Here is a 276,140-nt window from a genome sequence, read left to right as displayed (position 1 = left end):
TTAAACAGCTCATAGCTTTTGATAGGAGACATATATGATTGGTTAAGGTGCCTCGGGCACAGAAATGTTGTCTGTCTGTCTGTTTCCCTTTCTCCTCTGCTTTCGATCTCTCACAGTAACACAGAAAATATAAATTTTTATATATTTAGAATTGTGCTAATCTGCAGTTTACATAAATATAATCACATGTACTCACACATTAATTAACAACCAGGAAATGTTTTTCTGTAAAAATCTGTAAATCTGTTTTCAAACGCCACAAAACACTAAATAAACTGGAATGGTATTTGAATCCATGCATGCACATGATTTTTGGTGCGGTAATGTGTACAATCAGTACATTCAATTGAGGACAGAGCTTCTGAAAGCTGCAGAGGAACGGCAATCACTACCACTGCCTCTTTTGAGAATATCTATCTATCAATATAAATGCAGGTGAAATGACATCAAGAGAGAGACACACAAAGTATGCGCACATGCACGCGCCGTGACACGCACTCACAGATGACAGGTGCAGGACGCTTCATTGAACAGCTTTGGTTACTGACAGATTGTGGCAGGTGAGCAGGTCTAAGCAAAGTGACGATTGTCACCTTTAATCTCCCCGAAACGCACGCATACACACACACACACACACACACACACACACACACACACACACACACACACACACACACACACACACACACACACACACACACACACACACACACACACACACACACACACACACACACACACACACACACACACACAAACAAATACTTCCACCACAATTGCACACAACAATATTTTGTTTCTGCTTCACACCCTGCATGTCTGATTGCTATCCTGTCTGCTGGGGACCGGGACTACCCCATGGGGGGAACCAGAGCGGAGGCAGTGCCTCATCCGATCTGCCTCTCTCTCTCTGGGGACCCCTTTTCTCTTCCCCCACCCGACACACCCGAAGCGCCGCTGCCGTCCCATCTCATCCAGTCCAGGCCCAGGCAGGCTCCTGCAGGCCACGCTTTAATGACTTCCTCTCCGTTTCCCCTCTCTGTGCATCTAGGTGTGGCTGCCATCTAAAAAGGAGTTGGGGGTGGTGGTTCGGGAGATTAGCATATCAGGGGTACAGATTAGTGCATCTGTGGTGTGTACATGTACTGACAGAGGGTGGTAATGAGAAGGGGAAAAAAAGGACCTCCCCCCTCAGTCCGATTCCCAACCCCTGGTTTAACAGAGGGAGTTCGAATGGAACAACAGATAGAGATGCAGGACCTCTTTATCTCCTCTTTACAGGTAGGGGGAGTGATCAGGTTTTCTTCAATTTTAATGGTCATATGGAGAGTCAAAGATTAATGGGATCAAGAAAGCAGGCAACCTGAACAGAAAATAACAGCCTTAAACTTTGACTGTGGCTTTTGTTATACAGTATATCCTATTTTCTTTATTATAATAGTATATTATTTTATATTTTTCCCATCATGTGATCACTCTATTCATTGATTTTATTCCAATGAAAAGACAAACCTTATTTCCTTTTGTAATCCCGAAACTAAATGTTCTCCTCTATCTTCTCAGGGAGCTTCCTGCTGGTTAGGTTGTTTTTGGCCCTTGTCCAGTTGATCCAGCACTGCCCACTGCCCACCCAGCGAGAGCCTGACCGCCGGTGCTCCCGTCTCTGCCGCAGGACCAAAGAGCTCCTTACCTCCATGGATTTTTCATTTGTGGATCTTGCAGAATCAATGTTCTGTTTTTGCCTTCCCAGACAGGGACCATGGATCAGCATTTTCTTTCAGCACTCCTTATCTCTTTGTGCCTCTGTGTGTGTGTGTGTGTGTGTGTGTGTGTGTGTGTGTGTGTGTGTGTGTGTGTGTGTGTGTGTGTGTGTGTGTGTGTGTGTGTGTGTGTGTGTGTGTGTGTGTGTGTGTGTGTGTGTGTGTGTGTGTGTGTGTGTGTGTGTGTGTGTGTGTGTGTGTGTGTGTGTGTGTGTGTGTGTGTGTGTGTGTGTGTGTGTGTGTGTGTGTGTGTGTGTGTGTGTATGTTTGCTTATTTCTTATTTTCCTTAACCTTTCCCCACTCTGTCTGGCCTTAGGAAACCACATCCCCTTTTGCCATTGCTTTATCTGTCTCTGTTTTCTCTCCCCTCCTTCTCTCTGCCGTGCCGTGGCAGCAGTGGTGTAAGTACAAGGCTAATATCCAATTTATGTTTTTTTTTTTGCCGAATCAGTCATCCAACAGGGTATTTAAACACTGAGGTATTTATTTATATAGACAAATTTCTGTCCCTGGAGCTGTTCTAATCTCAGCAAAGGTCTGGAAGCAGCACAGGGAATAGCTAAAGATTCACAGAAAGCTGGGGAAAGTAGGGCACGAGTCCCTCTTTGACAAACTAAATTGTTTGAACTATTCTTTAAAGCACAGTGTGGGGCAGTTACAGAGCTTTGCTTCTCCACCTGCTCTCAGTTGGATAGAGGGGTTTGGTAGCAGGTATTTTTTTCAACACTACCCATGGTGCCTTGCTTCTTGAGAGACTCTTGTTTGGGTAGAAGTCATTGTTGCAAACATTGCTCCTCACTATGATATTAGCTGTGTAACAGGGAGTCTAGCTGAGCGGTGCTACCTAAAGGGCTTCACTGCACACAATGTAAATGATTTCTCTCTAGTGCTCCCTCAGTTCTGCTGTTCAGTGGAGCATTGGAAACAAATAATTAATCGTATTTGAAACATCCGCAGGGCCAGAGTGGAGAAGTGAAAGGTAAACCTCTCCAAAATCATCTTTACAAAAGGTGGACCCCACGACAACACGCCGCCGTAGCTGATGCTCACTACACAGATGACATGCAGGCACAAGATGGAAAATAATTGCATTCTCACCACACTCTCAGACAAACACTCCCTGCAGACATTTGGGTCAGTTAATTGGAATTTCACTTAGTGCCAACGAACCATCAAGTAAGGCACCGGATTTGTGCTGGCCGCTGTTCATATTGTGCTGCATTAGGAATTGAAAACCTCCCACTCTGCTCTAATTACCAGTCTCTAGACAGTTGGGGAAGCACATGTTGGCTAGGAAAGGAAAGAGGCGTTGGGATGACTTTAACAATTAGAAGAGGCCTTCTAATTTAATAAACAGGATAATTATTTTATTTATTTAAAATGTATCACAATCTATTCATACAGCATCCTGTGATCGCTGGATTTTGCACTGCTGATTTGTTTTGTTTATCTCTTGGTAGCACATGAATTTCAGGTGCATACGCCATCATTCTTATGGAGTTACAGCAACACCACCAGTGCACAGAGACCTTTCCAATGCTGTAATAGAAATACACTGAAGCACAAAGAAAATGTTGGAGGGAAAGAGTGCAGCAGGAGAACATCCTGTGTACCGTCTCAGTACAAGAGGGAGTTCAGGTTTGCTGGGTACAACTACTTCGCTGAGCAGAAGGAACACAAAGAAAGATGACTTTGTACCATTGGATGACTGTTCAGCCGTAATTTGCGATGTCGAGACTGCACCGGCAAAGTGTAAAAATACATGAACATTTACACTCGGGTGATATTCTGAGTCCAATCCTTCCTTTTGTATGTTTTGGCCCTGCACCTGGTTGGGATGTATTTCCCTAAGCTATGGCCTCTCCCACAAATCTCACCTTTCATCATGCTCTCTGCCTTCCACCAAACACAACTACTGATTATTTGCACATCTCTGGTGACCATTTCATCATGCGTTATTGTCAACTCTCAGCCAGATAGTATCAGTGTCCAGCATTATTTCCAAGACTCCCGCTCCGTAGCCAGGGGAAGAGTTAAGGGCAGGCAGAGAACCGTGCAGGTCTAGTTTCACCTCCTCATTCTGCCTCCTCCAACATATATTAAATCTCACCCACTCCCTTGGAAAGTCGAGGGGCCATAAAAACCTCTGCAAGAGAGAGAGGAAAGGAGGAATCATTACGTGCAATTTATAAACCATTAAGAGCCATATTAAAAAGCCTGCAATCTAATTCACCCAGCGGTGGGCTCTGGCAATGATGGTGGCTGAGGGAGAGCAGAGAGTTCATTTAGGGAGTGTGTTTTGGCCACTCAGAGTGTGTGTGATGTTAATAGGGTCCAGAGGGTCACCTCTAGCTGAGGGAGGCTGCTTACCTCTGCACTGATGCCCAAGTCAGCAGTGGGAGGGTGGAGGGAGAACATGAAGGCTGACAGACAGAGAGAGAGGTGGGAGGAGAGGGGAAAAGGGAGTTAAAGAGATATGATATTGCTCATCCATCCCACCACCTCGTCCAGCTGGTCATCTCTTAAAAGTAACTGTTATGTGGTTTCACGGCTGTAACGGTTTAAACAGGGTATGCTGCTGAAATAAAAGTTGATATTTGCCTCTTCAACCACGTAGACGTCGTGGTGGGAACATTATTACAACCTTATGTTGTACGGCCAAGCACTACAGAACTTTATTTTTAATTGTAGTGAAGAAGCCAGGGTCCCTAAAGATGTCAGAGCTGCCAGGCTGAATTACAGGGAAATGAATCTAAAATAACGTGCAAAACATCTGAAATTTTACATTTCTTACAATGAAATGAAAGTGCAGACATAAAAATGTCTTCTCTGGTCTGCATATTTCACTTAATTTGCACAATAGTGTAATGTAACTTCAGTGTAGTCCTGGAACAAGCACAAGATAGGATGTCACCAGACATTGGAATTGCTTTTACATCTAATGTCAATAAATCAATTCAATAGGCTTTTAAACTAAAGGAGAATATTGGGGACTGGGGCTGGGAAGAGACCCTAAATTCTCAATAAGCCTAATTACCTGAGAAGCCTGATACCAAAATAATACTTTTGCTGTGTAAACATGTTCTCCCACAAAAACATTTATTTTACTCAACAGCATAAGCCGAATGTCAAAAATGCATCCACTTTCAAAGGAACAGTTCAATATTTATGTGCTACAAACAAAATACAGGTTAGAGACTATCGCGCTCCAAAAAAATTACCCCATATGTCTTCCGTTTAAGCTTTTATGACCCACAATTACGTTTTAAGTTGAGTACCTCCTCGTGGTCACATAAATAAAGACAATCGGGTGTCCTGCGGACATGGCGTAGTTCAGATGATGTAGATATTGTTAGGAGGAGGAAGGTTGGACGGCTGGTTCGATACAATAGTGGACTGCAAGAGATTGCAGTTTGTTTCCCATTTCCATTAACGAATCTTAACATTTAATCAAAATGCTGTAACTGTTGCCATGACAATGAAGGTTGCGTAACTTTAGGGAAGTCACTTTGACGCACCACACAGTTGGAATCATCATTTGAACCCAAACCATTATCTTTCTCTGACCCTAATCAAGTGAACTTTAGTGCTTAAATGTAAACAGGGGCGCTGATCTAGGAAACAATCCTGTAGGTCATGTTGATATGTTAATATAGTGAATTTAAGGGGTGTTCGTAGGTTAAGTTAAAATTGAGGGGAATTCTAAGTTTGGCTTGGAAACCTCAAACTAGAAATAATTTGTTTTACTCCTGTTTAAACAAGCATTCAACAACTTCACAACAAAACTTAAATTTACTTTTATATTTACTTTGTCTGTAATTTTACTGACCGCCTTATAGGATTTGTTAGTGATAGGTTGACTACTCTGAAAGTCATTTGGGGTTATGACCTGTTTTCATTTTTGTTGTTGGAGGGGCCCTCTGGTTTTCATTTGGGTTATTGATTTGTACCTGCAAAGCCAACAAGTACTTCATTTAATAAATTATAGCATACAATTAAGTAAATGAGGCCATAATTAACATAAGCCAGGCTGTACATGGTCAAAAAAATATGTAAACAATAGAAAAGACATTTGATGCAATGGTACTTGGCAGTTTTAGATACTTGGAGCTACAGGAACATGGTATCAGTATTTAAAAAGCATTGAGGTTCAATACATGGCTCTTGCTATTCAAGAAAAACATTTTCAGTATTCTTTGTCCTTATAAGAGCAGACCGACTGGTTCTTTTTATATCCCTGCAGTGTTGATACAATATACTGGGAGCATATAGGCATGCATATTGTCTTTGTAGAGAGAAGGTCAGGAGGGTCAATAACTGTGGCGTTGTGAGCGTCTGCCCGGAGCCCGAAGCCCTCTCTCACCATATCACAACAACACCACAGTCAATACACTCCAAATTGAGCCCTCATGCAGAACACCGCACAAATCGATATTCTTAAAAAGGTTACACGTCAAACTATTAAATACTTTATTGATCCATATGCAATATGTAGCGCTTATATAGGAATCTAGAGACATGTTATCCCCTTCCTATGGCACAGAGGGAAGAAATATCTCTCATTATTTTGATTTTTTTTTTGGTGTCACTGGGTGTGGGAAAGAGGCAAATAATTATCATCCAGTTGGCCACACGCCCTGGAAACTGACACTCTTTCTTTTTTGAACATGTCAAACTCGGTGCCAAAATTTGACAGTTTAACGTTTCCGGCTCGCAGTCTGACATGATGTTCTCCCCCGTACAAAAACAGCGAGAGGGTAGACAACATTTAACGATGGCTACCTGTAACTCGGCTCTTACATAAGACATGTTAAGAATATCTCTGAAAACAGGCTGAACATCCCATTTTGAGACATTCATCTTCTTTCTTATGGTTGTCAACGTTTGGCGAGAAGGCTCCTCGAGCTGAGAGAGCATCTCTCTCATCAAACCCTACAATCTCAAAACCTAACATTAACTTATTTTTCCCATGCCAGCTGAATATCTTTCAACTAAATAGAGCAGCTGCACAAAAATCATACAATCTACAATAAATCTGCCACAATCTATTTCAGCCGGGGAAAAGGGAAATACAAAAAAAAACAACCCGAAAGCATATGTCGATAAGTTAGATCGCCAGCTGTAAATCTGGCAAATGTGAGATGAAGGGGAGCGGGAGAGGAGAGGTTGTCCAAGGTAGATGGATGTAGTGACAGTGAGTATCAAGGTGAAAGGTACATCCGGCACCAAAGAAAACTCAAGGTGAGGCGAACAGTCAAGATTCAGGTGCCAGAAAAATTGTGCTTGTGGTTACAGATGTGCGAGAATAAAAGCGTAGAAAGAAACAATTATATCAATCAAAGGTAAAGAAGAGGAGTTTCATCTATAGAACGTGTGATGGTGAATAAGAAAACCACAAGTGGCAGTCTCAGGTTTGATGGTGTTTTTGATAGCTTCATGGACCATTGTAGCAGCAGAAGTTCAGAGGAACATCAGTGGAGGGACCAGCCATGGAAAACAGTGTAAGGATGCAGAAAAGGGACATGGAGTAGAAATAAATGACCCGAGGCGGTTATGAATGCACGGTCAATAGAGACACAGAGACAGAGGCAGGAGAGGAAAAATCGAAAAAGGGCACAGGAGAGCAAGAGAAAGTGAGTGGGATAGAGAGAAAAGGGACTGACAGTGAAGAATGGAGGCAGTTAAAGATATCTGCCGAGCGATCTGTTATTACAGAAAGAGGGAGACAAACAGCTTCTTTCTTCTTTTTTTTTTCACAGCGAAATAAAGACACTCATCCATTTAAATCAGCAGGGTTCCTGGACCTCACCTTTTCTCTCAGACACTGGGTGGTGAAGGCGTGTTCCTCCCTCCTCTTGTCCATTCATCACACAGAGGAAGAAGACACCCCTCCAGGGGCATCCTGGGTAATCTTGCATGGCCGGAAACGTGGCGATGGTGAACGGATGGCGGCAGGACCCTTTGTTATTTACTGCTCACTTAGCCCCTCTGCACCCCGACACACACACAATTTATGAGGACAATCGTCGGACCTGCCGTGCTCCATTGGAGCACTCCCTGATGGATGTACATGGAGGAGGAGGGAGGGAGAGAAAGAGAGGAAGGGAGAATGAGGAAGACAATGATTGAGGTTGGGACGTCATACAGCTTTGATAACTGTAAATTGACCTACTTATTAAGCTTTATAAGAAAATAAGTCATTTTCACAACCATGGATAACAAAGATAATTTTGTTATAAAACGCTGCACATTAAGGAAAAAAAAATGTTCAGACAGGCCCTTCTTTGCAGCAGATTGAAAATCTTAAGTGGTGTGTGGTTCCATGTCATGCTAGCAACGATGTGAACTGAACTACCTGCTCGTATGTCTTGCGAAATGCCACTGACGCACCAAATGTCAGCAGAATGTCAGCAATTCCACCCGTCTGTGTTTTGAGCTTTTATTTTGGTGCATTCATTTTCCGCAGCTGCCTCTTTCATCCTGCCTACATATCTCCTAACCTCACCTCTGCTGTTCCTGTGCTCTGTGCTTTTGCTCCCGTTGCCGGTGTACAGTACAGTAAGTGTTCAATCATAACAATCCATTAGAATAATCACTGATAACAAGTCCATTTTCATAAAAGAGGCAGGAGAGGGATTAATGAGCTTAACCCTACTTATGTTCCATCCATTTTGTGCTGTAAATCAATAATCCAGTAATCATGTTCTTCAGTGAGGCAACAGAGCCCCGAGAGCAGCATTCTCTCGCTGTTCATGAGTTATTTGAGCTGCCCTGCTATCTCCTTTGTTCTCTATAAAGTTGCCTTTTGGGATCACCAGGACCAAACACATATATTTTTAGTATTTTCTACACAGCCTGGTGTGAAACAACACAAGGGATTGGTGAGACTCCAGGAAGCAGAGAGCGCGCAGACTGTGAAGGGAGGAGAGGAAGAGAAAGTAAATGAGCAGAGAAGGGGTGTGATGGGGCCGAGAGATCACGAGAGAACATGAAATGCATGGGAGGAAGCAACAGGATGGAGGAGACACATGGTAGTGATGAGGTAGCAAGTTTTACAAGACCCTGTTTAATCAGCCTTTCCTCCATCTGTTTAGCTGTGCTCTAAGGTATATCGTTCTCGCTCTTCCGGTCTTGGCTTTTTGTTCTTTCATTAATGTATCCTCTTATATTTTAATGACATGGAAATCAAAGACTTTCAGTAGTCTTCTGACATAATTATTGGGTCAGTTGCAAACATTTTTTTACAATATAAAGGAGCCAAAAACAGTCAAGAAAGCTTTTCAAAATTGAAGTACGTCTCAATACTATATTTTCATTCACACAAACAAAAAACCTTTTATCTTCCGTTTGTTTCCGACTGTTCAATAATTAGTGATGTGAAAGAATTATGAACTTGAATGCAGCAATAATTCAGATTTCTATATAGAATGCATGTGAACGTGTATTCTTGTTTTCCCTTCCTTTAGGAGCAAACAATGAAAATTAGGAGCGCAGTGAAACATTTTCAAGTAACATATCAACAAACAAATTATTACATACATGTTTATACTGTGTAATTTTTAAAACATGGAAACAGATTTTATGTAAATTTAACACGCTGAAAGAAAACTTTTCAAACAGCGAAACAGTATTCCTAAATACTAAAATGTGGACACAGTTTTTAAATAAAAAATTACTAGAGATTTTCAATACATTTCAGAGAGGTTTTAAACATTGAAACATAAAGCGAGTGACCACTGGGACAGGACTGAGTGGTAAAATATAGCTTTTACAAGTACATGCACGAAGTGAGCTGCCTGGAAATGACTATGCTAATGGCAAGAGCAGTAATGATGCTGAATGCGTCGGAACAACCAGCAAGGAGATTGAACATTTTGTTCATTTATTTCAACACAGCATTTTTTTTTATTTATTTTTTTTTTTTAATCTTGGCCTGATTACACCTGTGTCTGGGCTGCAAACAGATTATTGACAGGCAGTTCATAAGAGGACCTGTGGCCTCAGGTGTGTGTGTTTGATGACCAGCCTTTCCAATCCGGATCAACTCTGCAGTGATCAGGAAAGGCAAACAGACACCATCGTAATATTTGCATGAACTGGGACTTTATTTCCTTTTCTGGGGCAGCTAATAGAGTGCACAACACTTGGATAACACTTGGGCTCAATCGGACACTTTATGATAAATTACAGTTAAGTTAAAAGGGAAGGCTCGGCCAAAATGTTTCTGCACGTTATTTATAACATCTCTGCGCGAAGTTTGAGATTTTTTTTTTTTCTTTTCTACCTGCACCTACACAACTAATGAAAACTTGGTCGTCTAAGACTTTTCTCTTCAACTAAGGCTTATTTGACTATTTGGAGGCAGCCTTACTGTCCACTGAGGCTGGAAACAACCCTGATGAGAGCAATGAAAGTGAACCAAAACAGCGAAGTTACAAGCCAGAGACCAAAAACAACACGCTGAAATATGCTTTAAAGCTCTGTTGAGCTGAGGGGAAATGCAGAATTGTGTAATGTTGTGTATTTTTCTGTCTGTAAGCTCATCAGTACAATTGATACCTTTCACATAAAAGCATTCATCTGATCCATTCAGAATATCCAAACACCGACAACAGACATGCAGCTTTACAGGTAGGGTCTGGTCCAGGCAGGGCAACTAAAATACTTGGTAAATGTTCGGGGAAGATTACCGTTATGGTTAGACAGACAAACTTTTCAGAATCACAATCAGCTTTATTGGTCAGGTATGTTTGCACATACAAAGAAGTTGACTCTGGTTGTAACTTGTTTTCAATATACAGGCAGTATCTGGCATGAAAATCTGACATACTAAATATGCATCCATGACACACAACCAATATTTACAGTCTGAACTAATCTATCTATTCTATCCTTCATGCCAAGAATGAAACTACTTTCCAGGGGGGCTTAACATTGAGATACGTAGGGGAGAGTGGGATGAAACGAGCCAGTGGTTAAGTTGACCTACCACCTGTACCATCACAATTTTTATAATGTCACTCTAAATCCAGTTTGCATTCTCCACTTTAATTTTAATGTGGAAGGAAGAATGTGAATGAAGTCATGAGCATATATTTCTTTTACCAATTTTTTTTTTTGGGGCATTGGAGGCATAATCCTGCTCACCTTAAAAGTAAATTTATCTCAGTTCTATCAAATACTTTGATGAACTAGCATTGTGTAAAAACATGTCAGTGAATTAAAAAAGTGCAGCTCTGGGTTGCGAGGCTAAGCTCTTTTCCCTAAATGGTGGCTATGAAACAAATTGAGCCCGAGCCTGGGAAGTACATTCAACTGGTGGTTCATCTCCCCGCTTGTTTGCATGAAGTTAAGTCAAATATTTGGAGAGTAAATCAGTGCTAAATCCTAACAATGAGTAACTGACATCATATTTCATATTTTAGATGTAGCATAACAGCTGTCATGCCATGTAATTACAGAAGAAAAACAGATATGGGCTCAACAACTCTTCAGGAGTCAAAGAGTGCGGTCGTTGAAGTCATAGGAAGAAAATCCATCAGAAAAGTGCCAAAAGAAAGAAAGATTGATAGGTCACCACTTGGCAGATTGATACAAAAGGTAACGGATGGGAAGGCACGAACAGCTGGATACAAAGGAATCTCTGAGGCAAAGAGGATATTTAGGGAAGACAGTGAAAAGGAGCTTGAACACCAAATACAAATTCTCTAACCGGTTCTACGGCCTCACTACAAAGAGGTGCCATGAACCGGCATTTAAAAAGGAAAAAAGGGACGACAGTGCAACTTGTCCACAAAGTTAAAGTTAGTGATTCTTAACTCTTACTGTGGGTCAAAATTGGTTTGAATGCTTTAAGACACAACGCCAACTTGCCTGCTGTTTGCCTGAGGAAACATGTTTTGGGACGGTCATAGGCAGGACCACAGTGGAGGGGGTTTTGGCAATCTTGCCAATGTGAAGGATACAAGTAAAAGAAAAAAAATCACATTATTGGCCCATTGAAAGATTCAAGCTTGAGTATTATATCAGTAAAACAATTTGATTCAGCTATCCAGTTGTGTAGAATAAATATTAGAAACTAGAGTTGAATGAATTGGAGACAATTAATTCATAAACAATTAAATGATTTTGAGTGTTTTCTCATGTTTCAATATTTTGTTGATTAATTGAGAATCTTGACGAATCAGATGTGACGATGGTGCAAGTACCAAAGCAAACAGTCACAGAGCAAAAGAAGATTGGTTCCTGCTGCGTCTGCTGAACGAGGAGAGCTCGGGACTGCAGAGTTTGTGTTCAGTTCTGCAGGGAGTCAAAAATCACCAATGCTGATTTTCCCAAGAATGACATACCGAGAGATCTACATTGTTGAAGCATCTGCAGGATTGACTGGTGTCAGGACTAGATCTGGATGGATCAATGAAGAAACCTTTGTCGATTTCCTTGAGCACATGATTCGGCACACCAATTGTTCTTTTGACCATCCCATGTTGTTCATTCAAGACAATCACGAAGCTCGTGTTTCTTTGAGGAAAGTGGAAATAAACGGGAGTTATGGTATCCGCATGCTTAATATCTCACCTCACTCATCATGCAGCTTCAATGGATCCAATCCAATCCTGGAAAAACAATCAGCACGTCGGAGATACCAGAAAGTGTAAATGAGGCCTTCTTATTAGCCACGACACCATGTCATCTCCGGATTTAGAGTCACATAACTTCCTCTTAAAATAGATACTTTCTCTGATGTAGAGATGTAGGCTGAATACAGAAGTTCTGCTGTTGAAGCAAATACACCAGCTCCAGCTACACTGCCATAATCAAGCACTTTGGATGTGCTTCACCTAGAAATGCTAATGGTTAGTCAAGGCTAACATCATTCCACTGCTTAGAAGTCAACATCCCAAAGTGCAAAAGAAATACAAGTTTGTAAAAACCACAATACTAACAAAAAATGCAAGGTCATGAAGAAGGGAAGCAGGCAGAGCAGTACAAAAAATGCAAACAAGAAAAGTCCAAGCCAGCCAAAAGGAAAGTCATTGTTTACAGCAGCTATGAGGAGAGTGATGCTCCAGCCTATCTGAACAACACTTCAGACTCTGAGAGCTCTGAAGATTACAGAGGTGAGTCAGAGACTGAAGCCCTCTCAGTTGGTGACTTTGTAGTGGTCAACTTCTTGAACAAGTACAAGAACGACCATTACACTTGGTTTTATTGAAACAGTGGAGGGTGATGAAGTGGGAGCAAGATTCCTCAGAAAAATCCAAGATACCATTACCAATGAAAAACCAACCTTTGCATTTAAGGTGCATGATAAAAGATTATTCTGAAAACGTCACTTCATACGAATGATTTCTAAAATTTTCAATGACTGATTGCTGCTGTAGCCAAGTAGACCAAATTTTTGCTCAACTCAGGTTCTTGCCTACAATTTTGTGAGTGATGTGCTTGTAGCCCTTGTTTTTATTTAGCTCTTTGTGGATGAGGCACCATTCTTATTTGACCATTTTTAACAGTTTTTTCATACTATGTGACACATTCGTGTTTGGCTGCAAGGTTTACTGTTATGCGGATATTCAAAACATTATGTGACATGTTGGTGTTTCTTTTTTCTTTTTTTACCGGTTAACAAGTTTACCATTAGGCCAAAAATACATTAAAGAGTCTAAACTGAAAGTGAAAAACAATCATCTCTGGAGATTAACCCAAAAGGTTAAACATTGTATTGTATGTCAGCCTTCCATGTCTATTTCAAAATCCTAGAGACTTGGCAAACTCTCTTTAGGTTTCACAACTACAGACACATTAGTGACAATATTTATAATGGGAACACCAATAATATCAGAAAAATATTGAATTTATCCATACTATATATTTAGAATTATACTTCAATCTGGTTAACACATTACTTAGTGAGTCAGCAGTGACTGCTAAGGATTCAAGTGATGGCACATATCCTCAACTTATAGTATGTTGCATGCATTAGTTTTATTTTGGCTATAGGTCAACTTGATTAAAAAAGGACTCATCTTACCCTAAACAACTGTATTATACTACAGCTGTACATTTACTATTTGTCATAATTTTATTCCATCAGAGAGTAATGAAGGATGGTGGCATGCACAGCCATCCTCTGCTCTGACTGGAGAGAATGAAGGCAGAGCTGGGTGCAGCGTGGGGTTAATTTGAAACATGTTGGACACATCAGGGTCCAGGCAGCCTCTTGTAGCCCCCCCCCCCCCCCTCTCCCCCTCCCTTCCACTCCCGCCCTTCCTCCCTGCTCTGGCTGCTGCCATCCCCATGATGCACTGAGAGAGTGTTAAGAGAGAAAGAGTTGGCAAACTCTGTAGCCCATGTGCCAACACCAAGCTCCAACACTGCAATGCCTGCCTCAGCAACAATCTCTGAAACAGCATTTAGAACAGGAGGTAATAGCCCTTAACATACCCTGACGCTGCATTTATTCCAATAATGTAGGCACATTTGAATGCAAGAGATCAACATGTCTTTTTCCAGATTTGAAAATACCACTGTCCTAGAGATCCAGCGGTTCTCTGCAGCAAGAGTGTTGCCCTCAGGTCCATGTGTGTTTTAGCTGACGCAGCCTCCAATGTCCTCAGGTGCCATGTTTACAATCAAGCAGAGAAAGAAAGGAGATTTTATACAAGGACGCAGCCTTCTCAGGTGGAATGAGATGTGACAAAATATGCGTGTTTCACCCCATAAAACGATTATCTTTACACGTTAGGCACATCAAGCAGATTAGCAATTCGGATTTACTCCCATTACATAACAACAGAATGGGCAGGATTTGTGGAAGAATCTAAAGCATGCTGTATAATTGGAAGTGCAGCTTCATTAGAATAACTAGAGCCATATTTGTAAGGATTTACAGTATATTACAGATGAAGTGCAGCATCTTGAGAGTGCAACATGAGTTTAGCATTCCCAGAGGAGATGAGGATAAGAGACTAATAGTAAGAATGAAGAAACACCAGAGGCCATCTGCATGTGTTATTAAACTGCCCATCGCCTGGCAGGAAAATCCCAACAGTGGGAAAGAATCCAGCAATCAAGGCACATATGGCCAACGACCGGTGCCTGAATTATCCTTCAAATGTAGGTTAATGAATTCAGGAGCAGATTGTGCTCATGATCATCATATCTTTAACAACCTGACAGACACACCTGTCAATCTGTGGCGGGGGCTCTCTGCTGGGGATGGGGGATAGGGGGGGTGGAGGAGGAGGGGGGTTAGAGGAGGGGTGGGGGTGGGGGGGTGGAATCGATTAGCACCTCAGATTCTGGGCCTGTTGGGTGACAGCACCGCCAGAGCTGCTGGGACACTCAGGGCCACTCCATTCATCTAGAGACCATCAGGGGCTAATGAAACACGCTGAGAGAGTGATTAAGACACAGACACCTACTACAGCAGGGCCCCGAGCCTGATGCATTAATCACAGCCAGTGTCTGTGGGTATCTGAACCCTCTCTGTTGCTCTGTGTGCGTGCGCGTGTGTGTGTGTGTGTGTGTGTGTGTGTGTGTGTGTGTGTGTGTGTGTGTGTGTGTGTGTGTGTGTGTGTGTGTGTGTGTGTGTGTGTGTGTGTGTGTGCGTGTGGTGTGCGTGTGGGGGGGGGGGGGGGACATGCCTGTTGTGCATGAACAGGGTGTGTGTTTGTGTGTACACACTTACAGACTGGTCTTTAAGTCTGTGGACATGTGTGTATTTGTCTGTCTGTTTACCCCTGGATGTGCTCCATGACTTTTGTGACACTGTCCAAATTTGGCATAAATACAAGAAACTGTTTTCCTACAGATTGTTACATTTTGGTGTCCATTGATTAATCGAAACCTGGCTGATAATGAGGCAACACTAAAAACTGAAACCTGTGTGTGTCCTGTCTCCTCCGCAAATGAAGACTACGATGCAGTTGGTACCAGTGTGACATATTTGTTTTGGTAAAGGACTTTTCTGTTGCTGATTAGTCCTTGCAGTCTGGTCCTACATAAGTTTGTCACATGGACTTGGCTGTTAGGAGCTCCGGCTTCTTTTTTTGGACGTCCAAGAGAGTGCTGCCGCATTTAGGCTACGCTACAAATTCGTTAGATGACAAACACCATCTGTGGTGTCACCGTCAGAGAGAAAGGCGGCATATTGTTTATGACAGAACCAAGATGAGGTTTTAATACCCAGTTTTATTGCTCAACGAATGAAGGCAGTCTGAAGGTGAATATTTATACCTATTAATTAAGTTAATTAAGATGACAGGATTTGCTTCCCTCTCTGTTGTTAATTACATCTGTGTCTACAGCACAAAGCTGATGCCATAAATACAGATGTCATCTCTGCACAGCCAACGTTACAGATTAAGCTCAGCATGTTTTTGTGTGTGCATGTTTGTATGCGAGTGTATGCGCAAGCACATGTTAAATTACCATTACCAAAATTTACATACACTTAGCACGGTATATGATACAGCCAGGTACCGAGTTATACAGTACAAATGAAATATGTGTAATCCCTGGAAATGAAAAAGACATTATCTCTTATTGTGCCTCGTGTCTTTGTCCAAAGCAGCCCAGTTCGACCTGCTGAGTGAGCAAACCTGCGCTCTCCCCACTCTATCTTCTTCCGTTCTTCAGACTCACTCCTGCTGCTGCAAATGGGACAGCGACCAAGGGGTCTGCACTACAAGCAGCAGATTAAAGGATTACCATTAATTAGATGTCAGGGACAGAGAGGGGCTTTGCCTGTCTTGGCCATGATACAATATCTGTTAATCTGCTGCGCTCCTGGATAAAAAGAAATCAGTCCATTGGCAGAAAAAATAGGAAGAGGGATGGGGCCAGGAAAGAATTGAAAACAAGAACAAAGAGGAAAAGGAGTGAGGACTGGGTTTAGAGATTGGAGGATGGATGAAAGGTACAGAAAAAAGCAAATATGCTCATGGTCCACTCGAGTGTACATTGAGCTTTTTCTCATGGAAAGAAAAGCAGCTGGGGATAATAAGGCGCATGAGGGTGTAAGGGAGCAAAAGCAAGTAACAATGAATTAATAAGAGGATGATCTATAGAGAAACAAGAAGCTGAAGAGAGAGGTGAAGTGGCTGATGGCTGAAAGGAGAACAGAGGCTCCAGAGAAAATTAAAATAGTGCTAAAAGAAAGGGCCAAAGTATTTAGTTTTACTTTTATCTCATCTTTTGTTTTTCATTTTGTATGGCCTAACATCTCTCCCCTATAAACATCTGTCAGCTTTGCCCTGCACCACTGCATCTGTATGATTAAAAAAAAAACACTGAAAATGACTGCACAGCTGCACTTCACAGATATAGTGCTCCTTTGTACATACGTGTCATTCTTAATTGAAGACTCAGTCAGATGGATAGCAGGTAAGTCAGGTGATTGACAGGTGACTGGTCAGAGTTTGATAAGGCACTGGTCCATAATAGAAGCCCTGGCCCTTACTTTTAGAGCTATTAACCCAAGGCAGACTGCCTGTGTTGACTTAATCTTTTTTTGACAAGGAGTTTGATACCGTGCCTGAGGCCAGGTGAGGACAGGCTATCGGGGGCCCTGTTAAACACCCGCCTACTGCCCAGCTGATAACACACACCCTGTGGGCATCCTGGTTTTGGTTACTGTCACACTGACCATACAGATGTGTTTGTCTTATTACCAGTGGATGTACACACAAGACAATCCAATATCACCGAGAGGAAATATCTGCAAACTCATGTTGATCTGAAAATATACAACGATGTGTTGTGTGGGGTTGGTAAACCGCCTGAAGGCAATTGCAGGAGTGTGAATTTTTGCCGCAGTGAGCAGCACCTAATGTAAATTCGAGTTGTGAGGGGGTAATTGATGGAGAAGGGCTGCGACATCATTTTCTTATGGCCAGGCATAGGGCATTCCCTCTATTTGAGCAGAGGGACTGTGGTCGCCCCTGTGAGCCCCACTCGCCTGAGACTCTAATTACTTTGGGGACCTGGAGAATTCAAAGGATTTAGATACGAGAAGAAAAAAAAAGAAAATTTCTAATTTGCTGCACCACTTGATGTTTGTCTTCATTTGTGGTATGATTTGTGCTTCGCAAAGCAAATGGACACAAAGTGCACATTTGTGCTTCCTGATAAAAGTGAAACATTATTAGAATGCTGTCACTGCTGTGTTTGTCCCTGGGGTGTGTGTGTGTGTGTGTGTGGATAGTAATCTCCTGGACAAACACAGTGTACCCTCACCCCCTCTACCCTGCCTGAGCTATCTTCATCTCACAAAGCTCAGCCCCTGCCTGTCTGGCCGCTGACAATTCTACCCATGCTGTGGAACCACCGCCTCAGAAACCCTTTTACAATGGGAGCAAATTACCTCAGGAAACAAAGATAAATCAGTTTTATTTCTTGATTGAACCGTATCTCATTCACTTTTATCACCCCGTTGTTTAGACATTTACACAGACTTGTGAAATATTCAATAATCAGTTCACAGTTGGGGAAATGTTCTGCATAAAAATCTGGATGTGATATCTTTGAGTCCTGAACATTTCCGTGGTCCAGTAGGCAGATGATTTGGTTAAATGCAAATCATCTTTTCATTCACTGAGCTTTATGTAATTAGAATTCGGTAATCAAATTCAAATACTAAAAAAGCATTAGAAAAAAAAAAGTTCATTTTCATTTTTCATTAGTTTGCAGCTTAGATTACATTTTCGCCTGATTGAGAACAGTCCCCTGTGGACTGTGGAAGGTGCTGTCTAAACAGTTTAAAACATAGCTTCCTTGACAACAGACCTTCTGAAGCATGATAATCAGAAACACATTTTGGTTATGAGGTCAACCGACAATAATTGCCTTGCAGGTTAGTCAATTAACACTTTTTCCCCACACATGTTCAGATCTGCATGCACATGTTTATGTTGTACCTTTATATAGTGGTTCAGAAAGGTGTTAATTTCTTTCGTCGTCATGATTTAGTTCGTGTACTTTAGAGAAATGCAAATCACATCCACAATAACAATACATCAGACAGAGGGAGCAGTGTGTGTTTCGTTTTTTTTCAGCTTGGCATACTTTGGAATTATGAGCCCACAAAGGCAGTAAAAGCCTAATTTGAGAGATTACACTGTTGCCGACTGAAAGCTATAAGAGAAAGCTCAATGGTGAAATGAAGATTTAATAAAAAAATAAAAATATTCCCAGTGATTCAGTTGTCATCAGTTGAGAGCACTCCCTACGCATATGCACAAACCCATGACCAATGAAATGAGGGTGAGAGAGAATGGGTGGTAAACTTTCATCGCCATTCTTTGCTATTTAACTAGGGGATATTTTGCTCTCGCTCTGAGTGGCAGAGACCAGTAAAGCCACGTGTTTTACGGCCTCCCGGCTCAGTGTTGACAAAGATCGGGCACCAGAGGCCTGCTAGAAAGTCACAAAGTCACGGAGGACACAGAGTGAGGGTTCGCAGAGTGGATTCTTCACTGACAGAATCTTATGGTTATTAATGGTTTAAGGCATTAACGCCACACTTTCACACTTTAATTGAGCACCCGGTGAGCAAGATGTCAAACAGCAGGGCACTCCAGGGTGGCATCTGTTGTCTAAGTTTTGTGCGTGTTTGACTGCGTGCGCCTCTGCATATATGTGTGTGTTTGTGTGTACGCGCCTCGCCTGTGGGGGAGTGTGACAGACAGAATGAGACCTCTCAGCAGAAGGTGCCAGGAAGACAATCAATACTGCTCAGCAAGGTGTGCGGCTGCAGCCCTCTCGTTATGCGCCGTGAGGGAGGCTTGCTGCTGAGGCTGGCGAAGGAAGCGCCAGGGGAGTACGGACACACATTCACAGAGGCCCCCTGATGTCGGCCTTTGCTGTCTTTTTTATGATACCTGACAAGATAATGAGTCTATAGCACCCCTGAAAATATCTCCCATGGGTGTATTATCCTTGTGTATTTTTTCTGTGAAGGAGTGTTACTGTATTGTTTCACAAGATTCACTATGAACAGTGACACCAGAAGTCCATTCAAAGGCACCTCTATTTTAGATGTGATGATGTCCAAAACCAAGAGAGGCTATTTGTGGATATGCTGTACCTAACACAGGGGGAGAAAAAGGAACAGAAAATGATACCTAAAGCATACCGTGACATTGGAAAAAATACCTCTCTGCAAACAATGAGGTCCCTATTATCTACAAATAACCAGAATCCCAATGGTGCTTTTGGATTAAATATAACTGATGAAATAATGGGCATATTTTAAAATTTGATAATGCAATCCAATCCTTTTGGGCACCATTTTCTTGGACCAAGACAGTGGGACAGTTCTGACGAGCTGCACCCCATCACCATCCATTTATAAGCATGCTGCCAGTAAGCTATGCCAAAGTGCTGATATCCCTCATTAGAAAAGCAGGATCCAGGAAAGAGTCCAACTAAAGCCCGTCCACACTGTCAGGGTGCAGGGTCTCCACAGGAGATTTGAAGGTCAACGAGAAAAACAGGTTGTAAAAGATAGAAAACCACGGCTAGTGGAAACCCAGCCATTTAAATAGAGTAGTGCTGTTGTAGAACGAGATTAAGGGGAGTGGAGATGTGTTCCCTCATGCTTGTTAACGCTAACAGAATTTGACTGCAGAAGGAAACAGACATGCTGATGGAGGTGATTGTGTATGCATGTGGATCCAAGTGAAGCATGTGCGATTTCTATGCCAGCAGTCAATTTATCCACACACCGGGGGGGTCTTTGTTGCAGCAAACACACAGAAAGCACAGAATATTTGGCAAAGATTAGGAAAAAGTGCAGCCATTCTAACAAGTCATTCATTATCTGCTGATATCCGAAATAATTCAATCCACTGAGCCCACAAAAGCCAACATTTATCCAGCCCTCAGGGCAGAGCCTGGGGGGCCTCAGCTCTGAGCTCTGTGGAATATGGAGTTAGCACAGGTCGTATCCCATCTCCCATATCCTTAGGCAAAACATGCATCCTCATTTTCAGCAACTCCACATATCACTACTGCCTCATTTTCTGTTTTAAGTTACTTATCACCAAATTTTCCCCTCAGTAATTTATTCGCTCACTCAGAAACATGTGTTACAAAGTGGATCCACACTCTGGTCTTGCTTGAAATCCTTTTCCCTCCTGCGGTTCTTTGTAAAAGCTCTGGGGTGCTGCAAGTATCGTGAGGGCCTTTTGGTACCAGATAGGGCACGAGGATTACACCCACACCAGATTAAACCACCACCACTGACTGCTGGGAATTCTAACAATTATCAGCCTTGTACTGCGGGGATGTGGGACCGATTGGGGACAGGGGGTCTTGAAGCAGGGAAGGGGGCAGCCAGGCGTTGGTCGTCGCACGGATAATGTCTCCATCTTGAACACTGGTCTGCCACATTGAGATAAACAGTGCCTGCCAGGCAAATGTATTACAAAACATCAGATGTCTCAAATGCAGTTAAAAAGCACAGTTTGAGACATGGCATTGGCTATTTTGTTTCATGTGACTGGCTTAAGAATCCCCTGCTGCTTATCTGCTTTTGTTTCATTCTGCATCCTTGGCCGCGTCGTCGGTAACCGATGCTGCTGTTAAAAGTGGAGGTAAATGCTCCCTTTTGCCACACACACAAAAGCAGGCCTCTCTGTCATTTTTAAGCCCGTTGTAAATTTAAGGACCTTTCTTAGGACATTGGGAAGAGAAAGAGGGTCTTTAATGAGAGCATTAAAACAACATATGTTACTCCCTTGCACCTCTGCACTTAAGACTGGCTTTTATTTCACCCTTTTTTCCCCTCTATTGCACACTCTGCCCCCCCCTCTGTTAAATTCCCACTGGCCTATTTTTGGAAAGTCATTGAGAGTCTTTGACAAAGACAGGCTGAAGTGAATGTGAAAGCGCGCCCCTGGCCTTGTCGCCTCATAGTAGAGCGGCCATCTGACCACCAGCAGTAGGTTGGGCCATGTGGGGCCATCAGACCAAACCTGGGGAGACCCGTGCAGCCACCACTGCCAAGTTGCTCAACTCTCCTTCAAGCGTCAGACTACTCAGCCTACCTCAGCCCCCCCCATCTTATACCCCTGCAGGTGCCAACTCTTCTGCTCAGCTGGATCCCCATGGAGGACACTGAAAAAAAATCCAGTCAACCCCGAACCCCGAACCCCGTGTGTGTGGGGGTGGGGGGGTGGGGGGGGCAGAGATGTGAAGAAGCTCTGGTGGCAAAATTGGACTCGGAAGCGGAGGTGTCAGAGGAGGTTCAGTCCCAGGAGGGCTAATATTATATTGTTGTCCAGATGACCTTGAGCTGGGTACCATGGTAACATTTCTACCTTTACTTTGCAAGGTGTCTCGGTGGCTCTGCGTTCGTGTGGCGACAAAGCCCTTTCACCTCAGAACAGAGAGAAATCGCCGAAGGCAAAAGGCTGGAAATAATAGCTGAGCGCCTTGGGTGCCCAGGGAAGGAGAGTATTAGCAGGAAATCTTTTGAGGTGCCACTGTTCATGCTCCATAGCTCCTCTTCAGACAGGTGGCTGTATTTGAAAGCTATTGATGGCCTTGTTCAATCAATGGAATAACAAAGTCCTGAACCAAAGTGACTCTGACAAAAGTGAGGGTAAGCGTGTGTGCATGTGTGTGTGAAAGCGGGAGACAGGCAGCGAGAAAGAGAGAGCTTGTGATTGCATTTGTTAATGCATGTATAAAAGGGCATGTCTACCAGGAGTGTGAACACAGAAATACAAGTGCTGAAAGAAAAACAAAACCTTTTGAGATTTAATCTTTTAATATTAGCTATGTACCTACCCTCTATGTTTGTAACTATAAGCAACATGTGTAACTACGTATATTTATGTCAGCTAACACTATATTCAGCTGTATTTGTCTGCTGTGTTTTGATATTCAAATGAAGTGAGCTGGAATACATTAGACCACACACACACACACACACTCATTGCAGGAATTAAGTAATATTAAGCTTTGATTACCAAAAATTGTGCACAAGCAGGACAAGACAATATTTGTATGCAAATGCTGAAAAACAAAAACAAACTGGTTGAAAATGTTAAATAGGTACATAATAAGGATTCTTCTCACTCAGCCTAAAGACAAATGCAAAAGTTTGCAACTAAACAAGCAAATATTTATCATTACTATTTGCAAAAATCATTTGATTTGAATACATTTTAAATTACAGAGGAACTGAACTTGCAGATGTACCTGCCTAATGTTGCTTTTGTCTTCAACATGTCACGGCTCATTGTCATCAACTGCAGCTGTGTGTCAGAAATAAGAAGGATGGGAGGCCCATGCATCGGTCTTTGTGCCACACCCAACCCACTGTAGTGCTGTCCCAGGCCATCTGGGACCTCAACCCCTACGGCAGAGAACGGAGTGATATTCCCTTTCATTGGTTCATGCTCATTCACATATTTGTGACTTTCTCAGTCAACTCCAGAGCGGGATTTTGAGAGTGTGGTTCCACACAATTGGCAAATATCATTTTGATTAGGAAGGATGGTATATGTATTCATATAAACAATCTCTGATGAATATTGTGTTGTTTGTTTCCTCCACCTCTTAAACCATTAAGTAAGTTAGAATTTGTTGTTAGCATCAATTAGGACTTAATTACACAGTGTCTTGTAAACAGTGTTTAGACCAAAGGGTCGTGCGTCATTGTTTACTGTTTACACTGAGCAAGCGTTTGTAGCTGGCAATCTCTTTTCCCGTGAAGTACCCTTGGAACCAAGTCTTTTATATCTCAATTAAAGTGCTTTCCCTGAGCTCCCTTGCTCCGAGCGTGGACATTATCACCATGGCTCCCAACCGTCTAATTATGCCCACTCCCAGCATCATGACCCCCCCCCCCCCCCAATACAAACCCCATACCGCGCCCACGCTGCTCTATCTTAAACCTTGGCGAGCTCACCTCAGCCTCCTTGCAGCCAATCAGAGAGTGCGTGGATTCACTGGAGTACGGGATTGGCTATGTGTCGCTGGGTGTTGCTATGGGAGGCATTGATGAAATACCCCAGGGGAGACCTGGCATGGCAAGGCTGCAGCTAAACCTTGAACTGCCTGTCAGCAGCACATTGTCTGAACATGATATGTTCCTGCTCAGAGGCAGCAATGCCATGCTGGAGGCCCACACCCAATGCAATGTGAAACAGCAGAGACCTCCAAAAAATTACACATTTTTCAGATCAGGCTCAGGTGTCTGGATGGCAGTGCTGGGATGGTATTTACACTTTAGAAACAATTATCACAAATACAAAATTTGCCTCAGACAAGTATTGTCTGTGTAGTGAGAGATGAACATTCAGTGGCACCCAAAGTATGAGCAAACTGCAGGGTTCATAAAACTACTTCATAAAATGTTACATTAGCTGGCATTTGATCCATAGAAAAATACATTCAGCACCGCTCAATATTTTTGAACTAAAATAAATACATTTGGTGGTTAATTGATAAAACACAAGTATACCACTCTAAATGGAAACAGTTTTCAGTTAAGAGCTGAAATGAGGTTCTGATTGTCAACCTTAGTGGAGCATCGTCAATGTGATGAACTACACCAGTAGTCACTCTGATAGGGGCAGCTACGTATGTGACCTTAAGGGTAGTTGACTTTATACAGCTCATATTTATTACTTTGAAATGCGTTAGTTAAGGGTTTCTACAAAAGTGGATTGACCTAAGAGAAAATGTAAAAAATAATTTGTTTGCACAAAGAAGGCCATTCGGTCAGTCAGATTAGCAAAAAACGTAAAAATACTGGGGAAAAAAAGTTGATAAATGCAGGAGTGAGAAAACAAAAATCCAAGTACTAACTAACGGCAGAGCAAGAAGATGTAAATTCTACCACACCGCTGAAACTCTGAGCCACTATCTATAAGTAACTATCTATCAACGATCTATAATGATTCCTCAATACCGGTTTGAATGAGTAATGTCAGTGAAATGAAATAAAGAACTGTTCAGTTTACAGAATCTCTAACAGGCTGAAGATGAAACCAGCAGTTCTTGCTTATGGTAATCAAGCCTTCTTTCAGAGAAACAGGGACAGAAATAGGAATCGCCTCAGTGGCTTGCACCTTTCTATGGGTAGAGTGGCAGCTTAATGGAAAATAAGGGGAAAGAATAGAACTGCCAAGTGACAAGTCCAGGGAAGTACAGAGCTACAAACAAAATGCACCTGTTCTGCATAGAGAGCAAAAATGAGACTTCACCATCATAAATCATGCACCTACAGCAGACAGGTACCTCCTCATATTTAGACTCTGGGGGCAGACTTACGTACACGGTAGGAGCACATGAAGATGGGTGTTTGAGGAATAAGCTGCTGTCACTCAATAACAAACATACACCTACATCATGCCACTGACGTATAGGAAAGAAAAAAGGAAAAAACAAAACAATGCCTAAAAGAAAAGCACCTTTTAAAGAGGAAAGCTAACTTTCATAACAGCTTTGAAATTCTGTCACACTGCGTCTATAGTGCAATATTAAACCATTCTTCAAGAACGACAGGATATAATCTTTGATGAGTGAAATAGGTGAAAGTGTACGTAACAAACTGCTCTTCAAAACTCCAAAAGTTTCAGTGATGTTCAGATCTTTCGAATGAAAAGATGTGTGACTTTTTCCTGGTGTTTAGGAAACCACTTTTTAATCTGTTTAGCAGCGTGCATCTCAGTGCCATCATCTCAAGATATGGAGACCTCACAAGGGAGCAGCATTTACATAGCAGGGTGCACTTGGTTGAGTTAAATAGCTTCATATTCCTTGACTGTTATGCAGTCACGCAGAGCAATCATCAGACCTAATAATGCCCAGTTGATGGCTAGCCCAACTATTACAGCTTGGCTGCAATGTTTAACACTCAACAACAGACTCTTTAGATTCTGAGGTAGAAGAAAAACTACTTTCAATCCAAAGAGGGTGAAAGATGAGTCATTAGATGATTTTGCCTCTCACTGCTGCTCAAGGTTTACAGTAGGTTATATACATATATTTCTTGGCCTTGCATTCAGGGTGCTTTTGACAGCAACCTTACCAAAAATACCAGCTTCTGTGGGACAGCTGTGTTTACCTAATAATGTGGTCATATCTGAGTCTGCATCTACTTTCTGTCTACTTTTGTGGTGAATTTAAAGGTGCGTTTTGATCATCTTTTCATAATATTGGCATTTTTTGATTTTTTTTTTTTAATTAAGCCATTTTAAATCTCTCCTTTCATTAACAGATTATTCCGTCTATTAGTAACTCATTCGTTATCGATCGTACCGTTTATTACTAAGTTGCATTTAAAAGACTAGTGGTAGCTCATGCATACTCTGTGAAATTATCATTAATTATTCATTAGGTATTGCCATTATTATGTCCAGTCTATGTGTCCTTGTATTTCTAATAATCTATGAACTCTGTTTAATATGGTTCTGCAAAGTAAACCTTTATTATAAAAGTTAAAATGATCCAACATCTCACCAAAAATCTAAGATTAGAAAAAAAAAAGTCCAAAGACTGAAAATTACATTTTCGTTTTTCCACCTCCCAGACGACCCCTGAAATGTATTTGATGTTCCTGTTTATAAAACTGGATATAAAATAATTCAAACTGGCTCCAGCTGCAGCAGCTACAAAAATAACCTTCTGCTTACACACTGATGCTTTAGTATATCATGCATAATAATAATGCACCAGCGAGAGGACCAAATCACTACTTTCACTTTAAAACTTTAACTACATTTTGCTGCTAATATTTATGTACTTTTACTAAGAATTTTCAATTCAGACCTTTAACTGGTGAGGGTGTATTTTTAGATTCCTTCTATTGGTACTTTAACTGAAGTAAAGGATCTGTACTATTCCACCACCGTCTATGAGTTTATGATGGACAACTGCTGTGTGGCTCCGACAGGGTCAGTAAAGCAAAGTTTGAATCCATTGGACCTTAAGTCGCCATTTTGATGACAGTAGCACAGGTGCAGAGTTTGTCATACCGTCCAGGGACTGAATGTGCACAAGCAGCACAAAGTGAACTATAATTCATGCTTTGTTTTAAAGTGTAAATGAAAAGCGTGCCTTTTCTTAAATTAGAAAAAATGAACAAAGTTTCTTTACTTTGAAAAATGACCAAAGAAATATAACAAAGTGAAAAGTGATACAAATGAAAACACAATTTCAGGCAAATCAACTGCAGCAAAGTAATTAAGCAGCGCTGCATTTTTACTTTACTCTACACTAGAAGGGGGGGAGACATTGTGTCTCACGTCTGTCCAGTTAGCATCAGTGAGGTCGTCTCCACACACTGTCAGCTGTACATCACTCTGCAGACTGCAGACACACTGCACTGTTAAAAGCCCATCCATCTGTGCTGACTGTCTATTGCTTCTCCCACTGGTCATTGAGAATCACTTAGGAAGGCCAGGACAGCACAGAGGTAAACTGTAAAAACAAAATCGCCATACTAATGTGATAATGTATGGTGATTTTGTGAGGGATCAAAATAAAATTTGGACAGTTAAACTACTTTTGAGTTTAATTTACATTTTATAATACAGTGATGCTCATCATTTTAAATAATTGTCCTACTCAAACCATCTGTTATTTTGTAAATTAAGTCTGTGTTTCTCATTCTTCAAATGTCACGTTTTAATTATTCTAATGACAATGATAAATTAATTCTACTTCTGGATTTATTTTTACATTGAATTTTAAATGTGACAATTTCACCCAATTTCTGTATGTCTCATCCACACTCATAAAAGGAAGTGTTATTTGCTTTGTTCATATACGTGTCATAAGCATACAGGTCTATAAATGAAACGGCATGACACTTTGTCTGAGTTTGTTTGGCCCACCTGAGTCTAACCAGGGAAGATTTCAGTGTAATTTAAATAACTTGAGGTACAATAGGTGACACTTGGATAAAGCTGTCATGTTCCTTTTTTGCATATAAAAAACATGTTTGGTTCCATTTACTTTAAAGGTTCAGGGTGTAGGATTTAAAGAGATCTATTGGCAGAAATTAAATATAATATTCATAATTCTGTTTACATTTGTGTACAATCATGTCAAAAATGAACTAACGCCTATAAGCTTGTTGGCTGGTGAGATAATATACTGACATAAACAAGTGTACAACACAGCTCAGGTAGAAATGTATCCAGGGGCTCTCTGAAGATATGAAGAAGAAATGTCCCGAGAAAGCTGTTGATAATCCAAGACATCAAGTACATACTAACACTCAGTCTGTCAAGCCACCCGATTTAGTTTACATTCTTCCTTCTCTCTTTTTATCATTTCCCATCCATCTTTGTTGCGGCTGGTGCAGTTTACAGCACGACAACTCCTTCGTAATCTCTGTTTTGGAGCTTGGCTCTGCTAGATATGCCTTGAAGAGTGCTGCTTTGCTTTGTGGTCACTAGTTGCACTAATTTCTCTGCGATGACGTTGCACAGAAACAAAACAGAATATCCATAACTACATTTGCATCTTACACCGTGGACCTTTTCATCTTTTATAATTACCTGTCTTTTAACATCATCTTTATTACATTGCCTTTGTGAATTATTTCATTAGTCTTTTTGGCCTAACATGTTATAGATTTGCAGCTTTTTAATTCAGCGACTCTTTTATTCACTTTGCTCTCGCAGCTAGATAAAGCAGTTACCATATTAAGGGATTTGTAAGAACAAACATCTAAATTAGTTGCTTGAACTGACAGTGGATGAATAGTTTTGATGAATATTTTATACAATGAGGAAGCAAAGAAAAGAGAGCAGATGAGTGTAAAAGAGAGGTTTTGGAAGCAGGAATAGAAAAGCAAGATTAGACAGGCAATTGTTTAATCTCTGTTGTTGTTTGTGACTAATGATAATTAGGAATAGCGTACAATAATTACAAATTCATAGACATGGGTGAAAACAAACTGTATTAACACAGCAGTATATATCTTCTAATCAACAATTAACAGCACAGCAAACCACTGTTTGCTTATCACATAATTCACATTCCTACGCAGTACACAGGTAACAAACTGTGCTCGCTGGTGAAAAGAACATGCACTTTATTGCCTAGTTCATTATAACTAAATGAAAAAAATGTGAATCGTTGTTTAAGTAATTGTTAAAGCTTGTTAATTCTTTACTCTAATAATAATCCCTCAGTGTGTGACTCCAAGATGTATTTCCTCTACAGAATGCTCCATCTTGTGAGGCCTTCGTTTTTTGGTGATATTGCATAGAGGCAGGGATGGATGATATGTGTGGGAACATTAATCATATGCATGTGTTTGCAAAATGTTCTTGTGCCACCAGGCTGCTATGCCTGCTTTACTTTTGCTTCTTAGTCACACACAAGCAGAGGTACAACAAAACAAGGGCAGCATCGAACACAGTCAGCACCTTTCTAGTCAAATGAACATTCAAATGTTAACACTGACATTCATACATGATTTGCATTATTTCCAAGCATGAAATGAGCTGAAAAAAATAAACCCAAATAAAAGCAGAAATCCCCCAAAGGTACAGTCTTGCCTTTGTATGTATCCATATATCTTGAATCCATACAGAAAGGCAGACTTTGTCAAAATACAAATCGACCCTTCAAAACAACGCAAAGGTTTCTGTTAACAAAGGGCATCGTTTAGCTGACGTAGCTTAATATAAGCACAAAATTGTCGGTGCTAACTGAAAACAAATTTACAACCTTAAAAAAAAAATCAAGACAAGTTATAATAAAACACTCAAATGACCTATTGCCTTTAGTGCTTAACAAGATTATTTATCTTTGGTGAGAAAAAGTAAGAAATAGCTCTGTTAAAATAAGATGTTATGACTTTCTTGAATTTCCTCTTTTGCAGTGCACCCATGCTGAGCACCGTTTCAGTGATCTGGCTCACTGTCACCTTGTAGCGGCTGACGTTGGTAAACTTTGACATCTTTAGGGTATCTAAACCCCAGGAGACCATCGCTACGGCTTTTAACTGATGTCTCTGATGTCAGTACTGTTGCCTCTCAGCAAGAAGGACCCATGATCAATACAGTGATGCTTTCTTGCTGGTTTCAGTGCCCCGGTTTCCTCTCAACCTCCAAAGACATGCAAAGATTGCCCAAATGTAAATATAAACATCTGACTGTGTAGCTCTTTTGGTCTTATGATGGATTTGCAACAAGGTTGTTTAAGACAAATGTCAACTTTTTTTTTTTTTTTTTTTTTAAGAGGACAAAACGATCATAAACCATTTGTTGGCCTTCTACTACATAAATGAGCATCCAACACTTAAGGCCTTACCAAACGAATTCACGCCTCCACAGTGCTGTTTAAACCAGTCACCACCAGATAAATCTGTATTTCACTGTAAACAGAGATTTACCTCCTCTAAAATTGTCAAATATCCATTGAAACGAATAGATCAAATTCTGATAGCAAAGCAACTCATTTGATTGTTGTTTGCTTGGAGGAGTTATGCTGCTCAAAATAATTTATCTATAATAATTTACATAGTTTTTTGATTACTCTCACAGGCATAAAGGAGAGACAAAAATCTACCCAGCACATTTAAGATACATCTGTACTTCTACAACCACGGATTCCGAAGGATGCACCTGACTCCTTAACAATGAAACAACAAGTTTAGGTGACGGCAAATAGAAGAACTGTGATTGGTCAGCATGGGCTGCTTTTGTTTTTCTCCTACATGTCATTGATGCCATTGAAAATTGTTCTGATTGAAGACAACACCAAGAAAGTTGAAGAAAACCTCTCACAAGTGTTACCTTTTTCAGGAGACACACATTGAGAAAATTAATGATATTACAAACTTTATATACATTGATCACTGCTCTGTACAAATGAAAACAAACAACGATTGCATGGCGTGAGTCTTCTATTCAACGATGAAACGAGGCAAAATTACGTTATTTAGAAGTAACTCCAGTTCTAATGGTGGCCTATATGTGGAGCCCACCATCACTCTGCTTCACAAAGTAACTGGGTTTACAAACACAGTTAATGTATAGGTATGTAACTTAAGACAGGACATATGTGTAGTGTTGCAGTGTCAACGAGTGAAATCCAATGTCCAATTGTATTTCAAAATCTACACCCCAGCAGGAATCTCGTCATGCTGAATGTAAATCCAACTTTGCACTTCAGTCCTCCAGGCTACAACGATACATGTTTTGACTTGCTTTGCCATCAGATGTAGGTATATTTCTGAGGAAATTAACAGAGAAAGACTTATACCACAAAATTCTAATTTATGCTAAATTATTTGTGTTGATTGACAAATTAACGAACTACTCATTTCAGCTCTAAAGTACTAATTGGTTTGTGGTAGTTTGAGGGAAAATATAAAACTAACATGCAAAGTGGAGGCTCATAGGGGCCCAACAACAGTTTTATCAGCTAATATGCCAAAAATCTGGGGAAAGAGGAGCCACTTCTCCCTGTACAGCTGTCACTGTAAAGTTTGTCAAAGCTTGTTGCAAACTTCATGTTGCCAGCTTCGGCAACACCATATGAACGACTTGATATTACGCCAGGCAAACTAACAGTATTAAAAATGTCATTTTATGCCAAATGTTCTCAACCTTCGGAGAGCACAGATACAGAGAACAAGCCCTGCACAAAGATACACATTTGAAGCTTTTTTTTCTTTGGTAATTAAACTTTTGATTAAATAAGTACAAGTGTGTTTGAAAACAAACACCAAGGTTAATGAGATTTCTTGGCAAAAATGACTGATTTCAGGTTGACTCTAAGGTGTTAAGAAAAATTTCAAAATCACATCCAAAAATCATATTTTTTCAATGTAAGCTCCAGGATCATTGAGGAATACTAGGCGGGGATATTATAATAGTGGCTTCAGTTTCAGAGAATGGGATTGGGTCAGCTCAGTCTCATCTCACCCTCCCCATTTATGTGTGTGTGTCACTTTCTCTGTCTTCTCCTCTGAAATATTCAGCACTCATCCCTTGATCTTTCTGACTCATGTGTCATCCCAGAGGAGCGATGGGTAAAGCTCACCCCTCATGAACACTACCTTATTCCCCTCAGGTGATCTCTCACAGGGAATAAAGACCAAGTTGCTAAGTAGAAATAGCAGTTAGCCTCAGATGGAGAAAAGAGAGGGATGACGGAGGGAGAGAAGCAAAAAAGGAAGGAAATAATTGTTAATTTCGTCAGTTACACGTCAGTCACTGGTTTTTCTACAAAGGTAGACCTTCATCCAATAACTGCATCCTCTGAGGACATGGTTTCAAAGTGACATGGAGCCCCATCGACTACTCATTATCAGCTCTCATTAAAAAGGACCGGGAACTCTCCAATCCTTTCATTTTACGACTCATTCCCATTCCTGAAGACATCAAGCTAATACGATCAGTCAAGAGCAGAACATGGGAAAGTTAGCGAAACTTAAAGTGAATGGCTTTAACAGCGCTGAGCATTAAAGTTGCCGCCAATGATTAATCCTCTCTCTCCTTTCAGTCTGCACGTCGAGGTGAGAGACGAGAAATAACAACAGTGCCTGGGTGTAAATACAGCATCAGAGGTTATAGGAGGGAAAACAATTAATCAACATCATGGCCTCTTAAGACTCTATACATTTACACCTCGCTGTCTCACCATCTCTCCTTCTTTTCTGTCATCATTAGATGCTATCTCACTTGTTTACGTACAGCTACAGAAATATAGTGTGTTTCTATGCCATCGGGCAAAGGAAAAGGCTAAAAAGTAAAAAAGTAAATGTGTTGAGTGATTAGTACCATTTTATCTTCTTTTCTAGCATAAGTTTGATGCCCCTAAGTATGATGGATCCTATTAACCATATATGATACAACAAGAGTTGTGTAACAGCACAGGCAGATCAATTAAAATGCATTAAAGAGTTTATGTTTTTTTTTTTGTATTTTTAGATGTGTCTCCAACACTGGTGCAGTTATGATGAGTTTTCAAAATACCAAATAAATTGTTATGATTGTCTAAACTTTCTTAAACTCACTGTCCTCTTGGCAAAATCCTCGAGCTGGCAGAGCAAGAAGTACAAAGTGCTATTTTGAGCCACTTTCTGCAATTAGGTGAGCCGGTGAAAAGTGTGAATGCTGCTGCGGAGCGGAGCAGAGCGGGCCCGGTGCTCTCGGGCTCCTTCTGTCCCCATGCCGTCTGCCTGCTCCCAAGGGCCCACGGAGGAATAATCAGTCATTAACTGGTGCCGGCCCGGCTTCAGCTCCAGAGTGCCGTGTCCCAGGGAGGATCAATAGGCCAGGGTAATTAAAGAGCTGGCAGCGGAGGAAGGAGGAGGGGGGCGTGTTGCCAGTAAATCCACCGCAGCGACAGGATGCCTGTAGCCAGAATGACTACAGCTCTGACACTGAGAACGCATCAAGGGAGGGTGACTTACCCCCACCACCACCACCACCACCACCACACACACAAACACACACAAAAACAAACCCATAAACCTAAACATATCACAGACAGTGGCAGGGCCTGCAGCATGGCTCCAACACTGGCCAGACCACTTATAAATAAAAACACAACAAGACCAGTGAGCACGATGGGACTGTTGTATAATTACCTGACTTGTTTAGTTTTGTTTTTGAAATTTCTATTATCATGTGGTGTAAATTGGCATAGATGATAGTAATTACTGTGATTTAGAGTTCTGCGCTGCGCCCCAAACACCGGAGGATTAATCGTGTCTTCTTGTGTAACCAAGTGGAGACGCGAATCTATTGAGCTGTCAGGACACATGGCGATTTAATTTCTCTAAGCTGCTTTTAGCATGAGTAATGTTTTATTGTGGAAAAGGTAGCAGCAAGGTAAGCTGTGCGAGCATGAGCCATATTGCTTTTCGCATCCAAAACACCATCGATGGATTGCCTTTTTACACTAAGAATGAAGCTGCTCAGATGTAAAAGTCCAATAAAGAGATGAAAGAATTACCAGAGAAAATCCTGTGGGAAAGACTGATGTGGAGGATGTTGTTGCACTGTTTGTTTGCAGAGGTATGATGGTTTGTTATGTTTTTTTGCTCAGTGAAGTTCAGTGTGTGCCCTTAATCGCTGAGCATTTGCTGGCTCCATTGGTTTCTTTAATCTGATGCATTAGTGATCCTTACTTCACTCTAATAAGGATGCAGAGGTCTTGTGTTGTTGTCAACCCTCTCAGACTTATAAGACTTTAAATCCAGCCCTTTGCCTCACAGCAATTCTCTTTATGTAATCTGCAATATATAGTGCAAAACAAGCTGATAAGTGTTGCACGTACTCCACATGCAGCTTCCTGTCACTGCGTTACATGTGTACTGATAAATAATTAATACATACATCACCAGATGTATCAGTTTCCTTGTCGAGACCATTAGCTGAAAGACTCTTGTGTCAAAGGTGAGAGCAGATGTAATTTGTCGCAGCAGGGTGTCAGCCAAAATACCACATGTACCAACAGCAATGTAAACGTCCATCCATTATCTATACACACTCGATCCTGTAGAGAATTCATTCTCAACTGGTCCAGCCTCAGTCATTAAAGTAGTGACCCAATCTTTTTTTAACATTTTCAGCATTTATTTTAAGTGTATATCATAGAAAACTGGTATAAACAAGGAATAAACAACAAAAGTGTAACTATATGGTTAAAGATCCAATGAAATGAAAAGATAGATTCATATTGAATGACAGGCATACAGTGCATCCGGAAAGTATTGACAGCGCTTCACTTTTTCCACATTTTGTTATGTTACAGCCTTATTCCAAAATGGATTAAATGCATTTTTTTCATCAAAATTCTACACACAATACCCCAGAATGATAACGTGAAAACAGTTTTTTTGAAATTTTTGCAAAACTATTAAAAATAAAAAAAACAAAGAAATCACATACATAAGTACTGTTTAAAAAATCTCAACCGAGAGGTAACTACTGATTTGACAACACTAGTTTAAGTTGTTGCTGTCATGAAAATGCTGGCAGCGAATAGAAAACGGACACCATGGGCGCTGCATCATGGAAAACGTATGCCCTTCAAAATAAAAGCACAGCATCAGAAATTCTGTCGAATTGTAAATATGATTTTGACATTCTTTCCCTGAACTTTTTTTTTTTTTCATGCACAGATCCCCGACCCTCTCAAAATGGGACTGACCTATTGAGAAACAGCTGCTGTTGAGGGTCCCAGCTGACACCAGTCAAAGGCAGGGTACATATAGCCTGGACAGGTCACCAGTTCATCAAAAGCATTGTACACAATATAGACTAAACAGTTTTTACCTCTCAGATAATATCTTACACTGGAGTCACAGAGTTAAGCATCCAATTTTCAGCACTTTGTGATTTTTCAAAAACCCATAAGGTCCTTTGGCAATACTTATCCCTATTCTGAAGACGTTTCCAGAATGCTCAAAGACACATTTAGCTGTCTGAACAATGTCTTGAACACAAAAACAAAGATATTTCTCCGGTAGTAAACCTTTCCTTGCTCATTTTTGTCAGCTATAGAGAGCCACTTGCACATAATAATGTGCGTCAGAGTTTTATCATCTTTTTGAGGGGAAAAATAAATGTGATAGAACTTTCTCAAGTTATAGAAAATATCACCAAACGACACATGGAACATGAAGGGTACAAACTGATACTAATGTGAATACATCCAAACACTGAAAAGCTTTGAAGAGATGAAATTACAGTTTAAAGCTTTTCTACCACCTGCTGCAATTTGATAATCAGCTGCCACCTGCACTTCATTTAACTCTGTTTCATCACCCTCGCTGCTCCGTAGCAGGCAGAGCACCAGCACAGCCAGATGGAGAGTAGCCAGAGACTGAGAGCAAGGCAGCCCGTAGACAGAGGGACCATCGCAATAAGTGAACTGAGAAATTCTAAAGAACGTCTATTTTATGGCATATGGAAATGGCCTCGATATTGATAACTTCAATGTTGCCCATTCAGCAGCCAGAATCCGTGGTAATTGCTTTACAATTGTTCTGTGTATTTTTGTAACATATTTTTTATCCCATTAGTGGCCTGAAGAGGACTTTACTGTGACTATTCAGAAAACCAAGATGTTAAATCTTGATGTTTCTGGACCATTTTTTTCTGGCATCATCATGTGGCCCAAGTTTCTACTGGAAATAACGTCTGGGAAAATTGCTATAAAAATTACTGACAGCACTTATGATCCCTTCAACAACCTATTGAATCTGATTTTTTTTTTTTTAACTGTCCAAATGTTTCCAAGATCTATAAAAACACTGCAGCCTCTAGTGGTTGCTTTAGACTTTCATTCTTGGTAACATAGGTTTGTAGGACCTTTTTTTGATTAGAGTTTGCCCCAGTTTCCAGCTTTTAACAGTCTACACCTCAATGCTCAAAGATACTTTAAGTCTGTTAGAAGTTTCTCTGTAAAACAATACAGTTTTTTCCTGGGAGTTAAAATAGCTTTTCTTTTCTCTGCCAAGCTGTCACTGTCCCCCCGTGATGACAACTAAGTGCTTCACCAAAGACCCAAATGTGCGGACCTATTGATTAGGAAGCTTTCAGTTCCTAATGGGACTCTTTACTCGTGCTTTATTAGAGGTACCTACGGAGGAAAGGTCACCTACTTCTTCCTTGGTGTTAAAAACACAAAGACAGTGGTCGCTACAGTTGCCCGAGGCTAATTTCAATTAGACCTATGGTTTCCAATAAAACAAATATACAATGCTTTCTTACCTCCAATGTATTAATTCACTTTAATCTGTTCTTTACTAATTTGCAAATACGGGGCTTGAGATTTTACAAGAAATGCTACACAAGGTGTTGCTCTTTTTGTCTAGCAGTGTATATTGTCACAACCCAGCTCAAGGCTGACCAACAACTTTATTAAATTAAACTAAGCAACTCGGAACGAAATGTGTGAATGTAAGCTATCAACAATGTAAGCATGTGTGGAGTGAAGAGTGAATGTAAGTGTAAAGTGAAATAACAAATGCAAATTAATCTAAATGCAAGCCATGTGGTCAGCATCCATGCTTCTCAGCAGAGGAAAAGAGAGCAATCACAGGAAGGCAGCCCTTTTACACTCTTGGGCCACTCCCTCCTCAGGTGCAAGGACCTCTTACTGCCACTCCTACAAAACACACATGGGGAGAGTTGACTTAACGAGGAGAGATAGAGAGGTCGAGCGAGAGAGAGACACACAGCCACAGGGCGAGGCAAAGAGAAAGAGGGCCATCACAATATACTTAACACAATGCACCTCGTCTGCTGCCTGCTAGCTGTACACTGATGTTTTGCTGTTGCACTTTACAGACCATTTAAGGTCAATTAGAAAAATAAATAAAATACCCTTTGCAACAGGTTATATACCAAACGGCTATTCAACACAATCAACTCTGCAGGTGTTCCAGGCATTTGAACAAAAGAAGCCTGAGTGCAGCACAATTGGCCTGCAGTGTTTGAACACACTCTTGCCTCCATAGCGAGGGCCACTGTTTGGCAGTAGATATCCCACCACCAGGCCACTTGGAAGAGGAAATGTCGCGCCACATCGGCCTATTTGAAGTCACTTCCGTAGAGGCCATTACATTTCTCCCAGGCTGTGAGCCTCTCTGGCACACATCACATCAACGCTGTCTACAAGAAGGGGATGAGTCGACTCTTTTTCTTGAGGAAACTTCGATCCTTCAATGTGTGCAGCAAGATGTTGGAGATGTTCTACCAGTCTGTTGTGGCCAGTGCATTGTACTTCGCTGTGGTCTGCTGGGGGAGCAGCATTGGAGCCGGCGACACCAACAGACTTAACAAACTGGTTAAGAAGGCCGGCTCCATCATCGGCTACAAACTGGATAGTCTGGAAAAGGTGGTGGAGAGGAGGACGCTGAACAAACCATATTGGATAATCCTGACCACCCTCTCCACCACTTGCTGCAGGGACAGCAGAGCACTTTCTCCAAAAGATTCCTCCAGCTCCGCTGTCACAAGGACAGATGCAGGAGATCGTTCCTGATACAGGAGATTATTCCTGATACAGGAGATCATTCCTGCTGACCGCAATTAGACTGTACAATAACTCACCTCTGGCAAAATCCATCACATAACAATAACACTGTTGTCTGTGTTTCTTGGTTGTTTGTATATAATATATATAGATATATACTGTACTGCATATACTGTATATACTGTGCATTCTATATTTAATATTTTTACTGCTATTTTATTGCTTTTTATTATTATATTATTATATTATTGCTTCCTGTATGCTGCTGTAGCGAAGAAAAAAAATTCCCCTTGGGGATTAATAAAGTAACTACCTACCTACCTACCTACCTACCTACCTACCTACCGACACAGATAACTGCAGGTGTGCGCTTTTGTGTTAGATGGTTGTTCCAAGATAACGCAAGCCTCAGATACTGTCAGCATCAACACAAGCAAAGGATTAAAATCCAGGAAACATAATCTGTCAGATTTTTTTTAATGTATGCATAAATCGCTATTGGTTACAATATTTTTCTTGGACAGTCCTAATGTGCACTTTAGACAACTTGAAGTATGAGTAACACATACAGACTTACTGTTGTTGCTTTGTTTTATTTTTCAAGACATTAAATAATCTGACAACTTCAAAATGTTTTTCCAGCAGACTTAAATTACTTCTGAAAAAACTCCAGTTGTCTCTAATGACCTGCAATCCTGAGGCCTTTCCAGACACAGAACCTGACCCTCGGGTTGCTACTTGCATCTCCCCCTGAGCCCATTGATTATTTTATTTATTGATCAAACCAATGTCTTTTACACTCAGATGTACAGGAAAACTTTGTCCAGTCTCGTAAGGAGGCAGTAAGGAAGGAGGGGGAACAGGAGAAGCCTATTGATTTTGTGGACAGTGACTCTGATCACTTTGAACAGCTCAGGATCGACAAGCCGTCCCCCAGCAGAGCAGCGCCTTGATCTGACGGAGAGGAAAGCAGCCGATGGGCCCGTCCATCAGCAAAAAACATTCCACAACTCAACAAAAACAAGAAAGGGTATTAACTGTGATGCCCATCGATCGATCAGCACTGCACACAGCCAAAGAGACACGCTGGCCCATTCGATTTGTCTGGAGACAGACCTGGTGTAATTGTAAGGGACTTCAAACAGCAAAAAGGACAGCACGTGTCAACTGGACATTTTCAGCTGTAACACATTTTTGTATTGTGCTGCAGACAGACAAAGGATCAGGTGAGAGGTTGGAGAAAGGGACAGAAAGGAAGACGGGAGGTAAGTGAGAGAATGAGAAAGAAAAAAATACAGCACTCCATAGGGGTTTGATCTAAGCACTGCCATTAACAGTGGGAGCACAGTTTCCTCCTGGCTTTACTGCCCACTGTGCACTGAGGGTCATTCTTTCCAGATAGATCTGTGAGCATGGGGGACATATATTAAGAGCTTAGAGGCAGCTTTATTCTATCATGTTTTGCCGAATCTTACAGGTTGGGGGTCAGCATAAACAACAAGTCAGACTGTGCTAGACTGTACTTTTCCTCTTCGGGCTTGACACCCCGCTGGCTGTGGACACAAATTTAAAGCTGTGAATGCAAGCTTTTTTCCAGCATATGCAATAATACAGTATACAACACAACTTACCCAAAGATACTAGACATTTCACTTTGTTGCCATGGAAATTCAGACAGCGCAGCATCCCATTTCCAATTAAATAATATTATTTGTATCTGGAACCGGAGACTCTGTTTCTGTTTTCTTTCAGGTCAGTTAAACACAGTGATTTTCCAAACTGGAGTTTCGAAGTGAACAGGATCTTTTTCTCAGACTCCAACGCAGGATTTAGCTGTTTGTACTGCATGTGTAAGAGTGATAAAGCTAGCACAGTATGGGTAAAGCAGTGAGTAACTACACTTAGTAATCAAAGCACAGCATGTTTTGTGGCTGCATGGCACTGTTATCATTTAATACTATCAGTGCTGCTGCTGTAATCCATTTCTTTTACAGCACCTCTCTCCTTTTGTGATTGTTCAGTGTTGGTTTATAATTGGGAGTCTATCAAAAAGCTCATTTTGATTGCTTGAGACAACTGAATTTGTTTTCTGTTTAAGTAGGTGTGTAGATGTGGTGTTACATTATTAAACTACCAATTGACTAGACAAAGGAAAAATATAGAAAAGTGTGAAGTAAATTATAGATTTTCCTGAAACCTACATAATCAATTTCCTAAATTTTAAACTTTAAAATGAGACACCACACACCCAAGGTGACACTGCTTGATATCATTCATCATGCCTTAGCATTTATTATACAAAGAGGCTGTCATTACAAAAGCTTTACTGCACCATGTCGAGTCCAGCTTCAAGAAACTGAAACACATGCCTGTTGTGTTTTTAATAACACAAGGCAGGAGGTGAGTGAGAGAATGAAAAAGAAAAGAAATACAGCACTCTATAGGGGTTTGATCTAAGCACTGCCATTAACAGTCAGAGCAGAGTTTCCTCCTGGCATTTAGGCACATAAAAGCATACAGTTCCCACACATGCAGCATATCAAATTAATTTCTCTGAAGAAAATCATGTACACGTTTGTATCTTTGCCCCTGTTCTAGTTCAACTTGTATTAGATGATTGATTAATTGAGTTCATATGAAGGATGTCGCCACCTACATTTTGTGAAATATTTGGGTGAGTCTAATGACAGTTTGACCCAGCGCCAATCTAGAGAGCAGACAAGGAAAGTGATTGAAATTCATTGCGTTTGAATGGCTGTAATTTCTGTCCAGGTCAGAATATGCCAATTGCCACAAGCGCTGGGCATTTCCCAAACCTGCAATTAAACAGGGAGCCCATAAATCATTTGGAGGAACGTGAGCGACAGGCAACGACTTTCTAATCGCAGCCATTCAGCTGGAGAAGAATACATTTTTATTAAAATTAGACAGACGTGAGTGGCAGATGACATTCTCTTCCAGTTAAAAGGCATAGTTATTATTAAGACGTAGGTTTTCTTAACTTTGTGTGTTTACGAAATAAGCCTTGCTGCACATCATGACTGACAAACGCTATTATACTCTCATAATGAAAAGGACAACTGTGAATCAGCCCATCATCTGTCCATCTTCACGTCTATCTGTCTATCATGAACAATGACCTGGCTGAAAGCCATTAACTGGACTCTGACAAGTTTTTTTTAAGAATTAGTATTTTCAAAAACTGCCCTTATTAGCTTTGACGTGTGCTGTTGATCAGATTTTTAAAGATGTTGAGATGTTTGCTTGGTTTCTGCATTTCAATATCATAATTGCATTGAGAATGAGTATACACTAAACATATTTTTAGCTCAATGTGTCTATGAATTTATTTTTACTTTTCTTTCAATGAACATTTCAGTCATTTTAATTGAATCCAATAAACCATGAATAACCCTCTAACATGCTCCTTTTTTAAAACACTGAAACAATCCAAACGTCTTTAACATTTATTTCAAACTCATCTCATCACTGTATCCATCTCAGTACATATACTTTATGTCTGTAACCACAGAAACACATACATCGACACACAGACTGGTGGCTAGCTCTTATTCTTCTTGCACAAAACCATTATTCCTGTGTAACTCAGGACAGCCCTTTGTAACGTGGTAATTATGGCAGAAGGAAAGATTTTCACGTTACGGTGATCTAGAATTATTGACGGGTCACTGGATTTCTACAGTGCAATGGAAGAGGTCTATGAACAGATTAACACAACAATCTTTTATGTTTTATCTCCGAGACACATGCGGAGAATGGAGGTGGTCAGGTTGCCTTTAAGTCAGCAAGTCAATTACCTCGTCCATATGGGACAGCGGTGATTTGGATATTAAAGATGGGTGGAGTGGAGAGTGAGGGGGCTGTATCAAAGGGGTCTCCCCCAGCTATCTTGTGTCCCTTAAGGCTATAGTTATGAACACCTGACTGAGTTTGAATCGGGTCTGTGTTGATTGTGATAGCTTTGGCAGCAATAACAAGCTGAGATGAGATGGAAGATGGAGCACCTGGTTCAAGAGCAACTGCTAACATCTGCAGGGATTATCATAATTAGCGTCAAACTAACATCATAGCACCTCTGAAAACACAGTTGTGTCTGGCAGCTCAATAACACCCATGTTTAATGTATCAGTATGTATGTATGCATTTTCCTATGCTGCAGTGTCATAAAAACATTATGCTCATGACTGATGTTGTAGTGTCTTTAAAGATACAGTCAAATAAAAAAGGATAAAACATAATGATACAAAATCTATGACATAAAAAAAAGATTTGGAGATTATGTGTGCAGTATGTGAGTATATTTTAAGGATTAAAGATCAGTTGCTGAAAAAGGTTGTGGAGATCAAAAGACAGAATATGACAATGTATTTATAGCAAATTGAACTGAATTGCAAATTAACTGCAAATAACTTCTGTCTGTTTTAGCCATATTATAATGCATTTAATTAAAGTGGCTATAATATAATATAATATAATATAATATAATATCATATAATATACCTTTTTTAATAACAATGGATCAAGTTGATGTGTAACTTAAAATCAGTCACTCAAAGTGACAAATCCACAGTGAACTATCGTCAGACTGTAATTCCTCTCTGCTTTGAGCACCGTTTTAGTTTCTTTCAGTTCATTGTTTTGCTTTTCCAGGCCAAAACTGTAGTGTTGTAGTTCACTCCAGGGTATCAGAGATACACCCCCTTGGCGTTGGCGCAGTGACTTCCCTATTTGAAGAGGGAAATCAGGTGGTGCAGTAAAAAGTCCATGATTTGATCACACACACACTTACTAAATAGCGTATAGTAAATAGACACAATCCAGTAAGAGTAATATTACTTTTTAAAGGCATTCCTCCTTCCACAGCGCTAAGATTCTTATATATTTTTTTTGTGTAAGTCTTTAAATAAAATCTGACATGAATTTCTGTATGCCAAATGGAGCTAAATGACAACGTTATTGCATATATGCTAAGGAAAAGAGACTGGGCACATTTCAAGTTAATTGATTCAGTTACAGGATAGCTGAGCGGTTGACATAAACGTCATTGAGAGTGATCTTTAACTTTACTTTTGCATAATAGTGTATTATCTTCTGAGCCGATCTGACAAGGCTCATACAGCTGTTTTTGTACACTGTGATCAGACTGGATCATCTGTCGACTGTGACAATTTCAACTGACTTATATGAACACACAAAACACATCCCAAAATAGACTAAATACCGTAAATCCAGACAACTGTTTATTTAACGATACGTATATTGCTAATGTGTCTGATATTGTTTGTCCTGGTGATTATGTATTGTCAAATTGTAAAAGGAGGTGTTTTTTGTAGTCTCAGGAATATGCATATACAAAAATATACTACACGTTTTGTTTTTGTCAAAAGTTTGGGCCTTGTTTATGATGTGTATAATTTTCTTCTTAGCACCTTAACAGGGACTGGCTGGTCAAAATGATCCGGTGAGGTCCCAGACAGCAGTGGATAATCCAAGTGATCAAAGGGTCTTAATGCGATATGAGTTTTGTTTTTTTGTTTTTTAAAAAGGTCAGCTGCAGATCTGCCATTTCTTATAAGTCCTGCACTCTCCTCTGGCCTGCCAGCCATTAAAGGTCACATCATACTACTCTCCCGCAGACAAAAAGATGGCAAAGGGCTCAGTGTGGAGGGAACCATTCTTCATCTAACAAGGGCCAGAAGAGCAGACACTTCTATTATACGACATGCTGTCGTGTCAAATTCACAGTGATCTCTCTCAACACTGACTTCTGCACGTATAAAGGTTTGTCCTACAGCCACTGAAATGATTAACGTCTCCTTCAGTTCCTCTGTAGTGTTTCACTTAATGATCACAATCTGCAGCAGTGCCTTTAAGTCTTACCAGTATACTTTTTCAAAGTAAGTAACATCAGCTATAATGAAAACAACTAAGGCTGTTTTTGTCTTTGAACACCTAAACGCACACTAACAAGTACAACATGCATATCCCGTTTAGAGCTGACTGTCTCCATACCACTCAGTGGCAATTATTTCTGATTTTGCTTAATTTGCTGTTGCTGTATTTTTTTTCTCTTGCAATTGCTTGTGGGTGACGAATCTTTGTTAGAGAGAAGGAAGTCTTCACCACAGTTTTCACAAGTAATGACAAAATCATAGCTGAAAGGCATACTCCGTTTGAACATCCCAACTACAATTATCATTATGCTTGGCAAAAACACTTCAAACTTGAAAACATGAATCAAAGCTGTAATTGAGAAAAGAAAGCCAACATCCTTTAACCATCTTTTCAGGTGTTTTAATTGATGGAGCAAGCAAATTTAGTTTGCTGTGCATTTTTGTAATAATTGATAAATAGCTAATATTTATATAATAATATTATTAGTGTATATACAATGAATGTAATAGCATGCCATGACTTTTAATTCCCAAATTTCCAAAATGTATTGTAATCAGTATGTCTATGTGTGTACGTATTTGCCAATGTGTGAAAGAGGTTTTGTCATTATTTTATATCATGTGTTGAGTCTATCCTACAGCTTGTATGTAAAGGTGACAAATCAACACAATATTAATGAAAAACATAGTTGTCCAAAACATTTTAGTGTGAGGTGCAGAACAGCATCAGATTAATGTGAACGCTTTAATTTGTCACATTTACATTGTGCTGTATCAGGGCAGAGAGAAAAATGAAGCCAATTAAGAAATGAAATGGATTTAATTAATCTGTTGTGGCTTGTGGCAAAGCATTGTGAAGGCTCAGACAACCAAATACAACCTATGAATGTGGTGATATATTTGTGTGGTCTAATACTGAAAACACTGCCACTGACCTCTGTAACTCTTCTGTAAGGGGTGTTTTTCTGTCTTTATGCTTTGGGGGGGGGAAGATAAAGCTCTGTCATTTTTAATTGCTAAATCTCTTTTATTACCAATAAGAGTCATACAAACTCAAAAGTTTTAGGAAAGTATTAGAGTCATAGTCTAGCACACATACTATCCTCATTACCATTTTTTTTTTAATTCAATACACTCCATGAGATAGTTTATGATGAGTGTTTTAATTTAGTTCTTCGGAGTACCCTCTCGTCTTCCCCAATTTAATTCAATAATCCACTGACAAGGATGTGTGAACCTGATGCATTCAACACGACCACTGTAGGTGAAAAGAAAAGTGTTTCATTGTAGGAACAGCTGTGAGAGCCGTGACCTGATCATATCCCGTTACTGGTCTATTGAGACTGTCAGCTCCGAAAACTTATCTCCCTCTGCTGTAATAGATTTTTTTTCTTACTGTATGGTTGTTGAAAACTTGAGGTTGCTTTGTCATGCACAGTCATCTAAACCTGATGATATAAGTCTAGTTCGTCAACTAATCAGTGCTGATTACCTGTTCAAACTAAGAATACAGGTGTGGACCAGTCCATCACTATACACTACAACGTGCTACGACGTAAAAGCATGGCTCCGCCCAGCTATTGCTCACAGCTTCAATCTGCGCTGTTTACAGTTTGGAAACCCTGTTCTCAGCCGCTCTGCAGGGCCGACCAATCAGTATGCATGTATTAAAAACCAAGCCGAGAAACCTTGATAGGCAAATTTAAGCACAAAAGTAACATCTAAACATCTAAACATGGTCACTGGACGTCAGACAATCTTGGTTAAACCATGTGCTAGATATGTGTGCAACCAGTTCTCATCCCAGGGCGTCAAATGCTGCCGTTTTGTCACATGCCGGTGGCGTTTCAGAGATACACACACAGTGCAATAGGTTTCGGTACCAAAAACCTCGTAGTTATGTTTAGAGAAAGACCAAGGTTTACGTTAAAATAAGTTATTTTACATATGCTACGTTACGTGCAAGTCATTTTACGACGCTTCTTAAGTACCCTTTACGTTGACTTGGTCCATCCAACTGTCCCCGACCTCCTACCCACGTGGATGTTGTCACTCTTGATACTCCCATGACCATCTTCTTCGACCAGAGTGACCCCGGTGCCAAAGGACACCAAGTGCGTATATCGATAAAGCCATCAGCTTTGACAATATTGTGGTATTTGGCACCCTGGGAATAAGAACTGGTGTGTGCGTTTTCATCACCATACCTGCCACGACAGAACCACAGAGACTTCAAGCTCAGTTGCCCAGCTAATGTTTCAAGCAGGGTGTGATTAGTAAGTCGCTGACAGCTGCAGCAGGACATTTGTCATCAGTGAGAAGGAGATGTGAGGAGTGACATTAATTAATAATGCTGCCTTAATCAGAAATGTATGTCCTGTTAAGTTAAGCATAATCATGGAAATGCGTTTAAAAGAATTTTGATCACGTACAAGAGAACATCTTAATAGGTTTCCCTCGTGGTGCTTTTCTGCAGTCACTTCAGTAACCTGTTTGTGCAATCCACTCCTCAAACCCACAATGCCCTAACGTCCACATATGGCAGTTTGACCAGCCCGGCCTGACCCAACACCAACAAAGATCCCAGCTGACTGGGGCATCACATTGCTAAGAGGGTTTTCCTGTTAACACAGACCAACAGTGACACTCTGGATTAAGTCTGTCTGTCTATATAAGCGTGATCCAGTATTAAACAGAAGTAACACTCGCCTGATCTGCAACTTATTCACTTCTCTATTTATATGCACCTTCACTTTAAATATCTGCCTTTTAATTGAGGTCTGGGAAGTCACATTTCTTTTAACTGCAGTGCATCGCAAGCTTTCAGTGTGTGAGTAACATTTAATTTAATTTAAATCAAAAGAAATGTAAATTGCAGGGTGTGAAAAAGCAGAGTAATGGCAGCAACACAACGTTTTTCTCATTTCTACAGTGAAAAGTGACATTTTAGAAAGACAGAAAAAAGGAGGGGTCATCAAATGAGAGGAGGCGACAAGGACCAAGAGAGAAATACCTCCTCCAAGGTCACACCCTCTCCATTCATCATGTGTGATTGTCACAATTGTCCTCATGCCCTATAGTGTGCTATGGTCATGAAAGTGCATCTTGCCCCTGTGCTGTGGGACGAATTTCTTCGTCAGCATGACAGCAACAGTGAAGGTCTGTTGATTACCCGCCACATGCACTCACCACCGATCCACAGGACGACATTATTCAGGTACAAATCAAAACCCGGGGAAGGATAACGTTTCCTGAAAAACCACTCGCGCGTTGATAACCGACACCTTAAGTCATGCATATTGATCAAGTCCTGGAGGCATTAGCAAAATCAGTTGAATCTGCAGAATGGAGAGGTGGAGGGAACGCTGTCGCAATAGTGACTGAAAGGCATTTAAAGACGTTTTAATACAAAGGACTGTGCTGGTGTGATAGGAGATGTAAATAAACCAGCAATCAGGATGCATTAGCTTCAGCCTGAGCAGCTATGATACACCACTGAGATGGACCGTGTTTGTTAAATGAGAAACAGTGCAACCAGGTGCATGTGTCATTTTGAAGTCATGCCCTCGCCAGACAGCCTCATTGTCCTCTGTGAAAACATTTTCCAGACTTATTTACGGGCGAGTTTTTATCCGCTACATTGGCTTGCTTCATTTTTGCAAATTACCCTGAAAAAAAAGGGCTTGCCCTCCACTTAGATGTCAGTGTCTTTTCAATTATTGCTATTATGATGAGGAGTGGTGTGCTGCAGCTATTGGCGCGCTTCAAAATACTGTATGATGTTGTTTCTATCTAAGTCTTAGGTGGTTATGAAAGCCCATAATCTATAATCATGGTAACAAAACGGCAGTAATGCCTTTCATAAAGAGCTGCAGCACTCCAGGTGTTCTGGAAGCTGATCAATGTTTGTGCAAAAGTCACGGGGACAGACGGTGTTTGCAGCAACACATTTTTCCTGGAAAACTGCCCCTGGCTTCCCGGCATCTACCTCAGCAGTGAAGAGCGAGGCACCTCTTCGGATTTCCTGTTGAAATTCAATGTGGCATCTTCAGTTTCCAGAGAGGCGCGTTATGGCTTTTCAGTTATGATTATGAGGTAACCACCACCAGAGACAGGAGGTGGAGACCACAGGAAACTAAACACCCCAGTGAATGTACATGAAAAGGCGCACACTGACACTATCCTGCTAAAAAAAAAAATACAAAAAAAAACAAGCACACTTGGAACCACAGTATGCTGCTCAAACAATTGTGTACTTGTACTAAGCCTCACAGACACGTACCAATCACGGCTCCGCCGAGCTCAAGCATTTATTATTAATAGAAGAAATCATAGGAGGCTTTTAATTGGAGATGCTCTAGTGGGAGTCTCAGCGGTAAGCGGGGTGCTGTCACTGTCGTTCTGCAAACTTCCTCAGCTCGAAGAAAAACGGCAGGATGCCACACTTTCATGTGCACCTCCTGTTGACTATGGAGGATGAATTTTGAAGCCATCCTTCTCCTCTCACCACAGCCCCTGATTAGCAGCCCTGACCCCCAGGGCTGGAGCATACTAATTCAGGAACAGCAGTCTGTGAATCACCACCATTAGTGGCAGGTATGGGGCGTAAATGGTATAATATGTAAATTAAAGGAAGGCATCACCTTGGCTGTCAATCACCCAAAATGAAATCAAAAATGCTGTATGGCCGCTAATAATACCTCACTAGTGGGAGGGAGTAGAGAAATGTAGATGAAGAAAGGGAGAAGGAAATTATTCAGCGGATAAAAGAAAGCAGTGTGAAATCAAAGCCGGCTGGACGATGCAGATGTGGGGCTGTGATCATGGCAGGTTTTCAGGCAGTCAGTGTGAAATTAACTCAGACACTGATGGGATATCTGGGAGGGCTGGGGTGTCAGGAACTCGTCAACAGTGGCGTGATGCTGTCTTCTAACATCCGTTTGTTTCCTCACTACTATCTGTCTGTTTCAATCATAAAAAACTCAAAGACTGTTTCTAAAATGGACGTTCTCCAGGTTGGAAAAGTGAAACCAATGCAGAAGTGCCCATAAGTGCAGTACCATTGAGGGCTGCTAGGGGCTGGCTGCAAAAAACTCTGGCTCCAATAGACTCCCATTTAAAAAGTGTCAACTTCTCTCATGGAATTATTGACATGACATGTACAGGCATGGTGTCCCTGAGTCAGATCCACCACTTGCTCCTCCCCAGTTCCCCCAAATATGGTAATTTCTAGGTTGAAAAAAAACAAGATGGCACAGATCAAAATGCCAGACTTGATGCTTCAAAATGGCAGCTTACAAACCAATGGTTGGGTTTGTCGACCTGACCATCGTTACGCAGCACTATTCACACAGGAAGTCAGACAAAGTGCAGCATTTGGTTTTGATCAGGTCCGTCAGACATTTATTCAATTTTCATTTTCAGCAGGAAGGTTAATATGACACGTTGTACAATAAGAGGGGACAATATTTTCCTACAGCCTCAAGCTACTTGAGGTTCTTTGGGTATTTGCGTGCCTGATCTGAGCCCCAGTGTGCCACCGACTTGCTGGTCGGTCACACTGTTCTGGCTGGCATGAGGATCTGAAAGTCCCTCTTGTTTGTCACATATTGACCAACTTTGCCTGAGAGCTCCCAAATCAGAGCCATCAGTCTGTGTGCTCTGCGTGTGCATGCATGTGTCTATGCATATTTGCACACCCTCCAGCGCCACCTTCCCTTGTGGAGCTCCCCGTGAGGATTCCAGGGCCTTACCTCATTTGCACTCATCACAGTAACTTGGGACTGGGCTGACAGGCTCATTTTCCCCACTCTGCATGAAGCAGCGCAGCAGCAATGCCAAGGAACAACCAGGCACCCAGAGTGGTTTTATAATTAGCTGCTTGCTCTCTGCCACTAATGTACAGGGAGCCAGAGCCTCCGTCTGAGTGTGTACGGCTGGCAGGCACTCACCGTGTGCAAGCCACTGCTGATGATAATATGTAGGTGTGTGGTTATATATGTTGACTGAGGTCAATGACACGCTGGAGCGAGGTATGACAGGGCGGAGGAAAAGGTTGCGAATGTGTGTGGATAGCGCTCGCCATCTCACTGCTCAGCAGGTGAGAATTGTGCCTGGGGCTGGTAGCTGATTGCTTTGATGAGAAATGATTGCGTTTTAAGTGGCTCTGAGGTGCATGGACCACAGGCATGGCCCTGGTTTCATTGTCACATGTTCAGCCAGGCTCAGGTTAGTCGGTTCTGAATCCCACCAGCTCCCCAAGAGTCCAAAGGGCCAGGGGCAGATGTAGCTGTTGGTACAAACGCGTGTTGTGAAGAGAGAGAACGCAGCTGCTGGCTGCATATCAAGGTAATGTCTCCAGATAAAAAGGGCCTGGTCCTGGCAAGGAGGGGAAAATTAAACGGGGTGAAAAGGTCTCTCAAGTATGGGTTAGCAAGGGCACTTCCTCAATCCATGAAGCAAATGTCCCTTAAATGTAAAAGAAAGACTGTAGATTACAGATAAAAGTTTGTAGTAAAAGAAACAATGTGGGATAAACTGAAAATTTACATCAAGTAGGTTCTTTTGTAGTGAGTCGTTTAACATGAGCTATATCACTGCATTCATAAAGATAAGCTCATACTGGATACGGCATACAGTCTCTCATCTCAACCTGCTTTACTACCACCTCTGTGCTCTTTATTGCTGCCCTCCCTGGGACAGACGACATCTGTTGTTCAGCCACGCTCACAGCGGATAGAACATCCATCGAGTGTAGAGGTGGAAATGGAGCGATCAATTAGATTTTAACAAATGACTTTCTGTGTATTACCCAGCAGCTGTTAAATCGGTCAACCTTAGCACACTCCCCTCTCTGAGGGGACGGAGGAGAGGGCTTGTCTACACTGTGTGCTACATCATGGCAAACTGCAGAGAAAGTCAGCTGTGGCCTCGGGCGGTAGTGCGATATGCGTAGCGTGGCTGTGGAAAGAGATGGAGGGACGGAGCACGGAGGTGGGTCAGTCGGACCCCAGGGCCCACTGGTGGAGATGATGCGGGGACTTAGGGTCGGGAGATGGGCTAGCTACATATTGAGGTCCATAGTTACCTCAGGCAAAGGCCGGCCAGGCCATTTGTTCACTTCCTCTACTCTCAAATAAATAAATAAATACATAAAATTGATCTTGTTGTTTCTGTTACATATTTTCTGACTAAGCAAATGCAGAAAAGAGGGGGCATGCACCGGCACAAACTCACAAAAGGACAGACCTACTTCTAGTCCTTCTGGGCAAGCTCAGTCTTTAAGGGCACAGACACAACTCAGAGAATCGGCTCCCTAAATGATGTAGTTTTATGGTCAAGTGCTACTAATGGCTCAGCTGAACATCTTAAAAGGCCACTTAAAAGCTAGCAGGCCCATAAACTGCGTGACACACCGCAACGGGATCTGACCACACAATACTCATTTAAGTGACTGAATGCATTGTGGCGTGCGCACATGTGTGTGTGTGTGTGTGTGCGTGTGCGTGTGCGTGTGCGTGCGTGTGTGTGTGTGTGTGTGTGTGTGTGTCAGAGATATGGCAGGCAGGAAAACAAAAGAGAAAGACAGGTGACATATAAGGTGTGAGCGCATTTGCAAGCATGACTACACCATTTCACTTGTCTTGTCTTGTGTTGTTACCTCTGGGTTCACTCAGGGTATGTTTTCTCATCGCTACCAGATTGGAACGCCTGATGTGTGATCATGCAAGAGGACTTTTTTCTTACCTTGGATACATAGATACATCTATAACAGATTAGACTTCTGACATACATGTCCTCATCTCAGGTGAGAAGACTGTATTACCAGAGAAAAACACAGCACTTAGAAAAGTGAATTTTTTTTTTCTGTTGCAATTTATAGGTGTAGACAATAGACTACACCTTTCCAATTGCGTAGGCACGGTAATCAGGGCACACAATAGAGCAGAAAGTCTCCACTTATGGAGAACACTGCATAATGACAGAGAGGTTGGTGAAGTCTACCATTAAGTTTTGATAAAATGGTTGCCATGCTAACCCTTATGGAGGTGACTAAAAATTAAATAAATAAAACGGCATGTAGTTTTATGGAGAAAGAAGTTTTTTTTTTTTTTAATCCTAAATGATGTTATATATACACAGTTCTATGAAAAGGGTTTACACATTTATTGTTTTCTGATCTCTGACTTTTATGGATGACCTTTTTATGTATGAGTTGACTAACAATCAAACTGATAATAAAAATGTGACATGTTTTTGCAATAAAGCTAAATTATAATCCTAGACTGTATATAAAAAAGGACATAGTCTCCAGCTCTGAAAAATAGAAGCCAATTTGGGAACGTTTTAAAGTGCCATACCACTGAGGGCCACCAGGGGCTGGCTCCAAAAACAAAATCTGGCTACAATGGACTCCTAAAACATGTCTACTTCTCTAATGAAACACAAACTTAATATTTTTTTCTACAGCTTAGAGCTACATTAGCTAAATTCACTCCTTCTGATCAGTGTTCTGGTGATTCTTCTGAAAATGATTCCATAATCAATAAGAGATTGGGAGAAAGAAGAGAGATATGTTTGGGGACATGTCTGGTTTGATTAACATGCCTGATATGCAGTCAGATGTCCTGTATGAACCCCATGCTTCTCCCCAGCTCGTTCAAATAAAGTCACTTCTGGCTCAAAATAACAAGATGGCAAGAGCAAAAACACCAGAATGGAGGTACTAAAAGGGGAGCTCATAAAGCAATGGGTGAACTTTGCCACTTGATAATAATTAATTAAACTGCTATCCAATATTGCTCTTTGAATAATTTAAAAAAGATGCAAGATTTTCTGCAAAACAAACTCCATTGTGACAGTGAATTTTTTTAAACTGTGACAGACATAAATCCCACCAATGTTGTTCAAGCTGAGTAGCAAACATAGCAAAAACTAAGAACAAATTATTTCATCACACAAAAAAGGCAGTGGTTACAAGGAGGCATGAGACACTCTTGGTAACATCCCAACAAATTTCAAACTCATGGCAGAGCAGGACTATTTCTCCATTGTAATCACACATTTGAAAACAAAAGATGAGAAACAGGGATAAATTACTGCCAAAGACTTGTAGGAGGACCTGATCAGGGCATGAACAAAAGTATCGGTGCATCCTGCCATTCTGTAAGGAGGACACCAAACAAACAAGGCCTTCGTACCAGGAAACTTTGCTGCACTCCACTCTCGACTAAAATCCACATCAAACTGAATGTGGAAGAAGAATGTGGACAGGCGTGTAGAGTTCTGGGAGTCTTTTTTTAAATAGAGTGATGAGATTAAACTGAACTGTTTGAATCCATGGATCAGCAGTATGCATGGCACTAAGAAGGGAAAAGCCTATATGACAAGAGGAACACCATCACAACAGTCAAGCATGGAGATGGGTCAGTCCTGTTGTGGCGGTGCGTTATGCTGTTGCTGAACCAGCTTAGTTCAGGGATTATTCCTACAGTATACATCGCAGTCCAGGCGAAATTGTCCATCGAAAATCTTTGGTAGGATTAAAAGAGACCAGTGGTAGCCAAAAAAAATAAATATATATATATATTTGTGAGATGGAAGCTTTTGTACATGAGGACAATCCAAAAGAGAGATGTCAGAACCTTGTAAGAAACCAACAGAAGTGTTTTCTGGAGATCATAAAGGTCAGAGGATGTTCAAATATTGACTTTGGGGTTGAATAATTTAGCCTGTGGGCCTCTTTGGTAAACATTTCATTAATATTATCATTATTTTATCTTTAGGACTTTATTAAGCTCAACAGTATGTTCTCAACAATCAATAGGACAGACTTTTTAAAACATTATTTGGTGGTTAAACCAAGACCTAAGTTGATATGCTTTTATTTAATTGAACTCATTGCTGGGATGTCTTGTAGGTTAAGGTGTTGAATCATTTTGATAGCTTCTTTTCTTTAGGCACTAAAAGTGATGATGCGTTCAAGAATAATAAAGACTTTTTACTTTTTGTCAATAACGTTCATGAATTAAAAAAAACAAACTTTGCTGTGATCAGTTACAGAAGCTGATGTCTGGAGGTTTTCTCATTGTGTGTAGAGTCCCTGTAGAAAGCAACATTTCTAACTCATTTGCACTACCGTGGTTTACTTCTTAAACCAGCTGCTGGATATCAAGCATTTATAACTTGTCTGTGGTGTGATTTGTTTCCTCCATTCTTGTGTTTTTACTTCTTGTAAACATAAGAAATAATTTTTCCTAAGTTTGTTTGCTTTTCTCCAATTTTCATTAAACATACACGACTGAGTGAGATTAATTTTTCATCCAGGCATTTCAAAACCTGCAAATTAATAGCAAGCTCATGAAGCAATTGAATTCTGTCTGAGAGTCATTCTGCCCACAGAGTAGTAGCCGTGGAGAGAGGACGTCCGCACAACAAACACTGCTGCTCTGACTCATACTGATAAAGCAAAATGTAATTTTGTTTATGATGAGAATTACTCTCCAAATTAATTTCCACAGCAATTAATCTTGATGCCTCACCTATAAGATGCATTGTGCTATTTGAGAGAGGTGATAAAACCCAAAATAATTGAATTGATTAATTTATATTTTTTAATGACCAAGCTGTAATGGTTTTCTCTCTTTAATTGAGTTTTTTTCCATTATCAAGGGCCTATGTTGTCTGTGATGTCCAATAGCCTGTGGGCTCTCAGATATTTAATAAATATCCCTTTATTGTGCTTTATTCCATAGGTGGAGCTCAAGTATTGCCTCTCATTCTCAAAGTGCCCTAATATCCCCCTCCACCATTCAGTCACCAACCCCCAACCCCCATGGAGGAGCATTTCTTAATTAAACATTTGTTTATCTACTTGATTGTTATACAAGAAGGGAAGGGGTTAAGTCTGCGATTCTCTATCTCATATTGGAAGTTGAGCCATCTCAACCTCGAGGGAATAGGTCTTTATAATCTGAACATCAGGCCTACTGGGTGCTATAGTTCGCTTAGGCGTCGGCGCTTAATAATATGGAGGTGAGAAAGCTAGTTGTCTTGTAGAGGGATGAAAACTAATGAGATGAGGTTTGTAAAACACAAGAAGAAATAAAGATAGAACTGCAGAACAGAAAGTGGAATGAGAATAATAAACAAAAAAGAGCAATTCACACCTGATAATGACTCTCATATTTTTACCTATTGGATGAAATAATGCAAAAAATGCATGTGTCTGGGGCTGAATCTCAGTTCTGTCAGACTAGAATACTCGGGAAGAAAAGCAAGCCTTATTACCTTGGACATTTTATTTCAGTGGCTGGGGGCAGAAAGCAATTACACTAACAGCAGTGAAGAACAAATCTTTTGAAGGTGAACAACACTGAATTTCAATACTGGAATACGTGTTCAGCACTTGGTACCTGGGATGAGGCTTTTTTTATTTTTATTTTGGACTTTTAGCACTACAATGAAATATGCATTAAACGTCACCATTTATTGGCTCACTTGTCTAGATTTGTTGATGGGCTGGTTCACAAAATTATGCAAACTCTCACAAGATTGCAAATATTGCAGCTCCCCAGTTTGCCAAATTTCACACTCATTTATTTTAGCTTGACCAGTGTGTTTGACCATCAGCTGTGAGTCACAGCTTGTCTCAACCTTTACAGGAGAATGAAAATTGTGTGCAGCGGGCAGCCAAACTCAATGCATCAACATAAACTGTCAGCAGCACAAATGTTTTGCAAAAAAAATGTATAAATAAAAATCAGCAAATTTGCTTTTCGGTTGAAGAAGTTCTGTAATACTGTACTCAAATATTCTTGTCATACATGAACAATACTACATTTAAGGTCCCGTACTGGAATCAAAACTGAAATCAAAATATTTAAGTTATCATAGGCCACATTTCTAGGATGCTACATCATCAAATCCCACCAAAGGACTGTTCCAATTGTTTCGAATCCGACCGAGGATGTTTTTTCAAAGATGCATCGAGGGTATCCTCTGTATTGTATTGTTAAAGCAACAAGCACATGTGCACGTAAGTGGTATCTAGTGCTCTGCCTAGACCAGACTGTTATATCATATATTCCTTGAATGCTAGGGAGGAGTCTTGCCTACCTGATTTGACAGCACACATTCTACAAGGGCGTATCCTTGAGATCAAGAAAGAGTCCATGTCTCACTATCGTTCAATTGCCGACGCCTACAGTGGATTCAGAAATTTGCTGCAAAACGATTTCTAGCAAGTACTGCATTAAAGGTCTGAGTACTTATGTGCATTAAAGAGTTTTTGAATTTGTCATTATGGTTTTATTGAGATTATATGGATGGGAAAAATGGAAATTTTATTAGTAAAAATGTATATGAACACTGTCAAACAAAAACCACAGGGTCAGAATACCTTTTGAATTCACTTTTATTGTGTTCAGAAATAAAAATCTATCATAGGCTGTGAGTCAGTTAGCTAACAGTTTGACTGTTTGACCACCTATCTGTGGTTTCAGTCTCCTCCATCCATAGTCGCTTCCCGACTCCCGCGGTCAGCCACTCAGTCACCCATTTTGCACCACATAATCCACATACCGCAGCAAAGTATCGTCCATTTTCCTCCATCCAGCAGTTTCAAGGAAACATTACTCCAAGCCAAAAAAAAGAGGCCACAGTTGCCAGTAACCAGACACCACACATGCAGCCTCTCAGTACCCAAATCTTCAGCTACAACATGCTCTCGGAGACAAAAGTATTACATTCCCCCCGAGACAAAAATAACTTTTCAACTATCTATTTTCACCTCTCAATCAGCCAGACACTCCAGTCTGCCTGTGCCTCCAGGTTCGTTACCCAAAGCCACATCTGCAGAATGCAGCAGAGCCACACAAGGCTTTCACCGCACTCACTGGCTAGGTTGCATTATCACTAATGCTTGTTTCCTCCATGTCCCAGCTGTATGACATACTCGTCAGTTTTCTTATCCGAGAGCCTGGCACATACATCCCAGCATCCTTTTATCTTCCCTTCTACCAACATGGCTTTCTTAACTTTTTCCCTCTTGAACACATGGATCCTACAATATCCATCTCACTCCCTTATTCGATCCCAATAAACTTTGTCTGCGTCTGTAGTGGCCTAATCTTTGAAAGTGAATTCACCATTAAACTGCATCAATTTACTTTTTGGCCTCTTGGGGGAAGCTGTAAACACAACACTGACATATTAGTACCTGTTGAAGTTGATAATGGGTAATTGCATTAACAAATTTCCAGTGACAATGACACATTTCAGTCTAATATGTGCTCCCTTTATTTATCTTTTGGTTTCCACCAACTCCTGAGAGATACAGTATATGTGGTCCTTTGGCTCCCCTGTGCTCATCAGTTAGTTACTGGGTCTGTTTGCTGTTTTGTGTTTCACATGTGGTGTGCAGTGGCTATATTAGAACTATTTAGCAGAAAACAGCTGCCTACTGTGGTTAAAAACGGGGCTATGAGTGAAACAAAACAGTTGTTAAGTTGCACCAGGGTGGAAATGAAGAGACAGATGATTTTTTTTTTTTGCATGTACAGTATATTCATTTGGCCCATTGTTAATTTGAAAATACTGACTGAGAAGCTTTAAAAATACACCCAATCCTCAAAATTAAAAGTTCCATTTGTAAAGTATATTTCTAAATTAGGCCTCAATGACATGAGAGATTTTTTTTCATAGCATGCACCCATCTGACAGGCACTTTGTACTGATGCATCTTAGTCACTTTACTACAACCTCCAATTTGAGCATCACAGTATCACTACATCAGTGTCACATGGAGCAAAAAATATAGCTGCACCTTGTGGGGGAGACTCATTTTCTTGGTGAGTAATTTAAACTGTAAAGGTTAAACCAACATGGACTAAAGTATGGCTGAAATGGTTGTGGCACTACTCTCTGTAGATATACATTTTTCAACATGCTTTCCTCCTGGCCGTACACACGATATAAGTGATAGAAAAGAAATTCTGCTGGAATACTACAAATTAAAATATTAATTAAGGCCATAATATCATCATTTTTCAAAACCATTGAGAGAGCATCACACCAGCAACGTTTTATCCGATATGATGATGATACAAGTAAATGTTCTTACATTTGGTCCATTTCTCTATTCTACATAAAGTTCATGTTCATTAATCTTAATTTATTCAGCGTAATGTCACTTCGAGGTACTCTCTCTCTTTAACAGGAAAGCCCTCATCACAGTCACACAGCTTCACGTCAAGACGCTGTAGCACAGAATCACAGCAGTGCTTATCATGGCAGTCAGGGAATTGAAGCAGCAGCTTACATGCTAGCTTCTCTAACCTTCAGTCCTCCACTTTCCCCCCTCATTTACATTATATTCTCACCCACCACCAATTTTTTTTTTTTTTTTTTTTTTACACATTAAGCTCAGGCCGGTTGATTGTGCTGCTCCTGCTCAATATGAAACAGCACAGAGAAGTTTATCTGCAATTTTGCAAACAAACTTAATTATCATTGTCTCTACGGGTGGACACTCTTCAGATGGCACTCATCAAATTTTTCCAGTATTACCAAGTATAAAAAAGTGGCGTCATCCGTAATCGAATTTCGATACTATACATCAACACTAACGGCCGGCAATATCCAGAAAACAGCCAGCGTCTACTGACAGCACATGAGGCACTTATAGACATTTATAAATTGTAACATGTAGCTTACATGTAAGGTGTTTTTTGGGAACATGGGAAAATTGTAGCTACAAAAAACAACAAATGTTCTCAGTGTACAACTGAACAAAAGACAATGATCCCTGAACCATTTAACCTGTTTTACGTACAGAAGTTATTTGAAAGGTAATGAAGTTGAGGAACAAAATTAAAGAACCACGTAATCCGTTATTATGATTGTTTGAACTGAACAAAGTGATTCAAATCAGCAAAATTATTTTTAATTTCCACACATAGATCAAACCAGAGCTGAAAGGTAATCAGATATTGGACTTCTACTCATCAGTGGTCAAAAACCTGACCCCTGTGGATTCTGATGGTCTGTAATGTGTAAGTTGGCCTTTGTTTGCTGTAACAGAAGAGCCCAAGTTTTACATCTACTCAGCCTCTGGTGGTCAAGCTGTGAAACTGCACCACACCTAAAAATAAACCCCAAGAAACCTCTCATTCAACATTCCTCCATCACTGCCACACCCCTCCCAACTACTTACCCCAAACTCCCCTCCTCGCCCCCCCACAGAGAACAGCTTAGGTCATTACAGTCTGCTGTCAAAACCTGTGACCGCTCCGCGTCGGAGCCGCCAGGATTAAGGGTTGTGAAAACAAGAACAAGGAGGGAAAGGAGGTGAAAGCTGACAGAGGGAGCAAGGCCTTAAATATTTTCTCTTTCTACCCTTGTTTTTTCCCTGACCGCGTGCTGATTCTTGCAGCTACTTTGTGGTGGACTGAACTAATGTGAAGCGATATGGAGTCACATGGAAAACATGGAGAAGTGGGCTGGTGCAGCAAGGAGCAAACGTTTCAAGGCTCCTTCGTGTATCCTGTTCTCAATGTAAAGCCTTGGAAACTCCTCTTTTAGACATTTGAATTCTCAGAATTGACTGTTGGCAAAATCACACCTACTTTTTAAAGAAATATAAACATCTTGGTACTGATCATATAGAAACATGTTTCACAGTTTTTAGCAGACTGAGATATTTACGTGGCGTAAATGATTTTAGGTATATCTTCACTTTTGTTCTTACTTGCTTCACACACTGCATGCACGGGTCATATAGTGTAAGAACTGTCCAGACGCCGTACACTGCACAAAACTGATTAAGATTAGGACACTTTTGCCAAATATTCGGTAGAGACCTGAGGAGGTGTGTGCGCATACATACAGATGTGTGTGGATGTTATTTGCGTCCAAGACTTGTCAAGGCTGACATCGACAGCAAATTGCATTCCAAGTCAGACTCTTAGGGGTGGAGGGGTTGCAGCAGCATTCTTGTGTCAGACCCGTGTGTCTCTTTCTCTCTTGCCGTACTATATACAGTACGTGATATTATCTGAAGAGGGAGATCAAGCCACGCAGGTGTCAGCAGGCACAGCGAGAATATTTGACTTTATCTCAACCGTTTACTTCTGTGTTGACACCATCAGAAATTCAATTTCAGCTCAACAAAAGATCATCCTTTGCCTCTGCTGTCTAGCTGGTGAAAGTAAAATATATAACTGGACGCATTCCTTCCTGCTTTCCATTTTCAACTAGCTCCAGCAAATATGACAGAATAAAGACAAACCATGACTCCATTAACATCGAACATTAATTTGAAATGAGTGTGAAATGATGTGTCTGTTTGGACCTGCTGTCCTGTGGAGTGGGCTTGTTTGGTGTTTTATTTACTGTCACCTCAATGCCCAGAACTCTGTTAATCCTCTGTTTGTGTTCAAACACCTTAGCTGGTTGCTCTGCATCAGTCCGTCTCCATGCTGGCTGCTGTGAGCAGTCTGTCTAGTTGGCTGCCAGTGGAGCTGATCTGGCAGGCAGCCTGCTGTTGGGGACGAAGCCTGATTTCAGAGATGTGCGACAGCGGATAGCGGATGGTGGATGGTGGATGGTGGATGGGTATTGTCCGTCTGCCCTGCTGCCTGCCTTTGTGTCTGTCTCTCTTCATATCTGTTTGTTTGTAACCGTGCACATCTTTTCAGGCTCGGTCTGTCTGCCTGCCTGCCCACCCGTTGGTCTCATAGTTATCAAGAATGTCTTAAACGTCTTTATAAAAGCAAACTTTTCTTTATTTGATATATTCATGATGGAAAATGTACTTAATCAACACAAAATGTATTTCCTGAAAAGCTTTGAAGATTGTTGTAGCTGGAGATTATGTGAAAGGTTATCTAAACCTTTCAATTGAAACACACAAAAAAAACAGTGAAAGTTTCAACACTACCATAATTTTTCCATAAAAGTTCTACTCTGCTTTCAACCTGTCGCCCCCTGTAGGCCGCACAAGGGCTGTCCCTGCTCCATGAGCCCTCCAGGGTCATCAGCAGGCCCCGTGTTCTGGCTCGGGTCCGTCCCCTCACCCCACTTCTGAATGGTACCCCTGATTATCTCATAGCTTTGCTGGATATTCCCTCATCTCCCCTTTAAAAGGACCGCATTACTTCCACCTCCCCAAACTTGTCAAAACCAATTTGCTTTCCTATTATTCCCTCAACTGATTTCACCATGACCCCTCCTCACAGCCCTCCCTCCACAAATCCTCGACCCTCTGCTTCCCTCGATCGAAACTCCAAACACGACCTGTGCAACCCCTAAACTCCCACCACCCCCATCCGGTGGACTCCTGTGATTTTTTTTTTCTTCTTCTTCTTTAGAAACCGCCCTCTTCTCTACCACTCTTATCTGTCTAAACGCTGCGGCAAGTTCTCTTTCATCTCCTGGCAAGCCTTAAGAGGGAACACAGCAAATAATGGTGAATTAGCCCGTCATACGCACACTAACAGGCCTTTGTGTGAATGAAAACAGACAGCGAGTCACAGACTACTAAATAAAACCCGTCTAATAGAGATCAGCGAACCTGAAAAAGTTTTGCTTGCCAGTGTGGGCAACACTTCCACCATCATAACATGCACAGCTCTTCAGCCCCGCTCGCTGCACACACCCCGCCCATGCTTCTCCCATCAATTAGCGCCTCAATAGTGACAACACAGAGGATCTTCATTAGTGGAGAATGCTCAATTATATCAGTTGATATTCCTTTCCAAAACTAATTATCCCGGTTGCATGGTACGGCTGACTGAGCCTGCCCTCACCCCGGGGCGCAGTGGTTACTGATGTGATTTGGTTTTGGCCCCAAGGTCTGGTTTCCTCTCATGTCTTTTGTTACCCTTTCCCGCTACACTCATTCAGCACAGTTACAATCCTTCATCACAGTCCTCTATAATATAATTGATCTTCTTTGTATTTTTCAAATTGTTCATGATGACTTACTTTTACTATCCATTTTCCCACCAAAAAAAAAACCCCTAAGAACCTCTGCAGAAAGATGCAGATTTTGTTCCTCCTGTTAGACACATTTAGCAGAAGTGTGGCAATTCTACAAAAAGCTCATCATAAGAACCTTTTCTCTATAAAATCCTGCTCCTTTGTTCATCCTGTGGGGGATAACAAAAATAGACAGCAGCCATAGCTAAAACAGAAATGGTGCAAGCAGTCTTCACAAGAGAGGAGACGGGAAGGAGGTGAAAACTACACAGAACATATGGTAGAGATGCTAAATGCTGTATATTGGCTCTGAACATGTTTACTTGGAAAATTTATCCACGGATCAGTATGACATTTGAAATGTGTTGCTTAGATTGCTCATGAAATGTGTTTTCAGCACAAACTGCTTTGTTTTAAAAAAAAATTTAAATACTCCTTTAAAAGGAAGTATTAAATGTGCAAACAATTATCATACGCATCTTATCACGACGTTACACACGACAAAAGTAAATGGTTCAGCGTGCGAGTTAATTACTGCAGGAACTTTCAGGTGAAAACAGAGAAGCGGTTTCACTGGAACAAATTGAGGTAGCATGGATTCATTTTAATAAGAAGGGTTACTTTTCTTTCATCACAAGCACAAGCACTTTCATGCTAATTGCTTTGTTTTACAATTTCTTGAAAAGCTTTCCCAGACGAAATATCCAAACATGTTGCATTGTTTCCTGTCCGCTTCTCCCGGTGGGCTCTTCGCTGCCCTGCAGCCAAAGACCAGCCTCACGGAAGGTGGGCCATTTAGTCACATTTCAAAGTAGCTCAGGCAGAGGAACACACTCATTATACAGAATTCTTCTTCCCCTCTTTCACCCGGCTGCCTCTTCAGTCGCCCCCCCCTCCCCCCTTTCAATCTCTGTATCTTTCCCTGTTTCAAAGACCAAAAGCCCTTTTGGTCCCCTGTCCGGAGTCCGGAGGTAGATCACTTTAATTCTGCTTCACAGGTCTTTTTAAAAAAAAAAGAAAAAAAAAAAGACCCGAGACCCGGAGACCTCGGAACCGGTGACCGTTGGGTGAACCCAGGCTGACCAGCCAGAACCCAGGAACTTGTAAACACAGCCATCGTCTCACACGCTCTCATTCCCCCCGAGTGCTTTTGTTCCCTCCCCACAATAGCACAAACCATTTGATGTTGAGCAGTGTGCGTTCTTTTAGCTCCGATGTGTTTGTTTGTTTTTGCAACCGCTGGTCGTCATGTCTCCCATGTCAGTGATATTGTCTGTCACTTGACTGAAAGCAGGTAGACTGCCTGGACATACAACTCATGAAGTTGGACCGTATCCAAAACTCATTGTTTCCAAGACAGTCTGACCCGTTATGGCACAACTGAAAACTGCGTTTTCTCCAGAGGTGGAACTGTCCTACATGAACAGGTTTCGCTTCTGTGGGCAGGAGCTGGACGGCACCAATGGTTCACAAGTTCATTTCATTGTTTGGGAGGAGCCTCATTCCACACCATCTGCCTGATGTCATCAACCCAATTTATGCAGAAGCTATTTGAGCACAAGAAATAAGTGCTCATTACTGAAAAACACAATTGCCTCTCTAATATAATTTTTTTTTTTACCATTTGTATTGACTAATCTAATCAGTTCTGCTGCAGCCAGCTTTCATTACAAACAGGTCAGGCAATCAATAAACCAGGCAAATAAATATTATAAGGAAAAAAAAAAAAAAGCAATAAAGGCCATAACAGACATAGCTCATAGCAAAAATGAATGTTTGTGACAGCACATGAGTTTCTCTGAAAGACGTCAATCTTTCCAGCGCATGGCCAAATCAAAACATACTCCATATTGATAAATCCTGTCTGATAACAGCAAAACACACACAAAAAATAATCACAGATATGTCAGTATGTGGGACATTCAGTGGCATTCTCAAGGAGTGACACCTGTCTGGTTTGCTTTAGAAACCAACACAGACACGACTTTCCTAGAGCCTTGTTACTTTCGCACAGACTCCCTTAAAGGGCAACCGGCTCATCCTTTTGATGACTGACGGTGGGATTTGCAGTGATAATGTCTTCAGGTGCCAGAGGATTGGGATTAAACATACTCCAATTTAAACAGAAAAGTTGCCATGGCAATGACCTTCAGTTTTAACTTGGATGGTATGGGGACTCGGGACTGGTGTTCTTGTCCAGAGACGCATCAATTCAGCAGAGGCTTTGGCCATGATTGCACTTTCAAATCTCCCATCAAATTAGAAACCTTGTCCTACAATATGTCTTTTGGTGAAAAGTGCAGGTGACATTTCAGGCACAGTCAGGAAACTACACAGTGCACAAGCACTTGACAGTGAATGCTGACTGTAACACTGTTGAACACTCAGAATTGAACTATGAGCCCCAAAAGACAAACTTTAGACACCCCCAGCTACACCTTAACCCGTCGACCCTCCGTCAGCCCTTCAAGTTTACCTCCTATCCTAATTAAAGTGAAAGAAGCCTTTGAAATAAAGCTGATGAGGGCTGACATGGGGCCGCTCTTTTTGCTGTATGTGGACGTGAGTATCCAGAGCATGCTGCGGCTGAACAGGACTGGAGACTCACGGTTTGGGGTCAGAGTCTGTCCCCCTCCAGGGCAATCTGTTCACACTCTCACACCTGCCTGTCAAAGGAGAGAGCAGCAGGACATCACGAGAGGCAGAGACAAAACAGAAAGAGAGAGTTTTTCCTGGCGAGAAGCAGAGGGAGAGCGGATTCACGCTTGTAAATAAAGTACAAACCCCAGCAGACGGCGATCAAACTGTGCAATTACTATCACTATTGACTCAAGTCAATCTCAGCAGTACTCATGAGGCGTGGTTGGTCAATATGAATAGCAACAGTCTTGTGAGTTTCATGGCATCTGCTTAAGTCACTCACAAGTGTGGCTGGACTGCCCCACAGTGGAGGCAGTGAGAACTACAAGAGCAGACATGTTTGGGGGGAAGTGTTACTGTGTATGTACACACTCACACATTAATGCATGAGCAATGTGGTGTAGGTTACTTTTGAAATGTAATAGGTTACAGATCACTAGTTAGCCTGTTTAAAAGGTAATGAGTCATGTAACTAATTTAATCATTTCAATAAAGTAATGTACCATTATTGCATTTGAATACTTTTTCATTACTTTTTAAATACATGTTTTAAATTGGGAAATAAAGCGGAAAGGTCCTAAACATTTTTTATTTTTAGATGGTAAACTACACCAAGTAAACCTTTCAACAGAACTCAACACTGACAACTGTCAAACTTTTATTAAAACTTCTTCAAGACTGAAACTACAAGTATGTAGATCACAGCTGACTGCAGTAAAATAAATTTAAAAAGTAATAATAAAAAAAAAAGGTCCCATAATCTCAAACCAGGTCTACATTCAGGTCGACTCCATGCTGAGTGATGACAGGAGTCAGGACTATCAACAGGGCTGGGTACTGTTCAGATTTTGGACACATGGATCCTAAATGATTTAACACATTGATTTGATTGGCAGACAAGAGGCGGTGCGAATTCAAAAAAAGAGAACCAGTCAAAAACAACTGCTGCACATGAATAGTGTGTCTAGGCCTCGGCAGACTTTATATTGTGTTAATATGCATATAAACATACTCTGTGGAAGAATTCAGACAAAGTACATGGCTTCAAAGGTGGCCTGAGTTTTACTGGAGTCGTCCATGTTCAATATTTTAGCTGTGTAAGGTTGGAAATTATATGTCCTCTCTTGATACTCTGCCTCATTCCCAGGACAGAGAAGGTGCAGAGAAACCACATCGCACAATACTGTCAGTATCCTCCTAATGTTTGTCGCATTAAAAGGAACAACATACACCACTTTTTAAATGCTGTCCCTCAGCACTGGTGGGTAAATGCATTAACCCCCATACAAAATTCTGAATCGAGTGAGACAGTTTGGTTTTTCAGTTTTCCCAGTGAATCCTTGCCGACACCGCCTACATGTACCAGACTGCTTTGCACGAGCTTCTAACGTCTCACCCCCAAATTCTTCAATAGACCTTTTTCACAGCAGACGTTTCAACTTGTTGCAGCTGGGAAAATCACAGGTGCAATAAGGGAGAGCTTAGTTCCAAGCACACCTCTGTCTATGATAGGAGTAAAAACTTTCACGCATAGTATGACGCACGCAACTCTCCTGACTGTCATACACCCAACAAAAACTCTCCATGCTCACTTAAAAAGGATGATTCAGCCTCTGTTGGCACACAAGTGAAACTTTAGCAAAGGCACCAGCAGCCCTGTTTGCTCTGAGCAGCTCAGTTTCTGGCTTTTTCTCCACCGCCAAGATCTTCCCGCACAGGTGATGTAGTTGCAGCATCGGCCTCTCTTCTCAGCATTTATTCAGCTCAAATAAATATCTGAGTTAGCCAACACACTGTATAACTATATTGTTGTTCATAAAATCCTTCTCACTCCTATTTTTGAATGGTGTTTTTGCTATTATAAACGTCGGTAGCGGTTTGGTTTGGATTTGGCGCGACATTTAGAGAACGTCACCTGACCGACGTCCACCGCTAATTAGCCAGTCGTTAATGTTTCGCCGTCAACAACGTCACTGTTCACGCCAAATGACGACGAAGGTGCAGGAAGAGCTTTTTCTGCAGCTTCCTGGAGGAGTTGTTATGGTATTTATTTCTCCATTTGACTCCATTTACCATCAACACTGATTATACAGCTACATAAAAAGTGGCGAATTATATTATTGTTCAGCTTTCTATTTAGCTACAGCATAAAAACACCTTTTTAAAAAGCTTAACTCAATAAACAAAGGAATTAGTTCAATTGATGTTTGTTTATTCGGCCTTATACTCTGCAATTTAGCTTGATAACAAAGCAAAAAGCATACAGGTCAAGTTATTTCATCTTAAACTTTAATAAGAATTTTTAAGGATTTTTTTGAGGAATATATTCTGGCATTAGAATGAGGTTAATCCGTTTGATCAGAGTGCTGTTTAAAGAAGTTCAGACAATCTCTCGTCATTGACAGTTTTCATGTTTGTTTTTTTTATCGTTAGGACTGAAAGAATCAATTTCACACAGACTTTTCATTCACAAAAAGATTTTTATATTGGTTGTATTTACAAAGAGTAACGATGAACTAGTCTGTACATTCAGCTTTAGCTCCTTTGTGTCGTCCGGTAGTAGAATATTTTGTATAGTCATGCAATACAGTATATACAGTTCAGAAAGGATGGTAATCCTTTGTTGGTAGTATTTTTTTTTTTTTTTAGATTAATTAAAATTTTTAATTAAAAAAAATATCAATTATGAGAAATGTACATGAACCAAGTAAAAGAAAGCACACACTGTACGATTTGAGTGTGTAATTTAGATAAGGCTACATGCTAGGACTTATAATACAGTATAATGGAACTTCTCACTCATATTTAAATGAATGATCTAAAAATGCATTAAGACACCCTATAAATTACATCATCAATTAAAAATAAATAACTGCAATAATGACAGAAAAAACAATGGACACTCACCCATTGGACATGTCTTGCAGTCTCTTTGCACAGATATTTTCTCCTAGAGTAGCTTTTACTGTACCTATGAGTCATATCTACCAGTGGGGTGCACTTGGATTCTGTCTATAAACTCAGTAAATCTTTAAGTGACTTCAAACACTGTGGATTAACTTTATCAGCGTTCTCCTGTAAAAGGACTATGTGGATTTGCAGTGTTTGAGAAACGTTTTCTCGCTGCCTTCCAAAATATCTCACACAACTCTAAGCTATGTGACTGACAGGTTGGCAGCTAATGATGCAACAACACACGAGCTGAGTGAACGCTTTGTGGCACATTTAGCCACAGCAACATCTGCAGCAACTCAGGCTGTGCTGAGACACTTGGGTGGGAAAGATGCAGCAGAGCATATCTTGAAAGGTGATTATTAAGAACTCAAAGAGATAATCTATTTCCCTTTATCCTGTAGTTTCACAAATTGTGTGGTAAGCATTGAACCAGGATGGGGAAGATGATGAATTCAAACTGCATCTCTTCCTCTTTAATACGGCAAGAAAATTATAAATTATCTCCACCTGTTATTTCAGCACTTCCCTCAGGATCTTCTACTTATTGGCTTAGTGAAATCCATTGAAAGACACATCTACTTGAGTACTTCTTAATGGATTCAGTCCAACATGGTGCATATAATCCACACAGTCCCACCTAGAACCTCAGCCTCTTCTATTTTGAGTATTTCCCTGAGGTATACATTTGTGTTCAGTTAAATAAGGTAAACCAAAGTGAAGTGAAGTGGTAGTTGGCATGTCGTGTGAAAGTAGGCATGGTTATTTGGCAGAGTAGTTGGCATTTGTGATGCAGATGGATACCTGTTGGCATGATTAAGTTGAGCCGTGTTTGAAAAAGCAGTGGAACAACAACGGAAGAAACAGCAGCAAATAGTCGGGTCCAGGCAGTCGGGAAGCGAAGCTCGTTGCGTTGCAGTCGTCGCTGTAGCAGCAGTGAACTCTGACACCCGGTGCTCTGTAGCCCTGACTGTTGGCCTGGCTGCAGAAAGACTTGTAGGAGCATGACTTCATCACACCACCTAACAAACAGACAGAAATAGAAGTCAGTTACACTGATTTAGCAGCTATCTGTGATGGACAAACTACAATAAGGTGATGATATAACTGTCCTCGCTGACTTAGTCTTGTTTTTTGTGGTTGTTGTCACAACATGTTTGGCACTGAAAACCAGTTGCTGCAGGCTTAAACACAGTACTTGAGTGAATGACTCCCCTTAAAAATCTTAGAAGGTGTAGGTTTGTTAAGAAACCCGCCAGCTTTCATGAATTTCGTCTGAAGTGAAATCAATTAAATAGAAATATAAAAGCTACGGGCAAACTACAAGATGATCGGCTATGATTTGGTAAATCTGTCCTCGGGCCAGGAACACATGGCGTCCTAATTAAGGATATTCAGAAGCAGCAAAGCTCTTCATTCCCTTAAAAGCCTCAGACCCCCTGCTGACTTAGCTGTGTCTCCAGACAGCAGCCTGTTCTCCATTCAACACACACGTACACACAGATACAAACGGAGTTTTATGTATTATAAGTAGTTTTAAAAAAAAAAGAAAGTGAACTCGTAAAAAGAAAGACCACTACACTGTCACGGTTGGACTCACTGTCATGGCCCACCACCACAGCACAGGCGTCAGAGTAACTGGGACACGATTTGGAGCCCTGCCGGTTGCAGTCATCGTTATTGGAGCCCATACAGGTATAACATTGCAGAGCCTCACCTGAATAAAACAGAAAAGAAAATGCACTGACTAAAAGAGTTACAGTCAAAACAAGTCAAATTATAGCAGGTTGAGTCAAAAGAGTGTTGCAGAAAAACAGTTTTATCTTTGAAGGATGTAGTTCAGAAGCATCAAAGATGGAAGAGGATACTTTAGGATTTTTACTGAAATGCTTTTAATAAAAAGCAATCGGTGCCCTAGTTTCAATCACAACATGTCACATAAAATGCAAAAATGATTGAGAGAGGCAATCCAGAAACGAACCAGACCAGGTTGCTACAGGAGCACATTTAAAGGGAGAAACTATTCTGACACTGTGCAGATGTTGAATGAGTTGATGGGGACAGTTTTTGATGGTAATGTAGGGTTTCTACCAATTATCTCATAAATGATGTCAGATGTATTGTAGATGCATCCATGTCTAGGTTACTCATTGCTCAAGGAATGCGAATACTGCGAATGTTACTGCTGCTGTTTGTCCCATAGTTAGACATTGGAAGAAGGGATTCATAAGGGAGCCACTTGTTCTGGCATTGTCAAGTGTACATCGTGGCATACTTAATCTCTTTATCATAAATTCAGTACTATTGTTAGTTAAGATCGTTTAGTATCTACAAGGACCTGGCCCAGAACCTGCACCGCCCGGAGGAAACGAGTGGAGCTCGAACAGATGAGCGAGAGAGCAGGTGTCTACAAGGGCCTCAACTTTATTTACACAGTATCTGTGTGTTAAACGAGCATGTACATGCAGGCCTCCTACATTTCCAATGTGTGACCTTGTTCCACAGGCACTTAAGTAAAGAGAGACCCCTAATTAATCACCCCGTTCACACAAATCATCCCAAATCAACTGAAGAGTCACACCAGGGCCTTCATATTTGAAAACACATCTTTAAAAACTTCAGCTAATGCCTCAGGAGCCCACTTCGGCACATAAAACACTTGAGTGTCTTTCCAAGGCTCTCCGAGGAAGGAGCAGCCATTTGAGAACTAACTGACCTTTCAAATATCATTTAATAAACGCTTCTTTTAAAAAGCCTCCATTCAGCTCCTTAAATTCTGTACAGCCTTTAATGCCGCTTCCTAAGAGGATCATAGTCACTAAAAAGCTTCAAGCAACCTATGTAACGGCCCATGTCTTGTATCAGCCATCAGAATAACCTCCATCAATCAACCAAAGATGTCTGTCACCCTTCAGTTTTTTTATGCAGGCGGTTTAAAAAAAAAAGACACACGTGTCGTTCTCACATGGTTGTAGAAAAGAGAGGTGGCATTTTACAAAAAAAAAAAAAAACAACTCAATGAGACAGAGCGATAAATTACTGACAGACGTTGGGCTCTTTTACTGATAAAATCACAACTTTGACAATAAAACTTCAAAAACAACACAACACTTGTTTGAAATTGTGTGATTAGTCCGTTGGTTTTCTGCATATGTTCCTCCTCTGTGTGTTGACATTGCATATAAAGGCTCCCCGCTGGTTTAGGGTTGACCCCAAGCTATCCTCACGGCACAGCCGCTCTACACACAGCCTATGAGTATTACCCTGCAGGCCTATTAAAAGATTATCTGATGGGATTGCATGCTAGTTACAGTGAAGGATGACAGACTGCAGGGAAGCAAAACTCATCAGAGTCACCGGAGACGCTAATCAGCATTTAGCAGATATGACATAAATAAAGTAATTATAAGATCAGAATGTAAAGTACTCTTTTAGGGTTATAAAACATGTCACGCTTTTTCCCCGATATAGAAAAATGTTGTCATGACCAACATTTACTCCTGATATAAGTCAGAAGAGGCAGTTCGGACAGTTATTCACTCGACAGGTCTCTGCCTCTTGGGAAGAGACAGAACATCGAGGAGTGTAAACTTTTCTGAGAAATTCAAGAGAGAAGAGTGACTGAAGGGAGACTAAAGGTAGCCAAGTCCAAATGACAGGTGGACAGGGTTGACAGTGATCTAGTGGGAACATAAAAAAAAAAAAAAAAAGATAAAGAAAAAAAGAGAAGGGCACAGAAAGGTAAGGCCATGTTCTTACTGTTGGTTGAAAGCAGGACCAGGGAGAGAAGGAGCAGCAGACAATACTGGACAGTTCTCATGGTGCTGGTGGTCCCTCGCTCGTCCTGATCACACAATGAAAAGCAGGTTGTTTGCTCCTAAAGCCCCGTGAGCTTAATCTGGGCTATCAAATGAGTTAATGTCCCCTCCTGTACTGACCGGGAAGATTAGTCGCCCCTCCACTGGGGCCCACCGCTCTGCGTTGAGTGTCAATAGTTGCCTCTTCAGCATGCATGGACAGAAGGCACTATAGGATTCATCCTGAACATGACACCTTAACACTTTACTCTGGCCACACCCAGCCTGAGTCTGGCTCCGCCCTTTCACGTCCCTACCTGGCCCAGCCCTGACATCACCCTGCTGCCCCAGGACTGATCACTAAGAATAGAGCTGTGACTGGAGGTGTCTTCAGTGACAGGTTAAATAGCTTCTCTGAGATTGGCATAGCCTCAGCTCGTATTGTTGCCAACAGGGATCGACCTGATATGAAAGTTGCTACAACTTCAGTTAGACATTTGCAAAGATGAACTAAGTATCTGGCGTTAGAAAGAAGAGTTGGTACACTTCAGTTCCAAGAACTGCAGTAAATCATTTCTCGTAGGCTGCCATCTGTCTCAATGACACTGCTGTTCTAAATATATCAGCACACAATATTTCTGCCTTTGCCAGAAAACTCATTTAACGCTATATCCTCGCCTCTTTTTGTCGGATGTACTCCCACAGGTTTGTCACATCAACTCAACTACACCGCCAGACAAAAACATTTGTTTCAAGTAAGACAATTTGAATTTTGTTGATAATTAGACTTGTTCAGGAAGTTTGTTTTTGTACTGCAACTACTTTCAGTGACAGAAGCTTCATTTTAAAGCATTTATCTTTTACTTTCATCGACCTATTTCGACATTACAGCTTGCCTTTCAGACTGCTTTACAAACCGTCTCGATTGCAACATTTATTGTGGCTACAAAGAGTGAGGGATTTGAGAGATGGGGTTCGAAAAATGACCAAGAAGCATTCTCCTTGTAAACCTGCCAGCCCCCTTCTGCATCCCCTGGTAGCAGAGATAATTCAGGGGCAGAAGGGTTGTTTAGTTAAAGAGTGTTCGTTTGCCTGAGCCACTGATGCTTTATCTGAGTTTGGCTTGTGCTAGTTAAAGTCTATGGCCCTGACCGCGGCTCAGAAATATAGCTAAACTGTGTATTGATAAATCACATTGTATTAAAAAAAAACAAAAAAAAAGTCTAAAAAAAACATAATTTACACACCATCATCTGTGTATCTTGTTCCCTCAGACATTGACTGACCGGAAGCAGATTATTGTCACATCCTAATCCTGACTCATTATTCATGCCAGGTCTAAACTTTTTTTTTAAATTTTTTTTTATAAAACTCCCAACAACACAAATGCAAAGGAGAGAAAGAAAGACAGAAATAGCTCACATGGAGGACCACGTGGAGGGAAAGTACCAGAGTGAACCAAACGTGCTGTATTGCCGTCTTTTATTGCACTTTGTAAGCAGATGCTGTACAGTAGCTGTGCTGAGAAGTTATTCCTCAGTGTGACAAACAACCATTGCAGGACTAGGACATATCCATCCAAAATTAAATTACTCCCAGTCACAACTGAATACAGTCACGATTAGTTTGCTTTATATCAAAATAAAATCCAAAAAATAAAGTTCACAATTTCATCAAAAAAAGCTATGACAAGTATGACAAATATCTACAAGGTATGAGGGGAGCGGGCCGAGGGTGACAGAATAACTATCAAAAATGGAGGCGAGTCTTTTTCATAATTGGAATTTCCTACATTATATACAAACATTACCAATACAAGTTTTTCTTTCTCTGTCTCACATGCAAGTAGCTATTGTGATAGTTTGGGTTCTCTTAAGTGTTGTATAAACATTTTTATGAACAATTCAAAGCATTCAAAACTCTTTTTCAAACCTTTCTCTTGTATTAAGAGGACACAAAAACAGGAGTGGGTAAACAGTCTTCTCCCTCCGGGGCTGTCATGGCAATATCATAATAGATAATTTAACCCACAAACAAGCTTGCACTTCCTTACACTCTCTCTCTCGCACACGCACGCGCACACACGCGCGCACACACACACACACACACACACACACACACACACACACACACACACACACACACACGCGCACGCGCACACGCGCACACATGCACGCACGCACGCACGCACACACTGATTAGTGATATGATAGTTTTTCTAAAACTTGAAACCAGACCCCCGATACAGCACGGTACACTGACACATCAAAAATGTACAGAGTAATTAAGAGGAAGCCATTGCTGTGGATCCTGTAGACACAACGTCAGTAGGAAATAAAACCTCAAGACCACCATGGCCTTCGATGTCCATCAGTTCTTAGAAGAGTGATCCACTTTCATTTACTACTCTACTGTCCTGTGAGATTTGGCCCGGTCGTGGTGTGGCCGCTAACTCCTCCCCATCTTGGCAATCAGCTCGTCACAGATCTTTGTCAACTCCTCAATCTCCTTGTTCTGTTAAAAAAAAAGGAAAAATAACTTATATACTTGGATATGTATATTTTTTCCTGACTTTATACTTTTTTTTACATCCCACTGCAGACCTTTTGCTCCAGAGTGCGCTCCAGAGAGTCCACCTTCATCTGCTCCTTCCTCAGACTGGCCTGGTAGGCAGCCTGTTCCTGCATGGCCTTGACTCGCACCTGAGCGATCTCTGAATTGGCCCTAGAAGACACACAAGTGGCAGAAAGAGAATCAAAGTCACCTCCGCATAATCCCCATGAGCCTTAAGTTTTATGAAAGCGCTTTGGCAGCGCTAGTACAGAATTCATCTTTAGAAATTTCAAGTAGATGGAATATAACTAATCTATCGAGGCACATAATAACATTGGCCTGTATCCAAGCATATTTTAGCTCGGCAATGGGTTATTGTGTAGTTAGGGCCTGATTTATTAAGATCTCAAATAAAGTGTACTAAATTGCGTGTTCCTTCCAAAAGTTTGCACATTTTTTTGCCACCCGTTTTGCGAGTGATTTAGAAGAGTAATTGCGTCATTGAAATCAGGTGCAAATCTCTGTATTTAAATGAGGGGTTTGCTTGTGTTAAAGTGATTCCAGCAATAGAAAACAGAGACCGCAAAAGGAAAAGGAAATCTGATCCCATTGAAATTATAAATTTGAATATAACAAGAACAAAACTCTATATAGGAGATTATCAGCAGGAAAGTCAATACTGTGGGAAAAACAAAAAGGCTTCAAAATAAAACGTCGGCAAATCCACCGTCCCTCCTGTTTTATGAGATCCTCTAACAAACACAGATCAGCAGGTCCAGGTCTTTCTGTGATGAGCAGGTGACTTTTCATTCAGTTCCTCGTGAGTGCTCGTGTTCATGAAGCTACCTGTGAATTCTGCGGGACACATTCAGGACCTCTGACAGCTCACCTGAATAACGGGACTGGTGAGATATACAAGCAGCGATACGCTGGAATGAAGCAGAGGCAGGAAAATGCTGAGTCGTAAGAAGTTTTTATAATTGCTGGTATTGCATGGCTCCTCGTTGCTGGCTGTCAATCATCATTCAGTTCATTCAGTAACTCAGAAATGTCATCGCTGGACAAACGATATGTCTGAATCACTTTTCCCTCTGTCATCTCAAAAATGTTTCCACGGGTGTAAAACCACGATTTCTACGTATTCTTTAGTTCCCTGCGTCTCTTTCTCACCACAATAAGAGCAGCCGTCTCTCCAGAATTGCGCATCTGATTAATACGCTCCTTCAGTCGTACTAAAATACACAACAATCACTTCTCCTGTTTCTACTTTCAGATTTAGTAAATATCATTGCGGGTGCTAAATTGTTCTATTTGCATGTTCCCTCCCAGTATTTTGCACCTTCAAGTAGAAACGCCCAATATTACATATGTATGCAGACAAACACGCCAAATGGACAGCGTGTGTTAAATTGCACATTTGAAAGACGCAGTCCTCACTGCACGTCGTTGGTAAATCTGATTGGACATTATTTGGTGGATGATGTGGAGTTTGCACGTGATTTTACACACGCAAACGTTTAGTAAATCAGGCCCTTAGTGTGTTGTGGTGTTCAAACAGTCATTACGCAGTGAACATGACATAATGAGAGTAATGTATAGACTCACTTGTCTAGTTTCTCCTCAGCATGAATCTTCAGGGCTGAATATCGCTGTTCCTCTTTGCGGACCCTCGACAGATACTCCTGAGCGCATTTCTTCAATACGTCTTCATTCTGAACGGAGCGAGAGATGATTTAATTACTCACCTGAAGGGTGTCGAGCAAATTCTGAGATGACGTAGATGGCCAATCACGCTGGGGGAAAAAAACCTCGTTACCTTGCGGAAGCCGTCCAGCACATCTTTCATCTTCTCGTAGCGACGGAAAAGGTCAGCCAGAGACTTCTCCACAGAGTTGAGGTCGGCCAACGCCTGGTCCTTCTCCATGATCAGCTGCTGGATGGTGTGGTGGGACAGAGATTTCTCTTTCTGGTCATCCTCTGGTGGACACACACAGATAAACTGTAGATCATGAGTCTGTCTGAGGAAGAGCGTGCTGTAGTGGGCACATGGACTGCTTAAAAAAACAACATTAATACATACACGCAAAGACTTGTTGGACATTTTCGACAATATATAAGAATGGACTTGTGGGTTAGTAGGATTTGACAATGTCGTATACTACTCTATATGAGGATTTCTGTTAAACCAGTGTGGCATGCAAACAAAAACACTGAACAATGGGAAAATCGACATGAGACCGGTTTACCACAGACACAGAACTGGTAACTTTAAGTGGCTTCGAGACCCCACAGTTTTTCAATCCAACTCTCCCCCGTCCTTGTCCTGACACAAGCTCAGATAAGAGACCTGCTTAACTTACTGAAGCTGCATGAATTACTTTTTCAACCATCTTCAGTCATGTGCAAAGCGCAGATGGTCACGTGCAGGTTTACAGTGTAATATTATACTTAACACAAGCAACTGGAGGATTCAAAAAAGGGAAAAATTACTGAAAAGAAATTCCAAAAGATTCTGTCGTTTTTTTTTTTTTTTTTACCCATTAACAAATAAAAAGAATCTCAGCATACAGGGTGAAATGCAACACAAACAAACGCCACTGGATGAGATGAAGAAAGTGAGCACATCTGCTCCCCTCTCTGACGGACAGATGGAGAGACGCGAGCAGACACCAACATGTGAAGGACGAGTCTGCGTTACTCACCTGGCATGCCTGTCAGTGTTATCAAACAGTAAGGGGCAAAGATGGGAGCAGAACAGAAAAAAAAGGGACTGTGTTAAGTCAAGCTGGGAGGGCAAGACACGTGAGAGAGCCGAGCGTTAGACATGAGCAGAGACTGATTGTTCCGTTTTTGTGACGGTGCTTAAATGCGTGTAAGAAATTAAAATTGGACTGCAGCAAAAAATTAAATCTTCAAGAAGGTCCACAGGTGGCAAATAAGGATGTAGGTGAGAGCAGGGATAATGCAGAGCCTGCTGTGAGATTTAATGAGTCCAGAGGAGCTGGACATGAGTGGGCAAAGGTGAGTACTTCCCCCTCCAATGACTTCAGGAGTCAGTTCATATCAATCACTTATGTAAGCAAGCACACAGCAAAGCTAGTTTGTTGCAGAGAACAACAAAAAAAGATCTACTATCCAAAACCAGTGGCAATGGATTCAGTAGATTTGACTGAGTTTATAAATAAACAAGTGCAGAACATAATGGCAGCGTTAAGGTCGTTGGTTTTAAATAAAAATGAATGTGCTCTGATCCAACGCTTTCCTCTTGTTAGCATCTTTAAAACTGTATTTAACATTGAACTCACCAATCATCTGGGCAATCGTCCTCTCATACTCAGCAACAATCCTCCTGTGGATGAGAAATAGTACATCTTCAGGGTATGGATGGGGTTATATCAGTCACAAACTGTACATGCTGATAAAACAATCTCATTTCATGCAATTCATAGATATGATTTGTCTCTGCGAGGGAAAATAAAGGTCACTATCTGCCTGTCTGTTTGTTTGTTATTAAGATGGCCGGATAAAAACATTTAGCTGGAATTGGGGGGGTTATTTGTCAGACAATTGTGGATCTCTTACATTTGTGTATTTGGTCAAACTCAACGCTGACAACATCTAATAACAGCAAGTCCAAGTTGAGAGAAATATTTGAGCTTTTTTTTTTAAAGATTTAAATAAATGACAAACAAACAGAAAGGGTTGTCCACTTATTTTGATGATGAGTTGCGATTTAAACTATGGTTCATTTTGTTTTTTTCCTACATCTATTCTTGTTGTTAGAAGTTACTCCACACTCCAAGCAAAAGAGAGCAGTAGAAAGATTTGCTTTGGTAAAAGCAGGTTGCTGGAGGTAAGAGGATTGATTAGCAACGCCTCCCCCTTAGCCTCTCAGCCCCTCCTTCTCCAGAGCCCAATCAGCCAAATGAAGTAAGCTCTGTTTTATCCACACTAACTGAGCAGAGGCCAGCTGGACTCACACGACCACCTGCTGACAGAGAAGAAGGTTTCAGCACTGCATAGCTCTATTTCTCTGAAGCCCAATTAGGATCCATTTGATGAACATATATTGATCATGAGTGGAGTTAATGTCAGTTTTGAGCAGCTGTTGAGCAGTTAGTTATTGAATATAATCCAAATGACTGCAGCTGAAAGACCATAACATATTTTCTCATTGATATCTAACTTTATAACTGTAAAATCTACATATACATATTAACAGTTGCTCTATCTCCTCCACTGACACTCGTGCCGATACTGACACTCAGATGGACCTCTTTAAGTGGTTCTCCACTCAGCAGTTAACTGTGGCTTTCTTTGACAGTTTAAATGAGATAAACCAATTGATGGGTTAAACGGTGACAATGGGTGGAGCCTGACAGGCCTCACGGCACACTGACATTTAACAGAAACACATGTGGGTGTTAAATCCATGCAGTCGTATCGAGGTGCGTCCATGAACGTGATAACAAGCCGAGGCGGCCCTTCTTACCTCATCTCCACCACTTCCTGTCGACTGTTCTCATACTTCCTCTGCCACTCCAGCACTTCTTTCTCCTTTGACACAATCTGAGGAGGGTGAACAAGTTGTTAAAGTGTGAAATGTTAATTCGAAGTAACTACAATATTTAGAACTTATAGAATAAAAATAAATATTTTTGTGGCACCTCGTCTCGTGCGATTCCCAGTGAGTGGTCCAGCTCTCTGGGCAGGTGGGGACTCTCCCCTTCGATGTAGCTGGTGCTGGTCGTGGTGGTCCAGGCGTAGAGGGAGTTCTTGGACACGGCGCTCTCTACTGAAGACGACACATCTCTGTGCTGCTTCCGGGAACCGAAGGAGAGGAGGGAAAGGAATGGAAACATAACCAGTTACAAGTCAGACTGAGCCACAGAAGGGACACCGTCGCCCTCGAGCTCACACGCACATTCTCAACAGGATTTCTGAACCAAACCGCAAGGCAGCATCGAACTATATCAAAATGTACCACACAGCAAAATAAACATGTAAATGAGGAAAGCTAGGGATGCTCCTGAAGACTTGGTCGGCCTGCCACATGATTGGATGAAACAGTCTTCATTGCCACAGTATTAGCCGTGTGACTGGCTGATGCTGGCTCCAGCTGAGCACTCATGACCACCTGCTAATTGCAGTAGCTTGAATGTGATTGGGTCCAGGCAAGACGGAGGGGAAGGAGGGCAGCAGCTGATCATATACAGGGGAGGGAGGACAGGGGAGCGGATTGGGCAGCAAGGGAAATATATGTTAGTCTCATGTTAAAGCATGTTACAACATGGCCTTACCTGTTGTGGCTAAAATCAGTGTTTACTGTCACCTGTCGAAACATTTACCCAGTCCTGTACAATTACAAAGACTATGATGTGAACTGAATCAGAAATTTCAGAGGATTCATCATTAGAAGGAGTTTGAATGTAGTGTTGAGATATACTGAGAAACACTACAAACCAAAGCACTTCTGTATGTGTTCATGTGGCCATCAGACAGAGGACGATGGTAAAAGACAAACCACTAAAACATATAAAAATCCTGGGGTCTACAACACTGCTCTGAAAGGAATCTAATGATCCTTGGGAGAGCTGGATTACAGGAGGATTTGATTAAATAGTTTGGGGCTCACAGGGGACAAAGAGACGGAGATGTACAAATATAAGATGTGGAAAAGAGAGTTAAGTGTTTGGTCCGGCTGGAGAGCACCGATTCTATTTTTCTGCCTGAATGTAAAGGATGGTCAGGTTTCAGGTAACCGTGGACCGCTTCTGCTTTTATGCAGGTACTGATTGGGCCCAACTTCCCAATTCAGAGGTTCTACCAGAAACTTGAAGAGAAATCCAAACCTGTCCTGCTATGCTGTGACTCATCAAAGCTGTTTTACAGAGAGAATCCTTTGTGCAAAAAGCATCTGGGATCAGATGTCAAGTAATTTACAAACATTTTAAGGTTGCTTATAAGGGGACTACAGGCAATAATCAGACACTTGAAGATAAAGTAGTAAAAGGGAACCTGTGGAGTGTTTTACCTTTTGTAGAGCTAAGAAGCAGGCTTACTGTGGACCCCGTTATGTTTGTCTCACCCAAGTGTAGACCGAGAGAAGATGCAGGATTCAAACTTTTTAAGAAGAAAGGACGGTTTGTTCAACCTTAAGAAAGCCCACATGGTGAGTTGCCCTGAATGTAAATATAACTTTTGTTTGCTTCCAAGAAAACACCAGTTGCAGAACAGATTTAATGTGAACAAAAAAAGGGGGAAAACTACAGACACAAGTCTAAGCAACAACACGAACACTAAGTCAAACACAGAAATAACCCAGTATTAGACGTATAAAAGCTACAAGGGAAATACTAGATGTAACTGCAGCTAACACAACTCGCACAAAGTTCCTCACAAGGACAAAGTAGAGCAAATGAGTGGGAAACTTAAAAGAGATATCAGACGCTCTGAATCTCAAGACTTCTGGGCTCTACTGAAGCTAGAATTACAGTAAGTATTTGGACACTGGTTGTGGCTCTGTAGTCCAGCAGTGGGAGCTGAATTTCATCTTTAATTGGAGGGAATTACATCCAAACTGGGTAACCAGTGCAGGAACAGTAGCCCCATTATTTTGACGGTAGTGGTATCATGTATTAAAGGGCTGATTCTACATTCATCACCCATGTAAATGTGAAACCTTAAATCACCTTTTAAGCTCGAAGTTAGTACCTTAATCTCACACTTAATTAACATCCAGTGTGCTGCGGTACTGAACCAGTGAATGAGTTTATGACCAAATACTTGGACTGCACTAGAGGTGGATTGGGACGAGGACAGGGGTTTCATATCACTCTTACTTTGAGTAAAGGTGAACCGTTGATATTCCACCGCCGAGTGCTGGGTTTCTTGAGTCGAGACTGTAAAACGTGCGGGACAACAACATGAGACATGGAGGGAAGGAGGACCAGGAAGCGCCTGCCCTGCGTACGAACAGTTCTCCACTTCCACTTTTGATCTCCTGCCCCTTAAACCAGCTAATTCCCAGCTCCTATTTTTAATTCAACCCAAACTGAACACTGACACCTACCTGATGTAGCTGTTTGTTAGTGCTGTTAGTCGTGGAAAAAGGACCAAATCACAAAGCATGAATGTGACTGGGGTTTTGGAGGCGATTATCGCGTTACGTTCACACGCAGTAACTCCTCAGCTGCTGATATCACGTCTAGTATGAGATATTCCCAGTCACATTCATGCTGATGTGAACCTCTTATGAACAGGCAACATGCATGTTGCCCAGCATGCATTAACAACCACTCTGTTCTTGAGACGTCACCCTGGAGGACGCTAGTTGGGGTGGGAGCTGAACACGTTAAGTCATGTTAGAGACTTCACATGTGGGGAACGCAGGAGGTGGCAGGACTGTGGATGTAGTGGTAGAGCCACCATGTTGATAAGGCCATGGGTTCACAGTCACACTCAAAATGGTGTGTTTCAAGGGGAGGGGCAGGCAGGCTGAGACACACTCATGCACACACACGACAGTCCCGAACATGTGCTTCACTCACTCAAGATGCTTCTTTTCTCTTCCAAACACACACACACACACACACACACACACACACACACACACACACACACACACACACACACACACACACACACACACACACACACACTCGCATACAGCAGGTGCAGGCTGACTCAGCGCAGTACCTGGGGGGTTACAGTGGAGAGGGAGGGGCACTGAGAGATGTTTTTGGCTACCTGCAGAGCCTCTATCCTCAGGGCAGCAAGCACCAGCTCCTCCTAGGCCGCATACATGGGAGGGGGGGACGAATTTCAGGGGTGAGGGAGGAGGGATGCGGCCCAAGGGTGAGAGATCAAAGGGAAAACATATAGAAACTTGAGTAGAGTACACTTTGCTGCTCTCTACATTTCAGCACACAGCATTAATCTATTTCACGCAGCGAGCTAAAAACTGCAACTAAAAGGAAGAGGAGGACAAAAAAATGGGAAAATGAAAAATGCAGGATGTAATACAATGACACAATGGGAATAATGATCGCACAAAAACACACAGAGACATTTCAACGGGCCACCAGAGCCAAGACCATGAGGTTCATCAAGTAGGGTCATGTGTGGTCTGTCAACACACCTGTAGCTTTTGGGCGAATGCAGTGGGGTTGGTCTCAGCCAGGTCGGGCTCCAGGTACTGCAGGGGGTCATCACACTCAGACAGCCTGTCTAACAGGGGCATAGCCAGGGCTGGAGCAGGGGCCTCCACGGTGCCCGGGCTAGGGGGCTACAAGGGCACCAGGAGGAGTAGGCAGAGGGGCGGGGAGGAGGAGGGCGGATGAGGACAGCATGGCAAAGCAAGCGCTGAGAGTCTTGAGAGGCAGCATTTGGAACTGACTCACTGACTTCAAGCTGGGAACCTAGTGTGGCGCACTGGCTATTTGTTATCAGCGACAAAGCTTTAATGAGACTCACTATGACTGATGGTGTTCGTGTCAGAGGGCTGAGTCACTGCCTGTGATAAGCACATGCAGCGTGACACTCTGTCTCCTCCTTGTGACTGAACAATAACATGGTGTAAATGTACCAAAAGCAAAAAAATGACAGATCTCCTCACATAAAGATGAGCAGACACAGAAACGAAATTCATTTTGACAACATATGTAATAACTACACGTTAAGTTTAAACATCTGCAGCTCACCTGCTCATCCCTCTCCATGCTCTGTGTTCGGCTGAGTGCCTCGCTCTCTCTTTTCCTGCCTTTGTCCCCAGCAGAGCCCTCGGGACCAGGCCGGGAGCTCAGCACCGGCGTCTTCATACCGGCTGTTATCTGGGCCTCCATCTCCTCGAAGCTCCTGCACAGAGTGAGGAACAGCGGGCAGGACGGGTGGAGGGGAGACATGATGAATGAGACTGTTAATGAAAAAACTTCTGCAATCTAAATAAGTGTGGTTTACATTCAGAACAATGGAAAATAAGAACGGGGCGGGATATTGCAGTGTATAACTTCACAATCACATAAAATATGTTTTACCCTGTGCAGGGGGAGCTGGGCTCAGATCCATGTGCACATGTATTTTTGGTTAAGCTGTCAGATACTGAGTCCAACTTCAAGTACAGGGATGGCTTCTTCACAGACAGGGGCTACAAAACAAACAAGAAAAAGGAAATTAAAATAGTCTAAATCAGAAATTTTGTTTTTGTTGGTAAAAAGTTCATATCACATAAAATACACAGTATGCTATGACCAATAGATGTAGTAAAAGTATTTGTACAGTATATAAAACAGCAGGCATGAAACAAACTCAAACTAAATCTGTGAAAAAACATCAAATACTCACTGGGGAAGAGGAGCCAATCTTCTCCATGTACTCAATTTCATAGTCTTGCACCGAGACAAAAAGACAAAACAAAGTATTAGATTACAGGAAATGAAATGCAGAGAATTATCCGCTGGTGTTGGGCTGTGGTGTGATGGGATCGGCGGCTGAGTCTGTTCTCTGTTTCATCTCTGACCCAGATGGGTTGAGCCAGACTGCCTCTGGGAAGAGGTGGCTCTTCTGAAGGTCAGAGGTCAGTAGAGAACTGGGCCAGCAAGCTTATTTCACTGTCACAAGAAGAATCAATAACATTGCTGAATGACTAAACAGTAAAGTGGCATATTGCTGCACACAAGGGTTTATCCAAACAAAAGCTGTGCATGTCCCTCAAACCCCGCCCGCCTGCGGTATGCTTTGATGTCTCCTGGCTGTAATTTGGACACAGGTGGCTGCAGGTACAAAGAGTCCGCCAGCAGTGCCTCACCTGGAGTCTCCTGAGGAAGACTGTTCTCATTAACAAATGACGTAAGGTCGCATGGCTGAGGGAAGTCTTGTTGGTCGGAGTCTGCGTCCATGTCGTGCAGCGCGGCCCACTTGTGACCGGTGGAGGAGGCCAGCTTCTCCTCGTCTGTGGCGTGGTCGTCCTGTGGGTGAAGGGAGGGAGCTTCATCTGCAGGCGTAGGATCCTGAAACACACACACACACACACACACACACACACACACACACACACACACACACACACACACACACACACACACACACACACACACACAAAAAGGTGGCAGAGAGTCAGAGTCAGGAAGAAGAAATACGGGTAGATAAAACTGATTGAGAAAAGTGAGCGTTAGATACACACCTGGGATGGGTCAGACACTGGTGATTTCTTTGGTGACCTCTTCACTCTGAAAGTATTACTGAGGAAAGAAAAGATCAATCATTAAGATCCAGAGTCACTCAGTACACAATTCTTTATTAGCTACAACATTCAGTCAAACACAAAATGTCGATTTGTCTATCTGTCTGTTTAAAATGTGTGGAGTCATAAAAGTTATAATTACATCTGGTTAAATGGCATAAAATGATAACAAAATATGCATAGAGCATCATTACCATATGTGCAACAGTCCTAGTGACTGTGTGTGACTGAAATGAACGGATTAATAAAACGTTTGTGACGATGGTTAAATCTGTAGTTAGTAACTGCACAAGTGACAAGTAATGGCAAATGAATATTATGTAATGAATACTTTCCTTTTTTACAAATATTGAAAAACTCCTGCTTTTGATAATGTAGTTGAGTTGTTAGGACTTTGACGTCTGTGAAATTGCTGTAATTGTTGCAGCCGTTACACATTTTCAGCGTTTCATGGTTTTAAAGTATACCTGGATTCATCCAAACTGATATAAATAGGCAATGACTAAAACAAAACAGATTATCTCGAAAATAAAATTACCATTATCATATAGTTGTAGTTGTCTTTCCAACAATGGCAAACAATGAACAGAAGAGGGAGCACAAGCACCTCCTTTGTTGCGCTGGATAGCAGATATTTATTCTGCTTCAGTGGGAAAACATGATAGAACATTTACCTTCTAATAGGATTTTTTTTTTTTTTTTGTCAGACTCTGGCTTTACTAAAGTGCTGACAGAAAACTATGACAACCTGTTTAAAATATTTTAAAGTGTGACTGCCAAAGACAGAAACACAACAAACACGGTACTACATTTCTGTGCGTAAACTCTCCCATGACAAATCATCTCAAGTCACCTCTAATCCACTGACACCTGTTGGTGAGGTTAAAACTCGTTGCTGACTACACACAACCGTGATGGAACATTACACAATTTCAAAATACATTCTGCTTATTTCAGCAATTACTGAGATGCTATCCCAAGATGGCTACATTAACTTTGGTATGATGTACATTCTGTTTGGTACAATCACACCTATGGCCTCTAAATACAATTGTACCAAACACAATACACCATTTAAAACAAAACTAAAAGCATTTATCCTCCAGTTAGATTTGTCAGGATTCAAAGAGTTTAAATGGGTTTATTTAATAGTGGGTAAAGTGATTGTGATGTTTCTGTTAATAGGAAGAGGGACAGTAGGGCAACATGCTGCTTCAAAAAGGAACCAAAATGGTGGATGTTTTCGTCCCTGTACTTACAACAGACAACATAGAGAGGACAGACCCCTGGACTTCCTGTGACATATGAGAATACACACACACACACACACACAGGTGACAGAGACACACAGAAGACACTGGCAAAACAGACTAGTGAACCACAAACAAACACAGACTAACCTAAAATCCCTTTACAGAAAAAAAAACACATGACTTTCACATGTTTTCCACATGTGATCACATGTTGCAACATATGATAACATGGGGAAAATATGTGGAAAAAGTTTTCACGGGGATCTACATGGGCTTCACACTGCATGATGAAAATGTTCTAAAACCACGTTTCACATGTACACAATCATTTGCACATGTGAAATTCCTGACCGTTTCCTGTAAGGGTCCTCACAGATAGACACATTCCCACACATGTTCTGTGAGGGAGTGTGGATCTTTCCGTGAACGTATGATCCTCTAATAGTATGTGAACTTACGATTTGATAGGCGTTTTCTTCTTCTTGGCAGGTTTGTTCTGGTTTTGGTCCTCGAGTTCCCCAATGTTGTCATTTTCATTATCATAGTCACTGGATGACAGTTCAAAGGAGGCAGATGCCTTGGGAGGGGAATTTGCCATCTTGTTGGAGGACTGGAAAGGGTCCATGGAGTCATCAAAGTTATTGGGGTCATAGCTATAAGACGGCCTGGATAGTTTGGGGGAGTTGCCGATACCTTTCTTCGAATTAAATGGATTGAAATTGGGATCATCCCACTTGTCAAGTTCAAAGTTGTAAGACGCTTTAGGAACAGGAATTTCCTCTTCATTGCCGTTGTGAGTTTGTTGGGGGTTGTTGTCCAGCGGCTCTGTGTGTGCTGCAGGCGCCTTTTTCAGCCCCAGCTTTGATTTCCTCAGAGGCATCTTGGTGCTCGTCTTCTTGCCCACTTTCTTAGGTGGAGGAGAGGCCTGATGTGCCGCCTCACTGCTCTCCTCAGAGTAGTCAAACTCCAGTCTTACTGGCTGACGGTTGGGTAGAATGGGTTGCTCTTCGGGGTTGGTAATTGGCTCTTTAGGAGGAGCCGGGGGACTGGGGGGATGTGGCTCTGCAGCAGGGACGGGGGGGGTCTCTGGAGGGGTGGATATGGGGACACACACAGGATCTTTACGACCCAAAACAGGGGAATTGGCAATTTTACTACCTCCAGTCTTGAAAGGGTCGATGTTGTCAAAATTGTCGGGATCCCATTTGTAGGAGCCACTAGGAGGGATGGGGGACTCGTCTTTTCCCGGTAGACTACCAGGGATAGGGATCTCCTCCTGGCACAAGGGTAAGGCAGCGACGACAAGGCTCTCCTCTTGGCTGGTCTGATTGGTCTCCTCCGGGAGAGGAGGAGGGGTCTCTACACGGGTCTTCCTGGTTCTTCGGAGAGTTCCTCCAGGGCTCGGGGTTGCAGAGCCTCCCTCTGGTTCCTCCGGAGCCTGGAGAGGGCTGCCTGTCAGAGGCTTTGCCCGCTTCTTGATTTCTGGGGTGCTGCTGGATGAAGATGGCCTTGGGCTCTCTGGGTTGGAGTTCTGTCTGAGGAGAGGCTTCTTCTTAACAGACCCAGTACGGACTTTTTTGGGTCTGCGGAGTGTCCCCGGAGCACTCTCGGTGCCAACGCTGAAGGATTCGGAGTGCGGACGGAAACCCCCCGGTGCCGATTCTTCCAACAGACCGGGACAATCGAGCTCTCCTCCCTGGAGGCTGAGGGAACGGGTCAGAGTGTGGTTCGTTGGCTCCGGGGCTGAAAAGTCGATTTGATATGCACCACTGGCAGCAATGGGCTTGTTCTCATCGAAAACAATGGATGGAGACCGGCAGGGTCGGTCAGCTATAGTCAGGTCAGAGGCAGAATCCCTGACTGAACTGTCTGCAACTGCAAGAGAGGGAGATGGAGAGGAACTGGACGTAACACAAAGATTTAATTCAACAAAAAGGCAAAATCGAAGCAAAAAGATACATATTCTCACATATTTCGGCTGGTCTGTGGGTGATGCTGCAGCTGATATTTTACATATCTAATTCTACAGATGAATGTGCTATAAATATTTCAATAAGAGCCTCTCAGCTGGACTAAAAGTCCTGAAAAAAAAAACACATTAGAGAGAGACTGAAGCGACTGGTCTGTCTTTCCTTGATATCCCAAAAAAACCTCAGCCTGAAGTGAAATACAACTTTAATCCACAAGATGGTGTAACAATACTTCCAAGAACAGTACTTTTTATGACAGAGGTGGAATCTGTGTCAGAGCTAAACACATGTCATGGAATAATTCTTCGACTGTACCTTTGTCATCAGATGTTAGTAGCTCTCTGTGGGGCTCAGTGGGAGAAACAGTCTTCACTGGAGTTGTAGATTCAGGGGTCTCAAAAGCTCCATCAGAGTCTGAGCTCCTATAGCAAAAGATAAGAAGAAGAATCAGAGTGATATCACTTGAACTCTAATGACGCCGACCCTATCAGGATCATTAATATTCATTAACAGTAAGTGAGCTATTTTTCCAGCAAGGAGCTCTGATATAATTCTTTGTGGCAATATAAATGTAAATATGTTTTAATACAAATTCATTGAAGGCATTGTATTGCTATGTAAGTGCAGTACATAAGTAGGAAAGGCTGCAATTGCTATTTCATGTAATGTGTATTGGTAAAGAAAACAAAAGCTCCAGGCTGTTTCTGTTTTCATTTCTAGAGGTCTTAAATGGCTACAGATGAAACTGCTGAATCTGCAGTGAGGTGACAGATAACGACCCAGCTGAGACACAACATTAAACCATCACATCACAACACACATTTACACTCATAATACACACCAGACAACCTCAAGATCTGAAGATATCGCCGGTAATTTAGACACTGGCGACTGAGGGACACGCTAAGAAAAAAACGGACATATGACTGATATCTGCATGACAACAGGATGCAAATAAAGTCAATATATGTTATCTCTAAAGGCAAAAGCAATATTGATTGGGCTTCCCCGTCATCTTACAAACAGTATTTGGTATCAGAGCTCGCAACACACCCCGCCTGTCGAGCTCAGTGCTCTGTTGATCGATGCATTATCTGACGGTATGCGGTCCCATCCTCCCATCCTGTCTCACCTCTGTCTGACTGGCTGCCCAACAGCCCTGATCATGCCGTCATGGCGCGAGCCCCAGGAGAGACGCCGGAGGAGCCCCAGAGCTGGATCCAAGTCTGGGCTGCTCCCGTCTCCGGCCCCTCCCAGCAGTGTGTCCCAGCCCCAGCGAGCCCACTGCAGTGGAGACAGAGCCTGCCACGCACTCACTGCCATGGCTGCCGGTGGGCTAGACCTCTCTGCAACACGATGGTACTGCCTCACACACAGGTAGGCGCACACAGCCTCTCACAGAGATGATGAATCCAATCTTTCCTCTGCCTTCTCTCTTTTTTATCTACAGTTTAATACCCAGATCGCTTTGTTTCCAATCTATGGTCCATTCACGTTGCTTCTCTGTAATCTGTAGCCATATCAGTGTCTCCACTCCCCCCCAGGTAGGAAATGATGCCTCCCAGTCTAAATGAGACCGTCTGCAGAAGCCCACCTCCTGCAATCCTGTATATTCTCTCTCTCTCTCTCTCTCTTTCAGCCTTCCTCGCTCTACTTTCCTCCCTCCCTCCACCCCTCTCTCTCCCACTCCTCAGCCACGTTGCTGTATCCACATCGAAAGGGCCCACTACCCATCGGCCCCTTCTGATGACGCTCATTCTCATTAATGCATCTCTCACATATCTAATACCCCGTTAGGTTTTTCCTTTCATCGTGTCCATCTGTCTAAATTATGACAAAACTGAACCTTTTTTTCTCTTAACCTGAAGACACACCTCAAATTTGCTCTTTTAACCTGATTGATCCAGCTAAGCCATCGGGGGTGGACCTCAAGGCTTGGCTGAAGCTATTCAGCATCTCGTCGGGGTCCTTTGTCATGCTTGGATGAAATAAAAGCCTTTACCATGAAAGACCAAGCAGGGCTGAAAGATCCTTTAGCCATTAATATGGCCAGTATGGAACAAATTAAACAGGTGTTTATAGAGAGGGCTAGCAATAAATGTCTTGCTGTCATGGACAATATGACAACTGTCTCTGGGGTAACATTACAGTAGAGATGGAGGTTGTTTTTTTGTTTTTGTTTTTTTTTTAAACCTGCAATACAGCAGAACTGATATATTTTCCTTGCACTGCAATGTGCTCCACAGACAAATCTAAACAATTCATCAGGCTACACTTGCTCCCTGTTTAATACTTATTTTGAAATATATATTAGGTCTGCTAAGGTGCTGTGATGCCAGATGAGACAGCACATGGACATGGAAGCCAGAGCTGTAATCTTTGTGAGGACCCGGTGTGTCCCAGCAGGATCAGACTGGTCTGCCTAGAAATCCATCTGGATCAGTCACTGAGGACCAGGATCATATTGTCAGATGGTCAGACAGGCAGCGACACAGACAGCTCCAAGAGCAGAACCCATATGACACCAATTTAGATATATGGAAATAAAAGTACTCTGCAAATTAACCTATGAGGAAATATTTAGATACCTCTGAATGATAAAACAAAATCTAAACTAAAAGCTGCTGCTTTGTGTGGAAATAAAACAAATAGCAAAATAAGGCAGGAGGACTCATTTCAGTGCTCTGTTAATGTACATTTTTCATGCTACTGCAAACACTGTGTTGCTATGGTAACTGGGGGTCTTTCCCACCATATGTTCCACTCCGCTAGAAGAAAAAAACAAAACAACAACGAGTGTCTGGATGCACACAGTCCGACACACACAAACAGTGTATTATAAAATAGAGAAGTAAAGGCACTTTGCAGATTTGAGGCAAACAGCTGCTGCATCAGCATCATTCTGCTCACAGCCCACAAATTGGTTTACATGAAAAAAAACAATATAATTTTTGTTACTGCAGTTTTCCCACAATGCTCAATATTGGTGGATGGTGGAATTAAATGTGGATATGAACCAAATTAGTAAAACATCATCGAGGAATGCCCTCTATTTAAATCCAGTCACATTTTCAGCAACATCTTTATATTTTCCCCGTATCAGACAAAACAGAAAGAGGCAGAGCGGCGTGTGGGTGAGCAGTCAGGGTTTGGAGGCGAATAGAAACAAAGAGTGCAGCCGTTAATAGCAGCCTCTCACTGGCTGAGATGACTGCCTGGAGACAGGAACTCTGCAGCGCGAGGCAGGGAAACACTGCAATCCACACAGCCAGGCGTGTCGCTGCTTCCAGCCAAATCCAAACCTCGTCTGTCTAAACAGCTTTCACAGCGCTGGAGGGAGAGCCGTCATCAGCTACCGGGAGAAAGCATCGACATGTAAAACAAAAACATCTCATTGTCTTTCAAAGAAGACATTTTAAGACCTTCTTTGCAAAAATGGCGAATTTTACGTCACACTTTTAAGACTGATAGAATTAGGCAAGTGTGATTACATGAAAGGTGATGGAAAAAGAAGCATACGGGAGGGATGGATGGAGGGAGGCTGCAGGTCTCTGAGCAGCTGTGTGATTAGCCTCCATGGATTAGCTCCCTCCATCATCTCTCTGCTGTCACAGCGCTCTAAACCCTCTCTGTCTGGACACCGACCGTCATCTATCTCCATCCGCTCCACTCATTCTTTTACCTTTAATTCTTCCTGCGAGATATTAATATTTCTTTCTCTACATCCCTTTGTTGCTCTCTCCTCATCCAGCACTTTCTTTCCTCTCAGCTTTTTTAGATCTTTGTGTATCAGGTTGATTTGCTGTTTGGCATTTTGGGCATCAAAGAATCTGCTGCCTGTCTATTGGACAGAACAGCAGCTCAGTTGGCGGGAAGCTTTCGTCAGTATTAAGTGGCGGTTCAATAAACTGTAAATCTGTCACATGTTTTGCATCAGTAAATGTCCAAGACAAAATCATGAATAAAGAAACTGCATCAGCTCAATTAGATTTGATCAGGCAAAAATAAAGTTAATTAGTTATAATTTCTGTATAAACAGAAAGAGGAAATAAAATTGTACAACAGCAATATATATATGGTATACTATGTGTGGTCTATCCTATAAGTAATAAGTAAAGAGGCCAACAGAGGGAGCCCCTGTGCTGTTGTACCCTTGATGAATGAGCATCTGGATGAAAAGCATTACATCATTGCCACTGTAACCCACAACAACCTATTTTCATCTTACAAGAGCCTGTTCAGTTTCTGCACAGACGTGATGTTGTCAGCAGGGAGCAGCTTGTAGGCTTCATAAAGGAACAAGAGCACAAAGCAGCTACAGCAAATGATTCTTCAATCTCAGGAAATTACGTTTTGCAGAAAATTACTCTGCGCCCTCTGCAGGTCATGTAAACACAACCTGAAGGAAAAGCGATTGGCAGTTTCTGCCTCTCATCTCTATCCAGACTGACGTCAACGTCGATCAGTCACAGACCTGTCCCCTGGAGCCTGGTATCCCTTTAGTCCACGGATTCCACTCAGTCTCACAACAAAGGCACTCATGAAGACTAAAGAGTGTCAGACTAAAATAATCTCCAAGAGTAATACCTCATCTCGTCTAATCTGAGACACTGACTGCAAGCAGATGGCACGTTAAACAACAACAGGCCAGAGTGCGGCCAACAGCATCAGTAAGTGGAGGGCTCCAAATGGCTCTTTAGATTGATGATGAGATCAGACGCTTGGTTCATTTAGATTAATGCAGGAAAGACACGGGAAGAAGGAGAGAATACGCCAACCCCCCTTTGAATGCTGACAACAACACAACTTGGCATCTCATTTTATTTTTCAAAATAAAATCTGACTGAAAAAAGATTTTTTTTTTAAATAAGTGTAAACACTATTTGGTCCATTTTCTAAGACTTAACACTCCCTGAGCAGAGCCCTACAGTGCCTCAATGTGTGAATGCTTTATATAGTGCGAGTGCTTTTGAAAGTGTTACATAAGCGTAAAAAGCTTTATTATTAATGGTTCATGTGTTCTGCACACCTGTAGGAGAACAGCTGCTAACTCCTCTGTCCTGCAGTAGAAGCCCACACTGTGCTGAGGATGTTGTTATAGAAGTATTCAGTCCCCTGAGGTGTGAAGTTTGAGCCCTGAGCACTGCTTTCAGCTGAAAAATAACTGTAATATGCTATAAATCATTCATTTCTAAATTACAGGCAGCACATCCACATAGTCCATTTCACAGTAGTGGGTCTGAGATATAAATAAAACAAGGAAAAGTGGAGCACTCTTGCTCCATCTCTGTCCCTCTCTAATGCTTTCTCTATGATATTCTTGACTTATCCTCCGCCCCCACACAGCGTGTTCTATTTCAACACAGTCACCAGCTCCTGCTCCCAGCGCGGCAGTTGTGCCCTCCTTCCCACCGAACAAAACATCACCCCACCAGCCTCCCGACGGCACCTGCGCTGTACTGTACTCTGGGTCCCACAAGATCTCCTGGAGCACTATTACATTTCATCAAAACATACTGTTCTGTCGTCCAAGCGCACTGACGCACATGTGTCCGCGCACGTGCTCCGATTATCTCATTCTTATTTACACATCACAAAAGAAAACAACAACAATGTTGACATGCTCAGTCGGCTTTGTTGGAGAGGTATAGTCAGGGGTGGTTTTATGGCAGTATGCATGAAAATACAGAATAAAGAAAAGCTAAAATGACTCAGAAACAATAACAGAGGAAGGAATCAAAACAATGATTCACATTCACAGACCTGTGAGTCTTGTATTACTCACAGGTGACTGTAACCTGCATATTGAATCACCCAGTACCCAAACTAAATATTAGGTAGCATGGCGGACCAATAAAAATCCATGAACAAATAAAAAGCATCACATGACAGCCCTCCAGCTTTTAAATAAATTACAGGTCCCTCGGTTTTGTTCCAATTTTTAAATTGCCTGATCACACCTTTTCAGACACAACACTGAGCAGCGATGCAGGTTAAGTCAAACTCACATGTGTTCTTGAGAGGGACAGGGACTCTGTCCTTGCTCCATGGACTCGTTGGCTCCCATCCTCAGCTAGCTCTGCCACCCCTGCCCCCCCTGCCTGGTCCTGCTCTCCAGCCACCCTCCACATCCACCTGCTACCCTCCAAAGCTCCCTTCTCTTCTCTGACTGTGGTCCTTGTAGAGTCGGCAGGGAGTCTGTGTCGGAGGATGTGAACGCCGGCTGAGCTCACTGTGCTGCAGTGCAGAGGATGAACGAGTTCTGCTCGCATCAGGAGCAAAACACTGGATGATTTAAAGGCTCCTCACTTCATGCAGAGCATCCCCTTGCTCCTGAACAGACTGGGAAATATTCCTGCATCTTATCAGGTGATGAAATGATGCAACACGGGGAGGAATAAAATCTCCAGCAGCGGAATGTAAAGGAGGGTAATACAAAACAAAAAGGGTAAAATAATAAAATAATAATCCCTCTTCTTTGCAGTCTTGCATGTGTGTCGAAGGTGCCTCTCCTCTGTTTGGTCTGCCGATATCGCTGAGCTGTGTTGCTGCTCTCACTGCCTCCTCCCCCCTCTTTCCTCCACTCTCTCCCCCTACACCAGCCCTCTGTGCCTTTAAAAAGACAAGCAGCTTTTTTTTCCGGCTGCCACTGCGACCATGCAGGAGATCCAAACAATAGCAGACCCCCACGACCACTCTGATTAACAGCCGCTTTCTCCCTCACTCTAATCAGTCCTCCTCTTCTTCTTCCCTCTGTACCTTGCGATTTCGCCTTTCTCCTGCCAGGATCCCCCGCCTCTCTCTTTTTGCATAGGGAAAATGTAATTTTTTTTTGCACCTCCTTTTCACACAATGGAAGCTTCCAACACTCAGCTTAGCCAACCAGAGAGATGCCTGAGGTAAACAATAGGCTCTGAGAAACTAGTATGTGTGTTATTCAACTCTGACCCTATTATATTCCTTCTAAAGCCAGTCCACAAGCATCTCTGTGTCAGAACGCGATTACAAAACAGGCATCATTAAACACAAAAAAACTAAATCAAACCATAAAAATATGTCATGGTATTTTTCTCAAATTCTAAATGCTAAAAATAGGTGAGGAAATGGGCAAACTGTAAAGCCTGCGAGATGAAGACATATGCTTCCTGACATATGACCATCTAAATTTGTTTGAATCCCAGGGCAGCAGCCAGGCCATGGTGCTGATCTAATTTACTGACACTCTCATCAAAGCTTAGACTGCATCAAAGACCGGACGAGTCAGGCAGCGTCTTCTAATTTCTAGATTCATCTGTGTGCGACAAATGCAAGAAGAATGTGTCCTGCGGGATGGAAATAAGAGCAGGTACAGGGTCGACAAATTTCCCATTGATTGTCAAGGAGCAGTGGGAAAGAGAAGCACAGGAAATATGAGACGGATGAATCTATTGTAGACTCATGGGAAAGTGAGGAATTGAGGGTTCACTACAATGACTTGTGCCTACGGGACTTGTATTTGCACAAAGTTGCTGAGTTGAGGTTTCAGGTGTCTTATCTGTGCCAATGAGGACAAGACTGAATGAAACAGGCAATCCCCAGTTCTTCTGCAGCAGAGAGACACAAACCCCGGTTTTCGTGTACAAACCTAACACCACATCTGAAAAGAGGAGTGTTTGCATGTAAGCATGAAGTCCATTAACTGATATTCAGAATATTGATGCAATTGTAGTCTCCGATGGGCTTGTGGGTCGATGATCCCGACCCGAGGGGACAAGTAAAATCTCTGCCCACTCACAACTCCCAACACAGACCCCTGCTAAAGACCAAATATTGATTGCTACTGGCATACAGACCCCCACCCCCATAAAAGCTCAAACATGTATCTAGGGCAGCAACGCATGTACAATATGAGTGAAGAACGAGTTCCTACTCCACTGAATGAGTGATATAAGCTTTGCGGCTTCGAGAGAACTGGCCTTGCACTTCAGCTGCAGACTGAAGAAAAGGAGGAAATAAAAAATTCAACAGACTCAGGCACTGCAAGACATGGTTGTGGCAGTTTTTCTGAAAGATTTATAACAGCACTGGAGAAGAATCAGGGTCGTTACGATTCTCAAACATGTAGCCTGCATGAGGGTTTAAAGGTAATAATAATATACAGTATGCTTCTAACAGACCATGAAGGTGCAGAACAATTTGTGTTTTCGTGGGCGTGGGCTGCTGTATTTACTAAAGAACACGGTGGCACAAAAAATGAGCGCTTTGTGCCTCTTTTAGTGGTGTTAAAAAAAATCTATAACAAAGTTCAGTCAGATCTATTTTCAAAATCCTATCTGGGAATCTTGGCAACTTATACCAAAAGCATAATAACAATCTGTGAGTCTTTTTTTAATTTTTTTTTTATGAAAAGTTATGATTGTACCTTAATCAGGTTTACTGTCTCAAAGACTGTCACAGTCTCAAAGTACATAATAGAAACAAAAAATTTGCACCATAAAGAAACAAGAGTACTTTAACTTCATAAGTGATCACAAAACAGGAGACCCCCTTGTACAGCAAATTATAGGAGCTGACTGATAACAAAATACCCAAGGATCAGAACCAAAACTTTGATTTATGAAATGACAATAAAACATACCACTACTACTGTAGTTACTACAACACAGTGTATGTCCAGAGGCTCAATTAAAAATAGGTTTCCCTTTTCTGTAAGTCAAAATGTATATATATAGAAACTATACTTTCCAGAAAACATAAAAAAGACTGTTGAATTGTTTAAGTGAAACTTCACTGGTGACACAGTTATGTCAAAGTGGGGCACTGACTCCAAATTTAGAGGGCAGATCTTTGTTGGCGTCTAAACTGGCTCAAATACATTGAGATCTGCAAGTGACGAACAGTTCAGGCAGATGTGTTTCAGAGAATCCTGACTTTAGATGATAACACCGATTACGTATCTGCTCCTGTGATACGCCAAGAAAAAGCTGCATCGCTCTCATAAACAGTCAGTCAGGTGGATCAGTCTGCTGAGCTTGCATGGACAGTATATCTTCTTAAAGCAAATATTGAGATTCAATGACTTTCCCTCTCTGTGTATCGTCGAGACAATAGCAGGGGAGTAATCCAGTGAAATGAAGCCTTAAAGATCAATCCATCCATTTTCTCAATCAGAGACATACAGTACGTGTGGTCGCACAAGATAATAATGAGAACACATACATATTGTACAACTGGAAGATGAAGTGCTTTATATTTGGCTTTCTATACAATCTCAAACAGAGGAAAGACAGGGCTATTATATTGGAATAATTGTAAATTATTGTAACAGCCTGGGAGGAGCTGATTGGTTTGGGGATTTTCAGGGGAATCCAGAAAAACAAAGGAACCAAAGCATTTGTCTTATTTAAGCTTTCAGGGACTGTCTTCAAAATGTGTAGGAGTCACTGACAGATTCATTATTTGGAATAATTATTTAGTTAAGAGAAGGCAGGCTGCCCTGTTTTTATCAAACGAGGATTACATTATTACTCATACAGCTCAATGAATCATTCATTTCAAAAAACATGTTTTTTTGTTTTTTCAGTCACTAATATTTTTCATTAATTTATTGTGAAAGAGGCCAATTTTCAATTGATACGATGAGTTAAAACCGTTTTCTCACGTGGTTGTCCAGCTGAGGTGCTTTTGAGCATGACAACATATGTCTAGCAGCTCTGAGGGAACTGCTTATTTGCTGCGCCGATTAACACGTCACCATTTATTTACCATTAAAATTTCTATATTTCAGTGTTCTTTGTATTGCACATGACCTTCATATACAAACTAATGTACTGGATTAGTGTGGTACTATATACTGTATCTACATTTACTGCATGTTGGTATAGTTGTTGTATGTCTGTGGACAAAGAGGACAATCTGTGACACCCAAACAGAGTATTCAGTGCATGTTGCTGTGTTGGTACTCCACTCCTCGCCAGTGTCTGACCTGAACAGGCTTTTCAGATATCATGAATAATATAACAACACTATGCCTGCCTGTTTTTTTTTTTCAAAATTCTTATCTTCTCTGAGCGAGCCACATCTTTATGGAGCTAAATAGTAAAACTGTTAATAATAGTGAGGAGTAAATGTGTAGGACCACTCAGAAAATATTTTTTATCACATTTTCAGTTTGACACAGATGCACAGCGAGCTAAATGAGAGCTGATGTGTGTTCCTGAGTTTATTCATGTGTGCATCAGGTGACTGCAGCATCCAGACAGCAGAGTGCAGACAAGGGCTGAGAGTACAGCGTGAGGGCTGCACTCTGCAAAGGGCAAAAACACCCTCTGCTGGTTGCAAATGACACTGCACTGGGAAAGTGGCTGAGTCATTCCCTCCAGTTAGGAAGATAAAGTCTATGAAATATATTGCAAAGCCAAGACTGACTGCAAGAGAATGTCTAGTCTAATCAGTGGGGAGACTGAGCTGATAGTGAAATAATGACTGTCATTTAAATGCAATCAGCGTGACAGCTCAGATAAAAATCATTGAGTTGCGGGTTCAAACGGCAGCTTTGAGTGATGCCAACAAATCAGCCATGATACATCCAGCTGTTATGATGAAGCACACTGGGCTAACAGTGAAAAAGTGCAGTGTGTTTAAAATATCCATACATTTGTGCTTTTGCTACATTCATCATTAAGAAGCCACAATTATACAGTATGCCTTTGAGTTTCCATGACCACTAAACTCACATTAGCAAATCCTGTTTCCTTTGAATTCATGTGGTAGGCGTGCATTGCAATGCCATACTGTAATTTTATGAGTGGGGTAATAAGATGGGTTGTTGACATTGCAGACAAGATTTTCTCTGAATTTACCTCTGGAAATATAAACAAGATTTATCTAGATATGGTCAGTATGAGTTATAATTTAAAATTCCTCATAAGGAATAGTTTTATATATAAGAAAATAAACTTAATAGCCTTGGATGAGAGGATTGATGCCACTGTGATGGTAAATATGAACCAGGAGCCAGTGGCAGCTGAACTGAGCTCAAAGACTGGAAACAAGACTTTAGTTCTGCCTAAATGTACCAAAATCCAGCTACCTGGACCACTAAAGCCCAATAATTCACACATTATATGTTGTTTGTTTACTCTGCACAAAAGACGACGTGTAATCTTTTGCCATTTTACATTGAATTTCGTGGCGCACTATCTCATGGCAGAGAACCAGGGTCAACGTTATAAGGTAATTCAGTGTGCCAGATGTCAGTTTAATGCTGTAATTTGATCTGAACTGTACGGCTGAAAGGATAAGGACATAGCTACTTTTTGTGAAGCAGGCTAAAGGGACTACCGTGTTAGTACGGGATAAATCCTTGTGGTCTAAATGAAGGCACACGTTCACATCACATTTTTTGACATAGTAAATGGTGAGTGCCTACTAATGAAGTGAAATGATAATGACATAATGCACAGGTACGGGAATGGAGACACCAAGGCAGTGCTCATGTTCATACCTTAAAGGGACGTGGCAGGGTGCAGGAGCAGGGCCCTCACGATGGGAAGTAGAAGGTGCAGTAGGGGAGTCAGTGGCTGGAGGAGGAGGAGGAAGGCATGGGGACACAGGTGGGGCTGGTAGAGCTTCAAGTGTGTGGCTCTCTGGGGTTGTGGGAGAACATGAGGGGAACTCTAGGATGTCTTGTAGATGAGGAGGGAGACCGGGTAGGAAGTGGTGCTCAGAGGTAGGAGGTGGGGGAGAGGCAAGGGCAGGGTGACCTCTTTCTGCCTGCTCAGCGAGGGGGAGCCTGCATGGGAGGGAACACAAAACATCAACAGACGGACTAAAACAAGAAGGAAGAGTATGGCGATTTTGGAGTACACACTCCATTTTACACCATACTGCTGTACAAATGAGCCATTAAGTAAACTTACCTCAAAGCAGAGAAAACATTGTGCTCTATGACGTCATCTAAACCTAGCAGTGTCAGCATAAAAGGCTCGCTCCAACCATCCTAAGAACGCTTAGTCATTTAAACTACATGAAACTGGCACTCCTTTCATCAGTCCCCTTACATCCCCTTACATCCCCTTACATGACCGTCCATGCTTGCTCTACATGCCTTCTGCAGAGTAGTAGTCCATTTTAAGGGAGTCTGGCTCGGTCATTATTAGCCACCTGGTGGAGTGGATTTGGCCCCGATCCAGGCCAGTCTTATCAGGAGTGGTAGGCCCTCTAATCTGACAGGCAACGCCACGGACGCCCATGCAGCTGTTCCCCCACTTGGGGCATGCCTCCTGTTTATCTCTAAAAATATCCCAGTAGCCCCTTGTGCAAAATAGAGATTCACAATGCCGAAGCACATTCACAGAAGAGTGAAGTCTGCTGAGCTTCCTTCTTCCAGCTCACTTCACACTACAACAGAGCTGTTATTCTCCATCGCTCTCCAGTAAAGTTGTAATTTAATAACATTTAATGAGGGTGTGTGCTTTTCTTAAGGGTGTAGCAAGTCACACTTTACATCTTAATACTTCATTTGTTCCATTTTAAGAGTACAGAATTGTCAAGTTGAGTTAACATACTTGCACCTAAGAAGGAAAAGAAAACCCCCAAATGTCATGTATGACTTCTTATTTGCTTCAATTCCTCTCTTTGCAGATTCACAGAAATCAGAAACTTACACGAGCGGGCCAAAGCTATACATGTGTCAGCATCTGTGGCCAACTCAGCACATGCAGCCTGGAAATAGAAACAAGCAAGTCATAACATAGTTTGAGCAAACTCTCACAAGACTCGCTGCTGACTTCTCAGAAGTACAAAAACAGTTCTGGTGCAGGTAGAAAAATTAATCAAGCAAAGGGAGAAAAGACAACTGGCAGAAAATAAGTTTACGCTGGGCACTGGGGACGTGTCAAATATTTTTAATGTAGCAATCACGTCAGCTGACCCACTCAAGTTAACAGCTGGAGTTTTCCAACTTGGTACTGCCTCTAGATATGATGTGCATGAAGTAACAGAGGCTCTTTTACCATAACAGGATCATGTAGAGCACATGTGCTCTTTTACAGCACACAGCTTTACATCAGTTTAGTTTTACTGTTGGCATTACAACCTGGAAGCCGTCCAGCACACTGTTTATTGTTAGTAATTCAGCAGTCCTTACTGAAAGAGGCCTTGTTGGCAGTTTAAAGCTAATTCAGACTAAACAAGAGATACGTAGCAGTAATTTTATATCAGAGTCCAGATAATTAGCTGGATTCTCTAACCTACTGTACTGTATTCAAGCCACACACACAAACACAAACACATTCAAGAACACAGTGACAGAATGTAATCTACTGGAAACAGCTGGACTCGAAAGACAGCCTGTTTAATACTAAACCGAGAGCTGTGAATAAAACCAGCTGAAGGTACAAGGTTGTTGTTGTTGTTTTTTTAATGCTGTAATGACGGAAGGACAACTTCAGTCCTGCAGCCAACAGCTAGCTCATACTGTCTTCACACACACACACACACACACACACACACGAACACATTGTACACATTGTATATATTGCAAACGCATACTTTAGAAATTAAACAATTCTGTTCTGCCATTACAAAGATTAAGTCATCATTTAAAGGCAGTCTGGTGTATCTGAGTAAATGACAGACATGAGTTTATCCCCTTCCCTGGTGCCGGCAAAGGCAGATGAACCTACAATCACCATGGCAACCAGTCTATTTACAGTACAATGTGGGCCACAGCACATCCTACTTCCCTCTTACTCCAAACACATGGATGAGAAATATCCTACATACCAAAGCTAAACAGTCACAGCCATTCCCATAACGTTTCATAGGGAAAATGGCTTTTTTTTTATATATATATATATATATAAAACTAGCTGCGACATTTTTTGAAAGTAATTGTTCGTGGCACATTTGTGCCATATGTAATACAGCGAAACAGTCAGTCAGTTTATATTTCTACATGAGCTCACAAGCTAATTTTAAAGCTGAACAGGATTTTTGGAGACTTCACAGACAGTAGTTAATCGTCAGCTTTACCGAGAAGATTTCTCGCTGGCTGTAAGCTGTAGGGGAGGGGAGCGTGACATGCTCTAACCTGTAACATTTCTTATAAACAGGAAGGAGGTAGACCGTTCATTTCTCAACTTTCCACAAAATCACTCTTGTCTCTGCGTCTTTCTGTTTGTCCCTCCCGCCCCTCCACCCACCCATCTGGGGAGGTCAGTGGAGGCAGAGCGTAATTAGCACCAGTTACCTACAGACCATCTGCTGCATCCACCTGGAAGGACTTAAACGCAAGCACTTACTGTAAGAAGACACACGCAGGGAGAGAAATGGGGCAGCTACTTTCTGTCAACTCACCCAGACTTTAGCCAGGGATGAATCCATCACACAACTTCAGAGGTAACTGCAGTCAGCGATGGAAAAGAGTTCTGCTGAGCGCCTACAATACTCCACAACAACGGAGCCCGTGGCTGCACGTCCCGGTCGCTCTCTGATCTGTCTGTGACTCTCACCGACTCTGTCATACACACTCACACCACAGCACATGCTCAAGTGTTTCTCTGAACCCTGGCTTTTGTTCCACTCTGTCTGGTCGGTGCAAATGACTTCAGTAGGGCTGAGTGCCTGCCCAAATTCCTCCCACTACAGGCTTCAGTTCACAAAGCCGCACAGACTGAGCAGGACTGACAGCTAGGACGGCCTCTGGGGGCGGAGAGAGGAAAAAAAAAATCCCACATGTACACACACATATCATTGACCGCACAGTCACATTTCTGTCTCTTCCACACACATGCTAGCGTAACTTTATCTTTTGATGAAACCTTCCTCTTTCCTGCTCTGAACAAAGCTTAATGTCTCCCAACAGCAGTGATGGGACAAGTGTTGAGACTGACGGGCAGCAAGTGCTACTCTGGCATTCGGGATGGCTCCTCGGCATGCGGCAGGAGAGAGTGGCACATATTGGGAGACAGCAGAGAAGACGGATCATCTGCAATCACTTAAATTCATTAAAATATACTTAACGAGATTATTGCACAGTAAATCAACTGAAAAAACACTGTGCATCCTTAGATGTATAAAAAAAAAAACACAGTAGAGACATATGAAACTTTGAAGTAAATGAATGAAATACATGAGAAGTTAGTCAAGCTAGAGCGGTTAAAATAAATACCAAATTCTCACGTGGAGATCAACTGGACAACACACTGGTTTACTGGGTGTATTTAAATGAGTCAGAAGTTTTAACAACATAAAGGGTGCACTGCCATTACATCAACCGGTGCACATCTGTGACACTTTGGCTCATTCTTCCAATGAGACACCGTTAAACCGTTGCAGACAGAAACAACCGACCAGACGCCCTCCAAGTGTCTGAAAGCCAAACAAAGCCAAGCGAGAGACTCTGCGAGTGCCTGGAAATCCATTTTAAAATGTGTGACAGGCAGGGCAGAGTGGGAGCTGCTGAGCTGTAAAGCACATGTCCCCCTGAGATTCCCCCTTTTACACATCAGTTAGCTGCAATAAAAGGTCTCTGATACAGCACTGGGAAGGAAATGTTATGATAACTTTTAGAAAAAGTCTAAAAGGGGACACAGAAATCATTCTGATATGTGGTTCCCTGTTGGAGAATCAGTTAATTGCAACAAAATCCTGAGATTTCAGTCAGTTAGGGATTAGACATGTTTTCTTTAATCCAGGCCCTGAATGAGCTCTGAAAGTCAACTGCTGAACTATGCTTTCACTGGATCTGTCATGTATATTAAACAACAAAGGAAGCGACAATCAATAGAAGAAAAGCATCCTGCTTAGGAAAACAACATTTTAAAAAGTTTCAGATTTAAAGTTTGTCAGAAAGCTGTAACAGATAATGTCAATGACACTCACCTGCTGTCGTGCAGCTCTGCAGGAGGATCCTGGACTGTTTCTGTCACTGCAGCGTTCTCAGCTGGGACTTCAAACGTGTCCACCGGTGGGATCTCTTCTGGTTTTTCTACCACCTCCTCTTTCAGCTCCTTCTCTGGTTCTAGAGACTCTGCTGTCAACTTTTCTGGTTCTGGTTCTGGTTCTTCATCCTTTGTTGGCTCGATGGGTTCTACCTCATTTTCCGTTGGTTCTGGGATCTCTTCTGTCTCTTTTGTTGGTTCTGAGACCTCAACCTGCTCCTCTGCTACTTCTGTAGAAGTCACTGGAGTCTCTTTCAGTTCTGGAAACTCATCTGGAGACGCCTCTTCTTTCTTGGTTGGTTCTGAGAGCTCGACTTTTCCTGTTTCTTGTGGGAACTCTACTTTTGTGCTCTGTGTTGTTGTGTAAAGCTCTGCTGCCTGCTGTCTTGGTTCTAGGAGATCTGACGTCTTTATTAAAGGCTCAGGAAGGTCTACTGGCTTCTTCACAACATTCAGAGATGGGATCTCTGCTGTCTTCTCAGCTGCTTGCTCCGGTGGTGGGATCTCTTCGTGTCTCAGAGGAGCAACTATCTCCTCAGACGGCGTAAGAAACTCTAGCTGAGGAGACTCCAGAGACGGGAGAGGTCTGGAAAAAACAATACAAGACGGGGTTGGGGGATTTGTTGGGTTAGTTTACAGCACATGCTCAAAAGGAATGACTGTCAAATCACAAATATGTGTGTTGTTATTGTGTGGAGCAGTTGTGTTTTGTGTGAGAAAAGGCTTATTCTTGCCCTGGAGAACAGGCACGATGTCACAGCTGATGTCATCCTTTGAAAATAAAGGGCTGCATTACTTCTATTAGACTTGAACAGACACAGTCATCTGACCCCCGGCTCGAGTCAATACAAAGTGCAGCTCTGTGTTTACCTCCTCATTCATATTCATCGTCACACTGCTCTACGTAATGTCACTCTAAACAGGCCCGGGACATGGTGTGACTGGAATGATTAGGAGGAATAAAATCACAGGAATCTAAACACGGATATAATTCTTTCCTTTATTTCTTTATATCTTTTCTCTTTATGATGTACTTGAGCAGATGATATGTAACAGTACGCTAACATGCTCCTGCTACATTATGATGACCTCTTATGACCTTAAACATATCTTTATCACTCCAAGGTCTGGTGTGTGTGCTCCTCAAACCTGATAAGATCATTTCAAACACACACATGCTGTTGCGTTTACCTTGAGGCATCCACTGTGTTCACTTGTTCACTCTGAGAATGGGATGCAGCTTCTTTAAGTGCTTTTATCCAACTTGTCTCTGGTTCCTGGGCTGTTAGTCCAGCAGCAGGACTCTCTGACACATCAGCATCCTCTGGGTTCACAAACACTTGTTCAACAGGAGAGGAGGTGGCAGGAGCTTTGTCACGTTTTCCTTCACACTGAGAGGAGGCAGCGACAACGGGGTTTACCACGTTATCATCGCCGGGCTTTGACACCTGATCATCTGGTTTCTCTGACTGAGCTACAAGGGAGGTTGATGCTAAATCTTCTGGGCACTTTGTCGAAACAACAGGTGCGCCTTTGATAATATCAGCAGTCATTTTATCGGTTATATCTTTGTCATTTTCTGCTGCCCGAGAGAAGCCAAAGTTCCCCTCAGAGTAACAAACAGCAGTGTCTGCGCTGCCGTGTGAAGCCTCACTTTGAAACTGGCCTGAAACTTTCACTGATTCACCGTTTTCAGTTAAAGTTAAGACCTCCTGCTTTTGCGTTGCTTCATTGTCTTTTATCTCCCGTTGCTCCTTCCCCTGGCTGTTAACTTTCTCCTCATTCAAAGCTGCCCTATCTTCTTTTGTGATCTCCTCAACGTTGGGGCCTTTAATGGGTGTTTGTACCACCGCACTGCTTTGTGTGGCTGACGTTTTATTGGAGCTTTGTAGCTCAAAAGGCTTGCTCACTGTATCCTGAATTTCACACTCCCCTTTGTCACTACTGTTGCTTTTCACAGCCGTGGCAGCACTGACATCCTTCCACACAGTTTCTGGTTGCCCGGCAGAATCAGGCGGGGCACTGAATGTCTCTTTATGAATTTCTTCAGCCCGGTTTGTACTTGGAATAACATCTATACGAGTGTCATGACTATCTGTGCTGACCTTTGATGAAACAGAAATTTGGAAAGGTGAAGTCTCATAGTGCTGAGACTCAACAGATAGATCAGTGTTCTCGGACGTCTGGGGTTTTCTCTGTTGGTCTTGATTGGCAGCTGATAGATTACTTTCCTGACCTTCACGCTCCAGATCACTCACAATCTTAGAGTCTGCCATTAAATCTGTATCTGACCCACCTATTCCTAACTCAGGGCTGGTCTCACCTACATGAGAGCACGTTGTTACTATCACTATGTCAGCTGAGGCATTTCCTACAGCAGTGCTTTTACTCTCTTGCAAACTGCCTTCAAGGTGAGACGGCAAATCGGCCCTATCAACCTCTAGTAATGATTGTGCTCCCTCACATTTCCCTGGACCTGTCACTCCCTCATTACCACTGCTGTCATCACCCATCAACTCCTCCTTGCTTCCTGACTGACATAAACTCCCCACCGAGGTGTCTCCCTCCTCTGGGGCCACTTTCTGTCCTGGAACCACTGGTGCGAGCTGACCATCTGTTTTCGCTTCCCCCTCTGGACGGCCACCTAACAATTCCTCCGTGGGATGTCTGGATCCTGGACGCTGCTGCTGTTGCTCCTGTTGCTGAGCAAAACAGTTTGGATCTGGTGTGAGCTGTGATTGGCCCAGAGCTGACTTCAAATCTGGTGCAGTGTCGGTGTCAGAGCTACATTCCAGCGTTGCTGTCAGCAAACTTTGGTTGTAAACAGTCTGAGGTTCACTACCAGACTCCACTTCAGCATGTAGTGTGTCCTCAGATGACCCTGAAGGTTTGTTGAGAGATGAGGGAGAAGTTTCTGTTTGGCTTTCAGATGCAGAACCCATCTTCCTTCCTCCTTCCTTCTTTATATCCCTTATTGGTGATTCAGTCTTTTGTCCTTTATGTTTATGTGGTGGCTGAAGGCCTCCAATTTCCTCTATAGCCTCTTTATCTGGTCCATTACTCTGTTGTGGTGTTGTGCCAGTCTTTCCTGTCTGCAACTTGCCACTGTCTCCTGCTTCCTTCTGATTAGCTATTGTTGTCTCTTCAGCTTGTTTCTTTTCCTCATCCAACACCTCAGAGGTCTGATCTCCCATTTGCTGTTTTTCTTTCATATTGTCTTGTTTAACTGTCTCATGAGCCTCATCGGCGGTCCGGTCAGAGCTGAGTGGGCAGCTGACATTTATGAGGTCATCCCTAATAGATGCTTCACAAATAACAGGTTTAATGCCAATAGAGTCTGACTCAGCGGAAGAGAGAGAAATTACATTATCAGATTCATCCTTTGCCGGTGCACCAGTTGCACCAGTTGCACCAGTTGCACCAGTTGCACCAGGACGCTCAGTTGGAGGAGGCAGATTAACAAAATCAGTTACAGACTCCATAACATCGTTTCTATCCTCCAGTTGTGGACAAATCTCATCTGCTTTAACATTGACATCACTGCACTGCACATCCTGGGCTAAACAAATTTGTTTCATTTCCCTGCTCGTATTGCCGTCCACTTCTCCGGAGACATTGACGCTGTCACCATCAGCACTGCAGTTATCTGTCTGCTCAGGAAGAGAAATATCACAGTCACTAATTAACTCTAGGTGGCTCATCATTGGGCCAGGAGGTCGCAGCACTAAAGTAGAATTACTGGCACACTGACCGATAACAGGACTTGATTTGTCAGAGGCCGTCACTTCTGAAGTCACTGCTGAGTCCGTTGTGGACTTCGGCGCCTCGCTAGCCTTCATGAGATCTGTGTCAGCTAGTCCAATAGGAGGTGTTTCACTTAATTGGGTGGGAGGCTGATAACTAGGGTCACTAGGTTTTGTCTGAAGAAAGGTTGAGCAGGTTGAGGCCACCGCTTCAGATTCTGAATTGGGGTCAAGATCAGAACAAAGCTGCCCGACGGGGAACTCGGTGGTGACATCACTTAAAGGCTTGCAGGTAATATCGTCAGCTGGAAGCACAAAACTTGAGGAGAGAGGAGGTTGGTTGTCTTCTTTTTCTTCAAGCGTGACAGTGACATCACTTTTTAAAGGTGACTCCTGAGGCTGGTCAACCTTAACCGATCCTTTAGTCTCAGCATGTAACCCATCAATCCCCTCCTCTTTTGACAAACATTGATACACAGCACCTTTCTCTGTTTCCGCCTCTTCTTGCTCCATCACTTGTATAACTGCTGGATGATCGGCCTCAGAGAGAAAACATTCTTCATTACCAGTGTGGGTCCTCTCAGTAGGACATGGAAGCGTTTTTTTGCTGGCCTCAGTAACCGACTGTGAATCTACAGTGTTTGTGTCCAGGTCATCGTTACCTGAGTGATCTACGGCAGCGTGGTCCTCTGTACCTTTAGCCTCTGTATTTCCTTTACCCAACTGGACATCCTCCTGTGGCTTCGGAAAGCCAGCCGAGCTCCGTATTGCTGCTTCCTTCTCGGTAGCCACTGGATTTTGGGGGATTTCTGGCTTCTTCAAGCTGAGAAAGTCTGGGAAGTTGTAGCTGGCCTCGACGACAGGATGCCGCAGACTCTCATGAACAGTCAGCGGAGGCAAAGAGGCGCAGTCCAGCACTGACATGCTCCTGAAATCCACGGAGGAGCTGCCTATTTGCTTTACACTGTCCGCAAAGTGAACTCTGTTGTTACCTCTCCTGCTGTCACATGCAGACACACCCACTCCAGACATAGCGGGGCTAACACTGTTGCTCTGTTTATGGGCTTCGACTTGGGGCTCGGCTGCACTTTCAGCGGTCCTGGCTTCTGTTGTGCTACCCGGTTGGACCTGTTGATCGTTGCTGGCTCGTCTCGTGACTGTGACTTCCTGAGAAGTAGTCAAAGGCTGAGGTGAGAGGGAAGACGGGAAGACTTGGCTGTAGTTTGTCTCTGTGATGGGTGACTCCTCATAAGCGTGTCCCGAAGACGGCGCTCTATCTGAAATCAAATTCTGTTTCCCTCCATTTGTCTTCCCGGAGCTCTCTTCGGTGCGAGCGGGGAGACGTGAGATTGCTGTCCTACGCTGCTCCTGAAAGGGGTGAAATAGACGGTCCTGTTCAGCGCAGATGCTCTCGGTGATGGTAGCAATCGGCTCCCTCCAGCTCTGTGACTTCAGCTGTGACTCTGCAACATCGGTGGGCGTACACGTCTCAGTCTCGCCTGATGACACCCCACTAGCAGAGCCTTGTGGCTGGCTGAATGAACTGTGCTCTCTCGCCAGCACTGCTTTCTCTCCCACCTTCTCTCCTCCTCCTCCTCCTCCTCCTCCTCCTCCTCCTCCTCCTCTCCCTCCTCTCCCTGATCCCGCAGCACTGTGATCCTGACAATCAGGATCAGTGAGTAGCCGGTAGGAAGCATTGATACAGGCTTCTAACCGGAGTGGCTCCTTTTCTGTGTCTCTCTCCTCGGCCGGTGAGATTTCTGCCTCCGAGCTGCGAACGCTCGTCTCTCTCGGTCCCTTGATTTCAGTCTCAGCTGAGTTTTGTGGCATTCTGCCGCTGCAGCTTTCCTCAGATGCAGCCTGTCCCTCTTTGGCTGAGAATGCAAGCGAGCATTTTCCCAGGGAACAGATTAACGGGAGCTGAGGAGGGCTGTCCGGCAGTTCGTCTCTCTCTCCATCTGCAGAGCTCAGGCACTTTTCTCTTCCTCCCAGTCCTTTTTCTTCCTTCTCACTCTCTGCAATAGCTACACTATCTACTCTCTCCAGTGAATCACGCCTCACGCTTTCTCCCTCTCCTGTGCTTTCTATCACTTCTGGCAATGTGGGTGTTGTCAGTGGCAACGCAGCAACCACCACTAAAGCCTGTTCAAGGGCACTCTCCACGCAACTCTCTCCCACACAAGTTGGGCTGCCGGAGAGTGGGCTCTGATTCTCCTGTGTGAGTATCACTGCCTCTGTGGTAACTATAGCCTCCTGTGTTTGGGCATCTGATCTCTTATCAGTGGAAGCAGCTGGGTTGATAACCGTAGTTTGGACACGTGTCGTGGGTGTATTTTGGTTGGTGGTTTCACCTCCGGTTAGACGTTGCTCCCACTGTGGGCTCTCATTGATGCTCTGATTCATTGGGGTATCCACTTGGTTGTGGTTATTTGACTGATGAGGCCTCTGTGAAGGAGCCTGGTTGGACGTGAGTGAGCAGGCCGAGGCAGTAAGATGATCCTGCCTGGAGATGGGGTCTTCCTCGGGACTCAGCTGCTGCTTGTAATCGAACCTATTATCAAGCCGCTCCCCACAAATGACTGTCTGAATGTCTGATTCTACATCCGCTGGTGAATCTGTGTGATCTCCTACGTTTATGAGTGACACAGCCTGCCCTTCACTGTCAAACTGCACTGCTGTCTTTTCTTTCTGCTCAGTCTCTGAGTTCCTCTCCGTCTTTTTCTTTTTCCTTTGTTTCCTTTTCTTTGCCTCTTTGTTCTGTCCAGTGTCTCTGTCAGTCGTCTGTTTGTCTGTTTTGGACTGAGTCACCTCAGTGTGTTTGTCTGTTCCTGTCTGTGCTTCTAACTGTGATTCTGATGATGTATCTTTATCCTTTAAAAGAGAGCTACACTGTGATGTTTCTTTAGCTGAATCATTTGTTTCAGCTACACAGATGTTAATACTCATCTCATCACTTAGCTTTTCTTTCTTTATGTTCACAGTCTCTGTTATTGCCTTTGTGCCTTCTTTCCTAATCAATTGATTACAATCTAGAGAGCTTTTCCCCTCAGTAGCTGCATTAGTGTCAATGTGTTCCTCTCTCATATCGTCTCTCTGCTCACTGAACACAGCATGTTTTGGTGGCTCTTTAAAGGAAGCCATTTCTATTTGTATATGCGGGGGTGCTTCCTTCTGTTCGAGTATTTCTGTTTCTTTATCTGGCTTAATCTCTGAACAGCTCTCCGTTGGTTTTATTTTACTGTCCGTCTCTGCTGCCGCAGCGTTACTCTCAATGCCCAGTATGTAATTCCTAAAACTAAACACAACTGTATCCTTCTGACTGTTTGCTGCCTCACTGTTTCCATGTGTACTCTTGTTTCCATGGCCCCCATTGCTACATCCTGGCTGGACTACGATTGGAGCCAGTGCTGATGACTCACTGGACTCATTAACCATCACTTCTCCAGTTGTCTTCCCTACGTCATGAACCGTCTCAGGCGTGGTGCTGCGGGGCTCTGTAGGAGTGAGTATGCCCAGTGACGCCATTTGTTCTTCACATTCCTGGAAGGCCTCTTGCAGTTCCCGGTCTAGGTCCGAGGATGGGGAAGAGGTCAGGGGTCGGGTGCCCGGGTGAGGTGCGGCAGCGGACCGAGGTGAAGTCTGGGCATCTGTGATAACTGGGTCACAGCCATGAGGCCTGAGGCGAAGGCAGGGTGACAGAGTTAGGACGAGGCAGGCAGACAGCTGCATCATTCCACGATGTCACAGAGCGCTGTGATTGACAGAGTAGACGCTCATGCTCAGGCACTTCACACTATGATGTGTGCACGTGCACACACACACACACACACACACACACACACACACACACACACACACACACACACACACACACACACACACACACACAGCACACAACTGCACTGAGGATGCCTATTCTGAGATGTGCATTCCCTTACAAGAAATATTATCAGCCGTTCCTAAGCATGTGCGTTAATGAACATGCATGCTGTTCATACACACCAAAACACATTGTTTATTCAGGCACTGCACTATGCAGCATTTTCACATTTTGTACAAGCCCCACTGCAACAAGCCTTCAAATAATATATATTTGGATTTTACTGCCTGATTTTCAAATTGTACCAAAAGCTCCACAATAAATAGTAATTTCACTAAAATAATTTGATGCTATTGATAAATTGGAACTGTGATGTTTTGACTTTACTCCAGGGTCAGACTGTCAACACCAACTTCTACTGTGATGTTCTGACACATCTGAGGGAAAACAATTGGTGCAAAAGACCTGAACTTTTCAACAACATGCATTGACGTGCAAGTTTGTCGCCCTCAACAACACAACTGTCGCTCTCCTCCATGTCTACACACCAGATTTGGCTCCTTGCACCTTCATTCTGTTCCCTAAAAATTTGATGTGTTCCCTCTGCTCAAGTTTTAGGTCCATGGTTGAATCACAAACATGACGTCGACCAGTGGTCAGAAAAACTTGTGTAACTTAAGTGACAAAACATACTCACGAAGGTTCTAGCTTCCCCCTGCTCTGTGCCTGTCAAGGTGCTGTGCTGCATTATCCCGCAACAGGAGGGGTCTGAATTTTTTGAGTGCCCCTCATATGCTGAAAGATAATGTGTATTCCATCATCCTAAATGCTGTTTTAGATAAATACTATTTGGATTCATCATAAAAATGTTTTTTATAACAATGATAGTGATTGTTAAACTGAAAATGTAAATGCACAGACCATGTTATATGAGTAACTCTTGTCTAATATGAATCCCTTAAGAATTAAGGAATGGCTCTGAATTATGTCAGAACTATAAACTGATGCTCACACCAATACTGCCTTACAAAAAAAAAATTATAAGAGAGACTTCCCTGCAAATCACTCCCTAAAGTACATTTGTAATTGCTGAGTCACTGCCAAGCCATTACTTTGCATTACAGGAATATGCTGTGGAGCCATTTTAGACTGTCTAAGTGTATAGATCCACCATCATTATTTAGTCATAAAATAATCTGCACTCCTTCTCATGTCATCAGCTGGTGAATTAAAATCAGCCCTACACGTCGATCTATTTTTCTTGTACATACAACAACCACTATGACATCATCATATATGTCGACATAGACATAAAGAAAGCGAGATGCGACATTATGAAGCATCATTGGCGAATACAGTCTCACATGTTTGCTTTATAACACAACATTTTACTTCCTTCAACAACCCGCCAATCGAACCAGTTCGCTCCCTCCTGAAGGGTGCAACAGCAGAAGACACACCCATACAGCTGGTAAGTTTTGTTGTGCAACAAGCTGCTGCCTGCCTCTACCCGAAGTGGAAAAGACCAGGTGTTTCTCACAATGATGTGCTTTAAGACTGCGAGGTCCTGGTACTCTGCAGTGACTTAAAAAGTAGGAATGTAATCTTTTCAATTTCGTCCTTTCTGCAATTTAAATACTTTACGTGAAAAGTCTGCACGGCAATCGTAGTAAATTCTAAGTTTTACACATTCATATCAAGCAATAGTAATTAAACTACTGCAGTGACTCAATTTGTCAGAACACACTAAAGCCTCAGACAAATTAGTGCAATTAACTTCAGCACTCCGACAAAAGCAGAACGGCAGGGAGACTGGAACGGAACATAAAGTCAGTCTGCAAATAATTCACCCAAGCAAGAAAAATCTAATTACCACACGTCAAGCAAAGTCAGCTTCGACAGGCAACACCACAGCAGTGACATCCATCACACTCCAGTGAGAAGTTACAAGCATTAGATCATCCTGTCGTCTTCTCGTTCCACTCCATGCTCCCTGATTTTACTCTATATCATCCCACCAATGACTGATCACACCCCCCACCGCAGACGCCATGCAGTCCTCCAGTATGTGGTACCTTGTATCTAGAACCAACAGCGGCCCACTGACTTCCGTGTGATGCTGCAGGCCCGCCAGCAGGGGGTTCACCTGCTCACATTTCCTCTCACCTGAGCTAGTCTGAGTTCTGCTAACATAGATCCACACACAGACACACAGATACATGTACACACACACACACACACACACACACACACACACACACACACACACACACACACACACACACACACACACACACACACACACACGCAGCAAATTAATATCGGATTAACTTTCACCTTGACTGAAATCGAATAACTAATACAAATGTGTTTGTTTATGAACGAATGAAGCAAAGCATCCAATACATCATTATACAGCAATACACAGCATAATACAATAATAATAATAATATGATGTATTAATGACCATGGGCCTACATCTTCCAGTGAATCACAGTAATCTTTCCTTTTACTTTGGTAATATAAGCATTAAGTATGACAGGCTGCTTCCTGTGAAGCATACTAAAGTGTGTCAGACCGTCTGCACATCACTGTCTTTCTTTTCCTCTCACCCAGTGCATGCTGGGAGAGGCTCCAGTCCCGCCATGGTCCTCAACAAAAATGTACAAAAGTAGAAAGTAGATGGATTGTTTGCAGACTGAAACAACTGCAGATGAATCAAGGTATCGAGAAGTCTGCTTAGTATTTATCAGGAGCAAAAGTCAGCTTTTACAGGACTCTGTGGCTGCTGTTTGATTGACAGTGCTGACAACATGAGCAAACAACCTCCCCACTGTCATCACATTTAGATTTTTGTTCCTAAATGTTGTTGAACTTTCATTCGTCCAGTGATATATGTGACATCAATTTGTTCAGTTCTGCCCACTTCAGACCTGTGATGTATCTGTTCATGTAAGACCTCCATCACTTGTAACAGGAAGGTTATAGAGAAAATATCTCTTCAGGACCTTTAGAATGACTAGTGCTACACAATGCTAACAAAGAAATGTGTGTTGTAATTTGCGAGGCCGATTTGAAATGTCCCAACAAAGAGATAAAGAATGTATGCTCTTACTTTTATCAGGAAATAGACAGGGAATTCAAACAACTGTAGTAATTTACATGATACACGTCCTCTATATTTCTTCGGAACTCATCTTTCTTGTTTTTCGGTGATGTTCAGTGGCGGATTACAACAAACTGCGATAAAGCCATATGTTGTTTCTGTGTTGTAACAACGTGGCAACCGACGATTCTGCTGCATCTATTTTGCTGCTTTATAGACCAAATGATCTCTAACCTGAGGTCACAGACTGGATCATTCCCCGTGTTTGCTATAGAAAGCCAGATAGAGAGAGAGAGAGAGAGAGAGAGAGAGAGAGAGAGAGAGAGAGAGAGAGAGAGAGAGAGAGAGAGAGAGAGAGAGAGAGAGAGAGAGAGAGAGAGAGAGAGAGAGAGAGAGAGAGAGAGAGAGAGAGAGAGAGAGAGAGAGAGAGAGAGAGAGAGAGAGAGAGAGAGAGAGAGAGAGAGAGAGAGAGAGAGAGAGAGAGAGAGAGAGAGAGAGAGAGAGAGAGAGAGAGAGAGAGAGAGAGAGAGAGAGAGAGAGAGAGAGAGAGAGAGAGAGAGAGAGAGAGAGAGAGAGAGAGAGAGAGAGAGAGAGAGAGAGAGAGAGAGAGAGAGAGAGAGAGAGAGAGAGAGAGAGAGAGAGAGAGAGAGAGAGAGAGAGAGAGAGAGAGAGAGAGAGAGAGAGAGAGAGAGAGAGAGAGAGAGAGAGAGAGAGAGAGAGAGAGAGAGAGAGAGAGAGAGAGAGAGAGAGAATCCCACCCTTCCGTCTATCTGATCATCATCTTCTGATTAGGCATCATAAATCCAAAAACAAATTGCTCAAATAATAGGTTGACTGCAACTCATTGGCATTCAGTAAATTGGCAAACTCTGAAAATGTCTGTGGTAATACAAGAGCAGAATGTGAGAAGACATAAATCTGTTACACAATGTGCTGTTTGGGGACAAAAAACAGTTCCAACTATGAAAACTATTAAGTTTTAGGGTGAAGACTTGGTTTAAGATCAGGGTAAGTGTTCAGGTTAGGCAAATTGTGATTATGGTTTGGGTTACATCTGCAGGAAATTAATGTAAGTCGGTGTAAAAGTCCTCGGAGGTGGAAACACAGCTGTGTCTGTGTGTGTGTGTGTGTGTGTGTGTGTGTGTGTGTGTGTGTGTGTGTGTGTGTGTGTGTGTGTGTGTGTGTGTGTGTGTGTGTGTGTGTGTGTGTGTGTGTGTGTGTCAGTGGTCAGTGTGTAGTCCCTTAACTTACCCCAGCGTCGACTCCCAGATGCTGAACTCGCTGCTGAAATCCAAATTGGGCAGCAGGTCGTGAGGAAACTCGAGCTCCTCCTTGTCCTCCTGGTCTGAGGCTGCACCTCTGCTCTCCTCCACTCCGGTGATGACGGGGACGTCTGGGAGCACCGGTTGGGACAACACGCTCAGCTGGCTGTCAGACAGCAGCGCTTTGTCGTCCCTCTGGGTCAGTCTCTCAGCGTGGGCTCCGGTCTGTAGGACAGTGAGGCATGATCAAAGTGAGCTACTGGCTGGAGTGTCTGCTGTGTGCTACACACTGCAGAGTGTGTACTTAAAACAAGTGCGAGCATGTGACAGGAAACACAGGAGGAACACCCACCGATTAATGCGCAAAGCCGAGCATCACACCAACAAATAACTCCACCCATGTGTTGATAAAACTATTAAGTAAACTGTTATTTGTACAGCAAAGGTCATACTGACCTTCTACTCAGTCACTTATCTTTGCTTTTCAACATGCTTTTCTTACACTGACTATTAATATTAAAATATTATTCAGCATTATGTCAGGCTCACTCATCTATGCAGCTCTGTTTAAACTCGGCTCTTGAGCATCTGTTAATGAAACAAAGTGTGTGATTATTATAATCTTAAAACACACCTCATACGGAAGTCAAACTATTTTTTTTCCCAGGGTGTCAAAATGTTTTACCTGCAACTAGTAAGAATAACCATTAAAGACAAACCAGTCGTGCAGGATGGTGACAAACAGACATGTGGTTCAACTACTGCCAAGAGAAAATAGTTCAGATGGCATTTTTATAGCTCATTAATTCTTTGCTTTGTTCTGAGTAAATGATTAAGATGTCACTCAATCTCAGCCAACCTGTAAATAATGTATTCTTTTATTCTAAAATTGAATATGTTTTTATGTCTGTCAGGCTGTTAGGCGGACAGACAGAGTCCGACCACAGCCACACAACACTTGGTGGGGGCATCATGTTGCAGAAACATTTCCTTCACGGCACACAACTGTCAGCCCGTTTGTGATGGAATTTTTCCCGCATGGCCCGCTCAGTTGACGGAGGTGGAAAGCTTACATTTATTTCACCTTTCGAAGACATACAATAAACTGAGGTGTCCAGGTGCAGGCAAATAAAGGCGCATTTGGACAGACACAGAAATGTGCAGATCTTTAAACACTCGTGTGTCTGGAGTACAGGTGCATGAGCTGCTTCTTACAGAGAGGTCATGTTTTTAGTGAACTCGGCTTTGAGTGGATTTAAAACGTGATACAAAGAGGCTGCGGTGTCCTTTAAAGGTTCTGAGATTCACAACTGAAGCACTTCATTCATTATTCATTAACCAGTAGTAGACAGCAAGCCTGCACACAAGCATACGACTAGCAGAAATAAGGATGATGTTTGGAATATTTTACATTAATGCAGAAAATAATGTCAAGCCAATTTTTTTTTTTTTTTTTAACAAGTAAAGGTTTGTGTGTGTGTGTGTGTGTGTGTGTGTGTGTGTGTGTGTGTGTGTGTGTGTGTGTGTGTGTGTGTGTGTGTGGTGAGGGAGGCTCAGAGTCACTGCCTCACCACTACGAAGAGCCTCCTTTGTGTGACACGTTCAGCACAGATGGAGGAGCTCTCCGCTTACTTATATTGCTCACATGAACACAAAACTAAAAAGAGCAAACATATTGAGGAGGCCTTTAAAGTTATTGTGATGGTTTTGAGCAGTAGGTTATTTTTAAATGTCCAAATTTAGATTTTTTTTTTTTTTTTTCAAATGAACCCAGGTTGCATTTAGTTGCAGAAAAAAACATAAGACAACATAAAACATTAAAGAACAGCGTGAAAAAAAAAAAAAAGCACTGCTTCAAGTAAGAGTGTCACTGGATGCCTGTCACCTCCTCACTGCTCTTATTTCTGTACTAATGCTACTTAATCTGATTTTAAAAACAACTCTTCCACCCACACCTGAACAGTCTTACAGAGATGAACACATCATGAGAAGGCTACATGCTGACGTGTCTTGGGGTTTCCTGTTTCCTGCCTCAGATCTCTCACCTTGACATCTAGACCAGAAACCGTGAATGGATGATGCACACAGCAAACAACACCTCTCAGAAACGACCAAGTTCACAGCCAATCATCCCCCACCTTCTTGTCCCTTTAAAAGGGCCATTAGTGACGTTGTTGCGCGACCATGTGGAGCCTCAGTGAGGTGGGGGGAAAAAAAAAATCCCTTGTTTCAGTTAGTTTGAACATCACACAGAAAGCACATGCCTGTTATTAATTAACCCACAGCAACAAAACAGAAAGCCAAGCCAGAGGTTGCCTGGAGACTGCTGCCTGTCCAACAAGCCAACACTTACAGTTAATTCAATGTGTCAGAGGCCCACGTGCTAACACGACTTTTCGCATGACTGGTGTAAACAAGAGGGAGGGCAGTGCTAAAAAAAAAAACCAAAAAAAGCAGGCCCTTTACACAGAAATAAGAAACAGGTTCAACACTCTGTCCAAACACACATCTCCGTTGATTACCACAAGTTCCGTCCCATCCCATCTCCTGTGTTGCACTTCCTCACCCAGCAGCGTGCTCCTCCGTGCTGAAGGTGACTGCAGCTCCTCTGCTACCCTTGTACCGTGCTCGGTGCACAGGCAGCCTCTGCAGGGCTGTGTGTTTTGAAGGGGGCCGGCGACGACACAAACATGCTGCAACACATGCTGCTGACTGCTCCCTCTCTGCTCTCCTGCACTGACTCAGCTGACTTCCTCCTCCTCCTCCTGCTCCTGCTGCTCTCCACAGACCTCTCTTCAGTGGCTGCCGCCCCCCTGTTAAATTTCCATGAACCTCTTCTTTTCTTGCAGCGTGTGTGTGTGTGTGTGTGCGCGCGCGTGTGTGTGTGCGCGTGTGTGTGCGCGTGTGTGTGCGCGCGTGCGTGCGTGGAAACACTACACTACCATGCACGAACAAACACACCGCTGCGAGCTAGCAGCTGGAGCTGACTGACTTGACTGGGCTGGCCACAGAAGTGCCGAGCATTCTCCTCTCCTTTGACTGTAAACTCTTTCCACTCAGCTCGCTTTACTATCCCCTCCTCCTCGGCTATTGCTTGTTCCCTCCTTTCTTTCTTCCGTCCTCCCCTGTCCACCTCTGCTGCTCCTCCTCCTCCTCCTCCTCCTGCTCCTGCTCTTGCTGCTGCGCCTTCTTGGCTGGACTGACAGTGCCTCTGCAGGTGAATGTTGGGAATTAGGCCAAGGGTCGGGCCTGCAGTGACCCCCCTCCCACCCCCCACCCCACCCCCACGCCCCACTGAGACACGATCGGGTTACACTCCAAAGAGGCTTTTGTTACAGACAACAACATGCTCCTGCATTATAAAAGCTCCTTCCTCGTTTAGCTTTGACCCCCTCAGTGATGCTGGGGTGTGTGACATCATCACAACATGACAGTTCTCCCGCACCATTTTAAAAGCAGCTTCACAGCATAGGCGTAGCAATACAAGATGTATTTACGTCTGGTTTAAGTGCAGTGGTGGAAAGTAACTAAGTGCATTTACTCAAGTAATGTACTCAAGTAAAAATTGTAAATGCTTTATAATATTGTACTTTCAACTCCATTACGTTTATCTGACAGCTTTAGTTACTTGTCAGATGAGGATGTAACATAACGGATAATACAATAAGCTTTTAAAATACATTGTAACGATACATTGTTACAGATTTTTGTCTTTGATGTCTAAAAAAAAACAACCAGAAAGTTTATTTTCCCTCTAAACTTCTCACATGGTTTCATTTCATAAAAGTTCAAATCCAATATCTCAGCAAAAATCAAAGATGATACCAAGCCCAAAAACTAAAAACAGATTTGTGGTTGTTTTTTTTTCTTCTCTCCTCTTCCCATTAAGCATCTAAGGACTCCTCAGATGTATCTGCTTTCCCTGGATATAAAACTGGATATAAAGTAGTTCAATCTTGCGCCACCAGCAGAAGCTACAACAGAAACATGCTGCTTACCCACTGATGCTTCACTATTGATCATCTAAATATGTCACACAGCCCATGATAATATATGATTTGAGGGACCAAACAAGTCCTTTTACTCTAATACATGAACTACATTTTGCTGCTAATGTTTATGTACTTCTACTTGAGTAGGATTTTTCATGCAGGACTTTAACTTGTGTATTTCTAGATTGCTGTATTGGCACTTTTACTAAAGTAAAGGATCGAGTTCTTCCACCATTGCCCTTCACCATTTCTAAATAGCTTCACCATGTATACATGCCAGTAGTCTGCTTCATTTCACTGAATATATTAATCAGGTTTGATTGTTTTTTGTGGCTGATTTTCACCGGGACCATTCTTATGTTATTTCTTCCTTAAACACCAACAGACATCACACAAATTCAACAACCAGGTCAGAAAACCAAGCAAGGGAAGTGAAGAGTGTTGCAGTCAGAAGGAATCACAAGCTTCAGGAGGTTGCAATTTCCAGTGTCATGCACATTTAACTATGATATCACAGCAGCACACCTGTATTGACAAACAAAAGTGCTGCCAATGAAACTGACATGAATGTATGCCACTTTAAAAGTTAGAACTTATACTAATGAAAGTTTCAGTGAACAGGCATTGTTGGTTACTTTACACCAGCCAGTGCACACGCTTACATAAGAGACTTTGACACACACTCAAATGTTGTACCTGTATGGAGTCATTTTCATTTTCCTGATGTGGAAACAGAACAACATTTTCAGGAGCGCCCTCTTCTGGCTGTAATGGGGGAATTAAATAGTTCAACAATAAATTTTTAAGGCAAAAACTTCACTATGCAGCATATAGAAGCAGTGGTACGCACCAGCACACTGAAAACAAATCAGTAAAGGGTTTTTTGGGGGAAGGAAAACACAACAATGTTAACCCTGCTCTGCAATCACAGTGAAATGCAGTCTAGTGTGCACAGTTTGAAGAGTCTATTGCTCATGAGACAAACGTTTATTATAATCCTATTAAGATAATCTGACATTCCGCTGCTGAGGTCCTCAAGTCACATGTTGAAATCACTGTTTTTCTAAAGGTGTTTTTTTTTTGTTTTGTTTTTTTTTTAAAGAAGAAGACAATAGCAACTAGCAACAGTGCAGTGCAGACTGGTGGCACACATAACGGCCTTCCAACCATCACAGTGATGGATTTCATAAACTGCCAGAACACAAGCTTGAGGGTGTGTGGCAGTAAACACAAAGCATGGTACATTTTGAGATACATGGAAAAGCATATCTAATATTTATCTAGTTAACCACAAAAAAGAAGAAGGCATGTTAACTTAAGCTCATTAGACAAGCCTCAGTAAAGCAAAGTCTACAGCTCCCTGGACATCCACGTGTTTTCATGGAGCCAACAGTTAGTAATCATGCGAGCAAGTGCTAGTTTTGTTAGTCCCCTGTGCTTAAAGGAGTTGAAGGTTTGTATAGCAGCAGGTAGCAATCCAAGCCATCCAGTGTCAGCGAGATCGGCCTTACCAACGCCTCAGTTGTGCTGCTCTCGTTCCCCATGGCTCAGCAGGGCCACACTGCCCTCACCAACAGCCTCTCAGCCGGCTGCAAGACACTAGCAACAGAGAGACCATCAGCGTCCGGCTTCTCCAGCGATGAACAGAGATCAACAGAGTGAACAGAGGTAGCTGTGGTCCCCCAGTAGCCACAGACTCATGCTTCTCGGGATTAGAGGTGTTTGGTATGAGGTTGATCTCATATGGAGGCAGAGAGAATGGGAAGTATGTGTGTGATTTTAGAGATTAGGGATTTCTGATGCAAAATCTACCACCAGGAACAAAGTGCAGGCTTTTGCTCTGCTGATATGAGCTTAAAAGCAGGAAAACAACAGCATCACTGATAGAATGACTATCATGTAATGATAAAAACGGATTCTAGAGACTACTTTAAGGGCACATCAGTTAAATTCATGTCTAAATTACTTCAAACAAATGGCACTGACTCCTAGAAGAAGAGCATCTACACATTTATGTTACTGTGTGCTCGTGCATGATGTGGCTGAGGCAAACTGACACAGCGACTGAGGCTGGGCAGTCCTGTAAGATAATCCTCATGTGGTAAATAACAGATTGCGGTGTCTCTTGGTTCCCAGCAGTATTCAGCCTGTCACACAACGTTGAGTCAAGACTATTAAAATGATTCAGGAGCATTTCTAATCAATTGTAGACATTATAAAGTATTTCATTATTTAAGGTTAAGGACTCAAGTGTAACCATTGGCTGATTTTACATCAAATGCAGAAAGAGAAACTTTCCTAAGTTACTGTTTATTCCCTGAGAATCATCACAACAACATGTCTGTGTTGTTACGTATTGCAGCTGAGCCGTAAATGCGTGCCACGGAAAGGTTGTTTGTGCATTCCTCGTATGACTGCAGGGACTGTATGGTAGCTTTGTTTAGTCAGAAAACAGTGACCTGAATATGCACAACTTTATAAATAGAAATCTGCCCTATTCACTGCTTTAGACTTTATTCCAGTCTCCTGCACGATTTGTCACACACACTCCATTTCCAAAGAAATGGAAGAGTGTAAGTGAATCATTAGTTCAGCTTTTGACCCACATGTCTCCTTTGATTATCACAATTTAAAATCTTCCCTTCACATCTTAAGTCTCACTGTTATTCTGTAGTGTGGTAGCTCATTTGTCATCCCTTCCTGCTTGCTATTTGTGTGAATGGGGTGTAATTTCATACGGACTTGTGTGCACTTTAACTGGCGGCAGTGTTTCAGGGCTTTTTGGCAGCGCGGGCAGCACTGGGGGAGGAAATCATATGATTAGACCGTTGCCAGGTCTCTTCTCACCTCATCATGGCCTGTCCATCACTTAACATGAGCCATCCTTGAAGCTCTTGGGTTTAGATGAGCACCACATGTCTCTGTTTAGACACCTACAGTATGAGTTTACCATTTCCTGCCCCCAATCTGACCCCTCCAGCGAGACAAAAGCCCAGCAGGGAAACAAACTAAACACTTATTATATAATGTATAATAGTATAATGTAGTCTTTCTCTTATTATAATTCAGCAATGTAAGAGACCAAAGAAAGTAGGTGAACATATTGTGCAGTGGGACTAACACCATGTTCATCAACCTGGTCAAGGTAACTATAGAAAATACATTGACATCTTCACACTTAGTATTAAGAGGAGGTTAAAGAAAGCAAAACAGGCACACTATTTTCAATACAAGCTATAACAACCCCCACAATTTATCCTTTCCCGTCTCCATTTTCATATATTGACTCTCCTTCATCTGAAAAACTGCCATAAACAAAACAAAGAATTCAAAATCTGCAACACAGCTGCAACTCACCAGCAACATACTACTCACCACTGCAAGCCAAAGACTTCACCATATACATGTGTTTACTGTCAGATTCGAGGTCACTGTTTGTGTCCTGTCTTCTGAGGAGCCCCGGTTTGACTGCTGCTATTTTTGCATTGGTCGCAGGACAGGGACAGAAGTGGGGACAGGGTCGAGGGGAGGGGAGGGGAGATGAGGGGAGGAGACCGAACTGGAGCTGGGGAAGCCATGTCTGCTTATGAAAGGTGGTGGGTGCGTGGACTGTAAACAAACAAGCACAACAGATGGACAGGAGGACGAGGTGTCAGACCTCTTCGCTCCCTCCCTGACTGATCATGTAAAAGGCTGCAGATGATGTTACAGACTCTATACCACCTGTAGATTTCCTCAATATTCAAACCTTTAAATGTATTCCTCAGGGGCTCCAGTAAATCCACCTGTCCCAACTAGATTTGGCAGTGATTGATATTTAAGGACAACATCAACACATTTACACAGCCACAAACCCACAGATGGCAGGAGTAACAAACAGGAGCCAAGACAAAAGAAGGTTTGAAATGTATTTTGGGTGCCTTATTGTCTGCCATCATCACAGGCCGTTTTCAGCCCAGTGCCCAGTCTGTGGGGACAGCCGACTCCCTAAAAATAACAGTGATTTGATCAGCTCATTATCTGACAACAGATCACAGCATATTCCAAATATACTTATTACCTCATATTTTGCCTTGCTGCTTTCTCCTGTCTCAAATATACAACTAAATAAGCACATATCTACAATCCTCTCTCTCTCTCTCTGAGATTTGTTAATCTGCCTTCCATCTTCCTCCACTATAATCAGCATCCCCTCAGCTCCTCCCTTCTTCGCCCATCTGCTCTCTGCATCCACAGCTCCTTCTCACTGCTGACATCGCCCCTCCTCCAACACGAGGATACACCTTCTCTCTGCCTGACTTCGCCTGAGTAAACACTCAGTCCCTGACCGGGAAAATGTATTCCTTCCCTCCTCGCACACTCAGTCTGCTCAGTCGTACAAGCACTGATGCTCCACTGCAGACAGCCTTTTTTTTTCCCTCAGCATGCCTCCTCTCCTCTGTTTACCTGCTTGTGTGCGATTCCAATGCAGATCCCCATCTTGTATTCCATGTCCTCCTCTGGTGAAGTGACTCTGGCACTACACGGCTTGCAGAGCACCTTTCTGCAGAACTGCATCGTTATCAGTCAGCATTGCCTGAGCAGGCAGATCTCGGCAGGAGCTACAGTGCCTCAGCCTCAGTGACTGATAAACGCCCTGCACTATTGCCTGTGGTGCGCCTGTGACATAAATTCTCAAGCCATTGTTACATAAAAATCTGCATTACTTGTCGAATCCAACCTAATGAAACCTAGTGTGAAAAAGAGAGACACTGTTTCTTGCCTTATATGCAGCTTAGCTTCACATCACTGCACGGGAGAGCAGACTGATGCACTGCTTTGGAGGGAAAAAATGCTCAGAGAGGGAGAGAGGAAGAGATGGGAGGCAGTATCAAGTGCGCCTGTCCCTTTAAAAGACCCAAGAGATGGTGAAACATCATCATGATGAGAGCACACGATGATACCAGTGCTCAACCGAATGAATCTAATCATAGTGAAATTCACTCAGCCAAAATGGAGCAAGAGGACAAACTATGGTAAAACAAAATTCATGACATATTTGTACAGTGAGAACTGGGACATGGATGAGTGGCTAGTAGCAGAAGACTGAAAAAATGGCATCTTTTTTTTTTTTTTTTTTTACTCAAATTCTCTCACTATTTGTCATCAATCAAAAGCAAAAAACACTGATGAAACTGTTAGTAAATTTTCTGCACATTACCACTGCACCTTACACAAACAGGAAGCCCAAAGGTGGAGTGAATATGTTGGGTGGAAAAGCAACATATACAGTAGCTCAATTAAAGGTACAGAAGCAAAATTGAGCAGAATAAAACACACATCCCAACGAGGCCGCAGCTATTTTATGATCATTCATTTTCAAATCCGTACTGCAGTGGATCCCGTTGTCACCAGCTGCATGTCGGTGGGTCAACCAAAGTGATTGTTTCACTCCCCTGACCACAACCAAACTCAACCTATTTCAATCATTTTAAAAGACCTGAATAGGTCAAATTAACATCACATTAATATGCACAAATATGAAAAAAAGAGAGTGTGTGTCAGAGCACATTTTGCCTCTAACTATGCACAAGGCTTATCAGAGAAAACTGGTGTTTCAGTGACGGCTCATAAAGCGTGGAAAATTCCATGGACGGTGTCCAAGAAGACTAAGTAGCACAAAACAGCAGCATTAAACATTTGGCCAAAGAACAGAAAATAAGCCTGGAGAATATCGGCAGCATTCTTTCATCAGAGGAAATCAAATTACATTTGTTTGGTTCACATTGGGTGCAGTATATTTACTGTAAACCAGGCAAAGACCATAACAGTGGCCGCATATTGCTGTTCATTAAACAGGGAGGTGGGAGTCTGTTATTAGTGCGCATGAGTGCAAAAGGTGTGGGGGAGATAACATTTATAGATGGCACTATCAATGCAAATTTAAACCCCAAACACTGAGTGAAAGAATGACTGCGAGACTGAAGAAGCTTGGAAGGAATTCTCCAACAATGATCCCAAACCTACTGCAACAATCACATAAGAGGTTTTAGAGAAGAAAAAAGCATCTGTATTTGCAGTGTAGTCTTTCTAACCCGTTTGTTTATAATTAGGCATAAAAATCCAACTCTCTCCAATTGCAGAGGGGTCAAGTCTTCATGGATTTCATATGCACACACATGCATTTACTTTTTTCCGTCATGAAGTTGACCCGGTAATCCACGTTTGATCAACTAATATATGAACTACTATTCCAATCACGGCGCATATTATGCTGAGGCTTTTAACAGAATAAAAGGGCATATTAATAATTTTCAACAACTGCTACAAACAAAAATCTTTTTTTTTTTCTTTTTTTTTTACTTTTATTATTCAAACTGTAAAAAAACAGTAAAAAAAAATTAAAAACAAAATGTGGAAAGGGGTGGTCATATATTTACCTACCAGTATAATTGGCTTTTGTTGAATTTTAAGATCAGTAACACATCTAAAAACAATAATCGCTTTTGCCTTGCAAAAAGTGTCGGGATCCATCACTCGTTGTCTGTGTTTGGAGGGTGAATCATTGGGTGTGTGATGTCAAAGGCATCTATGAGCACCTGGGAAAGAAGAAACAGTTAGAACGTAGTTATGTCATACAAGTTGTGACCAAACGAGATCTTGCATTGTCACTGGATTAAGTTATCTGCATTCAGGCCACTAACCTTCCATATCTTTGGGCTGATGGAGACGATGCACTGTTTGCGGCTGCTTGAATCTTCTGCTTCCACTCTCTCATCTTCTACAAGCGCTGAGGTGCAAAAAAAACACACAACACCGGGCAAATAATTTACCTAAAGACATTTCCATTGTTATTGTCCAATCAGAATAACGCCACAAAATGTTACATCTTCTCACCTATACAAGGCAATTTAGTATCATCCAGATACATCCGCGCCAAACCATCCTGAAATACAAACACTGTTGTCACACCTGCTTTAAAGTCACTGGAGGGCACACAATCAGTGAAAATAAAAAAAAATAAAAACATCAGCGCACGTCTCACCCTGATTAGAAAAGATGTGTGGAAAATGTTCTCCACTGTCCGAGAAAATGAGCTGGGGTCTATGACGAACTCGTAATACAAAATCGGAGACGTTGCTGTGACAGAAACAGACACATGTGAGCGACGAAGGATTTACACAATGATGTAACATCCGGGCGGTGGATTTTAAACTCACGATCATCTTGGTGGTAACGCTTCAGGTATCCCAGGATCCTCTCCACCTCTTTCTCTGTCGCCTCTTGATGGGACTCTTCCATTTTTTTCAGCTGAAAGACAACATTAACATGATGACGCAAGTGTGTGGGACTCTGTGGAACATACAGTGCCTTGCAAAAGTATTGACCCCCCCTTGGCGTTTTTCCTATTTTGTTGCCTTACAACTTCAAATTAAAATTGATCTTTATTTGGATTTCATGTAATGGACATACACAAAATAGTCCAAATTAGTGAAGTGAAATGAAAAAAATAACTTGTTTAAAAAAAAATTCTAAAAAATAAATAACGGAAAAGTGGTGCGTGCATATGTATTCACCCCCTTTGCTATTAAGCCTCTAAATAAGATCTGGTGCAACCAATTACCTTCAGAAGTCACGTAATTAGTTAAATAAAGTCCACCTGTGTGCAATCTAAGTGTCACATGATCTCAGTATATATATATACACCTGTTCTGAAAGGCCCCAGAGTCTACAACACCACTAAGCAAGGGGCACCACCAAGCAAGCGGCACCATGAAGACCAAGGAGCTCTCCAAACAGGTCAGGGACAAAGTTGTGGAGAAGTACAGATCAGGGTTGGGTTATAAAAAAATATCCAAAACTTTGAACATCCCACGGAGCACCATTAAAGCCATTATTAAAAAAAAAATGGAAAGAATATGGCACCACAACAAACCTGGCAAGAGAGGGCCGCCCACCAAAACTCACGGACCAGGCAAGGAGGGCATTAATCAGAGAGGCAACAAAGAGACCAAAGATAACCCTGAAGGAGCTGCAAAGCTCCACAGCGGAGATTGGAGTTTCTGTCCATAGGACCACTTTAAGCCGTACACTCCACAGAGCTGGGCTTTACGGAAGAGTGGCCAGAAAAAAAGCCATTGCTTAAAGAAAAAAATAAGCAAACACGTTTGGTGTTCGCCAAAAGGCATGTGGGAGACTCCCCAAACATATGGAAGAAGGTACTCTGGTCAGATGAGACTAAAATTGAGCTTTTTGGCCATCAAGGAAAACGCTATGTCTGGCGCAAACCCAACACCTCTCATCACCCCGAGAACACCATCCCCACAGTGAAGCATGGTGGTGGCAGCATCATGCTGTGGGGATGTTTTTCATCGGCAGGGACTGGGAAACTGGTCAGAATTGAAGGAATGATGGATGGCGCTAAATACAGGGAAATTCTTGAGAGAAACCTGTTTCAGTCTTCCAGAGATTTGAGACTGGGACGGAGGTTCACCTTCCAGCAGGACAATGACCCTAAGCATACTGCTAAAGCAACACTCGAGTGGTTTAAGGGGAAACATTTAAATGTCTTGGAATGGCCTAGTCAAAGCCCAGACCTCAATCCAATTGAGAATCTGTGGTATGACTTAAAGATTGCTGTACACCAGCGGAACCCATCCAACTAGAAGGAGCTGGAGCAGTTTTGCCTTGAAGAATGGGCAAAAATCCCAGTGGCTAGATGTGCCAAGCTTATAGATATATACCCCAAGAGACTTGCAGCTGTAATTGCTGCAAAAGGGGGCTCTACAAAGTATTGACCCAAAGGGTGAATAGTTATGCACGCTCAAGTTTTCTGTTTTTTTGTCTTATTTCTTGTTTGATTCACAATAAAACATATTTTGCATCTTCAAAGTGGTAGGCATGTTGTGTAAATCAAATGATACAAACCCCCCCCCCCAAAAAAAAAAAAAAAAAAAAAAAACAATTTTAATTCCAGGTTGTAAGGCAACAAAAAAAGAAATACGCCAAGGGGGGTCAATATTTTTGCAAGGCACTGTAGTCTTCAGTTATATAATGAGCAAACAACAGCATTTTAAGAAAATATGTGACCTTTTTTTTTTTTTTTTTACTCTCTATTAAACAATCTGTAGGTTTCATTCATAACATGTCAATTTTTTTAGTTTAAAACACAGTCTGACAATTTATGTTTTGAAAGCTAATGAACTGAAGTAGTCCCTTGTGTGGGCCTATGGGAGGCTCCTGCATTTATATTCGAGCATCTTCAGAGTTTGAATTACTAATGCTCATACTTGTAAGTATTTGTAAGTTGGTCTCACATGCGGGTAGATAACTGGAGCCATAGATGTGCGAGTTTAGCTACCTGAGTGGGCATTATCCTTTTGCCTTCCTTGCTGGGTGCCTTCCTTTGCCGCTCTATCCTTTGCTTTGGAGGAGGCGGCTCTGCGTGGAATGACCCCATCCTGATGCAGAGAACCGGGGAAATAAAAACTCAAGACAAACACAACACTGCTGAAGGATAGTAATGAGTCTAGAATTAATAATAATAATAAATCTGTGTCACTCCAAGAACATTTTCAACACAAGACTACAAAATAACAGCTTCAAGTGGAGGCTTGACGTGAACCCTCTCTGCGATTTTTAAATGCAGAATGCTTTTTCACATGAATGTTTTGTGAACTGGCGGGTCAATAAACCGGCATGGAAGGCACTCACATGTAGTGGAAAGACGGTGCTGTCCTGAAACAGCACTCTACTCCGCGGGCCATCCTGTCCCAGGCGTCATGAGGCAGGTAGCCGTCGACGGCTCCTCCGTTCTGCTGCTCATCCTCCTCGTCTTCCAGTCGGTTGAGACCCATGAAGGAGAGCTGTTGGAGGAGCATAGACATCTCCACATGAGCGTATGATGCCTCGGTACTTGTGGTGGAAACAAAAGCATTCTGATTTCCTTCGCGCGAGGCTCCATTACATTTATATTAAACCTTTACAAAGAAGTTACGCGTGCTGTTGTTTACTTAAATGAAGCGGAAACGACTCTTACAAAGCCGTCACGGCTGATGTATAACCACATAGGTGCATATCGAACAATTTACATTCATTTGGAGTTGAGTTATGGGCCACCAAAGGAAAGTGAATCCACCACGTTCAGCTCAGTTTTACTCTCACTGTCATTTCTCAACATTGTCAAACCAGTAGGCGCTCCAGTGTATAGACATAATGTGTATGTACAGTAAACATACTCACAAGATGCTCAGCGAAAACGGTGGGGTCAAAAGCCGTCCCCTCAGAGAACATTTGGCTGGCTTTTTCCTTTCCCAGGTCTGTGGCCACAACAAGGAGCTGGGCATCCAGAGCTGCTTCTCTTGCCTGCCGAACTGGCGAAGAACAGAGAAAAGTTAAACTGATCAATCTGCGGGGATGAGCGAGGGTGATGACGTGTGATTCAGGTACGGGTTGTTAATCTGGACACTAAAGACATTAAATAACCAATTTCAATGGGCAAATTAGAATCACAGATTAATCCAATTTGAATGTCTCAAGACTTTTGGAATAACACTTTTTTTTGTGTGTGTGTTGACGCTTGCGGTTTATTGATTACACAACCCTGCAGTCTCTGTAAAGGCCCATTCACCAAATTCAAAACAACCTACCATCTTTAAAAAGTTTGTTTGCCTCTTCTAAAACCTCTGTGAGTTTGTTGTTGGAGGGGTTCAGTATATCGTCCCTGTTCTCTGGAGGAAAAAAAAACAAAAACAAATAAGAAGAATGCATATCACAAATTTGTTGGGGAAATAAACAACAACAACAACAACAACAACAACTTGAGCTGTCACTTCAGCCTTCCTGTCAGCAACTACTCACGTTGCACCGAGCTGATGAGGTCTCTGTACTTGCTCCGGATTTCCCTCCTGAGGCTCGGGTCGTTGTTGCCGTCCTGCTGGCCCGCCGGGCCTCCGTCCCAGTCGGCGTCGTCCCCGTCACTCTGGTCTCCTCTCCGCCGGCCCGCAGCGCCGTTTTGCCGCGGAGCTTCCTCGTCACCTCCGCTCCTGGCTCTCTTCATCTTCAGGCGCTCAGTGGAGGTGCTGTTCGTTTCGAGAGGGAGGGGGAGCGAAAACAACACGGGTCAACAGAAAACACACCGAGGAAAGGACTCAGAGACGGCCTCACTCAAACCAGCCGGTTTTACTTCTTTCTTTCTTTCTTTCTTTCTTTCTTTTTTTTTAAGCCAAATAAATTATAAAAACACGAAGATATAAAGCGGAAAACTGTTGCTTGCTACCGCTAACGTTAGCCTCCTCCCCCCCCTGTTCAACGGAGCACAGCCGCGACGTGAAGTAAAACATCCACAAGTAGATAGTGTAAAACGCATATGCGTAAAAAAATTAAATATATATAATATTACTCAAATCAGATAACACTTAACAACTAGTTCTCCATCCAGCAGCTCTGGTTTTAGCTGTTTACGTTAGCGCCACGTTCATCAGCAACTTATCTGAACGGGAGGACATTAATTAGATTATCCTGCAAAGATCGGCTTAACATAAATAAATAAAAAACATCATAACGTGCTCCGGTTGTTGTTGTTTTTTAAATAAAATGTTTCTATTTTTCCTTCAAATTCTTCAACGTACCTGCGAGACAAACAAACACAGGACGAGCCGGGACCATGGTACGAACTTTGACTGACGAAGTTAGACTTGTATTGACACCGGAAGTGAAACTGGCGCTTCTCGTTTTGTTGTGATTCTGCGGTAATAACAATAATATTAATCATATAAATACAGTTTAAAGGCATTATTGCAATCAAAGCACAAAAGCTATATCAATAAAGGGATAAATAAACACGTGGTTAGTCGTATAGGCGGATTAATAAATAGTTAAAATGTGAATTGTATTTGTTGACATTTTAACGGTGTTGCTTGTTGTGTATGGAAACCGACAGAGGCTTATATTCAAATGATCATTTAAAAGGTGCAATTTTGCAATATCATTTTCCATGCAATTGAGAAAGTCTCATGAAAACGCAATAATACATTGTGCATTTCCTTTTGAAGTTTACACTAATATAATATTTCCTTTTGAAGGTGTCCATACATGAAGGCTGCTTCGCATCATCCAAATTAAATTTACAGCAGTTCATTCAATGAATGTAGGTCAATTACTTACAACCTAAGGTAACGGGCACATTATTCCTGTGTTATACTCACAAAAGCCAATTTATTAAATGTAAACATACAGCCTATCTGACATAAAAGATGATTTGTAATCGTAACGGAGATCGTACATTTTCTGTTAGATAAGCAAACATGTTCCCAAACCCATCCGTTTGTTGTTGTTGTTGTTGTTGTTGTTGTTGTTGTTGTTGTGTTTTTCGTTCTGCCAGTTTACATGGTTACAAAACCTCGGTTTTGTAAACATGCGTCGAATACGGCTCTAACTTCACGTTACGTGAGCAGGCCGCCTCGCCGCTGGGTGGCGCACTAACGAACGTCTGGAAGCACCCGACCCGAGACGGACGCTCTTTTATTGTAAATCCGCTGTGCTGTTGCCATAGTAACCGGAAGCGTCTCCTCCGTCACTCCAGTCTTGCACAACAACACGAGCGCCTGTCAAAAAGGGCTCGTTTTCAAGGTTCCGTCTCCAAACGTTTAAAGTAGCCCTTCCGGTAAGTCCTTTTTCTTTTCTTCTCTTTTTATTATTATTGAAAGAAGTTAAATCGTGTTTACTGTAAATTATAAGGTCGGGCTTCCGCTGGTTCGAGAGGCTCTTAAAGGGTTCAATAATTGCATTAAAGTGAATCTACGGGCTTAAAACGTGAACCTGACCTCACTGAGCTTCAGAGGGTCTTTGCTGACTTGATTTGTGTTTTTCTAGATGAACTATATTATAATACTTAGCCTGTCATGTGTACTGTAATACACGTAGCTACTGTGCTTGTAGTAAGTGAACTACAGGCTGTTTGCTGGTCATATTTGGATACGAAGCTGAAATGAGCTCAACCAGTATGAAAAAAAATATGTTTGTTTTTTTTCCCCCCCCGCATTTCTATTCATGAATCTGTCTTTAAATGCTTAAAGCCTCTCCGTCCTTGTGTGTCATTTGTCACAGCTGAGGTAGACACCGTGAGACCGTGTGGAGAGACGGAGGTAATCCGCCTCTGACCTCCGGGTGCCGGGAGGAGGCTGCTGCGAGGAAGCGTGAGTCAGGAGCGCTTGTAAACATTTGGACGTCGCATCCAAAGTCGTTTGAGCCGCTGTTTTCACGATGGGGGAGTTGAAGTCCGGCTCTCCCGCACGCTGTTTGGACCTGAAGGACTTTGAGTCCGCGGGAGCGGAGAGGAGTCGGTGTGTTTTCGCGAGCCCCCGCTCACCGGAGGCCCGCGCTCGACTCGGTGTCAGACCGGTTCAACTTCTGATTAAATCGCTGAACGAGTTGATTGCCGAGCGGCACGACTCGCCCTTTGAGGTGATGGGAGTCGTGCATGAAACCTACAGGAAGGAGAGAATGAAGCTTTTACAAATGTGCCGCAGGGAGCGGGAGAGGATTATCCGGGCTGCGGAGGACAAGCGGCCAGGCAATAATAAAGTGTCGTCGGGCGGCTCGGAGGTGCTGCCCGCCGCCGGGCTGAAGGATCGCTCATCGGACACGCACACCGCGGGGCCTGTTCCTTATGCAGAGCTCTGCTTTCAAGGGAAATGTGTCAGCAGGTCCTCCTGCTCTGTCTCTGGTCAAAGAGACCCAGACAGGAACACAGTCTGCAGCTTCAACCTGGGAGACCGCAGATACTCCTCAGCGACCGAGATGAAAGTGCGGGGGCTCACCAAGGACATCAAAAGGGAGATGTGTGTCACAGTATCGGAGAGAGACCGCAAGATAGCAGCTCTGATGCTGGTGAAGCATCAGGAGGAGCGGGCTCGCGTGAGGGTCTGTCAGCAGGAGGAGCAGGAGCGGCAGGAGGCCCGCAGGCAGAAGGAGACAGAGCAGGCTGAGGCGGAGAAAAGGAGGAGGAGGAAGCTGAAGCAGAGTATGAAACTCTGGCGCAAGGAGCTGGAGGCCCGCAAGAGGCTGAGGGAGGGGAAGGAGAAGGAGGAAGCAGAACAGCGCGAGCGCGAGCTGCTGCTGCAAGAGGACCGCTGGAGGAGGCTCAAAGAGCAGGGGGAGGCGCACCGCAGAGAAAAGACAGAGCAAGCGCAGAGAGAGGCGGAGGTGCGCAGGCAGTGCCATGAGAAGCTGCTGAGAGAGAAAGAGGAGGTGGAGAAAAGGGAGCGAGAGAGGGCGAGGCAGGCAGCAGAGCGGAAGGAGGAGAAGGCCAGCAGGAGCAAAGTGTTGCGGGAGAAGAAAGAGCGGAGGAGGCTGCAGGAGGGAAACCAGATAGAGCTGCTCCGACACATCCTGCTCAAAACGCAGGCGGAGCAGCAGACGGAGGAAGAGGAGGCACAGATGAGGAGCACTCTCGAGAAGAAGATGCAGCGCTCCTGCGAGAAACGGGCCCAGGCTGCGGAGGCCCGGCTGAGGGAGCTGCAGGAGCAGGCTGCCCAGGAGGAGGAGCAGATTCAGAGAGTGCAGCTGAGGGCCAAGCTGCGAAGCGTCCAGCAGATCTCAAACAAGCAGGTCCTGGTCCAACTGAGCCGGCGCCGCGTGGAGAGAGCCGTGCTGCGCGCCTCGGCACAGCACAGGACCAGAGCTCTGCAGACACATCGGCACAACGCACACAGGCAGCTCCGCCACCAGAGGCTCCGAGAGAAGCTGCAGCGAGAGGAGGAGGCAACGAGGGCGGCCAAAGAGAGCTACGTCTGCATGAAGGAGTGGAGGAGGGAGAGGCTGCGAAGACAGCGAGAGCAGATCCAGGAGGAGGCGCAGAGGCTGGCCAGGGCCTCCTTTCACATGAGGGAGCGAGTGAGGCAGCAGACACACAGGAGAACCTTTGATCAGATGGCTCTGGAGGCTCAGCTGACCGCCTCCATAAGCCACATGAAACTATGAAAGAAAGGATGAGCTGCACATCAGCAGAGGGCCGAGTACAATTCAGGCATTATTGACTGGACGACTCATCCAGAGCCGCTTCCAGTGGGATCTGCAATAAAATAAGTGAATCCACAGTGTAGTAAAAAACAAAAAAACACTTCTTTTTTTTCACACTTTCTAAAAAAAAAAAAATGTAGGCAGTATTCAAAAGTATTAAAATGGTGTGTTGCTGAAGGTTGGGCATCTGAATAAATGTTGAGACCCGAAGCTACCCGGGGGCCCTGCGATGTGCCGTGGACCATGACGACGTCAGTGCTGTTTTCACCGGGCTCTCGATCTTAACGGGGATGTACAAGCTGTAAACTGTAAGCTGTAAACTCACAGTCAAAGTTTTATTTGACGTAAGGCCTCAGATCCCATGAGATTGCGCCCTATATTTTTCATTTCATAAGTCAGATGGATTTTTGCCTCTTAACTACTGTCCTGTCAATCATCTTACGGGGAACCATTGCTGTAGACTGGATATGGGTGTAACCAAAGCTTGCATATACAAACACGTTATTTATTTATTTTTGTTCCTGTTTCAACACATGTAATTTAGCATTACACCCCATTCAACTGGTTATGAGGAAGACTGGAAATCTCAGCCCAGAGAGTGAAGGGTTAAGCTGTGGTCTGTTGTCATCAGGCCTTGAAGGCTGAAGAGGTGGAGGAGGAGGAGGAGGGTGGAGGGTAATTTAGAGTGGTTGAAGATGAACCAGACTGCAGGGCTCTGGATGATGTTTCCTGTTCAGCTGACCTTTGTGTTGTTTCTGCTAGTCTGGCTGGTGTCTGTGTCTCAACACGGCACGTAGCATGTCCCACTTGGCGCTTTTTGTTTTTTAAGTAGGTCAAAATAAGCAACATTTTAAAATTCACAGAGAAGTATTTTTCACGACGCTTGTAAACACCACAGATTTGCTGCTCATGTACGAGTTTGTCTCAGTTCCGGACCACAAAGAAACGTTTCATCTCGTCATTAGTGCCGTGTTCATCATGTGTTGCATATTCTAATTGATGTTATATGGACTGTGTTTTGTAAATTTGCTGAATTATATTATTATAACTTTACAGTATTTTAAGTTTTTTTTTTATTACATCTTAATGAATAAATCACAATTTGAAATGAAAAATGTCTTCATTTTTTTGACGTTTTCTGGATCTGTATTTAACACGGGCATTCATCTCCTTGGCCCCACAGTGACCAGCTCTCCGGGGGAGTTGATGAAAGGAAGGCGCTACATGACACTTCGACCATTAAAAATGAATTAGCATCAGATCGCTTACCGCTGTGCTCTAAAATAAATAGAGCAGGACACCGAGCTACTGAACAGGCCATAATCACACAAGGAGACGTGGTTTTATTCCAATGGACGTCACATTTTATGTTCTGCAGACACTAAAAAAAAAGAGACCGAAAAAGAAACAGCAGGAGTCATTGAAAGTTCCTCAAGTATCACTGGCACAAACTCAGTGAAATATCTGTGATTTGAAGTCCGACCCCAGGTATGTACTGCTCCTGTTTTGCAGTGTGTTCTTGAAGATGTTCCACTAAAAACCGATGACACTTTGTCAGATGTACAAATAAAACACGCCTTCAAAACGCCAAAACAAATTATAGAACTAGCAGCACATATATAACTTCACTTCCTGTTCCTTGATCATTTACGCTATTGCACATGAATAAACTAAAAACCCCTGTTCTTGAACTAAACAAACAAAATGACTCAAGCTGTACGACCTCAATTTCCTTATCGTCCCGGTAAGAAATAGTATCAAATTATTTAGTTGTTCCTGTAAATCTATCCAGTTATTTGATTTCACCTCTAAAAAAAACGCGCCGTCCTCAGAAAGCCTTGACAACAGATCACGGCCTTTTTGTGCTTTTGGAAACTCAGGCCGCCGGGGACAACATATTAGTTATCTGATTCTTTACACCTGCTGGAAAGCTCTGTTGATACACAAACAATAGCTGGACTGAAAGGCAGGTTTCACTGAAATCAGACCTCTCTTCAGAGGGACATTTTGTTTTCTAATCGTGCCACGCGGGTTGTTTACACGGTGCGGTAACAGGTGCTCAGGCGTTATAATTTAGACCCGGTGCCACTAAACTTAATCACGGCCCACGGCGGTCCCTTCTTAGTCATGCAACCCAAGAGCCAGCACCATTGGAAGCCCCACACCGAGGATGAGCGTGAGGCTCTCCAGGAGTCCCAGGTGTCGCTGCTGCTGCTGCTGCTGGGTCTCGGTTGCCGTGTGCTGCTGGAGGTCGGAGGCCGGTCGGCCTGTCGTGCTGCTGATCTCGGGGAGAACGTGCACCGTGGCCACGTACAGGAAAGTCCCAGCCGAGAAGAGCATTCCCACACCGGTCGCATTGATCTGCTTCCGAGAGGAGCTGCCTGACTGCAAACAAAAGCACACATCGGGTCAAACAGAAAACAGGAGCACCGGCTGGCACTGTATAACCACTCACGCTTCTTCTTTCAGACACCGGATGGATGGCGCGTGCTTTCTTACTGCATGTAATATGAAGTAAGTGGTGATCGCGACTATCGGTGCTGCAGCTGAGAAGGCCAGTAAATGTCCCTGGATGTACTTCTTCTCCAGGCCCGCATGCATCAGGAAGGAGACCAGACCAAACGCCGCAGGCGCCTGGAAGACAAGAAAGATGGGCAGCTGTCCTTATCAGCTCCGTTACATCTTGTTTGTGGGGTGACCGGGTGTCTCTCTTTATGTCATGTAAGAGATAAAGAAAACGGTAGCTGAAATAATGACCGTTTACCACTGTTCAGCACTCCTGATCATACAGGTCAGCAGACTGTGGTGGTAAGAGAGCACCACATAAGACCATGAGAACTGTGAAACTTCAACTTCCTTTAAAGCGCTATTTACTCAGCGGGAGAAAGTTGCATTCAAATATATTGTCAAATATACTTGTTTAGTCCTTCACATGCTCAAGGCCTAACTTTAACCTGCTTCAGCTATTGTGTTCATTTTCTAAATTGGATAGATTCATCCAAATTTAAGACCACCTCTCCTTTGCCCCACATTTCGTGTGTTGGGATCTGGTCCTCTCTACTTGCGTTTGATCAGCACAGCTGTGTGTGTGAGACGGAAATGTTTTCTCACCTTGTGTAGAATCACAGCAAAAAATACGACGACTTGCACGGTCACCTGACCCGTGGCCACAGCAGCACCCAGAGCAAATCCATCAGCTGTACGCAAACAAGACTCTTATTAATGGTCACAACAATCTACTTACTCAACATGTGTTTGCACTTCAGTTAAATGACTTGGCAACCAGTCTTCAAAATGACATTGAACTGATAAATGAGTTCAGTTTCACATGTGATTTTTTTTTTTTTTTTTTTTTTCCAAACTTCAGTTGAACTTTGAAGTGAAAGCCTCCAGGCCAAGTTACAGGCTCACAGAAATGAAGCCATTTCAAACATCGGTGAAACAATCACATGCTGAGTCACATGAGGCCGTGAACAACTGCAGGGTTTTGTTGGGGATTTTCAATGCTTTCGTCCTGGACTTCCTTCAAACACCTTGTGTGTACCTCAAACAAACACAAGCCAGTGGAACATGCACTGTCAATGTTGTTCCGTATGACGCACCTGCAGCGTGAATAACCAGCCCCAGTGTGGCTGTCAGGTGGACGCTGTTCGGCAAACGGCTTGTTTGGTCTGAAATTAGAAAGTGCTCATGTTAAAGCGATGAATAAAAAGATGAATGTGGAGTTAACGCTGTAAAACGAAGCGAGTGCGGAGAGTTCTGCCAACTTGCCACGCATGGAAAGATAACTTCCGATCTGATCCACGACAAACATGAAGATGAACCCGAGTGTTAAAGACACCCCAATAAAGAACCGAGGTGGAAGGCCTCCCTCTGTGGAAGTTGCGTTTTCGGCGCTGGCGTTCAGGCCGGACGGCACATGAGAGGAAGAGGAGGAGGATGCTGGAGAGGAAGATGAAGGACATAGGAAGAGCTTTTGATCAAACCCACACAAAAGACAACAAGGCAGAGAGCGGCTTACATTTGGACTGTGAAGCCCGCTTTCATCCCCACGTGCGTCATCAATCAGCTCAAGGGGTTACGATCAAACACTCCTGGATAATCGGAGGGTGAGGACGGCGTAGATTATGCCTCATCAGTTGTCAAGGCAACCGAGGAGAGGGGTCCACGGTCCAAACGAGGGCAGTGAGATCATGATTACCTTGCTGCTCACCTTCCAGTCTGGTTTCTTCCAGTAAGCCCACACCTTCTGGGATGGTGATGGCAAGAGCTGTCCCACATAGCAGACCAGCTCCCAGGATGGAGACAAACTGCAGGCTTTTCTAGGGACGGACACACACACACACACACACACACACACACACACACACACACACACACACACACACACAGGTAAAATTCCAAACAAAATAAGCAAGCGATACGGCAGTATAGGCTCATTGATAAAAACATGATCTACAGGTGTCCATCACTGCATTAAAAAAGGCCCAAATAAAGATTAACGCTGCAGATTGAAATGATTCAGTCATTGCGGTGTCCTGGCTGAATGATAATGAAGACTTTAGTAAATCAGCCGCCAAACTTTCCTTCATGAGGGAGTTTGAAATGACGGGGGAGGATAAATTAAAAAAAATCCTTACCTCAGAGAGTCTGAACAGCAGTGGGATGAATCCAAGTAAAAAGGAACCCACAAACATCGCCACCGATATAAAAGTAATAGTCAACCCTCCGTCCATAGCGACGACCTCCTTCCCAACACCAAGTGGTTCCTCAGTTTGCCGATGTGCTACATCTCGTTGTTCGGTCCCCCGGAGAGATGGCAGTCTGCTCCCGTGGTGTCGCTGGATTTCATTTGTGTATCAAAGAAGACAGACACGAGTCCCACTCTGCCTTTCCACGTCGCACCTCCGTCGCCCTCCTCTTCTGCTCCGCAGCTGCAGCCTACTTCTTGCTGCTCCCAAGCAGCACCCAGTGTCGGACACCGAGAACTGCACCCTAACCCCCCCCCCCCCCCCCCCCCCCGGGTCCTCCGAAAATTGAAAAATAAATTAAAAAAAAAAATGCGGTTGTGACAACCACAAAACGGTTTTAATGAGGCGTCATAAGCTTTGTGCCTAATTCATCCATTCATTGAAATTCATATGTCGGAGCAGGTTTTAAGTGAGTTCACAATAGAAAAGTGGCACACACAAAAAAAAGTCAACTCAGACCAGACTGCACGCCTTTTTAGAGCTCAAAATGGAAGAGCTGCCCGAAGCCTTTCTGGGGAGTCACAGTTTGACATCTGACAGGCCATGTTATTCTACAAGTTCTTGTTGTTGCTATGCCATAATTACATTGCATTTGTAAATGATAAAACAACTGTGTCACTAAAGCACGAGAGGCGAGGAGTTATAAAGTCAGCATACTGACTCAGTAATGCAGCAACAGCTAATAAAGATTGCCACTGTAGAAACCACATTTGGTCGCACTAGACCAAAAACGGCTGTATTAGTAAAACCTCTGAGTGCATTGAAATGAACATCGGTGCATTTTACTGTTTCTAAATTTAATTTTTCATGCGAGTGGAACTTGTGTGTAAATTCTTCTTTAAAACATAATCGTTGCTCTGAATGCCCATTCAAGGAGATTGTTAAACAGAAACTCTTGCTGTCAACAAACTGGATTAAAGACAGGTTTATTGTTGAAAGAGCTCGGGGGAAGCACGGCTATATATATATCCATAACAGCATATCGCTGTTGTACAGACGGCCCTTTGGAAACAGTCATGAAATGAGACGGTCAAATGCTGCTATTGTTACTCTTCCTATCTAGAAAAATCTAAACCTATAAAGAAGGAAAAGTACACAAAGAAACACATTGTAGTTGCGTAGAGGTTTGAGACATTTTACTGCCCGTTCTGAGTACATGATAGCAACAAGCTGAGAACTTCTATTATAGCGGGGCTGTTTGGAAATAATTGGATTGTTTTTGTGGGGAGTCTGCTCGTCTATGCAGATCTTATGAAAATAATCTAAAATAAAACAAATCATCACAGAGACTTGGAATTAGCAAAAGACTAATAGAAATTATTGCAACCGTCAGACTGACAGATCTTTACTCAAATGAAAAGCCATAACATCGGGACAACGGACTGGACACCAGTACATTTTGTGACAGTATAAAATAATGTTCAATTAGCAAGTGAACCTTTTGAAGCTGTTTAAATACAGCGATCACACTATTTACTGAGGCCACTTTTGTCTCATCAAAAGTCATGGAATTAATCTACATTCAGCGCTTTAAAAACAGGAGCTGTTAGACAAGCTGAGATTTAAACCCATCTCCCTCAGGGCTGGACAGTGTGTGTGTGTGTGTGTGTGTGTGTGTGTGTGTGTGTGTGTGTGTGTGTGTGTGTGTGTGTGTGTGTGTGTGTGTGTGCGTGTGTGTGCGTGTGCACGTGTGTGTGTGTGTGTGTGTGTGTGTGTGTGTGTGTCTGTTCGACGGGACACATTCAGAGATTCCAAGATATCTCAAGAGGTATAAAAATTAAGAGGTATAAAAAATAAAATCATATCTTATCATGACTAGAAGAGCTCCCAGACTCAATGGTGTCAAACAATTCTCTTGTTAGTACCGCGACGGCATACGAACATGTGGAGCTGATATACCGATGGACGAAGTATATGGAAACAGTTCACCATTGTCGTCATCACACCAACGGGGGGGCGTGCCCTTCTCTGTCAATCATACAAGTGAAAGCAAGATTAGTGCACATTTCCCACAACGGTTCTCGAAGCAGCTGGATAATACATTTTGTATTATACTGTACATACCACATAATGTGATCCAATGAATATAACTGGTCCAGTGACAGACAGTAGTAGGACTTTGCCCCGCTGTACCAAAAATAATCTTTGTTTAATGGGGCAAGCTCATAGTGTGGTCTTCTTGACAAAGGAAGAAATAGAGTTAAAGAAACAAGAAACTAGATAAATCCTGAGTGAGGTCCTCTGTGTGGGCACTACATTCCTCATTATAATCTGTTACTTGGTCATTCTTTTGTTGAAGTGTGTATTTTCAATGAAGTATTACACCAAAGCGTGTAATACACCCATCAGTCCACTGCAGGATACCGTGTCAGTACTCTACGTGAAAAGTAACGCATGTCCGGTTTAGCTACCAAAAATCACATGATTGGGTTCAGGTACGAATACTTGATTAGAGTTTGGAAAAGATTTCTTTAAAGAATCCACATTGCTTTCTCATGGACTGTAACCGTGGTCTGTTGGGGGAAAAGTCCCGTGTTTGCCTCCCTACTCTGACCTTAAAGCTTCTGTACTTTGTCAACTGATCTTAGACACAGGATTTCCATCACACTACCCCCTTCTTCAACCCTGGTCAGACGTGCGTGTAACTTTCACGCCTAGGCGAGGCAAAACGTCACACTGACACGGTATCCTCCAGTGGTGCAAGTCGAAAAGACGCTGCTTCGCACGGCTGAGGCAGATCAGGTATACCTTCAACATTCAATCTGCGCGTTTCATGCTCAACTTCTGAGGTTTTAGTACTTGACACGGAATGTACAGCCTCGGGGGTTAAACGTAGTTACATCAGAACTACTAGATCTGGACCTCATCCACTGTAACTGCTCTACTCTCTTGAGCAGACATGATTTTATTTGTCGTCACCAAAAATGCTTAATCCGGGTTAAACAATCCACAAGTCGATTTTGTGTACTGGCAAATGGGAAACTGAAACAATGCTCAATGACCTCTGGACTTTACATCATGCTACCTACGTGAGGAAGTGTCTACATAAATGTCAACATTGAAGAGGGCCTTATAGAGGGCTGAGTGATAAAATATCAATTACATCATTTAAAAAAAAAAAAAAAAAAAAAAACTAAACTGAAATCTAATTTTAATTCTCTACGCAGAGACGTAAACATATTAATAAAAAGATTTACATGAGAACGACAGAAACATAACTAGTCAGTATGAGTGTCATCTGAAAGTGACGCAGGAAAACCAAAGAAGGCCTTTCTGAGCAACACAAAAGGATCTTCAGGCTTGTGGCCTGCAGTCCTCATTTATCCCTACAGGGGGCAGCAGCAGTCGCAGCAGTCCCAACAAAGGCTCAGAGACTGAACGCTAATCATAATCAGTGTAGTGCCATGATATGAATCATGTTCTTCCACAGTTTCAGGGTTCATTAAGCTGGATAGCATTGAAAATTACATGCCTACAAATAAATACCACGTCCAAAAAAAAAAAAAAAAGGAGGCTATTTTACAAATCCAGAGGTTTGCAGCTGTACAGTGTCAAAGCTTCCCGGAGTGTTAGTAGCAAATTTTGTTCCGTTTTTGTTTTCTTGTAAAGGCTTTTATGGAATCGGAGGAACCATTTGAGACCGTCACATCTGCACAGACCGGGCTATCTGTCGGCATGGAAACTCCTCTCGTCTCTCATAAGCTGCGTATTTAGGGGAAGCATCTAATGCAGACTTTAGAGATACTGGCAAAGGATTATGGGAAAATTCCTCAACCCTTTGAACTCGCATGCCGTACTGCAGTACCTTAGTGAAGCTCAAGCTTTCAGGTCCTCTGATTCAAGTGCAACAATGTTAAAGAAATACAGACAGAGTCTCACCCCTTACAAGACAAGGCAAAAATAATTGTTCATTTGTGCATTAATGTCTTCTTTCATTCGTCCATTTGCAGTTATTTGGGGTGTGCCGCAACTTAGTCGGGGTGGAGGGATACTGCTGTCATTAAATGTCAGAGTAGATTCCCTCTGCAGGTACACAGAAGATGTAGTTTGGTGAGATCCAATGAAGGAAATGCAAGAGTCTGACAATCCGTTTAGTCCTTAGTAGACAGTGTGCTTGTGTTAGTGTAAAGTCCCTCGACGGAGGTTGCGATGCTTTGGAGAACTGTTGGTTCAGTTCCTCGTTTAATTCACATATTCAGTGCACTCCTCAAGTTAAACTTAGTTTTTTTTTTTTTTTTTTCCTGTTCCAGGTAGTATCAGTGCCGCACCTCATTTTCAATGAGGCTGTCCTCACCAGACTGGAAGTCCTCATTCAGGCCGTTTTCAACATTGATTATTTCCTCGTCCTGCGAGGACCCCTGGCCGTCGTCCTCGCCGCTGCCTGAACCCCCCTCCTCTGAATTTGGGTCTTGGAGTACCTGAGCAATGTACATTTGCTGTGGGAGAGAACATGAAATAAAAAAAAGAAGTTCAAGTTGAATACCCACTGCATGTTTCAGAAGAGGGTTTTCTTCCAACAAAAGGTTTCTAACATGTCCTGCGCGTTGGATAGTTTACTTTCTGCTGAAACCTGTTGTTACACGACAAGAATGCCGAAGACCTTTTTGTACAAAGGAGACATTGAAGAGCAACTACAGATGAGAGTTCAGTCAATATTTGAACTCTGGATTTTAACATTTGAACTGTAACAACAAAAACACTTAAACCCGAGGATCGTAAGAAACACGTAGCATACTGATGTCTTTGTGAAGCCAAAAGACAGCAGCAGCCTTCCATGAACAGCAAACAACAGTTTGCTTTATAACAGTTTTTTTAGATAATGAATATGAGCACATCCATTTTACTTTAACTTTAGCAGTAAACAGAAGACCAAGGTTATCACTTCTATTGTCACTGTTGACAAACTAAGCGTACACATTTTTTACCACGACAAACTAAATCATGTATTATATGTAATGTACATAACGTGATATTGCTGCAATATGCTAAATTATTGGCATAAATCTATGACCGTTTAAAATATGTAATAGATTTTCTGATGTTGTACCATCTCAAGGTAAAAATAAAACCACCTCTATCTCTTTCTTTAGCGTCCTCTAGCCTGATTAATACTTTCTTGATTTTGCTCTCAGTAGAATTTGTTTCGTGTTCTTGAAGGCACATTTTTCCTTCCCAGGTTTCGTCCGAAGTTTAACTGTTTTATTATAGAGCCAAGTTGTGTTGTGCATCATCGTTAAAACACTTGTATGTGTATTAATTATATATTTCCGTTTCAGTCTTGATATGTATTTAAACTATTTAGAAGTTTCTTAGTCAAGAAGTTGTGATGTCAGTTTTACAGGCTGCTGTGGGGAAGGCCTTCCTAATCTTCCATATTCAACCTGTAAACAAAGTCTGATGGACTTTGCTCTTTACACACTAACAAAACTCAGGTTTCAGGTTTGGATAAAACAAGTCATTTTGTAAAAAAAACTAGAAGTGCGTGACCCAGTTTCTCCTCAGCAAAGGGTCCATGAATGTAAAAAAACAACTCTGTTTGACCATGAGGCATTTGTTGATATTAAAAATGACTGAATACATACCGCTGCCTTGTTGGCAGCAGAGGTGCTCACTCTACGACGTCCGTTCTCCAATCCGTCCACCTCCTGGGAGTCGATCTGGAACAGAAAACACGTATTCGACATAAGCAGCCGAACACAGTGCTGGTCTGAAATACTGATACGAAGAATTTGTAAATAAAAATCAGTAATATAGAGGAAAAAAATGACGGTCTTGTAACCTTGTAGTTGTGAGCACTGAGATATTTAAAATGTCCGAAGCAGACGTGAGAGAGGCAAATGATGATTGTGATGATCAAAACCACAAATGTAAACATGGATGTTGCAGCTGAGAACCCTGCGGGAGAGAAAGTGGAGGAATATTTGTTTATCAGGCACTTGGACTTGGTCATGTTTTAGAAACAAAGTGGTTGATACACTATAAATCCATTTGGGCATATGTAATGACAGTAGTGGCCAGCAGATGGAGTCCTCTTCTTACCAGAGCGAACAGTGGAGAAGAACAGAAGCCAGAAGAGACAGAGAATCGGAGCCGCCACCACTTGGTTGACGGCTCCAGAGTGGATCTTCTTGTCCAGTTTGGACGGCAGGTAGGCGTAGTACATGTTGTACCTGTCTGCGAGGTGTTTCAGTAGCATGTACATCAGCCCTGCACAGGGAACAGACAATCAGTGGAAGTAATCCAATTAGGCTTGCTGATAAGCCTCTGAACCACAAACAGGACCACTGTTTGCTGCCTGCTGTCTACATGTATCTCCTGTGCTAATTTAATCAAGCACACTATCTGAATGTGAAACAGCAGCCACCCACTGGGGGGGAGGGGGACGGACGGACGGACTCACCAAAAGGGACGATGATTGGACAGGTGATGCTGTAGGTCATAACCACAGTGAAGACGCACATCATCCAGGCATAAGCTGCCCCAAACTGGAACTCATAGGCTTGGTGCTACGGAGACAAAATGCAAAAGTTTTAATCGTTGATATAAAGTAGATTATTTTTTGGATTATTCGTTTACCAATAAAATTTGATAAATAATGTCTAACACTGAAAACAAGTTACCAGAGCCCAAAGAGATGTTGTTAGATGTTGATAGGTGGACAAATGCTGGTCACATTAAGTAGTTTCCATTATTTGACTTTGCCAGGACACATGCAGGTGTGAGAGTCGTGACTACACGGTAGCAGGGACAGTTACCACGACGAACCACATAAACGATTCAAACCTCAAATATGAGATGTGGCAGCAATTACTTGATATTAAGATTTAATAAACAACTTGAATGATTATTGTAGTATTAAACAAATTGTCCTTCAATTTATAAATCTGTTCATGATCTTATTTCAGTACTCCTCCAAATGAACAGATTTTTCCAGCCTAAGATCAGAGCAGTAATGCATGCATGAGCACATAATGTGCGGTATCTACTCTCCTGTGGCCACCGAAACAATTCATTTCCCACTATGTTATGGAAAAGATGTTCAAGTATAGGATCAATCATACCAAGCAATATATTTAATTTGGACCCAAGCACGCACACACACACACACACACACACACACACACACACACACACACACACACACACACACACACACACACACACACACACACACACACACACACACACACACACACACACACACACACACACACACACACACTAACCCTTTTCACGTTCCTGCGCTCAGCTGCAGAGCGAGCCAGGCAGAGGCGGATCATGTACATCAGTAAGCCGGGGATCCTCAGCAGGTCCATGGCGTTACCAATGAATGCAGACGCAATCACGTAGTTCACAAAGAAGGCTCCGTTGTCAGGGAGGAACACACACCTACCAAGAAACAGGCCGGTATCACTAAAGACTGAAGTCAGACTCACACTGGACTTTGCCAGGCGAAAAAGCCATTTTAATTCTAATTAAACATGCGAGACCTTGTTTGGGGTTTTGCTACGTGATTGAAAGAAGTATTAAATAACCATTTTTCAAAATGCATTTATAGTACCAACAATTTGTTGCTTACTGTTTACATTGTGTATTTGAAACCTAAATATTGCCAGTGTTTTCCTGAATATGGTGGAAGACTTGGGTACTAGTTGTTTTTTTTTTTTTTTGGGTGTTGTTATGTTATAAATATGCATCGTCACATAATTTTTGACCATTATTATTACCACCATATTTGTCTAAAGTTTTCCAAAAATTTTGAAAATCTATAGCAGATCATAAACAAAACAACAACTACAAAGCCTAAAGACTAAACTTACTAGTAAAGTCCACTGGGGAACAAATACAACCATTCAATCTGGGAAAAGTGCCTTAGTTAATTGGATGTTCTCCAAGATGACTCAGCTTTGGTTCTGCCCTAAAAAGCTTGGCGGCTGCACCTAGTGGTAGGGAAAACCCTGATTTCATCTCGATCTGCTCTGTTCGGAGTGACACAGGTTCACAGCGAAACTTCCATAAAAGGATGATACTTACTCAAATCTGACTTTAGCATCTGCCAAGAACCTTTTGTCAAAAACCCACCGGAAGAAAACATCCAAACTGCACAAACGCAAGGAAAGAAAGAAATCAGTTTACATATTTAGGCTGACAAAAATGAATGAATGGATTGTATTGACGGGCAGAAATAAAAACCGTGCAATACCTGCTGAGTCCTAGGGAGGGCAGCAACAGGACCATAAAAATCAAAAAAGTGTAGCATTTATGCATTGTGGTCCTGTTCTCTCCTGACCTGTGGGACAAAACAAAATATTTACACACACTGTAAAACTTTTGCAACAGTTCAAATCTGTGAAACTTCAAATGGGAATGAAGACAACATGGCTATAGACTGAACCTGCAGAAAATGTAAATCATACCGGGTCCAGTGGGCTTCGAAGAAGGCAGAGTAGTAAACAATGGTAGGAAGTAAGGCGGAGAAAGACCACAGAAGGAGGGTGGGGAAGAACTGGGTGATGATTGGATTCTGGAGGACAGATCAGAGACAAGAGCATGTTTGTGTAAAACTTTCCATGTTCCCAACCGTTTCAGTACGGTGAATAATAAAGATGCTTGAACTGGGTGTGCTTACAATTTGTACTTTTACTGCTGAATACTATTAGACTGATGACAACAGACTCACGTTTAAGTACTCCACTGGTTTGGTAACATTAAACTTGTCCATGGTGGATATGATGATGGCCGGGGTGGTGAGGAAGAAGAGGAGGAGGAAGAGGATACAGTTGATGATCAAGCAGCGGAGCCACCAGGAGAATCCTCCCACTGACAGATGCTCCCTGTGGGATAAAGGTTATGCAGCGGTTAGACCGACACAGTGCGATGACCCGCAGTTCTGGACACAGCTGGCCAGTAAACTGATACTGCAGCTCAAAATCCACTTCAGCATCTGGAGCGAGAGAGTCTTTTCAAAATGGACGTTAAAAACAACTTTACAAATGAGCAATTCTGTGTTTGTAGTACTTTTATTCTGCCAAAATGTAACCAGTGTTTTCAATATGTGACTTGAATGTGTTCTTACCAGTAGACGTTTTGTGGATCGGGGGCGTAGCTGACCGTCCAGTTGTGTGTGCACAGCTTGGAGCTGAACTGGGAGTTCTTGAGCTCGCGGCGACAGTGGCAGCCCTGACACTTGCAGGCATTAAAGTCCTTTAAAATTCTGGACAGCCATTCAAACAGGGAGCAGATATTACATTGGAGAAAGAGCAGTACAATCAGTTCAAAAACACCAAATCTCACAGGCACAGGCTCACTTATTGTACCGTGTGTGAATGTACATACATGGCGGTTATGGACTCGTTCTGGAAGGTGACAAAAGCCATCCCCAAAGGTTTCCTGTTGACCTTCTCTTTCTCCTTCCTGTAGTCATCTTTTAATTGGGACTCCAGTTTGGTGTAGTAGCTCACTGCTTCTTCCTATGAAGGACATAATAAAACAGTCTAGGACGTTTCTGATGGTTTTATTTTATAACTTTTATTTTTTCTGTGATTAATTAATAACGGTCAAGCATTGACTTCATTTAGTTATCAGCTTTACAATTATGTGTACTTGTAAAGACAACTTACAATCTTTAAAAACAAAGAGTAATCAAAAGTTAGACGATGTGAAACCCAAATACCAACTGTAAAGTAGAAGGTAGGGATATCCTTATCAAGATTTTTTTCAACCCGATTCTGATACGAGTCATTTAATATCTAATCCTGATCCGATACTTGCATTTTCCCTTGCACACGTCAAGTTCATTAAAATTATTCAAATGAATCTAATGTATGTACTTGGCAACTGATCTGTAAAGCATAAAGAAAAGCCTGCATTCAAGCTGTTCCACAAGAACAGCCAAACTAAAAAATTTCTTTACTAACAGCTCTTATCAATTTCACTTAGAGCAGCTCTGTAGTAGTAACATACTCAAGATGAATACTATAATCATAACTCCACTTCAAATTGCTGTAATAACTTAAATGTAACACTCATAATCGCAACCAATAAAAATCCCAATTACTTTGTCCCAGTTACCTGAGTGAACTCACTGTATTTCACTGAGGGTTTATTTTGTTGGCGCTGTATCAAATTAGAAGTATTGAACGCAGCTCTGTTACTGTCGTCTCACAAAATGCTCCCGTTGCAGACATTACAAGTGGCTGTTGTACTGCTTTTACTTTTGGTTTTGAATTATTTCCATGCTGCACACATTGTGTTTACACGTGTCACATGCCAGAGTTCACTTCTGCATCCCGTCACAATTTGCACTCTCCGTTTATGACACCCATGAGACAGTTGAGGCAAAACAAAAGTATTGGGCTAAATATACAGTGGTGTGAAAAAGTGTTTGCTCCCTTCCTGATTTCTTATTTTTTTGCATGTCTGTCACACTTAAATGTTTCAGATCATCAAACAAATTTAAATATTAGTCAAAGACAACAAGTAAACACAAAATGCCGTTTTTAAATGAAGGTTTTTATTATTAAGGGAGAAAAAAAATTCAAACCCACATGGCCCTGTGTGAAAAAGTGTTTGCCCCCTAAACCTAATAACTGGTTGGGCCACCCTTAGCAGCAACAACTGCAATCAAGTGTTTGCGATAACTTGCAATGAGTCTTTTACAGCTGTGGAGGAATTTTGTCCCACTCGTCTTTACAGAGTTGTTTTAATTCAGCCACATTGGAGGGTTTTCCAGCACCAACCGCCTTTTTAAGGTCACGCCACAGCATCTCAATAGGATTCAGGTCAGGACTTTGACGAGGCCACTCCAAAGTCTTCATTTTGTTTTTCTTCAGCCATTCAGAGGTGGACTTGCTGGTGTGTTTTGGATCATTGTCCTGCTGCAGAACTCAAGTTCGCTTCAGCTTGAGGTCACGAACAGACGGCCGGACGTTCTCCTTCAGGATTTTTTGGTAGATGGTAGAATTCATGGTTCCATTTATCACAGCGAGTCTTCCAGGTCCTGAAGCAGCAAAACAGCCCCAGACCATCACACTACCACCACCATATTTTACTGTTGGTATGATGTTCTTTTTCTGAAATGCGGTGTTACTTTTACGCCAGATGTAACGGGACACACACCTTCCAAAAAGTTCAACTTTTGTCTCGTCAGTCCACAGAGTATTTTCCCAAAAGTCTTGGGGATCATCAAGATGTTTTCTGGCAAAAATGAGACGAGCCTTAATGTTCTTTTTGCTCAGCGGTGGTTTTCGTCTTGGAACTCTGCCATGCGGGCCATTTTTGCCGAGTCTCTTTCTTATGGTGGAGTCATGAACACTGACCTTAACTGAGGCAAGTGAGGCCTGCAGTTCTTCGGATGTTGTCGTGGGGTCTTTTGTGACCTCTCGGATGAGTCTTCGCTGCGCTCCTGGGGTAATTTTGGTCGGCCGGCCACTCCCGGGAAGGTTCACCGCTGTTCCATGTTTTCTCCATTTGTGGATAATGGCTCTCACTGTGGTTCGCTGGAGTCCCAAAGCTTTAGAAATGGCTTTATAACCTTTTCCAGACTGATGGATCTCAATTACTTTTTCTCATTTGTTCCTGAATTTCTTTGGATCTCGGCATGATGTCTAGCTTTTGAGGATCTTTTGGTCGACTTCACTTTGTCAGGCAGGTCCTATTTAAGTGATTTCTTGATTGAGAACAGGTGTGGCAGTAATCAGGCCTGGGTGTGGCGAGAGAAATTGAACTCGGGTGATAAACCACAGTTAAGTTATGTTTTAATAGGAGGGGGCAAACACTTTTTCACACAGGGCCAGGTGGGTTTGGATTTTGTTTCTCTCTTAATAATAAAAACCTTCATTTAAAAACTGCATTTTGTGTTTACTTGTGTTATCTTTGACTAATATTTAAATTTGTTTGATGATCTGAAACATTTAAGTGTGACAGACATGCAAAAAAATTGGAAATCAGGAATACTGTAGCTCAGTATAGCCGATATTGATCAGTGAAAAAAATGCCTTCATCTGCCCCGACGCCCATCTTTAAGATCGGCTCTGGTCTTTCTTTCAAATATTTGAACAATGGTACTCCATTAATAAACCAAATAAAATCGAATCAAGTTAAGGCAAAAATGTACAACACTATAAGCATACAACACATGAAACTGTGGTGGCCTGTTTAACTAATAGGAAGGTTATGGTCAAATTGGTTTTATCAAAAAGAATGCTAAAATTTCCATCATATTTACACTAATCCGTTTTCCTCATTCAACTACTTACCATGTCACAAGATTCCGCTATGACTCATAAAACATGAATGGAGTCACGGCCATAACAGTAACAATAAGCACAATCAGCATGAGGATGTTACGTATCAATGTAATTTACTCCTTATGTAAACTATGTCCGTTTGGCAGCTATTCAAGCAGTACGGCACATTACCTTGTTTGAAATGAATGTTTTTCCTGCTTTGCTTTTCTATCTTTGCCTCATAATGCTTCAAGTGTCAGCTTGTAAACACGCATGAGCAGCATATTGTTTACAGATAAAGTTACGACCTGTCACTGACCTGTTCGCAGCCTTTAATGACACAACAGCAAAGGTGTCCACAGGGCTTTGGGTTGATCATGGTGGTGATATGCTCCTTGGTTGCCAGGTCAACAAAGAATTTCTTGCTGCGCTCGGTCTTCTTCCTGCATACAAAACATCAGCTGTGTCAGACGGGAAAAAAAAGGACTATTTCACGGTAAAAAAAAACAGCTCATGGAGAAATGCTACAAAAAGGGCAAACACAAACCCTCTCATGGTTGTTACCTTTCAGAGTCGAGATGCATCAGTCTTGCCACATTGTAACAGATACGAGCTTCCAGCACAACACAGTTTTCATATGCGTGCCTGTGAAAGAAGTGCAGAGAGGGAGACAATAAATGACCGGAGAAGGTCAAAAAAAAGAAGAAGAAGACACAAATTACTCCTGACAATATCATTCTTACAGGCACAGACTGCAATAACAATTGAAAGACAAAATCCTTTTGTCATTTATCATTACTATTTTCTGTGGATTGTACTCCAGTGTGGAGACCGTTTAGCAGTGCAGGGGCAAATATAAGATTTTGGTTAATACTCTTTGGCCAAGTTGGAGTTGAGCCAGACCTCCACTCCTTAATCTTAAACCATCTACACACATGACTTTCTTAATTCTGCTCATCTGGCTTCTATTATGGACAATTACACATATAGGCCTGCCATTGTCTGATCCCAGCCATAAGTACCAGGACAAGACAGCTGTTTTAACAGGAACAGGCACGCCGTAATACAGTTACTGCACAGTTTACTGCTACGTCGACAGAGCAGGGGACCACTTATACAAGCAGACAGATTACAATCATTGCGAGAGCTGGGACATCAGTGAAAAAGACCCAGAGGGACACCTACTCAAAGTGTTGCTTTATCTCAGTCTCCTCTGCGTATTTGGAGATTCCATTAACAAATAAAGTGCGTTTCACCTACATGGAAATGAAAAGACAAAAATAATTACAACAAACAGACTTAAACGAGTGGAAAATGTGTTAAACAGCCATTTTCTGAACCGTACTACCCACCAGGTCATCCTCCTTGTAGTGCATCTTGGACGTGTGCCGTCTCATGCTGTAAACCGTCAGTAACAGGTAGAGAAATGCAAAGGTAGTGTGCAGCCACAGTAGTGTATTACTGGAGAAATAAAGAGCAAGAAGGACTCCGTTGTAGCATTAGAAAGTGTGGACTGAAGTATTCAAAGTCTTTAAAGTACAGTTTAGGATACATAAAGGGAGAGTAGAAGAATTACTCACGCCGCATCCAGATTTGCTATAGTGGTTCTCCCAAAACTATAAGCATTGTTTTCTGTATAAAAAAAAAAAAGAAAGAAAGAAGCAAGACAATCACTTGTTTGAAAGGCTGCCACGAACTTACAATGCACCAAATACAGCTGGGAACATGGACCATGGTTTAAATTGGTAGAACCGTAAAAGAGTACTTTCCTATTAACAACACAAAATGCACAGTATGCTTCCATAAAGCTGAGAGCAAATCAATGTCACAAAGAGAGGAAGAAAACATTTTGCAGACAGGTAATTTATATTATATTATATTATATTATATTATATTATATTATATTATATTATATTATATTATATTATATTATTACTGTCATGAAGGCAACGGCTGTTTCTCCACTAATCATTTTAACAAAACTAAATATAAGCGCAATGCTAGTTAATGGTATCTAATTCATTGCTCAGGACATCCTCAAAACTTCTCTGACTCGCTCATTGCTCAGTAGTCCTGCTAACTTGCAGCTCACACAGCGTAAAAATAGAAATGAGTCAAAACAATGTAGGCAATACATATCCTTAACACGAAAGAAGTAACATGGTTTGTGACTGGTAGCTCACAGCGTTAGTCTGCAGCAACATGGAAGTAAAAAAACCTGGATTGGAATTTTTGTACATGTACTATCAGACGACAAATCTGACAACATATTAACACTGTATGCTATTATTTTAGAGAAGAAAAGCATGGCACTGTGGTTTATAAAGTTTATAGAGTCCTGTAAAAAAAAAAAAAAAGTTTTTGGGGGTCTACATGCACAAGAATATTTCAAAGGTTTATGTACAGTTCACAGGAGGGCAAGTTTAGTCAAAGAAATAATAATAATTTTTAAAAAAGACAGATAATGGAAGGACAAAAATAAAAACTAAACCTGTAAACATAATACTGAACAGGGAGCATCACCAGATCAAACACTGGCTGACAAATACATTTAATAGGATCATCTCATGGTAAATTCCAATCAGCTCACCGAGTAGGTTTCCGGAGAAGTTAACGGGAAGGATGATGCCGACGGAGAGAACTCCCACCACTACCAGCAGGCCAATGATGTGGCGTTGAAAGGACAAGTAATGCACTGCATCCTCACCACACTTATCCCTTATCTCCTCATCCCTTCAGAAAAAACACAGCAACTAAGTCAAACACTGGAGACTCATTCACAACAGAGAAAAATGACATGTCCAGTTTGATCAGGAGTTGCAGTCACATGCATGCTTTTTTTTTATTCTGACTGAAGATTGCAAGTCAACCGTTTACATGGGATGGGATCTAATAACATCTGCTCTTGACGTGCAGCATCGCATTGGTCGGAACAGCTATGTGAGGTGGTGATCAAACGTTACATGTTTTACATGTTTGCATGTTGCATTCACCTAATTTTTTTTCACACCCACATTCTGCCTCTGATAGGCTCTGATCCTGATGTTCGTATTATTTTTGTGAAACAAGTTTCAACCAGAATATTAGGGTTGATGTGAACTCGGCTAGCGTTACACCACAGAGGAGGCTGACTCACTTGATGCGGAAGATCGCAGTTAGCCAGGAGCAGAATCCCTATAAAAGAAGAGAGCACAGGACTGAAGGTGTGGTAACTAGTCTCTACATGCAAATACAAAATGTCCTAATATTTCATCCTACAGCAAAAATGTTCCTACTTACTGTGTCTCTCGATTCAATGTCCACAGAGCTGGAAACCGAGGTGAGGCGCTCGTAGCGATCAGGTGTCTCTGATGTCATGGCAGAGGCCACACTGCGAGCAGAACAAACACAACACGGAGCATTTGCATGATGTTATATAACTCGCCAACATCACCACACAATGAGAGGATGTTAGTTCTCTATGTCTCAGGACAGTGGGTTTACCTTCAGTATGGAAAAGGTAACAACACGAAACACACAAACACAAACACCCGCCCTGAAATGAGCTGAAGAGATTCACTGCTGTTTACACTGTGTGGACCGCACACACAGGATTTAGGCTGGTAAACCAGTAAACCACAGGAACAATCTCTGCAGCCACATTTCAAACAGCGTTAGGAGTTAAGAGCCTACTTTAAACATGTTGAGTACACCGTCACTGTCCGAGGAAAAGTTGCAATAACACAATAGAAAGCGAAGCTACAGAAAAGGAGCATTCACAGAGGAGACAACAGAAACACAGTGATGATCAGGAGCTTTGTCCAGCAGAGCCTCAGCTTCTCTTGGACAGAACAGACTGTACTATTTACTGCATTCAAATTTGATTTCACTCCCCTGGCGGGGAAAATGTATACATAACTGGGAAATATGAAGAGGACCCGGACTCTGCTGGATTTCCACATTGGTTCAATACTACATGAAAGGATGACGTTATCCAGGGCTCTAAGAGATCTCTAATGGAATGAGGAGAGAGCCTGAGGTTGTAATTGTCGGGCTGGCTCTCCTACATTCCTGCAACCAAAAGTAATGACTCATCTCGGCTCTAGTCGACAGGATATACTGGAGGTGCACCATGTTAGGTGTCTGTCTACGAACAACCATAGATCAGGGAAGAATTACCTCTCACTGTACACATCCTGCCTGTGTGGCTCATGCGACTCGCTCACACAGGAGAAGTCCAGGCTTCATAAAGAGGTCAATACACAGATTAGCACACACAGATCTGATTAGGTCGGTGAGAGAGGACAGGGACACCCAACAGCAGAAGTACAAGAATGACAAGGAGAAGGAGAAGAATTAGGAGGAGCCTGGCACTGGGAAATGCCTGGAAGAGGAAAAAAAACCAAACACTAAACCGTCGAGAGGGAAAAACAGGCTGAAACCCACGGCGGCCTTGGCAGAGAGGACAAGAGTTATGAGTTAGGTTAACTACAGGAAACGGACAGGAGAGAAGAAAAAAGGCGGTGAGTCGATGATATGGAGAGATAACATACTATTCCCGATCATCCAGACGACTGTACCGTTGATCCATTCTTCTGATGAGAAGGAAAAAAAAAAAAAAAAAAAAAAAAGAAAGAAGCAAAACAAAGCCATTGAGCTTAGTTAAAAGGAAATGGCCCTGTTGGCCAAAAAGGCTGCCGGTTCAGAGAAAATCTAGGGAAGCATATTACACCACAAGCATACCAATGAAGGGCTCTGTTCATCCTGGTATATATATATTATCCAGCCAAATAAATACATTTATAGTCTGCAGGAGCGTAATCACTTGATTTACTTTAGCTGAGTTTCATGGCTGATGTGGCTGTAAAAATAGAAACAGTAAATGTTAAACCCATTTTTGATCGTCTAAGTTTCATTGTACAGTTACATCCACCTTTCAAAAGTTAAAAGAATTTCTAAGACGGTGATCTCAAGTCAGCACAGTGTCATGGCACAACAAACTCCATATCCTGTCTGTTACAAAAGTGTCCCATGCTGCCACCCCCTCCCATCCACCCACCATGCTGCAACCCAATTCTCTTCTCACATGCAGCTGCAAAAATACTGGAGCTGCAACATCCCACAAACACAGCAGGAGGATGTAAGTAATGGAGCACTGTCTCATGTAGTTTCCAGGGTTCACAGTCAGAGAGTCTTTTTTTTCACCTCCTGGCGTAGCAGTTTAAAAGGAACAGTGCTTGTTGAGAGGCGTCTCTTTGGCTGCTTTCACGACTATTCTCATTATTCAATCGGTCTCAAATCATCCCAATACATCTGGCAGCATATCATATAGTAGTAGGAAACTACAGTCCATAAGGCTTACATTCATTAAAGAGGTGTAAAAATGGTTTGAAGGACGTACTTAAATTGTCATAATTCCTTTTATTTGTTTATTCTTCCTCTATCTTAGGCAGCGAACCGGCCTCACTATTTCAACGTGAACGAACCACATATTAAGTGGCAAAGCATGACAATGTCAGACTGCATTGTTGCCGTTAAAAAGAAAACTGCTAACGCTGACTTCCTGTCTGGAGTACCATCCTTCTGATGCCTGCTTCTGTCAGGAAAAAAAAAAAAAAAAAAAAGCCCAACCCTCAGAACAAGAATGCTAAATTCTCCGTCAGTAACGCAGGTTAGCAATACGGCTGGGCGATAAACGGGTCAATCATTTTCAATCAGCATTTATGTCAGCGACAATCACCCTATTAGGCTACTAAAAAAAAAAGGAAGAAAAAAAAATACACACAAGTTGGAAATAGACAAATAATCTATTTGGGTTGACTCTGACGTCCCCTCAAGAGGAGAATATTGTGTCAAAGAAAGGTCAAACAGCATCAGTGTGTTGGAGGTTTCTGAACTGGTGGCCACAAATGGAACATATAACATACCTTTTCCACCATTTTGAAAGGTAGCGTTACCATCTCTTCGTATATTCAGAAAGTCAAAGTCTGGCAAAGTCCCAAGCTGCTAGCACGAGCAGCCACGCTAACAAACAAGCCTGTTGTGACAACGCGAGTTCAAACCTCAGCAGCAGTTCATCCGTCTGCTTTTACTGACTCCGTACCGACTCTCGTCTGTGACTGTTTATCATTTAAAGTCACATTTGTCTTATTTATATATTTGTATTTGTTATCATAACGTAGCACATTGAGGTACATACAACTGCCAGTATCCGTGTTGATATATGTGGAGCATAACATGGCAGTGTAAATGTTACACAATAAATATCAAGTTAATTATTCATAAATAAATGACAGTTTAGAAGCATAACTAACCTTTATCTGATTTATTTAGGACTAAAGTGAATATACCTCTTCAACTTCAAATGAGCATGTAGCCCGTGGTGCTCTTTTGTAAACAAACAAGTTATGTTATCAACCAAAGCACTGTTGAACGTGTTTCAACCGAAAATCTGACCTTTCTGTTAGTTTCATCCAGATGAATGGAAACGATTTCAACAATTACATCCAGCCGGTTTCTGACTTGTTGCCTAAACTGCCTCTATAAGAATACTGTCTAAACCCTGGAAAAGATTGCATGCTTATATCTTCTGTAACTGTATTTAACGAGGCCTAAAATCATACAAAGAACGATAATCAAGATGTCAAATCGGGTTTTTTTGCAAGATGAATTCTTTTTCATTTCACAACAGATTGCAAACTATACCAGAGGGAGTAAAGTTGAAGTTAACACAAACTACCAAAAACGGAGTGACATTTATGATAACGCTGTGTAAAACATTAATATAATAGTATTGGAAGGTAATTTAGGTTCGGACCCCTCGGGATTCGTGTCAAACAGTTAACTCTGGTGAAGGGTATCGATCAAACAGTAACCATTAACCACTATCATCATTCAGTGCACGTTGGTTGTAGTATTATTGCTTGCTGTGATTTAGTCAGAAAGCCGTGTCGGCAGATTGGTCCCGTCTGGAAGGGCAGCGTGTTCGAATTACCTGTCGGCGTCAGTCACCAGAGCGAGACGCCCGTAGTCCCACGCCACTTTTCTCAAGAAGGAGAACACGACCAGCAGCCCCTAAAAGGTACAAAATAAACACAGTTTGTCAAGACCTCCAAGGCCCTTATTGACATTATAAAGACCAACTGAGCAAAAGTTGCATAACTGCTTCAAGTTATTCATCATTTAAAAAAAACACCTTCCTGGAAGTATTTGACCTCAGAGTTGCGCAGACAACACAACGCTGAAGGGCTTGCACTTCCCGATTAGCGAATGTAAAACGTGGTCATAAGACTGACGGAAGGACTCACCAAGAAGCACATGAAGTCCAGGGCCAGGACGGTTGGCACGCCACCGAAAGGCAAACCCTGGAGCACTGTGGTGCGAATTCGGGCCGAGTAACAGTAGTCCCTGGAGGTGGAGTTGGGCACCGGCGTCGGGCAGCTGTCTGAATCGGAGCATCCTTGCGCCCACCAGACGGCCATCATAAATATCAACACTCGGTGCATCACTCACTGCAGCATGTTGACAACCTGTGAAGAAGACACACATTTTTACAACACTACGTTAACTGGATTATTACCACTGCATTCTAGCTATACTGGTCCCACTGGGTGTCTTTGTGCATCGCAGACCACCTGTGAAGAGCACCTACGTGTCCATGTACTCGGTACGTTCACAGATATGGAAAAGAAGACGACCTCGAGAGGTTGTTTCATAAAACCCAATGCAGAATGAATTGTCGCTCCCCTTTATACCGAGGCTCTCATTTCTGTCTTATCATTAGTCACATGTCCGTCTGCTACTTCTGACCACATGCTTGACAACTGAAACAAGCTTTTTTTTAAACTGTACACTTTCTGTTCCTTGTTTATGGTCATTACAAGTCTGTCAATGACACAAAGCCAACTTTGTACTAAATTTTCGGAAAACAGCAGAGGTTGCGGAAAATTTATACTCTGAACATTTGGGGGTTAAAGTACAGATGATCTGTACAAACTTCTTATTTCAGTAGACACAACAGGACAGAAAGCACACTGGAGACTTGTTTGCAGCCAACTTAAAAGTAAATTCTTGATTCACTGAGTCTTAATGCAGGTTTAGGAACAGCTGACTTTAGAAGTCAGGCTTTACAGATGTGGGAGAAACTAAATGCCCTTGCTGGGCCTCTAGTCACTCCAAACTCTACACTGCTGTGTTTGGTTGTTTTACTTTCAACCAACTGGTGCCTAACCATAACCTTAACCTTCCCACGCAGTACTAACCAATCACAGGTGCTCGGCCCAGATATATACATATATACAGGCCCACCAAGGGCATTTAGTCGCTCTTTAACAGATGTGGCCTGCTGGTCTAAGCCTCCCGCGGGCTAACTTTATATTCTGTTACTTTACACTCTTTGATACATTTCAGAAGAACAAGGAGTTTACAAAACAAGCTGCTTAAAGGCTTATGATGGACAACAGAGATAAAATGTGAGAAGTCATATGAAAAATGGATCCTCTTAACTTCCTGATCCAAACAAAAGAACAAGACCCCTCATGATCTCAGCATTTCACTCCAACCTTTAGGATTCAGACTGGTTGTAAAATAATCCCAGAAAAACAACTTTTCCCCCGAGCTGGCGCAAAAATAAAACGTGATGCATACTGTTATCTCCAAAACTTATTCCAGACTTCACAACACTAACACGTCCTGACAGGGATGCTCTTGGTAAGAGACTACACGTAAATGACTACATAAACTTGGTAGCAAATATAAGGGGCAGTGCAAAAGGATTGTCTTGATAAAACATTAGTCATCCAAACAATACCTGAAGTCATCTGATGACGCATCAACATAAGCTTTGGAAAGACCCAACATCTTATACAGTATCCCTGCAGGTCCAAAACACAAGAGCGTCATTACTGACTAAACTACAGACAGAAAGGATCCAATTTTACATGTTCGCGATCTTGAAACAAAAGTACCTCCTCCATCCCAAACAAATGCACCTTTGCTGATCCACATTTATAACATTTACGAGGTTGAATATTTCACACAGACGGTCCGAAGGCCTTGGAGAAGGCACGTAGGTGTTGTAGTGAGAGCCGGCGAGTGCGTTTTCACAGTTGCACTGCTACATTTGTGCCCTTCTACCCACTATTATCAGCAGCATCCACAATGCTGCTCATCTGCCCTAACACTAACTCATTTATCCGCTCCCTGGAATGCTGTGACATCACTGGAGAGGGACGCAGCCAGAGCTGAACAATAAGCCGATAGAGACCACAGGGTTCAAATGGGCCGGTCTCAACCCAAGGAGGACACAACATACCCCCCTGTGCCTTCAACAAGACGGCTGCACATCTCCAACCCGTTGCAACAGTCGAGACTGTTTAACATTCAACGCCAACACCATCTTGAAAGGACCTCAAAAACACCTAAGACCTAAGATGTTACTCGGGGTACAGTAAGCTCACATTTTTGATGCATGGTTTGCGTCAGTGTCCTGGAAATGCCAAAACTAGTACTGTGCGTCGAGTGATGCAGTCAATTTTTAAATTGAATGGAGCATCTTTTTATGAATTTTAGGATTCAGGAATCACAGAATTTAATGTTCAAGCAAAATATTTGGTTAGGCAGACAGTACTTGAGGTATATAGCATCACACAATTTACCACAAGCTTGTTACACAGCCAAATACTGCGGCCGAGTCAACAAAGGGAACTTTATTATTTTGTTGTTGTATAATTTGAATTTGTTTGAATACAATTAAAACAGTCTGTAAGACTGGACATGACCGGCCATGAGTTGAGTCAGATGTTAAATTCAAACATCTAACGTTAGAAATTTAAACATAAAAGTCAACGGGCATATGGCGACAAATACGTTTGTACACGGCTTTAAAAATAAAGATTATTTGACAATGCAGTTGTAATGCAATAAAAGTGTACCATCTTTTCGAGGCCTGTATTGACTTATCGTAGAGCCGACAGCTCTATGACACAAAACGTGAACACTCCAAGTTTTTTAAGGTGGTTTTTCTTCCAGAACTGCATAAAATTGTTCTTGACATCGTATTCACAAGTTGTGTCTTAAACGTTGCTGTGAATTTGTTTTCTTGGCCACGTCTGTGTTTGAAAGTGTTTTGTGGGGTTTTCTGGCCAGCGAATAAAGTTATGTTTTCGTTCAGTACTTCTCACTAAAATGCGTTACAGGCATCACTGAAGAGTCACAATTTTGAGTGCATTTCCTTCATCGTAGCACATTTGCAAAGCAGATTTTTAAAGAGTATTTAAAATCATGTTTTATTTACATCCATGTTTACGGCATGGACGGTATATGATGAAGGACGACGCGTCTCCACTTCCTCCCACTGTACAAAAGTGAAGCCAAAATATCTCTGACATGCTGCCATTTTGCGCTAGTTATGTCATTGGGAAGCAGAGCCTCCACACTAGTGATCGAGGGGAATTGAAAGAGTAGTATTGAAGTCCCGCCCATAAACCTATGCCTCCATGACTACTTGACTCAGAGCAGCTGTTAATCACACCCCCTTTTTATAGCATCATATAACTACTTAAAAATGTAACAGAAAAATCAATGTGATAAGAAGTACTAAAATAGTAATAAAATATTTATATTTGAGATGTACTTTGAGATTTGTTTGGCCAATGTTCCATCCGCTGACGTGAAAGGGGGCGCGGTTTATTATCTATACTGTGCCCATCCGGCAGGCAGCTGTCGAGATACTTTGGCTTTAGTTTCAGGTGGCTGTCACGTCGCCCTTTATATACATAAACATTTAGTGGAATCCATTCTTCCCTCTGTCCGTGCCACACAACACCAGAGCAGAATATTTCCATCCACATGCTCAACGTCTTTTCTATCAATTGATGCTCCCTTTTGTCTTCAAACATGGAGGAAAAAAAAGGGCTCAAGTTGTACTTATTCTGTCTACAGCCCTGATGTCAGCTACAGATATAGGAGGCAGATGTGCTGCAGTGTTATGTGAATGTTTTTTTTGTTGTCATCCTTATCTTGTCCTGACATCCACAGTTTCCCTGAGCCATCATTTATGTAAGGAGTTTCATACAATGGGACTTACGGGCTGAAAGGGCTTTGACATCATTTTGTAGCTTTCCCCTGCTTTGTAGGCAGCAACTACCCGATGCTCGGTCAGTTGATTAACAGTTGTTGACTGTTACTACAAGGCTTAAAGAGTTTGAAAATCATGCTCTGGGATTTGGCACACAAAGGGAAGTACACCTAACAACATGTCCACACGCACATGATTGAAAGAAAACAGGAACAAATATATGTGATGTTGGACCAAAACTCGTGACAGCAATCAAGGTACAGTTTGGGCAAAAGTTCTCAATTTAAATAGCGAATGACATCAACAAACTGTACTTAGGACAAAATATATCCTCACATTGAACCCAAAGTTGCTGCTGTTTATTTTTCTGTTGAGATTTCTAATGAGCATCTGCTGGCTAGAAATGTAATATTTCTTAAATTCTGAATAAGTACAACATAAATATAAAACTAAGGCAGCATGACATGACATATTAATCAAATGTTTGTGATGAAAACGGCGAGTGCTTTATGCATCTTTAAAAAAAAAAAAAACTTCTATCAATTTAAATTCTATAATTATTCTCCAAAGACATACATTTTTGTATGACATCAGAGTAGAAGCAAACGTTGCAGACAAATACTAATGTTGATTTTAATTCATCATCATTTGACTGTCTTGAAAAATGTTAACAGCTGTGTCATTGTGTGGTTACAGCATGACTCAGTGGCACATAAATACTGTGCCACCTTTCCACCTGATGCTAGTTGCCATGGTACCAATAGTCTAGCACACTTTCTCAAAATACAAATAAACATGAAGGGGATGAAGGTAGTAGGAAAGAAAATCCTATGCTTTGTCCATTTGAACCACTACAGAGAGAGTCTGCTGTTTGCTGCAGGCAAAACAATGTTGTTGGGCTAATTGTCAGGGATAATATATTCAGATAAACTATATCTGAGCAAAACATCTACCAGGACAAATTATAAATACATAAAGTCATACAATACAGTGGCTTGAATGCAGCTGCATGCTCACTAGATGCTAATAGTACTGATGCAAAGCTTGTATTTATCGTTATCACACACATTCATGCCCTTCTTCATTTACAGCCACATTGTTTTCCGTCTGTGCGAGTCATTACTCCTTTAGTCATCGTGAGTTAAGTACTTGAACAGGTTTCGTTCAACATTTAAAAATGGTGGATAAGGAACTCGGTTAGCAGCTGTCCAGGAACACTCACCTGCATTCCCACTAAAACCAAACTGGTTTCTTCAACTCGTTCATGCATTACTTTATGATTGTTGGTCAGATAAGTGTAGTAGAAAACGACCAATGCAGGAAACATAAAGCAAAGGAAAAAAAAAGTCCCACTTCACCAGCCACTTAGTGTTCGAATGTGTCACCAAAAACAAAAACAACTAGGAGATAAATAGTTAAAAGTGTGCGTCACCCTGATCACGCTTTTGATCATCACCCTTTGAAGGGTCGGTGATACGCTTATCAGCAACGTGAATACAATACAAGGAACAAAGAATTATTACACGCCTGATAAGAAAGGTGCCAAAAGCACCTGGCCTACAGACAACACATTCCCACATACAACTGTTCAAAGTATTAATACTGTATTTAAAGACTGTTTTGAATCCACTATAAGATCCGTGTTCAACTTGTGAAGTAAAAAAACCTGCTATATATTTCAAAGCGTATGCATTCTGTTTCAAAACCATATCAAACTTGGCACGACTCCTCCAACAATGCTGACGGGTGATAATGCAGACGTGCACATATTAGCCTCGTAGATATTGGCCTGTAAATCATTCGCAGCTGCTCAGCGCCTGAGCTTTGATTAGCTCCGATTTTGATGAGGTCAGAGTATGGTTTCATAATCACGTCAGAGAATTGTGTAAAACTAAGACCGCACAGTATATATATATATATATATATATATAAAAGGTTGAGAGGAAAGTGTTAAGTGTTGAAGTTCAAATAAAATCTCCTCCCCTGGTGAAAGACATCTGTGCATACAATACCGTGACAATAGCATTAGATGGAGAACCCCTTCATGTTGACGGGACGCGATAAAGACTACTGCACAGTACAACGTACTGTAGAGTCTTACTGTTGATGAGTCCAATGAACTACATTATCTCTGTAAAAGTAATCAAACTACTCTAATTTAGTTTTCTGTGTGCGTATCTTTTGATTGCAAAGGGAAGCCTAACCTGAGTAAAGTTTATTATAATAATTATAATAATTATAATAATTATAATAATAATAAACTATATTTGTAGAGCACCTTTCACACAAGAAATGTAGCTCAGAGAAAGCTCAGAGAAAGAAATTAGATAAAACTGATAAAATACATAAACAGATAAAAAGGAATACAAGTAAATGGTCTGTACTTGTATAGTTTTATCACCTTTCGGTCTCAAAGCGCTTTAACATGGTTTTCCCATTCACACACTAATGAGACAGATCACCATGCAAGGTGCTGCCATCAGGAGCACATTCACACACTGATGGTTCACCATCGGGAGAAACTTAGGGTTCAGTGTCTTGCTCAAGGACACTTGGGCATGTGGACAGGAGGAGCTGGGGATCGAACCACCAACCTTCTGATTAGTGTTCAACCCACTTTACCGTCTGAGCCACAGCCTCCCTTTCCCAAGAGGAAAATATAAAATTGAGCAATATGCATTTCAAGGCGCAGTAGTTCAAGTGCATGGCAGGTGTAAGGTAGCTTCAAGAGTAGCTAATTAAAGGCTGATGTAAAGAGATGTGTTTTGAGCTTTCTTTTGAAAGTATTAACTGAGCTGATATCTAACAGGTAGTTTGTTCCGCAGCTTTGGAGCGTAGCTGACAAAAGCTGAATCCCCAATTTTCTTTCGGCTGTTGCTACTAACCTCCAATAAACCAGCAGCAGATCATCCCAGTGTTCTTGAAGGCTCATAAGTAACCAGAGTTAGAGATGCAACTCGGTCCGAGCCCATTAAGAGCTTTGTATGTGAGGAGGAGGACCTTCAAGTCAGTCCCGTGTCTCACAGGCAGCCGGTGCAGAGCAGCCAGAACTGGACTGATGTGATCTCTCCTCTTGGTTCTGGTTAATACTCGAGCTGCACAGTTTTGGATGAGCTGAAGTTTCTCTGTTGTTTTCTTTGGTAAGCCAGTAAAAAAAAAGTGCATTACGGTAGTCCAGTAATAACATACTAATTGATGAATTGTTGTCGTAATGCTTAGTAACACCAGATATGGTTGCGTGGTGGTAGTCTCGTGAATGCTGGGTTTAGTGTTAGATTCTTTCCCCGTCATTATTAATGCAAGACCGGGCAGCTGCATGCAATATCAAGGGATCACTTTACATTCGGACGGAGATGTGCTTCTATCGTTGTCGTTTCTCATTTTTAGAAGCAACAAATGACAAAAAAAAAAGAAAAGAAAAAGAATAAAAAATGGTCCGCTGGCTTTCAGCACAGTAAAATGTGAGAACATGATTCATATGGAAAAAAAAAAAAAAAGTTAGTAAAGGCAATGTAATTGTTCCACTGTGTGGCTCCTAAACAAAACATAGAGACTGTGTTTATCCCTTTATAGGCTGCGCACAAGCAAACACTTAGAGGGCATTATCTATCTGGTCATCAGCCCGTGATGAACACACGTCAGTAAATCCACGACAGCTTAACCTGTTACTGAACTGAACCTCCCCCCAACACAACAATGGTCAGACACCCGGGAGATAACAGGGGATGTCAGGGATTGGTGATCTTCCTCTGGTTATCTTAAGGCATCTAAAAAAAACAACCCACTGCCCTCGACCCCACAGCCCATCAGGCAGACTTTTAAACTATAGCTGCATTGTCCCACATCTCTTCTCGTGTCCTTGACGTCTTTGCACAAGCAATCTCAGTAAATCTGCAATAAAGAGGCTCAAACAGTTGTCGGGATGATTTGAGAAATATCCTGTTTGATCTACACGATCACGAACAGGAGAGTGCGACCAATAACTTGTGTAATGTATTATTAATGGTACTATTAAGCCGGCTGACATTACAGGTGAGCTGGTCGTGAGTAAACGGGATGTTTATTGTTGACAGCATCCATTAAGTTTACCAGCGAAGTGTCTGACGACGAGCGTGTTGCCACTGACGTAACGTGTTTTTGTCGTGAAATACGAACCGAGTTAAAAAAAAAAAAAAAAAGATTTTTAAAAATAAAAAAGAGAGTAAAACCAACTTACCTTGAATTGATACGCAGCAGAGGCAGAAACTGTCACAAACTGCTAAACGTGAGCTAGCAGTGAACTGTTAGCTAACTTAGCCCCCCCCCACCCCCACCCTCTCCGCGCGCGCGCGCGCCGTAGCGAATAACAGGTGGAGGTTTTTGGTTTTTCTAGCAGCTGTCGGAGGTTGTTGTTTTGTTTTGTTTTTTTAAATCCGACCGATGTCGGCTGACGACACCGAAGAGAACCGGACGGAGCGAAGCTGGTCCCAACTGTCCAGCCAGCTGTTCGTACTGTGAGCCGCTGAGCTCGCGTCTCGTCAGCCGGTCGGACAACTAAACCTGACCAGTCCGACGGCGTGACGTAGACAGAACCAGACCACACAGAGAGGAGTGTGGATGTGGCGTCGTCCGTACGTACGAGGAGCGGTCACGTGTCTAGGTTCTATGTTTGTAATTCTATGTTCTCTTTTCTCTCTCCCCCCCACCTCCCCCTCCCCTCTCCTCCTCCTCCCGGGCGCGCCTGTATGACGTACGACAAAAAAAAAAAAAAAGTAACAAAAAACAAGCTAATTAAGGCTGGACCACTTTACGGTGGATTATTCTGATTTTCTGGTGTGTACGAACCCAACTCGAGATACGTACATACACATAGCAAAGTAAAGTTAGGAATATGTGTTTATCACATGCGGTAACGCGTAGCCGGGCTTTTCAAGCTCGCTTACCCAAAGGCACGCAGTCGCTTTGCTGATGACGCCACAACGTTTTGACATTGTCACAGAGCGTGGTAGAAGGGAAACATCGGCAAGGTTGACATTTTAAAACCGTACCGCTTTCTAATATATTGGTATATATTGGATCTGTGTTCCTATTTCTCCGCCCACCCTGTGGTTGTCGGCTTCAGTCATGGCTCTCCTCCGGCTTTCGTCGTCCCTCCGCGGGCTTCTCGCGGACACGTCGTCCCTCCTTCGTCAGAGGAACTTCAGGTGAGAGTTTTCACCGCCAAAAGTTTCGAGACAAACAATCAAACAAACAAACAAAAACAAGTTTTCTTCCGTTTGGTTCGTGGTTAAATAAATGTCTGACGTATTTTCTGTGTAAAAAAAATAAAATAAATAACACCTACGTGAGTTTTGAAAAATACCGTTTTCATAGTCTGTGTGGGGACTTTAGCAAAAATATTTACACTATGACATGTTTGATGGCAAATGATTAGTCACGTGGGCTCTTAATTGCTCAATGAGTAAAGGGAAATAACAGGACTGAACAGCCTGGTACCTTCAGGAAATGACGTCACTTTATTGTAACGCAGCCTTTTAAAACCAGGGAAAGACAACAATAATGCTGTATTACAGTATCCAAACTCTGAGACTATATCTAGTCTCACGATACAATAAAATATGGAAGCATCACCAAATAAACATGTAATAGACATCTGTGATAATTTTTTTTCTGAATTGAAGGGCAATTGTTCAATGCACATGAATATATTTGACCTTTCTCAGTAAAGCTCCCAGTTCTCCATTATTGATTTCCTGAATAATAGCAGCTCTGATCTCAGGGCAGGGCTGTTTAAATAGGTACAGGTTAGATTTTAAATTGTATTGAAGCCATATCGCCTCATTTACAGCTACAAGAGTAGTGTGGTGTCTCTCTTGGCACCAATGTCAAATCATTTTAATTTGTTGATTTAGTCATATAATATGGTTTCAGGCTCCTTGTTGTAAATGACACCATGGAGTCAACCCTGAATCCGTTCTGTTTTCACTGTTTATGATGCATCTCCAGCCTTTTTCAGTAGATTATATAATAAATATATACATATATATATATATATATATATATATATATATATATATATATATATATATATATATACTCAGCTTAAGCAACTTGTGCAAGTTGTGAAATTTTCTTAAAATTTTGCCTATTAAAAAAAACAGTGAAATATTTGCCGGCTGACTGAGGTGTCTCTGGAGAAGAACTGTAATCATTTTCATGATCTTTGATATTCAGTAATAATCAGTGTCCCTGTAGGTTTCCAGTAAGTTAAAGATAACCAATTTACTTTTTGTCTTCGTAGTGTATCTGCTGTTGCAGCGGCCATTCAAAAAATGACCAGGGTCCGTGTCGTGGACAACAGCTCTCTCGGAAATACACCGCATCACCGTCCACCGAAAGTGATCCACGTCTACACCAAGAACGGCGTGGGAAAAGTTGGCGACAGAGTCTTACTTGCCATCAAAGGACAGAAAAAGAAAGCACTAATCATTGGACAGAAAATGCCCGGAGAACGCATGAATCCACGCTTTGACTCAAACAATGTTGTTCTGATTGAGGACAATGGTAACCCCACTGGAACGAGGATTAAGGTCCCTTTACCCACACATCTACGTAAAATGGAGGGCGATTACTCGAAGGTGCTGGCAATTGCGAGTTCATTTGTTTAACTGCATCACTCAACTGTTCTTTTTAAGATGTTCACACAGCATATTTCACATATGCTGGGAGTTATGAGCATTTATGCTTGTTTGTTAATTTCAATAAACTTTCCTTGTTCCAATTATTGACTCTATATCATTTGTTGTTGTTTATTAATATACAAACAGGACATTCAAGTCTTTGTCAACATGTCTGGCATTTTACGGAGGCCTCTTTATGTTTGCAGTAAATACAACCCTTACCTTGAACACTTAGGGGTTTTCTACTGCATTTTGAGCAGCTAAATGTGGGTCGACCTTATATTGTTATAAACAAACAGAAAGCAGGAACCTTGAGGGAAATATTTAATGAAGGCACAATATACATTCACAGCACAAAACACATGACTGGCACTTTTTTAATAGCTGCTTCTAACATCATGGTAGCAGGTATAAGGCATTCAGTATTGTGATATCTGTAGATGTCACTTGAGTGAACTGATTGTATTTGTTATTAATGTGAGGCAACTTCACAAGCAGCTTCTTTCAACTAAAATCCCAGTGCAAAATAAAAATGAACAAGGGTCAGCTGCTTCACTTCAACTATGTAGATAGTATAGATAGATAGAAGTATATCAATATGATATTATACAAGCTAAACTTTAGTATAAAATGCAAAAAAGGTCTTCATTGACATTAGATTGGGTCTGTACTGCCACCTACAGGTGTAAATATGATACTACCAACAACACAGGTGATATTTCCTGATTTCTAAAATCGGTTTTAAAAAAGGAAACATGAGTGTAGAATGATTAAAAAAAATATAAGACTTAAATGTACTACAGTAATGGATTCAACACTTTCAACAGCTTTTAGTGAGATTTCATTGTTAGTGAATCAGCCAACATTCATACAGACAGCAAAACTAAAATATGGAAATATAAAATCAATTTGCAATGCATGTTACAGGGAGTGAGTTTTGTCATGCACGTGCCGTTTTTTTTTTTTTAACACAGATGACAGATTTATGTGGCACAGAGACTTCTTCATACTGTCGATTTGCATAGTTTCTAAAATGCAGCCAGGAGACGTTGTTGGACTTTGGTTATTGTCACACAGGTATTTTTGCTAGTTTTCTTTACGCTGAGGTGGGATGTGTCAAAGGATTAGCAAGTGACTGAGGCTGAGGGGTTTTCAGAGCTCCAGGTTCATGGCACTAGACCTGTCCTCTGTACCCTCCTCCAGTAACGATGGTCCTCTTCAACCACACATTGTCATGTAAAGCCACTAGCAATGTGAGGAATAAAGTTAGACAAACAGAAGAGAGCGACAAAAATGTACAGAGTTTTTACTTTTACAACAGAACTCACCTCTGTGATATTCATCTCAGCCTCTCCAGATCCCTCCTTGTCAAACTCCCGGAAAGACCCTGTTAAATTCAGTTTATACGGTTCAGTAATTGTGTTGTAATTCCCACTTAATATAATTTAAACATATAGTGTACATTTGTAAGAACATGTATAGCAATATTACTCACTAAACATGGATTCAAGCTTGACCAAGCAGCAGATGAAGTTGTCAAAGTCAATCATCTCATTCTCTGCGTACCGGGCGACCAGAATCTGGTGCAGTCGGTTATTCAGTTTAAAACCTATACAGCGACAGAAACACAGTTTAAAAAAAAGGGCTGCAATTCTCATTCGTGAGAGTTTGAGTACTATATAACGACGTCAACACAATACTCATTCTACCTGCTTCCTCCACGGCAAGCCGCATCTCGTATGAGCTCATGGCCCCGGACTTGTCAAGGTCAAATTGTCTGAAAGTGACCTGAGAGATGAAGACAGAAATGTATATACAGGAGTGTAGGTGTGTGTGTGTGTGTGTGTGTGTGTGTGTGTGTGTGTGTGTGTGTGTGTGTGTGTGTGTGTGTGTGTGTGTGTGTGTGTGTGTGTGTGTGTGTGTGTGTGTGTGTGTAACGTTCACTTGACGTTGTTATTATTCCACACGTTCTTACCAGCCACTTTCGGATCTTGTTCCAGAGGATCTGAAACTCAACCAGTCCTAAACGGGCACTGCCGTCTTTCTGGTAAACATTGTGTCAAGGCATGAAACTACACGCAATCACTGTTATGATAAATTCATGATTTTAAACAATCAATTACATGGTTTTTGACCCATTCATCACCAATAAGTAGACAAGATACATCCATCAGGTTGACCATGGTCCTACATGATTCCAAACTGAAGCCGTCAGTCTTCAGATCTTTGTCTGAAATAGTAAAAACACTCATCTGAAACAGTTTGACTCATAAAGTCACAGTTACAGTGAAGCTGTTAAGGCCGGTCAGGATGGAGATGGTGTGGAATCTAATACAGTAACGGGAGATGTATTACTAATATGAAAACCTCCCAGCAGCTATGAATTGTACTAAAAATAACCAGAAAACTCACGCCGGGAGACGACTCTGTTTAGAATGGTCCTCAGCTCATGAACAGAAATCTCCATGTCCTGGAAAACACAGAGGACAAGAACATTTCCAAGTTTTTATTCAAGTATGAAAAATTTAATTGACTCTATTTCCTTCTACAACAAGGGTGCTGAGATATTTTAAGCTTTAGATATTAACAATACCATCATTTTCATTAATGTCTATAAACTGGATGAAACCAACAGATGTCATATTTTTATCATGATTTCCACGTTATTTTCCACCCTTTGAAGATTTACTGCCACTCTTATCATGATGTCATCTCATCATGTTCCTCTGCAATGGCATACGAGTAGAGAATTAGCGCCATCAACTGTTTATCTTGAGGTGCTTAAATTCTAAAATTCAACCCAACACATTTCAATGAGCAGGCATTAGCATAAACATGATTGGATTTATTTGCTACTACAGCCAATGATAAATAATAAATGGACCCTCTTTATAAGTTGAATGTATATTATTAAACTGTGATTAGGATTATAGCATAATAGTGCTATAAAAATAATAATAGTAATAAGACAGGGTAATTGTTAAATTGTAACTGTGTGTATGACAATTTATTGTCAACTAAAATTTCATGATATGGACAACCCTCCTTGCAATAAAGAACACAGATAGTCAATCAAGAGGTCAGATTCTTATTAGATGAGCAAAAAATTGGATTTGGACAGTCTGAACATACAATTATTACTTTTCAGAACCTACCTCTCCTGCTAGTTGGGCAAACATGGACTTAAAAGAGTCATCAATATCATCCTCAGTTATTTCCTCCTGTAGGAAAGCAAAAATATGAAAGGCACGTGTGTGAAATCAGAAACCGAGATTTCATGTTGAATATTAAAATGTGCTACAGTCAATTGTCACTGGTACATACGTCATCGCCAAAATCAGCAGAGATTTCATCATCCAGTTCTCTGCAACAGACAAAAACACATTAATAAGAGATCTCCTTTTTAATACATTATAATTAGTGATTTAAAATCACATGGAAAAGGCACATACTCTGTTTCTGACTGCTTTTCAGTGAAGACTCTGAGGACAAAGTCGGCCTCTTTACTGGGCTCAAAGGTGGAGGGGACGATGAGGTACTCTCCGGGAGGAAGCCGCAGCCGTGTGCTCACCTCCCGCAGGTTGATGAAGGTCTCTGAGCGAGCGCACGATGAATGCTTCAAGAAGAAGTCCTTCTTCAAATGGACATTCTGGCAGCCTCTGAACTGAAGGCAGCAGGGAACAATAAACAAGGTTTAGATGTATTGGAATGTTTTTATATCCATTTAAAGTAAATCACATACTTTATACAAATGTCAATCAATCATTTTACAAAGCATCTGAATGAAAAGTAACTTTTATATGGAAGGGAAGAAAAAAAAAGTACATATTTGCTTTTTTCTTTTATAAAAAGAAGATTAGTTGTAGTGTGTGACTATCATAGTCTACCAATTATAATAAGTGTAAAGCAGACTTTTATACAATGAATTTGTTAAACGGAAACCACCGGCTGGCTGGAAGAGAGAAGAAATGCTTTTAAAAGCTCTGACATGATCAGCAGTCTCGTAAACTCTATATCATATAAAGTAAATGGGATAAAACATGAAAAGTCTTCAGCACAGTGCTATGGGTCATGTTTATAATCTAATTTCTTTGGTTAAATGGACAGCAGTAGAAAGTGATGCTCTGCCTACCTCTTCTGGAATCTGCAAAAGAAGATAAAGAGAAAAAGTTAAGTAAATGAGCCCGCACAATATTGAAAAAATAATGTAACGTAGACATGCGAGGCCGTAAATATATCTTCCAACTTTGTTCTTACCTCATAGACAGCAAAGCCAATGGTGTGCATGTCCTGACCGTGGCGTCGATATCTGCGGCGGTCCTTCTGCATGAGGGCGACTAAAAAGCTGCACGCCACCTCGTTGTCCTCTGGGTCGTCGTCCTCCTCCAGCAGCGTGATCTTATACTGAGGGTTGATCCAAAACGTGTCTGCAGACATGGTGCAATACTGTTAGCCTCTTTCATTGTCTCGCGGTACATTAGAAGACCCGTTTACAGTTTGACTTCACAATTAATATTGAACACGAAAGGCATTTTTCTTGTGTCGAACAGCTGGGACTCACTGGGATGGTTCCTGCAGCCTCCAGCGGTGCTGCCTCTCCTCCACGTGCCGTAGAACTTCATGGTGTTCCAGTGGCTGAGATCGTCATCGCTCAGAATGTCAGGAGTCAAGTTACAGATCTCTAATCGGGAAAACTGCCTCGTGAAATCACTGAAGGACATCCTGGAAGACGTGAGTGAAAAACATATGTAAATGATTAGTTTTACACTACGCTCATTCATTTCCGTGATAAAAGTTAGAGGAGACGTTTGATACAACTCTCATTTCTGTTTAACTCGTAGTCATTGCCAAAGCGTCAAATACATCAGACATCTATTTTCTCAAAGTCCACTGACGTCTCTGAGATATGCACAAGGTGCTTTAGGTTTAGGTTTACTGAAAGAAGCCAAATGTGTAAATATGTGGGTTATATCTAACCCACTTTAAGTCATTCAGGGTTGGTTTTTTTGGGGTGAGGGTTCTAAAGCTGTGATTTTGATGACCAGAGATGAGTTTTCAGTGGTTCAATCATTGCCAAGAGATGGACTTTAAAATAAATCAATGTTGAATTTTGCTTTTAAACAGACACAAACACCAGTTTCCTGGGTGAAGGTCCTATGCTTAATTTGTCCATCCACCCACGATCCCCTGACCATCTCACTCTTTATGGTACATCACCTGACTTCTTTCTTCAAACTGAACGGTCAGGGCACTCTGTGTGTATCTCTGAAACAACAGCTTTGACCAAATGGCAGTATTTGACAGCTGGAGCCAGGAGACAGTTAGCTTAGTTGAGCACAAGGAGTGAAATGAGGAAGAAAAAGCTAACAACACATTTAATCTTGTTGCTTAATAAAAAAAATTAAAAAATCAGTGAAACCAATATGTCATGGTGTTACAGTGGCAACAAGACTCAATGAAGTCACTGCTTCTGTCCTGTGTTACCTGTATTTGTATGGATTTAACAGACAAAATATAATTTGTATTTAAGTGAGCTTTACAGGTGCTCAGGGGAAAATTTTGCTACCTGTGTCAGGTAGCAGAGTCGGGCAGCATGTTTTCTCATTTCTTTGTTCAAAGATAAGCAAACAGTCTCCCGGCTTTGGCTTAATATTTAACACACCGCATGAGTGATATCAATCATCTTATTCAACTATAGGCAAAGAAGTAAATTTCCTCAATTCTTATAGTGGACCATCTTACCAAAACTCCCCATCTTCCATCTGAAGATGCAAGTCCTCTCTTTCAGGAGGGTCAATCTCATCCCACTCAGAGGAACTATGAATGACAAGACAGAGAGACAGGGATAAATGCTGAAGATGAAATATTATAAAGGAAGATTTCAACTAAAAGAAACTATGGATGGAAAGCTTTTAGTACACCGGGCTATTTATGCCTTTTCACACTCACTTGTCACTCCAGGCACCAGTCCACTCCACCTGGCCCCAGGGGTTACGTACTCGGATGAGGCGCACCATGCTGCCGCGGAAATCAACCTACATAAAACCGGAGAGAGAGGGACTTTAAAACCATAGATATCATGCGTAATGATAAATGATTAAAAACAACTGGGTCTTAGACACAGACCTCCTTCAGCCCAGTGACGGAGTAGGCGTGGCCCTTCACAAGCTTCTTGAATGTAACAGCCTCCATGTCGAAGGCACTGGTGATCTGTAGGTAGGAATTTTATAACACAGTAATAAACAGGGGAGCTTTTAATGTAACTGGCCCTCTCAAAATCTTACACAATTGATTTGCATGTCTTGGTGGTGTGCCAGTGTGTGCAGCACTTACATCGATAGAGCAGCCCAGCAGGGAGCCTCTCTCCAGGGCTTTGCCGATTATCCTGTGCAGATCTCTGGGAGCGCTGCGGAGCTCATACATCTCGGACACACCACCCGTGAAGTCCTCAAACCCTTCAGTGGTGCTTCCTCCTGACAGAGCCTCATAGGAGCCACTTAGCCTGACAGCACATATGAAGCAAACATCAGATTGTTTGCAGTGCTTCAGATTATGACTTCCTGCTAAATACTAAATAATGTTAACAACTGCGCAGGCAATTTGAATACCAACTTGGCGTAAGCTTTCTCCAGAAGTGCACTCCAGAATTCATTGCCCTCAGCTGAATGGACAAACATGAGCTCCCTGTCTTTGACAGGCAATCTGTCATCAATGACGACATCTACCCATTCGCCGAACTGCCAGAACTGCAACACAGAGCAATAATCAAGAACCCCCATCTGTCTAAATTGAATGGAAGGTAAAAGAGTAGAAGACGATCTTAAAATACCTGAAAGTGGAAGATTCCAGCATAATCGTCCTGGAAGGACTGACCGTGCGGAACGACCCGATGAAGAAGCCTCTCGTTCAGGGTGAGGGAGCCGATGGCTGCAAGGAGCCAGCAGTCACCTGGAACAAAGAGAGGGGAAGTGTTTAGGAACCTCCAACCAACTGTGTCTTCCTTTTGTTTTTCAGAGCAGATCCAACATGAAGGACTCACCCAGCGCTCCCTGGCAGATGTCTGTTCTGGTCGCACCACCCACGATGAACTGAGGGTCATCTGTCAGTTCCTGTGGGGATGAGTGGGTGAAGACAATCAAATCAAATCAACCACCTCCTCAGAAATCACACTAATTTCTACTGCGGGGCATCGCACGTTACAAAGCATTGCTTTTCTTTCATGTATGGGCCAACTGTGTTTATATGAGGCACTGTAACCACATGTCACAGTGAAGGAGTGGTCAGAAAATGCCATGCGATGCCAACAGCTGCAGATGTCTGACAAGTTCCTGTCCCTACTCGTCCTATTCTGTCTGAGTTTGCAGACATGCAATTAGACAGTGTCACCGATATACGTTTGTTTATATGATAAGTTCCAATCATGACAGGCAGCAGTCAAAACAACAAGCCATTTGTGAAATACACAAGAAGGATTCAGAAAAATAATCAATGTATTTTTAGCATTAGGTGTGTAGAGGTTTTTTGTTGTTGTATTTTTATGTTCTAATATTAAACAGTATTACTTTTTTTTTCTTGTTAGGTTTCTTACCGTGGGCCTAATCCACTCCACATCTTGAGTTTTAGAGGAATGGGGCGCGAGTTCCTTGAAGCCCAGGGATGGAGGCTCAGCAGGGAAATAGTGGTCTTCGAATAGGCAGCCCGACTCCACACATTCCTGCTTCAGTGCCTCGTAGTCCTGGTTGGCGAAGTGAACAGCCTGGTCCTTGGAGCCCATGCCTTCTGCCCGCAGCCTGTTGGCTTGTATGCTGGCAGATATCCCTCCGGCTGGATACATCCTGGTAGAAAGATAAAAATATGGAGCTGGTGGGCGAGTATGCATGCTGCCATCTATAAATAGCAGTAGGCTAATCAGGCGCACATTCTTGTCCAAGAGTTACAGCACAGCAATCGGGAGAGGGAGTGTGTTAAGAAAAAAAAAAAGAGAACATCAGCCTTAAACTAATTGCTCCCACTCAAGACACAGATTCTGCATTATGCTGCCAGCCTGCAAGTAGCACAAAGCCAAGGCTGTAGCCACGAAGCAAACTGAGGTCAGTTTGCTTCGTGGCAAACTGACCCATGGCTGTTTAATAGATTTTTAAACAGTTCGATACTGTTTAATCATCTATTATATTTTTAGGTTAAGAGACCCAGAAACCTTAAAACCTGTACATTTCATAATTTAAATGTCAAATCCTGCAAATAGAAATAATGCAGGCCTTTTCATACCAACACTTTTAACAACCAAGTAACAATTTTTTGAGTTTATCTTCAAGACCGAATAGTGAATTGTGGCATATAAGGGCAAAGTAAATGTGCTGCTGTGGAAACTTCAGTTAGAAAATAAAAGCACAGCTCAGCAGATAAATAACTGACATACAGAAAGTATGTAAAGAAAAGAAGTGAATATGGGTGAATGTGAGACAAGAACCACCTTAAACACAACAAACCAGGTAATAACAAAATAAATATGATACCTTGTCTGTAGGCTGAGAGGGAGAATGAGACAAAAAGAGAGAGAGTGAAAGGTCATTCATCATAAAGACGAGATGCTTTTGTCTTACTAAAACTTTGATCATCAGCTACAGAAACTTATTCAGCAGCCATGTTAGGAAAAGTGGGCGTTAATGAAGGAACTGCATTGATTAGGACTCAGTCGGGATCTTTTTTTTTTTTTTTCTTTCCTGAATGCACTTGTTTCTCTATGCCAAAGTCTTCAGGGAGGACATAAGAGCTCTGTGAGGAAACCAGGAGCTAAAAGAACCCAATATGTCCAAAAAAGATCTGTTATATTTAAAGTTGATACTTGGATATCCCTTTCTGAAGCAGTGCTGGGAAAAAAACTGGGGACATGGCACGATCAATTATGCTGCTCTACTCAACTCAAAAGGAATCCTAAATGAGCTGAGTTTGGTAAACAGTGCAGGCACTGACAGTAAGAGGGGGGAACTTGTCTGGGGCTCTAGTGGTGAGGGAGCAGGAGATACATGAGAAAAAAATAATGGTTGGAGAATGTGTTGGTGTGCTAAATAGGCTATGCTTTGGATAGAAACAATTCTGCAGACAAGGACATTGTTTATATAGGGCCAGTTCTCCCCCCTCCCCCCACTAACCCTGAGGCCCCACATGCCTGTAAAATCTGCAGGAATGTACCTCTGTAGTGCTACTGACCAAAAGGACATCTCTACCTTCCCCCAATGGACAGAAAAGCTGATCCGTGCAGTACAGTGATGATGATGTCATCCATAGGGTTTCAACCTCAACAATACCCTAATATCACCAACAGCCTCTCTGTCAAAACTACTGGCCCAGTAGTCTGAAAATACTGAGATCTGCTGCACATATGTTGACTACTCAGTAAATTCATAGGCCTACTACTATCAGAAGTCTCAGTTTGGCAGGCATGTAGTGAAGCTCAGATTGTTTGCTGCACCTGTTCTAAAGTACAAAGTGGGCCTGTCTTTACGCGCATCAGCCTGTAGTCCGTTGCTTCAAAGATTTCTCACAAGAATAAATCATAATCACACTCTCTGGATGTAAAAACTGAATTTAATCTCTGTGCCTAAATATGACAGAAGTGTTGACTATTATTGGAGTTACATTTACTACATGTATTATTTCGAGTTAAACAGCACGGTGGCCTCGGCTGCACTACAATAAAACCATCCGGCACCGTTAAGCTCACGCGCAATAATTCCCAACAAATAAACCAGAGAACTTCACTCACCAGCACTCTGAAGGCAATTTAGAGCTCCTTTTGTACAAATCCCAAAGTGATAATCCGGTAAGTGACTGAATCTAAAGTGGGCAGTGGTTTGGACAGGCGCAGATCTAACCCTCTCACTGCGCGAGCGCACGCACAAGCACGCACACTGCAGGAACGACTCGCCCCTGCAGGAGGATGGGCCGCTGCTCAAACGGAGCACCGCACACCGCCGCTAGAGGCGCTAAAGACGGCCTGATCACACCCTGATCACACCAAAACCTCAATAAACAAAGATGATACGATGAGGTAATGTAAGGTTGACAGTTCAAATAAGTACAACATTATTTTGTTGCCGTGTCCTTAACATATTATCATTCATTTCAAGATTACAAATTGCCGGGCTAAAGCAACCAATATAAGCTTCAACAAATACATTTGGGGTTGGCAATAAATAAATAGCTAAATCAATGAACATGTTAAATGAACAGATGTCATAATACACGCTATATCTACAATATATATATATACATATATATCCACAAAAGCATTTTATATGCTCATTTAACAACATACAAGATGCTATTGTGTCACATAAAAACATAGTTAATAAACATTAAAACAAAAATCTTCTCTCCGAAGCAACTGAATGTTACAGTCCATATAAACTACTCTGTCTTCAGTTCACACATTAGAAAACTCTACAAATGATTGAAGTGGAAACTACACTGTTGATGGTTAAATACAACATATCATCACTATAAACATGAATCATTCACTCACATATAATGATCAGGCAGGTGAAATTCTACACTCATCTATACCAATCCTCTTTATAAACCCTTCAGTTGTGTAACACCAGAGAGATAATGTGCCATAAATGTTCCCAAAGGTCACCAAACACTGCACCTATTTGATTGAAAGCTGATGATAAACAAACATAGCTATTGTAGTTATGTGACTATCCTTTGTGTCGCTTCACTTACACTCTATTCTGAAATGGGTTAAATTATCAGTACAGGATTAAACAACATTTAGAGGGTTGTTTGGTTAGTGTCAATGATCAAACCACACCCTCTTATGCCAGAGATATTATAGCCTGTTAGCTATTAGCTGATTGGTAAAGACAGCATTACATGTATACTTTATAATTTGTAATGCCATGAAACTCTAGTAATAATTAATTCTGCCAATAGTGATATTACTTTACAGCCATAATGAATACATTATAATAATATAAGTCAGAGGACTGTTTATGGCTTATATTAATTTGCGTACTTTCAACACAGTAGACAACAACTTAATAACTTAGTAATATAAATAATAATAATAAAAAATCAGCAGAAAGAGGGATATTTTTCTCTCCATGATCTGCAAATTAACTAGCTATTAGGCAGGCATGCAAACTGTTTCGCTCACAATTACTAGCAGCACCTGTTAACTTACCATACAATGAGCTCAGAGCAGATGCACCCTGTGGAAATCAATATAAAGTCTAGGTCTATTGTTATTTTCTCTGCTCATTTATTATGTCATGTTCACAAACAAAACTGTGTACACACAGCATTCAGTGGTTTAAGTCACACCCATCTTTAAACCGCCAGCAATAGTTAAGACAGCGAGCTTCTGCTGCAGTGTGGATAGCCTCAGGGCTGTTGTATAAGAGGACACCCTTTGTCTGAGTGTGGAACGTATTCCTCAAATGAAAATCAGCTCTTAAATCAGGAAAAGGTTGTAACAGTCTGCTGTGACCAGTGGATTTCTCTGCTGGTTAGGATGATGGTTATGATGTCTCACTGCTTTCACAGCTGCAGCTCACATCACTAAATTGCAGGTTAGAGCTGGTGTTGGCCTTGTATCAACAGTGTAACTCCTGATCAAACTGACTTTGATTAAGACTTTACTTTGTTGTATTCAGACTAAAGGATGTAAGAACAGAATACGGATATAAGATACACACTCACTGGATTCAACTGTTGCTTCATTACATACATTCAAGAGTTCCTTTCACAACTCTCAGCTGTTTGTGCTACACGTAATCCTACATGTAGAGAAACACCGCTATCTTTTTTATGTTGTGGTACTTTTATAGTTCGTTAGATTGTGTAAAAGTTACAAACTTAAATCAAGCAAATCATTTGAAGTGGGAGACATTAATTGCAAAACATTCCCCACCTCCACCACGCTCACAAATAACATCTAAATAAGGCGATGAGAGTGGCGTGTTGTGTTTGCCTTTAAACAGGGGCACACCTGTTTGTATTTCAGTTGTGGTCGCAGCCATCTCATTGCAAATTTGCATAGGGTTGTTGCTATGCTCGCCTCACCTGCCCAATGGAGGCCAGGGAGGCCGCTCCCTGTCTGTCACCCGACCCAGTCTTCCTATCACCAATAGCAGCTATAAAGGAGACTGAGACAAAGGCACACCTGCATTGCGGTAGGAAGATCAGCTTCACAAGTTAACCCAGCATACAAAGAGAGAAATCCAGTCCCACCATCCAGGCACTCTACATACTGTACAACTTAGCAGTGAGGATGACATCCACGGCAGATCGACTGGCCCACCAGCAGCAAAGGGAACAAGGCATTGGAACCAACAAACAGGCAGTAAAGTTCTCCAAGCAGGATTATGAGGAACTGCAGCAGCAGTGTCTGGAGAGCGGACGCCTGTTTGAGGACAACTGCTTTCCAGCTGAGCGCAAATCATTGGGCTACAATGAGCTGGGACCATACTCACCTAAGACCAGGGACATTGTTTGGATGAGGCCAACGGTAAGAAGCAGAAGCAAAAAGAAACAGAATAAAGTTTGTTTAACACCCACAGGATTTCTTCCAGGGAACAAATTATAGCTACGATCAATGAAAAATTCTCAAAACTGTGTTCAACTTTTTACATTCCTTATAGGAGCTGTGTTCCAACCCAAAGTTTATCGATGATGGAGCCACAAGGACGGACATTTGTCAAGGAGCTCTGGGTAAGTGTGGGTTAAGAGGATGTATGAATGATGGGGATAATTCAATTCTTAGCAGGAAACTAAAAACCCTCCACCCACTGTTCCATTACATTTGCATAAGGAAAAGATTTGTTGGTACATCGCTGTTGCAATGTGGTGAAGACCACATACTTACCCAATCTTAGACCATGTAGTCATGTGGCTGCCCTCACTGTGCAGGTGACTGCTGGCTTATGGCTGCCATAGCCTCTCTGACTCTAGACCAGCGGATCCTGTCTCGTGTGGTGCCCCATGGACAGAGTTTCACCGAACGTTATGCCGGGATATTTCACTTTCAGGTCAGGCCAAGGCCTTTCTCATCAGACCACCAACACTGACTTACTGAGCATTTTTTCTTTCTGTGATTGCATGCTGGTACTCCAAAATACTCAAGTGCATATTTGGGAGCCTATAAAATGATCCCTGTAGCAGCACAATCAGTCAAAATATCAACTTTATATCTGTAACTGTTAAACCTCATTCAACAATTTCCAGACAAGTTTTATTTGTATGTTCTAGTCCATTTCAGTCACTTCATTCAACACAGCTAAAACATACTTGTTCTCCTACAAACCTGATCAGTGCTTTCCATGTGAAATGGCAAGTATTAGCAGCTTTCACCAGACCCTCCATCACTATTAGTTTCATACAAAAAAGACAAATCCAGCAAGCTGCAGCTAATTTCACTGCAGCTGGTGAATCACATTGAAGGACAGCTGAATTATTGCAGTTCATGGAGTATTAAATGCTGTGTTTACTGATGATGGTGTTTTCTACTCAGTTCTGGCAGTTTGGTGAGTGGGTGGATGTGGTGGTTGATGACCGTTTACCCACCAGAGATGGAAAGCTGCTGTTTGTCCACTCAGCGGAAGGCTCAGAGTTTTGGAGCGCCTTGCTGGAGAAGGCCTATGCTAAGTATGGATTTTTCCTCTCAGGTCTTTTTCTTCATTAAAAAGAAATGCAAATGTGCAATAGTGTATATATTTACATCCCTCTGTGTCTGGCAGGGTGACTGGCTGCTATGAGGCCCTTTCCGGAGGAAACACGATTGAGGGTTTTGAGGACTTCACTGGAGGAATCGCAGAAATATACACCTTGAACAAGGCTCCACCGAAGCTCTTTCAAATCATTCAGAGAGCCCTCGGCCTGGGTTCACTGCTGGGTTGCTCTATTGATGCAAGTCTTATTTTTATACTGATTTTCTTCTAAATTTGCAAACAAACTAATCTATTATAATATAATGACGGGATCTGATTGAAATGTTAATTCTTGGTGCTTTCAGATCACGAGTTCCTATGAGTCAGAGGCAGTTACAGCTCTAAAACTTGTGAAAGGACACGCATACTCAGTTACTGGTGCAGGAGAGGTGAAAGATTCATCTAAACTGTCAACACGTATTAATGTTTTTTTTTTTTTTTTTTAACATAATGCATGCAAATTACATTATATTGCAAACTCTTGCTTTCTCTTCTAGGTTAATTTCCATGGCATGCTAGTTCAGCTGGTCCGTATCAGGAACCCATGGGGTCAGGTGGAGTGGACGGGGTCTTGGAGCGATGGGTAAATATTCATATTCTGTCTCCATAAGCCATCATCCCCTGTCAGGTAATAATATTCAGGACTTTTCAAAAAACCTGACTGTTTGTCCAAAACAGATCCAGTGAATGGAACTATGTCAGTGAAGATGAGAAATCAAAGCTGAACCATGTGGCTGAAGATGGAGAGTTCTGGTAAATCTACAGTTTATTACTTTTCATTTACTGTATATTTTATATGTACTGTACTTTTATATTGGTCTCTGCCAAGGGGATTATCTTTTTGGTGGGGTTTGTCTGTCTGTCCTTCAGAAGGATTACAGAAATACTATTGGCCTTATTTTTATGAAACAAGGGGAACAGTGTAGCATGGGCCAAGGAAGAACACATTAAATATTGGAGCAGATCCGAATAATGGGTTGGATCCATGAATTATCTTTCATTATCCTTGTGCGATAGGACATTTGGCCTACTAAGTGCCATACATGTTAAAAACCAGTAGATGGCAGGAAAGCTCAATAGTGACAAAATATTTGAGAAATATGATGACTTCATATTAGTCCACATTTACAGGAAACAGTAATCCTCTGGCTTACTAAAATTTAGCACATCAAGCAAGGTTTTATACAGAACAGCTGGAATGATTACATCTCCACAAATGTAAATATATCCAGACATATTGAAATGGTTTTGGTTATAGATTTGCATATCATAGGCCTTCGGACTACTGTGGACTATTGGCCTGGGTGGAGCTCTCCATCTCTAAGGGTCCTTTTAGTTATAAAATGCTACATATTTCATTGAAGTTATGATGTAAATTGTTCCTTCTAAGCTCCTACATCACCGCAACTGATAAGACAAAGACGTGCTGAAAAAAATTAACTGAATATTTTCCTGAGTGAGAAATTTGTTCTTCTCCTCAGGATGTCCTATACAGACTTCATCAAGCAGTTCTCCAAACTGGAGATCTGCAACTTGACCCCAGACACGCTCATGACCGATGACGTGGGCCACTGGAACAACTACCAGTTTGAAGGGATGTGGAGGGTCGGCTCCACTGCGGGCGGCTGCCGCAATCACTCTGGTAAGAAAAAGACCACAACAGTCCTGTAGGTCTGAGCAAGGAGTCCCGTTGCGGTACCTAAAATAAAAGATTACACTTATTGCATGTTCCAGCTACGTTCTCATCCAACCCTCAGTTTGTGGTGCGTCTGGAGGATGTGGATGATGATCCTTTGGATGGAGAGGATGGATGCACCTTCCTGGTGGGGCTGATGCAAAAGGATGGTCGACGTCAGATGAGACTTCAACGCAACCTTGAGACCATTGGCTTCGCCATTTATAAGGTGTCTCAGAATCATTTGGTGTTTCATATGAAAAAAACTGTCTTAAAAAATAAAAGAAGAACAATAATTAATATAAATAATTACTAAAACCAAATTTGTTTTCTTTTTATAGGTCCCAGATGAGGTAAGTACTGTTTTTGCCATTTTTGTTACTTAAAACTGAAATTTGAAATACATATCACATTACTTTTGGCCGACACTCCAGTAACAAAACTCTTCTCTCCTTTTAACCTTCAGTACAAAGGGCGCAGCAACATTCACCTCGGTCCTGATGTGCTGCTGCGTCAGAGTCCTGTGGCCATGAGCAACACTTTCATTAACACACGTGAGGTGTGTGACCGCTTCAAGCTTCCTCCAGGAGAATATGCCATAGTTCCCTCAACCTTTCAGCCTCACAAAAACGGCAGCTTCATTCTCAGGGTGTTCTCAGAGAAACAGGCTGCAACCAGGTATCTGCAACACTTTAATAAATGGCACACACAGCTTTAGTTCATACAGCCATCTAGTGGACAACGCTCTAGAGACAGCTCCTTATTTGGAATATATATGGAATATATACAGAATGTAATTTACTACACATGTTATTCTCATGCAAGACTACAGAGTGTGCTCATTCTGTGCATTTCTATGTTTTTAGTCAACTGAAGGAGGACATTGATGCTCAGATAGAGGAGGTAAGAAAGTCACCAGAATAATGAGCTTATTTGTGTGCAGGCATTATTGCAAAACAGCCTTTTTTTTCTTTCCACCTTAGTCCTGAGACACTTCCATATTATATGTTGAATTCAACATTCTCCGATATTTCAAATGCCAGTGTTTTTATTTGATTACATTTTGACTTCTATGCGTCTTTCTCTTACAGGAGAAGGTATCTGAGAGTGATGTGGATCCTCATTTCAAGCAGCTCTTCAAGCAGATCGCTGGAAATGTAGGTTAAGGAATATGAAAACAGTCAGTAAAAAAACCATTTGATTACGTCTGAACTGAATTCAGAACTAAAAAGTTCAGGTAATAACAAACACTTTTCAAACAGGACAGTGAGGTATCGGTCTTTGAACTGGTTCGAATTTTGAACAACGTTGTTTCTCACCGTAAGTACAAAAAAAGTTTGATTATTTACGCATAGCATCTTTGTTTTCATTGACATAAGAGTTGGCCATGAATTGTCATTTTCTTGCAGAGTCTGACATCAAGACGGATGGATTCAGCATTGAGACAGGTCGCCTCATAGTCAGTCTGCTAGACGTATCCTCTTTTAAATATGAACAAATGTAAAACACAGCTTTTTACTACAGCGGTCACTAGTGCCTCAAATCTGCTAATGTCATAATTCACCTGGTGAGCTCTTTTATAAACCTTAACATTCAACAGAAAGATGAAAGTGCCAAGCTGGGATTGATGGAATTTCACTTGCTGTGGAGCAAAATCCAGAAATATCGCGTAAGATGTTTTTTATGTGGTTTCAAATAAATGTTGGTCCTACTGGAATACCTGGCTGTCAATGTTAACGCAGCACGTGCTTGTGTGGGTCATATAGGAGATCTTCATGACTCATGACACAGACAACTCTGGCACTATGAGCTCCCATGAAATGAGACGTGCCGCCACCAAAGCAGGTAACAAACATGAGCACGTGAGCAGTCTTATACACTTAAATCAACCAAATATCCACATTAAATTCTTTAACACGGAAAGAAACGGTTTTGAACTGTGGCAGGTTCATCTTTTACATGTTTAAAACCTTCTGATGTGTTTCACTGTAAAACAAACCTCTCCTGCTTTTGTCCATTAGCAAAATGTTCTGACTTTATTAAACAGGACTGCTTCAAATGGAATACGTTTGGCATGATATAAGAATAAATATATTAACTATTTAGATTAGTGATATTTGAACTGATTTTGCCGCTACAGTTGTAGTAACTTTGTATTAAGCTTTGAGAGACATATAAGAAATAGGCAATTAGAAAGTTAACATAGTACTTTTACTTTACTTATATGCTGCTCATTTCTTTGGATTTATGTCTGATTAGTGAGACCCACAGGACCAAGTAACGGCATATTGGCACAGTTGATGGTGTGTTTGTGTGCCAGTGTGTGTGTGACATGAGAGGGATGTCACTGACAGAGTAGATAAGCCAGTTAGAGGACTCCCGCCCTGCATGCATGTATCTTTTGCCACGAGAACAAAACGTGCATGGGCGAGGCAATGTAAAATAACTCTATCTGACAAAAAGTTTTAAAAAAAACCTATACTCTCCCAGGATCAGTAACAACCCTCAACCATAAAACTAACCCACACAAGCTAACAAGAAATGTCGACAAGAGACGGTTATTTTTTTGCCCACAGGTTTCCATATCAACAGTCCTGTGCTGCAGGCCATTGTCATTCGCTACGCTGATGCTCAGTGTGCCATTGACTTTGACAGTTTTGTAGGCTGTCTCATCAAACTGGAAATGCTCTTCAGTAAGTGTCAGCAAATGCAACAAAATCACTCTAATATATATCGTATCTCTCTTTTTAAAGAGCTGTGGCATGTTTACATTTCCAGTGTCTTTCCTTTCTCAACCAGAAATGTTTAAGGCCCTGGAGAGAAGTGGCTCAGGGAAGATTGAGCTGGACTTGCAGCAGGTGCGTGAGAAAATAAAAGCTGCTGGTTTGTCTGCCCCTCCTAATTTCGACAGCTAGTTCTATAACTTTGTTTCCTCTTACAGTGGCTGTGCCTGGCGATCCATTAGCTCTGATGACAACACAAGCAAATATTCCAAATGCTTAAAGATGTCTGAACATATAAATGGAAAAAATATATTGTATATGTAATAATATATATGTTTCCTATTTTTTGGACATACACATTTTGTGCTGCAGGGGAAATTTAGCGTATTCATCTTCTTAGTTGGTGTTTTTGCTCTTTAGCTTTTGCAACTTCTGTCAAATGAAAGAAAAAAAATAAAGAAATTAAGAAACTATGGCCTCTAGACTTTTGTCTTTGAAAAATCTTACACAGATCTCAAAAATCAAATGGTTTAAACAGTCAGTGGGATATATCAGTGAGGTAGTCTGTGCCTTATTTTTTGTTTATGGTTGTTGGAAAGAAATTATTAATGCAGTTCCAGTGTCTGTGGTGCTGAGCTGGATGAAACAGGTAAAGCCGGAACAAGCTGTCGACCATGAACAATTAATAAGGGTGTGGAGACAGCTGAGCTGCACAGAAAACACAGACACTGTTTAACCTCACATCCATAGTGGGAGACACGTAAACAGAGAGAGTATCTTACGATTTACCAAAATGTCAGGCATTGCAGCTAGGCTTCAGCACAACCGAGAGAAAGCAAAAGGGATTGGAACCAACTCGCACGCAGTGAAATACCTGAACCAGGACTTCGAGGCACTGAGGAGAAGCTGTCTGGAGAGAGGACAGCTGTTTGAGGATGACTACTTTGAAGCTCTGCCCTCATCCTTAGGCTTTGATGAACTGGGGCCAAACTCCCACAAAGTCCGTGGCATCACCTGGAGGAGACCTACGGTGAGTGCAGCAGGGAGACAGGAACAGCAGCTGAAAGTACAAGTTGGTTGCAGTTAGTCTATATGCTGGAAAAGTACAACTCTGAAATTTAAAGCTATTTTTAAACTGGCAATCACAGATAAAAAGGAGTGCATATGTGCATTCTTTTGAGGTAAAGTTTGTGGAAGCACTGTTTGTTTTATTTTGTTGTACATTTCCATGTTACAAGTAACTCAGAAGGCTGCACACTTTTAAATTATAGTTGCTGCTGCTGTTTGGCAATGCAGTTTATCCACATACCAAATTCTTGAGGTTTCATCAACCAAAATCTTCTCTTCTGAGAGAAACAGAAACAAATTTTGAACTGCAGCAACATTTTATGCAGTATTTTATTCTGTATATATGAACACTTTTTATATCCAGCAATGCAAAATCATCTAAGTGAGAATATATTTTGTGGCAAAAATTTTTTTTAAAAGTGCTCATGAGAAGATGGATTACAATTTGACTGAAGTCCTAATCTTTTAAAATTCTATCTTTTATTTTTTCAGGAATTGTGCTCCAATCCACAATTCATAGTTGAAAATGCTAGCAGGACCGATATTTGTCAGGGAGCACTTGGTGAGTCACACACACACACGCACACACGCACACACACGCTCACACACGCACACACATACACACGCACACACGCTCACACGCGCTCAAACGCACGCTCACACACACACATACACACACACACACACACACTGATGTCGCTCTACACTTTGTGTTTAACCTCTGAAAACTCTTATGCTTGTGTTTTGGTATCTTTACTCCATTGAAATAACACCTTATCTTCATAACTGCAAGTTAATTCCTGTGTACTGACATCAGCTGTCACAAAACATCTCACAACAACTCCTTTAGCCTCCTCCATCTGCAGCAAGTACACTGAAGGAATTCAAATTCAGACTCAGATGTTTTTGCAGCAACTGAGCACTGAGAGATTAGACAACTGAAGTTTTATGTGCAAACAAACTACATAACTTATATGTTTTGGAGATGTGTCATGACAAAATGAAACTAATGTGTGACAACCTGAAATTTTCTGGGTGTTAAATGAGATTTTACACAGGCGTCCCCTTTATTTTACACTGGTGACTTGTGCTCAGGTGACTGCTGGCTCCTGGCAGCGATCGCCTCCTTGACTCTCAACAAACAGGTTTTGACTCGCGTTGTGCCCCACGACCAAAGCTTTGAGAAGAACTATACAGGCATCTTTCACTTTGAGGTACAACACTGACACACTGCCTCACTTAAAGCCTGTTTATGTCTTTGGCTCATTTAGAGCTATAATTTCACAAACAGGTTTGACTTTACTTGTTTCATCTTTCTGGTTCTCAGTTCTGGCAGTTTGGTGAGTGGGTGGATGTGGTGGTTGATGACCGTTTACCCACCAGAGATGGAAAGCTGCTGTTTGTTCACTCAGCGGAGGGCTCAGAGTTTTGGAGCGCCTTGCTGGAGAAAGCCTACGCTAAGTATGGATGGCTGAAACATCTGGATACCTTTGAACAAGTATCTTGTTTTTTGGTCTCATCCTTCATTAATTCCCTTCAGGCTAAATGGATGCTACGAGGCTCTTTCTGGGGGCAGCACCACTGAGGGTTTTGAGGACTTCACTGGAGGCATTGCTGAGAGGCATGACCTTAACAAGCCGGACCCTCATCTCTTCAAAATCATCAGGAAGGCCTTGAGCAGAGGCTCCCTTCTGGGATGCTCCATTGATGTTTGTTTGAGCTTCTTGTTTCTCTGTAATGTAGCATGGTTGTTGTTCTTGTGGTATGTGATAGCTTTATCTCACAAAATTCCCTCCCCCCCCCCAAATCCCAGATCACCAGTTCAGCCGACTCAGAAGCAGTCACGTATCGCAAGCTGGTGAAGGGCCATGCTTACTCTTTGACTGGAGCGGAGCAGGTAAGGATGTGGTGTATATGTCTACTATACATACGAGGCCTACATACCACACAGGCCATCCAGGGACATAAACATGTTGTACACTGTAATTCAGATGTCAATTTCTGATCTTATTCTGTGTCAGGTGGAGCACAGAGGAGACATGGTGAAGCTGATCAGGATTAGAAATCCATGGGGTCAGGTGGAGTGGAATGGAGCCTGGAGTGACAAGTGAGTTGTAAGGGCAGCCAACCTCAACTTTAATTAGTCATCACTGGCAGCTAGTCCTGTGTTTGTCAATTGGTTGGTCCATCACTTTGGTCCAGAATGAAATGGCCGTTGAATGGATTCCCCTGAGCTCCAATTCACGGTCCCCAGATGATGTATCGTAGCAACTTTGGTGATGTCCTGAATTTTGCTCTGGCACCAGCTGCAGGTTGGCTGGAAAGACACCGGAATAAAAAAACGTTGTTTACTGTGAAATAGAGAGATTTATCTGGCGGTGATGAGTTTAATCCAGTATTGTGTGAACTCATTTGGTAAGGGGTTGAATGTAACAGACGTTGGATTTATATAATAAAAAGTTTTGCTCTATGGTTTTAACATCGACTTTATGAGCATATGAGCAGCGGGACATTAGCATTCAGCTAAAAGGACCTGTGCAGAAGACCCTGTTCTTTTGGCAAGTCATCTTGTGGCTAAATTTATAAAGAAGAGGTTTTTAAAAACCAGTCTGCAGACTGTAAAGACTCAGTAATGACAAAATGACCTCTGACTGTTAAATAGTATGATGTTATTACCAACATAGTTTTAAATTCATTTCTATCTTAACTGCTTCCACCTGCTTCTTATAAACCGGTTTTCGTAGTTACCTCCCATTATACCTCTTGTGTTGTTCATAGGAAACAACACACTGAAACAACTGTGTCCTCTGGTTGGACAAGGTTATTAAGTATAGGCGTATGTGTTTCTGTCATGCATGTAACACACACACACACACACACACACACACACACACACACACACACACACACACAAGACATACACACCTTGTTGAAAGGCTGGTAAATCCTGTTGTTAAAAAGTTATTACACAGACTCTGGCTAACCCTAATCCTAAAGTGAATTTTTGTGGTTGCAGCGTGTGGAGGCACAAATGACATTTCCCTGTGGCTCTAATAACCATTCCTGACTGAGCTGAGTGTACTCCTGTAGGTCATCCTCTCCACATTTCATTTTTCTAGTTCTTCTGAATGGAGATATGTGAGTGGTGATGACCAGAAGAGGTTGACCAACCGCTCTGAGGATGGGGAGTTCTGGTAAATCTTACTAAAACCACTTTTATTTACCAAACACATAAAAAAGCAGCACATGTGCAATGTAGTCTAATCAAATAAAGCCTTGTGAATGACCACCAATTATTGCTTTTGAGTATACAGTACTATTAATGCGTTTGCATAATTTTTGAAGAACCCTGGTGCATTATCTAGACCTTGCAACAATGCAGCAGGAAAACTGGAAAATTATCGAACTATAGCCTTTTTAAAATCATGTTATAAAGAGCAAACTCACCACCATTACAATAAGGAGTTCTACAGACTCGAGTGAGAGTTTAGAAAAGGTAAAAATGTCATTGTTTTTCCCTTTACCTCCACTTCTTTTCCAACAGGATGTCGTTTTCAGACTTCCTGCGCCAGTTTTCCCGCCTTGAGATCTGCAACCTCACCCCAGATGCTCTCACAGGAGACGAGTATAAGAAGTGGGCCGAGTCTGAGTTTGAGGACACCTGGAGAAGGGGCGTGTCAGCTGGAGGTTGCCGAAACTATCCAAGTAAGACCAGTTTTACCTGCAAATTTGAAGGCAACACCTATTCTTTGTGTTGTAAACAGATATTTAGGCCTGGCTGCTGTAATAATGTTAACCCTTGCGTTCTTTCCAAGATACCTTCTGGATGAATCCTCAGTTTGTTATAAAGCTGGACGAGGTGGATGATGACCCCGATGATGGTGAGGAGGGCTGCACCTTCATTGTGGGCTTAATGCAGAAGAACAGGCGCCGTATGAGGAAAATGGGGGAGGACATGGAGACCATCGGCTTTGCCATCTATGAGGTAAAGAGCTAGACTGAAAGAGAAGACATTTGATATGCAACATTTTCATCCTATTCATACATTTGCTTTGCTTTTGTCTTTTTTTTTTAGCTGCCTGAGGAGGTATGTAAGACAAAGACGCTGCTGGGAGCATTAATTTTGAATGAGTAATCAAAGCAGATGTTACATGTTCAAGTCTAACAACTCTATAAGTACATTCAGATGTCAGAGAGAAGGTATAGGGCGTCCTCATGTGACCATATTGCATGTGTGTCCTTTTGCAGTACTCTGGCAAAAGGCAAGTGCACCTGAAGAAAAACTTCTTCCAGTACAGCTGTTCAGCTGCGCGATCCGAGACCTTCATCAACCTGCGAGAAGTGTGCAACCACTTCTGTCTTCCTCCTGGAGAATATCTAATCATCCCTTCCACCTTCGAGCCCAACAAGAATGGAGACTTTTATGTGAGGGTGTTCTCTGAGAAACAAGCAGATTTCCAGTATGTTCCTATCATTAATACATGCAATTTTATAAAGACACATTTACTATTACACCATAGAATTTTAAATGACTGAAGAACATGACTTCTCGCTGCTTTTCAGAGAAATTGATGATCCCATCGACTGCCATGTTGAGCAGGTAAAATCAAATTCCTTGATGTGCTTGTTGTGATCTCGATATTATTATTTTTTACAAAATGGGAATGTTTTTCACCTTTAGATCGATATTGATGAGGAGGACATTTCGGACAGATTCAAGAGACTGTTTGGACAGCTTGCTGGACACGTGAGTAAGCTAATGACTTGTTATGGTCTCCCATCATTGTTCTTAGGTCTTACAAAGTGTCTGCGTCATACGCTTCTTAGGATGTGGAGATTTCTGCCTTCGAGCTTCAGCGAATTCTCAACAGAGTGGTGGCGAAGCGTAAGAGAAATTCTTTCCTTTCTTTTCTTTCAGTGAAAGTTCAGTATGTGAATCCGGCACAGTAAATTACCCGTTTTATTATTTTCAGGAGATGACATCAAAACCGGAGGATTTAGTCTGACAACTTGCCGCAACATGATCAATCTGCTGGATGTATCCTTCTACCGAGCCCGAAGTCGTGTCAGGAAACATCCACCAAACCATCTTAACATCTGGTTATCTGACAAATAGTGAAATATTGTGTCCCATCTGGGACATACGCTATGTATATTTGATTTCTTGTTGAAAGTTAGAGGTTGCTCTCATGTCTGTCCTTGAAATATTGGCTACAGCTAGCAGCCAGTTAGCTTAGCTTAACCTAAAGTTTCAAAAGAAGGAAACAGCTGACCCGGCTCTGCTTAAAACTCACTGAAAAGCACTTGAAGCTCACTAATTTAATATGAACAAAATAATGACTAAACAGGACTGTTCCAATTCGCAGTCGTCAGGACACATATTCACGACAGAGACTCGAGGATATAGGCGACAAAAGAAAAAAATCTGTCTTGCATATGAGGGGATGCAAACAAAATCCAGTCTCTGAGGAAAACACAGGAGGGGTAAATGCAGCGTTCAAAATGCGAGAAACAAAAGACAGGTAAAAGCTTGATATGATGCTGACTGTGTTCAGACTCCACATCCAGCGAAGAAGCAGCGACTAAGGAGGAGTAGAAGTAGGTGGTGTGGCTGATTAGGGAGAGGCTTCAGCTGGAGAAGATTGGAAACAGGGAACAGGTGAGGTGGGGTGAGGTGGGCGTGGCAGGAAGGAGGAACAGACTGGGGACCTCTGGTGGGTGGACGCAGGTAAGGACACAAATGGAGACAAAATGAGAATAGAGGGTGACGGGGACTGGACAAAGAAAGAGACAGAAAGACGCACAGAGAGACACAAAGAATCATTGGTTAGACAAGTAACAAAAACAAGGGGTAGCACAGTTGACACTCCACAAACTCAGTGCATCTGATTTAATACCTTATGAACCCTTTTAAACCCTGAACAAATTGTTTTCACCCTTCTTTTTTTTTTTAATGTTTTCATATTGACCCCACAAACAAAATGTAATGTGTTAGTGAGCTTCAGAAGGGCTGGGAGACAAAGTCTTTCACTTTTGGACAGTGGTAGGCGAGCTGTCTTAAATATCCATACTAAGCAAGGCTAACTGTTTGCTTGATATATATATATATATATATAGCTTTATATTTAGCTACATGATAGTGGTATTAATTTTGGAAGGCAAAAAGTCAAACTATTCTTTAAGGCTAAAGAAATCCTCTCAATCCTCACTATCTAGCAATATTCTCTATTTGTATGTTACAGTTCTTACGGATACAGCTTCATCTGTTTGGCATGCAATTTTCCTTGACGTTCTCTTAAAAGACAGATGGAAGTGGCAAGCTGGGACTGGTAGAATTTAAGATCCTGTGGACAAAGATTGAGAAGTTCCTGGTGTGTACTTTATTTGTTTTATTGGCCTGAACATGGCACATGAAACACAGTTGATTGGTGGACTGGTGATGGCACGTTAACCTGTTGGGCTCTCCATAGAAACTGTACAAGGAAAGAGACGTTGACCGAAGTGGCTGCATGAGTGCCTCTGAGATGCGGACTGCTGTTGAGGCTGCTGGTGAGAAGTTCATTTCACGAATTATACACTCGTCCCTCTTGTCACTGAGAGGAGACCGCTGAGATTTGAGCAAACAAACATTTAGCTAAAGCAATCAGGTGTGTGAATTTCTTGGCCTGTGTGTTTTTCTACGTTGTGTGCTCTTTTTCCTCAGTTCTTCTTGTTACATTTTGGCAGGTTTCCTGCTCAACAACCCCCTGCATCAGATAATCGTGGCCCGCTACAGTGAGCCAAGCCTCACCATTGACTTTGACAACTTTGTGGGCAGCCTGATTCGCTTGGAGTCACTCTTCAGTGAGTTTTTGTCCTCATGACCTACATTTTAATCCCACCGTCATGCAGACATTTTGTAAGGTTCAAATGTGTGTTTCAATTTACAACAGACATCTTCAAGACCCTGGACAAGGATGGGAATGGTCAAATAGAGCTGGGTTTTAATGAGGTAAGGCTGGATGGATGGGTGGATGGCTGGATGGATGATAGACCACAGAGTAACTTTAGCCTGCGTTTTCATCCACAGTGGCTGAGCCTGGCGATGCTGTAAAGGACCTCTGACTGCTGCAGAATTCAGACAGATGTTGCTGAGTCATCATATCTGAACGTTTTGCTTGTTTGATTTTGTCAACCGCAGATCGTGTCTTGTGTCTAACTTAATCAAAGGATTATAATTTGTAGGGAAAATAATTATTGATGGTTTAATTATCTGCAAACATAATAAAACCACAATCTATATAAAAATGTCTTCATTTAAATAAAACAATATCCATTTTATGTATTTATACTTTCTCCTTGCACTCTTTGTTCTTTCAAGCACTAACTTCATTTCTTTTCTTCTTTTTTTTTTTACATTTTGGGTTACATGCTTATTTGCTTACTTGTTGAGAGTTAAGTAGATAACTCTCTCAAGCCAGTAAATATGACATCGCAGCTCACTAGCTGAGCTTAGCTTTAAAGGTTTTGAATTGAAACCAGGAGGAAAAGCGATCTACAACCATTACCTCTCAAGCTTAAAAATGTCATTTGCCCACCTTCTCTGACCCTTTTCATACTTTTCATAGTAGAAGAGAATGCAGTCAACTTAGAAAAGGTGTGACCTCACCAAATACCATAACAGAAGACACCTGAAACCTGAACCGATGTCTGAGCTACAAAAGGTTTTTGTCCATTCAAGTGTAAAGTTACTTTTTACAGACCAACCCGAATCTGTGAGGTATAATATCAACAGGTGTAAACACAGTTCTCAACTGTCCTGATATGAACACAGAAAAAGACGTAATTCAGAAAAATCATTCTTTGACTTATGAGTGTATGTTTATCGTCTTCTTTTGACGAATAAATTTTACTCTGGGCATCACATGTAATACGACCCAAACATAGACAGTCAGTTCAGTACCTGTAATTTCCCAGCAGATGTCAGACTTCTCATAGATTTGGGTTTTTTTTTGCTGTACTGATGTCACCAGCTGGGTTGTAGCCAAACTCAAAGTGCCTGCAGCAGCAGCATGAAGTTTTCAGCTCACAGAGAGCTATGCAGCAGCCATTTCCTGCCTATGTGGTTCTGGGTTGTATTTCCCCTTTTACAGCTTTAAAAGGTAATGGCTGACTGCTGTTTGGTCTGCTAGGCAGGCCAAATCAGAGTTTTGGTGATAAACCTAAAGAACAACCCTCGAGCACGTTACTGGGAGAGCTTTCTAACTCTGATACTTTTGCTAAACAGACTTTTAATGGTTTGATAGAGATATATATATATATATATATATAGAAATAAAGGATATTTGAGTGTTTCCTTGCAACAGCACAGATAGGAAGAAGGAGAAGGAGAAGGAAGTAAGCTGCGACGTGTGCATACATTAGAGGCACACACAGCTTTTTGGAACATTGGTTTCTCCGGATGTGGGGCGGAACTCTGACTGTGCAAACCAAGAATCCACACAGAGGAAGTAAAGCCACTGTGATGCTATTGTGGAGTAACTATTTAAAAATAGTCTCTGAGGTGGAAGGGTTTAATTCTCATCCAAAGGGACAGGTCTGAAAAAAGGACCTGGACTAAGTTTAAACATCATTTAAACAAGAATGTTTTTCTCTCTAGATCACTTCAAACTCTTCAGGGTGCTTTTAGCCAGGAAAAGTATGAGTTAAAGCATGAATTACTAATCACTACCACATTTCCTCTCACACTTGTCTTATGTAACGCTAAAGGAGCAGTACATAAAAACACATAAGAAAAGTTTTGGTATGGTCCTTCATGTGCAAACTTGTCCTCCACTGACAGATTTGAAAAAGGAATGTGAGGCATCGGAGAGGGCTTGTCTCAAGTGAATGTTATTTGTAATTTTGGATTCTGTCCTATAATTATTTGATGAAATGATTTTCACAGATTTAAAAAGGTTACAATGTAGAACATATTTAGTTACAAGTAAAAAGCCATGTTTTCAAAGATTTACTTAAGACAAAGTACAGAAACATAACCATCGTAGGTGCAGAACTTTTCTCTCCCCATTCTGCTGGTGCACTTGTTTTTGTGAGCACTGGTCATGGTGATTTCTCTGTGGAAATGAGCAAAGGGCGCACATCATATTTTAAAGAACGGAGAGCCTTAAATTGCTCCAGGAAGCTCACTGCAATGAAGGAATGACTCTGGAGAGGTGTTTTAAGTGACCTTCACGTATCTGCAGGGCTAAACATCGCTGTTCAAAATTGAAAAAAAAAAAAAGGCACATTGTGTCAGGCGTGCAACCATGTGTGGTTTTTTTTGTATACACCCACGGGCCCATGTGCTGTGAATTCATCCCCCTGGGTCAGACTGTCAACACGGAGTTGTGCTGTAAACTTGTGAGGCATCTGAGGACAAACATTCAGTGTAAAGGGCCTGAACTGCAGCGCGATGGCACTTCAGTTCTCCGTCACCATTCGTCCTCAGCTCACTGAAAATGCACAAGTTTCTCACCCACCACAACACAATCGTCACTCCCCTACCACCCCTTTTCACTGTTGTTGCCTCCCTGCTATTTCTTTCTGTCCCACAATAATTTGTCATAAACTTTAATGAGTGTTTAAAAAAAAAAACAAAAAAAACAAAAAACAATTGCAGACACGCCCAGACTACTGCCAGCAAAAACATGTGTAACTCAGGTGCTGAGGAGCCATCGCTGAACTTATTGCTCCACTCTCGTATTTCACAAAATCTGAATTTGATCCACTCAATCTGATAACAATATGATTCAATCAGTTTTTCTAGACTGAATCCTTTTATTTCCATTTAAGTTGGCATTGAGCTAAACTGGAAGTTGGCAAGCTTGTCCTGGGTAAGGCTCTGGTCCCCTTCCTCTGCCCATAGTACGCATTCCTCCTGAATGTGCAGGAATGTCTTACCTAACACCAGATTTAAAGTCTGTGTACACAGTCAAATACAGAGACATTAATTTAATTGTGATTAATCAGGCTTAAGTGTGGAGTAAACTCACTTGGTAATGGTTAGATTTTAAAATAGATAAAAGTCTCTGAATTATTTTTAATGCCAAAAGTAAAAGTTTTTCTTATGATAGAGTGGCCCGTTTGAGAATAATATATAGAATATTATTGGATTAAATCAATAGCGCATTAATGTGTGCATCAATTTAATGTCGTCAGGTGGTAAGGGCGAGGCTTTTAATTACTTTATTTCGGCTGGGAAGCTTGTGAATTTCCCCTAAGAATCAATAGACTTATCTTAACCTATAATTAGACTACTTATCTCAGTTTATTTATTGATTATGTTTCCCATCATTAATTTAAACATCAAGTAACTAGACACTGAAGTAACAAAAATATATGAAAAGCATATTTGTCTATATTGCAATATAGTAGAAGTGTGAAGCAGCAGAAATAGAGAAGACTCTGTGAAGTACATTGTAGATTGTGCTCGAAAGACAATACATAAATGTACTTATTTACTTTTCACCACAGAAAGAAGCATAGTGTGGGAGTGTCAGAGGGCCATGGTTCCCCTCCTGTCAGCACGACCCCTAATTTCTAGTTACACCTCTGGACATGACAAAGAAGTTCTAGTTGAATTATTCTAGAGGCCCTGTTTAAATGCATTTTCATTTCTTCTTTCTTTTGGTGTTTTCTAGTCTATTTACTCTTTGAGGGCAGTTTACCATTTGCCTTGCACCTGCATGTCATGTACATATCATTATGCTCAATTTATGTGACTTTGGGCCTCTGAAACAGAGAAAAAAGGTCTTACTCTTAGTCTAAACTCTAATTTTAGGAGTACCAGAACCAACCAAACAGTTTTGCAGAAAGCAACTGGGGAAAAAAAACACATGAAAAAAAAAACAACTTAGCAGACAAATGAAAATGTACTCAAGGTTCATATCATCCAAATTGGTCCTCTTAGCTATTAAATATGTATAAATGAGTAAATATGTGTTAGGTCCGCTTAGTGTAGAACTGGACTGAAACCAATCCCAGGTTTGCGTCTCACCTTTCACCACGACGTAACATCCTCCACTCGACAGGTAGCGAGATTAATTCTTCTGACATATCTGTGTCCTCATCTGTCTTTTTACCTTATAAGGCCACTGAAGTGCATCTCAGCTGCAGCTGAGTTAAAAATGTGGACAGGTTTGTTCACCATATAAGGGTATTGCGTGCCACTCCCACTCCTGCTCTGCGACACCTGGAGCTTCACCTAAAAAGGACAAACTCCACCAAACTAAAGCAGTCGGAAAGGGCAACACAAAAGTTTGTACTGTCGCACAGTGAAGCACACATAACCATTGTGGTATAGGCTTCAAATGTAATGTGATTAAATGCAAATTCTGAGGTTGTAGCTGAAACGGTCTCACACCTGGGAAGAGGGGGAGGGGGGGGGCCTGCTGTTGGAGGTGTGCTCATTTACCACAGCTCCTCCTCCATGAGTCAACCTGCTCTCCTTCCTTATAACCCTTCAGCATTTTGACTGCTGCTACCATTTTTTTTCCTCTGCTGCCTGTTTCCTTCACACATCAGAAGCAAAATGGTAAGTAGCTTTCACCAAGACTTCAGCTGTATTGACTTGCACTGCGTTTGTTAACAACTCCTGTGTGGTTTTGTGTGCCATGCCGGACGTGCACCTTCAGAAATGATGAAAGTTTAAAGGGCCTTTTCCTCATTTCGAGAATATATGTAAAACAAGTGCGTAAGCTCAGTGAATCCTGGTTGTCAATTATCTTTTCAGAGTGAAAGGTTTTCATTGAGTGTTTCTTTGTGTAATGGGTTTTCTGTGTGAGAACTGAGTTTGGTGTTGGTGATAGGGCTTGTTCAAGGTGTGGTTTTGGCCCCCAAAATGGAGGAAGCTTTGTTTGTGCTTGAAACTTGTTGCGAGAGTATCCCTCGGGGCGGTCTTTCTTGTGCTAACTTGTTCCACAATGACTGGAATGTGACACAACCAAGGCCTTGGAAAAAACCATTGGCATGTTACAGCTAAAAAGCTGGTTGAGTGTTTGCACATGTAATTGCCTTAACAGTGGCAGCCCTTCTCTGCAAAGTTTAGTTTCAAAAGCTTCCTGTTTCTCATCTTTCAGTTCTGCTTTTCTTTTCAAGCCAAAGTACAAGGGGAAAACGCTTGCTGAAATATTAGTCTTACTGAGGTGCTAATATTGTGATGAGTCTTTTATCCTTTTCCCATTTTGCAGAAAACTGTTGAGCAAAAAATAAATGTGATTTTTAAAATTATGAGAGCAAGTCAGCCATATTCATTGACAGCAGGCCTGTCAGATGATGATGATTATTATTTTAAAAAAAATTGCACTAAACTTGTGTCATGTGTGTCTTCTCACCAGGCGTCCGGAGTAAAAGTCTGTGACCATGTGAAAGAACTGTACGATGCCATGAAAGTTGTGAAAAATGATGCTGATCAGAAGGAGCGTATAAGATTGGTGGTATTTGAAATCTGCAATGGCGAAATTGCCGCAGCGCCGGGCAAAACTTTCCGGGAAAAAGATCTGGAAGGTAAGGACGTCTACGAAGTCTTCGTGCAGCAGATGTATCCTGAGAAGCCCTGCTACATGCTGTATGACTGCCACTTTGAAACCAAGGAATGCTGTAAAAAAGAAGAACTGGTCTTTGTAATGTGGTACGTCCTCAACTCGGCCATTACTACTACTACTCAAATGTGTTTTTCTGTCTGTATCCTCAACTGATTTGCAGACTGATTTGCAAAGAAAGACTATCGGTGTTTCCTTGTAAAATTGACGTGGTTAAGACCCAGTTTTATTTCGAGCACGTTCTTGTGTTCATAATATGTGTGAAACGTGCTAAACGTAACCAATGTCGGTGTGGGCACGTTGGAATAATGATTTCTCTTTGTGGCAGGGCTCCAGACACTGCGTCCATCAAGGAGAAAATGCAGTACGCTAGTTCAAAAGACTGTCTTAAGAAGATCCTCACAGGTATGTTTATTCCTACATTGCTCATTCAGTTCCATCACCTAAATGTAATATATTTAAGATTGTATTGATTAGGCTGTCTAAAACATGAATACCATTTTTAAGTTTGTGCTGAATGGTGTTCCCGCTTGTCTCTTACAGGTATCAAACATGAGCTGCAGTTAAATGACAATGCAGATAGCCACGACAAGTATGGTTTCCTAGAGAAAATTGGAAAAGGCGCACATGTGATTAACCTTGAAGGCCACTGTGTGTGAAACGGCTGTTGGGAAAAAACAAAAACACGCCGTGCTTCTCCCCCTTTTCGTAACAAGGTCCATTTAAATGGATTTAAGAGCATGACGGCAAAGTTTCCAAATTGACTTTGTTTTTTTTGGATTGGTTCATTTGAAACTAAAAGGGAAGGGTTGGGTTTTGAATTGGGTGATATTCCCGTCCCACAAGCTGCCGATGTCTTTTCCCTGCTAAACTATCCAGTCACTCCAGTTTGGCTGTAAAATCAGTCTTGTTCAGACATTTCTGATATTATTGTTTGTCACTTGGTACATTTAAACTTCTCAAATCAGTATATATTAGTTTTTTTTATGTACATAATTGCTGTTTAAATTGTTGCATATTGGATGATCCACCAATTGTCTCCCTTTAATAGTTATGACTTGTTCAATGCATACATGCTGTAAAATAGTCTTTATTAAAGCCCTACTTCAGTTTACTAGGTCAGAAATGGTTGGGCTTGTAAATTTGACACAAATCTGGTTTACCTGACTGTTACACTTTGATGGATTTAATAATAAAGTACAGCCTTTTTTAAAAAAAAAAAAAAAAACCTGAAACTGCTGCAATCAATGCACTGTTAGCGATTGGGTAATAAATTTAATGCAACTATTTTTGTGTGTGTTTTTATACATATATTTTTTTATTATACTGGTTGATGTTAATCTGCTGTTTTTCTAAACCTTATGGTTTGTGGTTACTCTGGCATTTATCATTGCCATTATTTAATTTTTTTTCAAAGTCATTAAACATTTACCTTTTGGTATTATTTATTTAAAATCAACCCCTTCAAAAGGCACGTGTGGATGAAAGCTGGGGAGCGGTCCGAGCATCTGGATTCTTCTCCACCTTCCATTCTCCTCAGGCCGACCGATTTATTGGGTTCGTCCAATCAGATTCGAGTTAAACCACAAGTGGCGCTGCCCATCACAAACTTGTACAGGTGTATAAATCAAGTAAATTCCTGAGAGGTTTACACATATAGCACATGGATTTGAGTTGTAATTTGGGATTTGCAGTCGCACCTTTATCAGAACAAATGAATTTGCTGCAATTATGACTTGTTGAGAGTTAATCGAGATGATTTTAACGACACTCGTTTCTGTGCCGTGAATATAAACTGGTTGCCAGGCAACCGGTGAGAATTCCATGAAGCTTTTTGATGTGTATAAAAACACGAAGAGGCATCAACCAGCGAACTTTAAATTGTTAGTGAGTTTTGGAGGTGCCGGCTGCTGCGCTTTTGTTGCTTGATGTTAAATAGTTTTGCCCTTATTCCAACTTCTCCTGGAGGACCGCGTCTATTTCTGAAATGCTCGTTAAAAAAAAAAAAAGTCTTGGCTAGCGAGCATCACTCAGGGGGTTCCTTGGTTCGCGGGAACACTGTAGATCACGCGAGATTACGAGACTGAACCATCAGGCGAGCTGCGATACGATTCCCCAAAATCCATTCGGTGTGGTCACTTGGTACACGACATAGTGAACTACATAGTGGACAACAAGAACGCAGTACACAGAATGTGCAAGAAATCTGACTGTGCCCACGACCAGATAGTTAAGTTTTACTTTCCAAGATATCGCAAACAAAAATAAAGACTAAATAAAGTTAGGTTTTACTTATTTAAAGAGAGTTTGTGTCTTTGGAAGGCAGATAAAGACCTTTCGCAAGACAAATCCCACCTCACAAACTAACTCCAACTCATAACGTATTTCCTTGCTGCCTTGCCGTAACCACTGTTACAAATTTAACCTGAATCTTTATGAAAGTTCAGTGCCACATTATCAAACAAGCTTCAGAAAAAAAAAATCCCTCCTTATAGCAACAATATAAACACATTGGAGCTACTACAGAGTGTACTTTGGGTATAATTCATATGCCTCCTTTTGGAGGTATAATGAGACAGTGGGGATGTTGCTGAGGGGAAACAACACTTCCTGTGTGAAAGCTGTACTGTTCTCTCGCGCAGCAGAGTTGTGACAGCTTTTTGTGAACAGCTTCTCACCCTGGAAAAAGCTGGGTAGAAAGCTGAAACCCGGTGACGGTGTAGTAATCCTCACCCAACTGTGCAAAAGTTTACGTGTCATAAGGTGGTGCACGCGGTTGCACACTTCACTCCGGATCTGAAACGGTGTCAAAATACTTCATCCTGCACTCACCGCACTTTCACAGCAACGACGACACATACGCCGAACAGGATTACAGAGGGCTACGCTGTAGTTTATTCATTCACACAAATTAAAAATATTATGCGTGTTATTGGCAGCCAGCTACAGAGGAAAGCAGGCCCTGACGGTACTGCATCGATGAACCTTTAAAATATTCCCATCATTCAACCACATAGAAAAAGACATACAAAGTAATTGCACAGGTTGATGTACGTTTGACGTACATTCAGTTTCCCTTTTAACACTGAACTATGGGGAAATATTTGGAATATAAGGCAGGGGGATAAATAACTTCTGACATAGCCAGAATTGTTGATGGAATGTGGGTTTCAATAAAGATTGCAGCAGGATTCTCGCCTCTAATCTTACTTGAAATGATCATTATATCAAACATTTGATTCCTACAGTTGCAAGAAATGCAATCGACTACAGAACAAAAAAGAAATAATTTTGGAATGCATAACTATGGTAATCATAAGGCATATTTGGCAGTTTCTTTGTAGTTTCTTCGCACCGAACTCCCTCTCAGACGGACGTTCCTTCCTTCAGTTCCACATATTCGCCCTTTAAAGCAGAAATGTGATGAAAATTAGTGTCAAAATACTGAAGCACTCTCAACCAGTCTGAGCTTACATTGGTCTGCTGTCTCACCTTGTCCTGCACGTGCTCCTGTAGTGTCCTCACTGTGTCTTTCTCTTTGGTCAGCTGCTCCTGAGTGGCTTTAAGAAGCTGCTGGAGCTTGGTGGCTGCCTGGCCAAGGTCTTTGGACAGCTTCTTCTCCTTCTCCAGGCGCTCCTGTTGCAACAGGAATAGCAAAGATGACTTGAAAGTGCCAGAGACTGTATGGACACCCAAAGGGTTCAAGTGAGAGCAGCAAAGGAGCCGTGTGTAGGATTTAGTGGCATCTAGCGGTGAGGTTATAGATTGCAACCAAGTGGAAGCCCCTAGCCACAAACTCCCCTTCCAAACATCAAGATCAATCTATGGGAGGCGAAAAAACACTCAAGACTCTCTCTAGAGCCCGTGTTTGGTTTGACCCTTCTGGGCTACTGTAGAAACATGACGATGCAACATGGCAAGTTCTGTGGATGAGGTCGTCCTCCCTATGTAAATATAAAGGTTTCATTCTGAAGGTAAGAAAACCACAAGGGTTCCTAGTTTCAGGTGATTATACAGTATGGAAAAAATAATGAACAATATTAATGTTCCATCCCTCTAAATCCTACACACCGAACCTTTTCAAATGTTACCTTTTCTTTCTACTATAAGAGTTTATGGCAGGTCATTGCAATTGTGTTTAAGTTTATATTTCGCAGTGCTAGTTTTACCCAATGAGATACCGGGTAAAATAGTACCAAAAAAAAAAAAAAAGACTGAAAAAGGGCACAAAGGAGGACAAATGTATCACAATTTTTAAGGTGATCAGTACAAGTTCAAATCCATTTTTTTGGAATCACTTAAATATCAATGTGCATGTGAAACATATACAGAAGACTGTGTCTGTGGCCCTTGTGACTTTAGTTTTAAGTTAGTCCACTGCCAGCGTGCACAAACACAAGTCCTGGCTATGTGGGCTCTGCACACGCATCAATTATATCCTCAGGGAAACACTGTTCACTTTATAGATCTATCTATGTAATGCTACACACTTAGTGTAATATGCCCAGACTGTGTGTAACATGTATACTTTATACATCTGCAAGTCAATATGCAGTTTTAAGCCAACGGATTTTGTAAATTAAAATGTGTTCTGTATTCCTGTTTAATTATGCATAATGTAAAGCATTTATTACACTATAAATACATTTTATCGGACAGCTGCCAAACTAAACTTCATTGTAGCACCTGCGGGATGAACAATATCATCTGAACAAACCTTGAGCTGAGCTACATCTTCAGTGTCAGATTGTGCTGACTCTGCAGAAACCTGCAGCTGAGCCTCAAGTTCTGCGATGGTCTTCTGGGCCTGGAGGTCGAAAACACACTGACGTTATCCACTGAGAGCTTGTTGGTCATCCTACAGTGTGACAAGATTACAAAGAGAGCCAGGCTGCTACCTGCTCAACCTCTTCTGAGAGCTGCTGCTTCTGAGTCGCCTCCCCGTGCAGCTTCTCCGTTGTCTGACTAAACTCATTCTGGACCTGACGGCAGACAAAATACACACGTACTATAAATACACAAACAGCCCAATGGCCAGCACATTTGAGTGTATGCAAACATTCTTGTGTCAAAGCGGCGGCACGGCGCTGGGCTACTGTAGAAACATGACAATGCAACATGGCAAGTTTGCACACACACACACACACGCAAACACAAAAGCTGCTCGACTTGTGCGCCAAGTTAGTTTCCTCTCGCTCTATTTCAGGGGACAGGCTCGAGGCAAACACAAAACCTCTGTGCTGTTAAGAAACAAATATCTAAAAATAAAGAAGAGGTGAGCATGCCGACAAAGCTGAGAAAACAGTGGTGGTTAAGAGTTAGGTCCACTCAGTCGATGCAAACAGTGGTTAGCATAAACAGTCACTCGGAGGACTACTGGACAGACAGGAAATCACACAGTCATCTGGTGTCGTGTTCCCATGGCAACATCCTTTATTCAGGACATGGGAATAACCAGATGTGCTGCGAAGCCAAATCACAAAAATAACAAATTCATCTTTGGGATTTTATTTTTTTTGGGTCAAATTTAACCAATCTCATTTCAGAAGTAATACAAAAATAGAACAAAGGAGATCTGTGGAGAAGTGTCCAATCACTGTCCAGTACTCTCTGACAGGAAGTGAAGGGTGCCCTGTGACCTTTGCACCCTGACCTGACTGGGTTGAGCCTCAGCGGGGCCATTCTGCTCTCGCTGAGCCCTCATCGTGATCTCGCCCAGCTGCTCTCTGACCTGAAACAGGAAGCCGTCGCTGGTTATGAAACCGCCACCCGTGAATCCCCTGTGTTCAGACGTCACTGACAACTCACCCAGGTGTGTGTGTGTGTGTGTGTGTGTGTGTGTGTGTGTGTGTGTGTGTGTGTGTGTGTGTGTGTGTGTGTGAGAAAGAGATATTTCCAAAAATTCTTTAGACATATGACATCCCATAAATAGCATCCCTCCCGCTCACCTCCATTATTCTGGAAATGAATTTGTACTCATTGTGTGGCGGATGGGAAAGCAGATTATGTTAGTAAAGTCACCTGTTCGAGCTCCTCCTTGTGTGCCCGGGCCTCCTTCTGGGCCAAGTCCAACTGGCTCCGACACTCTGACAGCTGCAGCTTCAGCTGAACACACAGCACAGCATGGACAGGAACAGATGTGAGACAAGTACGGTGCTTTAAGTGCAACAAAAGAGGTCAGTACCTTTAAATATTATAAATATTTTTCTAGAATTTTGTAGAAAAAACGCATTGTTAAGTGTTCAGTTTTTCAGTCAGCAAAAAGGCCGAAATTTGCAGTGGGACGTTGTCTGAATCTGAATGATTATTTGAAAAACTACCCAAGTAGCCAAGCCTGTAACCAGAGTTAAAATAAGGAAAAGCACCATCATTTGTGGTGATGTAATATTAGTCCAAGAATAAATACAAATATAGTAAAGTTATTTAAATGTATTACTATACATGAAAATGTTTTTAGAACACAGGAATAAAATGTGAAATGGACAAACATAATAATACAGTTCCAGTGGGGTTCAGGCTGCTTGTGTACCTGCTCCATCTCCTCTGAGGTCACATAGTTGTCTGACTGCTTCTCCAGCTGGGCTTCCAGAAGCATCATTTGTTCCTTCAACTGCAGAGGCAACAAAAAAAAAAAACACATACTTTTTTTTTTTACCTGCCATCTTACATCAAGGGGTGATCTAAACAGAATGGACAAATCCCCACCTGTCCTACACTTTGGTTTTCTGCATCCAGCGTGCTGACTTTCTGCAAAGCCTGGACAAGAGACTCTCATTTAGGTTTTTTTACAAATAATTGAATAATTCAACAGAATGGTCAAAGTCAGTGTTTAACTGACCTCCTTCAGCTGTTCCTCTGAGTTCGCCATCTTGGCCTTCCATACCAGCTCTTCCTCCTCCACGCTCTTCTGCAGATCTTTCAGCATTCCTTCCTGAAGGACAATGTAGAAAGTTATAAACAAGCTCCATAAGCTTCCCCCAGAATCTACCAACCAATCGTGGTTTCAGGCACTCACTGTTTCAGCCAGGACCGTCCTATACTGTTCACATTCAGCCTGCAGGGAGCCATGGCTCTCCTCTGCCTCCTTCAGTTTCCCCAGTAACTCCTGCAACAAACCAAAAACATTCAGAACTTCTTCTGCCAGGCGATTTCAAACCAGTATCTGGTCACAGTATCGAATTATGACTTACTGGCGACGCTGTGCTCGACTGAGACTCCTGGCTCTGCTGGCCGAGAGCCTCGTGAGCTTTCTGCGTAAATATTTGCAACCAGTTGGACTGCGAGGAGAAGAGGAAACATAAATGATTCATGAGCACATTCTTTTTCGGAATAATTACCAGATTCATTCATCATTTGTCAACTCCTCTTTAGCTACCTGCTCTGTCTCTACAGGTATCTGTGGGAAGAGGCTCTGGAGAGTTTCTTTGGTTTCAGTCTGGAAAGCCGCCAGTTGTGCTGTAGTGTTCTGTTAAAGCAATAGATAACACAATCAGTGAGGTGATTAACAGCAGACTGGTCTCGATCGACAGGTCACTAGTGAGTAAAAAGACACTTACAGCATCTGTGGTTGTCTTTTCTTTTGCTTCTCTCAGCTCCTCTTGTAGTGATGTGATGAGGGCATCCTTCTCAGTCAGACTAGCAACAACACAAACAGATAAAAAAAAGAGATCAAACTGCCTATCGGTCAGCTAGAAACAAACATAGTCCCTCTGCTGCCTTTAATGTGTTCATAAGTGAGTGAGTGTAAGAGCAGTCTGTTAAAGTAGAAAAAGAACAAGTGCAGTATATTACCTGTTCTGTAGTAGTTCGAGCTCTGAGGAGCTTTCTGACTGCTGAAACAAAGAAGACGACGTGTCAATAAGTCCCTGCAGATTTTTGTTTTGTTTTGTTCTGGAAGTAAAATGATGCACATCAACACATCAAGAAGAACGCTTACTGGTGTGCTCTTAAGTTGCACCATCTCTTCTTTGAGATTTTTAAGTTCATCCTGAAGTGATGTGACGAGGCTGGTGTCTTCACTAAAAAGACACAAAATGTATACAGACATAGACAATTAGAAATGTCCAGAAAGACAACAAAAGGGTGAAGCAAGCTTGTAAGATTTGAGTCTAATTGATGCACCATACCTCTGATTTCTTTGCTGTAGCTCAACAATAGTGTTCTCCTGTTGGAACAGAGGAATATTTGTGATTAGCAGTGCCACATTTCTGTAACAACAAAAGATGTTTGTCCTGAATAATTGAGAAGTGACGCTGTTTAATGATAAAGTGAACGTACGGCAGCTTCCTGCTTTGTCTGCAGCTGCTTCAGCTCCTCCTGAAGTGTGTTCAACTGGCTCTCTCTCTCCTGAAGGCTGTAATGTGAAAGTCATTATTTAAATCAGTAAATGATACCACTCTGGATCTGATGTTGGTTCTGGTGAAATGAGAATCCAGCACTTACCTGAGTTTTAGATGTTCCAGTTCTGCATCACTGGCCTGGCGGATCAGAAATGATAAACATCCTTAGAGGGTGACGACATGTGGTCAGCTTTCAATTTCAGAACAGTCAAACTGAGGTTGAATGTTTTATACCTGACTGTTGTCCTCCTCGTTTTTGCTCTGACTGGCCTCCAGCAGTGAGTTGATGGAGGCCACCTGCTGCACAAGCTGGCTTTTCTCTGCCTGTGTCCCCTCCAGCTGGGCCTTGAGGGCGTCCACCTGAGCAGAGCCCTCCTGGATGTCAGCCTCCAATGTGCCGATACGCACCTGAAACTCTACCGGAACAAAACAACATTCCATTTGAACTCTTTTACTGTCAAAATGCCAAATAAAGTTCAACACCTCAACATCTGATAACCATTAAGGCCTTGCGCCCCCATCCTCTGACCTGAGAGTGTGCTGCTCTCCTGCTGGGCCTTGTCCAAAGTGGCCTGCAGGCTGCTGTTTCTACACTGTGTTGTCCTGAGCTCCTCACACACCTCCTCCAGTCTCCTCTGTAAAGCCTGCTCGCCCTCTGCGTTGCTGGCCTGACAAGGAAATTGATCAAAAGGTATTAAACAGCAGGGGGCAGCAGAGATTCATCAGATTAATCTACATGGAGGCATTGGTTAGGCAAAAGCATTCTTAACATGTTCACACTGACACAAAAACACAGACAGTCAGATCGTCCTTTGGCCTGAAGTCGTGCAACAAATAAATAAAATAGACCTTTTATCACCGTGTTGAGTGATTCTGTTTAAGGAAGTGTCTACTAGGAAGTGCTTTGAACTTAAAGAGATGATTAGTCTACCTTGGTCTGCCTGTGCCTCTTTGACAGATTCAGTCAAAGCAGCTTAATATACATACATACATATATATATATATATATATATATATATATATCACAAAGGCAGGAAAAAAGAAAAAAAAAATTTATCACTTGAGCATATTGACAGCAAATTGACTTCTGGCCCAAACTATTACATAACACGTTCAAAGACCTTAAACTGCTGGGAGGGCTGCAAGTAAATGATTAAACAAAATGAACACTCCACTATCAGAAGCGCTGACTCACTCGCCCCACTTAACAGTTCAGACCAACAGCATTCCTTGAGCAAGAGACTATGGGGGCTCAAACTGCATGAAAACAGCCAATTAACAGTGTAAGACGACAGACATGTACTTCCTGTCCGATGGCCACGTGTTTGTAAATAGCATCAGACAGTTCCTGCACTTTTACAGCCAATTACAGCGAAGCTGCTCAGGAGAGATGCTTGGACAGGCAGACATTCCAGCTGGTGCGGAGCAGCATTTTGCCTGCAGCCCAATTATCATATGGCTGCATTCCAGCCTTGCTCTGGGCTCAGTGATTACAAGGCAATTAAACTTCCCATAACATTAGAGGGTTGAGGGGGGATAGATGGGATAGGTCTAGGCTTGCATTTTGTAGACACTGACTGGCTGCTCAAACAAGACTCTTTTTGTTATTTTTGTAAAAAAAAAAAGAAGCAAAAAAAGAAGCTCGAATAAATTTGGTTCCATTAAGGAAGCTGGATCATGTCTGCTGTAACTTATAATGATGATGTGGTGTTCCCACAGGGGAAGCCAACCTGTAGCAGTGAGAGCTGCTTCTCCACGGCTGAGACCTTGGACTCCAGCCCTTTCCTGATGTGCTCATCAGCAAGCAGACTCTCTGTCTTCTCTCCAAGTTCCTTGGTTAACTTTGTGCATTCCTGTCGCAGCTTGGCCAGCTCTGCATTTTGTCTGAGAGCAGAATGAAAGATAGAAGACAGAGAGTAAGACAGAGTCAGGAGACATGAATCACAAACATACGAGTCCAAATAGGCCTCTGAATTTGTCCACATTTGACTTAGTTTATACTTTAATTCATTCAAATATATTGAAGTCAAATGCATGTAGTTATGGATCAATTACTGGGCTGTTACTGCATCACTCTTTGGGAAAGACTCACTTGCTCTCAGCTTGACTGGTAGCTTGGTTGAGGGCGTCGCGGAGGATGGAGTTCTCCTGCTGTAGACGAGCAAGTTGGGCATTTGGGCCTTTTTCCAGCTGATCCTGAAGGCTTACGATCTGGAAAAATGTTAAAAGTCTTTTCATTAATAAACTAGACATTGCTTAGTCTTAATACTTTCACAACAACACTAAATCTTCACTTCTAATAACATTCACCACTGGGGGGCAATACAAGGACAAAGCGCTTACAAAAATATACTAATCTGAATTGTTAATTAATTGTAATATTGGTGGAACTGACCTTCGCATTGAGCCTTTGGGTCTGGGCTACATGGTCCTGGTAACTGGCCTGCATGCGAGCTTGCAGAGCAATCATTTCTTGCTCCCTCTTACTCAGCTGAGAGCTCAGTCTCGTCTCCACGCTGGCCACCTTGGACTTCTCGGCCGACAGCTCCTGATAAACAAACAGCACAGAGAGAAAATTCACATTATTTGTAATGTGTCTGAGGCCAAAGAGCCACTTCAAGGTGAAATATCTCCTCAACAACTGTCATGAAATCAGGCAGAGACATCCATAATCAATAAAAGAGCATGCGTTTTATAATTTATGAAGAGGCTTTACTTTTAGCGTCACAATTTGTATTTACAACTTGATTAAAGACAGGGACATTTAAACAGTAATAAATGGTAGTTACATGTTTCAACTTAAAGAATATGATAACCCCCTACTCACTACAGTGATATTTACTGAGAAAAATCATGCTCGACTGTCATGTACTGCCACTGATATCATTATGACGCCATCCATGCTTCTTTAAGGATGTGATCTATATAACCTAGTCCCCTTCTTGGCTTCCCACTAGTGCCATCTTCAGGACAAAAGAAGACTGCAATCCAAATCAGTACACACTTCTGTTCAGAGAATTAACCCCCTGCTGCCATCAGGCCAAACTACACGGCTTGTCTCACCAATAGTAAGGATCTAAGAGCAGCACAGATTCTCATCCATTTGTAGGAGTGTTAGAGTCTCACGGGGCTGCCAACATGGGTACAGACCAGACGGTGGCTGTGCTCCAAATGGTGCACCTCCCTTAGTACACTTACAAATAGTATAGTAGTGTCCAGCGCTTCACAGTCGCTTTTTAGACCGTTTTGTGTACATCATCCGAGTACTTGTAGTGCACTGCATGTTTCCATACTTGTCAGTCTGAACTCACTTATGCAATTAAAATAGTGGGTTAGTGCGCCACGTGGAACACAGCAAGATTATTACAGCAAGTTTCTGGCACAGTTTTTCAGACCCTTGGATGTCTAACCTTGGTGAGTTCTCTCAGACGGTTCTTCACTGCTAAGGCGTCCTCTTGTTCCGCCGCCAGCTGTTTCTCTCTCTCCTCCAGCTGTTTCTTCAGCATGGCCACCGGGTCTCCTTTCTGAGTGGCCTGAAAAACACACAAAAATCCAGAGCAAAGATTCTCAAATGTATTCGGTGACCCTTAAGTCCCCATCTTCTTTTTCATCTTTAGTTTTTCATACCATGTGCCAGGTGTCCTGAATGATGCCGACTTTCTCAGACAGGATCTCGATGAGCCTGTGAGCCTCTCCCTCGCTGAACACCATGCTACTGATGGTGGACACCAGAGCCTTATAGGGCAGGTACAGCGGCGCATCGGCAGAATCCACCGCTGCAACTGAAGAGGCAAACACAAAACAACAGAGCAGTATGAGAGGAGAAATTTATTTCATGGTTAAAACAAAACAAAAAACAGTGACAGTTTGAGAAGTTTTTAAGCTGTCACAGAGATGACTGAATTCTCACACCGCCCGAGGAAAAGGACGAGGTTGTGACTTGTCCTTCGGGTCTGTGTCCCTGGGCAGTTTCAGATGGCAAAATGATGGGGCATTGCGGCACCAGGCGGAGACAAGCCTCGGGCAAAGGAGAAAACCAACCCGCCCCCCATCCCCCGCTCTCTACTCATTGTCAGACGCACTGAGAGGCTTTGTCAGCTAACAAAACAGGGCAACCGTGTTTGGACAAGCTGGCGTGCTCTATGCCCTCCAGAGCCGGTGCCAGACATTACCCACCACTGCCATTGGCACTACTTTCCACGGGTACATAACTAGAAGTTCATCAGCACTAACAGGTTAGATTGTGAGTGTATGCGTGAGCGACTCGACTGTACGCACATGCCTCCATTCCCACCTCCAAACATTAAAGTCCGAGCACAACCAGCAGTGTTATGGCTAGTGTAGTTCCTGCCTAAGCAACCTTTTCCATCAGGTCAAAGGGAAAGGCTAATTTTAGCAATGTTGTGTATCAACAATATTGATGGTGAATAGCGGTTCTGATCTGTGATATGGAGAGAAAGGTTTCTGGATAAGTTCCAACTACATGTCAAACATAATGGTAGTCCTGTGCATCGAGCAAACAATGACTGGTTTACAGGGAGGGAAATCTGGCAGTGGCGTTTAACAAAAACTAAACAAATAGCCTCTTTCAAAAAAAAAAAAAAATTGGGTTTAAAAAAAAAAAAACAACTCTATAATCATAGTAAAAATGATGGCATTTGACATACAGACAGATGGCAGTTAATTGCAGGCAGTGGAGAGCAGTGGTGGGATTTTGGCTTAGTGGTCATACTTGAAACTGCAAGTTATGTGATACCCTTCAGAGGCCAAACACAACAGATGGGAGTCTTAAGAATGATGTGCTGTATGCATTACAGTCTTAGGCTGAGATTTTCTGTACATTTCAACAATTTGGAAACTGTCATCTTTAATAAACACTTTAAAACTAAAGAAATAATAAAATAAGATGAAATAAAATTGTAACATTTTACAGTTACAAAATGGGAAGTCGATTTCACTCGAACATCTCTGCTTACCAGGCTCAGACTTTTTCTTGGAAGCTTTCTTCTTGGGCTCCTGTGCCTTTGTTGCAACACCAAGAGCCTGCTGAGATCCCACTGGAGGCACAGCCATCACTGGGACCTCTTTCGTAACAGCCTCCAGCACTGGGGCAGTCTTGGATGGAGCTGGTGCAGACTTGGTGGGGGCTGGTGCAGACTTGGTGGGGGCTGCAGCCGACTTGGCTGGTGCAGGGGCAGATTTGGATGTTGCCGGGGCAGGCTTAGCTGATGCAGGAGCAGCAGAAGGGGCAGATTTAGCTGCGGCAGGGGCAGACTTGGCTGACACGGGGGTAGGAGCGGACTTGGCTGATGCCGGGGCAGCTTTGGTTGATGCCGGGGCAGCCTTGGTTGATGCCGGGGCAGCCTTGGTTGGGGCAGGTGCCGGGGATTGAGCGGTCGCTTTGGTCGGAGCAGCCACAGCAGCCTGGGTAAATGCAGGGCCTGCGGACTTGACTGGTGCAGGAGCAGACACAAGTGGGGCTGGCTGGGAAGAGGCTGGCTCCACCTTTGCCACCTTCTTCTTCTTCTTCTCTTTAGGAGAAGGTGCAGGCGAGGGCTCGGCAACCGGGATTGGTTCAGCAGCAGCCGTGGGCTGCGTCTCTGCTGCCACTGGAGCTGCAGCGGGTTTAACCTCAAAAGCTGGGACAGGCTCAGGGACGGGAGGAGCAGGAGCAGCAGCTACAACTGGTGCAGCGGCCGGCTCGATGACCGCCTCTGCTTCAGCAGCCTCTTCACTTTTCTCCTGCTCGGGGATCTTTCCGTTGGGCTTTTCATCTTTCTTCTTTCCACGGCTCTTCTTCTCGGAGACTTTGTCTTTTTTCTTTTTGTCAGCACGAACAGACTGTATCTTACCCAACTCTCTGCGTTGTTTGGCCAGGGCCTCCTCATAGGAGGTCTCCTTCATGGAGAAGGTAGAGACGAGAGCAATCCCGACAGCAGAGATCACCATGAATCCACCAAACACCATAATCCCAAGGGTCTGGGGGTCGTAGATATCCATTGTTCTATTTTAGTAAATCTTAAGAGAGAGAGAGAGGGAAGGGGGGGGGAAGACTTGTCAACACGGGTAACATCTAAAACAAACAGTTTTCTGTAGACAACCCAGGACCAGGTTTCCCTACCAGGAGAGAAATAGGTTCATGTTGTAATTCATGAGGCCAATTGAGGTTTTCTCTGTGCCTGACAAAAAGGAAACTGACAGCAGCTGTATTAAAAAAGCAGCTGATGAGACAGAATTGTGATTCATACTGTATGGAGACCAATCCCAGCCCTTACCATCAACGGCCTCAAGGTGTCACTGTTCCCTCTGCTAACTTTTATCTTGAGGTTTGTTACATAATGCAGACCAGCAAAGCTTATCAGCAAACTGAGAAGCAAACAGCTGCTGCTCCAAACCCACGTGTCATACAGTTTACACGTATGCTTTACTTTGGGTCCGACATGCGTGTTCACACAGCTCAAATTCACCCTCAGAATTACATTTCTTTTTTTAAGTTCAGCCCTGAGCTTTCTGAATACATGCACTAATACAAGCTAAGTATCTAATCTAGTAAGTAATCTAATGTAGATATATGTATATTTAGTTACTTTTCATATTATAATCACAGTTTTAGATTATTGCACTACTCTTATAATGTTGCACAAGATGTACTGGAGTACAGCGGTCCTTTTAATTTTACTCGTCAGCAAAAAAAGAAGAAGTTTTGTTTGCATTATACAACCACAAATCCACGGAAAAGACTTTAGACGCGAAAGCAGACACTTGTGTGCCAGATTTTTGAAGAAACCTTTCAACACTTTAAATATCAATTAAAGACAGTGAAAGAAAATCAAACTATAACGGGACAAAATGTTTCCAGGCAAAAATGGATAAATTACATAAAGCAGTGGCCAACATTTCCAGTTTGGCTGGTGGTTAGTGGTAATTTCCGGCTCTGTAAAAACATCCCTTAAGGGGTCTTTTTCAACTATCTCTTTAAAGCTTCTGTCACAAACCAAAATGTTTAGGCCTGCAGGGCCGGAAAGTTGGCTGAGAGTAGACGGCAGCTGAGGGACACTAAAATACCTTCTTTTATGTGTTCTTTCAGCAATATCCCTGTTTATATTATTCATAAAGGACATAAGCTTATCAGAAAACACATAAATGCATTTTTTTATTTTATTTTTTTAAAAGGGCAATGGCCGTTTTAAAAACAAGCCACGATAGACATGACAGAGGGAAACTGCTGAGCTGCCTTATTATAATCAAAACAGAGTCCAGAGTCCCTGTTCATTGCAGGATCTAAGAGCCAGAGGCACAGGACTGTACTGCCCACTGATCTGTGATGTCACACGTCATTGCATCTCCTCTCAAAACTGAAGAGAAGAAGACGACTTCAGGAAAACCAACTCAAGAGACAAAAAAGAGACAACTGCTGAGGTGTAACTCTCATTAACAAATATATCGCTTTTGTCTAAACTTTTATGGGCGTTGGAAAACCTACAGAGGGTACATTAAAATAGTCCTCAGCCAAAATAAAGATGCAAACTTTAAAAGGCTACGATGGTACAATTATGTGAATTGACTTTTTTTTAATTTTTTTTTTTTTAAAGACACTGCTTTTCTTTCATTACATTTTGTTTCAGACAATATTAAGCAATATTTACACCAAAAAAAACAAAAAACTATTTTTTTGTTCCATACTCTTGTTCCCAAGAACTTCCATGGTAGTTTATTTAATACTAAGCTCATACATTTACGCAGAGACCACAAGGGCTTAAATGGCCTACGAGAAGTTAAGGATGCCCTTTTCATAACAAATACATGAAAACAATTAAAGAGTCAGCCAATCCGGGATGATTTGATGTGCTTTTAATTACTACTCGCCAGCTAGCATCGCAGCTAACGCTATGAATCAATGAACTTGGCTGACGTCCTGCACACGAAGAGTCGGTTCAACGCCACGAAACTGCGAAACAAAACCTCCAATTAAACTGCAAACCAACGCGCTCAGCAAAGGGGAGGAGGGGGAACCGTGTAAAACAAAAAAATCATTTTACATAACTTTAATCGGATGTCTTTTGGGGTTAGCCTTCCCAGCTAGCTGGCTCTAATAGATATATATTAAAAAAAAAAAAATAAAAAAAAAAAAAAAATCCAAGAATCCTTCACTTACTGGTGATGGAGCGACGTCTGGTACTTCACAACGGGATGAATAGAGGGCGAAACTAAACACACAAAAACAAAACAACAACAACAACAACAACAAAAAAGCCGAGTTGTGTGTGAAGTGACTTCTGTGTAGAGCTACCTATAGATCCAGCTGTCGGCTTTATTTTTCCAAGTGGGCTCCCACTCGCTCCGCTGGAGGATCCGTGGTCTGCTGTGAAGTCGTGGCACTTCGAGCTGGCTAGACGCGCTGGCCCCGTGCCCCGGAGAGCTGCCGTGAACCTTAGGAGGGCTCTGATTGGCTTGGAAGGCGCTTCGACCCGGAAATGAGGGAGATAGAGAGAAGGAGGGGGGGGTGTGTGCTGGGAATTGTAGTTTTAGGTTCGTTACAGTTTTCAGTTCTCCTTTGAAAAGGAGAGTAACTAAGTAGCTTTTTACAACACAACAAAACAACAACAACAACAAAAATGTTGCGCTGAAGTAAATCTTTACAAAGTACGTGGGTTTATTCGATTCATTTCTAAAAGATGGCTTTGTGTAAGTTATTTCAAGGAACAGGAGTTTTGTTGTTTTGCAAAAACTTTTGGTTTTTCCTTGATTTGCTTTGAGGTTTTAAAATCAGATTGTTCTACATTTCCTAGATATATTATATACATTTTGTAGATATCATCCTGGTGTGTTCTAGCTCTTCTTTGAAGATGTATGTACAGATTTGTGGAGACTTAGAGAAATATGCAAATATTTTTTGTTTTGTTATGATAGCACCCTTCTGTCAAATGAAAATGTTGACAATCATTTTATCCACATTTCCCCAAAACCCAGTTTATAGCCCACATAATGAATGAACGAACAACACTGGGCTGCATAGCTGGATTCCTTGCAGGGAGTAGGCCCTATTTCTCTTTTATTTATCTCTGATGCACAAATATGCTGTTCAGATCTCTACATTTTCCCAAGTAATTTGTTAAAAGCGTGACCTCTATTTTTTTTTTTGCATTTACTCTTTTCTATTACAGTATCGTAACTTTATGTTAGGTATGTTAACAGACCAGGACATCAAGGTCTTTTTACAAACCAGTCCAGCTTTACAAGCAAGGCCACATTCATCTCCGAGAAATGATCACAAGTAGCCACACCTGTTAAATGTCATCTACAAAGTATTGAATCAATGTTAGCAATAGTGACATTCAAGTTATGTCAGTCCCTTTTAAATGGCTTGTTTACCACACCACACCTCCCATTATTTTAATACTTGAACTAAATCACATGAATGTGGTGCATTAACAAGATGCCAAGGCTTGAATGCACCAGTTATTTGCATGTGTGGAAAACAGCCTCTCCTCAAACAGCTAAATAAAACAGTTTGTTAAGTGGAGGCACCTGTTGCTCAAGTCAGCTCACAGATTGTCCACGTCAGCCTTCAAACAAACTGCACGGTAAAGAACCTCACGTGGACCTCACGATATTTAGTAAACTTAAAACAATAATAGTTCCAAAATAAAAGCGCACTTCTAGTTCTCTATCCCACAGTGTAATAAATGTGTTTGTCTGTTGTTCTGAGTCGAATCATTTCTTGTTTGTGAAAACTGGTTGCTCCCTGAAATGGAAGGGCCTCTAACTAAAAGCACACAACCCCTCTTCTTCCCGCTGTTTTGTCAAAAAACTACAGCTAATGATCTTTATCATGAACCAGAGTCAATGATTTCGCCTTTGCTTTGCATTTCTGCTGAAACTGATGTGTGGCTCTTTCACTCCCTTTTCTCACATTGACTCCGCTTGCGGCCGTCAAAAGTTCAACATCGGCCAAAGCTCTCTCTCAGATTTAATTAATGTGATGACCAGCCTTTTACTTAAACTGCCGTGAAATATAAACAATGACAAAGTAATTCCGTTGTGTGATGATATAAAATATTCAACTCATTCATCTATGCGTGCCAATTATTCAGAACTTGAAATGTCATTGTGTTAGTATTGCATGCATAGGAGCAAATGACTGCTGGAGCAGGTCAGGGCACACTAACATACTGTACAAGGTTTGGCCACAACATACAACTTTATCCTTTAAGCCTCTTAGTTTGGTGATATTGACAGAATTGCATTATTGAAGCAACAAAATAAAGCCTTGTTCAGATTTTCTTTACATAAATACCATAACTGTGTGTATACTTTACTTGATGAGCAGCAGGATGATGCATCCTGTTCTGTGTCACTAAGGAAGCACAGATTATTCAGTTACGTCAGCAAACCCTGCAGGTGCACTCTCTTTTTCTTTCTTTCTTAGTGACACCCTTCAGAGGACACAGTTTCTATTTGAGGAGGCTTTCATGCGTCTTGCCTCCAAGTCCTGCTCTAAGGTTTCTGCATCTAGACTTTTCAGTTGTAGAGCTGCGGGACATGAGGCAGAGGCTTTCACAAGCTCAGTCAGCATCAGATGATGTTTCAGCTCTCTTAACCATCAACCCAACCAATGACAGTCTCAAGAGCACTTGTATTTAATGACATGACAGCAGAAATGTGATGCTGCCTTTTTCTTCTCTTAGTTCTATCATTTTTGTTGTAGCTTGTTGTTATTCTCAAACATCATGGGCCTGATTGTGTAAGACCAAAAAAATTAAAAACATAATGACAAAGATGGTGTTGAATTAATTATTACTGGCAAATCACTGATACTGTGTCCAAAAGCCCTCAAAATGTGCAAAATCGTACTCCTTATCACACATTAAGAGGCTGTAATTCATCTAAGTGTGCCTAAAGGGAGATAAGGAAATTATTCAAATCAGCAAAATAAGTCTTTGAAGCAAACACTTGTTCCTTTACATCAGTTTATACAGCCAAATTTCACAGTGTGCTATTGCCTCACAAGTTTTGTTTCCGAGATTAGAGAAGACCTAAGGAAATTCGTTATTACAACAAGACACAAAGGGAACATGAAAAGACTAAATTTAGGCATGATTCTTTTCTGCTTTATGGTGATATTCTCAGATCAGTAGGTGTAGTGTATTGAAATAAACTCTATGTAAGGACATGGCTAGTCTGTGGCTACTTAGAACAGACAGCCAAAGGTTTATATCCGGGCCTTATAGAGTCCTCATCAGGTCCAAAAGGGAGGCCTTACTCTTTGGATCCTCGGTTACATTTAGATGCTGCTGTGCTTTGAAGTACTGTTTACTCTGACCACAGCTGGTAAACTACTGTTTGTACTGATAATTTGTTTGAATCTCATTGGTTGCTGTCTTGTCGTTTTATCCAATCAGTGAACAGACCAAACCCTACAGGTCACTGTGACAGGAATGACTGGGACGGTCAATATTGACAAATCCATCATGGAGAGGTTCAGTATAGACTTTGTCTACGTGCGTTATTGTTTTAACGCCACATCTCATTCAGACATAACCTTTCACAGATGTGTTTCAAGTGTCACTAAGCTCTGTTACCATTATTTTCCAATAACAAATTTGTAGCCTTACACTTTTCTTTCCATCACATTGTAAGTGTAAAACTAATTCCATAAATATGAATTTCTTTCTGTTAATTCCTCTCTTTATATAGATATCATATGCTTACTATACTGCAGAAAAAAAAAAAAAAAAAAACCCAGCCCTTTTAGTGCCGCTCCTAAAGTAGGAAGAGCAATGCATTTTGGTGGTGGTAATTCCCATGAGCTCCCTGGCATTTCCTCAAAGCTTACCTAACACACCACACTGTCCCATTCCAGGATTCACAATGGCCAATGGATTTAACACAAACATACATACATACATCTGTGTTTAAATTCAAGGGCCCATTAGTGGAAACAGGATATAGAGAATAGATGGATACTGCCACCTGGTGGTGTGATGGGCGGGTCTTTAAAACGGATTTATTTCCAACAAAACCTGAAAGAGCTAATAAAATCCCTTCCACTAATTCCAGTCTGGTGTAAAAACAAACTGCAAGCTGTCTAACAAACACAGGATGGCAAAGATCAAACATGGGAAAGTATAGGATTTATTCAATGCCAATATTACAAATTTATAAAAGGCTATTGTTCTGTATGAAAAGCATCACGTAAAGGAATTCCAGCAGTTGGAATCCATTAGAAATACATTCAATTTCTTAAAAAACTATAATGCATTATAATACTCCACTCAGCCTGGTCGTGATTGTAAAGTATTTTTCATCGTCTTCGTGCATCTTTTTAAATGTTTGTTTGAAATAAATGTTTAAATCTGAATCTGGTAAATATATCAGGTCTGATGCACCACAAGGCTCCATCAGTAACTGAAGGGTATTAAGGGCAAAAATAAAGACACAATAATAATTACATATAGAAATAAGTGAATGGGCAGTGCTGGTAAAGAAGCAGCTGTGGATCCAAAATGGTGTCTTTTTCAAAATCCTTTATGCTAATCTTAAAACAGCCGACTGTATATTTCGTTCCCTTTAACAATCTCCAGCTCAAATAGCCTATGATTCATCCATATTTACAAAACTAGTGTACTTCTTTGATAACTGTGGGATCTGAGGCCACTTCTTACTAAGAAGAATGTGGCGACCGATCCAACTGTCCAATTCCTGAGGTGAGGTTGAGCTATTTTTGAGCACTCTGAAGATGATCTGTCTCGTCTTATAAGTCAGTTATGAGTTTCTTTACAAGATGGATGGTTTGGCTGCACACTAAATCCAAGAGCCCAGGAATGCAGAGCACGAGGATGTTTTTCCAGGCACTCGTTTTGCTTCTGTAAAAGTGTTTCATTAACAAACAAAAAAAAAAGCCCCAACAGATAAAAAGCATAAATCAGAAAAACTTGTTGGGGTTTTTGTTAAGCAAAAAAAACATTATTCAAGCCTTTTATAAAGGTAATAAGTGTATAAGTCGGAGGTTAAGGACAAAATGGAGGCAGAAACATGATCAAAAAGGCCAGAATATACTGTGTGCATAATGTAGATAAAGAAGGAGAAATCAAGAAAAATCACATCTACTGGTGCTGCAAAAAATATGGAAGACCTTAATGTTGGCAACCTAATTCTCCGGAGCCAGTCACATAAACACACAAAGGCTGGACCACAGGAGGAGAGGGACTCTGTAAACATGAAGACATTGTGCTTACAAGATACTCAAGTCTTGTGCAGGGTTTTAAAGCGGCATTAGACCCAGGTGGGAGCAGAGATACTGTTGGACTCATGTCCTTGTGAGGCCCCCGGGAGATGCCAGATTTCCTTTTGCTATGACTGGTCACTTGGTGATGGTCGGACAGGAGCACTGGAAAACACATCAGTTGGTCTTGAGCAGCTCAATGCATCCCTGCAATAGAGTCACATTGTTCTGTGGAGACAAAAGGAACTGGTGTCATCATTTCTGTTTGAGGACATGACACCTTTCATTGTGCCTCAGTCTGATAGTAGTCATACTGTATATCACATGCTTGTAATGAGTAAGTGTTACTGTATCATCTTTAATTTAAATTTATGATGAGCCTGGATAATATTGTAATTATGTATAATTACAATACATAATATAATTATTATAAAAACAGAAAGAGTGAAAAGGACCAATGCATTTATATTTATTGTTTGATTTGAAGGTAATTAATTATAGTACTTTTGAATTTTGACTCTTAGAGCATTCAAGTTTATTAATTCAGTAGTGCAAATGTTGGAATACATCTTTACTTAATGTCTAATTACATCCAATATTCATGATTTTAGTTATATCAAAGAACATGCTGCTAATCACTGACTAACTCTACAGACCAGCAACTAATAAGAGAAAGTGAACTCTTGTTCTCAGATGAGCGTTACGTACCAACGCTCACTATTCTGAGAGCATGAGTGCGTTCACAATGTCAAGTACAGAAACATGCAGAACAGCACAAGTACCCGGACGATGTATTCAAAACGGTCCAAAGCAGTCGGTATTTTGGCTTCGTAGCAGAAAGGGAGGGGCCACTGATGTAATAAATGTTCAAACTGCAAGGAAGCAGTTGTTGCGGTGTGCTTACTCGTGTTTAATCTACACGTACTACACAATTCAGAGTACTAACGTGTAAAAGTGCTTTATGTTAGTGTACTAAGGGGAGTACGCCATTTGGAAGACAGCCTGTGACTGTTGCGTTAGCTCCGCCTACCCTCTCTCGGAACAACCACTGCTGGGTGACAGAAAACACATCACTAACTGATGCCGCTTGTAACTTTTCGTGGGAAGTTCATGATATCGTAAACACAAAAGTACATATTTAAGCATTGATGATGTTGGCGGGTTGCGAGATGAATTAATGACACTCTGGTCTGTTACGTAACTGATCTTCATAGGTCTGCAGACACAAAGAGTATATCTCTATAGAAATGTTGTCGTGTGTTTCACAAAGACCACAAAGCCATGATGATAAACACACTCGTGGCATTTGGCTATATTGTGCCGCTCACCTTGGCATGTTTTATCTCCAGCTCAGCCAACTCTATGAGGTTCTTCCTGAAGGCCACAACACGTCTGCCCTTGAAACTGGTGAGCTCTGCAAGGACGACATTGTGCAGTTGAAAAATCGGGACTTGCTCGGTGGATACAATTTTACACACAAAGAGACAAAGGCACAGAATGAGCCTGCATCTGTTACGCATGAATGCACAAACCTTTCTTCCCAGACTGTGAGAGCTTGTCGAATTTCTGCAGGCAGTGCTTCTGGTGCTCCTCTGCCTGGGGAACGTCCTTGCTCTTCAGCCGAGCCTTATCCAAAGCCTTGTTAGAGTTCTCGTAGTCAGCTAACGCCCGGGCTCGCCTGTACAGAAGGTCCTAACAGACATGTTCCACATAGTTTTATAAGAGAAATAAAAGAACAAGCAGGAACTCTACACTCAGTTCTACAAAATGTCATTTGTTTGGAAAAGACAGAAACAACATTGTCATAACGCTGCAATGAGACTACTGAGCTTCTCCATTTACTGCTACATTTCACAAAGAAACACACTCCTCAAACAAGCTTTTTTTTCCATCTCTTCAATTGCAATGCAGATTCTTTTCTCTTCAAATGTTGTCCCTAAATATTCATTCACTTATCAGGGTCAATGGGGGTTAATACTGAGCCCTCACCTGTGGTACACAGAAGAGTGTGTGTTATTTCATCAGTATTGATGTGACATCAAGAGTCTGAAACAGTGCAGGACGTGAACTGCATACATGGAAGGTGCGGTCAGATAGTTCAGAGACAGCTCTTGTTGCACGTGAACGGAGGGCAGCGCAGTACTGTGCGCAGAGCAGGGGGAAGCAATCATTTTCATGAGTAAGTATTCCAAGTCAAGTCACATGATCAACATCATCACGCTTCTTTATGACCTCCGTGCAATTTCACAGTAGACGTGAGCAGAGAGCGCACATCAAATTTGGTGTCAAACACGGGAAAACAGCAACAAAGACCCTTGAGATGCTTCAGAAAGCTTTCAGCAAGGAAGCATGGATCCAGGTGAGCTGTTTTGTGTGACATTCTTGTTTCAAGAGGGGCAGAACATCGCTGTCCAAGACGGAAGAAGGCGCATCGGGTCTGGAGCGACCGGGTGGGTTTTCTGTGACATTCTCAGGTTCTGGCGCTGTGAATTCTTCCCCCGCGGTCGGACTGTCAACATTGAGGTCTACTGCGATGTTCTGTGGCTTCCGAGAGAAAACATTCGGTACAAACAACCTGAACTGTGGCGGGATGGCACTCGGGTTCTCCAACATGGCAATGTGCCCGCTGACGGTGTGGTAAAAACGGGAACATTTCTCTCCCGCAAAAAACCTTAAATCTGATGTGCGCTCTCTGCTCAAGTTTCAGGTTCATGGTGAAACGGACGCAACTTGGAATGCTTATTCACCAAAGTTATCGCTCCACTTTGCGCCTCATGGTTGTGAGTCTGTGCATCTTGTATGAGGGCAGATGAAAAACACCGTCTCACCTTAGCAGCCTGGATGTCTCTCATGTAGTATCGTAGCAGCTCAGTGAGTTTCAGCTCCTGGTCAGATGCTACTCTTCCCTCCACTTTCTGCACAAACACGTATAAAGACACACAGAAACTTCTACAACAAAGTAGTATAAATATTGATTAGTGTCTCAGTTTGTTTGGAGGCTTGACTCACTCTGAGCTTCTCAAACAGGTCTGACAACTTCTCAATGTTCCTGAGGGGGGGGGGGGGGGAATCGAAGATGTTAATTCAGTGATGCAAGTACCACAGAACTTATCATTTTCAGTACCGATCATGTGTTTGCATAAAAATCATAAAATTATTTTGTACACTTACTTCTTATTTGCTGTACTGTCATCAGCACAGAGACTGTTCAGAGTGGCAGAGATATGAATGTAATCATCTGCAATATCTGGAACAACAGAAGTTAGCAATTAAACTTAAGCAAATTCCAAACATGAACTAATTTATTCCAAGAAAATCCAATTTAATATTGTCATGTAAAAAAAACAACCCTGTAATACTTTTGTGTGAACGGGTCATTTTCTCTGCTTTGGCAGTGGAGTCTTTTATTTTGCTGTAGTAGTCGAGCAGGAACGTCTTCTCCTGCTCAAAAAAGTCATCGACCTCCTGCGCAGGGAACAAAAACACAATAAAAGGTGATTGGGGAAGTGGCTGTAGGCATGGCGTCTGTAATGCCATCATGCATATACTGCAGGCAGATCATGCAGAGTCCCCACCTTTATTCCTGAGATAAGGACCTCATCAGCTGACTTCACCATGTTTTTAAAGAATCCTCCAAACATCTCCTTGGCATTCTTTCTCCTCACACTAAGCTGAAATCACAAAACATGTCAAGTGTGCATTAAATCTATGAGCTGAATAGGATTCACTCATAACAGTTTGTTGTCTAATATAGTAAGAACTAACTAGTGTTTTTGCATCACTATGTGTCACAGCAGCCGATGTTGTGTTATCAGACTTGGCTACAGAATATAAATCATATTAACTCGTGGCCAAGCTCTGTTAGCAAACACTGCTGCCACTGACAAACAAAGACTACATAGATAAGCATAACTGCTGATCACAGCAGGATGTAAGCAATGTGTCACATGTCTCCAGTAAACTCTACTTCCTCTCTGTCCAACTGACAACCCGGGAAAGGAAGTCAGCATTATGAGGAACTCACATCCTGGTCATACTCTAAGAAAATCTGGAAGTTTCTGTCTTTGCTCAAAATGGGGTGAGAGGACAATCTCTGCAGGAAGACTTCGTGCACTTGAACAGTTTTCTTGAACACAGCCAGGTATTCACTAAAAAGTAAAAAAAAAACAGAGATAAATATTTAACAAAGCTTCTGTTGAGGATCTAACACGACATGAAATGATACAATGCAACATATGGTGTTTTGTTTGTGTGTGTCCCACTCACGCCTCCAGCTCCTGCTTCATCTTAGTGTACTCCTCCTTAGTCATAGTGGCTTCACCTTCCCCCAATTTGTGCATCTTCTCTCTTGGGCTCTCAAAGTCAGGCTTTGGGGGCACTGGAGGAATCTTTTAATGATAACGCAGGCAATACATTAATTAAGATTCACGACAGGTTTATTGATCCTAATGTGAGATATATATTCAACTAGATTTATTTCCCAAAAATTTCAAATGGAGGACTGCTTTATTTTTCGGGAATTTACACATAGACAAAAATGTCTTTTCACTGAGTACATAAGCACTAAAGACAAACTGATATTACAGCCTCTGTCTGTGTGTGTCAGTCGTGACTGCAAGTAGTGCAACTCACTATTAGGCCGGCATAGTCCTCCGTTTCAACGAGAGTGTCATGTAGCCAGATGAAGTCTTCATGCTGCCTGGGAACGGAGAACTCTGGCTTCTGGAAAGAGCTGAGCGTGGTCTGAGAAAAGAGTTCATTCAATAGCACTTTGTAAAACAATACACCCAACATATCAGCAAATATTAATATCATATTTTAAAGGTCAGGGTTCAGTTATTTGTAGGAATATGTTAATGTTGGTGTTACAAACAATATTTTACCTTTGTATGGACCGTAAACTTGACTTTGTCTCTTTCACACAGCGCATCAGGAATGTCAATGAGAAGAGAGGCATCATTGTTTAAGTCCACAGACACAGAGCGTAACTAAGGACAAAGAAAGCACCAGGGTTATCTAAAGGCAAAAAAATGTGCTGGTTTAATCATTCTTGACAATTCCCTGAAATACCATTTGATTCCCCTCATTTCAGTTTGAATTGACAGGTGTCCAAATAGAATTACAACTCCAAAACTCTATTGGGCTGAAAATAGGCAACCTTTCGACTCACTTAGTTCTCATCAGGCTCCAATAAACAATCGGTAAATCAATATAGTATGGAGGGCTCTGCGTGTGTACCTTCACTGAATCACTTGTTTGTGCCTGACCTAAATAGAGTATGGGAACGTGCACACACAATCGCTCATCTATATTTGACAGATGTCTAAATTTCAGCCAGCGAAGCATCTTCAGAAATTCTCAGGTTATTTTTTTACCTTCACAATATGCAGACACTTCAGAGGAACGTCGTATTGGCAGCGACAGTGTTGAGAGCCAAAAGCCATCAGTGTTTATCATATTCAACACCAACAAAGCAGGTTGGGTTAAAAAAAACAAAACAGTACACGTGTTCGACTGGTCTTAACCCGAACACAGAACAAAACACATTTCTAACATTCAGCCTTACAATTCAGAAGTGTGTAAAACTTTAGCACTTTCTTTCATGACTGAATTGGTGTTTGGCTAAAAAGCCAGGAGGCACATGCTCGAAGTCCTGCCCGGGTTTAAACGCTACAGAGACACACAATTTTAGTGTGTCTTCAAACTTGGTCTCTTTCAGCCCTGGAAACGAACTCAGAGCGATTAGTCAGCATTTTTGCACATATGTGAACACTTGAACTGAACTCAGACCTCTCTGAAGCGAACACCGCCGACTCCCTCTTCTGTTGATCTACTTTTAAGTCCACTTTAAAAAAGGACTTAGATTAGGTCCGTTTAAAGACGATCATGTGAAAACACCGTCAAGTCTGTCGTCTTGTGACCTAAATAATAAACACAGTTGATGATTTACTGTCTTGCTGGTGATAAAAAAACAAAAAACAAATGTTACACCAAGTTTATGAGCTACACCCGTTTTAAACTGTTGCATTCATGAAGGTCGACAGCCTCCAGATTTGGTTGCAACCGGTGTAGTGACGTGTTAATGCAACTTGTGCACACTTTTGAAAAAAAAAACAACAACCCGTAACGTTACTTTGTACTTTTTTTTTTTAATTTCATGCAAAAAAAAAAAAAAAAAGACAGGAAGACTACGATAACTTCACGAAACAATTCAACACCACCACAACATCCTCCGAGGGTGACAATAAAATACCATCAACATCCGTCAGATATCTTCCAGCTCAATCAAAGGTCCACCGTGATCCCGCAGCGTGATGCAGAAGTGATACTTGCTCATTGCACACAGGTGTTACCCCGGAGTTTGTAACCTGCTGATATTTTAACACTTCTCATGGAGAACCAACAGATGTCGGTGAAACGAAACACGTGCGACTTTATCTTGCAAAAAAAAAAAAAAAATTATTATAATAATTAGCGTTAACCGTTACGTTTTTAATTTTTTTTAATTTTTTTTTATTACGATCACTAAATCAGGTGATTATTAGTAAACAAAAGTTGTTTTTTTTTAGATGCAGACGTGTTGTTTAAGTCTGTATTTCCTCTCAGTTTGATCGACTGGTTAGCTTTAGCCAGAGGCTAGCAGACTGAAAACAACTCAATAACTTAAAGCAGTTCACCAGGAGGGAGGGAGGGGGAGGGGGGGGGGGGGACTTTTGGAGCAGTTTACACGCCAAGACCCATTTAACTCACCTTTTCTTTGTTGTTTTCGTCTAAGGATGTCATGGTGGGACTGAAATCGACGAAGTGGCAAGAACAGGCCAACCCAAATATCAAAACTACATGCAGGAAGCCGTCTCTGGTGGCTGGTTAGCTGCCTGACGAGCTGTCAAACGGTTTCTTCTTCGGCCCCATCCTGATGACGACAGATTTAGACCCCGCCTTAAGTCAATATGATTGGACAGTGTCGAGTTTACTAAAGTGGTGATTGGTTTGTGACCTGATCAGTCATGTTGTATTTCTTTACCAGGTGGTTTGATATAATATCGACTTTATGATTACTTTTTTTTAAATGAACGGTTATGTTGCACTTTGTTAAATAACGGACGGATGAGTTATAATGAGCGGGGGGAAAATAATAATAATAATAAAATAAAAAAACTTGATTAAATTATTAAATTAACTCGGCGAGTTAATAACAACACGGATGCGTTTCAATGATACACTGCGCCTTATGGGAAACGTAGTTTATTTTATTTTCACGTGCTGTCATGAAGCCATTCTCGAAACTTCATTTCCCATCGACGGAGACTTGTGCACCCAAAAAGGCGCGTCGTTCAGAAACAGGCGGTTGTTTGGGCGAGTAACAAGTTGGGGCAAGTGCCGGCATTAAAATGAAGATAAAAGTCTTATATGTGGTTTGAAAACGGTGTAGTTATATGTAGTTGGGGGTTAGATAATAGCTTCTAGTTTTCTATGTTTGTGTGAAAGTCGCCAGAATGCTCTTTTTGAAACGCGTTTTGTCCGTCGGAGGGACGATTGTTCCTCGAAGCACCTCCCTCTCTGTGAGCCACTTTTCTGCTGGCCATCGCTTAAAAGCCTCCAAACGAAGCAGCCCCTACAGCTCAGTGGACAGTGAGCGCTACTCTTCCCTCGTGAAGTCTGTCATGTCCTCCAGGGTCAGCTCCCAAACCCCCGACACCATCCAGGCTGAAGACGACCAATTATATGGACCGGTTGTCAAAGCTCAAACTTCCACAAAAGCTGAAGTGAGGGCGCCTAAAACCCTCCATCCCTTCGTAAACTGTGAAGACACGCTGGAAACCGAAGAGCCGGAGTCAGGACCTCCAGCCCGGATTTTGTTAAACCGAGGACCAGGCAGGTCTTTCGTACCGAGTGTGACCCGCATCCTTCAGCAGACGCTTTCCCCAGAGCAGGTCTTCTACCTGGAGAGATGGAGGAGGAGGATGATCGCGCAGCTTGGAGAGGAAGGCTTCAAACAACACTGGCAGAGTAAGATGTGTGAAATGAATGTTACACATGTGTGTTATGCAGTGATTGATCCGTATCGGGGGTTAACAGTGATTCACTTATTTGTGCTCAGATTTATTCAGACAAGGGAAGCTTTTCCATTCGGCTCTGGAGGACATCCTGACATCAGGTGCAACGTGGAAGAGCGGAGATCCTTCAGAGACACCTGAGCATCCACCTGAGGTGCAGGGATACTTGGAGAGCATCGCTCACATACTGGAGGACGTCAGTGCCGTGAGAGCAATTGAAAGTACTGTGCAACACGAAACACTCGACTACCTTGGAGTTGTGGACTGTGTCGCTTGCTACAGGTCAAATTCCCGATTTGTCGACCAAGTTAAACCAGACTTGACTTTTCTCATAAACTCCGCTCACAGCCCACTTCTGTTTGCAGGGGTGTGCTATGTGTTATTGACTGGAAGACTTCAGAGAAACCAAAACCATTTCTAAGCAACACATACGACAACCCTGTTCAGGTGGCAGCCTACGCTGGGGCTTTGAACAGCGACATCAACTACAAATACCAGGTGAGCTATTTAGACACATGATGTTATGAGCTTGTAATTCTTTGCTTTTCATCCATATTCTGTCTCCCAGCCTGAAGTCAAGAGTCTTTTCTTTATTATTATTAATAATAATAATAATAATAATAATAATGTTTGTGTGTCGCACACTGGCTTACCCCCAATTGCAGGTTGAGAATGGACTCATTGTCGTGGCCTACAAGGACGGCTCACCAGCCCACGCTCACCAGCTCAGCTCGGCGCTGATGTTGGACTACTGGAAAACGTGGTTGCTACGACTTGAAGAATTCACAGAACAAAGGCAAAGCATTCAGTAATCTTCCCACACTAACTTCAGTTCCATTTTCACTTTGTTTTTGATAAATCCCATATTTTATTCAAAAATATAATAAACAACATGTTCCATGAGGTTGTTATTATCCTCATCTCACCAGTAGTATGTGCCTTTACAAACAAGTGAAACATTAAACATTACATAGTCATGAAGTGAATCAATACAAAATCAAACTGATGACTGATGAATGAAGTAGCAGTCTGAAAACATCAGTGCTGCAACGATTAGTTGATTAAATATAAATATTTTCAGTTAATCATTTTGAGTCATTTTTAAAATGAAAAAATGCTCAAATTCTCTGATTTCAGCTTCTTAAATGTGAATATTTTCTGGTTTCTTCAGTCCTCCATGATAATAAACTGAATATCTTTTGGTAGTGGACTGTTGTTCGGGACATAATGAGACATTTAAAGCTGCACCCTCTCTTTTGGAGAAACACTGGTCGATATATTTCACTATTTTCTGACATTTTAAAGACTAAACAGCCAATTGGTTAGTCAAAAAAATACTTGATAATGAAACTAATCTTTTACTTGCAGCTCTAGAAAACATCAATTTGGGCAGTAGTTGTAATGGAGGTTTATTATGTACATTTTTACAGAACATATTATGACTTCTCAGTATTATGCTCTTCCATTACTTAAAATGCTACTAAAACTGTCATTTCATGTTCTACCCTAGATTTAGGGCAGTCAGGATAATAAATGTGATGCATGGGGTAATATTTATGCTCATCATTCACATTAAGATTTTTTTTTTCCCCATTTCAGATCCAGTCATGCATCCAGTGCTTTGTCAGAAAAGAGATGAGTGGTTTGGAGAGATCTACAAGGCCATGTGCACAAAGCAGGTTATTTTAGTAAGCTGTGTAGTAGGAGGACCAAAAAAAACACGCTTTTTACCAATATTTCTGACTTGCAGTTTTACTCCACCTCTCCTACTTTCTGTGCTACAAAAACAAATTGGCAGCAAATTGACCGTCACTTGTTATTCTAGGAACCTCAGCAGTTCATTATAATACATTTCACTTACATATTGCCCTTCATTGAAACATTTAAAAATCATTAAATCCAAACCATGCTGACCTGTATGAGGGATCTTCAGTAAAGCCCAGGCTTTTAAAGAGCCTGTAAGAGACCATGTTCCCCTCCTCTATGAAGCAGTACACTGGGTAGCCCTGCGCACGCTGTCTCTTGGTCATGCTGCTGACCAGGACTTTGGCGTAGCCTTTCCCTCGATGCTCTGGCAGAGTGTACAACATTCCCATGGCGCACGACGCGTAGGTCAGGATCCAGGACACCGGCTTTCCTTCAGCGTCCAGCACGCAGCAGGAGGGGAAGTTTGAAATCATGTTGCGGATCATCCTGAGAGCGTCCTTGTTCTCCCCGAACTTCCACATTTGATTCACCAAGTCAATGTGTGATTCATCCAGAGAGCTTAGTGAGATCCCTGAGCTGATGTAGAACAGAACAAAAGGATTTTCAGAGCAGAGGCCTGTTTTATAAATGAAATATTTAACCTATGTTAATGATCCATCTCGTGCTTTTATTAAGCTATCACTGTATGCATAGGTCATACCTGTCTATAGCGGGGAGCGAAATCATTTCCTCCAGTGTCATCATGTGACACACTGCCAGTTTGTTGCTGGTCACGTTTTCTTCTGCTGCCACTGCTTTCACTATCTCCATGTGGGGAAGACAAGTTCCTTGAACACAAGCAATCAAAAGCTCTAATGTATTAAATTTCTGTTGTATTTATTTATATTACTGAGAAAATGCTTTATTAAAACAATAATAAAGATCAGAGTCTCTCCTTCTGTCACAGGTGTAAAGTTCAACCATGCTTTTAAACCATGAATATGAAAATGTTGATGTATTTGGAAACTTAAGTTGCTCTGACCTTTTCTTTTGTTTGTTTCTTCGAGCACAGTGATGCATATTGTCACGACGGTACTGGTCTTTGACCTCTTAACTTTTTGTGATGTAAGAATACGACATAAAGTTATGTCATATCTTCCTATCACTAAATTGTATACCAAAACAATGGGAGGACTTTGAACACAATGAAAGACAATTAAGTTCAAAATGAAGCCAAATTCATACCTTAAAGTCAGAGGTTTAAAAAAACAGGTTTAGTAGGATATCAGGTCATAACTTACTCTATTTGTATGTCTTATCATAGAGTGATAAAGCTATTCACTGGCAAATTTAAGAAATTAAGAAATACATTTCAATGACCATGAATAGGGACACAATGTGAGAATAATTAAAAGATTTCCACATAATTATTCAATGACAGTGTAAAGAACAAGTGCGTGTTGCTATTACCAAGACAAACGTATCTGGTCCAGTCAATGACAGAAGACTTTCTTATGATTTCCTCTAGAATAACTTCATCGTTTGCAAAAACCAGCGTGTCTTTGAACATATCACCTCTCTAGAAGAAAAATAAGACATAACTGTGCAGAAATGCTTGGAAACTGTGTTTTGTTTGATATATAGTAGCCTTAGTAGTACCTCTTCATATCGAGGTTTGCAGACAATGACTCTGAAGTGTGGCCATCTGTCCACCAGAACCTCGTCAGGGTCTGATCTGACCCGGTTTCTGAGGACCAGGTATCCGTAAACCTTCAAAAATAAAACAATATTCGCGTCCAAAGAATATGTTAGGTTATGAGTGAGGTAGCGTATCTTCAAAAGCGACGGCATTAGAATAAAATTATAATAGGCTAACACTGGTTATTATAAACATGTAATAGCCATGCAGAATTTACTCTATTAAAAAGTAGGTCTCATTGTAGGCTACACACCTTCTGTGACCGAGGTAAATATCTTTTCAGTTCGGACTCAGCTATTTTCAGCTGATCTTCCGTCAGCTCCATGGTGGGTTTTGGTAATATGTCTCCAGTCAAGAATATAAAGGAAACTGTATCGAAATGCAGCGTTCAGTTTGGGAAAGCATTAAAGTGTCTGCAGAGGATCTGAGTAAACTACAACAGGGCGATCTTATCCTTTTTTTTTATTCTTGAACTTTGCTTTGGATTCGCACTTTCGACCCGTAAATTGTGATGAACTTTTACGAGAAACAATGACGTGTACCACTTTAACTAACAGCTCACACACTTGTTGAGAAATTATCTTTAGATTTATGACACGTTTCGTTTTCACGTTTGGAAGATAGGACAAAGTTATTTCAGAAAATACAGCTCTAACTGGATAGAAAACAGTGGTGGAAGAAGTATTCAGATCCTTAATACCCCAGTATCAAGACGGAAATGTAACAAATACTCCATTACAAGTAAAAGTGAGTTATTAGTATTATCAGCAAATGAGTACTGATGAGTATTAGCATCAAATCAAGTATTAAAATAAAAGTACTAGTTGGGTCCTTTTGGCTAATATATTATTATATGACATCGCTAGATTGTTAATACTGAAGCATCAGTGTGTAGGCAGCATGTTAGTGTTGTAGCTGCTGCAATCGGAGCTAGTTTAAACTGCTTTATACCCAGTTTTATGTCCAGGGATGGCAGATAAATCTGAGGGATTGTCAGATGACCACTGGGAGAGTTCTGATAGACAAACCTGATTTTGGACTTTTTCTCTTGATCTTTCTCTTTTTTTAATCAGACTCTCAGAAATCTGAAATGTGATCCCAGACAGACAGGTTGGAAACCATCTCGTTTAATCTTTAGCAATGTGTTGTAATTCAAAAGCTTGTCATAGATTGTGTCAGATTTTAATCTGAAAAGTAACTAAAGCTGTCAAATAAATGAAGTGGAGTAGAAAGCATAATGTTTCCCTCTGAAACGTAGTAAAGTGGAATTATAATGTTGCATAAAACGACTACTATCTCCAAATCGTACTTAAGTACTTGAGTAAATGTACTCAGTTACTATCCACAACTGCTAAAGCCGGCTTTAGAGCCTGTCTCAGGATTGCAAAACCTTTCTTGTAGCCATGAAAACAGAAGTAAGGATATTTGTATGTGCTGTATTCGAAGCTGAACTGAAAGTTGAAGTTTTGACAGTAATTTTTTTTAAAAAGGACAAAAGACACACTATGAAACATCAGGAAAGCAAGATATGCATGACATGTCTTTACTTTGGAGAATCAGCGGTAGTGTTATTTGTATTGTCGTGTATAAAAAGAGATCGCCTCTACAGTATGGAGGAAATACTTGTGTATGTGTGTACATAATTTGAGAATTTTTCAGCACTGAGAGAAAGCAAAGTTGAATCAATACAGCTAAATTTCATTTGCATTGCCTCTCTAAATACCTTCATGTTAACTCTTTATGAAAACTTGAAATCATTATTGTATTATATGTTTCAATCAATGCTTCTTTCACTTCAATTTTTACAGTCCAGCTTTGATGCAGTGGTTTGGGGACCTTATAAAATATACATTTTATAATAAACACCAATTCAAATACAGTATAGACCAAGAGTGATTAACATTTCTTTAAAATATCTCTGTTAATACTTTTGTTTGATTTGTGTTTCTTTACAATTCAATCATATTTTCACACATTTAAAAAGTTTGTTTAAAGTTATGTTTTCCTGATCAAATGTCAGCGACAAGATTAAACAATTAAACTTTTATAAGTCAAAGTTAAAAGTTGAACTCCAACCAGGCAGCCCTGTAAGAGGTATCCTCAATGAAGCCCAGGTTTGTAAAGAGTTTGTGGGACACTGTGTTGTTCTCCTCTACAAAGCAGTACACTGGGTAGCCCTCAGCGTGGAGCTTCTTGGACAGGGAGCTGATCAACACTTTGGCATAGCCTTTCCCTCTGTGCTCAGGCAGCGTGTACAATATGCCCATGGCACAGTAGTCGTACAACAGAATCCAGGACACCGGCTGACCCTTGTTGTCCATGATACAGCAGGACGGGAAGTTACTGATCAGGTTTTTAATGTTTCTGTAACCCTGCTCGTTCCCTCCAAATTTCCAGGTTTTGTTCACCAAGTCAACATGAGAAAGGTTAAGAGATGAAATCCTCGACTCAAGCTCACTGTGGAGAAACAAATAGAAGTGACATATGTACAGATACATTTTAAAGTGCATTATAATGATTTGACTTTACCTGTCGATAACTGGCGTGAGCAGATTGTTGATGTCTGGCAAATACAGAAGATGCACCAAAACATAGCCTCTGTTGTTGACGTTTCGGTTGGAGGACACTTCTTTGAGCATAGGTACATGGGAAAAGTCAGATCCTGTAGGACAAAAAGTAATTCACATGTTCTGTTATTTCTCTTTACAAGCTGTTACACCGGGAGTGGAGTTAGCATTTACATCCTTTACTTTGTAAAAACTACCAAAACACAGTGGAAAAATAAAAGTAATAAATATAGAAAAAAATTCCCTGTGACTATTAAACTTTTATATTATGTTAGTGAATTGAATCTTAATTGTCCGAGTATGTTTACACATACAATGAATTTGACTCTGGGCATGATGTCGGTCCATGTAGGAGAGTATAGACATGTAAACAGATACATGCTGTGCATAGGTGAGTGAAGAAGGTCACACTGTTCCTGTAGATTTTAAACAAGTAGTGAAAAGATGTAAGTGTGCATGGAGTGCTGTTATAAATATTAGATGTCCAGAGAAGAAATTATAATACATATATAGCCAGTGATTATATACAAATGCATAATATTTCACGAGCTCATCATGCTGTATAGTTTGCCTGCAAAACTTTATACGTAAAGTAGTAACAACAGCTTTCTGCAGTGCCCTGAACTCACCTCCAATTAGGAAATGAGGGCTCCAGTCAACTGCATCTTCTGTCAGCATTTTCCTTAACACCTTTACATCCGTGCTGTAGTATGATACCTTTTTCATGAACTCCAAAGCACGCTTGTTCTGTGAAGTCAACATAAAATTTTCGCAATCAGTAGGCCAGTGCGGGGAAGTAACCAAGAACTAAAAGTAGCCTACTTTACTGTACAATTTTTGTAAAGGAACTTGCATTTGAGTATTATCATTTGTTGATACTTTATACTTCCACTCCACAACATTTTAGAGGAAATATCCTACTTTCTGTTTCCACTACATTTATGACAGCTTTAGTTAGTTTTAAAATGAAGATTTTACTTAAATTCCTTGATGTCATTATTCAGTGATATTTAATACCTTAACTTCATTTTACATACATATTACATCTTATACGTATTTGTAATTTTTTTCATATTGTGTGAACCTTTTGTTTTTCTATGCTGCTGTGACGACCGAATTTCCCCACTGTGGGATTAATAAAGTCTAAATCTAATCTCATATACTAAAGTACGATTTTTTTTTTTTTTTTTGCAGGGCTTTCAATTGTAATGGGAGTATTTTTACATTGCTGTATTGTTATTTTTTACAAAAAATAAACGCTAGTTCTTCAACCACTGCTTGTGCAAGTTCACAAATCACTGTATGGCAAAGCTGTCTAATTCTCCAGCGAGATATGAACTCACCGTGGCGTCAGGTCGGCAAACGATAACTTTAAAATCAGGCCAGGTATCAACGACTACCTCCAATGTGGTCGGTTTTTTCCTGTTAATACTATACAGGAAACCGTACACCTAAAATAAAACATGCAGTGGATTAGATGCATAAATACAGTCATGTATTTTACATATTTCTTGCGGCCGTCTACCTTAAAACTCTTCGGTAAGTATTTCAGCAGAACTCCTTCAGCGATCTGCAGCTCGTCTTTGTTCAGGACCTTCATGTTTGTTTCTTACCTCCTCCTGCAGTCTGTCCTCCCGTTCGTTTTAAACAGCTGTCATACTTTGACCAGCCTTTATAAACTATTCACAGTCGGTCAATGTAGTTTAGTGCATACTTCACACCGAGCTCGTCTACCAAAACAGCAGGCGACTTCCGGTCTGAATTTAAAAAAATAAAAGTTGTTCTTTTTTCCATCTGCAGTTGTTTAAGTAAACATTTACAGATTAAAATTAATTTTAATTTAAAAAAAGATGTACTAGTTATAATGAAGTTCTGTAGCATTTAAAGAATCGGCTTACAATTGTACAAATACAATCCATAAACACGCCCATAATGTCTTTTAAGACTTCAGGGAAAGTAACACAAGTGTTCACAGTAATTTTCTGCTGCCTTCTATTTATTAAGCATTGAACTTGTATTCATTTTGCTGCAGGTGCTAGCTCATACTTTGTACTAATAATTGTGTTATACAGTGACGGCAAATAAATAATAAATAAGTAAGTAATACGTGAATTCATGATTTGAATGCTAAAAGGGGAAATTTACATTTTTAAATCTATGGTAATACAAATTTATGCAACTGGACTCTTTCCCTCCTGTATTACACTTTCTTTCTTTTTTTTAAATTTTTTTTTTATAGAATGCATATCCTTATTGGATGATGCAAGTCAACAGGTATACGTTCTGGGTTTTGTACCCTCATGGTTGACTTATTGTAAGTCGCTTTGGATAAAAGCGTCAGCTAAATGTAACGCATACAGAAACATCACTCAAAACCCAAAAAAACATAGGTCTGGGCAGCAGGAGCTGAATACAGGTATTTACAACAAGGACACATTCTTTAAAGTTCAAATGCTTCTTTAATTTGTCATTTCTTTTAAATCTCTGTTTTAATTGTCAAATCAACAATTTGATACACAATAATTTGTTATTTGATTTAGTGATTAGGTATTACAAAGGTGCTCTTCTAAAAGTCAATACTGTATTCAGTATAGTGTACAGTGAAGTAGCATAAGCAGAAAATAGAAATGTTAATACTTTTGTGTTTAATCTGGAGGAAAATGCGTTTCACTCAGAGTGAAGGTTTTTCGGCAAACAGTTCCAATCCTGAGGGCCTCCCACGTAGTTCTCTTTCTAGCATTGCTGATTCAGCATGGTGATGTCATTAAGCCAAGGGCGGCTCCATACTGTAAATGTGCACTCGTAAGGCTGAAAGACAAAGTTCAGAATACACTTAATACTAAAATCTTTGAGATTATTTTATTATTCACAAAGGTAAACACTGCATGTTGAAGGTATGATGAACTTCCCGTCTTCTGTTAAAGCATTCCCCATGTTCAATAATCATGGTGAGATTGTATTTAAGTATCAAATACTTTATAATTCATTGAATTGTGTTGAATTATACGTTAAATTTAGTAATCTGCTTAAAAATGACATTCATTTGACACCTACCATATGTTTATTTATTTGTTCTATATAGTCATAATTATATCATTATTACATAAAAATCATGAATGAAGATTGACAAACATATTTTGGTAGAATAGGATGTTGGTCAATTCCCCTCAATGCACTCGGACAACAAAGCTTGACATTTCAAAAACAGGAACTATACAGTTGTTTCACATTCTGATAGTCAGTGATCTAGAGATTAGGGATGCTGTATGATATTTAAACCTTAGTCTAATAACACCCAGCGGGGGAAAAAAAAAGTGTTTTGTTTTTTTGTAGCATCTTAATAAAGTCATTACCAGGGCCTTTGCTGGGTCTTGGTGGATGGTACACAAGTCATTTGCATTGTTCTTTCTGCAGGTGCTCCTTGCCATCTTCACAGTTATGAGGTACTTAATACCAGAAACCACCTATTAGGAGAAAGTAGGTGAGACATGGAAATACAGGTGATGGGAAACCTCCACAGTTTAAGGCGCTGCAGCAGATTTTCAAAACAAAAATGGCAGCTCAGTTACACCTTAAATGAACATAGTTTACAAAAAACTCCACCCTGATGAATAATCAGCGTGAAGACGGAAACAACTGGTAAATGACTCGGCTCCAAATTACACAATCTGCAGAAAATAAGTGGTTCTTTTAAGCTTCCCGTTTTTCTACTTTACAGATGTATAAAGAACACAGCCCATTCACATTTCACAGCTGCGTCGACACAAACTTTTCCACTGTTAAGATTGATGCGACATGATCATACAAGATTGATTGGATTATGGCTTGTGTATTGTGTAAAGGCCAAACATGTTTCATCACTTCCAAAACCAGTTAGGATCCCTGCACACGGTACATAAATAAATAGATAGAAAACCATATACCTATGCCCGTGTTATATCGACCTCCCATAGATTAGGAGTGTAAATGAGACCTTTAATGTGTGCGTAATGGGAAACAGGCCTACTGCTAATTGCACACGCTGCCACGCAGAGGGCCACCATTTTAACTGGATTTGGCATTCTTCACTTATATGGCTTTCCATCAATCTACAATCGTTAATATTACTAACCTGTGACTGAACCCTGACCACCTGTGCCACTTGGCTGAGGTACGCGTCGTTGGAGCGTCTGTTGTGTTCGACGATGGCGAAGTTCAGAGCATTCTTCGCACCGGCGTCATTAACATCGATATCTCTGAAGCCCCCCACCATAACACCGAGCCCGACGGCGAAAACGCCCGCAAGAACGGGAATCACAACCTTCCACATCGTGTTTCTCTGGATGCAGCAAGTGAGTCAAAAATAATAACAACAACAACAAAGCAGCAGCTTCCACGTCGCCTCCCTGTTATATAAACAGCGACGTCACGTCTGCCCCGCGCGGGAGGAGTGGCACATCTCGCAGCCAATCAACGATCTTTGCAACAAGGCTGCGTCTGATTTAGGTTTCTGGTTCATCGACTCGTTGCGAGTGTGTTTGTTTTAGTTCAACTGCGGAAACGTCAATGTGTTTAAAATAAAAATAATTAAAAAAAAAAAAAAAAAAGGAAGCATTATATCAAAGGACACGTTACACGAAGTGAAGAAGGTATGCTGAGAAGCACGGTGGGTTGATCTTTAGAAAACACAACGTTGCAGAAGAATTAAACATTTTCGACCTCTGTCCTACTGCAGGACTGAAAAAAAAACCGCACCTGTGGACGCCCACCTTTGGAACGGCACAATGCAAAGACTGCACGTTTTGAAGTGAGTACTAATATTCCCCTTTTATCGAGGTATATTAGAGAAAGTACATTTACTCAAGTACAGTATTACAACTTTGAGGTAGGCTATTTGTACTTTGTTTGAGTATTTTCCTTTTGATACTTCTTTATAGTTCCACTACACTTAAGATGGTAATATGGCACTTTCTACTCCACTACATTTATTTGACAGCTTCAGTTACTTTTTAGATTAACAAGCTTTTAAAATACAACACATTGTTAAAGATTAAACCTGTGGGTTTCCAACCTTTTTGGATTGTACAGCTACAACAGTAACATGCTAAAGGATCTGAATTCTTCTTCCACCAATAATTATGTCCAATGAGTTTTTCACTACTAATACTTTCCTACACTTTGCAGGGAAGCCTTCTTTGGCTTGGATGTGGTCCACCAGCAGCTTCTAATCGGGTCTGGTGTGGCAGCAGGGGGGATGCTGGCATACGTACTGCACAAAAGGAGAAAAGTGAAAACTGTCGCTCTTGGTGAGGGATGGTGGGGAGCAGGAGAGAAGCCACGGTCAGAGGATGACAAAATCTATCCGTTTGAAGTGAAAACCTCAGATGACGAGATTAAGGTGGTTTGGGGCTGTTAATCAAACTTTTGATGAACTCTAGAAAGTAACATAACAATATTAAGAGATTCACACTTTTTATATGAAGCAATGAACAGTGCTCTCGTTCAACAGGACCTCCACGAGCGCATTGACAGAACCCGCTACACTGATCCTTTAGAAGATAGCGGCTTCCAGTATGGTTTCAACTCCATTTATCTCAAGAGAGTGGTGTCCTACTGGAGACATGAGTTTGACTGGAAAAAGCAGGTGGCGGTGCTTAACCAGTATCCACACTTCAAAACCAAAATTGAAGGTACACACAGAGCCACAGTTAGTGAACAGGGTTCGCTTCAGTCTCCAAATTTCCCTGATCAGTTGGTTATTTGGCCAAAAATCACTCCGCTTATTTTTTTCTTTTCACACCAATGCCTTTGCTGTAATGCAGGACTGGATGTGCACTTCATCCATGTGCGCCCACAACACCGCGAGAACCAGAAGGTTCTGCCTCTGATGCTCGTTCACGGCTGGCCTGGATCCTTCTTCGAGTTCTACAACATTCTGCCGCTTCTCACACAGAACCACGACGGTGTTGCGTTCGAGGTCATATGCCCATCCATCCCTGGCTACGGCTTTTCAGAAGCCCCTCATAAACAAGGTAAGTCATTCTAAAATAAAGTGATGTATTTCAGGTTGCGCTGCAGATATAAACAAATGTGCTTCCTGTTGGTTCTCCAGGGTTCAACAGTCTCGCTGCTGCCAGAGTTTTCCTGACGCTGATGGAGCGTTTGGGGTTCTCCCAGTTCTATCTGCAGGGAGGAGACTGGGGCTCGCTCATCACCACCAACATGTCACAGATGAAGCCTCAGTAAGCGCAAAACAAGCCCTTACTGAAAACCAGCCACAAGCTGTCACTGCAGTGGAATTTCCACCACCCATTTATTAGTTGTTGTGACATTCTTACTTAAACTGTGAAACACTGCCCGCACTGTTTGCACAGATTACCAAGAAACAATTGTAATACAAATCCCTGAAGAAGGGAGCTGATATAATGGCAAAAAAAAATAAATCCTAACGCAAACATTTAAAGCTATAAATCTAAAATTAAGACCGATTAACTACCGTTTCACAATTTATCTTTTCCAGCTGTGTGAAAGGTCTCCACCTCAACATGTTTATGTCATCACGGGGTTTCAAAGTGCTGTTGTCCCTCATGATTGGTCCTTACCTGCCCTTCCTGGTGGGCTTTACTCGAGAAGATGTCCGCCGGTTGTTCCCTTACTTTGAGAAGAACATCTGGAACCTCCTGAGGGAATCGGGTTACTTGCACATTCAGGCCACTAAACCGGACACCGCAGGTGGGAGCATACACAACGAGTAAACAAGCTCACTGATACTGCTGATCATGTTAGTCTTAATGGGTCACAGGGAATCTAATCTGAGAGCATCTACTCAAAACAAGCCAATTGTTCCAAGTATTTTGTGACCTCAGCTCTTGATACAATTGTGTTTGCAGGCTGTGGAGTCAATGACTCTCCTGTCGGCCTGGCGGCCTACATTCTGGAAAAGTTCTCCTCCTGGACTGATCAGAGCAACAGAGATCTGGCAGATGGTGGGCTAGAGGGGTACAGTAAGACTAATCATCATAGAAATTAGATGGATAGATGCAGCATGGTCTGTGTGATTGTTGCTGGCTGGAATTCATTAGAAATGATGACATTTGTGCAGAAAATTCAACCTGGATGACCTCCTGACCAACATCATGATCTACTGGACCACAGGCTCCATCATTTCCTCCATGCGCTTCTACAAAGAGAACTTCAAGACTAATCCTGAAAACAGAGTGGATGCCAAGTATGTGGTCAAGTGCTGATACTGTCCATGCTTGGACTTTTATTTTGAAAGTCAGTCAACCTTTTACTTCATCATATGACGATAAAGGTTTGTTTTTGTTTTTTAGGATAAAGATAGTTGTGCCTACCGGACTGGCTGCCTTCCCTGGGGAGCTGATGCACTGCCCTCAATCATGGGCACAAATTAGGTATCGCAGCATCTACTCCTACACTTTCATGCCTCGAGGTGGCCACTTTGCTGCCTTTGAAGAACCCCAGCTGCTAGCCAATGACCTTATCCAGTTTGTTAAAAAAGTGGAGAAGTCCTGAACCCTTGGAGGTACCATCAGACCAATGTAACCATGGCACTTTTATTCTGTAATTTATTAATGATTATTCCAAACAGAACACATAAATCCTTGTTATGTTGATCCCATCCATACATTTCATATTACTGTTTGATTTGCCACATTAATTAAATAATGTGCAGGTTTTTAATAAATGTAAACATGTACACAGATGAAACTGGCATTACAATGTGTCCACAGAATGGATGAAAGAAAGTTATATAATTCACAAAAACTTTCCAAGCCGAGTCAAAATATATTGCACTAATCTTGCTCTGTGTTTAATGTTCTTAAAAATTTGTGAAAGAAATTCTATAGATGGTAGACTGGGCTGCCCACTAATAGTAGGGGTGGAGGTTCAATCCCTGGCTCCTCCAGTCCACATACTACAAATGTCCCTGGGGTATGATACTAAACCTCCAGTTCCAGATAAGCTTTGCTTGTTGTACGTTCTTTGTAATTGTAAAGTGTTTCTGGACCATGTTGAATGGTGATTTTACACTCTAAAATAAATAAAATTGAGTAGAATGGATGAATGAATGACAGGCAAAAATTGTAAAGGTAAACCGGCGCGATATATAAATGCATTTACCAACCAGGCTTCTTGAGACTATAAAAAAAAAAAAGTTAAGACACCCTACTGCTTGTGTCAATAAACTCTGTTGTTTTAATCGACGTACAAAATATTACTCTTAAAAATATGTACAGCTCAATTCAAGATTCAAGTTACCAACTCACTTGAATCACCATTAAAATGTATTGCAGCACACAGGGCCCCAGAAAGGGAGTGCCGATCAGACTACAGATCCCCATCATTTTTAGGGTCATTTGGTGAAGCCCTTAATAGTCAGGGGTGCCTGAAACCACACATAATCCTGCCAGTCTGACCCCTCGGCCCGTGGTTCCTTACAAATACTGGGATCAGAGGACAGGGCAATGACATGGTTCTTTACACGAGTTGGGACTTTAAATTGGAGTTTAGGGTGAAACCAACCTACACCGCAGTCTCTGTGAGCCAGCGCTAAGACCGTGGTGGGCATCAAACGAACAGATTTGGGGTCAGACAAAAGGTCAGCCACAAAGAGAGTGCGAAACAGTTGCCTTAAGCACGAAGACACCCGGAGACACTGATCTCCACCAGCCAATACCAGAGCCTCCATGTTGATCTCATACAGCTCTTTGGGATGGAGGAGGGAGCCACCCATTAACAGGAGGACACGGGGTACCCTGCTCAGGGAAAATAGCACCTCTAGCTGCTGCAGCACCTCCTCCAAGTCCTGAAGGGTCTTCTGACATTTGCGCAAGTCTACGTCTGTAGACTGCACGGGCCTTCGACTTACAGTCTCTTTATCCTGAACAAATAAAAAAACATTCACCATAAACCTTTAGTTAACCTCAAATCCACAACACATCTTCATTTGTGAACAGCTGAGGTGCTTAAAAGGAACTTTTCCTGCTCACCTGCACCGAAGCTTGCCGTTTCTTCTGGGAGTACACCAGCTGGTCGTACGTCATGGGTAGCTGCTGCCTCTGATAGAGGATGCATTTGAGGATCTCACTGACGAAACGGTAGCAGCCTTCGTGAGTGACAGCGCCAGGGAAGAGCACATTCACACAGCCTTCCTCCTGAGCTCTTCTCACCACCTCAGCATCTCTGTCCTCAGTGTTAGCATGTTGTTCACCGGCGGTCACACTGGAATCTTGCAAATTTCCCTGGCCAGAAGTGACCTCTTCTTCTGTATCATCTGTGGGGAACCAGAATAATGTCATCAGTGTGCACAATGGACCAGTCTCGCTCAATTTGAGCCAGTTAAATGTTAATGAAATCAAGCAATATTAGTATTTCGATAAAGCTATTGTGTTCATTTTTCATAAAGACTTAAACAAATAATGTCTGGCTGTGGTGGAAAAATTACTCATCTAAATAAATTGCATGCAAAATCTTGCCAAGCTACATCAGTATTATTATCAACATTTTCCTAATGCATCAGAGTAAAAGTAAAACTCAATTCAGAATGACCTTTTCAATGAGTTATATCAGGTTATCACATATAACTAGAGGGTTATAATTCTGCACATGTCTACAATGTGTTGGCGTGTGAACAGCATTTTAATGCAGCTGATCCATTTAAGTTAATTAACTATTTTATACACAGCTGACTGCCTGTTTTCTTTGTTTTAACGAAATGTTTTGAAAGAAAAATCTGCATGTGAAAAGATGCTAGAAAATCATACAAAATAGAGCTGCAAAGATTAGTCGATTAATTGAGTTGGCCAAAAGAAGATTAATAGCCAACTATTTTATGACTTGATTCATCTTTTTAAGTCATTTTTTTTAAATGACAAAAGATAAACATTTCTGACTCCAGCTTCATAAATATGAATATGTTCTGCTTCCTTCAGTCCCCATGTTAATGAACTGTTTGTGGACTGCTGTTCATCACAAAACAAAACAAAAAAGCAAATTAATAGAATTGGGGAATCAATACAGTGTAGTACTGCACTATTTTTGCATGACAACATTTTATTGATCCACATACTAATATAAAATAATTATCAATCAAGTGCATGCAACATTTGGACAAGTTTTTTCTGACACCACTGGTCAGTCTGTCTGCTTGACAATACCATTTTGCTGCAATATAATTGACTGAAGTGAAATGAGAGAACTGAAAACTGTTTTATTAGATAAAACAGCGGATGACAAACTTTTTCTTTGAGGACATAATTTGTAGATGAGGAAATGTAATAAATGAGAATATATCGGTAGTAAAAATCATCCTTTGCAGCTCTAGTAAACAATGACTTCCAACATTTCCCCAGGGTGACATATTCAAAACTCTGTCCAAACTACAGTTCAAAAACAAATATCAAGTTTTAAACCTACATACTATGACAACCACTGAAATCAGACAATGGTTCGAGGACTCATCAATCAATGGACAAACTGTTTCACCGCTCAACGAAAACATTTTGAAACATCAAAACGAAATGCAGAATATCTTTCTTAAACAGTAAAGTATTTTTCCAGAAGCTGTCAGCTTGATCTCCCGACCTGGGTCTGAACCAGTGACCGCCTCCCTCCGGTCATGTTACCTACCCTGGGTGATGGTTGAGGGCTCAGCAGCGTTTTCCTTGTCGTCAGTATTGTTCACGCCGAGATGTTTTGAAGGGGCATCTTTTAATATATCGGCCCCCTTTAAACACGTGTTTACGGCCTGCGGTGAGAGTTGCTCCGCAGACCGTGAATTTGAGTCGTCGGAAACATTTTGTAACGTCAAGACTTCACGTGTCATATCCGGCGTGTTAACATATTTTTCTGACTTAAACGAGATGCGTCTCTTTACCCCGGTGTCTCTGCTGTCAACAGCGGCAGCATTATCCGTGTCATCCGAGTTTGATGTTAGTTTAAATATGTTTGAGTCTTCAGCCATAGTTTTGAATGTCCGCGCCGGGTGTTTACCGCACTGCATCACGGGAAACGGATATCTTATTTTTTTTTTCTTCTTCTTCTTCTTTTAAGTTTTATGGCGGATGGCATCCAGCGAAAGGTGCATTACCGCCACCTACTGTATTGGAGTGTAAACCAGAGTAACATATCCCTTTATAAAAAAAATAAAATAAAATGGAAATTGATATTGACTGAACTGCAGCATTCACGTGGCATGGAAAGAATCGGAAACCGCATTCCCTCTTCTTCTGAAACTATTGTTTGCCCTTATATTACGTACTCATAATAAATACATCGATATATTTTTAATGTATAAAGTTTGGTCGAGTCTCCATAATCGTAATTTCGAGAGAGAGTATGAGAGTATGAGCTGTATGAAAGTTTGAGATACATCCTGCCGTTAGTTTGTGCTGTGCGTGGAGAAAGTGGGGACAGGTGTGATAATTAGGGGACGCACTGACGCTCACGCGGACTGTTTTCTTTCTGAGGAGAAAACAGGGTGGTTGAACTTTCTGTCTTGATTTTTTTCTTTTCTTTTTTCTCAATAATAATGTCCTCGGTGCGAGTAGCAGTCCGAGTCCGTCCACTGAACAAAAGGTAGGTAGAGTGACTGCTTTTATTTACCCCCCATGCTTTCAAAATGATCACTATGCCACTTCACTCGCACTTTTTTTTTTTTTTTTTTTTATTTTTTTTTTATAGAGAAAAGCAGTTATCATCGAAGGTGGTAATTCATATGAAGGGGAACACAACATCCATCCTTAAGGTATATTCACACAAAATGCACTCGACTGGAGTTAATGAAGTTTGGTAGTAAACGTGCATTTGAAATTGTAGCCTTCTTCTGTTCGAGTGGACGAGCAGAAGGACGAAGGGAAAAGCTTTTCATACGACTTCTCCTATGACTCGTCTGACAGAGGAAGCCCCACATTTGCATCCCAGGAGAGGGTATCTGTATTTGTCCTTTGATCTCTTTAAACCTTTTGAGTATAGCCTGTTTTGTCTTGTAGTGCAGAACAATGGTTTTATTTTCTGTGTCAGACTCTTATGTGCTTGCATTGTTTTTTTGTTGTTGTTGTTGTTGTTTTTTACCTGATATGCTTTCTCTGCTGTCCTCAGATTTTTCAAGACTTGGGTTCTGATGTCCTGAAAGCTGCATTCAAGGGTTTCAATGCCTGCTTGTTTGCCTATGGCCAAACAGGCTCAGGGAAATCCTACACCATGATGGCTAATAAAGTAAGGCCTTTTCTTATCTCTTTCTCTTGAGCATTATTTTTTCTAAAGTTAAAGTGCAGTTTATAATTCATTATAAAGATCCCCTTTAGACATGTTGGAAGGTAGATAAAAAATATTCTGCTGTGAAAATTATTATGATCTTTAATTAAAAAAAAGTTGAATTACCCCGTTAAGATCTCTTAAAATTACATTTACACCCTATTCCCTCATGGGAAAAATTCCTACTCTGTCGATGTTGTCATTTTTCATCATTAAATACATCACTGTAAGATCTGTAAGTGGCAGGCAATGCAAGCTTGCTAAGTTGCTTATTGGACCAGGATTGACCTCCAAACTAGTTGTCACTTTTACATTTACATGCCCCATATTTCAGCTTTTTACTGGCCACTTTCTGCTGAAGAATTTGAAAACAGCCTTCTGGTGTCTAGACTCTGAACATGCGTCAATCTGCAAAGTGAAGGTCAAGCATCTAAGGGATGTAACAATGACTGAAAGACATTTCAGAAAGTGAAGGGTGGATTTAAAAGGTAGCTTTACATTAACATTCATTGGCCATTTTCAATGTTTCAATTTTCACATTATAAACTGACTGATGGCAGCCTCATCAGACATGTTTGTTTCTCCCCCACTAATCAGAAAATTTGATGAGGGCAGCATCCCACAGCTTTCCTCTCCTCACCTTGCACAGCAAAGGAAATTTCACATTACCAGCGAGGTTTCTGCTTGTCTACCAGGAGACTTGTGCAAGGTCATCAGCAGAGCTGCTGTCAACATCTCAGATAATTATATATGGCTCTTAATGCTTACTATCTGTTACTTTGTAATTAAAACAAGAGGGCATGCTGCTCAGACTGGAATTGCTTTTATGCTTCAGTAACTCTATATCAGATGAGCGGTTGTTTGCGTTGTTCAGCAGTCTTAGCATTTACGGAGTTGTAGTTACGGCTTAGCTTAGACACCCAAATTAAGGGAACATAATTGCACTAAAATGTAATTGTCATTTTTAAGGACACTATCATTTTTGTGTAGTAAGGGCTCTAAATGAAATAGTTCCTCCTTTTCAATGTGTCAGGAAGATAAAGGTTTAATCCCACGGATCTGTGAAGGCTTGTTCCTGGAGATATCTCATAGAAGCAAGAGTGATGGTGTGTCATTTCATACGGAGGTCAGGTAAGGGACCATCATCCTCTATCAACAATTCAGTTCAGTTTTATTTATTTATTTATAAAGCACCAAATCACAATACCAGTCATCTCAGGGCACAAAAGGACCTCACAATATTATGGAGAGAAACACAGTAAGTAAGTCCCACATGAGGTTTTGGCTTGCTCATAAAACTTTAAAACAGGAACATTTGTCAGGATATGTAATATGTTCATGAAAGCATTTCTCTGTGTTGTAGATTCATATGCAAGTGACATTTCAGCAAAAATAAACATTTAGTTTTACATTGAAAGTTTTTGTTTACGTGATTCCTCATATCATCCTCTATATTAGGCATCAGTCTCAGTCAGGACTGTTAACTAGTTTCCTAGGTGATAACAGGAAACACACTTGAGCGAGTCAGTTGTCGTGCAGTATGTGAGAGCAAGAAAGCTCTGAAGATGGCAAAAGCAGAATAGTGCATGTTTTTTCTAAAAGCATGAAATTCAACAATATTTTATTAAAACTGAGGCGCGATCATCAGTTCCAACAAGGTCAGCTGGAAGTTGACAGAGTGAAAATGTAGGCTGGAAAACTGGGAAATGAAAAAGTAGATCCCTTTAGGATTCCTGAGGGTCTCAAAAAGACCTTCACAGATATGTAGAGTTTCCATTTCCTGGCATGGTATAAAAAGAAGAATATTTTTTGTTGGAAGAAAAGCTATTTTCATGCAGGCTAACACATCATTCTTGGCTGCACAAAAACAGCACCGACCTCCAGGTTGCTATGGCAATAAAAGGAGAAAAACATCATAGAGTGGCCACCATCATCCCATGACATCTACTCTACCTGCAGAATATATTTAAAAGGAAGATGTGACAATGGACAGCAGCATGAAGCAGCAGCTCTGGGAGGCAAAGCTGGCATCCTCAGGCAGAAAATATTCACAAACTAACACGTTTAATGTTTGAGAGTCAATAAAGTGATGCCAAAGAAGGGTTCATATATATTAACATGGAGCTCTTTAAAAAACAAAACAAAAAAACCCAATGAGAAATGCCATCTTCAATAGTTTTGAATTTTTTTTTGAGACTAAACAGATGAGCTGGGAAAGAAAATGAATTAATAGAATAGTCAGCGCTGAATCTAAAGCTGTTGTCGTTTGTGTTGAGTTGATGCTTTACTATTCTTGTACTATATATTAAAACATAGTAAAACTATACCAAAATACTGAAGCGGTACTAATACTGCTAAAAGACAGAAGGGAACCTGGTGATTTTTATACTGCCACCACAGATCTTTTAATGGCAGGATTAATGACTTGTCAATATGATAATGTTGTAACTTCGATTGACTTGTAGAAATGATTGTCATATCAGAATAGCAGGAAGGACATTTATCTCTTTATACCCATGAAACAAGGACAAGTACACCTTATTTTCAGAATATCAGAGACACTGTGACCTCTCAAAAGAAGTGCACACAAAGAAAAAAACAAGTTTACTTTGTGCTGGTTCCTACTTCTTTTAGCTGAAGGTAACTCAAACCAGAATTAAGAGTGGAAAAGCATGACAAAGATAATGCCATTTATCGTTAATGAGTTGTTCTCTGTTGGTTTTTTAATGTGTTTTGCACTATAGGAGCACTGCAGTGCAGCTAGACATGAAAAGCTTTGCACTTAAAGGAAAAGATAGACACTAAAACCTCATTGATAATTTGATGGTTGTAATTTTTGGTACGTTCATAAAATATTCAACTTTGTGGCTGGGTTGCGAACTTAATATTGATTTAAATATGATGGTCAAGCGAGTAAAGGCATTTATTGTTCATTTCACTTGGCACGAACAGTCATATAACTTCAGAAAATATTCTGACCTGACTCTAATGCATCTCTTTAAAACCAGAAATAGACAACATTAAGGCTTTATTACTATAATCAAATAATATTAAAAATCCCAGATGATATCTAGTCTCATCACAATATCTGTTTCATGTGCCATCTCTTCTCCTAATGATTATTATCAGGAGATAAAATTGAGGATTTTAAGCCTATCAAGCAACTGTGAAACCATTATTTCGCCATCTGGTTTCATGTTTGCTGCTGGCACATTATTTGGGTTTAATTGAACTCTAGAATTGAGTTTTATTTGACTGGCTCTGCATTGCCTTGCTTTAGAAATAATGAACAGCTTGAAAATGACTGAGGGATAATTTTTGACGAGTAACACATTTGTATTGTATTTCTTCAGGGGATATTTTGTCAAAAAAATGATCATTGGTGAAATCAAAGTGTCACTGTACAGGAAACGCTTTTTTTTTTTTTTTTTTTGTCAGGGATGGTAATTATTAGAGATGCTTTGGCATTTCTTTAATGGCTCAGCATATGTTTAGTGACCACAGCTGTGTATGGTTTCATGTAGTAGTTTATAACTTTCTGATGCTTCAAATTCTCAACAGTTGTTTTTAAGGTGCATGACTTTATGGTTTTGAGCAATTACAAAACGGATGTTCAAGTACGATATGTGGACAATTCCTTTTATTAACCTGTTTGCAAAATAGTTAAAAAAAAAAAAAATCTTTCGTAGAAAAATATTGTGGGCTTCTGCTTGTCAGTTTTTTCATGTTGTAAGGCTGGACGTCTTGCCCTTTGATGAGAATGAGGACTGCAGTTTTTCTTTCTCCTAAAATCCTCGACTGCTCTTTGTCTTGGTTGTGTTTGTTGAGGAGGAAGCTGAAAGTTTCCTTCCAAAACTGTCATAAATTTAATTTTTGTTAGAAAGTGAGCGAGGAGGTATTTGGAATCACGTGCAACTTGCTTTAATAATCGTTCTTGTTTTTGTTATGCATCTCGTCATTTAGAAAGCATTGAATATTTTAACCTGTTTGAATTCTGTGTCAGAATACAGCATGCATGGCTACATCCAGAGGACACGCTTCCTGCCATTGTCTTACTGTCACGCTCTCGTAAAGCCTAATTGCTCCTTGCCTTGCATTGTTTTTCAATCAGCCACTCACTAGTCCTTTTGCTTCTTGCACACACACAGCCTGTAGTTTTGATTGAAGTGCTCTGCCAGACGCACTTTGCATGTTTGTTTATTCATTGCCAATACCAGAAGAACAATGCAAGAACAATAATTTGGTTTTAAACCTGCTGTGCATCTCTTTTTATAGTAGACATTGTTTTGCTCACATTTGGTGCTGTTCCATTCACATATTAACAATGAAACTCCTCATTAATTTGTGTCTTAGTGGCTTCATGTTAAACCTTTGATTAAATTTCAGTTTTCTATCTTGGCACCAGCTATCTGGAGATCTACAATGAACGTGTGCAGGACCTTCTCAAGAAGAGAACAATACTCACCGATGTTGGAAGCTTGAGAGTGAGGGAGCACCCCAGAGATGGGCCCTATGTAGAGAGTAAGACAGGGTTTTATTCTCCCTTTCATGTCTATCATAGCTGAGTTTCTATAAAAAGTAAAAGTTTCATACAGAAAACTACAACTCATGCAGATCTATCCAAGCACTTGGTACACAACTACACAGACATGGAGGAGCTGATTGTTCTTGGAAATGCCAACCGCACCACAGCCGGCACGGGCATGAATGACTTCAGCAGCCGTTCCCACGCCATCTTCACCATCATGTTCACTCAGGTGAAGTGCAGTGCTTAAACATCTGTGATTCCAGGTCTCATGCTGGGTTTAAAATGAATTAAATGTAAGCTTTCCGTTAAAACTCTCGATGTTGTCAAAGACCATCCCTGGAGAGCTCTATTCAGCTCAGTTTATTCATTTTGTGTAAGGAGAACCTTTGTGATGATGCCACCTACTGTATATGTCCACCTATTCCTGTGATGTTGCCTCTTTTGAAGTAAACAAGTATTGCTCAGCAGTGTTTTCTTATGCTACAGGCATGGTTTGATGCAGAGTTACCACACGAGACACTGAGTAAGATCCACCTGGTAGACCTGGCAGGCAGCGAGAGAGCTCATGCCACGCGCACCACAGGCACCTGGCTGAAGGAGGGAGCCAACATTAATAAATCCCTGGTCACCTTGGGCAGTGTGATCTCAGCTCTGGGTAAAGGCTTTACGTTATGTAGTATTGCGCAAGTCAGATCAATAACTGATGGTGAATATTGACTGTATTCGATGTGAGGGTAATAATTTAGTTTGACATGGAATCACTATTTCAAAATAAAACAGTGGAGTGGTTTCCTTTTAGCATTTTTGGTTTAACTACAAATAGTTTTTTCCTGACTATGGCTGGAATTAAACTCGCTGTTGAATGTATTTGTAAACTTGAGGCCTTTTTTAAGGTTTAATTTAGAGCAATGGCCCTGTTGTTTCCAAAATGGATCTGCAGAGCGTTCAGATAAAACGTTTTATAACTTGGTGGCACATTTTCTTTCTGTGTGACCTCTCAGCTGACCTGAGCGTGGGAGCACAGTCGACAAAAAAGAAGCAGATCTTCATTCCTTACAGAGACTCTGTGCTGACATGGCTGCTAAAAGACAGCCTGGGTGGAAACGCTGTAACAACTATGATAGCAAGTATGTAAAACAAAGATATTTCAGGCTGTTTTCAGAGGCTGTTTGTCATTGTTTTATTCTTACCTCTTCTTCTTGAAAATGGAAGAAGGTCCTGAATCTCCCCTGTTTGTTTTTCTTGTTTTATCTCATCACTTTTCCTGAACATGTTTGCTTTCCTTCATGGTGAACTCTCATGGCAGCCATTTCTCCTGCTGATGTGAACTACATTGAGACCCTGTGCACTTTGCGCTACGCCAGCCGAGCTAAAAACATTGTGAACTCTCCCACGGTGAATGAAGATGGCAGCGTGAAGGTGATCAGAGAGCTGCAGGAAGAGGTTACCATGCTCCACAGACTACTAGAAGAAGCCACTCAGGTCCTGCTTGTGTTCAAGCTCACATAAAACATCTCTTATACAAATGTTATATTAAAGGTTTGGGTTGTGTTTTCATCACGACCCCAGGTTCTCCATGGGGAGCTGTCTTCCTGTGTGACGGTAGAGGAGGAGCTGCGTCAGAATGAGGCAAAGGTGAGTCATTCTCATCCAAATGCAGAAGAGATGTTCATGTTTTGATGTTATCCTCAGTAAATAATAGACCTTTTATTTCTGCTGTTCCCCTGAAGGTTGTAACACTGACCAAGGAGTGGACCAGCAAATGGAGAGAGACTCAGAGTATTCTGCAGGTACAACAGTGATTTACTTTTTTTTTTTTTTTTTTTTTTAACCATTTACATGTGAGCTCCTGCTTAAATATCCTGGAGCCAATTTAGCATGGGTTGGTTTTACTGACAAAAGCCGGCACAGTATGTTGGATTCTTGAACATGAGGATAAGACGACTGGAGAGAACTGCTTGATGACCAGCACTGTTCTAATGACTGAGTTTATTGTAGCTCTTTCATTAATCAGATATTATCATAAAGAAAACCAGGAGTCCTGAATTTTTTTTTTTTTTGCATATTTAGCTATTTCAACATTTCAGAATAAAACAGAAACTCATTTTGCAGTAGTTTGTTAGGCGTTCTCGTTGCTCACATTTTTGTTGTGTATCTTGTTTTTTATGCCCAAATTTGAAATTTGTTATATGTCATCCTAAATTGTGTGAAGAACGATGTGCCATTTGGACCCTCGTATTTGCTACAAATAAGAAAGAAGGGCTCTGAGGACATAGTTTGTGGAGATTTTCTTAATTGTTTTTACCAGTATCCGTCCACAAAGCCACAGGCTCCCAGAAGCAGTTTTTGTGGATGTTGTTGCTTGCAGTAAAGACATCCTGCCAGGTGGTGTCACTGTAAGTCTTGTGAACAGCCACTTCATGCAGTGAAAAGGGCAATGAGAGTAAAATCAACCTGGCATTTAAGTTTAATTTTCCCTCTTCTTGGATTTAAATGGCATCCAAAAGCAGAGTTCTTGTAATGATTGTGAAGTTATTGTGTGACAGTGTTTGAGGAGCCTGACAAAGAGAAAAGAAACAGACATGTCATCTCCTTTGATCCAGCATGGCTTCTCTGAGGCAGGGATAGGGTGGCAGCATCCTCTAAAGACCCCAAGGTGCAACAAAAATGCCAATGTTGCCAACCCCTTTCAATTCACACTGAACACTTCTCTGTTGAATTTGTGCCTAACCTCCCAAATAACACCAAATGTCATTTGTTTGGGACTCATCGTATTCAGCCAAGTAGCCTGTTGCATTATGCATTGAACGGTGAAGCGTGCCAGTCATGAAAAGTATGCAGTGACTTCTTGTCTGCATCATTATTCATGCTCGTAGTACATTGTTTCTAGCGGTTTTTGCATGACGCTAAACTATTGTGTTGATGTCGACTTTGAAAGTTGTCTGAATAAATTGTTGTGTTTCTGACACGCAGCAGCCAGCAGAGAAAAAGGTCTGCAGGCTTTGTGAAGCCACATTGTAGAAGACCCTGTCTACGATTTTAGATACCATATACATGAATGTCACCTAGACACGTGTATGTTGGACAATTAACATTCTGCTCTGTATGGTAGTTAGCGGTTGACATTTTGTGGTTTGACAGCCCTTTATTCGTGGGCGTGTATTGGAACTCATTAGCTGCTGTCACAGCTCCTAATTAAGAGGTCTTGATTATTGACATATGGCACTTTTGTCTCTGACTGTCCGGCATATTAATTAAAGTCACCGTGTTGTAAATCTGTTTGCATTTTCAAGTGGTGGTGACTTTATGTTCAGAGGCAACATCAACCATCTCTACCGGCAGAGCTGAAAAATATGTCTTATTTAGAACCGTGTCCATCCGTGTCGACACATCCGTTGCTATGCATGATACAGTGACACCGAGGTGAAAAGGCCACTGAAAGTCTTAAGTGTTTGGTAAATGCCTGTATGGATTTGACATTCGTCGTCTTGTGCATTTGCATTCTGCCCAGGTAAAAAATGATAAGTGTCCTGAAGGGAATGCTGCACAGACATGCAGGTTTTACTCAGAGAAGCACATCCAGCCCCAATTTAAAGTTTTAACATTCAGCAGATACTTGACGAACAAAAGCCTCATCAAAGAGGTGGAATTTATTGAACTGGATTTGTTTTTTAGCAGATTGCTTTCAACATGTGTTGTTTGAAAAGAATGGTTCTGATCCAGCCTCAATACTTGAGTGTATGGTGTTATACAGAGTACATAGCACATGTTCTCTAGCTCCAACATGTGCTTTTTTAAATTAGGAACTGTCTTCTCTACTCTCAAAGTCCCATAAATTTTGTATTTAATTCAGTTTCTGCTGTTGCTGAAAGCTGGGTAAAATTTTCCGCTTGGGCCGTAAGGAGGGAAGTTGACCAAGAGCGGTGTAAACAGAATTTTGAATTCTGTATTCAAAGCAGATTTAGAATGCAAAGTTATTCATCGTCAGCTTCCCAGATTGGTTACAGGGCATGTGGGAAAGAGAAAGTAATTAATATGAGATGGATTCCAGAGCAGCCTCTTACCAGACAGAAGCAGCAACAGATTGAGAGAACAAAAAGGCAGGAAGAGGGTAAAGTAAAGTGATGTTCTAGTGTGTGTGTGTGTGTGTGTGTGTGTGTGTGTGTGTGTATATCTAATCAATATATGTAAAGAGAGACGTAGGATATAATTGAAATATATAAAAATATAGAGCTGGATGTATTTAAAATATTTAAAAAAACCCAGATTTAGTTGAATCTCTTTCAACCACGTCATGAGTGGAGCTGCATTCCTCTCCTCCAGCCAACCTTTCAGGTCCTCTTATAACACCGTTTGGTGGGAGGAACCTCCATTTCAGTAAGATTAAATGAATCACAGCTTCTTCTTTGATCCTGTAGTGTTTGCATTTCCCAAACACGCTGCAATCAGCACAACGGTGTAACACGAAGCTCTGAGTGCTCTGAGTGCTCTGAGCTTTGCTCTGTTTAATGTCAATTTAACTCATAGTGTCAGCAGTTATCCATCATATTCATTATAACATTTCATGACCTTTACATTTTCTTAACAGCAGCCTTTCTCCACTCACAGATACTGGCTCAAAAACAGACTGACATTTTGTCTTAATTAATAAAAATTAGTTATTATTTGGCCACATTTTGAGCTCATGTAGCAACACATGTTAGTGACTCCTTGCTTGGATGGTGAATCGACTGTACTTTACATATTAGGAAGGTAACAGTCCAGTTGATTTTCACACATTCTTTAAATAAATAAATTAGTGATCCAAATAGTAAGAATCTGTAAAGAATCAGCATATATTTTCCATCTCTACAAGATTACAACTATTAAGCGATGTGAGTTGCAATGTAAATTGATAATTTTGTTGACTGATTAGGAGCCCAGAAGAGCATTTATTTGGTTGAATCATGTGTTTTCTTTCGCTACCATGCTGATGGCTGGAATGAATCAAGTTAATTACACAACAAACAAGGACCACAATTTTCTTGTTGAGATTCTGCTGTAAAAGCATGATTATGAAAACGAAATGACTGGTACAAGTGTATCACTGACTCACCGCAAACTAAAGGATTCCTGCCATTTTGAAAGCTGGCCATGTAATTGCCTTCCCTTTACATGATAGCAATTTTAACTTTTATAACGACCAGCAATCGGGGTTATAAATTCAGCTCTTTTAAGGAAATTAACGTTTTTAATGTAGTGCAGCAATTCAAATGTACAGAAGTTTTTATTTTGTTCTGAATTCAGTACTTAATCTGTTCACTTGGTAAGTTGTTTCACTTGACAAGGGTGATGGGCAGTCAGGAAACATGATTGTTTGGCTTAGTATGGCATGTGTTTTGAAATGCACATTACCCATGTTGGAAACCTGAACTGTCAAAGTGCTGAAAAAAAAAATCCATTAAAATTCTGCCCAACTACAAATGATGGCTTTTAATGGAAGCCTAAATGCTTCCCAAGTCTGGCTGCTGGTCCAGGCCACAGTTAATTACAGTATGTTCACCAGCTGCCTCCATCTGAAAGCATACTTTTTTTTGTCGTCACTGCGCACACACACGGACTGCTGAGTGACTGGGTACGGTGAGGAGCAACTTTCTCTGTAATGTAATGTGTGTAAATGTGAAGAGAGAATAGGAGGATCTCATCTGTTCCTGGTGTCTGAGAAAAGTGACAGAGTGCATTAATCTGCCAGGCTGCTCCTCACCTCTAATGAAGTCTGTGAAAAATCCCTTTTAATTAAGTACAGGGGCTGTGGTCGATGCCTTTTCCTTCTTCATTAGAATAAAGGATTTCTCCCATTTCACAGCTGCCAATGAGTGAGGTGGTGCTGTTGGTGGACACGTCTCTCACTTCACAGTCCAATCTATACGACGGAGCAGCAGGAAGAGGAAGAGGAGGCTGGAAGCGAGGGGAACTAGTTTATGCAGAGTGTTTCCTCCATGTGGGAGATGTTCTGCTTTGCCTCTTGGGGAGGTACTTTTGATAATCCATGGCAATGTGAGGCATTAGTCTACCAGCTTAACAGAAGAATACTCCTGATAGGGCCACTCGTACACTGGTAGACTCCGGGTTATTGGACAGTCCCAGCCATCACCCTGGGAGGAAAAGGTCACCAGCCTTAAACACTCGCCTAGAGTGTGAAGTTTTTCTTTATGGCTTAACTCGGCGTGTCGCATGAACCTGCAGGTCATCTGAGGCTTAGTGTCTCATTTTCTGTTTCATAATTTGCAAATTAACTGCTTAATGAAGTTATTCTATCTGCAGCATGTCTAGTCTTTTATGAAGATTAACTCATACTTTTTTAGTCAAGATTATGAATGGAATTACAAAAAATGACATTTAATACAAAGTTAAATGAATATCGCTCCCTTGACAGACACGTATACCATATGGCGGTGTGAGTCATACTGACACATTTCTTTAGCAACAATTGTTGGGGGCAGTGAAGCGGTATATGAAGCAGATCAGCCGTATAAGTGTAGCTTTGCTGTGCTTTAGAAATGATTTTCAAGGATTAAATCAATTTCTCTACGTCTTGTCGGATTTCTATAGAGAGGTGCTGTAATAGCATTACACCATAATACATTATTTAGCAGGGATTTCTGGACAAGCATGGGTTTTTTATAGACATTACTTTTGGGCTGTGGACTAACTATTGTGGCTATATGTGTCACTATAGAACAGGAACAATTGATAACTTACTTGGGAAATATATACATTGTTAAGTTTTTCATCATTTGATTTGAGATTTAACGTGCAGGCACATACTTTATGGGGAAAGATTGAAAATGCTCCTGTGAAATGGTTTAGTAATGATAAGCGCAAGAATTCACTTTAGTTTGCCTTTCTTTACATTGCTGCTTTCAGACATGTTGTTAAATGACATGAAAGTAGTTGAAGTTTGTTGCTGTTTGAAGTTGACATACTTTACAAGCTCCATAGTATTTTAATAGCAACAAGCGATGTCCATAGCTCAATAAAAGCAATCGTGCATAGTAGAGCGTGTGTGTGTGTGTGTGTGTGTGTGTGTGTGTGTGTGTGTGTGTGTGTGTGTGTGTGTGTGTGTGTGTGCGCACGCGTGCGTGTGAGAAATGGCACTGCGTCTGTTTCACTCTCTGAGCACAATGTACAGTTTGACTCTCGCCACAATAATCTGAATGATTTATGGGGTCTCTTGTGCCGTTAGCCACTCTGCTGCTTCATGGCGACACATGGTGGGAATGCTGCTATTTTGCTTGGCCTTCAGGCGAGGAAGAGCAGTCATAAAGAATTCAGTTTTCTGCTGGTTGCCATTAAATGTCTGTCAGCATTTTTATTTTATATTGTGTGCCATTACGGTTACTGGCTATTGAATGCATTTCTTTTTCTCGCGGTATCTTCTCCTGTGCCCCACAGGAGGAGACGGTGGCTCTGAGGAAGGAGGGGAGTGGAGTGGTCCTGGACTGCCACTTACCTCATCTGATCAGCATTGATGAAGACCTGATCAGCACTGGAATCATCCTCTATTATTTGAAAGTGAATAGATCATTTGAACGTCATATAATTCCCACATTACTCTATATTCTTTCTGAAATTGTTCGCAGCCATAGTGCAGTTCGTCTTTTTTATGGCTCTGCTTGTCAAACAAGAGCTTCCATATTATATCATGATCTTTTAATCTTCACTGTAGGAGGGCAGAACCTTGATTGGCAGTGACAAAGCATCATGCAGTCAAGGTATCGGTGAGTCAAGGTGACTACACAATACTGGCTACACTATATTTCCGGCTGCTGCGTTATCCAGACTTTCATAATTGTGTTGTAGTGCTCCGTCGGCCCGGGCTCCTTGGTGAACATTGTGTGCTTGAAAACCGTGCCGGGACCGTGACTCTGTTCCCTCAGGATGGTGCACAGTGTTCAGTCAATAGCTCTGTGGTCACACGTCCCTGCCAGCTGGCTCGGGGTAAGCATTTCTGCTAAATCTAATTTGCTCCTGATATTCATTAATGAACACAGGGGGAGGAGGGGGGGAGAGGGAGAAGAAGAAAGGCATGTCTGTAATAATGAAGATTTCTTTCTCAGATTCACAATTATTTCACTACTTTGAGCCAACAGCACTTTCATCCATTTTGAATGCAGTTATGAGATCACTGCATCACATCTGCAAATGAAATCCACTTTATGTCCCTGGCTCTCCCACAGCAGCACACTCAGGGCATGAGTGGATTGTGAACACGGCTCTCCACAGGGCAGATGCCATTTCTCTTACTAAACATTTTGAAGGGCGAGAGGCCCCGGACAAAGCTCCAGACAAAGCCCCAAGCCCTCCATTTAATTGGCAGATGGAGTTGATAGGGCCGACAGGTTTGAAGTGGGCCAGAGCATTAACCTTTCAAAGGATAGAGACGAGCCAAACTGAAACTCCGGCCCCTCTGAGCAGGCCCTGCTTGCTGGGTCTGGAAGCTTTCACTGCCTCCTCATCCACATTGCTTTGCTTTTGAGAGATAAAAAACTGCACACAGGACCGGGCTGCGCCGGGCCCGGCCACGCTAGTCACTTTTATAACCATTTCAATTTATCCAATATCCCCTTCAGAAACGGCTGCATCTGAAGCTATTTTCTTGAACAAATGATAGTAATTTTCAGTCCAACAGCAGCTGGAATCCATCACAGGCTTCTCTCTCAGGTGCTTTGTCACTCGTCAGAACTCATTAGTGGTGGCAAGATTAGTATTTACTGTGCTGAGAGTAGAGGAGGAGAAAGGAGAGGAGACCTTGAGGAAATCTGTGGTATGGCCATATGAACACAAGTCTGATATATAAACCCTAATATCACTTCAATTCTATAGCCTTACAAGTCCTCTCAAGTTTCCTTGGACCATTTTCTCCAGTAAATCATCTCCCCTGGTCGAGGCCACTGCCAGTCACATTGGGGATTGTGCTTCTCATGGCAATTCATTCATTTTACTTTAGCAGAGAAAATTGTTGGTGAACTTTTGTGCTGTTTGTCAAGTTTCTCTCAAGTTCAGTGCACAGACAGGTCATTGCATTCCTACAATGACTGGAAGATTCCGATGGCCAAAGTCTCTTCACCTTTTTATACCTTATAGATACTGTGACACGCCTCCGAAGGTTTCCTGGCAGACATGATTACAATTGCTTGTATCCGTCTGTCTTGAAGTGGAGCATTTTTCCTGTGCCAGTCATTTTCATAATTTAATGCATAATTCAGTGGTTGGTGCTGCATTTATTCCAAATAATAAAGTTCATGATGGTAGACGAGTTGGTAATTTGCTACTTATTTTTGCTTTGCCTCCTTGGCTTCCCTCTAGGTTCAATTATTCTGCTGGGAAAAGGAACCATACTCCGGTTTAACCACCCAACTGGCGCTTCCCAGCTGAGAGAGAAGCGCCGTGTAAAGGTTAGACTCCACACCACCACAAACAAATCCCATCGTGTTCTTTTACTATTCACATTTTTATTAAGCTGAAATAGCATCTTTCAGAAAAGACCTTTCCTCAGCTGTATTTTCTCTTGGTAAATTAGCATCATGCACATTGTTGCCATAACTACCAGCTGTAATGCTACTTTCAATAAACAATGCTCATATTGAAATCACATTCAAACTCCACACGAGAAGGGCCACAACACCATAATTGGGATCCACACTGCTCCGTTATGATCAGAGCAAGAAGTACTACAAGCTTTTCAGCAGGTTCCTGCTTGATTTGAGCTTGTTTAGAATTAAAATCTAGTTCTTTGTTCTGTTAATTGGCTCAAAACAGTAGCAGAGCTGAATATCTTGAACAATCTCTCTACAGCCGTGGAACTCGTTTCAATGTTAGAAAAGCGCTCTGCTGTTCCTGAAAGGAGGCCAGGTGCAGCGTCTTGCCAAGATTCGGCTTGAGTGAATGCACCCTTCCTCCTTAGGATGCTGCAACCAGGGTTTTTCAGATTAATTTGAATTTAAAACAAAAAATAAGTGGAATAATAGCAACATACAGTATGTGCCAGGCAAAATTAAGTAAATAATTTAAAATTTGCAAAATATTGCTTAAAAAAAACTAAATTGTAAGTCTAATACAGTTGTTGTTGCTGTGTTGATGATGGTTATTTCAACCAAAGGATACAATATGTCTCTTCAAAGGACACAATAATCCTTCACATATTTCCTTTCTTATCTATTCATAGAGAGCTTTGGCGTAATGTATTTAATATTAGTCAGTAAATTTGTACTGATGTCCTTCATCAAGGAAATGTCCAGTCTTATAAACCCTAAAAAGCATTGTCCCCATTTGACATCTTTTTGTCTCACATCATCCAGTTACAAATGTAATTAGGATTCATTTTACATCAACTCAAACAAATTCTGTTAGTGAAGACAGATCACCACACCTTAATTATTACCTCTACGGCCATTTATCTTTAAAAGTGGCACGTAGAAGTGTGCAGACTTAAGGTGATTTTGATGTTAAATATACCCGTATCTGTATGGTATGACTGAAGGCGAGTCAGTTTCTGAAGTACAGCTGTAGAGACACTCCCAAAAATGTCTTTGGATCAGATATACTGAAAACTACCAAATAGTAAAAAGATACAGTTTTGTAAAATGTGTCATAAAAATGGTAAAAAGTGGTGCAGCTGCAAAAAAAAGCCATTCTGTCTGAGTCTCTGTGTGAGGAGCACAAGTGAAGCAGGTTACCACAATGCTCTCTGAAAGTGTTACAAGCTTCCATTCCCTGAGATGTTACGACACTGCACATACATAACACTGGTGGCTGAATGTTTCACTTCTAGCTTTATGGCAGTGTGAAAGTTAAAGCCAAGTTTGCTACCTGATCCCACAGGCCACAACTGAAGGTGAAGTGAAAAGTCAGCTGTCATGAGAAGTGGATACAAGGCTGTTTAAAACGGGGGATAACTGCGCTTTTCTCAGACACTCTCCCCAGGCAGGAAGATGGTCATAATTTTATGCTCAGGTGCATACAAAAGTGCCTCATACTTATGTAACTAGAGCTAAAGAGAGCTTTAAATCCAGTGCATTTGTTGGTTTCAGAAAGTTACAGAAATAGTCTGATGCAGCCTCCACTAATCCTGAGTCAGAAAGGTGTAGCAAGAGGGGTTTTCAAATCTCTCTGAGGGGAGGGTTGGACAGAGCACACATTTACTATTTGTAAAAAAATAACTCGTGACATGTAGCTTAGAGTTTGTCAGTTGACAAGTAAACAGAATAGGAGGATGATTGCTTCAGATTCATACTAATTGAAGATCAAGCTTGGTGTTTTTAAGCCTTTGTTAAAGAAGTGAACACAATAAAATAAGGTAACTGGCTTTGAGAAATATGCACAGAAATTTGTGAATGCTCATTACAATCATTGTATTTTAGGATAAAGTTCCAATCTTCTATCCATTTTCAGTAAAATGGAGTTGTTTGAGCAATGAGAGAAGATGTGAAACTCGTCAGTGAACAGACTATAAAGCCTGCAACTTTAAGCACCCTGTTCTTCATAACATTTCATGTCGTGAGAATTGAACACCATTTCATACACAAGGCTGTACCTCTATTTTTTGACAGTCTTCATCTCTTTGCATAATTGAAAACAGCACAGTATTACAGCCAAGTTAAAGTACTGGCATCCCGGCCCCACTGTGGCTCTTCTGAGTCTTTAGCATTCATTTTTAACATCAACTCTAAATGAGATGGTCTCTAGAGCTCCTCGTTCGCTTAGTCTGAATGTGTGCTAGCACACCCAGGATGCAGTCTGTAACTAGCTTTTATGTGGTGTATCTGAATACAAGCAAATCTTAAAACATTCCCTCTTAGATTTTTACTAAATGCAGAAACTGTGCTAAAGATACATTAAAAAAAACAAAAAAAAAAAAACTCTGGAAGATGTTGAACGTTTCAGCTGCTCTCTTACCCGTCACAATCTACAACCCTCTTTTTTTTTTTTTTTTTTTTTTGCAATACGTGCTAGTTTCAAATTGTTTACCCTAATTTTTGGAGGGATGTTAATGTATCAGATATTAGATTTTGACATTTCCTCAAATGTTCAATTTCTTCAATCTGCCTTGTTGTGTTTTGTGAAAAACTGTCCCAAATACAGATGACGCATAGTGTACATATCATAATTGAACCATTGTGCAAATGCAAATCCACCACTCATCTCTTACACTCAGACAGATTTTCATTTCACAGTGCTGTTTCATTCTGTTGTCTGCAGAGTGGGCTGCTGTGTGCCAGCAGCCCGACTTTGGCCGACTCGTCCAAATCTACTGAGAATCCGTCTAAGGCGATGCTGCAGAATCCAGGGTAAGACTTATGCAGACGTGTAATGACTCTCTGCACTCCGTGACCCCAGCATAACTGTACCCAGTCCACCTCAATCCCCACAATGTGCCTGCTTATTGAGTAGCATTCATCAGGCATGGAGGCCAAATCAAAGCCATAAATCACGGCAGCATTTCTGTGAGGAGAGGTGGGAACATGCAAAAAGCCATTCTGCAGTGCTTCATGCTGAGCCAGTGGAAATCACAGCAGGCGAGTCTCCTACAACCAAGGGCATGTCCCAAAACGGCCCCCAGTTCAGTAGGTAGTGAACTGCTCAGTGTCCCATTTTCAAAATCTCTGCAGTACACCTCAAGTTCAGCTCCCCTGAAAATACCCACAATGCACTGTAAAAAAAAAAAAAAAAAAAAAAAGTAAAGCGCTCATTGTAAGTTACATCATTTGACTTGTTCTCTGCTACACTTGCAGCACAATCTTTTCACATTCGGCCTTTCTAAATCTGCATTCTTGTCTGTAAAATGTCATCAGTCATGGCCGGGGCACTGTCCTAATTTGTAGTCTGTTTTCAGCCGAGTACAGTCCAAACGCCTGGAGGGGTTCTTCCTCCCCTCATTTTATCAAAGATTATTTGACAGTTGATTTGTGTGAACTTGGTAGAGTCGTGGCCCAATGTGTATTTTTGCTTTAACCAGCTGTGATGGTGGAGATTTTGAGCCTCGGGTCAAATTTTCTTTCTAAAACTGTTTTAAGTTTTGCAGTTTTTAGTTTTAGGTTTTGAATGGTTTTTTTTTTCTTTTTAAATATATGGACTACACATCAAAATGGTGCCCACTTTGGACAATTTCATTGAGGAAGTGATGTCTCTTTAGCTTTTTAAACACAAGATATAATTGTAAGAGACAAAATCTAATATTTGTTTATTCTCAGTTTAGTTTTGTTGCAGGTAAAGTCTGCATATTTTGTACTGGGTTGTTTTGGGTAGTAGTGCTGCCTCTGTGTACATTTAGCTCCTCATATCTAATATCTTGCCACATTAGATAAAAATACCTATAAGTTATTATGAAAATGGGTAACACATATGAAAGCTCTGAAAAACTCCAAGCCAATTAATATGAGAGTATTTTTGTCAAACAACAGTGATGTTAAAGTGTACTGGCAAAGTTTTTAAACTCATAAAGATGCAAATTTACATTTTACATTAACTGGATTAAGAAATGCCAGCTGTCACAACTGATAGACACAGATGCAAGTAATAAAGTAATAGGTAAATCGGATGTAGGTGAATTAATTCAGGCCAGTTAAACGATCATGTGGACAAGTTTTCACCATAACATGTTTCAGCAGAATAACTGAAAGGATCCTCTAATCGCATAAAATCAGTAAACTCGCACATTTTCACTGCCAACTCTGTAGTCTGAATCAAACTTCACTGTTATTTTATTAGCAGCACCGCACTATAACATACGAGGCCCTGAGAGACATTATAGTAATGTGACATCTTTATGCCCCGCCACTGCCTTGGAATTGTGTGACAGTTCATTGATCTGTCAGTGTCTCAGTGTTCATTGAATTAGTGTCTGAAATCCAATTCGCTCTCTGGCGATTCACCACCTGCTGAAGTAGTGAGCAATTTGAGACCCACCCCTGGTCTCTCATGATCTGCTAACCCTGATGTTTTACAGCACGTGGAGCTGTCTGACATGTAATTTCCCTCTCGCTGCAGTATGGCCAAAAAAATGTCAGGTGATTAATGCTGCTTTTACTCTTGACACCTGCAACCCTTCTCCCGATCCGGCGGGCTGATGGTGTTTGATTTGGATATGAAAGGGTGAATACACAGGTATATACAGGAGTACAACAACCCTGCTTTTAGCAGCTACTTTAGCAGTTTGCTGGGAGAAGAGGGTCAGTCAGTGGGAGTCAGTAGAGGACGCAGACTGTAGGCGTTTTTAGCAGATCAGCAGCAGAACTGTTGGGAGTGTTTAATAGAATAGAAAACATCCAAAAATGGCAGAGGCACATTGAAAAATACACTATTTGATTCCTCTTAAGGTGTAAAATTTACTGAACAACCACCTTAGAATATTAAATGATGTATTCATTGTGTTTAGTTTTGCTTCGCTTCCTCTCACCTTGAACACCAAACCACAATCTGTTCAACACCGAGGACAAGGCAGTGACGAAAGGTCTTTTTCATCCACTGCTCACATATGTATTCTGTCCTTGTTGTGCTTGTTGATTGCAGAGTAAAAACTCCCTCACAGCAAGGACGGAATTGATCTTACTTTTCTCAATCATCTTGGAAATAACCCTCAGCAGTAAATACGAGCAAACAATTTGAATTCAAATGCTGGCTGTGGATTTCTGTTGAGCTCTGGGAGTGACACAAGATATCAATGAACTGACCTGCAGCTGCTTGGGGAGGTGCTCCATCGCAACAAAAGCAACCTTCCCATTATCTGCTACATCAGTTGGATCGCAGGGTTTCTGGAGAGTTGACAGTCAGGACAGGATGAGGGTAGCTGCATTGGCATAAAGTCGGACTCCGAGGGCATTGGAGCACTTCACATTCTTGTATTTATCCGCTGAATACAGATTCTCTCACCTCACCTACCTTCTAAGCACGAGGTGTAGACTCTCCCGTTTCTCTTCGAGTGTTCTAACACAGATGCAACAAGTCAACATCATATTCTGTCAGCATCACATTTCAAGTTCAAACACTGCAAGCATGAGTTTTGTCACCTAATGTGGCATTTGAAGAAGTCTGTTAAGGCAGGGTCACATGCTTTTGTACTTTGTATAAACCCATGACTGTCTACAAGACTTCCTAACTCCATGTAAAAGGTGTCTCACTGTGTTCGACTCAGTCTTTATTAAATGGACTGTGCAGCACTATGTTGAAGCCAGGTAGAAATTCAGCTATTTCAAACCCAGAAACTCTGGAGTCTGAGTGCCTTGCGATCCAGCCAGCCAACCGATGTTTGACCCACACGGCTTTTAATGGCCACCTATGCTCTGAAAGTCTCTCATCTGATAACCCTCTCAGTATCCCCCATCTCTGGCCACAAAGCCACGTACCACCTTTACCTCCTCTGACCGCTGACAAGCTGCTATGGAGCTTACATCTCCAAAATAGTGTCTTTACACTGGTTAACATGTGTCACTCTGGGAGCTCCTGCATCACTTGAAGTCATTCTTTTTAGTCAACATTATAGAGGCCCCTTTCAAATATGTGAGTTTGAGTTTCACAGCTGCAGATTGAGCCAAAAATATTTGACAATATAGAATGAGATGTGTTAGAGGGAGCATATGGAACGAGGTAGGACTTCTTATGTGTGTGGCAAGTCTCATAAAGTCTCTGTGTGGTTGTGCCTATATGATGCAATAACTAGGAGGGTGGAAGAGAAGCTCAACCAGTGGGACGCGGGAGGGGAACAGATTCTGGAAAGCCTGACGTGATACAACCGGGACATCAAAAGAGCTCCAAAGGAAACCAGTGGGGTTCCAAATCAACTGACAGCAGAGGAAAGTAGTAAGGGGGCTGAGAGGTGAGTTAGGGGAGGTGAACTATGTTCTCTGTGGTGGTGATAATGAATCTGTTGCCGTGTACCAACTTCATGCAGTCAAACCATAACAAGAACACTGTGAACCTCTGCATGTGAGCACTAGAATAAATGATATCAAGAAAATGTGGTCAGCTTCCCAGACTGTGAATCCCAGATCAGTGTTCCTCTGTGTTTTATGTGAGCAGACAAACATTGCTGGGTGCAGGACATTCTCTGCACTGATCCTCAGAATCTGCAAAAATCCTTTAATCGTCACCAGGACCTGCACCGTGTACCTCTTGTTGATGTTGTCAATGCTTTACTGCTCCCACTTTCTCCCTTCGTCAACCTGCTGCTGCACACAAAGCTCAGCCAAAGCTGCTGTTTACTGTCAGAAATCATTCTGAGCTATATATTTGGTTTCTGCTCTCCCCTCTGGAGTGCTGAGTATTGTATGTAAATCCTCAAATCAACATGCACAGATTCTATTTAATTTCACAGCTAGTAGAGTGGCTCTAATCTCATCCAGCCATTTGGGCTGTTTGCTTTTCAAATCTAATGGATGTTTTTTGTGAGGGAGGGGATCGGGGGTTATTTCAGTGATGTCTATTGCCTGCAAACGGTTTGAAGTCTCCAGTGTCTCACCTCGGCAAATAATTGAATTTGTTCTTGAAAAGCCTGACAGCATGTATAAGCATTTAACCACAGCTGTATTGTGTTCTCACCTCTTATCAAGATGCAGTTTTTGGTTTCTGACAGAATGTGAAACGTATTATTTTAATTGTGTATCTTCACTTCAGCCATTTCAGTCAAACGGATGTGCTGACTACAGAGGCAGCGGAGTTAAAAAAAACAAGCATTTGTCTCACATCTGCCCCAACAAAGAAGTTCATGGCTACAGTATGTATTCGTATTTTTTGTACTGTTACAGCAAATACTATTGATTAAGATAATAGAAGGATTCAGTTATTAAGCCATTGGTAATATGAGCATTAGATTAGATATGACTGACTACTGTTTTTAAGAAATTGAATGAAGTTTAAGCACTGTACATATATTTAGACTTTGTTCTGCAGTTTCAGTTTTTTTTGTGTGTGTGACACTGTATTGCCACTGTGCAATTTCAGTTCTACTCTATTTTGTGTTTGCAAAACAGAGCAAATGTCAATACCTACCCCGTCTCCAGCCAGGCCCAATACAGATATTTATGAGCCATGAAATACTTTTCCCTTGGCTTGTTATGTTTGTTTATTATGCGCATATTTAAACCCTATTACACTCCCCTTTAGGGGTTTCAAAGAAAATGGCACTCATTTTGTGAAAAAACCTCAATGTTTCTGTATAAATGTACCATTTTATTCTTCACTTCATTTTTCTATTCATGTATTCAAATATAATTGAATACATGAATAAAGGTATGTTTTGGAAAGGAGCTGAATGAAAGTTATTTTAGTTCCTTCACAGCAGTGGCTCTAATTTATAGTAAAGCATAGGACAGGATTCTTGAAATGTTTCAAAGTTTTATTTCCTCTTGATAATTTTCCTGTTCTCATCTACCCACACAATGTAAACTAGGCCATACCTGGAAGATACTGCGTCCCTCAAACTAGTTTTGAGTTGGATGGAGACATGCTACAGGGTGGAGTAAGCACCAGGGATGGCCAGGAGCAGGAGAGGGACTTGTGTCATAAATCAGAGCCGTGGCTCATGTCTGAGAGGCCGCCGAGGAAAGATCAGAGTGGGGTTGGAGTTGCACGATATAAGAGAGAGGTTTGGCCAGGGAATGCCAGCCTCCAGCAGACAACTGTCCTGGGCCCTGGTGATGGATGTGGCATGAAGCCAGAGGAGAATGCTAATGAGATCCAAGGTGTCGTGACTGACTGCTACAAGGGGAGACCTGGCTCTGGTGGGAGCTCATTAGGCAGCGTGTCCCACCTGCAGAGCAGTGGAAGAACGAGCTCCACGTCGGTCCTCCCACAGACCAGCGCTCATTCTCAGCTCGCCAGAAAGCCTCTCAGCAGTCGGGCGGCCTGCTGTCCACCCAAAGAAACCACCTTCAAAGGCCAGTTCAGCTGTGGAGAGATGGATGAATCTGGAGGTTTGGAGGAGATCCCAGGAGTGTGTGTGACAGAGGCTGCAGCAGCCACAGTTCAAAACTCCAGGCTGGGCTCTTTGTTCAACAGAGTTTCTTGGATTGTCCAGGATGCAGGACGTCTCCTATGGAGCTCTCCAACAGTACTGCAGCAAGTCACGGAAGTGAAATTACAGCCTATCAGGGCCCGCTGGTCCAGGCATGTTGTCTCTCTGGTCAGGGAGAGTAATGTTCTTTCTGTAGTAAAGGACAGCCAGGTCCTCTCCATGGTTAGAGGGAGCTTTGTCTTCTCTCTTTTCAGGGATAGTCACATTTTTTCCATGGTGAAAGAGCTGCCTCTGATACAGCACATCCAGATGGATATAAATCAACACTTTAAGCCTGAGGAGGCAGCTCAGATGATTCAGGGCTGCATTAATCCTGACGACACACAACCGCCAGTCCTGACACCAACACAAACCTTGAGCAAGGCTGAAGGACTGCCAGAGGATACCTGGAAAAGGAAGAGGACTATCAGGGATGGGCAGTCACCAAAAGAACAAGACACAGCTGATAGTCATGTAAAACGAGGAGAAAAACGTATTACAGAACTGCTGCCACTAAAACACATGAGTAAAACAGAGGTTACCGATGCGCCTGACGACGGCAATCAGGCATCGGAAAACTCGAGGACTGTCCCAACTGTCATTCAAACGCTGGTAGATTTTCCTGACTCCCTTTTGAATCTAAAAACTCTGCCAATGCAAGACATGATAGATGCCTTACAGTCTGTCATCTCCACTTCAGTGCTCACCTCACAGAAGATTCTTGCTCTCCATTGGCTGAATGTGGCTAAATGCAGCCAACCTGAGCCTCAGCCGGCCCTCCTGATCCTGATGGAAGCCGGCGTCTATACGCTGACCGCTGACTCTGGGCTCCTGGTTTTGTTCCATCGCCTCCCTTTGCTGCATCTGAAGGAGATTCACGTCAGCTTAGCAGGCCACAGTCTGCGTTTGATGGGCAATACAGAGGAGAGCATCTTAGGTGTCTACACCCACAGCGAGAAGCACACTAAAGAGCTGTGCTGGGCCATCCTTGATGTCGTGTGCCCTGGAGACAGCCGAGTATCTCAGTACCCACTGTTCCATGGAAACTTGATGAAGATGTCTCTGGACTGGCAGGTCTCTGTACCTGACCTCCTGCTGGATGTCGGTTTAAGGGTTTGCTGTCAGTTTCAGAAGAGTCTCGCTGATCTGATTTATCTTCTTCACTGTAACATGGATCAAGAAACAATCACTCTGGGAGAGGTGAAACTTTTACTTTACACAAGTGTAGCGGTGCACATCAGCGCCAGTAGCCACAGTGAGCATCTGGCCCAGTTTTTACTTACAGATACCCACCTCGGCCTGGTGCGGGAGGACGCTCTCTTTCACCGGACCCCACACTCTGTCACCACGGCGCCCTGTCGTCCCCAATTCCGTGACGTAACTCTTCGTCAACGCTCAGATGTGCGCTGCATGCTGGTGCACGATAAAGACAAGCGTGGATCTGTCAGACTGGATGTAATCCTCGCAAATGTGAGGGGCGGGGGTCACCCTGAAAGCGTGACTAAGGCAGCTACCCTGTCTGCATATGCTTTAAATTCATCTCCGCATGCAGAAGTGTGGAAATTAACTTTCAGTTGCGCCACTGAGGCTGCCTGCCTGATTAATCACTTGTCAAATGTCTGATCAAGGACTGAACGGCCGGTAATGAACAGCACAGCTTGAAAACTCTCTTTCACAGCGATCAGTGGAAAAAGAGCATCCCAACTAGCCCAGACAGAGCAAAGAAGGACTCCACTAATGACAGAGAAAACTATGACCTGTTCTGAAGTTTCTGCATTAATTCAGGTTTTTTGGGGGAAATTTTTGTCATTTTAATGTTACATGGCTTCTGCACATGAAAATGTATCTTTAAAACACTTGAATTTCTTTGTTCTTGCATTGATCTTGATCTTTACACTCCTCCCCATGATTATTTTTGTCAGTAAAGTGCAGCGTTTTAAAAAGAGCTTGAAGGTCTAGCATTGATGATTAAAAACATGGTGTACCAGTTTCATTGTGATGTTTTTGAAGCCTTTTAGATGACCAATCTGACTGAATTATCTTACTGTAATGGGTACTTATGTTGTATATACTGTATGTGACAATGTGTTATCAATTTCAAGTATTTTATATAAAAATAGATATACTGAATGTGTGAATATGTTAATATATCCTGAATATATATATAATAAAAGGTAAATCCACTGCTGCTCTACAGTTCTGTTTACAACTTAAAATGCAGGTAAGCTTGATTTTTGAGCTTTTAACTTCAGAAAGCAAAAAATACATTGAGTCTGATGAATTTCACTGCTTTCTCTAATGTCTGATATGTTGTCTCCCTATCATCTCCGTCAGGCTTTCTTTGTCTCGCCACCCTCCTCTCTGATGTTAGCTTTGGCACAGGCTCTTTTTCTTTTTTCTTTTTTTTTTAAAGCCTCTTGTACTGTGTAGGTCTGTATCCCAGTCTTAACATATAACTCACCACTGTGAATATGCAATCTTAGTGTCTGAGGTCAAGTTGATCAGTTGTCACCTGTAAGATTGCTCCTCAGATTTACATCCAGCCAGTTCAGGACGACACTTGTTTTTTATGGGGGAACCTGGTTCTTTGTGCTGCACCTCCGAGAATGCAGCACTCTCTACTCAGTGACCCATCCAACATGAAAAATTACAGGAGCAATACAGAGCAATCGGTCCTCTTGACTGTTCCAGCTTGAAGGATGGAGATTTGGCTGTGAATGAAGAAATGTATCACACCTTGTAGCAGTGATGTTTGAGCCAAGACGAAGGCTCAGGGATGTGAAAGGGCCGTTTCTCTCCTCTTTGTTTAGGACAGTCAATTAGCATGGAAACCATCTACTCCGTTTCAAATCGTCCTATAAATAAAACAAGAAAGGCAGACAAGTCATAACCTCGTATATTGACATGAACCTCATTGCGTTAGATTCTTGGCACAGATTAAATTTATGGATTTAATTTTTCCAAGACATGTATTGCAAATATTTTTTACAGGTTATGAATATTATAATATGAACTACAAAATGTGACACTCTCCTTCAGCAGATAAGTCTTTGAGCTGTAGGAGTATTCAATAATGGAGCATTCAGCTGACTCCAATATCACAAAACGATAAGAATTTAGATTTTTGCCATGTGAGATGTGGCCTGGTGAGTTGTTCCTTCTTGAGGCAGTTGGCTAACATCTTAATAACCTTTTTTCCCCTCTTCTGAATCGTATAGTGACGCCTGTAGTGTTTTCTTTGATTGATGAATTGTTTATTTGCATGTATATCATGGAGTGGCAAGTAATCAAGTCGAGTTTAAGTACGTAGCATATTTCATGCGACGGGCATAAACTCAATTTGCTTCAAGATAAAAAGCAAAAAAACAACCCCAAGATCATACAAGACAAAAACAAGTCATGCAATAAAAAGGGATTTGGATAGGATTAAGTATTATTTGAAAGGAAGCTAAAAGCATTGATTCTAAAATAAAAGTTTTACCCGTTGATCACATACTAAAAGCTAAACTAAAAGCTACCAAAAATATATTTCTTAAGAATAATTTTAGAAGCAGATACTGTTGTAGCAGACATTAGTTAATGTGGTATAGAAGGACCATAATGACCGAAGGCACCATAAGCTGTTTTAGAATCTATTCTCGGTACAGTGAGGAGACTTTTTTTGCTTGATGACCGGAGGGATCTGTCCTGAGCATGTCGACCACATCCGAAAGAACTAAACCATCCTGTTCAGAAAACTCTTAAGAATTTCAAAATTGATTCTTTGTTTTACTGGGAGCCGGTGAGAGAGGCCAAAACAGGATTGATGTGGTCAAATTGTCTGGTTCTGGTAAATACTCAAGCTGCGGTAGTTCGAATAACCTGAAGTAATTTTTAGAGCCTGCTTTGTAAGTCCTGCAAAAAGTGCACTACAGTAATCTAGTAGAAATAAATGCATGAACTTTCTCTCCAGAATCTGACGGTGAAAGGAAGCAGCTAACTTCAGATATATTTCTAACATGAGAAAAAGCAATCTTGGAGATATTAGTGCTTCTGGAGGTTAAGATCTGCATCCAAAACACACCCAAATTTTTGGCATGCTCACAAAGTTTGACAGAGAATGTCTTTTTTTTGTCCCCATGCAGCTGCAAGAAACTATTGTCATTCTAATATTTGACATCAACAATGCACTGGATGAGGTCGTTACGTGGGTTAACGTTGTTGGCAGAAACAGTGTCATCAGCGTCGTAATAGTAGCATTGTATTGCTGAATGAAGTGGGAGCATATACAGTGGTGTGAAAAAGTGTTTGCCCCCTTCCTGATTTCCAATTTTTTTGCATGTCTGTCACACTTAAATGTTTCAGATCATCAAACAAATTTAAATATTAGTCAAAGACAACACAAGTAAACACAAAATGCAGTTTTTAAATGAAGGTTTTTATTATTAAGGGAGAAAAAAAATCCAAACCCACCTGGCCCTGTGTGAAAAAGTGTTTGCCCCCTCCTGTTAAAACATAACAACTGTGGTTTATCACCCGAGTTCAATTTCTCTCGCCACACCCAGGCCTGATTACTGTCACACCTGTTCTCAATCAAGAAATCACTTAAATAGGACCTGCCTGACAAAGTGAAGTAGAACAAAAGATCCTCAAAAGCTAGACATCATGCCGAGATCCAAAGAAATTCAGGAACAAATGAGAAAGAAAGTAATTGAAATCTATCAGTCTGGAAAAGGTTATAAAGCCATTTCTAAAGCTTTGGGACTCCAGCGAACCACAGTGAGAGCCATTATCCACAAATGGAGAAAACATGGAACAGTGGTGAACCTTCCCAGGAGTGGCCGGCCGACCAAAATTACCCCAAGAGCGCAGCGAAGACTCATCCGAGAGGTCACAAAAGACCCCACAACAACATCCAAAGAACTGCAGGCCTCACTTGCCTCAGTTAAGGTCAGTGTTCATGACTCCACCATAAGAAAGAGACTCGGCAAAAATGGCCCGCATGGCAGAGTTTCAGGACGAAAACCACCGCTGAGCAAAAAGAACATTAAGGCTCGTCTCATTTTTGCCAGAAAACATCTTGATGATCCCCAAGACTTTTGGGAAAATACTCTGGACTGACGAGACAAAAGTTGAACTTTTTGGAAGGTGTGTGTCCCGTTACATCTGGCGTAAAAGTAACACCGCATTTCAGAAAAAGAACATCATACCAACAGTAAAATGTGGTGGTAGTGTGATGGTCTGGGGCTGTTTTGCTGCTTCAGGACCTGGAAGACTTGCTGTGATAAATGGAACCATGAATTCTACTGTCTACCAAAAAAATCCTGAAGGAGAATGTCCGGCCGTCTGTTCGTGACCTCAAGCTGAAGCCGACTTGAGTTCTGCAGCAGGACAATGATCCAAAACACACCAGCAAGTCCACCTCTGAATGGCTGAAGAAAAACAAAATGAAGAC

General features: G+C 41.7%; 20 protein-coding genes across 27 annotated transcripts; 8 read left to right on the top strand and 12 right to left on the bottom strand.

The window, feature by feature from the left end:
- Positions 1 to 68,042: 68,042 nt before the first annotated feature.
- On the bottom strand, positions 68,043 to 71,046 carry ly6pge (lymphocyte antigen 6 family member pge). The gene is made up of 3 exons (XM_069689808.1): positions 70,986 to 71,046; positions 68,827 to 68,943; positions 68,043 to 68,248 (listed from the first exon to the last, which is right to left on the bottom strand). The coding sequence occupies exons 1-3, from the start codon at positions 71,044 to 71,046 to the stop codon at positions 68,043 to 68,045; spliced, it is 384 nt and encodes a 127-aa protein (XP_069545909.1).
- Positions 71,047 to 72,488: 1,442 nt separating this feature from the next.
- Positions 72,489 to 123,643, bottom strand: tacc2 (transforming, acidic coiled-coil containing protein 2). The gene is made up of 22 exons (XM_069690153.1): positions 123,335 to 123,643; positions 114,886 to 115,121; positions 112,604 to 112,714; positions 104,157 to 110,384; positions 102,907 to 103,551; positions 98,525 to 98,812; positions 87,355 to 87,461; positions 85,528 to 86,944; positions 83,757 to 83,814; positions 83,382 to 83,583; positions 82,919 to 82,962; positions 82,612 to 82,721; positions 82,279 to 82,432; positions 81,717 to 81,863; positions 81,275 to 81,367; positions 78,244 to 78,393; positions 78,069 to 78,145; positions 76,882 to 76,925; positions 75,393 to 75,553; positions 75,182 to 75,288; positions 73,627 to 73,747; positions 72,489 to 73,537 (listed from the first exon to the last, which is right to left on the bottom strand). The coding sequence occupies exons 1-22, from the start codon at positions 123,443 to 123,445 to the stop codon at positions 73,472 to 73,474; spliced, it is 10,677 nt and encodes a 3,558-aa protein (XP_069546254.1). The 5' UTR covers positions 123,446 to 123,643; the 3' UTR covers positions 72,489 to 73,471.
- Positions 123,644 to 125,260: 1,617 nt separating this feature from the next.
- nsmce4a (NSE4 homolog A, SMC5-SMC6 complex component) lies at positions 125,261 to 130,600 on the bottom strand. The gene is made up of 11 exons (XM_069690155.1): positions 130,498 to 130,600; positions 129,728 to 129,948; positions 129,517 to 129,597; positions 129,110 to 129,240; positions 128,582 to 128,733; positions 128,229 to 128,328; positions 126,088 to 126,178; positions 125,913 to 126,007; positions 125,765 to 125,813; positions 125,572 to 125,657; positions 125,261 to 125,466 (listed from the first exon to the last, which is right to left on the bottom strand). The coding sequence occupies exons 2-11, from the start codon at positions 129,924 to 129,926 to the stop codon at positions 125,401 to 125,403; spliced, it is 1,050 nt and encodes a 349-aa protein (XP_069546256.1). The 5' UTR covers positions 129,927 to 129,948; positions 130,498 to 130,600; the 3' UTR covers positions 125,261 to 125,400.
- A 1,383-nt stretch (positions 130,601 to 131,983) lies between these two features.
- LOC138616102 (coiled-coil domain-containing protein 177-like) lies at positions 131,984 to 134,192 on the top strand. Its single transcript, XM_069690154.1, has one exon. The coding sequence runs from the start codon at positions 132,131 to 132,133 to the stop codon at positions 133,847 to 133,849; it is 1,719 nt and encodes a 572-aa protein (XP_069546255.1). The 5' UTR covers positions 131,984 to 132,130; the 3' UTR covers positions 133,850 to 134,192.
- Positions 134,193 to 135,211: 1,019 nt separating this feature from the next.
- LOC138616100 (zinc transporter ZIP9) lies at positions 135,212 to 138,814 on the bottom strand. Of its 2 annotated transcripts, none has more exons than XM_069690150.1 (7): positions 138,529 to 138,814; positions 138,090 to 138,210; positions 137,660 to 137,830; positions 137,491 to 137,559; positions 137,000 to 137,085; positions 136,388 to 136,522; positions 135,212 to 136,273 (listed from the first exon to the last, which is right to left on the bottom strand). In XM_069690150.1, exons 1-7 carry the CDS (start codon positions 138,622 to 138,624, stop codon positions 136,010 to 136,012), a joined length of 942 nt encoding a protein of 313 aa, XP_069546251.1. In that variant the 5' UTR covers positions 138,625 to 138,814; the 3' UTR covers positions 135,212 to 136,009. The 2 variants fall into 2 exon arrangements, with proteins under 2 accessions (XP_069546251.1, XP_069546252.1); XM_069690151.1 differs by having other exon boundaries at positions 138,102 to 138,210.
- A 946-nt stretch (positions 138,815 to 139,760) lies between these two features.
- On the bottom strand, positions 139,761 to 166,503 carry LOC138616099 (CSC1-like protein 2). Of its 4 annotated transcripts, none has more exons than XM_069690146.1 (25): positions 166,139 to 166,503; positions 158,153 to 158,374; positions 157,840 to 157,919; positions 155,399 to 155,440; positions 154,146 to 154,236; positions 154,003 to 154,040; positions 153,457 to 153,599; positions 152,447 to 152,498; positions 152,219 to 152,327; positions 152,052 to 152,122; positions 151,431 to 151,511; positions 151,186 to 151,309; positions 147,976 to 148,109; positions 147,716 to 147,853; positions 147,320 to 147,473; positions 147,057 to 147,163; positions 146,843 to 146,929; positions 146,674 to 146,739; positions 145,866 to 146,028; positions 145,040 to 145,145; positions 144,679 to 144,846; positions 144,419 to 144,534; positions 144,222 to 144,296; positions 142,934 to 143,075; positions 139,761 to 140,607 (listed from the first exon to the last, which is right to left on the bottom strand). In XM_069690146.1, exons 2-25 carry the CDS (start codon positions 158,348 to 158,350, stop codon positions 140,498 to 140,500), a joined length of 2,595 nt encoding a protein of 864 aa, XP_069546247.1. In that variant the 5' UTR covers positions 158,351 to 158,374; positions 166,139 to 166,503; the 3' UTR covers positions 139,761 to 140,497. The 4 variants fall into 4 exon arrangements, with proteins under 4 accessions (XP_069546247.1, XP_069546248.1, XP_069546249.1 ...); XM_069690147.1 differs by having other exon boundaries at positions 155,399 to 155,437; XM_069690148.1 differs by lacking the exon at positions 155,399 to 155,440 and having other exon boundaries at positions 166,139 to 166,502.
- Positions 166,504 to 167,019: 516 nt separating this feature from the next.
- On the top strand, positions 167,020 to 168,681 carry mrpl14 (mitochondrial ribosomal protein L14). Its single transcript, XM_069690145.1, has 2 exons — positions 167,020 to 167,105; positions 168,203 to 168,681. Exons 1-2 carry the CDS (start codon positions 167,026 to 167,028, stop codon positions 168,567 to 168,569), a joined length of 447 nt encoding a protein of 148 aa, XP_069546246.1. The 5' UTR covers positions 167,020 to 167,025; the 3' UTR covers positions 168,570 to 168,681.
- A 211-nt stretch (positions 168,682 to 168,892) lies between these two features.
- LOC138616097 (calpain-1 catalytic subunit-like) lies at positions 168,893 to 178,464 on the bottom strand. The gene is made up of 22 exons (XM_069690144.1): positions 178,348 to 178,464; positions 176,170 to 176,416; positions 175,621 to 175,690; positions 175,411 to 175,529; positions 175,194 to 175,327; positions 174,915 to 175,083; positions 174,708 to 174,791; positions 174,531 to 174,616; positions 174,324 to 174,398; positions 173,143 to 173,303; positions 172,839 to 173,008; positions 172,714 to 172,725; positions 172,034 to 172,245; positions 171,906 to 171,945; positions 171,737 to 171,802; positions 170,994 to 171,051; positions 170,747 to 170,811; positions 170,557 to 170,625; positions 170,291 to 170,369; positions 170,077 to 170,190; positions 169,910 to 169,968; positions 168,893 to 169,826 (listed from the first exon to the last, which is right to left on the bottom strand). Exons 2-22 carry the CDS (start codon positions 176,413 to 176,415, stop codon positions 169,800 to 169,802), a joined length of 2,115 nt encoding a protein of 704 aa, XP_069546245.1. The 5' UTR covers position 176,416; positions 178,348 to 178,464; the 3' UTR covers positions 168,893 to 169,799.
- A 2,305-nt stretch (positions 178,465 to 180,769) lies between these two features.
- LOC138616096 (calpain-2 catalytic subunit-like) lies at positions 180,770 to 187,164 on the top strand. The gene is made up of 21 exons (XM_069690142.1): positions 180,770 to 181,095; positions 181,229 to 181,298; positions 181,497 to 181,615; positions 182,098 to 182,231; positions 182,324 to 182,492; positions 182,599 to 182,682; positions 182,791 to 182,876; positions 182,972 to 183,046; positions 183,775 to 183,935; positions 184,028 to 184,197; positions 184,310 to 184,321; positions 184,435 to 184,646; positions 184,835 to 184,871; positions 185,060 to 185,125; positions 185,231 to 185,288; positions 185,378 to 185,442; positions 185,569 to 185,637; positions 185,735 to 185,813; positions 186,545 to 186,661; positions 186,768 to 186,826; positions 186,910 to 187,164. Exons 1-21 carry the CDS (start codon positions 180,859 to 180,861, stop codon positions 186,931 to 186,933), a joined length of 2,103 nt encoding a protein of 700 aa, XP_069546243.1. The 5' UTR covers positions 180,770 to 180,858; the 3' UTR covers positions 186,934 to 187,164.
- A 286-nt stretch (positions 187,165 to 187,450) lies between these two features.
- Positions 187,451 to 195,031, top strand: LOC138616095 (calpain-2 catalytic subunit-like). Its single transcript, XM_069690141.1, has 21 exons — positions 187,451 to 187,721; positions 188,252 to 188,321; positions 188,855 to 188,973; positions 189,087 to 189,220; positions 189,300 to 189,468; positions 189,573 to 189,656; positions 189,781 to 189,866; positions 190,879 to 190,953; positions 191,304 to 191,464; positions 191,575 to 191,744; positions 191,835 to 191,846; positions 192,008 to 192,219; positions 192,323 to 192,359; positions 192,441 to 192,506; positions 192,587 to 192,644; positions 192,733 to 192,797; positions 194,062 to 194,130; positions 194,230 to 194,308; positions 194,486 to 194,602; positions 194,692 to 194,750; positions 194,829 to 195,031. Exons 1-21 carry the CDS (start codon positions 187,485 to 187,487, stop codon positions 194,850 to 194,852), a joined length of 2,103 nt encoding a protein of 700 aa, XP_069546242.1. The 5' UTR covers positions 187,451 to 187,484; the 3' UTR covers positions 194,853 to 195,031.
- A 4,210-nt stretch (positions 195,032 to 199,241) lies between these two features.
- Positions 199,242 to 201,606, top strand: cfl1l (cofilin 1 (non-muscle), like). Its single transcript, XM_069690140.1, has 4 exons — positions 199,242 to 199,313; positions 200,116 to 200,408; positions 200,648 to 200,724; positions 200,863 to 201,606. The coding sequence occupies exons 1-4, from the start codon at positions 199,311 to 199,313 to the stop codon at positions 200,976 to 200,978; spliced, it is 489 nt and encodes a 162-aa protein (XP_069546241.1). The 5' UTR covers positions 199,242 to 199,310; the 3' UTR covers positions 200,979 to 201,606.
- A 1,580-nt stretch (positions 201,607 to 203,186) lies between these two features.
- On the bottom strand, positions 203,187 to 216,900 carry rrbp1a (ribosome binding protein 1a). Of its 3 annotated transcripts, none has more exons than XM_069690133.1 (27): positions 216,814 to 216,900; positions 213,635 to 214,676; positions 212,286 to 212,440; positions 212,069 to 212,191; positions 211,054 to 211,206; positions 210,751 to 210,869; positions 210,389 to 210,542; positions 209,188 to 209,326; positions 208,893 to 209,074; positions 208,762 to 208,796; positions 208,597 to 208,672; positions 208,446 to 208,483; positions 208,256 to 208,337; positions 208,111 to 208,151; positions 207,876 to 207,954; positions 207,695 to 207,784; positions 207,510 to 207,596; positions 207,335 to 207,424; positions 207,158 to 207,250; positions 207,025 to 207,075; positions 206,849 to 206,929; positions 206,341 to 206,424; positions 205,973 to 206,050; positions 205,218 to 205,301; positions 205,037 to 205,126; positions 203,812 to 203,955; positions 203,187 to 203,724 (listed from the first exon to the last, which is right to left on the bottom strand). In XM_069690133.1, the coding sequence occupies exons 2-27, from the start codon at positions 214,656 to 214,658 to the stop codon at positions 203,686 to 203,688; spliced, it is 3,411 nt and encodes a 1,136-aa protein (XP_069546234.1). In that variant the 5' UTR covers positions 214,659 to 214,676; positions 216,814 to 216,900; the 3' UTR covers positions 203,187 to 203,685. The 3 variants fall into 3 exon arrangements, with proteins under 3 accessions (XP_069546234.1, XP_069546235.1, XP_069546236.1); XM_069690134.1 differs by having other exon boundaries at positions 208,111 to 208,148; XM_069690135.1 differs by lacking the exon at positions 205,973 to 206,050.
- Positions 216,901 to 221,973: 5,073 nt separating this feature from the next.
- snx5 (sorting nexin 5) lies at positions 221,974 to 228,784 on the bottom strand. Its single transcript, XM_069690132.1, has 13 exons — positions 228,634 to 228,784; positions 226,767 to 226,871; positions 226,516 to 226,626; positions 226,150 to 226,271; positions 225,908 to 226,031; positions 225,459 to 225,554; positions 225,243 to 225,348; positions 225,055 to 225,130; positions 224,893 to 224,932; positions 224,712 to 224,798; positions 223,416 to 223,575; positions 223,212 to 223,297; positions 221,974 to 222,111 (listed from the first exon to the last, which is right to left on the bottom strand). The coding sequence occupies exons 1-13, from the start codon at positions 228,664 to 228,666 to the stop codon at positions 222,061 to 222,063; spliced, it is 1,197 nt and encodes a 398-aa protein (XP_069546233.1). The 5' UTR covers positions 228,667 to 228,784; the 3' UTR covers positions 221,974 to 222,060.
- Positions 228,785 to 229,251: 467 nt separating this feature from the next.
- On the top strand, positions 229,252 to 232,581 carry mgme1 (mitochondrial genome maintenance exonuclease 1). Of its 2 annotated transcripts, XM_069690128.1 has the most exons (5): positions 229,252 to 229,893; positions 229,985 to 230,222; positions 230,306 to 230,438; positions 230,606 to 230,736; positions 231,540 to 232,581. In XM_069690128.1, exons 1-5 carry the CDS (start codon positions 229,380 to 229,382, stop codon positions 231,577 to 231,579), a joined length of 1,056 nt encoding a protein of 351 aa, XP_069546229.1. In that variant the 5' UTR covers positions 229,252 to 229,379; the 3' UTR covers positions 231,580 to 232,581. The 2 variants fall into 2 exon arrangements, with proteins under 2 accessions (XP_069546229.1, XP_069546230.1); XM_069690129.1 differs by lacking the exon at positions 231,540 to 232,581 and having other exon boundaries at positions 230,606 to 230,993.
- Positions 231,824 to 234,250, bottom strand: LOC138616088 (glycine N-acyltransferase). Its single transcript, XM_069690131.1, has 5 exons — positions 233,579 to 234,250; positions 233,286 to 233,396; positions 233,097 to 233,205; positions 232,348 to 232,474; positions 231,824 to 232,223 (listed from the first exon to the last, which is right to left on the bottom strand). Exons 1-5 carry the CDS (start codon positions 233,648 to 233,650, stop codon positions 231,824 to 231,826), a joined length of 819 nt encoding a protein of 272 aa, XP_069546232.1. The 5' UTR covers positions 233,651 to 234,250.
- Positions 234,251 to 234,378: 128 nt separating this feature from the next.
- On the bottom strand, positions 234,379 to 238,235 carry LOC138616085 (glycine N-acyltransferase-like protein 3). Its single transcript, XM_069690126.1, has 5 exons — positions 237,418 to 238,235; positions 237,236 to 237,343; positions 236,522 to 236,639; positions 235,855 to 235,987; positions 234,379 to 235,782 (listed from the first exon to the last, which is right to left on the bottom strand). The coding sequence occupies exons 1-5, from the start codon at positions 237,490 to 237,492 to the stop codon at positions 235,383 to 235,385; spliced, it is 834 nt and encodes a 277-aa protein (XP_069546227.1). The 5' UTR covers positions 237,493 to 238,235; the 3' UTR covers positions 234,379 to 235,382.
- A 93-nt stretch (positions 238,236 to 238,328) lies between these two features.
- On the bottom strand, positions 238,329 to 240,299 carry cst3 (cystatin C (amyloid angiopathy and cerebral hemorrhage)). The gene is made up of 3 exons (XM_069690127.1): positions 240,004 to 240,299; positions 239,246 to 239,356; positions 238,329 to 238,700 (listed from the first exon to the last, which is right to left on the bottom strand). The coding sequence occupies exons 1-3, from the start codon at positions 240,199 to 240,201 to the stop codon at positions 238,626 to 238,628; spliced, it is 384 nt and encodes a 127-aa protein (XP_069546228.1). The 5' UTR covers positions 240,202 to 240,299; the 3' UTR covers positions 238,329 to 238,625.
- A 341-nt stretch (positions 240,300 to 240,640) lies between these two features.
- ephx5 (epoxide hydrolase 5) lies at positions 240,641 to 243,954 on the top strand. Its single transcript, XM_069690124.1, has 9 exons — positions 240,641 to 240,678; positions 241,056 to 241,269; positions 241,381 to 241,561; positions 241,694 to 241,903; positions 241,984 to 242,113; positions 242,392 to 242,603; positions 242,762 to 242,870; positions 242,974 to 243,099; positions 243,206 to 243,954. Exons 1-9 carry the CDS (start codon positions 240,656 to 240,658, stop codon positions 243,405 to 243,407), a joined length of 1,407 nt encoding a protein of 468 aa, XP_069546225.1. The 5' UTR covers positions 240,641 to 240,655; the 3' UTR covers positions 243,408 to 243,954.
- Positions 243,955 to 244,191: 237 nt separating this feature from the next.
- Positions 244,192 to 246,754, bottom strand: mad2l1bp (MAD2L1 binding protein). The gene is made up of 3 exons (XM_069690125.1): positions 246,525 to 246,754; positions 244,886 to 245,169; positions 244,192 to 244,776 (listed from the first exon to the last, which is right to left on the bottom strand). The coding sequence occupies exons 1-3, from the start codon at positions 246,718 to 246,720 to the stop codon at positions 244,249 to 244,251; spliced, it is 1,008 nt and encodes a 335-aa protein (XP_069546226.1). The 5' UTR covers positions 246,721 to 246,754; the 3' UTR covers positions 244,192 to 244,248.
- Positions 246,755 to 247,318: 564 nt separating this feature from the next.
- On the top strand, positions 247,319 to 272,837 carry kif16bb (kinesin family member 16Bb). Its single transcript, XM_069689807.1, has 20 exons — positions 247,319 to 247,472; positions 247,578 to 247,641; positions 247,713 to 247,823; positions 247,995 to 248,111; positions 249,184 to 249,281; positions 252,556 to 252,671; positions 252,765 to 252,907; positions 253,165 to 253,333; positions 253,680 to 253,805; positions 253,985 to 254,160; positions 254,248 to 254,313; positions 254,409 to 254,468; positions 260,113 to 260,232; positions 260,387 to 260,438; positions 260,521 to 260,658; positions 262,027 to 262,115; positions 264,919 to 265,007; positions 268,442 to 268,531; positions 269,329 to 269,428; positions 270,104 to 272,837. The coding sequence occupies exons 1-20, from the start codon at positions 247,426 to 247,428 to the stop codon at positions 272,327 to 272,329; spliced, it is 4,197 nt and encodes a 1,398-aa protein (XP_069545908.1). The 5' UTR covers positions 247,319 to 247,425; the 3' UTR covers positions 272,330 to 272,837.
- The last annotated feature ends 3,303 nt before the right edge of the window (positions 272,838 to 276,140 follow it).

Source organism: Brachyistius frenatus, unplaced genomic scaffold (assembly GCF_029030835.1).
Source record: "Brachyistius frenatus isolate BFR_SWC_R1_liver_20210118 unplaced genomic scaffold, ASM2903083v1 Contig_8, whole genome shotgun sequence".
NCBI classification, from domain to species: domain Eukaryota; kingdom Metazoa; phylum Chordata; class Actinopteri; family Embiotocidae; genus Brachyistius; species Brachyistius frenatus.
The sequence above is the reverse complement of the archived record's forward strand: the minus strand, read 5'-3'. Positions and strand labels throughout refer to the sequence as shown.

Excerpts from the sequence above, each read along its gene's own strand:
- mad2l1bp (XM_069690125.1), bottom strand. The coding sequence starts at position 246,720 with ATGACACGTGAAGTCTTGACGTTACAAAATGTTTCCGACGACTCAAAT. Across the intron at positions 245,170-246,524 it reads GCCCTCAACCATCACCCAGG|ATGATACAGAAGAAGAGGTC; the intron begins GTAGGTAACATG and ends GGTTCCCCACAG. Across the intron at positions 244,777-244,885 it reads AACGGCAAGCTTCGGTGCAG|GATAAAGAGACTGTAAGTCG; the intron begins GTGAGCAGGAAA and ends TTATTTGTTCAG.
- LOC138616099 (XM_069690146.1), bottom strand. The coding sequence starts at position 158,350 with ATGCACCGAGTGTTGATATTTATGATGGCCGTCTGGTGGGCGCAAGGA. Across the intron at positions 152,123-152,218 it reads ACTACAAGGAGGATGACCTG|GTGAAACGCACTTTATTTGT; the intron begins GTGGGTAGTACG and ends ATTTCCATGTAG. Across the intron at positions 147,854-147,975 it reads AACGAGTCCATAACCGCCAT|AATTTTAAAGGACTTTAATG; the intron begins GTATGTACATTC and ends ATGGCTGTCCAG.
- ly6pge (XM_069689808.1), bottom strand. The coding sequence starts at position 71,046 with ATGAGAACTGTCCAGTATTGTCTGCTGCTCCTTCTCTCCCTGGTCCTG. Across the intron at positions 68,944-70,985 it reads GGTCCTGCTTTCAACCAACA|GTGAGGCTCTGCAATGTTAT; the intron begins GTAAGAACATGG and ends TGTTTTATTCAG. Across the intron at positions 68,249-68,826 it reads TGTGGTGGTGGGCCATGACA|GTGGTGTGATGAAGTCATGC; the intron begins GTGAGTCCAACC and ends TCTGTTTGTTAG.
- LOC138616096 (XM_069690142.1), top strand. The coding sequence starts at position 180,859 with ATGACATCCACGGCAGATCGACTGGCCCACCAGCAGCAAAGGGAACAA. Across the intron at positions 181,096-181,228 it reads TTGTTTGGATGAGGCCAACG|GAGCTGTGTTCCAACCCAAA; the intron begins GTAAGAAGCAGA and ends CATTCCTTATAG. Across the intron at positions 182,877-182,971 it reads ACGGGGTCTTGGAGCGATGG|ATCCAGTGAATGGAACTATG; the intron begins GTAAATATTCAT and ends TGTCCAAAACAG.
- LOC138616102 (XM_069690154.1), top strand. The coding sequence starts at position 132,131 with ATGGGGGAGTTGAAGTCCGGCTCTCCCGCACGCTGTTTGGACCTGAAG.
- rrbp1a (XM_069690133.1), bottom strand. The coding sequence starts at position 214,658 with ATGGATATCTACGACCCCCAGACCCTTGGGATTATGGTGTTTGGTGGA. Across the intron at positions 209,327-210,388 it reads AGCAGCTCTCACTGCTACAG|GCCAGCAACGCAGAGGGCGA; the intron begins GTTGGCTTCCCC and ends TTTCCTTGTCAG. Across the intron at positions 207,597-207,694 it reads TACCTGTAGAGACAGAGCAG|TCCAACTGGTTGCAAATATT; the intron begins GTAGCTAAAGAG and ends TTCTCCTCGCAG.
- mgme1 (XM_069690128.1), top strand. The coding sequence starts at position 229,380 with ATGCTCTTTTTGAAACGCGTTTTGTCCGTCGGAGGGACGATTGTTCCT. Across the intron at positions 229,894-229,984 it reads CTTCAAACAACACTGGCAGA|ATTTATTCAGACAAGGGAAG; the intron begins GTAAGATGTGTG and ends ATTTGTGCTCAG. Across the intron at positions 230,439-230,605 it reads ACATCAACTACAAATACCAG|GTTGAGAATGGACTCATTGT; the intron begins GTGAGCTATTTA and ends CCCCAATTGCAG.
- cst3 (XM_069690127.1), bottom strand. The coding sequence starts at position 240,201 with ATGTGGAAGGTTGTGATTCCCGTTCTTGCGGGCGTTTTCGCCGTCGGG. Across the intron at positions 239,357-240,003 it reads TGGTCAGGGTTCAGTCACAG|GTGGTTTCTGGTATTAAGTA; the intron begins GTTAGTAATATT and ends TTCTCCTAATAG. Across the intron at positions 238,701-239,245 it reads AAGACCCAGCAAAGGCCCTG|CCTTACGAGTGCACATTTAC; the intron begins GTAATGACTTTA and ends TTTGTCTTTCAG.
- nsmce4a (XM_069690155.1), bottom strand. The coding sequence starts at position 129,926 with ATGAAGAGAGCCAGGAGCGGAGGTGACGAGGAAGCTCCGCGGCAAAAC. Across the intron at positions 129,598-129,727 it reads CCTCATCAGCTCGGTGCAAC|AGAACAGGGACGATATACTG; the intron begins GTGAGTAGTTGC and ends TTTTTCCTCCAG. Across the intron at positions 129,241-129,516 it reads AAACAAACTTTTTAAAGATG|TTCGGCAGGCAAGAGAAGCA; the intron begins GTAGGTTGTTTT and ends GTTCTTCGCCAG.
- LOC138616100 (XM_069690150.1), bottom strand. The coding sequence starts at position 138,624 with ATGGACGGAGGGTTGACTATTACTTTTATATCGGTGGCGATGTTTGTG. Across the intron at positions 136,523-136,999 it reads TTGCTGTGATTCTACACAAG|GCGCCTGCGGCGTTTGGTCT; the intron begins GTGAGAAAACAT and ends CTTGTCTTCCAG. Across the intron at positions 136,274-136,387 it reads CTTACTTCATATTACATGCA|TCAGGCAGCTCCTCTCGGAA; the intron begins GTAAGAAAGCAC and ends TTTTGTTTGCAG.
- snx5 (XM_069690132.1), bottom strand. The coding sequence starts at position 228,666 with ATGACATCCTTAGACGAAAACAACAAAGAAAAG. Across the intron at positions 226,272-226,515 it reads AGGACTATGCCGGCCTAATA|ATTCCTCCAGTGCCCCCAAA; the intron begins GTGAGTTGCACT and ends TATCATTAAAAG. Across the intron at positions 225,555-225,907 it reads TCTTAGAGTATGACCAGGAT|CTTAGTGTGAGGAGAAAGAA; the intron begins GTGAGTTCCTCA and ends TTGTGATTTCAG.
- LOC138616097 (XM_069690144.1), bottom strand. The coding sequence starts at position 176,415 with ATGTATCCAGCCGGAGGGATATCTGCCAGCATACAAGCCAACAGGCTG. Across the intron at positions 173,304-174,323 it reads ATGGAAGATGGGGAGTTTTG|GATGTCCTTCAGTGATTTCA; the intron begins GTAAGATGGTCC and ends CACGTCTTCCAG. Across the intron at positions 170,812-170,993 it reads AAACAGAGTCGTCTCCCGGC|ACAAAGATCTGAAGACTGAC; the intron begins GTGAGTTTTCTG and ends TTACTATTTCAG.
- kif16bb (XM_069689807.1), top strand. The coding sequence starts at position 247,426 with ATGTCCTCGGTGCGAGTAGCAGTCCGAGTCCGTCCACTGAACAAAAG. Across the intron at positions 254,469-260,112 it reads AGACTCAGAGTATTCTGCAG|GAGGAGACGGTGGCTCTGAG; the intron begins GTACAACAGTGA and ends TGTGCCCCACAG. Across the intron at positions 268,532-269,328 it reads AGTAGTAAGGGGGCTGAGAG|CCATTTCAGTCAAACGGATG; the intron begins GTGAGTTAGGGG and ends TCTTCACTTCAG.
- tacc2 (XM_069690153.1), bottom strand. The coding sequence starts at position 123,445 with ATGCAGTTCTGCAGAAAGGTGCTCTGCAAGCCGTGTAGTGCCAGAGTC. Across the intron at positions 81,864-82,278 it reads GCATGGAGAGGGATGAGCAG|CCCCCTAGCCCGGGCACCGT; the intron begins GTGAGCTGCAGA and ends GTGCCCTTGTAG. Across the intron at positions 73,538-73,626 it reads AGCGCACTCTGGAGCAAAAG|AACAAGGAGATTGAGGAGTT; the intron begins GTCTGCAGTGGG and ends TTTTTTTAACAG.
- LOC138616088 (XM_069690131.1), bottom strand. The coding sequence starts at position 233,650 with ATGGAGCTGACGGAAGATCAGCTGAAAATAGCTGAGTCCGAACTGAAA. Across the intron at positions 233,397-233,578 it reads ATTTACCTCGGTCACAGAAG|GTTTACGGATACCTGGTCCT; the intron begins GTGTGTAGCCTA and ends TTATTTTTGAAG. Across the intron at positions 233,206-233,285 it reads GCAAACCTCGATATGAAGAG|AGAGGTGATATGTTCAAAGA; the intron begins GTACTACTAAGG and ends TTTTTCTTCTAG.
- LOC138616095 (XM_069690141.1), top strand. The coding sequence starts at position 187,485 with ATGTCAGGCATTGCAGCTAGGCTTCAGCACAACCGAGAGAAAGCAAAA. Across the intron at positions 187,722-188,251 it reads TCACCTGGAGGAGACCTACG|GAATTGTGCTCCAATCCACA; the intron begins GTGAGTGCAGCA and ends TTATTTTTTCAG. Across the intron at positions 192,798-194,061 it reads ACATGATCAATCTGCTGGAT|ACAGATGGAAGTGGCAAGCT; the intron begins GTATCCTTCTAC and ends TTCTCTTAAAAG.
- LOC138616085 (XM_069690126.1), bottom strand. The coding sequence starts at position 237,492 with ATGAAGGTCCTGAACAAAGACGAGCTGCAGATCGCTGAAGGAGTTCTG. Across the intron at positions 236,640-237,235 it reads TTTGCCGACCTGACGCCACG|AACAAGCGTGCTTTGGAGTT; the intron begins GTGAGTTCATAT and ends TTGACTTCACAG. Across the intron at positions 235,988-236,521 it reads CCCTCATTTCCTAATTGGAG|GATCTGACTTTTCCCATGTA; the intron begins GTGAGTTCAGGG and ends TTTGTCCTACAG.
- mrpl14 (XM_069690145.1), top strand. The coding sequence starts at position 167,026 with ATGGCTCTCCTCCGGCTTTCGTCGTCCCTCCGCGGGCTTCTCGCGGAC. Across the intron at positions 167,106-168,202 it reads CTTCGTCAGAGGAACTTCAG|TGTATCTGCTGTTGCAGCGG; the intron begins GTGAGAGTTTTC and ends TTGTCTTCGTAG.
- ephx5 (XM_069690124.1), top strand. The coding sequence starts at position 240,656 with ATGCAAAGACTGCACGTTTTGAA. Across the intron at positions 240,679-241,055 it reads CAAAGACTGCACGTTTTGAA|GGAAGCCTTCTTTGGCTTGG; the intron begins GTGAGTACTAAT and ends TACACTTTGCAG. Across the intron at positions 241,562-241,693 it reads CTTCAAAACCAAAATTGAAG|GACTGGATGTGCACTTCATC; the intron begins GTACACACAGAG and ends GCTGTAATGCAG.
- cfl1l (XM_069690140.1), top strand. Across the intron at positions 200,409-200,647 it reads GAACTGGTCTTTGTAATGTG|GGCTCCAGACACTGCGTCCA; the intron begins GTACGTCCTCAA and ends TCTTTGTGGCAG. Across the intron at positions 200,725-200,862 it reads TCTTAAGAAGATCCTCACAG|GTATCAAACATGAGCTGCAG; the intron begins GTATGTTTATTC and ends TGTCTCTTACAG.